At 38.8% G+C, this 251,399-nt stretch overlaps 4 protein-coding genes across 4 annotated transcripts; 2 read left to right on the top strand and 2 right to left on the bottom strand.

Annotated features, from left to right (window-relative positions):
- Positions 1-1,352: 1,352 nt before the first annotated feature.
- On the top strand, positions 1,353-104,184 carry STARD9 (StAR related lipid transfer domain containing 9). The gene is made up of 34 exons (XM_069858165.1): positions 1,353-1,421; positions 15,642-15,711; positions 17,944-18,060; positions 46,788-46,904; positions 49,088-49,120; positions 49,206-49,267; positions 49,857-49,969; positions 56,032-56,101; positions 58,847-58,919; positions 59,928-59,995; positions 60,930-61,027; positions 61,242-61,442; positions 61,854-61,951; positions 62,448-62,525; positions 63,197-63,271; positions 63,990-64,169; positions 67,248-67,299; positions 68,171-68,308; positions 69,200-69,282; positions 70,280-70,383; positions 72,460-72,507; positions 79,672-79,862; positions 81,698-82,181; positions 83,009-94,114; positions 94,927-95,124; positions 95,554-95,737; positions 97,038-97,184; positions 97,683-97,788; positions 98,337-98,479; positions 99,127-99,191; positions 99,279-99,484; positions 99,876-99,955; positions 100,378-100,536; positions 101,464-104,184. The coding sequence occupies exons 1-34, from the start codon at positions 1,375-1,377 to the stop codon at positions 101,563-101,565; spliced, it is 15,096 nt and encodes a 5,031-aa protein (XP_069714266.1). The 5' UTR covers positions 1,353-1,374; the 3' UTR covers positions 101,566-104,184.
- A 1,214-nt stretch (positions 104,185-105,398) lies between these two features.
- CDAN1 (codanin 1) lies at positions 105,399-140,813 on the bottom strand. The gene is made up of 28 exons (XM_069858395.1): positions 140,718-140,813; positions 136,719-137,419; positions 134,989-135,213; positions 132,487-132,680; positions 131,958-132,077; positions 130,961-131,039; positions 130,463-130,583; positions 129,308-129,417; positions 128,511-128,600; positions 127,409-127,484; positions 126,184-126,392; positions 124,858-124,972; positions 123,892-124,035; positions 123,087-123,253; positions 121,959-122,040; positions 121,196-121,285; positions 119,937-119,991; positions 118,792-118,925; positions 117,987-118,090; positions 116,694-116,843; positions 116,174-116,237; positions 115,604-115,682; positions 114,448-114,605; positions 112,799-112,906; positions 112,503-112,566; positions 108,795-108,997; positions 107,950-108,057; positions 105,399-107,200 (listed from the first exon to the last, which is right to left on the bottom strand). Exons 1-28 carry the CDS (start codon positions 140,811-140,813, stop codon positions 107,075-107,077), a joined length of 3,972 nt encoding a protein of 1,323 aa, XP_069714496.1. The 3' UTR covers positions 105,399-107,074.
- A 524-nt stretch (positions 140,814-141,337) lies between these two features.
- LOC138721260 (uncharacterized) lies at positions 141,338-143,750 on the top strand. The gene is made up of 2 exons (XM_069858164.1): positions 141,338-141,925; positions 142,923-143,750. Exons 1-2 carry the CDS (start codon positions 141,508-141,510, stop codon positions 143,579-143,581), a joined length of 1,077 nt encoding a protein of 358 aa, XP_069714265.1. The 5' UTR covers positions 141,338-141,507; the 3' UTR covers positions 143,582-143,750.
- A 10,032-nt stretch (positions 143,751-153,782) lies between these two features.
- TTBK2 (tau tubulin kinase 2) lies at positions 153,783-243,124 on the bottom strand. Its single transcript, XM_069858158.1, has 16 exons — positions 242,936-243,124; positions 218,280-218,439; positions 213,136-213,283; positions 207,355-207,428; positions 206,186-206,326; positions 203,788-203,892; positions 190,668-190,733; positions 189,992-190,084; positions 188,589-188,714; positions 184,863-185,020; positions 183,002-183,218; positions 177,193-177,404; positions 175,708-176,299; positions 171,104-171,352; positions 155,878-157,142; positions 153,783-154,874 (listed from the first exon to the last, which is right to left on the bottom strand). Exons 2-16 carry the CDS (start codon positions 218,346-218,348, stop codon positions 154,406-154,408), a joined length of 3,984 nt encoding a protein of 1,327 aa, XP_069714259.1. The 5' UTR covers positions 218,349-218,439; positions 242,936-243,124; the 3' UTR covers positions 153,783-154,405.
- Between the last annotated feature and the right edge of the window lie 8,275 nt (positions 243,125-251,399).

Below are 251,399 nucleotides of genomic sequence, written 5' to 3' on the forward strand. Positions count from 1 at the left end.
CTTCTTTTACTGTATCCATTATTGGAGTATTGACTGTGGAGCTGGTAGAGTTTAGCTAATACCATTTGCCATTGGCATACCAATTCATTATTTAATATGATTAAAGGGATAAATCTATTGAAGTAAACAGTGATTCGTAGCTTGTAGGTGTTCATTTTAGCATCGCCGGGGTGGGTCATGAATTGGGAGAAGTGTTGGGTCCAAAGGATCCGTCCCATGCTTTGCTCTGGAAGGGTTCTGTGTTGTGGTATCCTTTTCATTTGCATTTAAGGTTTCTGGAATTTAAGGCAAATTGTCTTACAAAGAGAACTACACTTTAAGTATGAATAAATAGTTCAGTTAAAAGGCAGTTTAAACAGATGTTGTTTAAATAGCCTGTAAAACACTCCTATATCATATACAGACGTAGCTCAGTTTCTCATACTTTGAATTGCAAACCCAGAAAAAGTACAGTTAAGAATGAGTAACAACATTTGCAAAAATCAAATGGTCTCTTGAGCCTGGCGTCTTTTTTTTTATGCATGGAGCCAAGGCTGCTTTGTGCTCACAACATCACAAGGACGTTGGTAGCCAACAGGGATAATATTAAAGTATTTTTTAAAACTTCTGGTGATTTTTTTATTGCTCTAAATGTCTTTACCAATGCAACATCTAAATGTCAAGATGTAATTGATTGATCTAAATGTCAGAGAAGAGCGACAAAGCTGGTGAAGGGGCTGGAGAACAGGCCTTGTGAGGAGCGGCTGAGAGAGCTGGGGTTGTTTAGCCTGGAGAAGAGGAGGCTGAGGGGAGACCTCATTGCTCTCTACAAGTACTTGAAAGGAGGTTGTAGAGAGGAGGGTGCTGGCCTCTTCTCCCAAGTGACAGGGGACAGGAAAAGAAGAAATGGCCTCAAGCTCCACCAGCGGAGGTTTAGGTTGAACATTAGGAAAAAGTTTTTCACAGAAAGGGTCATTGGGCACTGGCAGAGTCTGCCCAGGGAGGTGGTTGAGTCACCATCCCTGGAGGTGTTTAAAGGATGGGTGGATGAGGTGCTGAGGAACATGGTTTGGTGATTGATAGGAATGGTTGGACTCGATGATCTGATGGGTCTTTTCCAACCTGGTGATTCTATGATTCTATGAAATTATAGTTTGTTGGAATTTTCAGAATTTTATTTTTCACAATTAACACAAGCCACGTAAAGATTTGAGGTTTTAAAAAAGAATTTAAAACCCTCGAGAGCTTTCCTTTAGCGCTGCTCAGGAATGGATAATTCCTCAAACTCCTCTTGAGCTAATTAAACGTGGAGGCTGTCCCCTCCCCTCCCCTCCCTTCCCCTGCCTCCCCGGGGCGGGGCAGGACGCGGGGCCGGGACTCGGGGCGAGTGGAGCCATGGCCAGCGTGAAGGTGGCCCTGCGAGTCCGACCTCTGAGCAAAAGGTGAGACGGGGATGGGGAGGGAGGGAGGGACAGCTGCTCTCCCCGGCCCGCTAAGGAGCTCGGAAAGTCCCCTTGGAGCTGTCACCCGCTGGAGCTGTCGGGCTGCCTTCCTTCTTCCTGCGCTCCCCGAGTTGTCACCCGGCTTAAGGGAATCCCCTTTATGTTGTCGCTGTGTTTTCCAGCGGGTGCAGGGCCCAGCTCGTCCCGGCTCCGCTCCCTCCCCGGCTTGCTGGGCTCCAGTGGAAATCCCCCCAAAAAACTAAATGGGACGGCTTGGAAGCAGCACTCTGGATTCTGAGACCCTCGCTACAAGAATGATGTTGAGCCTCTCGAGTGTGTCCAGAGAAGAGCAACAAAGCTGGTGAAGGGCCTGGAGAATAAGTCTTGCTGGGGTTGTTTAGCCTGGAGAAGACAAGGCTGAGGGGAGACCTCATTGCTCTCTACAACTACCTGAAAGGACGTTGTGGAGAGGAGGGAGCTGGCCTTTTCTCCAAGGTGCCAGGGGACGGGACAAGGGGGAATGGCATCAAGCTGCGCCAGGGGAGGTTCAGGCTGGATATCAGAAAAAAATAATTTCACAGAAAGGGTCATCGGGTACTAGCACAGGCTGCCCAGGGAGGTGGCTGAGCCCCCATCCCTGGAGTTGTTTAAAAGACAGGTAGACGAGGTGCTTAGGGACATGGTTTAGTGGCATATAGGAATGGTTGGACTCAATGATCTAAGAGGTCTTTTCCAACCTGGTGGTTCTATGATTCTATGAATTCCAGTGGCTGGGAATGCGCTCCTCCTGCTTGGGAAATGCTGCAGGGCTCTGGGCAGACATGGTGTGAAAGGTTGGGGGAGCTCGGGTGGCCAGTCTTGGATTTGATGCTGCCTTTCTTCTTAGCATGAGTCCCTTCTGACTGCATTGACTTCTGTGATAAATAATCCTTTCACGTAGTAGAGAAAATGATTCTTGAAGAGTTGCCCACTCTGAAAACTAGCCCAGTCATTTAACCGGCAATACAGTAGCATATTTTACACTTTAAAATTCTTATTTGTCTATTTTTTTTCCTAGATAAGATACCATAGACTGTAGAATAAAATTGAAACACCAAGCTTGCTAGTCTTAAATATAAAAATGGAAAAGTAGAATGTAATTTACTATTTAAATGTATTTTTCAATATATTTACCTTTAGCTCAAAACTAACTGATTTAGAAAATATTTTGCCCATAATCTCATTAAAAACCAGGTTGGGTAATATTGTTCTGATTTATTGCACAGCTGTGAATGGAACAGAGTTTGATTTTGCCATATTGTAAGAAGAGTTGCAGCAAAGAAATAAGCTAAGTTTAGCCTTTTGTTGCTCAGTGTTGCTCTAGTGTTGGAGATATTATTTTATTTTTATTTTTTTCTGTATCATTAGTCATTCTTAGTGTTTATTAGCTAAATAAATTGAACTTACGCTCTCCAGAAATAAAACAACAGTATGCAATTGCTAAGTATTACTGTTAAGTGAGAATTTGGTAATGATATTACGTTATCCTTACCATAGGACCTTTTTGGTTCAGTCTTGCAGAGTTTAGTGGAGATTGGAAGTATTTAAGTCTTGGCTTGGCCATGTATTTCATTTTGTTGTCAATGACATATTTGTTTCTTCCACAATAGCATTTGGCTGCCTGTTCACATTGTGTAGTGGACTTCGTAGGGTCTCCTGCAGATATAAGTTAAAATGAGTGTTGCTTAGCAGTTGGAGAAGAGAGGCCAAAGACTGAATTGGCAGAGGTGTAATCTTCCCTCTCACCAGGTGCTCCTTGGTGAGGAACTTTGTACCACGTCTGTCTTACTGTTTCTGTTTAAAGTTCACATTTTTTTATAAACCATATTAATCACATCTGCAAGTTGTTATTTAGCATAAGGCAAAGAGTGGTCTTTTTGTTCTGTGCCTGTAGACTGCCCCTCACAATGCATTCTTTGACAGAGAGCTATTATGCACAAATAATCCACAGCAGTTATAAAGTGAGTACAGTTATACAGAATGCAGGAGTTTTTCCTTTGCCTAAACTTTAATAGCTTGTAGCCAATGTTCTTCGTGATGTCATCAGTCATTTTGTTGCAAACTAAATTTCTGTTTTTACCAAATTGTCCTCCTGCGAATAAATGCCCTCAAACATGTTCCCTGGAGTGACACTGCTTTAAAAAAGTCTTTATTATACATTTACTATTCTGCATGCTAAAAAAGATTTATTACTTTGTGTTTACATGAATACATGATCTGTATAAATACATTTCCCCCTCAGAATGAACACGTAGGAGCTGGGAACTGATGAAATCCCTTTATGGTTTATTCCAGGACATCTTTATGCTTGGTCTATTAGGTATTAAACTTTTGTAAGAAATGTGTAATGTTATTTTTGGCTGTCAGTCAGAAGCTGTTGATGGAACCAGTTTGAATGCTTGCACGTAACTATGTGAACTGGGAATGTTTCTTCTTCTTTCTTGATTTCTGCTGTGGAGTATACTCACACCAGGAGCTGCAGTGTGATACTGTGATATCAAATCTGACCCTCTTGACCTGGAAATGGTGTGACTGGCTGAGAAAAAGGGTACATTGCCCTTCAGGTATTTCAGTGCTTTGTTTAGGGCTCTCCTTGTGCCTGGGTAGAGGGTATTTGTGTGCTACAGTAACACTTGAAGCCTTAGACATGCCTTTTGACTATGTAGTTCAGCAGAAACCAATGCTAATTTTTATGTGCTGCTAGTTTCCCTAATGTGTGTCCCATCACAACTCCAGTTCCTACCTGCTTGTGGCTGCTAATTGTTTTTGCGTTGGACCTCATCCCTGTGTTCTGTGAGAGGAGGAAGGAGGGGCTGTTTTTGTGCATGGGAGGCCCTCTGGGAGGGGAGCAGGCAGTGTGTCCACATTAAGTGTAGTTGGGACCAGGATGACGCACAGCTGCCTTGTGCCTTTTTCTCTATGATCCACTTCCTCTGCATCTTCTGCTTTTGCATCCAGCTGGTCTCAGTTCACTTGTGCACACTTATATTCCCTTGTCTCAGTGTAGTTTGAGAACGGTTATGTGAGTTGTCTTAAAGATGGGGAAGAAGGGTTTTAAAAAACAGTACTCTATACCACAGTGAAAAGCCTCATGCTACAGGATTCTCTTTTTAATATGCACCAGTGACTAGAACACATTGCATTCCTTCATGGATTGTGCATTGAGGCTTGAGTAGAATCTTTCACAGCAAGTCTGTGTAATTGAATTGTAAAATTACAGTGGTCTAAGTTAAAAACTTGATGCCAGGGCAGGCAAGTTGCCTTGTGACACTTTCTGGGAGTTTGAAGTACTTTGCTGGGCCTTGAATTTTGGGAGCTACTTGTGCAGGACCCAGCAAAACATAAAACCTCCTGCTGTTGAAAATATCATCTCTTTTCAGCTGCCCTGTATCTTGGAAAAACAGAGACTGGCAAGGAGCTCTGATTTGAAAAGATCTTTCCCAGTGCCTTAATAACTTGCAAATGGACTCTCCCATCCTCCATGAACCTCATAGATATGTCACCTGAAAGAACTGCTGAACAGATTAATTAACCTGAAAGCTGCCCTTTGCCTTTCTCTGCTTTGCATTGTTTCCAAGATGGAACTTGAAGCCTCCTGACCAGCTATTTATTTCCCAATCCCCTTAGGAGTTCCTGAGCAGCTTCTTCCCTCATTGGCAATTGAGAGCATCAAAGAAATGTCGAGGTAGTCCCAAGTGGCAGCAGAAGTTTTCGTTATTACTGCTGCTCTATATGGCAAAGTCCTGTAATTGCTTTCCTGGGATGAAGCAGGTGATGAGGCTTGCAGGTAGGAAAGGGGTGGAGGAGTTTAGTTTGAGGTCCTGAGAACACAATGACAGCTTTGAGCAAGCCCAAGTCTGGGAGAGAATTGTCTCTCATAGTAGGGAAAGTTTCCTAGAATTTCCAGAAACACTTTTGATGTGCCAGGCTAACCTGACCAATGTGTTGAGCAGAGCTGCAAAGAAGGTGAGGCAGAAGCTCAGTTCATCGATACGTTATGATGTAAACACATAAAATTAATTTTCATTCAAAAGGAAAGTTATATGGAAAAATAAAATTACTTTCAACATCATTTTGGAAATTACTGTTATGCCATTATTAATCTGCTACAGTGTCAGCTTCATTAACAGCTCTGTGCTGTTGTCTGCCTCCTTTGCTCTTTGTAATTGTGGTAATTAAAAGGGAGTATTACTATGTAAGGAAGACGTTTTGCTGGTTTACAGACTATGCTGTTAACCAGTTTACACGCTTAGACAGAGCAATATCGCCTAATGCTGACAAGAGTAGTAACTTGTAGTAACGTTTGTAGAAAACATTCCTTAAATCTTATGCATAACCTGTGTTAAACACCGTGTCAAAATAAAATTAAAGCAACGGCAGATTGGAGGTTATTGTTCTCCCTGTTTCCCCCACTAAAGCAAATGTGTTTGTTTTACTTATTCAAACATATACCTTTTAAAACGTTTATTTCTCGCTACTTGCTCAAAGCTGCACTTTTTAAGCGCTTTTTGAACCAACCCTGTTGAGGTTGTTGTATCTTTATGTTAAAACTTCATAATGTCAGTGGTAAGAAGAATGTGCTAGGTGTTTAGGTTAACGTTTCAGTGGCTTTTCTGAATTATATTTAAAAAGCCACAGCCCTACGTTATTCAAACTGTTCCTGGTATACTGCTTGATGCAAGTGTACAATGATGCAAGATATTGGCATCATTAGCATTCGTACAATTAATTCTTTTTTACAAATTCAAATTCTGCCTAAGGTGGCTTTTCTGTACTTTTGGGATAGTGTTTTAAAAGTGTTTGTACTTGTCTTACTTTAAAAAAAGTGGTATTTGCAAGGAGAGAACATTTGTTTTCTTTTATATTTCCAAAGCTAGATAGGAGGATTTTTTTTCTTCCTTTTGGTACTTAAGCTGAGTTAAACTTTGCTCCGTGACCCAAGTATGTGCTGGACAAATTAGCTCTCTGTTAATGGAATATTGCCATAATCTTTATTAACTCTTCTACTGGATGTAAATGGAAATAATGTCCTTAGAATTCTATATACATTTTATGTTAGCATAAGAAATGCACTACAGTCGGAAATTCTCTGGGAAATGGATGTAGTATAATCTTGCTTAATAGGTAGTCAACATAGGTTCCACATGGATGCAATTTTCAAATACAAGACAAGATACTGCTTTCTTTAAATAAAGTGACAAAATTGTCCCTGCCCATGGCAGGGAGTGGGGAGTGGTGGTGAAACTAGATTATCTTCGAGGTCACTTCCAACTCAATCCATTCTATGAATATATGATCTCAAATGGATCAGAATGTGTCTGTGAAAATAAATATATAGGAAAAAAACAGGTAACAAGCAAGAGTAGAAGACATCTTTTAGCTTGATTATGACTCTTAGGTACATCTTAGGGTTGCATCAGCAATATTTCCCAGATGTATTCTTCTTGCAGTTGCACAAAGCAAGTTTTCTAACACTGGTAAAGTGCAAACTTCCTTTAAAACTGGAGGACTCTGTATGTCCTGAACATCCACCACCACCCATTTCACAGATTATGATGCTTCTGCTGATTTTATGTGACAATACTGGGTTGTACTCATTCAAGCCAGGAGCTCAAGGTGCTAGCTACTAGTCATTTACTTCCCAGAGTAAGAGGCTGACCGTCTTCTCTTCTTTCAGTCACCTTGTTGCGTGTGCAAAAGAAGATATAATAATGTCCTGAAACAACAACAGTAAAACCAGCTTTTGGAAGCCTTCTAACTAATTTTGCATCTTCCTCTCAGTATTCCTAAGAATACTTTATGAGAGTCAGAATGTTTTGGAGTAAGGGTCAGATTTTTTTGTATGCAGCAAAGAAAAATGGGGCACAGTGTCATTAAATAACTTGGCCAGAGCCATGGGTGTGCTAGGTAGTTTCATTCTCTTAAGACCACATACTCTGTCTGAGAGAAGTTGTAGTGATGTAAGATGACATGATTGCATGCACAGAGATAGCCGCACAGCTTCCCTGGGGAATGGTGCAGAGGCTGGATGCTATTCTTGTAGAACCTTTGTGCAGTACATGGTGAGACACGACCACAGTGCACGGAACATTTATGTGAGTTTTGGGTAGGATTTCCCCAGTTTACTTTTCTTTATTCCAGTGCTTTATGTGAACTTTAAAAAGCAGTGCACTTTGAAAATATTCCTGCCATCTTGTTATCTGTAGCATTGACTTTAAGCAAAATAACAGAGTTTTGCACCTCTGTTTTTAGAATTGAAATGTTTACTGTAGTAGCTGTGTTTGATACAGTGAAAGAGGTACCTAAGCAAGAGAAATGACAGTATGTAGCAGCATTCAGCATCACAATCATTTATTTAGCTTTGATCACAAACTGAAGTTCTGTGCTGGTGGAATAAAAAACGACCACTGTATCCAAATTTGGGTTCGCATGGAAATCATGGCATTTGTGCAGAATTTCTTTGATGCAAAAGTCGGTGAATTATACTTTTTTATTACTTAGTAAACAGTCAAGAAATCTAGGGTGAATGAAACTGGACTGACTGGAATGTAGCTTTGTTTTAAATCCTTATTTCATGCTTCCTTAAATGCTGGTGGCATGACAGATGAAAAGACTCTCCTCCTCTCAATGCCTCTGTATGAAAGAGAATGCATCATTATTCCCACCTGTTCAAAGCATTGGTGGATCATCAGGAGTAATTCTGACTTGAATTGTTCAAGGAAGACGCCTGTTTCTATTGTTCTAGCAATACATGACTTAAGAGATGGTACAGACAGGAACACTATCCTTATACTGCATGGGCAGGATTACAGAGCTTTCTGTGACTGGGGAGGCCATCCTGTGCTTTATCTCCTGGCTCATGAATATATACATTAAAAGTGTGGTAAGGTTAAGAAGACTAACTGTTTGAGCAGGCCTGTATCTAAAAAGAGCACTCACAATGCCTCATTTTTATCTCTGCACCAATTATTCCTATTTTTGTTGCTATGTATTACTTGTGAAAAGTAGAAGGAAACTGCATGAAGATGATGGTAATTACTAGGAATGGTGATTTTTGGCTATTGAATTATGTTAGCTGTTATCAGAGACCATGAAAGCTCTATGCAGCTAGGAGTAGCCTTGAAAGATAACTTGAACAACATGCCTAGTATGGCAGTGTGCTGTCTTGGTGAACTCTCTTGTACTTGGCTTCAATATAGATTTTTAAGTTATTCAGAAACATCTGTTCTGAATTTGCTAGGACTGGGTTGCTGACTGGGTGTGCACTTCTCTTTTGCAAGATGTGATAAAACAATTATGACTTAGAGAAAAATCCAGAATAGTATTGGCTAGGACTAAATAGTGAAAAACATTGAAAACAAACTTTAAGTAATTTTTTTAATTATTGATGCTTTTTAAAAAAAAAACCAAACAAACCAAAACAAAAAAAACCTGCATTAGCCAAAGTGATGATGTTTATACTGTTAAAAGCTCTTGGCTTTAACAGCTTTCAGCAGTAGTGATAAGGATACATATTATGCTGGCGTCCTTAAGGGATGCTGTGTTTGGGAAAGTTGTGTTTGTAAGTCCCTTAACTTGTCAGTAGAGTGCAGAAGCTCTAATGGCTGAAGGCTTTGACATTTTTCTCCAACATTTCTGGTGCACCAGCATGGAGTCTTGGTGCTCTTCCCATTGCACCCTTGATCTCTCAATAGGTGTGTCCTCAACTCAGTTTGTCCGGGGCCATGTTCTCTGAAGACTAGCATAACTTAGAAAAAACACCCTGTGTTACTTGTTTCTTTGTTTCTGTGGCCATCCTCAGTCACTAAGGAGATGCAAAGATGGCAGCTTCTCAAAGACACCTCTTCCAAGGCCACCAAGGTGGAGGCAAAGACACTTTATGATATACCATTAATGGGAAGGAAGAGGTGAATATGAGTAGACCCTCAACTTTTCTTAGACTTTACGACCAAGAGAAAGCTTTGGTTAGATTTCCTTGGGATATACTGCAGATGCAGGTGTGATGACTGTATGGGTCTGTCATATGATGGCACAAAGTGTTCCAGGAACCGGTGGAGGTAGTTTGGTAAATGTTGTACCTTAGTTGTAGGCTAGCATGCTTATGGGTCACACCCTGGGAAGTGACAGAGCCCCAAAGCCAGTAGCAATGACTGCTGGCATGCATCCTGTTGAGCTTGCTACGGGTGTGCTTTTAGTTAAGCAGAGTGTGAAAATGTCCATCATAGTGGGTCCAAGAAAGCTGCTTTTTTTTTTTTCTAGAAGAGTCTAGAAAAAGATTAAAATGAATTGTTCCAAAAAGCCAGAACTGACCATTGCCCAGATTGGCAATATCTCCCTTCAAGGGGGGGAATGGTGCTGTTGCTGTACTGCTTTCAAGCCTCTCTGCCTCAGTGCAGGTTGAAAATGGGTTTGGAGTTAACTTGGGTGATGGGAATTGGTAGGAAAGCATAAGTACTTGCAACAATTACATTGCAGGGTTATCTTCAAAGTTTGTATGAGTAGACACACTCAGTTCTTTCAAAAATTAGTTAGATTTCTCAGGTACTTGAGTGGTATACAAGGTCCAACACAAAAAAAACCCCCAAGTCTGTGCCTGCAAATTATGAAAATTGGCTATGGTCACGTTCAAAATAGTTACCATCTGAGTTGACACACAGCTACATACGATGCTGCCAATGTTCAGAGCAATTCTGTAGATAATTTTTTGTTGAAGATCTCTGTAATTTTTGCTTTCACATCTTCTACCAACAAAAAATGGGTTCCTTTGAGCATTGGCTTGATCTTTGGGAAGAGGGAACCAGGTCTGGCAAATTGGGTGGGTGCTCAAGCACAATGATGTTGTTATTAGTGAAAAACTGCATCACAGACAAAGTGTTAACTTGCTGACCAAGGATAAGAAAATGTCTGTATTTGAACATTCATCCACTTGTACTGAGTGAAGCAATCGAGTTGAGCCTTGTCTCACTGTGACAGATGAGTACATGTTCTATAACCGTCTCTTCATCTCTCACCTCCTGCTTTTGGTTCCTGAGCTAGAGGGTTAGTTTCTTGGGTGTTTTTTTGTTGGACCCGTATATTGGCTGTAGTATGGTTGATTACTTTGGTGATCATTTGGTGGTCTGTATTTGTAGAAGCTGTTGTGTTGTGTAACGTGACTATTGCTAATGACTCCAATATTTTTGCTTTATTACATGTGCATGTTTTTAAAATAAACAGGCTGTTTTTAAAGGTCGGCTTCTCTGTTCTTGAAGTGCCTGACTGTTATTTAAGAGGGTGGAGGACAAGTGGCGTAAGGTTTATAATGTCTAAAATAAACAACTGCCCCTTTTCTTACCATCTACTGCTTCCTCCAGCTCTGTAAACCTACTTGCACTCTGTACATGGTGTCCGAACTCATCTTGGTGAGGTCTAGCAGGCTGTGGAAATGTCCCTCTCAGGGACCTGATCCTCCCATAATTCTTTTCCACTGGCTTGTTCTTCCAGGTCTTGCAGTAATGTCTGGCTCTGGAGTTGCATTAACTTTACATGTTGGCTTCAGAAATGGTTGGTCAAAGGAACAGCAGATGTTATGAGTAGATTTTCCTTTGGGCTGCCCATGTTTTTTGGACTGCCACAGCAGTTTTGCTTCTGTCAGGTCTCTCTTTCAGTTCCCTGTTACAGCCCTGCTGGTGCATTTTGTACTTGTGTCACTGTTCTGTTGCTGGGTCTGCATTTCTCTAAAGCCTTCTGTGCCTGAGACGATCCAGGTCTTTCCTGGAACATGTAATGTTGAATAGTCTTTCTACAGCTCTGTATGTGCATGAAAATGTGTTGTCTGTATAAAGCAGTTCAGAAGAAGAGGCACTTCCCAAACACAGTGTGAATTTTCAAGAAGTGGGGAAGAAAGGAGGATGGGGAAACTCAAGGTTAAGATCACTTTCACTGACTTTTGAGCAGCAGAAGTCAAATGTGTTTAGTGTACCTCAGAATTGATTTTATTGGTAAAAGGCATACAGCTTTCATACCTGAGAAGTAGAGCACCCATTCCTAAGCATGATGAATTGTTTTATCAGTCAAATGCAGACTGTCATGCTCATGCGTGTGAGACTGTACTGCCAAACACAGGTTTTGCTGAGACAGCTTTTGTAGTGCTTGCAATCTGGAGTTAAGGTCAGAATATCCAGACCAGCTGTGAGTTTGCTTTGCCTCCTGGGCTTTATATATTAAACTATGCTTTCTTTCCAAAAAGTCTCTTTGATAGGAACGGTTGGACTCGATGATCCGGTGGGTCTCTTCCAACCTGGTTATTCTGTGATTCTGTGATTCTGTCTCTGGTTTGTACCTAAAAGAGGGATGAAATAAAAACATTTACAGGGAGGCTGGACATACTATTTATACAGCTGGGAAGGGCTTCAGGTCCAGTTTTGTTTACGCCTAATGATCTCTGGCTGTGAGCTGCTGCAAAAGGGAAGGGGTCTCCATTCCCACCACTCTGTGTTCCTCCACTTTCTCTTGCTTTGACTTAGCAACTGTTTAACCACTGTGCTCGGTGCTCTGGAGGGATTTGCTTGCCCTATGGCACTTTGATTGTTTATTTTGATGTATTTGTTTTCTGATCACAACTGATCTGAGTAATTGTGTGGGTGAGTTATTGCTAGAACAGATGCAAGAAATGAAGTGAGAACACACGTGGGATGTTAGAGCAGAGAAGAGCAATCGTCCCTTGTATCAGCAGCCTGCAGTTAAGATAGGTAAAGGATGCTGTGAATCTGCACCCAGAGTGAAGGGAGACTTTAGTTCAATCCCTGTTTGCTGGTGGTTTTCTTGCCATGTGAGACTAGAACAAAGCTACTTGGCTGCTGCATAAATGTTTTTGTATGCGTAGTGAGGAATCATGTTGCATTGTGGTAAAAGGTTGTGTGGTAGTTTTATTTTGTGTTGTTTGTATTTTACTGTTTTACTGTTTATTTTAGTGTAAGTATATAAATTTATTTATACATTAAAAATTTTTGAACTTCAAAGGTTTTATGTTTGGAATTTCTTTTTTATCTTGAATCTTTAGTAATGACTATGATCTGGGAGAACAACAGGGGAGGGAATGAGAACCCATGGCATAAAGTTATTTGTTCTTAGGGTTGTGTATAATACACATGGACTGAAGGCAGTGAGTTTCGTGTAATTATTATAAATGGGGTTGGGAGCATTGCTTATTGTTGAGGCTGCCTTATGTCTACAATTAGACTATCCTAGCATTTAAAACTATTAAAAGCTTTGCCAGGTTTCAGCCATTTGGGTAGAAATCTTCCATTCATGAATGCCTGCCTCAGGCTAGGTATTTAATTATTTTTAAGCTTCATTCAGAACAGTTCAGCTGCTAGAGAAGATGAGGTTAAGGGAAAATTAGGTTTTACTTAAAAGCAACTTAGGCTGACTTTTTATTTGAATTTCCGATTGACTTAAAATCAGAAATCTGGTGTATGCTTTTTGTATTCCCCATGTGAATTTACGCATTTTCTAAACAATTAAAGTTCTAACTTTAAGTTCTAAACAACAAAACCTCTTTAACATGCTCAGTGAAAACTTGTAAGAACATAGGAGATAAAACTTTTAAGGGATTTTTCTTTCTCTAAGAGCACCTGATCTTGTATTCTTTTGTGTTGACCAAATTATGCTTGCATCATCCCCACAAGTGAAAAACCCCCACCTCATTAGTTGAGCAGTGACTTGATAAATTGAGCTCAGTGTTGTCCAAGTCACAATTGAACACTGGGCATAGAAAGTGACAGTAACATCTTCTGTCCCATTCAGTCACAATTCTGTTTTCTGACCCTAGCTGGTGTCCAGGAAGAAACTCTACTTCAGTTGTGGAGTGTTCAAGTAAACTTCGGGTGGATACTGGAAGAGCTGAGAAGGAGAGTAGGATCATGTACCTTTGGAGTAGAGAGATCAGCCTAAAATCAGCTACAGTGCAATAGGAGAAGAGAGTAGAGACCTACAGAGCAGTTGGAGACACTAAAATTGAATGCGGACAAGATGTTGGAGAGAACAGACAGCAGATACCTGTAAGGGATGATGTGTGTGCAGGTCATACTGGGGCAATGGAGAAAATATGTGTAACTGAAGCAAGATCCCTCCTAAAGGATCCCTCTAGTTTTGTCTGTCTTCTGCTCTTCTTAAATTCTTATCAAATTCTCTGTCAAAACGTCCCATTTCCTCTTAGATCTGGTCTGCTGTAGAGGATAACTGACAGCTTTGTCCATCAGCTCACCTGGCAGAGGTTTGTAGGTGGATATGCAAGTCCCCAAAATTACTTGTCTTGAAAGACACTCATTTTTCAAAACATCTAAGAAATTGCACCTGTACAGATTAAATGCATCAGTTGCAACTTTCTACCTCAGATACTCACAGCTTTTATCATGAGGCACTTTGTTTGTCCTTCTTCATTTATTCTTTAGAGAGCTGTCCACAATGCAAATTCTTATCTCCTGTGAGTGTTCCTCTTTCTCCTGGGGTCTAACTCAAGGCTCTGGTGGCTGATGCGTTGAACTGCTGAGCACCTACAGCTTAACTAAATCCTCTTGGGAGCTGTGCTTATATTTTCTATGTGAAGAGCCACATATAAGTATGTATTACAGAAAGTACTGAGTTCAGTCTGTCTCACGGCAGGTGCTCAAAATTAGTAAAGTGAAGAAAAGCATTGTGTTCTATCTGCACAACAGATACAGGCTGTGCTCAGAAGTGTCTTTGAAACTTCTTTGTGTTTGTAAAGCTCAAATGCTCTGTGGAAGTCTTAAGGGTCATAAGGCATTGTTTTGAATGTTGTTTTGGTACAGAAAGCATGGGGTGAGAACTTAAGAACCAGAGAAGAGAGGCTCTAGAGGCAGGCCATGTTGTGCTAAGTGCTGCCTGGAAGCTAGAACTGTTAGTGAAAGGAGGTTCAAGTTGGTGGGGTAGTTAAATACGTCTGTACACGTGTAAGGAAATCTGGTAAGAGACAGATCTGGAGCCATGATTGAACAGGTTTGAATTTTCTAAATCTTATTTTATCTTACCTAGTTTTTAACTGACCTGATAGTACCAACCCAGCTGATTATCAGGGGATATGTATACAGCTAATCTCAAATGACAATGCCTGTGCCTTCAGCTTGGTTTTAAACAAAGTGACAAAAGCGCACTAAGGATAAGACTTGTTTTATTTGTAAACCAATTTCTTCCAGCTTTACAAAGGCATTAGACTTCATCAAAATAAAACTTTCTGGTAAAGTTGCAGCTTACGAGATTTGTCAGTAGCAGAGTGCAAAGCAAAATATAGAAGAAATAAAAGGAGAAAACATCTTTCCTCTGCTCTTAGCATCTAGGTACCGAGGTGTTTTGTTATTTTCTGCTGACAAATAAGTAGGCTATTGACCTACCCTTCCTCATTTCATCTTGCTATGTATAAAAAAAATCCATGATAATCATTGAGAGGGATGTGAATCACACACTATAAATAATTGAGTAGCTGTCAGCCAAGAAATGAGGTGTTGGTTGTTTGGTTAGGGTTTTTGTTTGGTTGGGGTATGGTTTTGCCACATGTTTTTTTCATTATTTTCTAGTATGACTCATCTTTGAAGGTGGAAGTTGGCTATAATAGCCAGTCATAGCTGCATTCAATGGGAGTTTTATACAGACAGTATGTTGGAACCTGTGCTTCTTTGCACTTGTGGAACCACTCTGTCCACTTATGTTTCAGGACAATGTTGTTTATCCAAAGAGTACTTTTATTGAGTACTACAACAAACACTTTGGACTATGTGGTAAAAATCAGACAGTACTACTTGACAACATTTGTGGCTCACAAGTCTGTGCATGCATCTGTACTCCACAAAGCACAGTCAGTCTACGCATGCTCCACTCTACTTCCTTGTAAATATAATTTAAAACAATAACTCTTATTTTGTTATGATTTTATTTCAAAACATTTAGGTCAAGCACTTTGAAACTTTTTCATGACTGCACTCCTCTTTTGTTCATTTACTATTGAGATAGCTGGCTGCAGATCTGCTACTTCCTGTCACAGCATCTTATGAGTATCTGTTTTATAGCTCTTTCTGATTTGCAGTTTGGTAAAGTAAACACAGATTTCTGGAATTTGTGAGTTTGGCATGCATCTTTCTGTGTCTTCATGTTTTTAATGGGTTTTTGAATGTGTTCTGTTTCCAGAGAGAGTGCAGAAGGAGGAAGAGTGATTGTAGAAGTTGAGGACAAAGTGGCAAAAGTCAAAAATATAAAGGTATGCTTTTTGTCATCTTCTCTTTCTCATGCAAGGATCTTGATGCTTTTCTGTGTTTGCTTGGCTATTGTGTCATTTTAATAGAAATATTGAGGGAGAAATTTAAAATGGCATAGCTCTAGAATAATAGCAGCAAAAATGAGTGTGGGAAGGGTTGTTTTGGTTTGGGTTTGTGGGTTTGTTTGGTGTTGTGATTTTGGTTTGTTTTTTAGGCAGGGGATATAACAGGTAGCTGCATTTTCTGTAGTTTGTATTTGTCAAGGCTGCTGAAACCTGACTGCACACCATCATTCAAAGTTGTTAGTAAATTGTTTAGGATTTTTGTGTTACCAACATCTGGATAATTTCTTCCCTTGTGTCTCTCCTCCTCTCATACTTGCACTCAGGGTGCAACTGACCTGCATGAAATGGAGCAAAATATGTTCAGCTGCACTTCAGGCCTTGTTAATGACCCAGAGCTGTAAGAATAAACTAATGTAGCTGTCACCCTCCGGGAGAGCTGTGGAGCTGGCATGCATGGAAATCAGCCCTCTGCTTTAAACTCCTGAACTACTTAAAGCTGCCGCAGTTCTTCACTAAATTAATAGAATGGGAGCAAATCAATTTTGTGTTGTCATACATGTTTCTGCTTGAAAGGTGAATCAATTAGCTGTGGAATGATGGAGATTACTGTGGGGATCCTAAAAGATGGATGAATATTGTATTTCTTGCCTTCTTTGTTTTCACATCTGCAAATAACCCAGCTATTCTGGACTGTTGGTGCAAGGGAAAGAATATATTGCACTCTGAAGATAAATTGTGGCAAAAAATGAATGAAAGGATTTCAACTATTTACCTTTTTCCATTGTAATTATTTTTTCTATTGACTACAAGTGTTTATTTTTAAAGAACAGGGAAAAAAATAGTAGTCATTTGAGACATCTCATGGATTTAAAATGTTTATTTTCTGTATGTGTCCTTTTCAAAGACTGTATTTGCTGACTCTGAGACTTAGTACTTTCTGAAAAAGCTTTCCCCTGTTCCTTGTACATGTGATAAAGCTTGCAAAGGCACGCTTGTTCTCTGGGTGGGCTGCTGCTTGTTCCTGGTGGTTGTCCTTGGGAGGGTTTTGATCCCCACAACAGGGCTGTGACGAATTGGGCCTTCGAGTCTGGCAGCCCTGGCTGGTGGAGGCTTCAGTTGTGCAGCTGCCCAACTGGTTCCAGCTGAGCCTTGTTAGACCTAGAGGGTTTTGACTTCATTTGTTTAAAAAGGAGCTGAGGGATGCCTTGGGATACTGGGAAGCCACAGCAGTAGGCAGCCTGCCCATAGCAGGCCAGGGAGGGTTATTAGGAGATTCAAGGGTTGGCTTGTGGCTGTTTTCTCTCTTGACATTTTCTAATGGATGAGTTTTGCAAAGGGATTGAGGTTGCTTTATGCATTGACTAAATTTAGATAGCCTTTAATGAATCCTAGTTAGCTTACCCCAGTGTATAGACCTAATTGGTGTTAATTTTGTGAAACGTCGTGACTCATTGCTCACCTTTGATGAGAACAACAGTGTGTCAGCTTGTCTGTTTTATTACAGATTGCGTAGAAGTCTTTCTGTATAATCTTGCTTATGACTACCTTAATATTTCAGTAACCGTTTCTGACTGTTATGCTAGAAAGGCTTCACTGTCGTTATTACTAACCCTTAAAGGGTTATAGTGTGCTATAGCTCATAGTGTGCAAGCTCATAGCTCATAGTGTGCAAAAGCTCATAGTGTGCTGTCCTAGTGACAGAAGTATTAACTTGCAACCAAGGTAAATCAAAGGGGAAATAGCAGAAGAAACTTGCATTTCCAACTGTGCAGTGGGAAAATGGGTTTTTTTTTCTCACTTTGGGCATAATTTCTGCTATGCAGTTCTTGGTGAGACTGAAAAATTACAGAGAAATATAGAAAGGATGATAGAGCTTTCCTGCTAATGCAGGTGTTGCGAAGATTCATTGAATTATGTTTCTCCTACACAGGCTGGAGAATCTTAGCTGTTTTAAATGAACCCTTCAGCAAAAATTCCTTGGCATGTCTGTCTTGGATGTCTCCACTTTGCTCTGAGCATGAAATAAAATTGAGCGAAGAGGATGAACTATTTGCTATTCCTTGTCCACAATACAAATCCTAGATAAACTTCTTTTTAGCTTTAAAAAGCTTGCTTTATTATCAGCTTCAAAGTTAATTGATCTTTCTGTCTTTTTCCTTATGTTGGCAGGTTGACAGTAGGCTTGATGGCACTTGGGACTCAAGAGAAAAGATTGTGTCCTTTAGCTTTGATTACTGTTACTGGTCAGTTGATCCTGAAGACCCAAAGTATGCATCTCAGGAAATGGTATGTGATGCTGTTGTTCATGTCTGTGTTCCCATCCTGGTTTGCCCTTTACAATCACATCTACAAGAAGAGATTGAGACATAGGATAAATGAAACTGAATTTGCTTTTCAGCCTCCATCTTTCTCTTATTTTGTTTGTAATACCACAGTACTCAGTTCTTTTGCCTTAAGGAGGAGCAATAGGACTGCAATACCTTTGTTTGTTTACTGATGCGTGGTGGTGTTGGATCTGTCAGCTTTTGTCATGGTCATTGATTGTGATGATCTGAGGACTCTACCTTAGCAATGAGAATTTTGGCCGCAGGAGGGATCAAGTTCTAGAGGGAGAAAGCTCGGAGGTGAAAGGAAAAGTCTTAAGGTAATTCTGCTGAGAGGATCAACACATCTTTAAATAAGAGCAGTACATTTTAGTTTATTATTCAGAGTACTTTTTCTTGCTAAAACATCAGAAATCTCTTATAACTAATGGAGATGCCTCCTAGTTTGAAAATCCAAGGTTTGATTGATGAAGAAAGTTGAAGGGTTCAGTAATAAAATGTGATACAACTGTGAATTTTTGTTAGTAAGTGAGGAATTTTTTAATCTGCTATAAATAAATAAATATGCATGGCAAAGATATCCAAAGATTTCTCTATACATGCATATAATCATGTATGCCAGCTTTAAAATAAGTTATTACTGCTCTTTCATCTGAAGAATAGTATCTTATTTCACTTTCTCTGTTGTCAGTACAATTGTTACTGAAATTCCAGCCAGTATAATTGCAGTGTTTTTCACAGAATGTATCACTTAGGACTGAGCTAGTCCTGTGAAATTTGTATTTCTGGTGGTGATGAGCACAATATTGATTTAATTTTGGGACTCAATATTTGAAAAACTATCACATTTGATAATTACCAGAACAATAAGTCAAATTCTTGACTGCACTGTATTTCCTACTTGGTGCAGTAGTGAGGAGGAGATTTTGGGACCTTGGGAAATATGTATTTAGTGTTTAGGAAAAGAAGTTGTCATTCTAATGTAGTGAACGTTAAATAAACTTCCATTTTAGGGAGCAATAAATATTTGTTACAAATAACAAATCTTTAAACATTGAACTGTTGTGGTGTGTGTTGTATTCCTCCCGCTACCCTACCCGTTATACGATCTTACTTGCTTATTTGGGTTTTGTATTCTTTATATTTCTCTCATAATACACTTGGAAGTGTGCTTGGAACTGTTGACAATACAGTTGACTTTCTAGCTGAAATGGTTTAGTGGATGAAATGTTGATAAATACAGTCTGCCAAGTTGGCTTTATCTCTGCTTTGTATGAAAAATTATCAGAACCGCCAAATGGAACATACAAATATTGGCTACAAGTTGTAAAATTTTGTTCTTGTTGTTATTAAATACAAGTGCAATTGAAAAATAGTGAAAAATGCAACATAAACAGTACAGCTTCCTTGCTGGGGCTTAGTAGGTATTTCAGACGCTATGGAGAGCTTTGTGTTATCATACAGTATGGTTTTATCCAATAAAAACAGTGATGGGAAAACAATAACTCACTGGCCATAGAAATTAAGTAATGGGCCATAGTTTCCTTATTTATGCCTGATGCTGGCTGAAACAACACCCAGTGCTGCTTTGTGTAACTCTTCTGTCGCTGAGCCTTAGGCAGACCTCTTCCAAGAATTAAGGGAAGTTTGAAACTGGGCTGGTGCTTTAGAAGGCATGGGGTCATGAGTGAATTTTTTGGACTTTCTGTTTGTCCTGGTGATTGTAGAACCAGTAAAGCATACTTCAAATATCCTTGAAAAGAGGGCTGCTGGAGTACTGCAGTCTTACCTTGCCTTTGTGCATTTGTCTGCCTCCTTATGCGGTATGAATAAAGTTTATTGTACTAATTCCATGTTTTGACTCATTACTTCAGTGCTGAGCTTACAGCAACAATGTTATCAGCACACAAAGGAGGTTTGGTAACACTGTCATTCAGTAAAAGCTCTCTTTCATGAGCTGACCTTGGACTATTTTTTTCTTGAAGATGTCCTGCCAACTGTTATAATTTGCGATTGTTGTATTGGTTGAGGATGAAAAGTAGATTTAAGTATCAGCCTCCTGGTTAATTTTTGTAGAATGCTGTCTTTTAGTAAACTATTCTTTTTTATGTCCTATGGAGAGGTGTATTAAAATGTAGTCCCAACAATTTCATGATTTGTTAAAGATTTTGTGACAAAAAAACCCAATAATTGGAGGGCTGCAAATTGTAGTGTTTAGGTAAAAATACAACTTTTAAAGATACAAATCTGCTTTTGGCAATACTCTTCCAGTTTCTTCTGGATGTTAACACTGTATACTTCAGCTTTGGGTTCCTTGCTTTCCAGAGATGACTACCCACAATGTATTTTATTCCTTTGATACCTGTATATTATGATCATATACTTCACAGGTGCTTGTGGCAAGCTTAAGTCATGCATGTGTAAGTGCTTTCAGATGTTTGAGTGAAAAGTTCAGATTTATTTTTCTGTGTATAGAAGTAGTGCTTTCTCTGCCCCCTACACTCTACTTGTATTTGCAAAAATGGGAATACACGTTGCCCACCTTGTTTGTTTTTCCAGATATGATTTTTAAGAAATGCTATTGCCTACATATTTGTTTTAGGGCTGTATTTTAAAAATAATTATCTTCACAATACGTACAAGCTTTCTTGATCGGCATTACATAAGTACTGTAAGCCTCCCTATATTTCTGAAAAGAGAAACATTTGCTAAATTAAAAACAAAACTATCTTTTGACCACTGAAAGAAGAACCCTTCACTGCTGATGTCTGGGAAATAGGCTTCTTAGTAGACAGAACCTGTTGGATAGTGATTGGGTTTGGAAAATGATTTTAGGTACAAGTCTTTGACTGTTATTCAAGATTATTCTCTCATTTAAAACACTTAAGGAACTATAGATGAGCCAGAAATCTGTTTTCATTAATTCTCTTGTAACTGTGGTGATGAAACACCAAGTTCTACAGTGTTTCTAATGATGACACACTAATTTATGAGCTTATCTTAAAATTCTAATTCTTAGTCTTCCTTTAGAAGTTACATAAATTCTTTACAAAATGGAAGACATTTTAAATAAGCTATGCAGGTCTTTGGAAAATTTTCCAAATAATCTAAGTGCTAGATTTTACAATGTGACCTCTGGCATTTAGGTGGCCAGTTTGCAATCCTTAGGCATGTTGCTTTTATTTTTTTACTGGGATGTTGAACTGAGATTTTCATTCGCTTTCACAGATGCACAATTCTTTCTAGAAAGGAGTCTACCCTCTCTTTCTAAAGACTTTTTTTTAAGTGGATTTGTTGGTGCATAAACATAATAGATGAACCAAGAAATACCCAAGGGAACAGTCACTGGCTAAATCAACCAGTGCTACCAGCCACTAAAAGAAGAATTAAAGGGAACAGATGTGTTAAATCCTTCTAAGTACAAAGAGGTAATCCAGGCACTAGGGCTGCATAGCAGAGAGAAAGAAGCTGAGTTCCAAAAAATTGTGCTGGACCAGAGGGAGATCAGGTAACAAACACTTATGAATTCAGGACGGGGACAAAACATTTGATGGGCAATATACGAAATAAGGAAAAAAAAAAGGAAATTCTAAAATACTATAGACATTTAAGAAAAAAGCTAATACATGTTTTTTTCTGATTTTAATTCTGCAAATTGTTACATGGATTTTCCATGGCTGTAAACATCGGAATGGTTTTCTGAACCATCACTGTTGAGACGTAGTTTTCAAAAAAAAGAAACCCACCCAAGAAAAACTCACAAGAAACTGTAATACCTATGGTGATGTTCCTTTTCCTGTAGTTTTTGAGACAAACGGTTAATTTTTTTCTGTGTTGTATTGTGTCGCTGCAGAATTAGTTTTGGCTTGCTGAAGGAGAATGCCACGCATCTGCACCTGAGCTTTACTGGTTGCATACAATGAAGTAGCATAAGCATATCTCCTTGCACTCTTGCATTAAGTTTTTTTGGGGGAAGATTAATTTGTACTATACAATGCCTTCTTTAGTAAAGGGAGATGTTCCGTGTAAAAGTGACTATTGCTTCCTTCTCCACTGCCCCCTTCCTCCACAGATGTAGCTGTGTGTAGCTTAGAAATGTTTTCTAAAGATAATTTTGGAAATCCATTGCTTTTTGGCCACTGTATAAGTATGGGATTATGCTTTAATAGAGTCATGAAATATCTTGATTTTACAGTAAGAGTGCTGTGTGATAATGATATTGTAATGATATTTAATGTTACAATTTAATTTTATTCTACTAGGTGCATTTAGGCTTGCTGGTTCTTTCTGACAGTTGAATATGAGACCTATTATGTATGCTCTTTGAGACCTTTATAGTTGTCCTGCAAACAAACATCTAAATTTAAACTTATTTAGATTTTTGTCTTGCATAGCGTGATGTGTTTCAGTCTTTTGAGTTTCTTTAGTAAAACCTAAAATATCTCGTAATGAAACTTCCCTCAAGTCTGTTTTAGCCCCACTAAGAAAAGAAAAATGTTTAAAACAGTTGCAAAACTTGAGTAAATGCCCATTTAAATCTTACTGATAAAAAAAAATAATACTTCAACTTGATGTAATGCAAGCACGGTTAAAGCAAAATCTTGAGGGTAACCACCACAAAAGTATTCTTAAATTTATAGGAACATATACAAGCATTAAGTATTCTTGTAACTGGTTGCTATAGCTTCAGTCCTCAACTTCCGTCCAGCCATCCTCCCTGTCCGGTTATTGTATGTGCACAGTGACTGCAGTGGGTAGACTGACCCACAGGATGTCCAAGCGGATATTTAAACACACCAGTTGCCATAGATAGCTAATGTGTAGCAATCTGTTCCTTTTGCTAAGAAGAATACATCCCGTGGGTAATAGGCTTTGAATGGTAGAGACAGCGAAATCCAGAAAAATGTTTAAGTGCCTAACTTGCACTGATGTCAGTGGGATCCAAATCTCCAACTAAGTTTTCTTGAAACACTTGGTAGATCTCAATGAATCAGGATGGTTTTACAGTGAGAAAGCAATAAAAATATGAAAACAAGTCCTATTACGAATGTCAATAACTGCTTCTAATCTTTTTACATTCCTCTCCCTCCCCAGTCCGTTTTTCAGCATTGCCTTACTAATTTAAGTGTGGTTCTTTTTTTGGTGCACTTCCAGTGTGCATTTGAACCACTGAGGGTTTTATAAGACTGTTCAAAAGCAAGACTGTCATTAATTAAAGGTTGTTTATTTCTAAATTTTATGTAACAAGTGACAAAATTTCCATTTGCCTGTCAGTCAGTTGCAAATGTGTACTAGGAAGAAATCTTTTTCCATTCAAACTTGCTATCTGATTATTAATTTCTTTGTTTATAAATGTATTCATTGGGAAGATTGGGTTTTGTTCTGTGCCCTGAAGTCAGAAATGTGAGTTACTGATGGCTCATGTGAGTGAACGCACATGATCCCTGTAAACAAATTTGTCCATTTCTTAACTGTTTTAGAAATACCATAATTGCTTTTCATCACATTTTACTTCCCAGCATAGTTGGGTTTTATAGTACTTCCAGCTAAGAAAAGTAGTAGGGGAAAGGGACAGATGATTTTTCTTACCTCCCTGTCAGAGTGTAACTGAAAAGCAAATGGAAGAGACTGGCGTGGCTGAGTTGAGACCTGCTGGTTAAACTAAAGAAGAAGAGGGAACTGCCCAGGCAGTGCAAACTGGGATGAGTAACCTGGGGTGTGTAGAGGGATGCTGCCCGGTTGTGTAGGGATGAGGTCAGCAAGGCCAAGGCGCAGCTGGAGCTGAACTTTGCAAGATAAGTGAAGAATAACAAGAAAGGCTTCTACAGGTACATCAATCAAAAGAGGAAGGTTAAAGAGAACATACCCCCTCTGGTGGTTGGGAATGGTGACCTTGTATCAGCAGATGGGGAGAAAGCTGAGGTACAATTTTTTAACAATTTTTTGCCTTAGTCTGCACTGATAACTGCTCTCCTCACACCTCCTGGGTCATGGGACAGCAAGGTGGTGACCAGAGGGGTAAACTCTCTCCCACAGTAGAGGAGGATCAGGTTTGTGATCACCTGAGGAACCTGAACATATTGTCCATGGGACCTGATGAGATGCATTCCAGATGCCTGAGGGAATTGGCCAATGTGGTTGCCAAGCCACTCTCCATTAGATTTACAACATCATGGCAGTCAGGATAAGTCCCTGCTGACTGGAAGAAGGGTAATGTTGTGCCCATTTTGAAAAGGGTAGAAAAGATGACCCTGGGGACTACTGACCTGTCAGCCTCACCTCTGTGCCTGGGAAGATCATGGAACAGATCCTCCTAGAAGCTATGCTAAAGCACATGGAGGACATGGAGATGACTAATGGCAGCCAGCACGGCTTCACCAGCGGCAAATCCTGTATAACCAGCTTAGTGGCTTCCTATGATGGGGTAACCGCAGCAGTGGACATAGGTAAACCAACAGGTGTGATCTATCTGGACTTCTGTAAAGCCTTTGACACAGTCCCTCACAACATCCTTCTCTCTAAATTGGAGAGATATGGATTTGATGAGTGGATAGTACAGTGCATCAGAAACTGGTTGGATAGTCGTATTCAAAGAGTAGTGATCAATGGCTCAAAGTCCAGATGGAGATCTGTGACAAGTGGTGTCCCTCAGGGGTCCATACTGGGAGCAATGCTGTTTAATGTCTTCATCAATGATATTGACAGCGAGATTGAGTGCTCCCTCAGCAAGTTTGCAGATGACAGCAAGCTGACTGGTGTATTTGCTACGCTGGAAGGACAGGATGTCATCCAGAGGAAACTGGACAAGCTGGAGAAGCGGGTCTGTGAGAACCTCATGAGGTTCAACAAGGCTAAGTGTAAGGTCCTACACCTGGGTTGGGACAATCCCTGATTTCAGTACATGATGGGGGATGATGTGATTCAGAGCAGCCCTGCAGAAAAGGACTTGGGGGTGCTGGTTGATGAGAAGCTTGACATGAGCCAGCAATGTGCACTCAACAGCCCAGAAGGGCAACCGTATCCTGGGCTGCATCAAAAGAAACGTGGCCAGCATGTCGAGGGAGGTGATTCTGCCTCTCTATTCCTCTCTTGTGAGACCTCATTTGGAATACTATATCCAGTCTATGTTTTCTTAACATAAGGATATGGAACTGCTGGAACAGGTCCAGATAAGGGCTACAAAGATGATCAGAGGGCTGGAGCACCTTCCATATGAGGACAGGCTGAAAGAGTTGTGTTTGTTCAACCTGGAGAAGAGAAGGCTCTGAGGAGATGTTATAGTGACTTTCCAGTGCCTGAAAGGGACCTACAAGAAAGATGGAGAGAGACTATTCATAAAGGCTTGTGGTGATAGGATGAGGGGGAATAGGTATAAACTGGAGAGGGGCAGATTTAGACTACACTTAAGGAAGAATTTCTTCACTGTAAGAGTTGTGAGGCACTGGCACAGGTTGCCCAGGGAAGCTGTGGCTGCCCCATCCCTGGGGATGTTCAAGTCCAGGTTGGCTGGGGCCTTGGGCAGCCTGATCTAGTGGGAGGTGTCCCTGCCCATGGCAGGGAGGTTGGAACTGGATGATCTTTAATGTCCCTTCTAACCCAGACTATTCTATGGTTCTATGTTTTTTTCATTTTTATTTTAGCGTACAAGATCTTCAATATGGCACTAGTTTAGGGTTTGGAGTGTTTTGTTTGGTTAGTTTACGTGTTAACTGAAAAAATTTTAAAAAGTTGCACAATGGTATTTTTTTATAAGCAAATATTGCAACATACTCTCCAACCCTTCATTAGGGTAAGTCACTATACTTGCGCCTTTTTTGAAATAATCACACTTCAGAAGGACTTTAGCTGAGAGGTCTGTCCTTTCTAAGCAGAATTTGTGACACTTCTATACCCTTTTATGTTTTCTGTGAGATTCAAGGTTTTAATGGTCTTGTGAAGACAAATTCAAAATCTGTTTTCTGGCACGTGTTTAAAAGTTCCAATATAATAAAACTTTAAATTAATTATCTTGAAAAATTCTTTAGTTTTTTTCTCTTTCTCACCCCACCCCCCGCCTTATCTTGGTGTAGAAGGAGGGAGAAAGAGGAGGAGGTGGTGGCTGTGGGTGTAAATGGCATTTTCACATAAAATATTTGAGAAGCAGTAAGAATTCCATCCACGAGGGTTTTTTTTCCCCTCCAACTCAGAGTAAGACAGAAATGAAAAGGAGAGCGTGCTCTAAGAAAAAGGGGTTTTGTGCTATAATTGGGTCAGTATATAATGGATTATGATGGAGGGAGGGAAACCACCATAAGTACATGCCATATGTCCTCTGCCAGCATCCTAGCTGCTGTGTTCGGTTTATCATCAAATATGGTCGTTCTTTTTGGCTATATCAAGACTTCATTGCAGAAAGCTTACCTGGAAATTATTTTAAATAAATACTTCAAAGCAGGCTTTATGGGAAGCCAAAGGAGAATCAAGTTGATTTTTTCAGTTTACCATGCATAACATTAAAACATTGTATTTTGGGGAGACAAAAATTAGTTTTAAATAAGAGGCATTAACTTAACTGATAGAAATAATTATAGTCATACACAACATTCATATGCAACTATAATTTAGTACACGTACACTTCAAATATGAAGGTTAAACAGGAGTACACAAAAAAGGATTAAGCTGAGGGGAATCAATGAACTGTATCATAAACAATGAAATGAGATATGTTCTGACTGTTCAGGCTGCTAGTACTCATGCACACTCATCCTGTTTCCCTGATAGGCACTGACTGTTGCTTTCTAGATACACAGAGCACATTCTTTACAACAGGCGGGAAGTATAATTCACTAAATAATACTGAAAGGATCTGTAAGTGTAGTCAGCAGCTTAGAAGAGAAAGAGAATAGCAAGTTCTTTGGGTTATCAGTTGTCATGCATGTTGCAGTGAACTTTCACGTTCACAATCTGTGTTAGTTTTATAAACCTTGTGATTTTTTTTGCATATCTTGCAAGTGAAAACGAAGAATTGGTACTGGTGACCTGCAAACTTTCTGAAGTAACTTGACAGCACAGGGTTATTAGTAAAGATGATTTTTGTTTTTATTTAACTTCTTATGATGGAGATATATATTAAAAAAACCCAGAACTGTTGTGTAGATAAGCTGCATGCATATGCTGGTCTTTCTTACTTGCAGATGAACATTCACAATTTAAATTCCTCTAATTATATCATGATCTTTCCTCTATGCTCATAAAGTAGTGATATTTTTTTTCTCCTTTTAGTCTAAAATGAGGACTGTTTCTTACTCTTTTTGCTTTGCTAACAGGTTTCCTTGTTCATCTGCAAGTATAGTATTTCCACAGCACGGCTGGATGCAGAATGGAAGACCATATTCATAGTGCTTCTAAGGCAGCAAATGTATCAAAGTTTGGTTTTTAGCCTGGAGTGTTTTTTCTCCAATCTTACTAATGTTGTGTGAATAACTTCAGTTAGACTTGCCCTTTGGGAGCTGAAATTACTAAAAAATTAATTTGAATGTTAACTTAGTCTCCAAGGTCATATTATTGTTAGAGTTCTGTAGTCACTGGATGGAAGGATGCTGATAGACTTTTAGTGGGAGATTGGGCTAGGTTCGGGGGTTTGTTTTTATGAGTTTGGGGTTTTATTTGGTTTTAGTGGGCAGCTGGCTTATGAAAGATTTTGCTGGATGGGACAGTGCTAACATTGAATAGTGAGATACGTTTATTACAGCAGCTGTGATCAAGTTCAACATAGCCATTTTGTTTATTTCTGAAAATGTGCCATGTTTCTGATGTGTTGCAGCCACGAGAGTGGGCTTGCATGCGTAAGTAGCTAAAGGCCAGAAAGCCTAAATAATGTGCATGTGTCCTGTGTCACTGTTTATTAAATGGTTTGGTATGAACAGTAATTGTTCTTTTATATTATAGCAAAAACCAACCCTTCCCTTTTTTATAGATTTGTTCTTGCTTTATTTATTTATCTTTATTAGTAGCTAACTTTTACTTTTTTCTGTTAACTAAGATGATATGCCTCAGAGAGATGTGTGTGTGTGTGTGTGGCCTTGAACACAAACTGAATGAATCATTCTTTTGGCCAGATCTGAGCACCTGCATGTTGACTCCCAATTATTTTTTTTTTAAATCAACAAAAACTCTGCCCTTGAGAGTTTATATGTGAAAAGCAAAATTAACATCTCTATTCACTTGTGGCTTTTCTGCAGTGCTTCTAAATTGCATAAGAGAGACTGAAGATGTATAAAACTAGCTCAGCCCAGAAACATTTACTGTAGCCTCAGCTATACATCAAAGTCAAACTTCTGAGTGTCAGTTCAGGGTTCCTTACCTCACATGTATGTGCTGCTACGGGTAGGTTCTCAGTCTTTAACTTCAGTGTTATAAAGTCAGGACATTCTCAGCTGAAACAGGGCGGGGGTATGATATTTTGTATCTTAGATTGGCAAATGTATTTTAAAGTATGACTCACCACACTGTTTCACTGTCATGTGAAATAATTAATTAGTTTTGGAATGGACCACTCAATGCTTGCCGGAGAGCATATATTCCCAAGATCATGAATGGCGATGAATGTTTTCGTGGATTTTTGTTGTGCCTGTAAGGACTGGCTTGCTTTCAAATTACAGCTGTTAACTTTAAGATAGGTCTCAACTTCTGCTTAACCTTTATAGCAAGGGTTTACTGTTCTGAATTTTCAGACATACCTCTCTTCCACAAACACATGTTTTTAGAAGTGTGTGTATACATGCATTGTATTGTCAATTCTGTGTGCCTTTACAATATTGTTGGCAGATTTTCTTATGAAGAAGAGTCCCTAAGGAGTATGTGCCTCATTCCATGTGACGGAACTTAATATAAAACATTAGGTATGAAAAATTAATCTAAGGAATGGTGAGGATCTAGCCCAGAATGAATTGATTTGGCCTACCTGATTTTCTTTATCTTTATAGATTTATTTATTTTTTAAATTATTATTTTTTCACAGACAGAGGTGAGTAGCTTCTCATCTGTGGGTAAGAAAGTCTTCTCTAATTAGCATTGAAGAAGCAGAAATAGAAAATTACAGGAGATTATTTTTTCAATTTAAAGTAGGCATACTTTCAGGGAGTCTATATTTGTGTTTCATATGTGGCTTTGAAAAAGAGCTGTCCACCTTTCTAGGATTTTGCTTCATTTGGAATACGACTAAAAAGAAGAGGAGCAGAAATTACTGGTGCTAGACTGTTTTATGTCTTTTGGTTTGGTACCTTTGGTATTCTCAAACTATAAATGTTTTGCAAGTTTTGCCTGGATCTGTTAATTTTAGTAAAAGGTCCTTCAAGCTGTGTTTAAATTGGGCTTCAGCAAAGCAACAGGAAAAAAACAAGTTCTTAGAAGGAGAACAGAACAGAAGGATACATCTTGTGTTAGCTTTTGCTGAATGTGTTCTGTTAGGATAGCAGAAAATGGATTTGAGTAAATGCTCATAGACTTAGGAGCAGATAAACTTTTTTTTGGCTAGAATAACAATATCGAAAGTTTCATGGGTAATACTTTTTGTTATCCACATTGTGGAAGAATGAGTTTTCCTGATAGATTTTTTTAAAAGGCAAAAATCTCTCAGAGCAACGATTCCCAGTCTTTTGAATTACATCCTGTTGGAGCTGTCTCTCACCTTCACAGTAAAGCCACAGTAATCAATTTGCCGTGTGACAAATAAATGTAAACCGTGTCTTGAGAGCAGACATTCCTTTGAGAGAGGAAAGTTGCATTTACAAATTCCATCTGCAAAACAGAGGAGTGTTCCTTTAGCTGTTGGTGTTGTGACCTACATGCTTGGGCTTGCCTTTCTTGGGCTTTGGGCTTCTGCACTATGTACCTTCTTGTACATAGACATTGTGCGCAGGCAATATTACTGGTGATGGTGGGGGACTCGGACATGAAGTCATCATACTGCCCTACAAAGTGAAACTGCTCTAAGGCTGTTTTCTTTGCCAGTCTACTTTACTTTGATGTTCTTACTTGCATCCTGGTTTTTAATGGCTGAAAATAATTTCTGGAGTAGTTTTGTGAACAATTAAAATATGTTTGGGGTTTTGTTTTTGTTTTTGTTTTTTAATATGTTGTAACATGTTTCCTAATACAACACAAGTTCTGATTTGAAATGTATGAGTGTCTGAATTCATTGGCCTTTTCATTAACTAAACAAAATGTGGAACCTACTTGCTTTTCTTTTTCTTTCCTTTTTTTTCTTTTTTTTGTGGTTTTCCTTCTGATTTTTATTAGAACCACAAGCATTTCTCATAGCTGCTTCGAATAGGAAAAAAAAAAGTGGAATCATTTAAAGATTTAGAGAATTAATATGAATTTATCATTTAAGCACTGAGGTTTTTTTTCATATTCCAGTATTTACTTTAAAATTCCAATCATGTTAAAGGGTTTGGTGGAGCTAGTTAGCAGTTTAAAGCCAACAATCACCTCACTTCTGTAACGATTGGGAAAAGTTCTAGTCCACAGTCTGAGGCTGTTACGTTTCCTTTTACTATTGTTGACAGCTAACTTTGTTGTATCTTTTAGCTATTTTTAGCGTGTCTTATAACTCTAAACCAAGAAATGGACTCTTCAGCTGGTGTTAAGAAAATGAGCTAACTGATTCCTGTATGGGGAGAATGGGATAATGTAAAGCCTGGGCTTAAGCAGCTTTTGATATTTTTGACTTCAGCTCAAATTCAGGAGAAACTAAAGAACTGTCAATGCCTTAAAGATCCACATAGTCTGGAAATCCAAAGATTTCAGAGGGTTGTAGAAATTTACTTCCAGCTGTTCACATTGTCCTCCTTTACATAATTTCTGTGTGTTTGACTCTACTTGGGTACAGCATGATGCTTTTATTGTCTCATGTCCTGCTGCATGTTATTTGCATAATTTTGTTGCTTAATACAGTATACGAAATGTAATCTTCTTCTGTTCCATCTATTGTAAATGTAAGTGGCTTTCTACAACTAAATATCATTGGCATGTTGGGTTATAAGAGTAGAAGAGATTAGAGGATCTTCTTTAGCCCCTCATTTTTTTTTAATGTGGAGTTGATGCTTTTTTCCTTGTAGCAAATTGAGGCTGTATCTGTACAAGTAAATAAAATGGTCCTTTTTAATGCCAGGGAATATTCCCTGAGCACTGCAGCTTGGTTACCTGTACTGCTAAATTGTTAGAGTAGTTCCTGGTACTGTTTGGGCTGGGATAGCTAGCTGGTACTAGACCCAAGTTTTTAGGCACAGTCCAGGAACTGTAACGGACCATACCATTCCTGCCTGGCACTTTGCATGTGACCACCCTGCTTTGAGGGCTGAGAGTTCTTTACAGTATGAACATATGCTGGTCTGTGCCGTATGGGCCAGGCACCTTTAAATCGCTGGTGCTGGCAGCTGTAAATGCATGGTCCTGTCGGAAGTATTTTTCACACATATGCTTCTGGCTCTGTCTTCACAATTTTGTGGGACAAAAAATATCACATTTTATGTTGATACCTAATTGCATCTCTGAGGTAGAAGGTATCTTACAATGCATAACCAGCAATGGACCTAGAGCTGCAATAGGAGTTGGCTGAAGAGTTCTGTTCCCGGCGCAGGGATTGGGGTGCAGAGCTAGTTTTGAGGGCATGACATTTGTTGCACACAGTTTAGCAGCTTTGTTTTAATGGCTATACTAAGAATTTTTTCTCTTTTAATATACTATCCCCAAGGTGTCTGGCAGCATGCACACGGTAATGTTTTTCAGAGGCTGATACAGTTAGGAAAGGATCTGGAGCATCTCTTACAGCTAGACTCGGTATAAATCCTTTTCCAATGTCTGTAGGCCAGCCTTTGAGAGTTCCTGCAGCTTTTCTTTCAAAGATTAGAGCTGGTTCAGTACAGTACACCTCTTGCACTGTGCAATTTTGTACAGTTATTCACCAATTCAGGCACCTGATGTGTGGGCACCTGCATCACATTTCAGAATATAAGGATACATTCTTTAGCATATCTGTACAATGTTGGAGAGCTCTGAAAATTTTTAGTGTTTTCTACCTTCCTCCTGTATTGTTCCATCTTTCGATTGGTTTTGCTACTGTTAGCAGATATAATAATATTTCTTGGACTCTATTTTTTGCCTAAAGAAAATGGAGATAGGAGGCCGGAAGAGAGATGGGAGAAAAATAGGATGTAATTAACACATTTGAGGAAGTGAATGGCTGCTGTTAAAAATATTTGTCTAAGAAACATTAACAAGAACAAAAATCTAGATAGGGCACAGAGACAACTTGCCACTTGAAGGAGGGAGGATATTCATCAGCTCATTTTTTTGTTCTTCTTAGACCTGGCTGTATGAAAACATTACATAAGCTCAAGTTGCAAGGTAAGTTCTTGCAACTGTTCCAATCACAGGCATGGCCTGCAAGTAATCTATGTAAAAAAAAAAGTATCTCCACGTAAGATGAACTTCTTCTTCTGCTTTTCTTTCCGGAAAGAATATCAGTTGTTGTACATTGGTTCTAGTATAAAAAAACCCCAACAAAACAAAAAATCATCATTAATATCTACCAAAATGTTTTTACACTTCAAAAATTTATTACAGTTAGCAGCATAAGCACAGATACCTTGATTTGCAAAGCATCAATAAAATTTACTTTCAATTTTCAGTGAAGTTAGGAACTGTATAATGTTATTAATGAGGCAGCATGAGATACACACTTTTATTTTGAGAAATAATCCACATAGAAGCTGGAGGATGTTTTCAATAGGCTTGGCTGAAACATTTTAATGTAAAGTGTTTTCTTGTTGAGTTTATAATAGTATAAACTTGATTAAAGCTTGTGGTATACAAAAAGTTATATATGCTACACTTACTAAACAACAATCCAGTAACTGTGCAGTTCATATATATTGCTTTTTGCATTCTTTTAAATGGGAAGACCTGTAGATTGTACATGCAATATATTCAAAATGAAGATGACAGTTGGTGTGTAAGCAGGCATCTTGAAATAATTTAATTATTAATGTAGTTTAAAATAATGATATGAAATAATGTAGTTTAAAAATATTTTGCCATAATCTTAAGTTATTGTTTTCTGTTGTTCCATGCTTAGAAAAAAACCACACTTAACAGAAGATAATCTCTAAATATGAGGAAAAGGACCTGGGGAGAGAAATAATTTGATAATGGAAATCTGAAGGAAACAATGTTATAAATACAGTAATGTTTAAAAAGCATGCTTTTAAAAGTCCTTTTCAAGTCAGACTTTGACGTTTTAAAAATGAAGTGTTACAAGTGAAATGCTCCAATGTGTACAGAGCACTGTATGGAACTCTGACCTGTCTCTGCAGCTTTGATCAAAGCTGGCAGCCCTTTTTTAAAACAAAGAATTGGCAGATGCCATGGCCTTTCTTTTTTTTTTTTTTAAGGAGAGCAGACTATACAGATGTTGAATGCAAGAAACACTCTGTGTTTCTGCTGTAAGTCATTATGCTGAAAAGAGAGAAGCCTGAGCTTTTCTTGGAGATAGAATGTTGTCTCTAAAGCACAGTTCTCTGAAAATCACCCAGCATCTTCAGCATGTGATTGTTATATTCAGTACTCTTCTGCAGGAAAACCAATATTCTCTAATACCTGTATTTCTTGTTAGGTCAATGATGCAACTGTTCTCTGCCTAAAAGAGAAACTATTTGAAGTAGAAATACAGATCATCAGGTAGTCATTTTCCAGAACATCCTCAGGTTGTGTGTGAACTGGTCTTTATCTGTATCAGTTCATCCTAATATGACAGTTCTATTTAAAAAAGGGTTAAGGGATATGTATTTTTTAACATATGCTCAATATGGGACAGAATGTAAGTTATAAACGGCAAGTGATAAAATTTATATCTCATCATAAAGGGTATTGTATCAACACATTGGGAAGTGTATGTAGGAAAGCATTTAGTTGCAAATACATAGATTTCTTCCATTTCAATCCCTTTAAAATTGCTTATTTTGAACCTCCAGTTCTCTGCCCATTGTTTGTCATTTCTTGCCCATTTTAATGTGCTGCAGAGAACAAAATCTTAATTTGTAAAAAAATAAAATGTAATGCCTCTTCAGCTTGGAAAACCTTTACATACTGACGAAATTTCTTACTTCTGTCTTATTTTAAAAGGAAGAAAAACTCTCTCCTTGAATTCTATTAGTGAAGGGTAAAATTATGCTCTTTTTCATAGACAATCAAATGTGTTCCTCTGAATATTTTTAGGGTGGCTTTTCTTTTGTCCCAGAAAGCATCATGTCTGAGAGGGAACTCCAGTATTGTCTTTACAGGAAATATCTTGTCATAATATTATGAAGAATTTTTCTTTTACATTTTGCCAAATGGTCTTTGTTCATCCTGGTAATATCAAAGATTTGGTTTATTACTGGGCTCGTAATGACAGAGAAGTACGTAGCCTTAACTGGATCATGGGAATTTCCTGGTTCTATTGCGTGTTTGTTCTCTGATCTTTAGAAGATCTGTATGTTTTTCTTTTTGAAAATGAATGGTGTTATCTTTTGTTTTATGGAAGTATTGGGATAGTTGACTTAAAAAGCAGTTGTAAAATATCTAGGTATTTTACAGGTTCTGTGAACCAGCTTGCATTTTGCTTTTTGTCTGCTTCAGCAGCGTAGTTTGAAGCACTGGGGTGTCTTCATAATACGCTGTGGCAATTTTTGAGGTTGATATGGTATCAAGTGAGTGGGGAAGGGAGGATGGTATAAAATAGTAAAGTTCAGCCTAAGTAGCTTTTGTCACCAGGGAGCAAAAATACAAGAAACTGATAGTCCCTGCAGCCTTTTTAGTGTAACATTTCTAGTCAGGTGAGCTGTGCCTCTTCATGCACCTTTGGCTGATGATATGCTGCCCACTAGGATTTCCAAGCTAGAAATGAACAGAGGCCACTGGCCTGGCAAAAGTGTGGAATTAACAATTTACTCAGCCACTAGTCCCGGAAAACTTTGTTAGTATACTTTGATAAGAGTAAGATGCCGAGAGGTCTCTCAGTGAACTTCAAGTGACATTAAATTACCCCCTGTTTTTGGGTTCTCCCACAAACTGCTAAAACCATATGGATTTAGAAAGGTCTTTTTTACCTGGGGATCTTGTACATCTCTAAACAATGTAAAAATAAAAAAAAAAGAGAGGGACACACTCATACCATAGACAGCTTTTTTTTTTTTTATGCAATAAAAAATCCCCATGAAACTTAGATGCTGCAAGGGTCTTTGAAGAGCTGCAACAAAGTCAAGAAATTTGCTTGGGGATTTGACTGCTAGTTCTCAGTCTTCTCTGTAAACATCGAAGTGATGTCTGAATTCATATGAGTGTATAGGTTTTTTTGGTTTGGTTTTTTTTTGTCTTGACATCTTTTTCATGGAAGTCAGTTGCACATGTGGTACTGTGAGCATTTTCGCTAGGTGTTTCAAAACACAGGTGTGAATGGTCCCATTGCTGTAAAGGGTTCTGCTGAGTGAAAGTGTCACTATTGTATGTGTCTCTGCCTGTGAGAATAGTGATAGCAGATCCATCACTTGTGAATTGGGCTTCGTGAAGGTAGTTGGCCTTTCTCGTAAGCGTGAGATGAGATCTGTGTGTATGCAAGTAGGGTTGATGGGGTGTCTATTTCTCATCTGTTCTTTTGGCAGTAAGCCTTGCTCCTATCAGAAGGCATGTACCTTTATGTCTACTTTAAGCAAACAAGCAAAAGAAAAATTCCTGTAATGATTAAAACAGATATAGTCCCAATTCTGTCACCTGAAACTGGCAGGGAAACTATTTGTGTGCTTTTTATGCGTATGACTAATAAGTGTCCTTTAAACCTTCTCCAATTACGGAGCCATAATTTCTAATATATATTTGTACTTCTGTCTTAAAATGCTAACGCTTATGATTTGTGTTATTGAATCAGATTAGAAGTTGGTTCTTCCTTTAATATCTCTGTAATGGCTTAAGTCAAAGGATTTGATTTTCACTGGCTGAATTTGATGAGAGGGCTGGTGCACCAGAATAAGAGAACATTACAAGTTATTCCCTTATCTGATTAACTGTTGAAAGTTGCTGCATGCAAAATGTAGGTTCTTTAATTCCAACCCTGGCAGCTAAGGCTGCATTTACCTGTACACTTAAAGGGAAACAAGTTGCTGGAAGAAATCTGAAGCCCCTTTTTACATATGCTGCTAATAATACAATTGAGTATAAAATGTTAAACATTTTATAGTAGTTGCTTTTTATTTAGCTTTTAATGTTGTGAGTTTAGACAGTGGAAAATGAAACTACGTTCAAGTAACTTTCTTTGCAGTATTTTTATGCCTTTTAAAGTCTCTTAAAATCTAAAGGGAGTATTTTTTTGATGTGTCAGTTTTCAGTGGAACTTTTGAAGTCAGTATAGGGTTTTCAGTTTTTCAAGATTTGGCTTTTTATTAGCTGATAATATTCATGTAGATTAAAATCAAGGTGCACTTTGTTTAAACAGTTATTGAATGTCTTTCCAACAGCTATCATAGTTGTAATTGTCAAAAGCTAAAGTTGGAGTTGTGGTTGAGACCAAGCACTGGTGAACTCTCAAGTGCTTGCAAGGTTCACCCATACTGAACAATGCCAAAAGCAGGAAATATTACTTTCAGCAGTATGAAGTGAAGCCTATGAGTTTTGAGTAATGTTGAAGTTGAGGTGTTGCTGATAGTTTTACAAATGGAGTCTGCCTTGTAGAATTTCTACTGGTATTTTAAAATAATTGTTGACATAAATTAGTATTTTCAATGTCATGTCATCCGTTTTGCTTAATTTTTCTTTTTTTAGCAATGCTGTCTCATGTACAAAGGTGGAAAAATGAGCTGATTGCTAGGAAATTATATTTTATAGGCTTAAGAATTGTTTTCCAGTGTAGTAATTTTAAGAGATGATGATCTAATAACAAAAACATTAAATTTAATTAGGTGATACATGAGAAGAGAACACCTATTTCCATCTCACGGGCGGGAGGAGAACCAGAAGTCTAATCTTGATAACATCATCGTGCTGTTGCATGAATATTACAGACAATTGTTAGCTCTTACTGAATTTGTGAAAAATTTGGATCACTGCTTTTTTCTCCTGCCCTCTTGTAAAAAAAGTCAAGGAGCAATCTTTTTTTCCATTTCCATCCTCTGTTTTCTCGCAGAATTAATGGGTGGTTATTTTCAGAGACACAGCTGAGAGTTGATATTTGTCCCTGCTGCCTTAAACAATAAAACTTACTAATTTTGTGTTGTTGTTCTTTACTTTCCTTTCACGTGGAGTCACAGACATCTGCTAATGACCTGGGACCTCAGCCAAAAGCTAGCAGTGGTGTGAGAAAAAGCAGGATATTTATAACTTCAATATAATCTATTATTTATTCCTTGCTCTTTTTATTGTGAGATGGTAGTTTAAAAAAAAAACCCCGAACAACAAACTAGCAAGAAAAAAAAATCAAACCCAACTCTCAGCGTTTATTTTTCTCATTTTAAAAGGAGATCAGTAAAATTGTTTTGCCTTTTTGTCACTGGCTTGGTTTTGGCTGCTCCTTTTTCTTTTGTTAGACATTCACATGCAGATAATGATGGTATCACAATGTATGAAGTGTCAAATTACATGATTTTTGTAGCATGAAGTAATATCTGGGCCAGGGGAGTGGGATGTCTGAAACATTTTTCTGGTCCTGGTGGAGTAAAACAGTATGACTGTAGCAAACATTGTGCTGCTTCTTCCTTCTGTGATGTCAGCTAGATCTTTAGACAAGCTGGAGGTTTTAGTTTCTTTTGATGTGTATGGCTGGCAGAAGGCTAAGGAAGCATGTTACTGTTCTGCTGGTGAAGAGGCACAGCACAGAAATGAAATGTTTCTCTGACATCCAACCAGGCAAAGGAGCACCCGCATGGATAGAGTAGCAGTCAAACCACAGTCCCAGGTTCCTGGGACGGAGATACAAAAACACTTATTTGCTCATCTGCTTGCTAAGTGTTGCTGGTTAGGCGTGGATAGCTATTTCCTTGTAATTTCCCCCTTTGACTCCCTAAGGGTTTTTAGTGAAGTTTTAATGTGGTTTTAAAGAGCTAGGTAGTATAATGATGCTACAGAGTAGTCTTTCATTGCCTTCTGCAAAAGTAATTCACTCTCTTGGAGAAGGTAGGCATAAGAAAAAAAAATCTCTTTTTTGAGGGTGTCTAATCTTTTGATGTGTTTGGGGTTTTTTTCTTAAAACCTGATCAGTTTTACTTCCTCCTTATTCTCCCCCACCCCAACATCTTTTATTGCAATCGTACAATGACAGAAGCTTTCACGCTAAGGGAAGAGTTGCAGAAAAGCAGACAAAGGAGTGTTCTTTAGCTGGGAAGTAAGCAAGATGTATTCCCAAAGCCTGGACAGGACATCCAGAATTATACAACTGCTCAGAATTTTCCTTTGACATCTGTGAGAAGTTAGATTTGTCCAAGTAACTGTATCTGTAAGGACTGTATTACATAAATTTAACAGGGCTCTTGGGGGGAAATAAAGAGCACTTGTGACAGTTCTCTTTTACAGAATATCTATACAAAGAGCAGATTCAAGTCTGAAGTTGGATTGCTGTCAGGTGATCTCCAGATTTAGATCATAAAAAGGAACAGCTCCCAAACAGTCTTTTTCGTGCAGTTCCTCTTAAATAGTGGCTGTAAAAGACGAGCTTTTGAGGAAAAATGGAGGATTATTTCACTATTTCTCCTTAAATATTTGCTGTTCTCCTGGAGAGAATTACTGTCTGATATCTACTTCACAATTCACTAAATGAAAGGATTTTCATTCAGTCCTTGGTGGATAGGATTGGCCTATGTTGATTCAATGGGCAGATGAAATACAAGAATGAAACTTGCATAAAATACAAGACAAGATGTGTAAATCTTAAAGTGGTCATTAATACAGCCAAAAATTGGCAGTTTTCTTCTGTGTAGAAAGCTTTATTATGACAAATATAGCTGGACTGAGCTAATTCAGATATTGATAATTGATACAGTGTCACATGCTGTGGGTTACAGGTTTTATGGCTATTGCATTCGAATTCCTTTTACTATAATCCAATGGTAATATGATAGGAATCTTTGGTGGGCAGACAAGGAGGGATCTGTGAAAAATGTGGTTTTTGTACAGGTATATGAAAATACCAGGTGGTATTTTTGCAATGGGTATCTGTTCTTTACGACTGATGTTTACAGTAGAATACCAGCAATTTCATAAAGAAAAAAATAAAAGAATGGAGTTGTCAGTGGTGACAGAGCACTTCAGCACTTCTAGAAATTAGATATTTTTTTTTCCAGCATGCTTATAAATTAGATTGATGTGGTAAGCTCAGAATGTTTTTGCTTTTTCAAAATGAGATTTATTTTTTGAGTGGATAAAGTGTATTTTCATTATAATAATTCAGAGATAAAATAACAGGAATATAAAGTTACCACTCAATCAATTTAGCCTTTCTTATATTGCCCCTCTACTCCCCCTCTCAGAGGAGCAGTGTATATTTGTCATGTTATCTGTGATGTTTTCTAGTATTTTATAATTCCACCTAAATACTGTAAATAAAGATCAAATTTCCATGCTAGTAATTGTGGAGCATGTATGTACATTATCACGCAGAGCAGACCACTTTTCCACAGAAAAAAAAATTACAGTTGATAAGATGAACAAAGAAACCATTGTCTCTCATGGGAAGAGTTAAGCACAAAGGGATTTAAGGACACACAGGAAGTCTGTTGGCAGAGCCAAGAACTGAACTGTCTCTCGAGTTCTGGTGCAAATGCCTCTGACAGAGGCCAAGCTTCTTGAGCTGGAGAGAAACTGTCCTTTTCACTCCACTGCTTCTGGTTTGTCTGGGAAAAGAACCTGAAAAGGCTGGATAGAGAGAAGGAAGAGAAGTAATCTAGCTGTGAAGCTGTGGCCTCTTAACAAGAATGGAGAAACGTTCCCAGACTAACCAACCAGTGCCTTTTTTTCCCCCTTCCTCTTTATGCCATTCAAACCCAAAAGTAATGTTGCTGAAGTAATCCTAATGTCATAGTAGAGGGTTCTGTGCAGCTGATCAGCATAATGCACTTCCCTTTGCTTGTGTTTTCTGTGGCCATGTACAGAAAAGCCCTTCAGCTGACATTTGCTTAATATTCTTTAAGAGAAAACATGTGTGGATCTTGTGTTATTGGAACAAAACCCTGGATTTGTTTTCAGATACTCTTTCCTTGCATCCTCTTCCTGCCTTTTTAATTTAAATTAGTCTTTGGGGGTTTGTGAAGGTTTAGGAACCAAGGCTTTCATTATTTTGGCAAGAATTGTTTAGTTCTGGATAATTATATTTCAAGAAATATTTTTTCACCTTAAATCCAAGTCCTGGATGCTACATCTGATATGTAGTAGCAATTTAATTAAACAGAATTTGGTCATAACCCAAACAGTAACAGCTCTAAGAAGGCAAGGTTCACCAAATATGAGATACTGCCTATCTGTAGTTTGTAGCAGAGATGGTTGCAAATAGATACTGCAGGAATGAGTCTCTTCCATTGCTTAAACTGTCCTGACCTATTCGTTGAGAGCAATTTTGGTTTTGTAGTAAATAACAGTGCCTTTTTTAGACTAAGTTACTTTCAGAACTGAATCTGCTACAATTGTCTTGAGGCTCTGAAGCTTTCTATCTACTGATGAGGAGCTTCTCTGTTTTCTTGTTTGCATAGGAAATCTTTAATGGAAATTGAGCTGTTGAGTTTCTATAGCATTTATGAAGTCATTTGCTGGGTCTGTGGTGAAAAGCAGCTGTTGGCCATATGTCTTAAGTTCAGTCTTTTCCTCTTTCACTAATGCAGTGGTATTTTGAAGGCTATTTATGCTAACTTTACCCTAATGTTTTATAGCACAAGTGGTTTGACTTTAGTGAGTTGTTTGTTAGTACTGATGCTTGTGGACTCTGTCTGTAACAAATAGTAATTTTATTAATCAAAAACCTTTTTTAAAAAATTACCAGAAGTTTTTATTCTTGTCTTTCTTTTCTTTGACTCCCTTGAAATTTCTGAAGCATCCAAATTAGTTCCCTAATGATGACGTTAAACATTGACCATTTTAGAAACTTGCAAATAAGAAAACATTTGATTTGATAAACTATTCTGCTAACTTGTTGCTCCTAAAAGGAGCGACACTTCTACTCCTTCTACTTTCTCTTCCCTTCTCCACTGCTTCAGTTGGACTTGATTGTAGCCTGAGCACTGTAGTCTAAGCAAGTTCTATTTACCAGGAATTACTTTGGGTTAAAAAAAACCCAAACAAACAAAACCCCAACCAACCCTTATTTATTAATATTTTTCCCTTAAATGTGCAAACTTGGCATAACCTGTTGTCCTTGGAGGTCTGCTGGATTTTTTTTAGTGTTACTCTGAGACTTTCTTTGAGTGACCTGTAAAAACTTTCAGTTTCCCAAGTTATTAAACCCCAAAGCTTAACAGACAATTCACTGTAGTTTAAAACAACAGCGTTTTGTTTCCTTCTGCATTTCAGGTTCTGACTGGTTGAAGAAAGATTATATGAATTTCCAGATTATTAAACTTCTTGTCAAAACTCTAGTTCTGATAGAATGCTCTGTTATCTTTGAAATGAAACCATTTATTACTGTCAGAGGGACATTATTACAGAATAAAGAGAGCCCATTACCACTACAATGTAAAATATATATTAGCTGTCATTGACTGTCCTAGTTGCATATCTGTTCAATGCATAGTAAATCAATGAAAAGTCAAAGAAAACTGATATTAACTTAGCATCACGTTACAGTAGTCAATAGCGTTAGTTGGAATTATATGCATTCAAGGAGAGGTTAGTGATCTTCAACTTTGCCTTAGAATCAAAGGAAGAACTGACCAGTAACACATTTCTTTCTTTTCTGTGGCGCGTAGAAAGGTTATAGATTACAGGGTTTATCTGCAGGCCATTGATTTGATAGCAACTAAGAGGTCAAGGAATATAAAAGAAAGAAAGTCTTCATAATATGCAGTAAGCTGGGAAAAATAGAATATGCTAAAACATTTTTGTGTTGTGAAACTTTTTGTTATATGAAAGTTCATTCAACAGGGAGAAAAAAACTTCTGTCACTTGGTTATCACTTTTTCTTTGGGAGGTGGTATGCTTTCCTTAAAATCTTTTGGACTCCTACAGTTTTTATACCTTTTAGTAATGCAAAGTGTATTTCCAATTAATATTCTTCATATATCATTTTAAAAACGATCTGCAGGAAGAGGTTAAAGTTCTCAAGTATTCTTGAGAAAGCAATCAAAAAGTGTCTCATTTTGGTCTGTTTTTTTATTTTCTTTGAAATGAGAGGTTAAGCCAGAGTTTCTTATCAGAGGTGATCTCATACAAACTGCAGGTTTTTGCTGTGGTTTTGCATTGCAGTCCAACCTGACTGCAGTTTGTATTCCATGTATTTCACTTCCAATAGAGTTTCAGAGGTTGTTTGCATATTCATTTGGCCTCTAATACATTTGGATTTTGGCAAAAATATACTCTCAATCTTTCTAGCTTTTAAATTCAGGTAGTGATAATTAGGTAGGATAATTTTAGGTAGTGATAATAACTCAATAGTGATAATTAGTCTGGACTAAATGACTACTTTTCTTTTTAAATTTCCCAACCTAGTAGCAATTAGAACCTGCCTTTGCCCTCATTTTAATGTTTTGCTTATACGTCATATGAAAATTCTTTTGGTATTTATTTGGTTATATGAAATTTATGATTTAGATGGCCTCAGAATCTGTCATTCACGTAAATATTTGGAAAATGTACACTGTAGTGAGACTTCATATAAAGTATTTTCTGTATCTGTCTTCTAAGTTTTACAATCCAGGTCTAAACAGCATGCATTAGAATTGACTAAAAATATCCTGTTGGTTCTCACAGATAATACAGAGTGGCCAAATTGAAAGAGCTAGTGTGTTAATCGGAGGAGAAAAGGGAAAGCAACATAAATCAGTGGGAAGCAGGCACACTTAGGCCACGCAGAAACATTCATTTCAGCATGATTGCCAATTGTAAATTTGACCTTGTAGTTCTAGACTTCAGGTGCTGAACTTGAGTTACATAAAATATTTTAAGAATGACTTTTTTACCTTTAAAATAATTTTGACTTAACGTAAAGACAGTTTAAACCCAAATATTGCCAAAGCTTGACAGCATTTTGGTATGCCTGTACTGCATGAATAGGACATTTTAACTACATTTTTCACCAAACCTTTTCCTTTCTTTCGTCTCTTTTGAAGGTCCTGTAATGAGGACTGACTTGTACAATTCAGGATTTGTTAGAAAGGTGCTGGAACTTAAGCACTTCATAGTGAGCATGCCAGCAAAGTACTTTGAATTATAACAATTGCCTTAATGCCCCCTCACCGCTTCTTCAGAAAGGCCTTTTTTTTCCCCACTATTAGGACAATTGACAGATAATAAACTGTAGAATGTTTCACAGATCACCTTGAGATATGGACCAGATACAGCTGGGCAAGTGCAAGAACAAGGCAAAGCAAAGCCAGTTAAGGCTTTGTTGAAAGAAGCATTCTTGCATAGAACAAACTGAACAGTGCCAGTCACATAGAGCAGCCATGCAGGGAAGACATAACCGTCTTGGTCAAATGGCATGTTCTCTGCTGGAAGCCTTATCCAACTCATGTTCTTTGAAAAAACTCATCTTCCTGAAGTTTCATTTCAAAAATGAGACTTGGAAGAATCCCAGAGGAATCCTTTCTCTCCCCCTTTTTTTTAATTCATGGTCAAACCCCATGATTTGATCCATTATGTAATGAAATATGTTAGTACATATGTCCAGAATGAGTAATTATAGTGACTTTTGTATAATTTACAGCTGTTGATGCTGATGAGTAGTTGGACTAATGCCTCAGATATTAGCACAGAAAAAGCTTTCATTTCAATTCTTCTGCTTTATTTTTAAACAAGCCATAAATTCATTGCTGTGCTTCCTTTCTCCATATTTTTTCCAGCACCACACTAAAACAAAGAGGCTTTTCTGACTAAATTCAGTCTACATTCAATAAAATGAATTGTAATTTATCTTCACATAAGGAGAGAGGGTATTTTACCTAAAAGAATAAGCACAAAATGGTGCAAATCAGATTTTAATAAGATTTCAGCCAATAACTTTTAAAATTTTCATTCATTATCATCATAGGGTTATGGCATTGTTTTCAGAGTTATCCAGTTTTGTTTGTAATAGTACGTCTTCTCTCAAGACCTAATTAAAAATTTACTGTTTTGAAACACTTGAATTCAAGCGTCTGGTTAGCTGTGTGTATTTAATGGAGTGAATGTAACAAAGCTTTGCTTAATGGGGCTTTAGAGTTAGATGTTCTTCTTTCAGAGAGTCCAGTGTATGTGTAGAGAGAGGGAGAACAATAATTTGCACAGTTAGAACGTCCAGAGCCAAGATTGCAAGGAGTTTTATGAACGCTAGTGAGAACATCCCACAATTTCTACCAATGGATAGCATTATTCCTACTTTTATCTGTAGGAAAATTGAACAGTTAAGACACTAAATGAGTTTCACAATGGCATACAAAATTTCAACAACAAAGATAGAAGTAAAATGGGTTTGTTCTAAAATTCCAACTTGAATGTCCAGATGACCTTGCTAGTGTTGCTATCCTGAAGGCTTGCCACTTTATGAAGATTTTGTTTTATTATACTTAGATCCATTATGAACCTTCAGAAAGGAGTATAGGTCTTTATGAGGAAGCTGTCATAGAATCAAGATACTTCTCTAGGCTGCATTTATCCTTGTTGTAAGAGGTTCTGCCATGGAAACTACAGGTTTCTAGACTGATAGGAGTACACAAGCTGATTTTAGGCCACTTCTATGTACCACAAATCATGCAAAATTTCTGAATTTATTCAATATTAATACTTTGAAGGGAAGTGGGCACAGACTGATTTTGGTCCCATTACTTCAAGATAACGCATCTTGTTATTTTTTAGTCCTTTTCTTTATACTACTTGACATCATTCCCATTCAATTTGGCCCCGAAATCCTACCCTCTAGACTAACATCTGTATTTCACACTCATCCCTGTTCTCTGTCCTCTGTATCAACCCAACCCAATGGTTTCCTGCACTTTGGCATCCCAACTTAATCTCATTCCCACTGATTTGTTGTTTCCAGTGGACAACCTATCCCACCTATCTTGCCCTTCTCCAAAACTGTCCTTCAGTTTTGTAATGGCCTGTTCTGGAGAGACTGTAGAGTTTGTCACTCTCTATTATCCCTGGTCTGTTATATTTGTGTCTGTGTTTTTTGTTTATGACTCTCACTACTGCTCTTTGAATGGAAAAGTTTTTTGATCTGATAATCCTAATGAAGCAGATGCTCTAACATGCTGCATACCCTTAGAAATACATGGGCAGGGATAGCTAAGTTCTGCTGAATGAGAATATAATTGATTCTTCAGCTAGCAATTAGCATCTTATCTCAGTTCAAGTTGAAGTATGATCTGCAAGTAAGTCTTGGGAGAGGATTTTTAGTCTCTTCTTTGGACAGTTTAGGTAAAGTGGTAATGTGTATGAAATGTTTTACTATTGATTTTTGTATCAGATTTAGTATACTTATCTGTCCTTTGGAGAAGCAAATGACCTGGCAGTGGGTAAGGTTTTGTAGCAGCAAAATACTGAAATCATGTGCATCTTTCTGTATATACTAGCTAGTTTTCTGTGTGAATAGCCAAACCATTAATACTTGTCACGTCTCTTTTGAAAGGCCAAAGCTGTGCTAAGGGGTTGGCAGCCTGCCTACTGGAACACTTTGATCCACCATGCACTTCCTAGAAAGGATGCTTCCAGGCATCCTTTCAGCTAGTCTATGGCAAGGCTTTTGATGTGCTGAGAACATGGTCATGCTGTGGGGCAACTGTATGTCCAAAAAAGAAATGGGAAAAGCAGAAGGAATATTCAGATCTTGCTGTATAGGTAGTCTGGCTGTGGTGCTCCAGCTTTTGCAGCCACAGTGGGACCAGTGCAAGCTTTGAAAGCCCCTAGAGGCTGACGCTGATTTGGTGGTAACAGCTCCTGGCTCTGTGCTACAATGAGTAGAAGGTGGCACATCATTGTGCGTGTGGCAGAACAGAAAAGGAACCAGTTAGCTATTGGTAGTGTCACTTACTGACCATATGGGTCAGAATAAATATTGCTTAGATGAGGTCTTTTTGCAGGCTATGGGCTAGGCTTTGCTTTTGTTTGACTTGTAATTCTGATGTCTAATCTTCCTATTAATGTCATTGTGTCAAAGAGCCTTGATCATGCCTTTCTGTCAGATTTAAGCTGTTAAAACTTGGGATGGGGGAGATCCCGATGAACTCATACAGTCCAAGTATAAAATAAGAGATCAATGGCAGGGAAGCACAATTAAACACTGCTGTTTGGTGTCAGCACTGTGCTTGGCATACTAGCATCTGGAGGAAGATCTAACAAGTGAATGCTGGATGCTTAACATTGTCTCTGATAAATTAAAAAGACAAGCACTGTGAAGATCCTTGTTCCCATGGAGTTATTAAAGCTGAAAGATCCACAAGAAATGCCAAGTGCTTGCAGGAAAACGTATTATTCATGGACTGTTTTGTTTCTTCTGGTCTTTGCAGGTGTTCCAGGACCTTGGCACTTCTGTGTTGTCAGGCGCATCTAGAGGCTACAACATCTGCCTCTTTGCATATGGACAGACAGGATCAGGGAAAACTTACACAATGATGGGAACGCCTGTGAGTTACACCATTCATTCTACCCTTAAGGCTGAGGGTGGAATGACCAGCAGAAACAATGCTTTATTTTTAAACTGTGTTTATGATGCTTATTAAGCTGAATGAATGCTCATACATGGTTTATTTGGTATTTCTATATAGATAAAATGAGAGCTAAGCCTTTAAATTTAGGTAAAGACTGTAATATCAGCTAAAAATACTAGAAAATATGATGTAGTTTAAATGTTTGTTTTAGATAACTTTCATTTTACTATGTATGACTCTTATCATCATGCTAAAGGTAAAAAAAAAATCTGTACCCAGGATAGTTGTGGATTTTAAAAATTTATAGCTCAAGGTAATAGAAAGTACTCATTCTCAGAACTTTTTAGGAGTCTGAGCTATGCTGAAATTAAATTACTTTCACAAATAAGACTGGATACATTTCACAGGAATAATTTTTAACTGGCTTTATTATCTACTTGAGACATTTATCAGTTGCAGAAGTTACCCCTGGGCTTGTGGAAACTTAATATTTGCTTTACTTCCAGTTTTGAAATGCATTTGAATTGGTATCTGCAGAAGGTGTTACGTTTTAAGATTCTTGTCTGCTAGGAACCACTTAAAGTGCATTTTAACCTTAGTACTGAGATCAATGGCGTTAGTTGAGGATTTCCTGTGCTCTGCTGCAACACAAGGCAGTTTGATCTCGATCCATAAATATTATCATAGAATAGTTTGGATTGGAAAGGACTATGAAGGTCATCTACTCTAGCTTCCCCCACTGAGCAGGGACATCAGCAAGGTAAGCCTGCTCAGAGTCCCATCCAAGCTGACCTGAAATATTTCCATGGATGGGGCGTATTCTTGGCTGTTGGTGAAACATGCCCTTAAAAAAAAAACAACAAAAAACCAAAACCAATTTGCATGAGTGGACCACTATTTCCTACACCCATGGGGTTCAGTTTCTAAGGTGAAATAAAGGTAAAACTTATTCAAACCCTGAAGATAAGGAAAAGACCATTCTAGCATGGTTTGTGCTTTTGACGAGAGTTTGGATTTTTGAAGCTTTATTTTCTCCACAGACATTGGTAACAGGATTTTGTTGAATCATAACCTAATTCTCTATTAATTTTATTCTAAATCAAACTTAACTCCACAAAAGCCTGAAGAATTGTTAATATTGGTGCAACAAACCAGAATATTCATATGATGTCAATTTGAAAATAACTCAGCAATTCGGAGTGGCCACATCTTGAAATTATAATTATTTCTTTCGAAGGAAATTCCTGGTGTACTGTTTCTGAGAAATTTCTGGCTTATAAAGTGACTTGTTTCTCCAGTGGAATCCTGTTTTGATGGGACCTTTAATAACATGTGTTCACTGTGAAACAGTGCTCAAAACTAAGAAGAAACAAGTGGTTCATATGAACTGAACTTTTATCCACAGTTGTCCACTTGATGAACCCAGACTTTCTGCCCCCATCTTTTCAAGTGTGATTTCTGCAAGCCTTTCATGCTATTCAGCAAGAAGATTCCACCTAAGCCTAAGAGTCTTTCTCGGGATTCTTTGGATGTGCGATCACTGAAATGTGAGCACTAATGTCAGAAGAAACAGTTCATCACACAGAAACACACCATTACTTCAGTGCTGTGCAGACTGGGCAAAGTTTAAATCGCCTTCTTTTGGGTACTGTTAGCAGCCTGTATCCTGTTCTCTATGAGAGACCAGACTTATAAATCTAGAACATAAAGCTGTTCCAAGCTCTGTGATGCCATAGCATAAAGAAATAAAAGCAATATAAGGAAAAAACAAAATATTTGTGACCAAAGGAGTTGCAGTGTTGGCCTAGCTTCATCTAGACTGCAACACCTCTGGCATGGGCATATCCAGTATCTTTACAGCAAGCAGCTCTTGGATTTAACTCAAACCTCTAAACTTCTCGTTGATGCTGTGTAAGTTGCTCTAAAATGGCTTTTGCTATAACTGGTATTTGCACTGAAGCTAAGACAGCTGATGTTACACAGCACATGAATCTTTGCAGTGTTTCACAGACAAGATGCTTCTGCTGCAGTAGTAGAGTGTTGCCATGCTGTTCTGAGCTGCTGCCCTTTGTTATAACTTCTCTTTTATTTAAAAGAGAGTTTTGCAAGAGTGGTACCAAGAATATGGTTTAATATGTTTTTTTGTTTATTATTTGAAGGCATCAATTGGGCTGACACCTCGTATATGTGAGGTACTTATTTTTTATTTCACTTACATTTGTGCAGTTAGATTTTCTTGATGGATTTAAAATTTAGGTGAACTTCTGGTTTGTGCAGGGCCTCTTTTCGAGGAAAGATGATTACTCAGACCAGACATCATCTTGTAGAGTAAAGGTTAGGTAAGTGTGACTGTTTTGGGCAATGCTATGAATGCTTTCTTGTAATCAAACAAAGCGAAGACTAGTTTATTTTGTTCCTGTTTTCTCAGGTTATAATTGTTTTGGAACAATGAAGAGAACTCAGAGGAAAAATGAGAAAGTGTTGGTTTTATTTTTCTCCCTCAGTTATAGTTCTTTGGATACTGTCTCTTCATTTTTGTGTAGACAGCTGAAATAGGAGTCCATTAAAAATTTACTTCCTGTTTATGTAACTCTTAAAGTAATGCTACATTTGATTCTTATTCATTGTTCACATTGATCCAATAAAGCGTTATGTTTGGAAATTGTGGGATTTGAACCGACTAGTATTAAAAAAGCATATTTTATGATTTTTTAAATAAAATACCGAATGCCTCTTGCTTCTTGGAAACTTACTACTATAAATTCTGTCTGTGTGCACTGCATGAGAAAGGGCAGTAACAGAGATAATGAAAATTAGTTTATTAACTTTATCATGAGTGATCTCTACAAGATTCAGGTAGTTAGCTTGCTTTCTCTCTCTCTTTTTTTTTTACCATGTGCATTTAAAAATCCTTTTTTTTATTTTCAGTTTTCTTGAGATTTATAATGAGCATGTCCGAGATCTGTTAAAACAGTCAGACAGAAAGAAACCTTACACACTTCGAGTCCGAGAACACCCTGAAACAGGGCCATATGTTCAAGGTGAGAGCAGACTTCACAACTAGCATCATAATTTCAAGTAAACGTGTATCGTGTCTATATGCATCTTTACATATGTTCCTGATGTGATTGTAGTTGCTTCTACTCTTCAAGAGTTGCTTCCTTAAATATTTGATTTGTTAAGATGAACGTATGTAATATATTGAAAGCTTTGCCTCTGTTATCCCACTGACTCGATACCCTGCACTTTTCTGTTTGCTTCTGCAAGCCTAGGTTGTGTGTCAGCCATAGCATTTTGCTTTTTTTTGTTTTAAAAAAATCTTAACTTGATGAAGAAATCCACCAAGATTAGCTCTAAATTGGTTGTTCAGGTCAGCCTAAAGTCCCTCCGTACCTGTTTCAGTCCTTGGCCACAGTCCATTTACAAAATAATAATAAAGAAGTTGATTAACTTAACTTTTTAGTGTTGCAGACTAGACAGCGAGAAGCAATTAAAATCAGTGTTACCTGGATGAGAACCCAGTAAGGTTCATTTTCTGTCATTAAACTGAAAAAGCACAGGATGGATAATGTAGGTACATTATAGTATTAAAAGCACCACTTGCTTTTCTTGCAACAGCAGCCCCTTCTGGTAACTTGGTTTTCTAATGAACCAAGTCTTTCAAATTAGGTGGCAGAGAATGGATTAAAACAATCCCGACATGTTATTTTTTTCCTTTGCAGTTGCCTTTCTTATTTTAGTTCTTATTTCCTGTGTCATTGTGTTTTGTACTTCCAGTTCATTTCCACTTTTGGTGCCTTCACTTCAGGGTCTTAGATAGCTTTAAATTAGAGTTTGCCCATTGTTACTTTGTAAATTGATTAGATCCCAATGTAAGGTTTGCCTACTACGTTTCCTTTCATCTGACCAACAACTGACAAAACGCATGTCCTTCAAAATGAGTGCACCAGTCCAAAATCCTACAGGGTAGCTCAACTGTGAAGACCAATAGGAAGTGTTTTTTCCAAACTGATGCAAGTTTCAAAAATTAGTGAGTTGGTATAGAAAGTAAATGCATATGTTTCCTTTCCAGTGTGCCTTATATCTTGTGGGTGGAATTCCAAAGTTGCCTCTAACTGCCACCAAATGGGTAGTAAAACCTTGAAGACAGACATTTAGCATGCAAAATGCATGTCACACAAATTTTACTGGTTCACTCACATCAGAACAAATACTGATTTGTTCTAGCTTTTAAATACAGTTTTTGTCTCTGCTTATTTTGTAAATTCATAGAATCGTGAAGATTTCTTTCCTTATATCCAAACCAAACCCACCTTCTTTCACTTTAAAGCCATTACCTCTCATCCTGTTACTACACGCACTTGTAAAAAGTCCCTCTCCAGCTTTCTTGATGGCCCCCTTTAAGTACTGGAAGGCTGCTATAAGGTCTCTCTGGAGCTTTCTATCTAGGCTGAACAACCTGAACTGTCTCAAGCCTTCGAAGAAGAGGTGTTCCAGCCCTCTGATTATCTTTGTGGCCCTTCTCTGGGTTCACTCTAACAGGTCCATGTCTTTCCGGTGCTGGGGGTTCCAGAGCTGGATGCAATGCTACAGGTTGGGTTTTACCAGAGCAGAAGTGCAGAATCCCCTCCCTCGCCCTGCTGGCCACACTTGTTTTGATGCAGCCCAGGATGTGGTTGGCCTTCTGGGTCACAAACGCACATTGCCGCCTCCTGTCCAGCTTTTCATTCACCAGCATCCCCAAGTTCCTTCTGTTCTCTCTGTTCCACTTTTCTCCCTCCTTTTATCACAGCATTACAGATCTGATTGTTATCCCCTCTTCAGAGATTAAGCCAAGATGTGACAATAGGGTGAGATGACCTTGTGATTGAATAGAGACTGGAATTCCAGCTCTCATTCCCTGGGCATCTCCAATGTCAGTCAAAGCGCATCTAACAACCTGTGGTTATTACCAATTCCTCTTCTCAAAATATGAAATAAGCACTTAGAAAGTGTTTAATTTGCATGGTCCTGTGCTCAAGGAACTATCTGGCATTCTGGTTGCTTCGGCTGTGCTTTCCCAGTACATCGGCATCCTGTTTAAGGAAAGCTGGAAAATAGTCTCATTAGTATGGCAAACTTATAATTCCTTTAAAAGCAGATTCATAGACATTTGGCCTTTATTGAGGCCTTTCCAAGATTCTCTTTCTACCTGCTTGTTATTGGAGAACTTCATTGTTGCTGGAGTACAGATACTGATTATTTTCTTTTAGCAGCTGCTTATTAACCGCACAAGAAAAGGTCTTTAAACTGCTTCCTTCCTTGGCAATTTCCATCCTTTTTCTCAGGCCTTACATCTCCAGTGATTCCTTGGCTGCATATATTAGAGTTTCCTTGTTTTGAAAGAAAATGAAGTTATAGCTTCTGCCAATGGGCTGGCTTGCCTTTTGTCACTATTTTGTCTCCATCTGGAACCTTCCAAGCCAAATGCGTCATTTCTTTTCGAGTTCTGGTTTTTGTTTGGTTTGGGTTTTTTTGTTTTGGTTTGGTGGTTTTTGCTTTGTTTTTAATTTCATTTTATCCCTTTTGAATAAGGATTTTATACTTAGACACAACTAAAAACTTTAAGTGGAACAACATTCTGTTACAGTTCTGAAATATCCCATAAAAGTTCCCAATTGATTAGATTTTGTAAAATAACAGGAAAAGGTAATGGAAAAAGGTGAGCTAGATAATATTTGCCAGCTTTGGCCACGTTTGTACATCTAGTATGAATACTTTATTTTAAAAGATTCCCTCCCTCTATCTTATGATAGTCTGCAAAAATCATTGTGTTAAAGCCTGTGAGAAAAATTTCAGTTTTAATAATGAACATTATTCACATTTTAAGAAAAACTGATCACATGCATGAAAAATAATTTATCTGCTGAAAGCATCATGGGATGTAATTAGATGCTGTTGTGAGAACATGTGTGTGAGAACATGTGAACAGAAGGGAATTCAGGCTGATGAGTCAGTGTCTTAGGGCAACAGTCACATGACGTAGTTCTATTTTTAGATAAGTGTATATAAATATGTATTAATAAATAAATATACTTATGTACAGTTTATGCAATTAAGAACTGTAACAGTTTACTTGAGACAGTCTTGGTATATTTTGGGGAGAGGGACTAATAAAGAAGATGTGATTACATAACTCCTTTTGAGACTGTACTCATTAGCTTACACAAAAAATAAACAGCAGTGAGAAAGTCCAAAGGTCTTTTGAGTGCAGTTGAGAAGTACAGTCAGCTTGATTTTAATAACATCAAATTCAAGAAAATTAAGTGATTTGCAACACTGGTACAAAATGCCCTTCTCACCTGCAGTAATATAGTGCTGCAGTCAACCTTTAGTGATTGAGGGCCTTCTACATGCTGAAATAGTCTAAGGCAGTTTATGTATAGCCTCTCTGTGCAGAATCAGAGCACAAGTATATTGTTTCCAATAGCTAGGTGGCTGAGATGAGGACTATCAGCAAGCTTGCTAGAAGGACGAGCTTCTTTTATATTCTACTCCAGGCGATTTGCTATATGGGAAAAAATGGTGAGCATCAGCAAAGATCAGAAACTTTCCAGCGTTTCCCGTAGATCCATTAGGTCAGTGAGTAGCATCTGTATTTGCACCATACTTCTTGCAAGCCATCAGCAGTTTTAAGGTTTGCTGACTTTGATTAGAAGCTCCCCGGTGTACTGTTAGTTTTTCAGTTGTGTGGTTGGTGTCAATAATATCCAGCTAGCACTGGATGAAGAGCAGGCATAGGAAAATCAGAAAACTTAACCCCTTTAAGGATGCTTAGATGCTCTGGGCAATGCATTTTCCATTTGCAAGTCCAGTCAGGAAGTCCCAGCTCTGAACACTTAAGTGTTTTGAATAGTTTCCAGCCCATCATTTTTCCACGTAAAGACTGTGAGATTGTAGCCTTTAAAATGCAGAAAGTGTTTCAGTGCTCTGAGTTGGAATTGTTTCAAACTTCTTCCTCACAGATGGTTGCACTGTTAAGGAATTGGTCTCTCTTAAATCAGGAAATGATGCAATCTGTTTTGTTACTCTGAGACAGATTTCTGGGGAGATCTTTTTTTTACTCCAAGGCAAATTTCTAGATGAGCAAGGGTTTTTGATCTTTCTGTGGGACTTGAAAATGACCTTTCTTTTTCCTAGCAGCCAATAGAACACTGTGTCATTTTATTTCAAGCAACATTTACAATATTTCATTTACCTTATGTAAAAACTAAATGTATTTAACTCTGCTAAATTTACTGTTCCAGTACTTATGGAAATGTATATAGATAAGAATTTCTTCCATGTCTCCATTTCATAACTGGATTTTTGTTCAGTTAACTAAGACCCTGAAAGAGGGTCTGAGAAAACAATCTATGGTACTTTCCATATTCTGGGCTTTGAAGATCCCAGTGCTGTTGGAAAAATAATGGGCCTCTTTCTCAAATGGAAAATGTGATGTCTTCTGGAATTGATGTATTGTAAAAGGACACCAGAGAGCAGGATAAATGTTTTTGTTTGGAAATCATCCCATACATTGTGTGTGTGAGTATGCATGCATGCACACTACAGTTAGGTTTATTTTTATTTTAAAAGTGTGTGTAATCCAAAACTTTTTTTTTCCCTTTATGTGTCTCAGTTGTTAAAGGACTAAAATAAATTCCCATTTTTGGCTTAGATTTTGCTTTCATTTAAAGTTAGGCAAGCTGTTATAGTGGAAGGATAGACTCTTTCTAACAATGTCAGAAGTACTTATTTCAGTCTACTTGAATTTTATCATAGAATCACAGAATGTTCTGGGTTGGAAGGGTCGTCTAATTCCAACCCTCCTGACATGGTCAGGGACACCTCCCACTGGATCAGGCTGCCCAAGGCCCCATCCAACCTGGCCTTGAACACCTTCAGGGATGGAGCAGCCACAGCCTCCCTGGGCAGCCTGTGCCAGTGCCTCACCACTGTCATGGTGAAGAAGTTCTTCCTAATGTCTAATCTAAATCTTCCCCTTTCCAATTTATAACCATTCCCACTCATCCTATCAGTACAAGCGTTCTTCTGGGATGCAAGCGCACATCACCAGCTCATATTGAGCTTCTCATCAACCAGCACCCCAAAGACCTTTTCTGCAGGGCTGCTCTCAATCACATCATCCCCCATTCTGGGACTGTGGATTGCCCCACCCAAGGTGCAGGATGAATTTTATATTCATATTGACTTGAATTCTAGCAGTAGATAAATTATTTGATCCAAATAAATCACCCTTTTCAATATTCTACCTTCATTCACACTTTTGTGGCCTGCAATAAAACAAACCTAAGTCAGTACAGGGAGAGGAAGTAGCCCTGGATTTCAGCTCTGAGATAAAACAGTCTGCAAAGGAGTGTTATAAAATAAAGGTATTTTATGATGAAGACTTTCTTCACAACTCAGAGTTTTTTAGGAGTCACTGCAGTGCAAGCGATAAGTAATCATCAGCCTTGAATGCAAATGAGGTATATTAAACTGGATTTATGTGAAATACAAGCCTGCTGAGGTTAATTTTGTGTGTCTGCTGGAATTTGCATTTTGCAAGGGCTGGCGGTGCCTCTACAGCACAGCAGCACACTGCCCTCCACTGGGGTCCTGTTAGTCACAGCCACCACTGACAGCAGGCTCAGCTGTGCAGTGTTTCATTTGTTTTCAGTGGGTTTTTTCCCCCTTAAAAATAAAATCAAATTTTGAAAAACTCTGAAAGTGTCAGATATGAAAAGGCCAGACAAGCTGGAAAAAGGTCTGTACTTCAATGGTACAAGGCATTTTTTTATACTGATGTTGCTGTAGCTGCAGGTTGGACTGCATTTCTTTATTTTATTTTTTTAAATTTAAAAAAACCCTCTTTTACTAAAAAAGAAAAAATTATTTTACTTTATTTAAATAAAAGAATTTTTCTGAAAAATAGAAGAATTGCTGTTGTTGAAAGAATTGAAGAATGGACTGGTATCTCAGCAGAACATCCTTATGCTGCTGATATTAGGTAAATTGTTGGGTTATCTGACTGAAACTTTCTGAGAAAAATATGCATTTAACGCTTTTTTCCAATCTGTGGCAGGATTGACTCAGCATTTAGTTACGGACTACAAGCAAGTTGTAAAACTGCTAGAAGAAGGAATATCTAAAAGGTATTTTATAAAACAAACCAGCTCCATCTTTATTTAACACTTTTTATTTCACCGCATGTTGATTTCATTGATGTTTTTTTACTGATGGTGTTGCCAATACTTTGTGGTGACGGGGTGTCAGTGTTGCTGATCCTGCACAACATACACATAAGATGTTATGTATCCTTTTATTTTCCACAATGAGAGCTACAAGCACTCATGATGTTCTTTCTTCAAAAGTGATCCCATGCTGATTTACCCACAAAATTCAGTGATCTGTCTGGGATAAAAAATACAGGAAATTGCCAGGAAAATGTTTTGCTGTAGACAGACTTCTGTTTTTCTCCTCCACTTGCTCGCAACACTTTGGACTATATAGCTTTCAACTCACTTCTTAGAGTAACCTAGTGATTTAAAACTGCTGAAAAACTGCATTATCACAAAAATATAAGAGTATAAAACAAGATTAAGTTTTGCTACTTCTGCTCGTAGCAATCAATATGTGAACTCTATGGTAAGAAGAGACTTTTTCAGAACACAATAGAACTCCAGTCTGACTACTAGTGCAATCCTACAGTTGTCTTATTGCTAAGGAAACAGAAGAAGAGAAAATAAAATTGGAGGTTTCAGTATTTTGTGTGTAAGTTTTTGTGATGCTGAAGTTTCAAACTTCGTCACCTGCATGAAACCAAGGAACATCTTTTTCTGAGTAACTGTTCAAAAATTTATTTGGACTGTACAGGAATGTTCTGTTTATCTATAGTCTTCGTTATTCTGAAATATTCTGCAGAGTATTTATTAGCACATTATAAATGTAAACAAACTAATCTAAAACACCTTCATTCTGGAGAATTTTGCCAAATGAACATCAGCAAGATCTTAGGGTTAAAGAAGGTGGGAAGCAGGTTGCAATTCCCCTACGTGGCATGAGAGGAGCAAGCAGATGGGGCATGATGGCTCCAGGTCTGACTCTACAGGCACAGGGTAGTGCCTTTCAGGAGGAGAGGATAGCTTCTGTACAAACAAGCAGTTTATTGAAGCCTTGTTGTTCTACCAGTTGGTTTTATCAGGCCAGTTCCAGCTCTGCACTGGCTGTACCTGTCTGCTATAAAATAAACAAATATGATTTTCAACATGCTATCTTTTTTTTTTTTGTAACTCTCAGTGATGCTCTTTTTTTTAATTTTGACATTTTGTGAGACTCAGTCTCAAATGCTTAAGAATAGAATATTTCCAAAAGCATAGCCCTGGTGCTGTGTAAAGCAAACCAACAGTTAGTCTAAATAATATTATTAGAACAGCAAAAAATATGGAGATGTACACCACATGCTGCAATGAAATAGAATATATTAAAAACTATGCGTACATTCTCATATAAATACTCACATGGGCTGTGAGTAGTTGAGATGTAAACTTATCTTCCAATTACCTTGTGTGTTGTTGGAGGCGAGAAGCAGATAGAAACACATCCTCCTCCAAATCCTGGGGCACTTACTATTTCTCTTTTGCTTTAGAAATTTCAATGCTGTTCCTATATATTATCCACCTACTATAGAGCTGTTTGCTGTCTTCTGCCCTTTACCTAATTGTTTGTCTTCCTTCTCCAACATCTGACGACTAGTTCACATTCTGCTTCTCCAGCTTAGGCTCACTTACAGTCATGGTGCACTAAACTGCCTGTAGCTTTTGGCATTGTCTGCTCCCGTGGTTGTGGAGGCGTAGGAGGTAGAGAGCAATAGGGAGGAGAGTCCTGGCTTTGATCTCCTGCAGCAGGCGCTTGGGAGTGTGTACGCAGCTGCCATGCTCTACTCTCTAGTGCAACTGGTTTCTGCAGTACATTGATGGCTGGGATTGGAGAAAAAATGTGGTTTCACAGTCCTTGTATGCACTGCTAAAATTGCCTGCTGTTGTTGAGGGTGAGCTTTGCACAACTGACAATAAAGGCTGTGCACGTAGTGGATATTTAAAGCAAGCCGTAAGAGTAAAGAAGGAAAAGACTTATGTCCTGGCTTCTGCCCTAAGCTAAACCCTACTTTCTTTGGGTTTGTCTAACCAAAACAGTGAAAAAGAAAGCAGAAATTCCAAAAGTTCATGTTACAGAGAGTGAGAGCGTATTGCTGCTCCTCCGCCTCTGTGCCTGGTACCTACTAGCCAGAGTGCAGTGAGTCAGAGAGCTAGAGCCAGATGATCAGTCTGTCCCTGTGGTAAAGGCGGGCAAGTTCTAGATGAGTGAAGAACAGCATTGCTTTTGGTACTCATAGTGGTAGACTGGCTAATCTCATTGAACTCCTCTAACAGTGTAGAACTACTGCAACAGCCTGTGACAAAAGGGAGCCCCAGATGTGGTGTATGAAGATTTTTGAGCCCTTTGAAGTGGCAAGAAATAAAAATGGGGACAATATGGGGAAAAATATACTCTGCCAGTATATTCAGTGGTCTTGGGGTGAGCTGTATGATGCTGTTGCTGGCTGTACTTCTTTCTTGTGTTCTACTGTTACATAGCAGCTTACAGCTGTGCTGTAAGGTTGCTTTGAGAGATTTCTTCAGAGTGTTGCTGGTGGACAAAAACACCGCTAACTTACCCTTGGTTTCCACCCTTCCTTGTCCTCTGCCAGACACTGTGTGATCTGATCCAAGAATAGAGCCTGCCATATTCTCCAAGTTTCCCATTCTTTTGTCCTAACTTATCTGCCCTATTTGTTATATTCTTTCCCTGAATATAGGGAAATAAACCCTTGTGTCTGAATGGTTTGTTCTTTTTTCTAGAATCACAGCAGCTACACGTATTCACAATGCCAGCAGCAGATCCCATGCTATCTTCACCATCCACTACACTCAGGTTAGCTAAAAATAATCTGACTTCCTTTTCTCCTCACTCTCAAAAACTGTTGTTCCATGTGTTGTACATTGTTTACTTGTCTGTGTTTTTGCTGTTTGTAATAATCTCAGTGGAAGCTGTTACTTATTTCCTCTGGATCCCACCGCAGATGTGTTACACTTCCTATGCCACCTGATGCATTGTTTACTGAAGTATTTGTGGTTTTATGCAAGCTTGTAGTCAGAAGTGATGCCAAAGACTCATTGTAAAAATAAATATTTAATCAGCCCTTTGAAATATAGTACCTCTTTTAGGATGCTATGAAAATTACGTGTGAATATATTTGAAGCTGCGTTTCGTCACATTTTTTAGGATCTTTAATTGAAGTATAGCATTAGTTTAACACATCAAGTTTTTTATCGGTCTGGCTTCTCAGACATGCTCATCTCTTTAGCATTTGGCAACCAGTACTCTCCTAGAGACAATGCACCGTTTCTCTGGAGGGATTATATCCTTCCCTGGCAGGGAAGTCATTTAGTGATCCAATAGACCTTTTCTATCTCACACTTTTAACATCCTGTAATGATGGAACATTTTGGGGTATTTTTCAGTAGTTTCACAAAAGCCCTTTGGAATACATTAGCAGAAAATAACTCTGCAAGATCTACAAGAAAGCCTTTCACAGTCACTAGGCAGTAAAGCCTTTTTTCAAGAGGAAATAAGCATAAAAGGGTAGTTTCTCTGTTGGGTGAGAAAACTGTTGAATTAATGGTTTGAACATTGTCATTGGGTCAAGGTCACAAAGAAAGGGAGTTAGACAGCCAGAAGTACAACTCAGTTTCAAACAGAAGAGGACATCTATTTTCTTTTCATTGATTAATTAAGAGGAGTTATTTTTCTTATTTCTATATATATGTATTTATATTCTGTTACATATATAATATATAATATATTACATAATATATAATATGTAATATATAATATATATAAATAATATGTATATTATATTATTTGTATTTTACTCTTCAGGCTATACTGGCGAACAATCTCCCCTCTGAAATTGTGAGCAAGATCAACTTAGTGGACCTTGCAGGGAGGTAATAATATCCTAAACGGCAAAATGTTAATATTCTCTGAAGATGCTGGTGGTGCTGCCTTAAAAAATGAAATCTAATATTTAAAACTTCATTAAAATAACAATAAACCTCACTTTTCTATACAGTAACAAGGAATATTGAGCTAATCTGTACTGAGTATTGGTTTTCACTGGGGAAGGGAATTCCTGGGCCTGCAGGTCCAATACCATACTGTTGCATGCATTTAAGGTAATTCCATTCAACGTTGTATTCTTATTAAGTGGCTTTTCCAGTAGTTGTTGATGGAATAACAGAGCTTGAAAAAAGAGAAGACAGGGAATATATTCCTCATGGCTGCCTAGCATGGGTGGGAGAAAATAGTCATATCTCGTTGCTTATGTTGTTCACGTTCCAAAAGCTCCTTAGTCTCTCATTTTAGATATGCATTTCAGTGAATAACATGGTTATACTAGATGGGACAGGGGACAGAAAGGTGGAAGTTATGCTGAAGAGTTATGGAACAGTTAGACAACAGGTTGTTTTTCTTTCTCAAGAACGTAAATCACCATGCGTGTCTAAGCAGAGAAAGTAATATTAAGGGGATATACAGACTTTCTGCACTGAACCAGTCTACCCTTGCAGGGTTGTGAAATTCTCATTGTTTTTTTTAAAATTCAGAGCCACTATGACTGGGATGCCCAGTTCAGGCTTGAATTTATGTTTCAATGGGTCTTTCACAGCAGTTTGCACCAATGGCCTTTACTCATAGTTGGACTTTCTGAACCACAGAGCTATGTGATGTATTCAAAGCATGTAATTTTCTGATTGGAAAGCTTACAATTTCTGTTCTTTTCGTATGTCAGGAAAATACATAATGCTTTCATATTGATTGCATGTTAATCATTAAGCATTTTTGTTTGGTTTACATTGTCTTTCCCATGCTTGTGTGCTACAGTGAAAGAGCTGATCCCAGTTACTGTAAAGATCGAATTACTGAAGGTGGCAATATTAACAAATCATTAGTTACACTTGGAATTGTCATCTCCGCTTTAGGTAAGCACAGTTCTTTGTATTGAAGCGTAGGGATAAAAGCATAGGGTGGTCTCATCATGTGCTATGTCTTGATGTTTTTCTGTATTTACAACAAAAAGCTAAACAGAAAAGCTGTGTAGCATCTTCATAAACTGTAATGCCATCTAAGAAAATTAAATAACCATGTCACAAAAAAATAACCCCTTTCTAGAGCTCTGTTCTGTTTCTTCTTCAGCACAAAATTCACAGATGTTCAGCAGCTGCCAGAGCATAAACACCATTACAAGTGAAGGGGAAAGCAGCCATGCAGACATTCGTTCCACAGGCAGCCTCAGTGGAGCCAGGCGACCAGCTTACATCCCATACCGTGACTCTGTCCTCACCTGGCTTCTGAAGGACAGTCTAGGGGGCAACTCCAAGACCATTATGATTGCCAGTGAGTTTGGTTTCTACTAATTGTTAACATTTTGCGCTACATTACTCCCTTAAAATACATCTCCACTGCAGTGAAAAGTGGCTATGCCACTCAGAATCTAACTTTTTAAAGGTTTTCATAAACACTTCACGGGATACTCAAGGCAATGAAAAGGCATGCTAATTGTGCGTGAAGTTAAGCTTAAGTGTTTCTCCAAGGTCATTGCTTTGATTTTAAGTGATTTATTCACTTATAAATACAGTCTTGAAAAGACATGCCCTGTGAGCTCCATGAAGTATCCCTAAGGATATTTTTGGTTTGTTTTTTTCTAGCAAAACTAAAAATACCCACCTTTTTGAAAAGTCATAGGTTAAACCTATTACTTTTAAAATTAAAATTAGTGTTTGTTGTCTATTTGTTTTCTATCCGTAGCTATCTCTCCTGCCAGCTCCAGCTACAATGAGACCATGAGTACCTTGAGATATGCTTCAAATGCCAAAAATATTATTAACAAGCCCAGAGTGAACGAGGTGAGGCCCTGAGTTCTGCTTTTCATTCTTGTTCAGTTTTGTTATGTGTATTATTTTTTATTCATTATATATGCTCTATGAATAAAATTCAGAGTTTTTCTCATGTTAGTGAGAGCTATATTACAGCCTTGTTATTACACAAATAATTCCTTTGATCCTCTGCAGCTTAAACCATTTACAATTTCATGCCTATTTTACGTTCTTCATCTCTGACCACTGAGTTTCAATCCTCCTTCTCTTTGAATTATTATGGCATTAATATTATCATGATGGGAACAAATCAGAAAAGAGATAGGACAACGTTTGTGGGAAAAGAAAACCTATCAAAGATGGGAGCAACCTGCCTCTGAGCAGTACATTACAGGGGCCTGGCAGAGTGGAGCAGTGAGTGAGTGTGCCTGTTCTTGTCTTCCTGGCTCATCAATTCTGTGTTGATTTCTTCAGCTAGAATCTTTTTAAGAATTATTTTTCCAACATCTGCGTCTCAATATTTCAGGATGCAAATGTAAAACTGATCAGAGAACTGCGAGACGAAATTGATAGGTTGAAAACTATGCTGATGAGCTTTGAACTGGTATGTAGAACACTTCACAACTGGAGCTCTAATGGTACTTTAGGTAGCTATGGTATCTTACTTTTATCTTATCTGCTTAGCTTTCCATGTCTATTGTAACTGGAGGGAAATACTGTAAAATAGAAATATTTTATTTGTGGGGTTATGGAAGTATCAAGACAGGGCAAAATATTAATTATTGATGTGATTTCCCTGTCAGACTTGTCATAGTCCCCTTTCCCCAAAAAATGAACAAGTAGACCTCAACAGTATTTTGGAGGTTTCTGCCTGACTGCACACTCTGTTCCCCAAAATGAATTTATGGGTGCCTGTGAGCCCTCACAGTAAGGTGATATTCTTTGTGGTTTTCCCTTTGGAATAATAGTAGCATATTGGTTTTCTGTGCCATGAAGAGTGTATTTTGCTGGGAGAGACTGGAACTACAGTCCAGGATTTATTTACACAGAAGTAGCTCTTTGTTCATCCTCTTTCACCAGTTCTTCACAAAATCTTGCATGCAGTAGCTAGAGAGGTGTAGGCTAGATGCTGGAATACAGCATCAACAGTCTGTGTATTTTGTCTTTGCTTCTCTTGAGTTCATCTCCTTAAAATCCTGGAGAGTGAAAGAACTTGCCTATCAGTTGTGCATAAGGAAACTAACGTGTGGATCTTGATGACTATACTTTGTACAGAAGAATTCCAGTCCTTCTTGGGGCGATGACAGGGATGGAAATCTGACCGAGCTGGTTCTTCAGAATGAAATGAAGGTGTGTATGATCTACCTGATGCTGTATTTCTCTCCTGTTTCACTGGGCCAGGAGAGATTGCATTGCCATAGTTCTGAAACAACAGTGAATATGTTTGTGTCCTAATGCTTTCCTGTTTGCTTTGTATATGCAGGAAACTGCCATCCTTAATGCATGTTGGGTGCTCTCTACCAATCTGTTATGAAAGTCTCGTGTTCTTAATGCAATACTGTTCATTGCATACCATTAAATCTGCACAATCTACTCCTTCTTTCACAATTGGCTCAATATAGCATAGTAATTCATTATACAAAGCCTCTCTCTTCTAAGATTAAGCTAATGCAATTTATTCAAAGGAAATTATTGTGCTGTTACCAAATTACTAAGAAGATTTGATCACTAGTGACCTGGAAGGATTTTGGAGTTCTTAGTTTTAAGTTCTGCTTACAGACAGGCAAAATAACTAGTTAGCATGATCATATTTCTTTCTGACATTTTGGGAATGAGTCTTGAGTAGGCTAAATATGCTTCATTAGGTGGCAGTGCAGTTTTTACCCAATTTCTTTGTTGCCACAGAAATGGTCTGCAACTAGAAATACCCCTGCATTGCAACTAGTGAAAGAATTTTGCATCCAGTAAAAAACAGATGGAAAAAATGCTGTTCTTTCTGAAGAAATTTATGTATGAGAAAAGTTAACCTACTTAGAGAATGAAACAGTTTCTTCTCCCATTCTTTAAGATTGAGCAATTGACCAAAGACTGGACAAATAAGTGGACAGACAGGAGAGCCATCATGGAAGAATACAGTGTGGACATCAACAAAGAAAAAGCTGGAGTAACAATAGATTCTAGTTTACCTCATCTAATGGCTATGGATGATGATATCCTCAGCACAGGAGTGGTGTTGTATCATCTCAGGGTGAGACACTGTCATTTGTCTTATTTTTCCTTTGAATTTGAAAACACTTGTTTTCTTTGGAAATGGAGAGTGGTTATGGTGGCATTACAACAACAGCTATCAGAACATAAAGACCAGAGCCTGCAAGACACAAATGATGGGGGAAAAAAATTGCTAAAGGATGCATTAAAATGGAAGAGGAGAAGATTTCATACATGGAATAGTAGGGTGACCTCATATGAATGCATATGCTGGCTATTTGATAAGGTATGGTGAGCAAAGCAAAATACTGAAATTAGGTATTAATAAACTGTCCAGAAGGCATGAAGACATGAAGATGTGTTTGTGTGCATGTATGTGTAAACGTAAAGGATGGTGCCTGAAGTGTACCAGACATACTGGTCTAGATTTTAATAGGTATTCATATACTTGAGACTGGAATATTTGTGTATCTACAGATCAAAGGTAAAAGTAAGCTTCAATGAGCACAAGCTCCCTTTGGCAATGACATCTATATATTGCTATTTTTATCCTCCTGAGCCTGCCAAGTAGATTCCAAGTGCGTAACATGGATGGTAATTACTTGTAATCCCATTTCAGAAGCTATTTTCCTGGATCAGGTAGAAATCATGACCTCATAGATATTGCTTTGCTGTGTATCAGCTCATTTAAGGCAAGGTTTTCACCAAGGACTTTTCATAACATTGTATGTATATTACTTCACATTCTGGCTTATGAAGTGCATGGCGAGGACAAACAGTTTTAGGGGATGGGTTGTTTTTTTTTAATAAGTCAGTGCTAAGCTGGACGTTAGCTTTTTTGTGTTCTCTGAATGAATGGAAATTACCAAAATATTGACACTGTTCAGTTGAAAAGGAGGTGCAGTCATTATCAAAAAATGAGCTATATATGGTTGAAAATCATATGTCTACTAATAATATATCTTAATCTAAATCTAGATTTTGTGCTACTTGGTGTAGTTTAGGGACACTGATTTTTTTTATTTTCTTTTAAAAGGCTGCAACAAATATTTGAAACAGAAATCGTGCTGTTCTTTATCATGTTGAAAGACAAACCTTACTAATTTTGCACAAGTCAGTACAGAGAAATTGTACCACGTAATAATTAGGGACAAAGCAGTAAAGTTCAGTGCTGATCAACATGCAATTTGAACTACTCAATCCTACATTAATGCTAAACGTTTATTATAAGTAATTACTACTACTTACATGTTTTTCCATTATGTGCCGTTTTGGAAACAGCAAATATTTTTCACATACTAATTTTAACAACACCTAAAGCAATTTAAAGGTATTAATTTTAACGTAGAAATCTAGTTTGAAGGGTCACCTTCTGAAGTCATCAATGTCCCTCTGTCACACTAACATCTTTGTCCCTTCTTTCTTTGCTCCTAGATGCTGCCTTTTCTTTTCTTTGTGCTTTTCATCTTTTAGACTCTGGTGTCTCTTACTTTTATCTGAACAGCAAGAAGGTAAAGCATTAGTGGTTCTTTACATATTAGGGCTTCAATGTATAACGGCACTTTACATTGTACTTCTAGAGAGAAATGGCAGCAGTCTTCAGATCATGTAGAACAAACATTGTGTAACTGCATAGACTTAGTTGCACTAATCAATGCTGTACCTATGTTTATAGAACATTTCTTTCATAGGTTCTCATCTTTTTTTCTGGCTTTCATTAATAAAAAGTATCTGGTTTCGTTATAATAAAGCTGATCTTCTTGCATAGCTTAAAAAGATGAGATTTGTTTGTATTGTTTTAGAAAAAGATGTACCTTTTCTTCACGAAGTTTTTCACAATGTTCAGCCTAAACCTCTCCTGGCAGAGCTTGAGGCCATTCCCTCTCGTCCTGTCCCCTGTCACTTGGGAGAAGAGACCAGCACCCTCCTCTCCACAACTTCCTTTCAGGTAGTTGTAGAAAGCAATAAGGTCTCCCCTCAACCTCCTCTTCTCCAGGCTAAACAACTCCGGCTCTCTCAGCCGTTCCTCATAAGGCCTGTTTTCCAGGCCCCTCACCAGCTTCGTCACTGGTATATACTTGGGGCAGAAAGTATATTTCATTTATTCTAACTAGAATACAAGGATCAAGTAGTTTAATGGCTATAATTATTTTTAACATGACTGGAAATGTTGTCACTAAACTAATTTTAGAGAATGTTCATTAATCAATTTACAGTAATCAAGCAATCAAGCTCCTCTTCAAGGCTGGGAAATGAACTTGGTTTGTTTTCCTGATGAAAAAGATAGAACTGGTAGTGGAACATAATAGATAGGTGGCAAATTCATTGCCTCTTTTAGTAGCTTTTGCTCATCGTATTGGTTAAGTGTCTCTGTTTTATTGATATTTGCCCTGTACCATGAGAATAGTCTCCCATCACTGGCACATGATATGGTTTGTGTCTGGTTGTTCTTTTGATTTTTATTCCTAGGCAGTTCTTCTTTTTTTTGAAGTTCTTGAATCTTCAAGTTTGGGAGCTTGTCCATATATCATAATCAAGAATAAGACTTTTTATAAATGTGATTTATGTTTTGGAAAAACGTTCTCATTTTGTGGTTAGTTTGAGGAACTTATAATATATGAACAAGTTCCCTTACAAAAGATGAATTCTGTTACTTTTATGTGTTGTTTTTTCATTATGAAATCTTAAAAGCCTAGGTAAATGAATAATCATTTTTCAGCTTCTTTCTTCATGCATGGATATTTGTAGAAAGAATTAATCTAACTTCTGCTAACCACAAGTCTCACTGTAAAAGTTTACAGCATGAGAACATTTGTTCATGTTGAAAATATTTGTCTCAAGCACATTCCAAAAAATCATCCACTGATTTTACTTCATCTTCTAGAGTTGTAGTAGGAGAAGCTGACAGCTGCAGGATGAGAAGTAATTGCATCAGTAGGAGGACAGCAGGCTGAGGTATTACAAAGCAGTAGATGGAAAGTGTTCTAAGCAACCCAGTTATTCATAGGTGATTTATTTCAGGTATTTGCTAAGATGCTGTGCCAAACCTTTTTTAATCAATATAAATAATGCACTTCCAGTTACTGACTTTTAAATTAGTTCTTTTCTTTTTTTTCAGGAAGGAACAACCAAAATTGGAAGAAGTGATTCAGACCAAGATCAAGACATTGGTAAGAGAATGATAAAATTATTTTATGGTATGATCAGGTCAGACCAAGAGGTTTATGACTGTCATGTGTAATAGCTAGGTAAGGTTTGTCAGCTGTCTATAGAAGAAGGTAAGCAGAAGAGAAGAATTGTTGAAGTTGGCTAAAATCTTCCAGTTATTTTTTGTTGTTGCTTCAGAGGCCAAAAAGTCAATGGTCTTGACCTAACTGAGGTCTCCTTACAATTTTCGTCCCACCTGAGTTTGAAAGCAGCTTCATCTGATATCCAAATCTTAGTATCTTCTACCCTAAACTAGTGGCACATGTGATCATGAGACATTAAAAATGCTTTTCAGTTTTTCTAGGGCAGAATATTTTAGATAGAAAATGCAATTTTTTTACAGTATATATTTTTTTAAATTTCATTCCTGCTCAAATGACGATAGGTAGTGAAACTTCATACTCAAATCGGAGACTTTGTGGAATCTTGACTTTGGTTAATTCTGCTAAGTTTGGTTAAGTTTAATTATTTTTTCCTATACGTTAATAAAATATAAACATTAAATGCCATAATAGCAATAAGAAAATTCAGCATGATAGAAGAATTTGCACACTAGCTCACAAATCAGAAAGTACTGTTTAGTTTTCCAGAACCAGAAATACTTTGAAAGAGAACTCTCACTATTTTCAATAAAGTGAGTTTTTTCTGTGATTTGGTAATGGGGGAGCAATCAATGACGACAGTTAGCCGGCCTTGTTCTGCGCTTGAGATAGTTCTCTAAGGTATGAAATATGCAGTCATAGTATCAACCAGTGCATGGTACTTCATTCTGAGGAAAATAGTGCAAACCCGACCTCTTCAACAGGTGAGATAAAACAAATCTATACACTGCAGTTTTGCAGGGACGATGGATTGAAAGGGACCATTGTATGATAGACAACAACTGTGGCATTGTGACACTGCGACCAGTTCAGGGCGCACACTGCACTGTGAATGGATGTGAAGTCACTGGATCATGTCGTCTGTCACAAGGCAAGTCTTGCTTTTTCTGTGAATGCAGTGTTATAATAAGCTTACCTCTGGAATTTAGAGACAAAGTTCTATGGAACTCATGCAGATCAAAGAAATGCATCTCTGTCTCCTGTTGCTGCCCAGCACCACTAGATTTAATCCGTAGCTACAGCTTCCAGACTGGGACAAATAAATTAATTACCCACAGAAAGTAAAATGAAGACATAGGTGATGATACTAAGACCCCTTTTGGCAGCAGTAGTCTGTAGCCTTCTGAAAAGGAAACACCTGTAGTCAAAGGGAGTGTTACGGAAAACAGCGGAAACTGGCTGCAAACCAGCTGACCACTGGTGGAGTTTGTTGGCAAATATGTAATATAGTTGAAGTGACCGTCAGCTTTTTCACAGTGTGTTCAGTTGGGGTGTACTAGTCACCAAGTCATAAGCTATGGTGAATGAGCTCGGATGAAATGGATCAGGATCCCGTACTTCACACTCATACTTTTTTTCATGTTATTTATTTATTTATTTTTTAAATCCAGTTTATGGGAACTTGCTGTGATCTGGATTCTTAAAAAAATAGTGCAAAAATGTACGTTCATCAGGCAGTTGATTATGGTTTCTATATAAAATCATGCTGAACAGGGAATTTACTGTTACATTGAGTTTGCAGAAATCTCTGAGATTAGTTTGCTTGGATGCTGTCATTACAGAATAAGTCTGCTGTCCCATAGTGGCAAATTTTAAAAATAATTCTCTGCTCTGTGTCAGAATATCTTTTTAACGTACTATTCTGCAGTAGTTTGCATGTGCTGTAGTCTGTGTAGCAGAGTTAAGAAACTGCTAACTTTCTTGGGACCAACTGTTTAATGAATTATGTCTCTATAGATTTCTAATAATTTTTTGTTCACAGGCGCTCTTATTGTACTTGGCAAGTCTCACAAGTTTAGATTCAATCACCCAGCAGAAGCTGCTATCTTAAGACAAAGAAGATCAGTAAGTTCTAATACTGTGTTTTTCTCTGTTAGTTCTTCATTGATTTTTCAGTATTGTTTTCCCTCTTAAAAGCAAGCCTGATCTAGATAATATTTCTTCTCATCATCGTATTCACTTGCTTCATTTCCTCCATCTAATGGTCTGTGGTGACACTAAACTTTTTGTGGGAGGATGCTAGTGCTTCTCTCAAATGTGCTTAGTAAAAGATGATGCCAATCCCTTGAATAATTTAGTGTTTCCTATTTCTAGTCATGACTGCAATACGATTAAAACAGAAAGGCAGAATGCTGCAGTGAGAAGACCAGTTAAGAATCTTTCCACATTTGATAATTTTCTGAATTATCTCCTTTCTCTGTCATTTTAACATCCCAAATGAGATACACTAGAATAAATGAAAAATTTATGGGATTAAGTGCTTAAGTATTGTTGAGTCTGAAAGTACTTAATTGTTAGATAACCTTAGAAATAGATGAAATATTTCTTGGTTTGTAATCTTAGGAACTAATGCTGTGAGATATTATTTGATCAAGTAGTTCAATGGTGTTTTTAAAAAAGCAGATAATTCTTAAGATTACTGGCATATATCAGTAAAAAGCCTAGCTTAAAGAATATGAATTTTCTGATTTAGAACATAACCATATTACCAATTGTTATATGGACTTTCCTGTAGTAACATTTTATAGTTCCCACTCATCTGTCCTTTTATACTCACTTCTGTAGTTGAGATAAGGGGGTTAACTTACATTTGGTTTTATTCTTAATTTCTTGCTTAATGAAATAAGCAGTACATTAGTACAGAACTACAAGTATACTCAGTAATAAATACTTAGCAGTTTTGCAGATTATCAAAGGCTAAGCAGAAGGGTGAGATTATAAACTCCCATGGGAGGTATTATGCAACATTGCATGCAGTAGTTAGCAATGGCAGTATTAATAATAGCTTGAAAGTTCCTGGGTAATATTTTTTATTCCAATTCTCATGTTGTGTGTTTTGTAGATTAGTGAAACTGCACCCATTCTAAGTTGTGGAGCTTTGGAGTGGCTCAGGTTGGATGAAAGTTGCACTCCTTCTCCTCACTATATCCTTTCTTCTCTTGACAAGTAAGTTTAAAAAAAAAAAACAAAAAACCAAAACCAGAAAAACAATTTAAAAAATGTTTCTTATGTGGGATGATGTCTGAAACCAGAAATTGGTTCAGACAAAACTAAGTTGTGTATAGAATGAGTCCCACTGTGTTTTCAAGTGATCAAATTAAAATGTCCAAAAAATGCATTGGCCAACTGACTGTGATATACAGTGTTACGATATCCAAGCAAAAAAACTGGGGAAAATATTTATTGCTGCACAATGAATATTGCTGCACAATCAAGAAAATGCCTTGAATGAGACTGACAGACGGTCATTGTTGAGCCCTTCATCTCAGAAAGCCATTGCGATTCTCCTTTTAAAAAAAAAAAACAACAAAAAAACCCAAAACCAACCAAGCAGTAAATAAGGCTTCGATTATTTCTAAAATGTTGAAGAGCTACTCATACACATGATGTCTAGTGTATGCTTTTCATGGCAGAACCTTTCTGAAAAGGAAAGGATTGGTGTGATAAAAGCAATGATTAATATGTATCTGGAAGATAAATTAAGATGTCTCCTGTGTTTCATTTCATAATATTGAAAACAGAATATCACAGAATTAAATGTAATTGGGTTCTTTCTCTTTTTTAATTCCTCTCAGCTTGGCACATTCAATTGACCTGTTAAAGGCAAGAAACAGCCATCTTCTCATTCATATCTGTTGATAGTTCTGCTTCTTGCTAGAGTGTTTTTGGTGTGATAACATACTGGGAATCTTATCTCTTTCTAGAGGAAGTATCTCATCTTGTTTTTATGAGCATAAAATGTTATCTCTGTTTGGAACGTCTCTTCATACTTCTAGAAAAGTGGCTTGCTTTCCACCTGAGATAGCATGTTTCTACATGTTCTCTTTAGTGTATCTAGTCTCTGCTTTTGCTTTTCATTTGCTGCAGTGATACTTTTCTATACAAAATGGTATTTCATTTTGTTTCTTTACTGTGGTACATTTTACACATCACAGCTGTTATTTTCTTTGTAAAAATTACAAAGATTTTTAAAGATAAGGGTTTGTCTAAAGACCTTCAAAAGTAGATACCAGGCTGCTCTTTACATGAGTATAAACATCAGAGGTAGAGCTTTTGTCACAGAAATTTGCTGACGGTCCTAGAAAAACCTACCAAAATCCCAAAGCACTGTGAACAGTTTAGCACGGAATTGCCCTTGATTATCCCCTTTTTAACCTGGAAAACATGAATAATATTTTTGATTGATTTCTTTCAGACTCCATTTAGATAGAAGATTTATTTGTGTAGATGAATTTTTTTAATCACTCAGACAGGACCACATTTATTAATTGCTTAGCATTACCCTCGTACTTACCTAGAGTTTTCAAGTGGTTACTTCAGTGAAAATGAAAAGCATGATGGTATTGCGTCCGCTTGATTTTTATGAATTTCTGTCTCTTACAGGAATAAGCTATACATTATGTGTAATGTTAGCCATCTTTCACCTTACTTGATGCAGTGTTCTTTTTTTCCTTTTGAATAATTTTTTTGGCAAGAGTAAACTGAATTGATCCACTCAGTATTCCTTTACAGTAACTAGTAAGCCCGTGTTTCTGTTGGGACAAGTAGTTTTGCTAATAGAGGGGGGTTGTAATTGAGACATTTAACCTAAAATCTATAATCTGCCAATAAAACAAGACATATGTGGTCTCTCAAATGTCCGGGTTTTGTGAAGAAATGTCCATGCCAAGTATTAAAAGGCGTCCGTGGTACTTTGCAAACAGTAATAGTGGACTAAGTGGACTACATGGAGTGTTTATTTGCTCATCAGCAAAATGTCCACCTAGTGCAGGGTCTTGTCTCTGTCAGAAGACAATGGTTAGAGGAAAATACAAGTGCAGGGCAAACCATGTGTGTGTGTGTCTCTTTCTCTACCCCTCTCATCTGATAGTTCTTGATGCTCTCCCAGCTGCTAGCTGTCTGCATCTTAGACTTCTCCTCTACTGAAAACTGCAATAACATCTCTGTGTATAGTAGGCTTCAGTGAATTTTTTTTGCTTTCTCTTTGAATATCTTTATAATTTCCTATTTTTACTTTTACAGTCAAAAATGTAGAAACTTTAAAGAAAACAAATGTTCTCCTGAACTAAGGTAAGAGTATTAAAGTGTCTAAATAATGCTGATGGTTTTGGCCCCACCAGCTTTGTCTTTCATCTGTCCTGCAGAATTTTCCTCCAGAAGATACGCAAACTAGGCTTTTAATTTGATTTTATCATATTGAAACAAGAATCTGTACGTGTGGCTGAGTTATAGGCAAGTCTCTGCAATCATGTTCCTTATTCATACTTGATCTTATGGAAATGGTTTGCAGCTTTGTTGCATGTGTAATACATGCATGTTGCATGTGTTTTAAAGCATTGACTAGAGTGGGATTTACACTGAACCTCCCACCAATTTATAGTATACAAGAACCCTAAAATATGTAAATACCCTGAATACTCATTAGTATTTTGAAAATGCCCTGTACAGATTGGGTTCTGTTCTGGTGAGAAGAAAATTACTTTATAGAAGAGACCAAAAAAGAAGTCTTGGCATAGAACATAGTTCATTCATGCATAGAAGCACAGCATGCACACAAAAATAATTCAGAAATTGTTTGGTTTCCATGGATTTAACTACTCTTTAATCAGCAACTGATGATAGTTTGCTTTCTTCTGGAATTTTTTATTTCAGAGCATAAGAACGTATGTATTCTGGTAATGGTTACTTACAGTCCTATCTCCCGTGCTGTCAGTAGAATGACATGTTTCTCATCTGCTTTTCATGGGTTGCATTACCAGTTCAGCCTCTGATTGTGTATTAAAATATTTCAGGAAATGAGAGAACAAATTTCTACCATTGCAAACAAATACTAAAACTTCAGGCATGATATTTACTTGGAAAGAGGTGTGTATAATTGTACTCTTACTTGGCCACTTGCTCATACACCCTGCTCGGAAGAGCACTTGAAACTTATTTTTGTTGTCAATCAGCAAACACACAGAAGGCTTGTGACTGGCATCACATGACAGCATCACCGCAAATAAGTAGATAATGAAGTTCTTGCCTTAACACCATACTGTATACGTATACAAACCCTGATTTTGTTCTCTTGCTCATTTAAAAAAAAAACCAAAAAAACCAAAACGGGAGTGGTTTCATTAGAGTCCAGTGGCATAGTAGTACATTGAATTAATTTTAGGTGCTTGGAACATGTTTAAGCTCTCTTTCCTTAAAAAATACCAATACTGTTAAAGTGGCGGGGGGCGGGGGGCGCGTGTGAGCACAGCATCTCAAAAGAATATGTGAAATTCTTCTGAACTGGGAAGAAAACAGTCCCTGTAGACATGGAATGTGTTGCTGAAGAACACAGCATAATTATTATTCTAATGTGGGATAGTTAACATGCCAAACTAATCTTTGTAAAAATAATACTCTGAGTTCTTACTAACAGCTTTCAATTAAGCATGCCATAGTGCTTTACAAATACAGGTTAAATAAATCTTTTGCATCTCTTAAAAGATCCCTCAAGTATTTAATTTCACAGAGAAATACACTGTGTCAGTAACAGCATCTCTGCAGCTTACAGCAGAACATAGTGGGTTAGTAGGGGGAACTAACTGTTTCTATATATAACTGAAATCCTAAGGGGAAAACCTGTGATAGATTGTAGTTCCAGCTGAACTGGAATTTAGCAAGGCAGCAGTGACCTTTACTGGAGTGCATGGCTGTGTCTTGTGCCTGCGACTCCTTGCCAAAAAGAGGTCTCTTACAGAAGTGTATTTAAAGGATTGCCTTAAATAAGTCACTGCCTTACTGTTGTTTGGTGGCTTGGGCAAAGAAAAAAAATGAGGCTTTGCATGGAAAGGCTAAAAAATAAAATCCAACAGAAAAAAAAATCACAGGTGTGCTTTTTCTGTAAACAAACCAGCTAATCGGAAATCCAATTGATACCTCACCTGATGGTAGCTTCCGTGAAGGGGATGACTCTGTGTACATGTACATTTCCAAAGGTCTCTTATTTCTAAAGGTTTCTAACTCTGCTGGCCATTTTGACCAATTTCTGCTTCCCACCTCCTGCCCACCATTCCCAGAATTTAGCTTTGAATTGTGTGAGTTGCATTGCTTCCGGAGGCTGAAGGAGGTGACAATACAAGGTCTTCATATCTCCTTCATCACTCTTCCCTTTGTTTCAGGATGGAGAAGGAAATGGTTTGAGCCTCTGTGCTAGGCAGATGTACAATCCAGTGCAGCTGCGTGGTGTGGCTGCTGCGTGAGGCACTGAACCCCTGCGGGAAGGGCCCTGGATTGGACGGGGCAAGAAGGGGGAGGATGGAAGTGGGGCTAGACAGGGAAATTAACTTGACTGATGTTTCCTTTGGGAAAATAGACAAATTTCAGCAACAGTGATTATTTTCAAAGTAGTTTCTCCATTTGAGCCTTAAGATTTTGTTGCAGAAGGCATTCAGCTTCACCACAGAGTTATTGCTGCCATAGTTACTGAAAGCTGCATTATGCTGTAGCAGCCGCCAGCCTCTGCATCAGCAGTAGAAGTGTTTGGGGAAGAAGAGGAGGAGAGTTGCACAATAGGATCCCGGAGAGCTGACGACAAAACAGGCTGGAAAAAATGTGGATTTACAGATGGTTCATTTAGCATGCATCATGCAAACTTAGTGGAGAGAAAAATGAGATGGAAAAACCCTTCTGCAGCGGTGGTATAATATTAAAATTTTCTCAGTAATTGCAATTATCTTTAGTATAAGGCTGTTGTCTTGGGGTTGTTGTAATTTTACTTGCTGGTTTTTAATGTTTTGTTGGAGGAGGGGTAACTTGACACTTCTTGCTGCATTTGGTGCACCTAAAAATCTGCATGCTTTTATGAAAATCTGTGCAGGGTTGCTTTTTTTTTATATGCCAGAGTATGCCAGTCCTGTGATACCAAGATTTTAGGTATGTCTTGATACCTACAGAAATGAAGCTGTTTGTCTTATGTTTGTCCTGAGGTTATATTATTTCCTGCTAGAACTATACCAAGTGTAGATTGCTTATGTGGGAAGGCAGGAATACAAGCAATAGCAGAAACTGGTCTCTGTTTGATTCCTGTATCTTAGGTTATTACTGTACTTCAAGTCTAAATTAAACAGTATGCCCGATATAAGATGTTTTAGATTAAAGAATTGAGTGATCTCATCTACCTATAACAGAATATAGCTAAATTCTTATGTTAACTGGATTGATATTTGTTTTTAGTTTAATCATTTAAACATGTATTACACAAACTAATCATTCTTTAAATTGTCTATTAGGTGATTTAGCTATGAAGTGTGTGTGAGTATGTTATTTCCTTTCTGGGCCATTGTCACCTCATTTTTTGGTTCAGTTTTTCTTGTTATTTCCATAAACCAGCAAGAGCATGTTGACATGACATAGCATGTTCAAAGGTAGAAAAGAAACACACTTCAAGTTCTTGGTTTCAGCAGTTTCTGGAAGAGACAGATCTGTATCCCAAACCAGCCAGTCATTTTCTTCTCACAGTTATCTCACAGCCAGCAGAAAAATATCTTCTGGCATACCAGTATTATGTAAGTGCCTCCGAATGAATTGTCATTATCTTTTTGTTCCACTTAGGAAGACCGTCCTTAAGAAACTACTTCATAAAAAGGCGTTTAACATTCAGTCTCAGTATTCAGATCTCTCTTTACTGCCTTGCCTGGTTTTTGGTTTGTACTATTAAAAATTAGGAGATGAAGCAAAAAGGCACTGAAATAGCAGCAGAACTGCAATTTGTATAGGTACCTTCAGCAACAGTATTTTTACAGAAACTTGTGAACCCTGGAGAGAGAGAATTCATAGAGTCATAGAATAACCAGGTTGGAAGAGACCCACCGGATCATCGAGTCCAACCATTCCTATCAAACACTAAACCATGCCCCTTAGCACCTCGTCCACCCGTGCCTTAAACACCTCCAGGGAAGGTGACTCAAACACCTCCCTGGGCAGCCTGTTCCAGTGCCCAATGACCCTTTCTGTGAAGAATTTTTTCCTCATGTCCAGCCTAAACCTCCCCTGGCGGAGCTTCAGGCCATTGTATCAACTAGCCACATTACCAGAACAAAAGCAGTAATAATGCTGTAATGGTTGCTGTGCTGTGTTTCTTTTTCCAAGATTTGAAATGAAGTATTGGGTGTGCTTCTGTACTTTGCCTTTTTAGGGTGTAGTCGTAGTATAGAGAGCTGTGGCTAGTAACTTCAGTTTGGCCTGCATTGTGTTCTGCTCTGGATGCAAACACATTTGTCTCTTGGAAAGGATCTTAAGGTTTTGTGTTAGTTCAGGAAAAAGCCATTACCACATACATGAGGGAATACTAGTGCTGCTGAGAACAGCAAACAACACACTTCAATATGCATTGGTTGCATTGCTTATTCTCTGATACTTTATAATGTATGGGGCACAAGGGGTGGGGATGTATTCAGCATTACTGGAAAGTATAAAGAAGAGTTTGTGACCCTCTCCCAGCTATAAATAGATGTTGCCTAACTACCTTTGCGAGCATTGCGAGATCTTTAGATTGAAATGCAACACTGAGTTGTTTCATATACTTAGATGTTCTGTGTTTCAATTTGTTAACAGCTTGAACTCTGATGTGTCAGTTTTATGGAAAGGATGTCTGGGAGCTAAAAGTCATGGTTAGGAAGAATATGAGACATTTCATAAGAGGAATTGATTTTAACTAATTTTAGTAAAGAGTTGCAGAACAAGAATTGTTTGTCTACTGTTTTACTGTCATGCTTTGCTTTTCAGCCTTATCAGCAATTATTTACTTAGTTTCCTCAGTCTTATACAGAATAGTCCTAATAATGATAAATGAGTAGAAATCAGCTCTTTTTGGTATTTGATAATGTCAATGGATTCTCATCATTCCTCCTAGATGAATGTATTTTGCTTCTTTCATGCCTGTCTCAGGCTAAGTGACTTGCCCAAGGTCATGCAGTTGTCCAGTAACAAATTCAGACTCACATTTTTCAACTTTCAACCACCATAGGAACCAGAGCTTTTATGTCTGTTAGCAAACCAGGTTAAAGTCATCACCAGAGTGTGTGTAGTGAGTTAACATTTGCAATTGCTATTAAGGTTTATTAGTTTTAGTTTATCAGCAACAAGAGGCTTCAGCTGACATCTGTTCAGCTGTCTGTGTTAGGCTTAGTGCATAGGTATCCAGGGGTGATCCTCACCCTGAAGACCCTGCAGCCTAAGTACATGAAAGCACAGAGGTGATATAACTGCTCCAAAATCAGAGAGATTTTGTCGCAGATCAGAACTTTAACCTCAAGATTATATGGCTACTCCATTACATTTCGCTTGGAAGCTGCATTCAAGGAAAGCCTCCCTCAGAGTTATCATTAAAACCCTGTGAGCTTTTCCTAAATGACGTCCTTTGGATTTAACAGTGTGTCTGAAAAGTGATTCTTCTTTAGTCAACCAGTCTAGCTTTGACCTCTGGGTTTGTTCCCCAGGAGTTTGTGCTGTTAGAAATTCCTGAACAGATGGAGATTTGTAATGGTCATATGAGTGTTTCAGTGCTGCAGTATCAATTCAAACCTACCTCAGCTGAATGAGAAATGAGACATCCCACTCCTGTTTCCTGGGGATCAATTAAAGTTTATCTGAGAGGAAAAAAAATACAAATCACAGACTGTTGGCATCTTTGTAGTCAAGCCAAGGACAAATAGATCTTGCAGCTGCCTGTTCTTATAATTTGTTCCCATGGGTCCCAAGCAGACACAAACCATTTAGTAGATGACAGCGGCAAAGTTTGTACTCTGACTGTTTGCACCATGCCAGACAATTGAACAGAAGATGTTCTCTTCGGTTATTCTCACTAGCATTAGATTTACATAAATGTTAAAACCATATTGAACTCTGTTTTCCTTAGGCAAGCACAAGAGTGTAACAGTAATATTGTAAAATATTGAGACTCTTAAGAAAGTGCAGTATATGTTCCATATAAAGGTGCTCCAGGAGGTTTGTAAACTTTGGCTGTCTAGTTGTTTCATCTGTTTTGTCTGATAATCTAGAACACAGAATCAGAGTTGTTGCTGTAGAAATGGTTTCCTTAAACACATTCATGCAGTTCTGTGTGGAGATGTCAAATTAATTCCTGTGTAGCAAAGGTTAAACACTATTTTCATACAGGTAACCTTGTAATGGTAATGATTTTTACAAACAACATGATGTTTCCAAAGCATTCCCTTTCAAATTTTATTTTTGTTTTCTTTTGACCTTCAGGAACTCTTTAGAGTTTTGATAATCCTGCTGTCTTTAAAAGTATAGTTAATACATCGTTGTAATAAATACCTAATTTACTTCATTAGTAAAATGCATTAAAACTGTTTTTTCTGGACTTACAGGTTTAGTTTTCTGAGGTTACTTATAATAATGTGATGTTTAGAAACAAAACAATGGGCAGAGACCACATGTTACCTTTATAGGTGCTATAATTTGGTCTGATAATTCTTTTCAGAGGTTTAATGTATTTCGAATATTATCATGGATCATGCTAAGAAGAGATATTATTTTGATTGTTGACTCTCTGTGTTTGTGTGCATGTAAAATTTACCATGCAGCCAGGAACCAAACATTTTGGAGGGGACTGTAAGGCAGTTTTCACAAGTTAGTCACTTTTCTGATCACAATTCTGCTCCAAACATAGAAGCAGTAACCTAATACAGTTGCTGCATCCAGCGAAGAATTGTGTGATCAAGTTCTTTCCTTGGTACTGGCAGAGACTGTCAGTGTAATCTCAACAATGCCTGTAACCCTTTCTAGGTTGGAGATTTTTGATGCGAGACCAGAGAAGAATGTTTTGTCATTTCTGGAAATCACTTTGAAGTACTTAGGTGACAAATAGTCTATATAGTATATAAAATTTTATAAACAACCCTCTTCTCCAATTTCATTTCTGGAAGATCTACAGCAAAATGAGAGGTGGCTATTTTTAAAATTCTTTTTGCTATTATCTTACTGGTGATGGAATTTTCTGCTTCACTGTGACAGCTTTTATATTTCCTGGCATTCATGATGTTTATGGGATTCTAGCCTGCTGTGACATGCATATACACAACTACTTTACCACTTGAGTTTTTGTCATAATGAACCCTTACTGAATAAAACAATATCTTCAAGTATCATCTGTCTCCCTTTAGTAAGATGGCTTGTTTTATTTAAAATGTTTGGTATTCTTTTCCGGTTTAAATTCGCTGTCAACATTTCCAACAGCAGAGAAATATATGCTGTGCATGAAGAGTACAAGAAGAAACTGAGAGACCAGGAAGCTTTCCACAGAAAACAAATTCAACAGCAGCAGCTCTATGTTGAGAATTTAAAGCAGCAGATCCTGAGAGGACAGATCAAAGCAGAGCAGGAACTAGAAAATGACCAGGCATTAATCAACCAGCAGATCCAAGAAAGTAGGTACCTTCATGTTCCCCTCTCTCACTTCCCTTCCTTTACTGCATTTTTTTCATTCTCTTCACATGTTTTTTTCCCTAGCTATGCTTTGTATTATGGGTGTGACTGTTATGGCTTATTACTAGCTTTATCTCATAATTCCCTTTCCCTTGGGAACTGTTAGTAAGCTTTGCTTAACAGGACAAAAAGGCCTCCTTTGCAGTGCAACAGCAGCACTGTTTAATTAGCTCTGTAGGTCACTGATGGGAGAGACTGCATCAGTGTGGAGCTCCCCTGTGGCACTGAGCCTCTTGTCCCCCAAGCTCTTGCCTGTCCTGCCTCCCTGCAGCTTTGCTCTGCTCATGTCCGTAGTGCAACTCTGCCATATTGCAATGTAGGCCCAGTCTGCTGTTGTGTTTTAAGTTTTCCTTGTGATACGCTTCATCCAATGAGTTGTTCTGGGAGATTCAAATTGAGATGACTGTGGTAGTTTCAACCATAAGCTTTCAGGGGAAGCTGCTCTAATAACAGGATGCAGTAGTACGCAAGCAGCATGTCCAAGACAGTCATGTGTGTCTGTTGAAGTACTCTATGCATTTCATTAATGATGTCACCTTTAAAAACATAGACCATTTTCACATACTTTTAATGAATTTCAGTTGTTAGGAAAAATAGGGGTACAGCATAAAACCATGGCTTAAACTGAATTTTCTGTTGTTGGTATGTGAGTTTTAAACAACTAATACAAAGAAAACGCATCCAAGAAGCAGGTGGGACAATTAAGTTTGGAGCTAAAATCCCAGCCCCAGTTAAGGGAAACAGGGTTTCACTGGCTTTTATATAGTCAAAACTTACAAACACACACTCTGCCCTTTTGTAGTATGAAAAAACATATATGAAGGTGTTCTGTGGTCGAAATGGAAGTGCAATGAATTAAGATTAGGGTAAATAAAATCTGCATCCTATTTTTAAAGATGATTAATTAGTAGTATTACATTCTCCACTGCTGAATTAGTTTTAAACCAAAACTGAACTAAAGAAAGAGAGGCATGCTTTGGTACAAGTAGGAGTTATTTCTAGGAAGTTCTGCAGCGTTACACAAGAGTACTAAAGGCTAGATCAGAGACTAGATTTTGAATGACAAATAGCTATGTCAGAAAGTGGATCCACAGCGTATTTCGACGTGTGCTTGTTTTTTCCCTCAAAATGTAGGAATTTATTAGCCAAAGTCTCATCAGTGTGTGCATGAAATTCCATTTGCTGCATGAACACAGTCTCTGTTCAGCTTTGTACAGCTTCCTCTTCTAGTTCCCTTGTTAACTCTGCTCTCAGTGCACGTACATTTTTTCCCCAAGTAACACGTACAAAGTTTAACACATGTGATTTCAGAAATAGCAGCATATTTCACAGTAAAAAAACAATGAAGTGATAATCACTACTGTGAATACATAACCTGTGTCTGAAAAATGTACAGAATTGAATTCGGGCCTTTTAATGCTTCCAGTGTATTTTAACAACAAAATTGAGGTGACATTTGAGTGTAATCTTTGAGAAACTGAAATGTGTTCTACTTTTTGCTTAGAAACAAGATCAGTGCCCTTTACTATATCAGCCAAGGCCCTGCTTATATCATGCCGTTGTTATCCTAGTCTTTATTCCAGTGGCTTTTGGTTATCAGTAAAATGCCGCAATTATATATTTTTCTCTAAATGATTTGTCAAGACTGTGCTCTACCTGTGCAGAAATTCGGTTCTTAAATGAGCTCTCAAGGCTGATTAAATTAAGAAATGAGACAGTAACGAACAATGCTTTTTGTATGATTTTTACTTTCTTTCAATAATTGTTTTGTTTACAGACCAGCAGTGGCTTATAAATGAGAATAAACGACTAGCTGCCCTTCAGCAACAGCAGAGGGAGTGTGCGGTGCAGACAGAGCCTACAGTGTGTGCAGAGGCTGAGGTGCAGAGTACCATTGGGCTAGAAATCTGCCCTTCCCTGCTGCAGCAGAACAAGAAGAGACTAGTGCAGCTGGAACTTTTGCGAAGATACTCTTTAAAAAAGGCAGAGAGAAACATAAGACGGAAAAAGGTCAAATTCCAGCTGGAAAGGATAGTCAAGAAGCAGAAGTTATTGGAAGCCAAGCAAAACCTAGAGCAGCTGGAAGCTAGGTGCTGGCTCAGTGAAGAGTGTGTGAAACAGTTCCAATTCCTAAACAAAAGTACTGCTCTACTGTCTTCTTCAGATCACCAGTTGCAAAAGAGGAGAAAGTCACTGGGTTCGAGTTCCTTGCAGCACAGGCAGTGTTTGCTCTGTAACCCACATCTGCCTCAGGTACCCAGGTAAGTTAAAATCCGCTAATCCTCTGCACTTTCAAAAGAAAGTTAAATGCAAGGTGTTTTCAGTGGCTGCCTATAACGCAGAATGCTTTTCAGCATATTGAAATAATCCTAACACTTGCAGTATCCATGAACTTACTATATTGTATGTCATACAAGCTGTTTCTCCTTTTTCCTAGGATCTGTACAGTGCATTCCCTGCTTAGCTCTTTGACATGGTCTTTCCCACTGTATTATATTCTTCTCTCATGCCTTTCTGTATTTTTTGCCTCTTTGTGAACACTTTCTAGAACTGGCTCGTAAAAGCTAACTTCTGCATCATTTTTTCTTGATCAGTGTCAAACTCTTCCTTCAGAATATTTCTATCATTGGCATGATTTCGAATTGGACTTTTAAGCTGGCCAGCCTTTCTCAACTTAAATAAACCTCTCTACACAGTGCGAAAAAGTTAAAGTGCTAGGGTGTCTGTCACAGCATGGTCCTGGAAACAGGAAATAAACTCTGCTATGCGTATTTCTGTGACTTAGAGCCATCCTTTATTTTTAACTAATGTTTGCAGCTACTTGAGCCTACAGAGACTAAATGCCAAGCTATAGTACATAGCATTGAGCTGTGTGTTGGCAGAACATTTCAGGATATCTAGGGGACTGCATGCTTACTGACCGAATGTTATTTTTTTTTTCTTTTTCCACTAGAATTTGCTTTTGAAAGGTTTTAAGATTCTTGCTTAACATCATTACTCTGAAGTACAAGAGATTACTGGTGTGGAAGCATTGTTAAGTAAAGTATTCAAGCAAGGATTTCGCTTTATTTCTTCTTTATTTCCACAGCTGTTTATTGACAACAGAGACTGTCTCTAAATTATCTACCTCGCCAAATATTGATCAATGCTGTGAAGACAGTGCAGCACGGAAGTTGTCATCTGTGGAATATCTTTACAGAAGAAGTAAAGACATTTCTGGGAATGATGACCTTAATGATGAAAAAGAGATGTCCTTTTCAGTTCAGAGGCAGCTAACTGAAAACCAAAAACCATCTTCATTTGGAAATAAAAAAGGAGCTGAAAAAGACTCTAATGATTCAGCTATCATGGCTTATATCAATAAAAATGATAAAAAGATTGAAAAATTGGATAACAACCCAGGGCAAGCTGAATCTCAAGCCCAGACCTCTAAAGGCACCTCTCCTAATCTTTTTAAGAAGAAAGATGAGCCTGAAACCTTTATTACAGGGACAAGGATGACAAAAACAAAGGTGCTAGGAGATTTAAATCAGCCATCAAGTAGTAATGTAGAACAAAATAGAGCTCAGGTATCCAATAAAAAGACTAGAATGGGTATCAATGGAAAAGGCCACAGGCCTTCTCCAGAAAACTTTCCTAAAGAAATGAAGAAAACAGTGTATGGAATGCCCCCATCTGTGCATCTAAACCAAACGGTCAAGAACTGGAAAAGGGAGCCTGACTCAGCCTTGCCAAGTCATGAGAAATCCTCAGTGGAACAGCAAGAATTTCTGATGGTGGCAACATCAGTAGGAAATCTCACTAAGATGAACATGCAGGTACCACTCTCTTATGCTGAAAAAAAGTGGCATAGTGCTCAGATGTTAAGTGCTGGAATGTCCAGAACAGCCACAGATGTTCTGGGAAACTGGCAAGAGGATGATGAAAATGAGATTTCTGATACTGACAGTTCCTATTCTGTAGATTCTCTCTCCTGCGCTTACGCAAAAACTTTTACAGAGAAACTGAAACAAGAAGATTTTGACAGAAATAAACATCTTGCCAACCCAGAAGATTCTGAGAGCGATGACAGTCAAATGTCACAAGACTCTCTGGCAGAAAAGGAAAATAAAAGCAAAAAGCAAAATAAAAGCCAATTTCACAAATCAAAGGCCCACCATGAGCCAGGTAAGCTTTTCAAAAGCAGAACTGATCACCATGTTTCGTCTTTGCTGATGTCATATACATCTCACAGGAGACTGGGAAAGCCTGAAAGAAGCTTTTCTCTGGACAGTTTAGCTGATGGAGAAGAGATGCCACCAGAAGATCCAGTAGAAGAATCCAAGTCTGATTCCTCTGATGAAGTGCCAGCAGAGGTTTTTTGGAAGTTACAATCTCCTCAATCACCAACTATACAGACTGAGGAAGCCTGTGAGTCTGAGACCTGCAACAGAGATACAGAAGGGACAAATCATGATCTGAAGCTGAACAGTTCCTTTTATTTGGACACTAAACCACAGCCTGCTTTCCATAATGCTTGCAAGCAGTTGCTAAAGGGGACAAAAGTCTCCTTTGTAGAACAAGAAAGGTCTCTCAATAGAAGATTGTATTACACAAGTGGAAATCCGTTCTGTGCTACTGATGCTTGGTCTTCCTGTGACTCAAAGGTTGACATCAGCAGCCTCAGAATAACAGCACCTTCTTCCCATGAAGATTTGGAATTTCAAGAAGCTCATCTATACTCTCTGAGCAAACCAGAGCTTTGGCTGAAGAAAGATGATCTAAAGCAGTCAGCTGCTGAAGTTCTTTTTGTTTCTGGCTCGAAGCAGATACACAGTGTTACTCATTCACTACATCACATAAACGAAAGAAACATGGTTTTCTCCTCTGACATATCAGAAGTACCTTTACCAGAAACAACAACAACTGCAAGCAGAGTTTCTGAGAGTGGCTCATTAGATAAGATTCTTAAGGGATGGACAAACTCTAATGAAGAATCTTCCTTGGAATCACAAGATGTAATGTCCTCATTTGTTAGCTCAATAGGACCAAGCTCTGCTTTTGTTTCTATTTCAGCAAAACATGATTATTATGAACATTCAAGTTCAAATCAACCTGAACAAGAACAACTGAATGAATTATCTATTTATAGGTCTACTGCTGAATGCACACAAACATTCAGCTGTTTGGAAAGTGCCTCCACTGCAGACTGCTTGACACTGGTATCTAGGAAAGAAGAGGGTTCTCTCCCCAAAACTCATCCAGAGCTGCCAAAAGATCACAATCTGAAAAAAACACCTCCTATTTCTGTGTTGTCTATGCACATTTTGGAGCAGAGAAATGGCTGTTTAGATGCAATTTTAGAAGATAATTCCTTCAGAACTTGTGAAAAATATGACCTTGATGATGACTACAATAATTTGATGACAAAATCAAATATGACAGATGCAGGCAGTGGAAATGCATCTATCGGTGCGCCTGCTGCTGCATCTTCTACAGAACTTGCTCTTAATATGACCTCAACACAGAAAAGTGGACTTGTTTCACAAGTCCAGTTTGGAAACCATGGACGGCTTTTTCCAAGAAGGGAAACACCAACATGTTGTGGTGAAGGTTTTTTTCTGAATGATTTAACAAATGATAACTTCTCTCTTGTAAGCAGCTACGAGCTTCAGACATTGGCTGGACAAGGAGCGGAATCAGCTGTTATGGTAGGTCTCCTCAGATCTGGGGAGAGTAATTTGGAAACAATGCAAGAAAAGGATTCTGAACAAATATCTGCAGAAGCAATAACAACAGAGACAGATTTTTCCTCACAGAAGACAACATATGGATGTAACCCTTTAGTTGTTGCTCACAGTGCAAATTATGACCAATCTGCTACACCAATGGAGATGTCTCAGAAGGAGATTATCTGTATGGAAACGAGCACAGATAACTTGGCAGAGATTGTACCAGAGGTGCCTTCATTCAGAGATAATGAAGAATACAAAGCAAAGGGTGAAGAAGACTTGTCTTCCCTGAGTCATTATGAATTCGAAAGCAAGCTTGTTTCAAAAAATCATTCCCGTGAATGTGCTCTAGCAGACAGTCAGGCAAGTTGTCTTTCCCAACCATTTTCTACATTATTCATTGATAATACAAGAGAAGAAAGCAGTGATAGAAAAGAACACAATGTCTTGAATTCTCAGGCTGAGGTTCAGAAAGAAAATACATCCAAATGCGAAAACTTAGTGGTAAATGAATTAAGTTACCTCATAGTGAATGTAAATGGGGAAAACACTGAATCCTTCCCTGCTGCTATTTGTGGAAGTACAAATGATTTTCTCCCAGAATCCAATTTGAGCATATTTTACGAAGCTTCAACAGAAACTAATCTTTTTCAAAGTGCATCTGAGACTCAAAATTATGATAAACTATTGGAGCATGTCATAACTGTGAACGGAGATTGGGGTACTACATCTAATCTTACTGTGGAAATCAGTGCTACAGAAAGCTGCTCTCATGTACGTTCTGGCTGTCTTTGCACAACATGCTCTTCAAAATCAACAGGGCAAAAAAACAGTACACGTAAGATGACTGATATTTCTGTGGAATTTGATGCAAGCATTCTCTTGGAAACAGAAACACAGAACAAATCTTTACTTGAATCAAAAGAAGAGAAAGAAGCTCTTTTTGGAAGCTATTGCCCAGAGGAAATCTTGCTTGTTGAAGATGATGTAAACTCAGAGTCAGGAAAAGTATTTGAGTGCAACACAAATATATCAGCTACTGTTTCTCAAGAGGGGAGTCTGTATATAAATGAAGAACCCAAGTTTTTAAGAAACCCAGAAACCAATCCAGAAGAAGCTATGTTTCCTTATCAGAGTACAAAAGCAATCACTGATGAAGAAATAACAAAATTAATCAATAGTGCTATCAACTTAGAAAAAAATGCACTGGAAATTAAATCCAGAGAGATTGAAAGTTTACCTGACTACCCAGTAGCTGAAGTCCGAAGTGGAACTGAAGACAGGCATGTAGAGGATTTCAAAGGCGTACATCTATCTGAGAATCCAAAGAAACCTGTTGATATTGTAGGTTGTGAAGTTCAATGTGAGTTTTGTATAGATCTGTGCCTGACACAGAGAGAGACAGGGAAGGATGAACTGCAGGTAGGCAGCACCAGGGTAGAACACGCTCAGGAATCAAAAGCACTTGTGCATTCTGGCAGCTTTTGCCAAAAAGAAAAAAGCAAGAAAATAGAACTAGATATTTATTCACCAGAGTTTTCTGTTGCTCCTAAAAACACTTCTTCAACTCTGTGTTCCCACACAACAGATACTACTCAGAATACTTCAGGCTTCATTGATACTCATGAGGGGCTTTTACAGATGAACAGAACAATAGAAAATGTGTTTAATACAGAAGACGTAGCTGCAACAGTACTAATCACAAGTAGGCATGGAAATATTTTAGCAAAACCTGAAAATGAAGGACAAGTAAATTCTAGCATTTTAATTGAACACTGTTTACCAAACTGTGTGCCTCAGGAAGACAAGGTTAATGAAGTGACTGAGAGTGAAGAACAAATTACGACAAACACTGAGAGGCTGAGTACTACACGGGAAGAAGTTATATGCACAGGTGAAAAAGTTTTATTTACTGAAGAACCTCTAGCTATACATGAGATGAATAGTGACAGAGATGACAAAGATGAAATTTTAAATCCATTAAAGATCCCTGAAAAATACATGACAGCTTCAGAACTAGAACAGAATACACTGTTAGAAGATGATTTAGGATACCCTGATCCTACTGAAATCAGTGAAGATGGTGGCTCAGTGGACTCTGTTGAAGATACAAGAAATGCAGTAATAAAAGATATGGATGCATATGAATATTCAGTAGTTGATAGTACTGGTATTCACCAATATAGAATAGAAGAAGAATTCAAAAGTCTCCACATTAAAGAGAGCAGTCATACATATATGAGTTGCTTTATGCAATCTCCTGAGCACAGCACTTCAGAAAACTTGAGTGTAAATATCACTAGAAAAAGACCTGATATTTGTGAATTGGATCCACTAGTCTCCAAAGCTGAGGAAGAGAAAGTGCATTTGGTGACTCTAGTACAAATGGCCAAAAGAGAAGAAGAAAAGCAGATGTTTGTAGAAAACAGAGACAAGGTAGAACAGATCATTTTACAAAAACTGGATGAACTAATCTCTAAAAACAGAGGTAGCTGCCAAATGGCACATGATGACAGCAAATTAAATGAAATCTTAAGAGAAAGCCAGTGGATATCTACCAGCTTTTCTAGAAATAGTGAAGACGACAGCAAGCAACAAAATCTACCAGCAATACTGAAATGTACTGAAAAAAACCAAGAAGGTTCACTTGAAGACTCCTCATGCCAATCTGCAAATCATCTTTTATATCCTGGAGGAAGTGATGATTCCCATCTTGTTCAAGATGTTCCCACTGCATTGAAAGGACATAGAAAACCATCTAACAGCAGTGCTGGAACTGGAGCTGTTCTACCTTACTATGAAACATTATTGGTGAATGAGGTCTGTGTTGGTAAGCCTGTTACAGTCAACAAAATGGAAGAAGACAATCATCCTTCTGATAAAACACAAAGTCAGACTGTAGCTTTTCTGCAAACCAAGGCCATGGAGGACAAACAGGAGGAAGAATCCTTTGTATTTAAGGATGCATCCGAGTATGCTGTATCTGGGCAACCTGTCAATGAGAACAGCTCTTCCTCTCCCAATAACGCAGGTGATCGTGAGTCTGAAACTGTTGTACTTCCACAAGGAGCCAAAGGAAACTCATTTTCCCTGGACAAATTAGATTCTTCTGAAGATAAAATTCATGATGTTAACAATGCTAATGAAGAACACAGTGCAAATTTAATGGTTAATAAAGTATCAATAGACTGCCTTAATTCCATAGAAGATCCAGCTCAGGAGGAGGAGGACACCATTGCACCTGATTCACTGCTCTTGGATAATTCAAACACACTTTCTTCTTCAGAGAAGGAAGTACTGGAAGATATGCGAGGAGGGGAATTGCATTCTTTACTAGAAATATCTTCACAAAAAATGTTTCACAATATTAATACAACGTGCAAAGTACTTCATTCAGGGAGTTTATCACAGCATGATGAGAAGAAAAATCAAGGAAACAGGACTTCTGAAGAGTGCTGTCTAGACCAGCCGGGCAGCACAGTTTCTGAGAGTGCTTCAACCCTTTCAGAAGGCCTGAACAAATCTCCGTGGGAAAATCTATGTTATAACAAAGAGTTTCTAAATTATAGTAAGAACTCAGGCACTTCTGAACATTATCCCAGTCTCCTGAATTGTCCAGCATCATTTACAGATGTTTTGATTGCCAGCAATGGAGAGAAAGGTAAAAATGATGGTGTTCTTTCTGAAGAAACAAAATACTTTGAAAGTGAATCAACTGATTTAAATGTAACTTTCCCTGATGTTTCTCAAAAAGGAGATGAAAGGAAAAATAATTCTGCAGTTGCAGAAGCCACACATGCTCAGAATAGTAAACTCTCTGAAAAAGTTATGGTAACAGATCAAAAGGAGAAAATAATTCAAGATTCTTTCCAGAATTGCAATGACATAAAAGAAAATAAAATTCAAGAATACTCAGTACACTTCAGTAATGCTTCTAGCGTGGCTATACCAGAATTGGGCTTGCTTACTTTTCAGAGCCAAGGGCAGACTGGCAGTAAAGAATCAAAGCGTCTTCCATCCTGTTTTGCAGAAGATACTGCAACTGATACACCATTTCAAAGCTCCAAGAACTTCGATGATTTTGATGCTTCTTGTTTACTTGATGACTCAAAATTTCTAATATGTAGTCAGCTTGAGGGCTCACTTCAAGGTAGTTTTTTAAGTGAACAGGTGTCCTCCAGTTCTACAGATGTGTGCTCTGTAAAAGAAGTTTTTCCCCAAGCATCTGCAAGTATTGATCACCCCTCCCTAACACTGTTTTTGGAATCTTCTTTAACTGCAGATAGAGGCCATGAAGAAACTGGCACATACGATGTTTCACATACAAGTGTGTTGAAACATTCCCCATTTGCTATTTTGCAAATACAAGACACTCAGTCTGATAAGGCCGTGGTATTTGATGAGCCAATACATGCTTCAGGAAGTATTTTACTTTCTCTTGCCAAAGAAAACAGGCATTGTCCAGTGTCAGACACAGACTCTACTTCATACAAAAATTCTGCTGTAGATGAGGAACCTGTATATGGAAGTAATTGTAAAAAATTCAGCAGTGATAGAAAAGTTGATCATCATCACTGGACTGAAGTTCCACCACAAGAAACTTGTGCAGAACACATAAAAAAAGGACTAAATGATAATTCTCTTTTATTACCATCTCTACCTTTGGAGGATACTGGAAGGGCAATTCTTGTTCAAGAGAGACAAATGAGAAAAATACTTAACAGAAATGAGGAAGAACTGCATTCAAATACCGCAGCTGAACATCTTGCAGTAAAGACAGAACAGAGAAAAATATTAAGTGGAGAACCTGTTGAGAAGCAAAGCAGCGTATTCTCAAATTCTACAAGTGAATTAATAGGCCCAGAAGTTACAATGTTGGAAAGTCTGTATGCAGATGTTGATGTGGATCTGGAACGTACCTGCAATTCACTTAGTCCAACATATACCTCATACAGCAGGCGCACTGATCCCAGGCGACTGTATAGCACTGTCTTGGGGTTTGAAAAAAAACCTGCAGATCTGCAAGATGCTTGTCAGTATGTGCCAGCAGGTGAACAGATAGAACAGGTACCAGATAGAACAAATACAGATGGCAGAACAGGGATTTTGCTTTGCAAACATAATACATGCTCAAGTGTTGATAGCCTTGATGATGACACTGTTGCAGACAATTATTCACCAACAGGAGATGCTACAATGATGAATAAGACTCTGAAATCAGAGAGACTAAAGTTTTCTGTAGCAAGTAGTGAAAGTACTTCCATAAAGTTTTTACCAGAAAACCACAATTTGCCTCCTCAAGAATCTAAACTGGTGCAATTCAGGAGCAAAAAGTTGTATTCTACCACATGGAATACCAAGAGCTATAAAAAAAGTGAACAGAGACCTTATTTACAAAGTCACAGACTATCAGCCCCAGCTATTGCTGTGTTCTCTGATCTAGAATCTTCATCTAAGGCAGATCCTTTGTTATATTCTGTATCTAAATCACTGCAAGATTTAAACATGAGTGTAGAACCTCCATCACCAACTGAAGATGATCTTCATGAAACTGAAAGATTTTCGAAGCAGGAATCAAAGAACTTTCTACAGGTTAAATCTATACCCAGATTTCAGCAAAGAATTGCACAAACTAAGATGGTTGCAAACTGTGATCTGAAAAATTCACAAAATATTGCAGCAAGAATGCAAAGCAGCCAGTCTTTAAGAGACTGCATTATTCATTCTCCATCATCGTTACTGCACACAGCTCACAGTTCTGTGGGTGCAGAAGCAAATACCCATTCAAAGAGTAGTTCTGTAGCTCAGTGTAGCGAAGGGAAAGTTGAAGAAGCTGGATACCAGACAGAAGCAGATTTATTTTTGCAAGACAGTAAAGACACAATGCATTTTCGTTCAAGTGATATCAACCCATATATTCATCCATGGCAACAAGATCAATCATGCAAGATTGGCTGGAAACAGTATGTTTTTGGAAGTGCAAGTGATGTCTCTTTTAATCAAGTTCCTTTAAACCTGGAAAACTGTAAAGTGATGAGATGTTCCAGTGTAGACAATGGATTGAATTCACAAAATTCTCCTTTTCATTCTCATCTCAGTTCATATGCTACAGCAAAAATTTTATCAAGCACTTTAAGCAGCATTGAAGGTCTTCAAGGATGGGACAATGTAAAACAAAACTTTCTATCTGCATACTCAAGCGACAGTGCCAAGCAGCGTAGCAACGTATCCAGTGAAACACTGGAAACTAATCCAGAAAACAACACTGCTGAATTTGAGAATCATTCTGCACAACCCGGTAACTCTTCAGTGCAAGTTGATGAAATTGTGCTATTATATCCTTCTGAGTGTGAAAGGTCTTCCAAAAAGCTACCAGGCATTACGTGTGATCAGGGAACACAAACAGCAACTACAAGAAGGTCTAAAAGGCAGAGAAGACATCAGAGAAGCTATACAGATGTTTCTGCAAGAAAGCAGGAAACAAACAGAGAATTATTTCATCAACCTTCTTCTTGGACAAGCATGCAGAATCTGTCCATGCATCTGTCGCAGCTTCTTCGGAACACTTCTGAGCTGTTGGGAAACCTCTCTCAACAGAGTATTATAGATAATGAGCAGCATGCCAAAATCAACCAAAGAGGAGCTGAAAAGGCTGTGAAGGGTACTAGGTTAGATAGCTGCACTCAGACTACAGCAGATATAGGCACTCAGACTGAGATTTTGGAAGAACCTCGAAGCAAACTTGAAGAAAAACAAGTGGAGGCAAAAATGGAAAATGAATTGAGGGCAGCTCAGGCAGTAAATGTGGATTGGAGAGGAATAGGTGCGGAGATAGTAGGCAAGATTCACAAAAGGAAAGAGGAAACACTCTCTCTTGAAGAAAGAACACAAGAACAAACAGGGATGAGAAATCTGGGCAATCCTGACTTCCATTACAGTCTTGACAGCATTTTGGAAGATTCCTTTATGCATCTGCCTCTCTTACCCAGAGCCTCTGCTCTCTTGGATCTTCAAAAAACATCATTAAATGCACAGCATAATGTTGCTTTTGTGAGTACCAGAGTTTCATCTGTCACATCGTCTTCAATGAGTTCAGGGCGAGATGGTTCTTCGTGCACTGTAGTTAGCAGCCCTACTAACAGCACCTTTCAATCTTCAGCGTCTTACGCTCAGGATAAAAGAAGTGTCAATGAACTAGAGGTTCCAGCAGAGAAGAAATTTTATTACAAAAACACCTTGCTAGTTGATAGAGCCTCTTCCCCTATTCTTACACTCAGTGCTAGTCCCAGCAGCCAGGCTGCTTTTAGTAAGTCTGTCAGCCCTGCTAAGGAACCTCTTGGATATTCCAGGGGTGCTTCAAGTCCCCTTCACAACCAGAAAAAGCTGAGGGCAGGTCCACAGTCCAGCAGGCAACCTCATGTGGACGGTTTTTCACAGACAGAAACAGACAGTGAAACCAGCACTTCTAGAGATCATAAGGACATAAGAAAGAAATCCGGAAATTTCTCAGATAAGAAAGCAGCCAAAGAGCTTTTAGGACAAGATGGTTCAAAAGGCTTGGAAGAACAGCATAGATTCACGGTTGACGCTCACACTACCATCTGTGCGGAACGACTCTGTCACTCAAGTAGTATGTTGGAGGTGTCAGGCCACAGGGAATGTTTAACAGGTGATCTCAGAGACCACAGTCCACTGACACATTCACTTCATTGTATGTATGTCATGAGGGGAGAAAGAGGTTCTTCAGCTGGAATTGGACACAAAAAATGTGTTGGTAATTCTACTTTGATTCATAATTACTCACCACCAAATGCTGACTTACTATTTAATCAAAAAAGTAATGCCATGTGTTCAAGTAAGACAAATTCTGGCGCATCCTCAGAACCTCTGGTAGAAGCATCTTCTCTACAATTTCATGATTTTTTCTGGAAAATCGATAATGGCTGCCCTGACCTGCTCTCTGATGTGAGCGATGTGCAGGCTTCCTCCCAAGACAACAATACAGATTCTGTAACTGCAAGTGAATGTGACACGGAAATTCCTCTCAACAAAAGTACTGCCTTTGCAAAGCCTTACCGGCCTCGGAGCTATAGTCTCCATGACTTACCTGTACACAACAATTTTAGCAACTGGTGTGGTGTTCAGGGCAGCCTTCCTCCCTTGTTACTCAGCTTAAGCGGCAGCATGACCAATTTAAGAAGTCAGGCAGAAAAGAAACATAGAAGCACACAAGCAGCAGAAATGGAAGGGAAATCCCAGCTTTGTGACAGCAGGAGCAGAGAGATAGAGAGGCTTCAGAGGGAACGTGCTCAGATCATGTCTGGCATTCGCCTGGATCTGCACCAGCATCCCCTTACTGTGGAACTGACCGAAGCAAAGCTCAATTATGGCATCGGGGAAACAGATGCCCTGCTGAGGGCCCTTCAGAGCGGAACTGCAGATGACCCGGTAGCGATTCCAGTGAAGCAGCAACTTTATGAAAGGTAAATGACTTAAAGTAGTGTTGTACTAAGTATTTTGAATATGCTTCACATACGCTTAGTGCAGTGGAAATAACAATTAGTAATGGGCACTTAATCATTTAGTTACACTGAATGAACTATACGTGAACAGATACAGTATTAAGCTTATTTTATATACAGTAAAGTAATGCATTTAAAACAAAAATTGGGGTTACTTCAAGAAAATAGGGAAAAGTATAAGATTTGGTGTAATTAAAATCTAGTGTCACCCCACTTTAAAATTTCTGGCAGCTATGAGAGTGATCATGTCTGCCTGGTGTTCATGGGAATATATTTAATTGATTTACTGCAATGTAAAATTAATTGGTATGTCCTGTTTATGGGAATATCTCCTTCATGCTTCCGTGAATAAATGCTGCTGTATAAGTATGCAAAACCAAATTAAAAAACCTCATACATATGCTAAGTAGATTATGAAAATATCAAGATCCTTGATCCTTGCAATTGGATTGTAGCATTCAGTTTAGGAAGCTGTTGTAATTAAAAAAAATTCTGGGGTAGCTACCTTAGTCTCCATCCTCAGTTTGCCTCTTGGCCATCACAAGCAATAACTGAGAACCTGTTATGCATTTCCTACTGTTATAAAAGAAGTGGAGTTTTAGAATTTCTGCATCATCTGTCAGTTTGTGGCCAAAGGGATATTTGTAAGGGGATGTTTTAGATTCCTATAAATTTTACCTTACAAAGCTACCTGATACTTAAGTGTTTTGAACAATTAGAAAATATAACTTGACAGGCTGTGTTTCATTGCTCTAACCACATTTCCCTAACAGACACATGAGGACTATTGAAACTCTGAGGAAAGAAAGAGAAAAAAGGCTGCAAAGATACCAAAGAAGCCGAAGTCTGAGTCCTCAAAAGCACTTGAGTCTGTTGCAGACGCTGGACACAAGTCAGAGGGATCTTGATCTCCCCAGTAGACGCCAAGAATATCTGCAACAACTGAGAAGAGATGTAGTGGAAAATACCAGGTAGGGCATTAGAAACCTCTCTTTTGGCCTGATGAACACTACCAGTGTTCACAATGGGTGCACATTAATGGTTGTTACTGATATCTGAGACTTCTGTGGCAGAATTCTTCTCGATGCAGAAGTGTTAAACTTTGGGATAGAAATCTAAACTTTAGGATACACTAAAGTGATAACCTTAGACCATATGGAGAGCTGACTTAGAAACCAGTGTAATCTCAGTGGTAAACTGGACATGCAATCTGAATAATTTTCCAAGGTTAATGTCCAGGTAGCCTTTATGAACAAAAAAGCTTTTTGAAGGCTGATGTGGTGGGTTTTAATTGCATTTCTGGCAAGTTCTCCTGTTCAGTGTTGAAAGATGATTTTCTAAGCATGGTAATTTGTCAGCTGAGCTGATTTCAAGTAATGTGTGTTCAGCTATCCATACAGGGCTCGGGAACTGAAAAGAAGAAGCATTCAGCATCCTTCTGACATTGAACTGTTGCTCCGAGATTATCAGAGGGCACGAGAGGAAACCAAATCTGAAATTGCACGAGCTAGGGACAAACTTCGGGAGAGAGCTGAACAAGAAAAAAGGCGTGTACGGGAGCAAATATTTTCTCAGTTACAGAAGGTGAGCATTTACAGAGGAAACCATTCTGCATTATTCACATCAACACATTGTTTTTAAAGAAATATTTCCATGGCTCCGTAATTCTTCTGTTTGATACACATCGGTGTACAAAAATAGAAGAATTAAAAGCAAATTTGTGCTTCAAAGTATCTCAGTAATACTGAACTGAATACCTTTCATGCTTTTGAACTACATCTTCCTGAAACTCCTGATGTTTTCTCATTGGATTGAACTTACACAGCCATCCTGCGGAGTATCTGCCCAGCCTGTTGAAGAGTTTTGCCAAGGTATAATAGACTGAGTTTATTTCAGTGTATACCTTATTCTTTTTTTTATTTGTTTCTCTTTTTAGATTGTCCTCTGTGTGCGTGTTTGTCCTCTACTTTTGTGTTTTTCTTCTGCACTTTGCTACCAATCTTGCACAGTCCAAGTGTGTGCATTTTTCTCCTAGGTGGAAGGATCTCCTTAGGATGTATCTTCTCTGCCCAGTTTCTGACTACACTTTTATGCAGTGCACTTGGCCACTGTCTGACAATGCAGCTTCAGTCGTGGCTGCAGTCATCCTCTCCTTATACGTGTGTTTGTGGATACAAAATGTGGTGAACATTTATTTCGTTGCTCACCACCCCTTAAAGCACCTCAAATCCAGGCATCTCCACTGGATGACTGGATCTCACCGTATCTGGTGCCATATTTTTCTTGTGAAATGTAGACATACTTCACCTGATTTGGAAAGCCAAAGTTAAAACTGGCCTTGAAAGTATAAATAATCTTGAATTTCTCAGTATTTTCCTATTATGTAATTTTTATTTCATCATTCTGTGCTGGCATTGAGTAGCTGCATTGATTCGAGTAAAATCTTAAGTCTTCAACAACTACATTTGACCAGAAAGTTAAGTCAGGGGCTACTTCAAGAAGCAGGCAAAGAGCAACAGATGGGACTGGAAAGAGATATTTTTTAAAAAATTCCTTTTTCTCCTTAAAAATATCCTAGCCTTGGTTTGATAGCCTGAATTCTTATATGTGAAGAATAACAACGGCAGATGCTGCATTTCCCCAGACTTCTGGGTTTTACAGGGTGATCCGCTCTATGACTTACATAATCTTAGTCTTTCAAATGAGTATGAAATAAATACTTTCTGTATAGCAAGAGCTTTTGTTCTGTCAACACTCCTTGAAAGAAAATGAACTTTAAATGATTCCTCTTCCATTGTTCAGTGCTGTTACTGATTTGACCAGCTGTTGTGCAAGGTAAGTTTTGTGCAGCTCCTTGTTTGTAATACTGTGATATCTTTCACAGGAAGAAACCAGGCTGAAGACTCTTGCAAGTACAAGCAGTTTGTGCACAGGCTCCAGCCTCAGCCTCTCCTCTGGCCCAACATCTGGTTACAACAGCAGTAACACTGCTCCATATACTGCAAGTAATCTCAGCAGCCAGGAAGGAGAGGTGAGAAACAACTGGTTTGTGTGACTGATGTGGTACCATGTAATTGCAAAGGACAATGATACTTTTGTTTTTCTGAAGGGGTTTTTTTGAGTGCACAGATAAAAAACAGATAAGTCTTTACTGTTGTCTGTAATGCCACTATCTGTCAGAGGGTTTAGAAACATTTAGGCCTTTTCTTGTGATAAACCAGAACCTGATATTCTCTTGTGTGCCTCTCTCAGAGATCCATACATTGACTTCAGAGTTTGTGTGTGAACTTCTCAGATGTTACTTTTTGGTGTGCGCACCTGTGCTAGCTCCTCACACTTGGTTTGGTAAATTTCATGAGCCAAGCTATCATTTCATAACCTGGGAAAAGGCAGAGGAGTGTTCATATGATAAAGAGAAGCTTCTCATCTTGTAAGGTAGATTTGCTACAAGTATTCCATTTGCTATGTAACATGGTTTATTTTTCCCATTTCTCACCAAAAGCACCACTTCTGCTCTTTCTTAAATCAGGTCTCTTCTGGAAAAGCTTTGCTTTCAAGAGATACACGAGGTCGTTCAGCTGTTAGAAACAGTCAGCTTTATGTGTTGGAGCAACTACAGAAGGATTCAACATTTGGTAAGTAAAACGTACACCTCCTTGTGTTTGAGTCGTATCCCAAAGCCTAATGAGATGTGTCATTTATGCAACTCAAAATTTGATTCTAGGTATTTGATTCTAGGTATTTGATTCTAGGTATACACGACTTCAGAAAAATACTGTCAACCAGTAGCCAGAGCTCACTTAGAATTTCTTGAAAAAAGTAAATGGTGATTTGGTCCCTCTGAAGTTGGTCTTTTGATGTGGTAGCATCAAAGTACAGTGTTCTGAGGAGAGATGAAGATAATGCTTTGAATGAACCAAGGAAGCAGGAGCCGGGGCAGGGGGGTGCTCTAAAGCTGCAACAAGTGTAAGATTGTACATGCAAGCTCTTATTTTTATTTCCCAAACAGATGTTGCCTATTCTTCTTTGGGTTATTAGCTTTTCCGTGGTAATAACAGTTAAACTTGAGTGGTGCAAATATCAATACATGGACTGCCTACACAAGGAACATTATCAGCAGAATAGTGGTGGTTTTCCTTCTCATATTTTTTTTATTCCCCTGTGACTTTTTGGTTTCCTGCAGAAGCCAGCAGAATTCAGCCACCCCTTCCGTCTACTAGCATCAGCTGTAGCTTCACTCATGGATTAACTGTTTCAGTCACCTCCTCTTCAACAAAAGGATACCAAGATTTATCCAAACATATCTTGGCTAATGCTACCACTGAGGTAAGTAAGTAGGCAGAGTTTTCACTTAGTCCTGTACCTCCTACTGTTGCAAAAGTGTGCAGGACAAACCTTGTTGTTCCACACCACCGCTAGTTACCTGTTGGACAGTCACAGAGACACACACTGGGCATTTTTAAATGGTGGGGGAAGCGAGCCAGGCTGCAGCCTTGGGGTTCAGAAGAGACTGTTGTGTGTCAGCTGAAATGTTTGAGTGAAGCCGGTGAAACTCCTGAGCTCCTCTAGCAACCAAAAATTCTTACAGTGCAGGTTTTACATCTCTACGTATGGCAAGGCATGAGTGTGCACTCAGCAGCAAAGCATATCAACTTCATATTTCAGCTCAGGTGGAGCCACTTTGCCACCATGTGGAGGTACACACTTCCCCCATCTCCCTTGTAGTTCAGGCTACAATAACAGGATTAGGCTTATACCTATCTCCTCCTTCTGCAAATGAGAGAGGCAAGTCAATCTGACTGCTAATAATAGTTATCCTTAAAGTTTACTAGCATGATACATATAATAAAAATAACTCTTTGTGGTAAAGCCAGCTTAGTAATTTGAGTAGAAGATAGTGTAGCAGCATGCAAAAACTGAACACAATTTATAGTCTGTACAACCTAGCTGTACATTTGTCATTGTTTTCTAAGGTAATGGAAGCGTGCTCTCATAACCTGAGGAATCTCTACACGTGCCAAGCAGCAGGCGGTTGGAAGTAAGTCTATGCAGGTCTTTATAAAAGGAGGCCTTTTTACGTACTTGGCCCTCTTGTGTGCAAACACCTTTCATTTGTCTTCAATAGGTATCAGTGTACAGAGAAAGAGGTGCTCGTTTACTACAAAGTCTTCCCTTCAGCAACAAGGCATGGGTTTCTGGGAGCAGGAGTGATAGAGAGGCCTCTTCCCTCCGTATGGGGATTAGTGAGAGACCCTGGCAAAAGGCATCTGTATGACAGAACTATCAACACGGCTCGAATACACAAGAAGGTAACCAGCCATATTCAGCTGGGTGAGTATCAACACAAATGACTGATAGCCATTACCATTACAGACTTTCTCAGCTCACGTTGTCAGCCAGGAAGAAATTGAGTCATCTTATTTCTTTCCTCGAGGTTTGAATAAACAATTTTGTTATTAAAGATGGGAACTTCCATTTTGCAAGACTTTTGCAATGTAAAGATCGTAGTAAATATATCTCACCGCAGACTTACAGCTAGAGACAGTCAAAATAAATCTGAAGTGTCTTGAAAAAGCATCTTAATGCCCCATTATAGCATATGAACTACAGCTTTGCTCTTAGGCAACAAGAAGTCAAAATAAAATATGTGCGTACATTTTAAATGAAAGTCATCCAAGTCTAATTCCCTTTTTTTTGTTTTTGGGTGTTTTATTCCCCACAGTATATTTAGTGACAGACACCTCCCTGTGTTACCTAAAGCAACCCCGGGATTTCTGCTGCATTACTGTAGAAGCCAAAGAGGTAAAGTGAACATTCTCACTGAAGCATAAAGGAGTGATTGTTCTCAACTCACGGTTCAAGAACAAAAAGAGAAGGAAGTTTGGGAAGCCCATGCTTGCATTTTCAGAAGTTAAAGTATAATAGGGAGAAAAGCTAGGCTCTTATGACATGTGAATTATGGATAAAACTCCTGTGAATGATAATCACCAGCCATGCCCCTTTAGGTAGTAACTTCAATGTTACACGGCATATTCTGGTTACAAACATGCAGGATTATGACAAAACAAAGTATTTGATAAATAACATGAGAAATATTATTTCTTATTAAAAGACCTCTTTTAAGTACTTAATATGAGAAGTATTTCTGACAGCAACTAAACAAAAACATTACTATATGCATGAATTACTTTTAAATTGCCTTCTTTACACTTTGTCATGTGCAGGAGAACTTGTCAGTCTTGGCTGTTCAGTCTGTCTGTGATGCATCCATGCCTCACCCCAGCAAAGAAGTGGTGAGAGGGGAGATTTTGCCAAGTGCTTGGATACTGGAACCTGATGTAGTGAATGGAAGAGATATCACCAGAGTTATTTACATGGCACAGGTAAGATTTTGCTGTATGTCTAATGTACACAGTGTAAAGTAATGCAGGGAGAATCTTATTAGGATCATGCTTAGGCACATGATGCTGAGTTTTTACAGCACTTAAAGCTGCTCCCTTGGATACCAAGACTCTTCTGTCAAGTTTTGTTGTATGTTGAATTCTCACATGGTGAGCCAGTAAATGTCATATCTGGACTGGAGAATCTTGTTTTCATTATCATCTTGCTGTAGACACAAGAAGTCCACCTCGGGTTAAGACTGTTTTCAAAATGCATGGAAATGGTTTCTATAACTGAAGTCACTAATTCTTCACACTTAATAGATAAAAAGAGAAGTCAAGATTAGGATTCCAGTTAAGAATAAGAAAATCCTGCCATTCATTGATTACAGCTTCATCTGAAAAGTAGGCTCTCTGAGACAGTGGTACCAAGTACTTAAAAATGCCCAGAAGAGAATTCATGTAATGTATAATTTATTTTAAGGTGCTCATCTGAGAGCTAAATGGAAATAGGCCTTTAAGCTTACCTAACTAAACCATGCTTTTAACATACAATTTAAAAAATATTATCTTTACATTTTAGTAATTAGTATATGCATTTAACAATGCACGTGCAATGTGTTATATATGCAGTTTAAAAATTGGTAGGCATTTTAATATGTGCATATACATTTTCAGTAATACTGTATGTCTCAAACTAGTAAGATTCAATCAAAGCTCAAATTCAAAAGCAGCGTAACTGCTGCAAGCAACATCAAATATGTAAAGCTTTGAGTCTATGGAGCATTGGGAAAAGATACAAACCACACTGTAATGATAAGATTTGGCTGTAAACTATTTCTGTGCTTAACACATCCTTGCACCATTGGTGCCATTCCAGGCTGGTGAAGTGTTTGTTCAAAAATGTGTCCTTTCTTCTAACTTCTGCAGGTAGATCTTGGGACCCCAGCTATCCCCGCAAGACTCCTGAGTTCTATTGCTAAGAAACAGCCTTTGGTGATTGCTCGACTGGCACATTTCCTTGCTAGTTAGTGTTCAGCCCAAAACTGGACAGCTAACAGCGGCTGAAAAGTTTAAAGAGACACAAGCATCTGTAAGGGTAATGTAAAATGCTGGCTCATGAGACAGTCACAATCAAGCTTTGCTTGAGGAACCTAATTGCTAACACTGGCTGATACAAAGTATAGTTAGAAAAAAGGCATCGTTTATTTTAGCCAGCACCGCTCAGAACAAACCCAGTAACTTTCATGGGGAACCTATCACCCTGGAGACACCTGTGGAAAGCCTCCATGGAACAGCTGTAAGGTGCACCGTCTCTGTAAAGAGCAGAGGAAGAGACTTTGCTTTTCCGTAGCCAGCATCTTACAGGCAGAAGTGTAATATTTCATCCTGTTTTCAAGACGCATCAATGATCCACAGCCTTTCTTTAAGAAAGGTTAGGCAGCACTGAGAGAAAGGCAATGGAAGCAGTGAAATGCACTACAACCTGGAAACAGTACACGTATGGCTTGAGACCTTTTACAAGCTCTTGAGTAGAGCTGCAAAACCACTTTCTAAGACTGAGATAATTATCAAATGGGAAAGTCCTAACAGTGTAGATCTAGTCAGCTAGCCAAGTTAAATTATTTACTTCCCCTTGAAGGGAATTTAAAACAGCACGATAGCCACTACTCATCCTATACCCTGGGCAGATTTGTCTCATGTAATTGGCTGACTACTTGCAGCCTGTACAAGGTATTTTGGATTTGCCACTACACTGGGCAGCATCAGTGGAAACCACCACGCCTCAGGACACAGTTTTACTGCACTGCAGAATTAGGTGCTTTGAAATAAAGAAACCAAACTGACAGTTGTACACAGTGATGCTTTGTTAGTACTGACTTATCAGCTTGTTTCTAGAACTTAAATCCTCCAAGATTAGTTCCAACATTTTTCCACAATGGCTTTTTTCCATCAGCCCTCCTGCACTTTTACTCAACTGTATTAAGATTTGACAATCTAGCTGGGTCATAGTCTTCACGCACTTTGTTCACAACATGACCAGCTGCCTCACTGCAGTGAATACCGACTCTTCCCATTTGGTTACCTCATGGTATTTCTGTTGAACTTTGTCCAACAATCCTGCTGTCAGGCTTTACGTGTTTGTGCAACTCCCAAGTCTCGTCACACATTCCTAAAATTAAACACAACCAACACAAGTAGCTGAATAATTTCATGCAGTTGTTCAGCACAACAGTTACAAATCACTGTAGATATCTCGTCCAAGCAATAAAAGCTGCTATGATATGCTTTCTGTAGCTCAAAACCCCCACTTTGTTCAAGAACCTGTTGCTTTTTAAATTTGTCAACTGAGAAATATTTATTCAAGTATCTGCCTTACTAGAGTCAGCATCTACTCCTGTAACACAGTTACTTTCAGTAAAAGATACATTTTCACAGCATAAAGTGAAGTTAGCTGCTCTTTCCACCTTTTAAGTTCAAGAGTCAAGATCTACTTTTACTATATCTTTACACAGGTGCAATTTTGGCTCTCAGTTTCTATGTTGCTTCCTGTTAACATACTAAGTTTTAAAAGAAAAGGTAACAGCTATTTAAAATTGATATTTAAGAAATTAGAAGTTTTGAGAGATACTAGCCCAAGGCTTTCTCCTCCCTAAACTATATCAGGTAGGATAACACAATGTTTCACTTACAGCTTTGCTTTGTTTTGACTTTAGATGGCCATGGTTGCAAATCCTAACACCAATATATTACTGTTCTCTTTTGGTGATGCTCAGCCTTTTCGTAAAAGCCTGCCAAACTGAATCATGGCATGGTTCATTTCAAGTTTCATGCATCCTCCATAGTCCTTCAAGGAAAGAAAGGGGTGACCCCTCACAGAGTTTTCCACAACTGAGCAAACAGACAGATTTCTAGAGGGGTCCTTTGATGGAAACCAAGAAAGGAAGAGCAAACAAGGCAGTACATAAAAGTCTTCAGAAAACATGAGCAGAAACAGCATCACAATGTATTGTTTCTGTCCCAAGTGCTGCTGCCATGGATTTCTGGAGCAGGCAGGGCACGTCTTCATACAGTCCACAGATTTGGTCAGTGCTTTTCTTTTTTCCCCCCTTTTATTTTAGACATGGCACTAGTGATAAAGCAGTTTTTGTAGGAAAAACATCTGGGGGAATCCTGTTATCAATGATGCCAGTGCCTATGAAGGATGTCTTACTGTACAGTGCATCAGATGTTTATTTTTATACATAAGATTTTTTTCTATGTTTACAAATTAAGTTATTAATAGATGCTTGTTTTGAAGTGTTTTTATATGCTACTAAAGCTAAGTTTTATTTTTATTGATATTGAATTAATGCAACTTTTTTTTAATACAATCTTCAATTGATAGTAAAAAGCCTATTTATATGAATGTTTTCTTTTGCAAATATAACATTTTAAGGTACCTGTTACTGCACGGCATTGGTTTGTTTGGAAGGATGGAATAAAATCCCAGCAGATATCTAATTTGTTAATCTACAATGGGCAAAAAACAACTTCCTGTAAGTTACTGTTGAGCAGTAGATAATCAAACTGATTGTATTGTACCACCGACTGTTGCATCTTTGCTCTAAATCAAGATTGCTATTTTCATATCCACAATAAACAGTATTTTCTACACAAGAAAACATGCCTTGTATTATACATTTTTATGCATTATTTTGTATGCATTTTATTATCTTATATATATTATTTTGCTCCAGCTGAGATACCCATCTATGGAACTATGCTGGATGGAGAGATAACAGAGGCTAGCTCGCTGTAAAAGATGCAGGACTTAAAAAAAGATGCAGATGCTACTTACTTGCCGAGGAATGTGCATGGAACATGGATTAGTGGCACAAGTGTCAAGAAGCCAGTCATTGCTTAAATTTGCTTTCTGTGATGCAGTGCCTTGTCCAAGCAAAAGGTTTTTTTGTTTTGAAATAAGGCACTGGCTGAAGCGTCTTTCCAAATCCCCTTATACAGCTCTTCTGACCTGCACATCCTGAAGGAAGTTAATATAATGCCATTTTTCCTCATTTTTTTTCGAGAGTTGCGAGTTTGCAGTAGGAAAGACTGACAGAAGGAAGGCCCTAGCTTGCCCTGAGCTCCTTTCTCGATGCTGCTCTCCTCCTTGCAGCTCTACTTGCACTACTAGAGGCAGCGCACAGGGTACGACACTTGAAACATTCACGTGAGAGGAGGCTGTCTGCGCAGGGTGGACCCGCAGAGTCTGACACCCCCATGAGAATGGTCCCACTGCTGAGTATCCTTAGGCAGAAAACAGCAAGCTATATAATTGTTCCTAAGGTTTAGTTACAAAATCAGGTATCAGGCTTTATAGAGCAACCAACGCTGAGTACTGTGGGATGCCTGGAAAGTACAGGAACTGCATTAAGACATAACAACATGGAAACAGGGGTTTCTTACTGGCTGGTTCTCACTGAAGCACTGACTGCCTTCTGCCCAGTGGGGCACAACTGTGCTTTCTGGAAGTGATAAACTGCTCCTGGAGCAGTTACCTTACAAATAAAAATTTCCAAGCATGTTGTATAAGAGAAGAATAATTCAGGTATGTTGATTTCACGAAAACAGCTGTGGCCACGGTATTGATGCAACAGTTTTAGGATATCAAAATAAAGTTGGTTCCAGAGCAAAGAACACCTTTTAAACCATTGTCAATACCAGCTTCTTCCCCCTTCCACCCTCCTACCCCTTATATAATGAAGTAGTTACATTTCAGTATGAGCAAAGAAACAGCAAGTCAGGAGAGATTACTGCACTCTCTCTGCCCCACACTTTGTGGCAAGGCACCCTGGTACGAAGAGGTTATGTATATCAACAGCTGGAACACAAAACATTTAATCATGTTTATTATGTCAAACAACAGCTTCAAATGAGATCTGCAGCAGAATGTCACATAATACTCAGGCTTGGGGAGCAGGTATGGTAAGATATAGTGTACTTGCTATTCCAATTCATATTACCATGACCTACTTCTAGGGACCCTCTGCTTCAAGCACATCAGAAAACCCCTAAAATAAGGTATGCAGATCAAACGCGCCAAATCTTTCAATGCAGTGCTTGGTAAACGATTGGTAAACAAGAAAAATCTCAGTACAGTTCAGACACCAATGTTCCTTTATGGTTTCTCTCTCTCTCTGTAGCAGATATATTTTAACAGAAGCCACAGGTCTATTTAATTAGGTCTGTTTGTAGTTTTTCTTTTTTTATTTCTTTTCTGTGTTTTTTCCACTGACTCCAAGATGTTACCTTTCCTCGCTTTGCACAAGGAAGAGACAAGTTAATCCGCAACCTAAAAAGCCCTGGGCTTCACTTCACCCAGATGTTGTTCTTACATAACACAGTGTTTGCTTTCTGAAAAATACTCTGCGCTAATAGGGCACTCCTAGACAAAAGGAAATAATATCCTCACTGCTGCGGGGTGGGGAAATCCCATGAGACAGCAAATGAGCACCTAATTATATTCCACTAGGCACCAGCGGTCCCTACCACAAATACCAGTTTAAGGTAATACTTGGGAGGGTGAACGGGAGGCCACAGCCTTTGTGACAATCTATCCATAAGGGCAGAAAACACCCACTGTTCTCCATGAAAAGGATTCCTCTCAAAACCAACTCTGCAGGGTTGTCACAGTGCTTCTTTACTACTTTTTTGTCTGCTCGTCCAGGCTTTTTCTTATAGTTTTCTTGCTGCAGCACTTTCTGTCTGTTAAAAACCAAACTCAAGGCAAGAAGGATCATTAGAAAAACAGTGAATAGCAGCCAGACGCCATTTATGTTCACATACTATAAAAGGTGTCTTAAAAATACTGTCTCTTCAGTAAAAAATATAGCAGATATTTTCTCCCTTATTTCTACTAAAAACCCCAAGAAATTACAAGTTCTGTTTCCAACAAGAAACAGAAAAACACTTAAGCATCTCCATTTTTTATGAATGATGCCCTCGATGTTCTGGTAGATATATTTAATATGGTTTAACTTTTAAAATGAGTCTTAAAAAGTTTAGAATCAAACCTTTAAAATTGAGCTTACAGTGAAAAATAAATATAGGCTCATTCTCCCTGTCATACAGGTTCACCTTTACCTCCCCTGACAGTATAGACTTTGTTTAAAGACAGCATGAGAAATCACATTACGTTAAGAGAACACAGAGCCACCAGGAAACCATCTTTCTGTCACAAAGTAACTTGTCCACTTGAACCGATTCCTGGGTTTGGTCACAGCCTGTTGCTGCGCAAATACAAAAAGCGTTTCTGAGTCTGAAAAACAGCTGCTTTGAGCCACAATCAAGATGCTTAAAGGACTTTTGACTTGGAGATCCATCAGCACAGTCACCATGGCAAAACGTCCATGAACAGAAAGATCAGTGCAGGTTTTGCACAAACCGACCACTTATCTGCAGTGTGTTCCCAGCAAAGAGCTCACATTGTATTCAGAAACACTAAAAATTCCATTTGCATCTTCATTAGTAATTTTTGCCCACAGAGAGTGCACCTCCACTAACTTTGCGCGGTCATGGTACCTAGAGATTGTCTGGTCAGTTCACAAGGCTTAATCCTGGGCTCTTCTATATGATGTTCTGATATAAATACTCTGGAAAGCAATTCCAGTTCTTTTAAGAAATCCTGTAACGAAAAGATACAAACCAGAGAATCCTTATTAACAAATGCCAAGAAAGAGGCTTACTTTATTTTGCCAGTAAAGAACTTTACAGAGTTAAACATGTTGTTGATGGTTTTCCAGTGCAAAAAACTAGACAAGCTACAAACTAGACTGCAAAGATGAATACCTGTAGCTCTGCATGTTCGTTTTTCCCTCTAATCCCCACACTCTTCTTGGAAAAGATCACTGCCCCAGTTTAAATGGTTAAACATCTCCAATTTGCAAGCATTCATCAGCCTGGAAATACTGTCCATTTTTAGCAAGGGATTTGGGCTGTTTCCTGCATTTTGACTCTGTCTAGAATAGTCTGCCTCCTCTCACATTCCAGTGGTAGGAGGCAAAGAGTTTTAAATGCAAGTACAGTCAGTTAAGACCCTTCCCAACATGTCATTCTCAGTTGAAGCACAGCAAACACATTCAGGCTAGAACTGAGAGCTGGTAACTGAGCCAACTGGTCTCCAAACTGCTTTACAATTTTCTTGGAAATGTTTCCACTGCACGGGCAGTGCTGGGATTCACAAAAGTACAGATACCAGGCAAACACTAGTAACGGTAACAAGCTTATTGGAAGCCAGTCCTGCTGCATTAAGCAGGAACTATAGATAGGGAAGGTTATGGGCTTCCTCGACATGAAACAGAACTACAAAGACTGGCTGTTTTTCTAGCTTTACTTTTTATTTCATTTATTGTTCACATACACCTGATTACTTACTGAGGGCCAAGGGAGCTGTTCAAGGCTGTGCAAGCAGCTCTCTATTTCATTGGTCCTCATTAGTTCATGTTCTACAAGACCATGAAGCATGAAAAGGAACGGATTCCACTGCAGAAGAGAAAAAAATATCAACAACTCAAAGAAATGTATTTTGTATTCGTTTCTTTATCCCTATACAATTTGTGTTTTTCTTCTTAGATTAAAATATAGAAAAAAGGAGAAAAAGAGAAAGCACATTATTTATCTGGGTGTGGCAATGAGGGACACCAAAAAGCAGCATCCAAGATGAGCGAACAAAATTCCTTTAGTTCATACATTGGATCCTAACATAAAATCCCAAAGTTTCTAATTGTCCCTTTTGAAGCACACCGAGTATTTAATTCCTGTGTTCAAGAACAGCTTGAAAAATTCTTTTAATACTTTCCAAAATAAGCTGGTTTTAGCCTACAACTAAACAGGGTGATTTTCAGCTTTACAGTTGGTGATCTTGTAACACCGATACACACGGAAACATTAAAGCTGATAAAAGACATACAAATGCAACTAATTACAAAGTCACATGTGTTCAGTCCCAATCTCCCAGGCCAAATGGGCCACTTTGCCATTTGTTCTGAAATTAAACTGTGTCTCCCTGACAGCCCCCCTAGATGGGTATCAAACACTGACAAGCAGTCCTCTTTCTCTATCCCTGCAGAAACAATGCCGGCTAGCAGCAGACCAAATCCTGCTGGCCTCATTTTCACAAGCAATCCCTTAACACTGCAGGCAGGCAGGCAGAACTCTTACATGAATTTATCTGACCAGAGCAGATAACTGGCAGCTCCCCAGATCAGAATAACCTTTACCTCTCGCTGCTTAGCTTCAGCAAGGTAACTAATGTTCTTCTTGCTGAACATCAGCTGCACAGGTACAGGTGTCCCAAAGTCCTCCCTCCAGACAGAAAGCAGCAGTTTTAGAAGGCCATAGGTGGGATTATTCTTTACATGCAGCCTCTCAGAGCTCTTCTCTAGAGACTTCATCCCGAGACCCAGAGGAACACTGTCTGAAACTGTAAGAAAAAGAAGAAAGGTGAACTTCTATAGCTAGGTTATTTTCCTTTCATAGTCATAATCTTGGTGCAACAGCACATTTTGCATAGCTGCTATCTAAACAATCCCAGAAGTAAAAAAACTTAGTAAGTGTAAATTAGTGAACCTAAGAAGACTGGAGTTTCAAAGCATGCAAAATTATGAGCTTTGAAACCATACAATCAGGTATTGCATAGGGAGACATTTATACCACTCAGATAAAGAATACCATTTGATTGGCACATAGGAAGGGCCAAGTGCTGGAAGGCAACTGACTAAATAAAAGTCAGCCTGAGGTATAATAAAAGAGGGCCTAGTCATTACTCCAAAGGAGAGAGGAGAGTAACACACTAAAACAACATTTGAATCTATGAACAGATGAAATACTTGTTCATGGTTTTGACTATAGGCAGAGTTGTATAATTTCATACAAGTGAAAGCAAAGCTGAACAGTGTTTAACTGCAGTTAGAATCATAGAATCATAGAATAACCAGGTTGGAAGAGACCCACCAGATCATCGAGTCCAACCATTCCTATCAAACACTAAACCATGTACCATGGTCCATCCATGCCTTAAACACCTCCAGGGAAGGTGAATCAACCACCTCCCTGGGTAGCCTGTTCCAGTGCCCAATGACCCTTTCTGTGAAAAATTTTTTCCTAATGTCCAGCCTAAATCTTCCCTGGCGGAGCTTGAGGCCATTCCCTCTTGTCCTATCCCCCGTCACTTAGGAGAAGAGGCCAGCACCCTCCTCTCTACAACCTCCTTTCAGGTAGTTGTAGAGAGCAATGAGGTCTCCCCTCAGGCTCCTCTTCTCCAGGCTAAACAATCCCAGCTCTCTCAGCCGCTCCTCATAAGGCCTGTTCTCCAGCCCCTTCACCAGCTTTGTTGCTCTTCTCTGGACTCACTCCAGAGCCTCAACATCCTTCTTGTGGTGAGGGGCCCAGAACTGAACACAGTATTCAAGGAGCGGTCTCACCAGTGCCGAGTACAGAGGGAGAATAACCTCCCTGGACCTGCTGGTCACACCGTTTCTGATACAAGCCAAGATGCCATTGGCCTTCTTGGCCACCTGGGCACACTGCTAGCTCATGTTCAGTCGGCTGTCAACCAACACCCCCAGGTCCCCCTCCTCCAGGCAGCTTTCTAGCCAGACTTCTCCTAGTCTGCAGCACTGCATAGGGTTGTTGTGCCCCAAGTGCAGGAACCGGCATTTGGCCTTGTTAAACCTCATGCCATTGGACTCTGCCCAGTGGTCCAGCCTGTTCAGATCCCTTTGCAGACCCTCCCTACTCTCCAGCAGATCGAAACTTCCACCCAGCTTAGTGTCATACACAAACTTGCTAAGGGTGCACTCAATGCCTTCATCCAGGTTATTGATAAAGACATTGAACAGGGCTGGACCCAGCACTGAGCCCCGGGGACACCACTTGTAACTGGCCTCCAGCTGCATTTAATACCATTTACCACCACTCTCTGGGCCCAGCCATCCAACCAGTTTTCCACCCAGGAGAGCGTGCGCTTGTCCAGGCCAGAGGCTGACAGTTTCCGAATCAGAATGCTGTGAGAAACTGTGTCAAAGGCTTTACTGAAGTCCAGGATGACCACATCCACAGCCTTTCCCTCATCCAGCAGCCGAGTCACTTTATCACAGAAGGCGATCAGGTTTGTTTGGCAAGACCTGCCTTTTGTGAACCCGTGTTGACTGGGCCTGATCACCTGGTTCTCTTGCATGTGCTTCATGATAGCACTCAAGATCACCTGCTCCATGACTTTCCCTGGCACTGAGGTCAGACTGACAGGCCTGTAGTTCCCTGGATCCTCCCTGCAACCCTTCTTGTAGATGGGCACAACATCAGCCGGTCTCCAGTCCAGTGGGACTTCCACAGTCTTCCAGGACTGTTGGAAGATGATGGAAAGGGGTTTGGCCAGCACATCCGCCAGCTCCTTCAACACCCTAGGGTGAATCCCATCTGGCCCCATAGACTTGTGGGTGTCTAGTCGGGCTAGCAAGGCTCTGACCACCTCCTCTTGGATCATGGGAGCCTCATTTTGCTCCTGTAGCTCCTGGGTTTGTACACAGACGGAACAACCCTCCTTACAACTAAAGCCTGAGGCAAAGAAGGCATTAAGTACCTCATCCCCTGTCACTGTTGTTCCTTCTGCGTCCAATAGGGACTGTATGGTCTCCCTAGTCCTCCTTTTACTATTTATATATTTATAGAAAGATTTTTTGTTATCTTTCACAGACTTTGTCAATCTGATTTCTAGTTGAGCCTCAGCCCTTCTAATTTTTTCTCTACACAATCTCACTTCCCTCCTGTAGTTCTCCAAAGAGGCCTGTCCCTTCTTCCAGAGCTCATAAACATTTCTCTTCTTCTTGATATCACTCAAGATCTCTCTGTTCAACCAAGCTGGTTTTTTCCCCTGCCGGCTTTTTTTCCAGAACATGGGGATGGCTTTCTCCTGAGCTGCTAGGATTTCCTTTTTGAAGAGCTCCCAGCCCTCATGGGCTCCCTTGCCCTTAAGTACTGTCTCCCGTGAGACTTTGCCAACCAGCCTTCTGAAGAGTTCAAAGTCTGCCCTCTGGAAATTTAGTGCTACTGTCCTGCTAACCACCCTCTTCACTTCACCTAGAACTGAAAACCCTATCATCTCATGATCGGTTTGTCGTAGGCGTCCTCCTACTGCCACATCCCCCACAAGGCCTTCTCTGTTCACAAACAGCAGGTCCAGAAGCACACCTTCCCTTGTTGTTTTATTCACATGCTGTGCAAGGAAGTTGTCTTCCACGCACTCCAGGAGCCTCCTAGTTAAACACAAACAGAGGGAAGACACCAGATCTCCCTTGGTCAATCTGATAGAATGCGGCAGGTTTACACTGCTGCCTCCCAGACTGAAAGTTCACAATATTCAGATGTGAATTCTGCTTCCTGAAAGAATGAGCCATGTATAAAACTTCTTAAGAAGGTTCTAAAACCAGGAAATTGAGACAGTTGCCCAGGGAAAACACATCTACATATTAGGGCAACAGAAAAAAACAACTGAAAATGGTCACAGAAGTCACAATATACTGAGAACAAGTTACTTCCATTCTCTCTCAAAAAAAAAGCCCCACTTAAGGGAAAAAAAAAAACAAAAAAACCCAAAACTTAGTGCAACTTTTCAGAGGCAGAAATACTGGAAAACATATTGCATATTAAAATGAAGGTATCAATAAATAAAGGACAACGGAGATGTGAATAAAAACCCCAGACCTGAAGGATCAGTGACTAAAGTCACAGTATAGTGCTCTTTTGCAGAAGGTGGAAGGGAATAAGAGGAACCGCTCAAACTGACAGAAAAACATCTGCAGACTCCAAAGAGAATCAAATAACCATGACCTCTAAATACCAAAGCCTGTGATCCCAAGGATTTAAGAGAACTGTAATAACAGATTTTAGTCTTATTGGGACTATTTTTTAGCCTATTGGGACTGACTTACTCAGCAAAGAAGCCAACTCAACCGTGCACTTCGCCAGCTGCTGTTCTGATGGGGGACACATGAACTGGAAAACAGAAGAAGAGGTTGTGCTTCTGTCCCCATACAGCAAACTGGAAAAATGGAGCTTCACAAGGGATAAAAATATCAGAGAAGAGCAGGCAATTACACAGCAAGAAGCACAGAGATGTAATCAAGAAACCATTAAAGACTGAAAGGCAAGACAAGCTAACAAGTTCACAAGTATGAAGACAGCTCAAAGTGGTCCAAGGGTTTTTCATTGTTTTTTTCACTTCTACCTTTCTGCATCGAAGTGTCTCGCTTAATCTTCCTAGCAAGCACTCCAGCCAAGCGTAGTCAATCACTTCATCTTCATCTCGTGGGCCCACAGCAACACAAAGCACATCCTTGATGAAAAATACAGCAATAATTCATTCATTAGTATTCTGTACTTACACAAAAAGATCTTTGGACCTATCTTTGGACAGAGCAGCTTATAGATAACCGACAGGTTCTCTTAAAAGTAAGTAAATAAACACATAGAAAGTATCCTCCTCATTTCATAAGACATATTAAAACTGAATTTTTCACAACCTTACCCAGGTCTGGTTTTCTACCATAGTTCCCACTAATGTCATGAAGTCAGCAAGGGCAACCCATTCATCTTCCTTAAAATTAACTACCTCTGAAAGCTCTAGATAAATCTGACAGTACAGCAAGCACGTTCAGGGTAGAAGTGCTACAGAAATCCAGAGTCCTTTTATATTGTCAAGGTAGCATCAGTGTCAACAGAAATCTGAGCGTGAAGAGGACTAATAGAGTTGTAGTGTGAAAAGTGGTTTAGCCACTTTTACATGTCATAACATCACCACCACCAATCTACCACCCAGTATTGGAAACCCAGGGTGGAAAGCACAAAAAAATAAAATATAAAAGCTGTATCTGAAGAAACCATACAAAAATATCTCCAAGAAGCAGCAGTTTACAGAAAAAGCTTCTAGTTTCCTCAAGTATCTTACCCTCCCCTTTTTATTTTAGCTCAAGCAAGAAAGCATTAAAGAATGTGTTCTCATTCTTATACAATTCCTGGGAATGTGATGATGGCAAGAGCCAGTATTATTTCTCAAACAGACAAGAAGCAGAAAAAAAGAAGCAGAATACATAATGGTAAAAACTGAGTTTCTTCAAGTTCTTCTTTTCCTCATGTGCTTCAAACACAGATTTTATAATTGCATGATATTTACAAGAACAGAGGTCCTTTAAAAGCCTGGGAGAAAAGGCCAGGATGTAATTTGAACCAGTTTGAATAGAAAATTGTTTGGATCTAAGACTGAAATTAAGTCCATACCATCACCTTCCTTTTAAGATATTCTGATTTTCCCTAATTACAGCTGACTGAAGGTGCAGATGCAGACTGGTAAAAACCTTCCAACAGATTTGTACAGATTCGTCAAAACTTGACTCAATGTAGAACTCCTCATGTACAAGATGGGACAGTCTACCAAGCTCTACAGAACCGGAAGGACCAACAGGAAATATTCTAAACTGAGACCAGGAAACTCTCCATAAAAAGAGTAGGTCTACAAAATCATAGCTATTTTGATATGCTGACTTTTCACCATAAAACTACATGCAATGTTCACCACAATACAGTTTCCATGCTACTCATGCCAAAAAGGTCACTGCCATACTACCAGAAATCCTGTGTATCAGGAGATAGTACTCCTATGTGAGGAACTCTGATCTACACACAGTGAGTAGGGAATGAAAAAAACATGAGACCTTTCCATTGTGCTTCCTAACTACTCCTCATAGCCAGTTCCTTAGAACCAGAACATCCCCTTTAAAAACAAACAAACCAACCCACCTCGAAAATGACATAAAGAAAAATACCAACATGAAAAATAAAGAGGGAGTTACGGCAAGCCAGGAAGTGAACACTGCGTACCTTAATCTGGTTGATGATTTGGGAGGGAAATGGAGCACAGTGCTGACAGCCTGGAGGGCAGTCCCTTCTCAACTCCACAGCATCCTCATTGGGCAAGGGAAGTCCTGGGACTTTCAGCATTCTGTTGAAAGTTGCCTTCACTTCTCTTTTGATGAGTGCTACAAAGAACAGGGAACAAATCCTGTATACTTCAGCTTTTCTCTCCAGTGAGGCAAACACTGTTTCCAAACACTACCCTTATTAGCCTCTCATTCCGAGGGCCACAGCAAATGAGGAAAGGACAGTTTACACTTTCAAACACTCCTCACTGAGCTCCCATTATATTTAATGGGTAGAGACACAGGTGAAGAGAGTGTGTTAACCCACAGCTCTAAAGGCAGCCACACACTAACCATTAGGTACCACTGGCAACTCATCTCATTTTCTATCAAAACATTTCATCAGGTTTTGTAGCAAAGCCAGGAAGCAATGCCAAAGTAGAACGCTGAATCAGTACGATCACACCAGTTCAATCACTGTGCCCATGAAACTCATATGTTTTCTACCAAAATAAGTTTTGACCAGCATCCGAAACACTGAACTCCTACTGCTGCAAATGGTGCTGGATATTACTTTTCAGATTTTTGGCACAACCTCCTGAAACAATGGGTTTTCAGAAATTCTAAAGAGTTGCCAGAGCACTATTACGGAGTGAAAGGAGTACAGTTGCCTTCAGCCTGCTGAAAACACACCCAGTCTAAAAGGTGTTTATAATACAGAAAATTTCAGAAGCACTCTGTACGTGTGGACCATAAGATGGCTTGAGAGAGCAACTGTCTGTACCATATGTTTGATGTGCTAAGACAACTTCAGCCCAGATGACATTTTCAGAAGCAGCCTTCCACAGCATTTACTCTCAACCGTCCTATGAGCCTCCCTAACTAAAAATCACTTACATAAGCCCAGCCTGAAAAATCCCTGAAGGTGGTTCTTGATGCTAGAAATCATTCCTCTTATTTCTTAACAAGAAGAGACAGAGCAACTGCATGCTTCCCACTAAAAGAAAAATTAGTAGGAGCGAGTACTTTTTAATACTGGAATAAATTCTACCCCTTGATCTCAGCAAATGAGTACAACACACAGGTTAGAAGCCACAGTTCAGGGTAAGGAGACTCACCTGCAATGTTGGCAGAAAGCCAGCCACAGGCTTTCTCAGTAGCCAGTTCCACTGCAATGTCTTCTGCACTCCTTAAAACCTTTACAGGGAGAATAACAAAGGATAGGAGATTTACTACCAGTCACATCACTATAGCCAGCAAGAAGTCAGAAGGAAGTCTAGAGGGCAAAAGTTTAATTTTGGCATGCCACGTTTAAACAGAGCACCACCATCTCTGTGGTAATTGCTACTCTGAGCAACAGGACTGACCCAATTCCCAAACCTCATCAACCCCATACAAACCCCATCAAGACTTGGGTAAGTTGGTGTTTAAACAAAAGCATTATCCCTGCAAGACAAATGCAATCTATACACCATTTTAGTCTCAAAAGTCAGCTATTGGCTAGAGTAGCACTTCAGCCAGAACATCCAAGGCCATCTGGCAGTCTCCCTAGCTATTAGTCCTCACATGACGGCACCAATAGTTTCCATTGTCCTAAGCTATTAAGGGATCAGTGAAGCAGCAATGGGAAAATGGTAACAGTCCAGACAAAGTCAAGGCCTTCAGTAAGTTTTGGTAAAAATACATACTGCTGCAGATGTCTCTTCTGGCAATAACACCCTTACCGCCTCAGGGCCTTTTGTTTTGCAAAATCTGCAAGAAAAGAAAGAAAACATGCCACAAGATCAGTCAAAGTTCTTGGACAAGTCTCAGCAGTTCATTACTGTAGCAACTTTCACATGCTCTCTTACAGTCAAAACCAGCTGGAAGACTGCAGTGAAATAAGTCAGACCAAGGGAAACAGACAAGGAAAGAGCAATTACAAGCCACCAAGCTGCAATACTCAGTTTTCCAAAGAGAGGAAATACAATAGCTGCAATGAATGCCTGTTTAGAGCTGGACACAGAGGGACACACAGCGCCTTTATTCCTCCCTACAAATATGGCATTAACTATCTGGAGGCACAAGAGACAGTCACCCTAAGAGGAGCAGAGGTCAGGTTTATAATTACCAGAACCTGAGCATGACAGGCCAAGCTGTATTTGTTTTACAGATTCTGCAGCAAGAAGAGAAAGGAAGGCACAAGTTTAAATAACTTTTCCTCCTTACTCTCTGCCTTTGATGAGTGCCTGGGCCCCCTCCTCATACAGATGAGTGCACACCTCTTCAAGCAGCTTGTCATGATTAGCGTCTTCGTCCTTCACTTGATCCTGCAACATGACTTCAGCCCTTTGAACCAACTCTGCTACCAGTGTTGCTCTGCAAGGAAACAAGAACAATGAGACAGACCGAAATCAATAGAAAACACTGTGCACACTAACTGTAACCAACAGTCCTCCCCAATTTATGAGGATACTCATCTAAAATAAATAAACCACTCATTAATTTTTTATTTGAGCACACTGTGTTTAGTACTGTACCATCTCCTTGTTCTTTTTGTAAGGAAGAAAGTAACAATGAAGATACCCAAACAGTACTAAGACTCAAGAGACAAAAGTTTTTTGGTTTTAATAGAAACACATATGGTTACAGGTATCTTTTCTGGCAGTAACACTCTTATATTCTCAATAGAGAGTGGTCAGAAGTTCAAAGGTATCAACAGCAGCCCACTGCAGCTGGCATTCCTTGTGGGTCAATACCATTTAATGCCTTCAACAAGGTAGACAGCGCAACAGTGCAAACTCAGCAAGCTCATGAGTGACATGCTGGAGGGCAGGGCTGCCATTTAGAAGGACTGTGACAAGGTGGAGAAATGGGCTGACAGTGAGGTCACGCCCACACCCCTGTACAAGCTGAGGCCTACAGGCTAGGGAGCAGCTCTGCAGAAAAGGATCTGGGGTTCCCAGCAGATAAGCTAAAAGAATTAGCAATCCCCAAAGAATGTCAGCCTTATAGTGGGCTGACATTAGCAACACTGCAGCCAGCAAGTGAAGGGAAGTTACTGCTTCCCTCATCACTGTGAGGCTGCATCTGGAGAACTGCGTTCAGCTTTGGGACCCCACACAAGAAAGGCATTGACTGAGTGACTGCAGGAGAAAACAAAAAAATCATTAAGATAGCTGGGATGCTGGAACACACAACCTAAAAGGACAGAGGGAGTCCATTTCACTCAGCCTGGAGAAGAGGAGAAGGTGAAGGGACAAAGAAAGATTATAGAGAAAACAGAACAAGACTTTTCCAGGAAGTGGAAAAGTCCTCTCTGCATCCCTTCACAAATTCCCCTCTGTGATGGCAATCAGATGTCACTGGACTCTGCTGTCATAGCCTTATAAAGCCTTGGTGTTCTGCTGTATTCTGAAGGAAGTTCTCTTTCCTCCATACACACAATTTTGAAGAATCAACTCATTGCCTCATTAGTGTGAAGTTGCTTCCTAGGTCACAGAACAGATCACCAGCACTTACTTGATGTGCTTAACACAGTTGGATCCCACCCTCTCTGCCACAAATTCGACTGTTCTCCGTAGGGACGGAGGCTGGTTGTGGAAGAAGGCTTGTTCCAACTCCACCTGTTCAAGAGAAAAGTACTACAATTAGTTAGCCCACTCCTCCCAGATCTTCCTCTCAACACAGAAACAGTAAGAGCTACCATCTGGAATTTTGCTGAAAGGCACACAATTTGCCTACACCAGAATTTTCTGTTACTGTAGCATTCAGTACCCCTGTAAAATATTTGCTCCCTATTTCTTTCTAACCATTTAACTGGAAGCTCATTATCAGGGTTTATGAAGCTATAAAAGCAAATGCCTAATAAAGGGAAGGAGAGTTCTGACAGCATCTACTTGTAGTGAGTCACCACGCAGGGTTTGGTTTTGGACAGAAAGGATCCTCTTTTTCAATTACAGACTGGTAATCCCATAGGCTCCTACACAGCTTGCTCTTTGGGTGGAAAGCCTAACAAAAACAGAGTATTAGAAACATATCAGCATTTCATGATAAAGAAAGAGGCAGGCAGAGAAAGAGGCTAGTTGTTCCAATTTAAAGAATTTTTATTGAATTTACCTGGATTTCAACACCCACATGGTACCCCAGCCACATGACTAACAGAAGAATGAGAAGTAAGGATACTGGACTGTTAAAACACAACTTTGCTCGGTGCCTAGACACATCCTTTTCTTTCCCTGGCATTAGGATACCACTGTGCACCCTTACCCTCATGCAAGCAATTTCTCCTGCCCTTCTTCCCCTTGTGAATCTTTAATTTCCTTACCTGCAGTTTCCGCTGTGTGACAGAAGCCTTGGGTGCCAAAGACTCTGCAGTTGTGGGAGTAATCTTCCTCATAAAGCCACCATTTTTTGCTCCACTACCAGCCACAAAAAAGGCAAGTAGTTTCCGTAGCTCACCTGTACAGAAAAATATGCAAAAGCAGTCATCATTCCCACAAGCGAGAGAACAAATCCAAACTCAACAGAGACTTTTACACTGTCAGTCCTGTTTCCAGAACAGATTCTTTCAGCTTCTCTGAAAGCTGAAGTTTCAGAAAAGCAGGAGGGACATCCCATCCATTTAACTGACGGGGCATAGCAAGGCAAGCAAGGCTCCAAAGATAAAGAGGCAGCTTCCAAAAAGCTCCCTGGCCCATAGGAATTTTTCAGAAGGATCAGGGAGCAACCACTTATATGCATTCCTTTTTAGCATGGCACACAGGAACTGTAACGTCTACAAGGACAACAAGGCAAGCCGAGTTACACAAAACTGCAACAGGGTCAGAAGAAAACACCTGAAGACGTGTTCAACCCATAAAAGCTTTTGTAATGCAGTTTTAACATACAGATTTCCTAGCCACTAAGTCCCAAGAAGCAGAGTGACATCCCAGCGTCTGGGACTCTATCGTTTACAGAGAGGGATTTCACAAACAGCAGTCAGATCACAGGAGAAAGATACCTCAAACAACTTGATAAAGTACCAGGGGATAAAAGGATTCTTCCCCTCTGCCTGGCAGAAAAATACACTCAAGGATCAAGGCATCCCTCACAGTACAAACGCCTCTTCCTATAGCTAGGATGGAAAACTTGTACATTCAACTCCTTATAATGCTTATATTTGAACACTTACTTACTCCTTAGAGTTTGTGCAGGACAAGTTTCCCTGTGTCCCTTTATTCAAGCTCTGCAGATCAACTATCCTGACTGTGTAGCCTCCCTCCCCCAGGTTCACAAGCTACTATTCCAGCTACAGTACTGCTTTTTATCAAGGTTGACTCATGCACAACTGAGATTTGGAGCTGTGAGGAGGGGTAAGAAAGACGATCTGAGGATTCACAGCACCAAAATATAAATAAAAATAAAGTATAAATAAATATAAATACATATGAATATATTTTATTTATACAGCAAATATAAATAAGTACTCACCAAGATAGGGACAGCAGGTATATAGTAACTGCTGATCCACCAAAGGTACAGAATCCTGGTGAGAAAAAGAACGAAAAGTTGAAAGGACACAGCAGGAAAGATTCAGTAAGTCAGAAATCCCACACATGTGGTCGCAGGCACATTTCAGAACTGTCTTTCCATGAAAACAATAAAAATAACTGGTTTCCAGCTCTACGGTAAAGTTATGAATTTTGCAGCCTAAGTGTACAGTCCAGCCCTGTAACACACAATGAGCTGCTCTACATTTAGTCATTTGTAGCTCACCCCTTGCTATTGATCAGTCAAAGTCCAGCTGAAAGCCAATGCTTGCAGAAGGGAGCAAGCACACCTGCCACAGTTGCTGCTTATAAAAGAGAATCCTATCCATGGAGGAGAACAAATGAGGAACATCTGCTACACATTACACATCCACAGGTGTTTTCACCCAGACTCACTGGAACACCACCCTGTGGAGTGACATCACTCCCAGTACTATACAGAGCAGCCAGAAGCATGGGAGAAAAAGCAACTTCAGATCCCATCCACACAGGCATGTGCTGCACTCATTTGGAAAAAAAAAAAATCAGTTGATCTCTGTACCTTATCTCTGCCACTGAAGAGAGAGAGAAAAATACAACGTTCTAATTAGAACAAGATACATGCATATCATAGCAAACATACTGCTCCTTTTTCAAGAAATACTATGTATTCTCTTGCATGTTTGGGAATTACCTGAAACATCACACGTTCCATAAACTCATCTCCTTTTCTGCTTGCTCACATTATTTGCAGTTTAGTAACCCTTTGTAATGCAGCCGCAAAGCAAGTGACTCCAGAGACAGCAACCTTGCTCTTATAATCCCATCTTACTATTTCTGTTGAGTTCATCATTACTGTTACTTATCTCTATGAGGTGCTACAGTTTTACCAGCTCACTTTGTACTGCAATAATCAATGAGCAGAAAGCCAGCATCTGATCCTCCAGCATCACTTGGCACCTATTCTGCAAGCCACTGCAGTAGGTGAGACGGCTCCTGCCTCACAAAAGCCCCAGAGCTGTAATCCACACAGATTACAACCCAGGATGTGATAGAATTGAGGTACTTGTACAAACTAGGGCTTTACATCCATTGGCCTACATATGGTCAATGCAGCTGCACTGAAGCCAAGTTCCTGATAAAATCTTAAACTCCTGAGACTACGGCAGGTCCACCCTCAGCCACAACAGATCCAGAGGACACACTACTGCATGAACTCACCAAAGCCTGAGCAGATGTCACAGTATCCAGCATCAGTCCTTCCTGCCTGACATCAGGGTTGAAAAACAACTCTTCAGGGATTGATGGAACCTGAAATAGAAACCTCAACAGTTACAACGCTAACAGCAGTCAGTAACTTAACATCATTTCTAATAAGGAGGACAGTGAAATCTCACCAACCTGTCACCCACAAAAAAAACCCAGCACTAAGGATCCTCTCTGCCCTAAAGAGAATCTTTCCATAAAATTAAAGATTTACTTTGATCACAATAACGTAAGTCACCTTCCTTATCCTCTCCATACAGTATATTTCACATTTCCAACAGGTTCTTGCTAGGCAGTCACCTTGCTTCTAACTGGAGGCACAGAAGGATTTTAGAAGTTCACACACCATCCCATTACAAGACATAAAATTCCCCAGTAATTCAAGGCTGCCAACTATGACAAGAGCTTCCAGTTCTAACAGGAATCAGCTGTCAATTTGCTTACAATGATGCAGATTTAGAAGAACAAAACGTATTTCAGCAGCAACCAGAATTCCTGTTGGAAAAAAAACATTGCTTCACACAATTCCACTACAGGAAAATAATTCTCCATTAGAATACAGACGATTCTTTAAAACCCTCTACTAGTATAAAAAAACCCAATAAAACAACAAACTACTGATTTGCAGTGTTTTAACTCATTTCAATACTATTTTCTACTAAATTTTGTACCCTGCTTTTTCTTCAGGGAAAAGCTGTGTATACACAGGAGACTCTACCTGAAAAAGCCAACCCAGAACTGCAAGGATCAGTAGCTTGTTCAGGAAGCTCATCTCCTTATCTTCAGAAAGGACCATTAACCTGCCATGCAGCAAAAGTAGCAAAAGAGAGTATTGGATATCAGAAGCTCAATTTTCATTAAGGAAAAAAATTCCAAACCACTCACTTCCTGATTATACAATTTGTCATCATGTGCACATTCCTTACTTGTCTGCCTAAAGAGTGGAAAGCAAGTTCTACATTTTTTTGGTACGCGTGCATCCAAATGACACACTGCTTTAAGTTTACAATGGAAAAGCCAGTGTTAAGTAACTCTCCAGAACATGCTTCAAATTTTCCTCACATATACGGGAAAGAAAACTAGAGCATTATTTAGGCATGGGAGAACCTGTAGGTTTAAGGTTCAACCTCAAGGTTTAAAATTCACAGCTGCAGATGTAAAATGAGTTGGTGGGGATTTAAAAAATTTTGTTTACTTAAAAAACCCCACATATTTAATGCAGCTTTATTTAAGATAAGGAAGTCCAGAGGAGGGCCACAAAGATGATGGGGCACCTCCCATACAAGGACAGGCTGAGAGAGTTGGCGTTGCTTACATCTCTTTAGAGAAGAGAAGGCTCCGGGGAAACCTCACAGAAACCTTCCAGTACTTAAAGGGGCTGCTAAGAAAGCTGGGGATGGGCACTTTATCAGGGAGTACAGTGACAGGACAAGGGGGAACAGTTTTAAGCTGAAAGAAGGGAGCTTTAGATTAAACATAAGAACATATTTTTTACTGTGAGGCTGGTGATGCAGTGGAACAGGTTGTCCAGAGAAGTCATGGATGCCTCATACCTGGAGATGTTCAAGGCCAAGCTTGACAAGGCTTTGAGTAACCTGATCTAGTGGAAGGTGTCCCTGCTCATGACAGGGGGCTGGAAACCAGATGATCTTTATGGTGTCCCTTCCAACCCAAACAACTCTATTCTGTGCTTCTAAGATAAGAAGTACACACACACACACACAACTACTTTTATAAAAATCTCAAACTAGGGCCAGCATGCATTCCCAAATCCCAGGCACCTCAACTAAGCAAAACAAAATTTCAAAGAAAAGTTCCTAACAAATATCCTTTCCCAGGCTCTTACCTGTATACTTGCAGCAAGAGATAAAATACTTTCCTGTAGTAATCAAGGAAAGGAGCAATATGATCCACAAGGGAAAGGTACTCCACAATCCAAGGAATAGTGAGGATAGAACGTTGATCCCGAATAGATTGTCTAAGAAGCTTCAATATATCCAGCACAGGCAGGGTCTTAATGGACAACAGAAGTTAAAATAGCATCTCAAAGTTACCTTTTGATACTTAAAGAAAAACTTTTACCTATATCTTAACCTTTTTTTCTAGGATTTCACCTCCCATACACATAAGAGGTGATATTCTGGCTAATGAAAACATTTCATTGCACACAAGGGGAGAGGCAAATCCCACACTACGATGGTAACCAGAGGTCCCACTGGGACTTGCAAAAATAAGGCTACAAGCCTGACTATGTACAAGTGGAGGCAAGGGTTAGACCTTGCATTCAGTATGACACACTGCCAGGAGACGGGTATAAAACTAAAACACACTCCTGGTAACTGGATTTTACACTATAAATACAGAACTTCTCAGCTAGGTCAGAATTCCGGTATGACCACTCCAAATCAAAGAAATAACATGGCTAAATACCTCACCCCAGTGCATTGCTCCCTTTTTTCTAGATTATGCAAACTCTTCTTTCCTTTGTTCCAAACCCCAGAATATGCATCAGGGCCACAGAACAGTATAATGTTATCCCACTGTCTCACTTTGAAAGGGCAGAACTATTAATAATCCCCTCCTCAGATTAGAAAACCTGCCTGTCAAGGAAAAGGCCACGTTAGATTTCTTAGAAGAGTGTGGTTTCTTACTTGGTTTCTTAATGCTACTGCAGAGTCTTGCAAGTCTCTAGTTGGCTGCTCCACAGCACGATATGGCAAGAAAACAAGAAAGCCCAGGAACTTGGCAAGAAGTCGTAAACTTAATAGAACCACAGTGAAACGCTTCTTTTCATCCTGAAATGAAAAAAACCAAGGTGAAGCAATGATTCCCTAAACTGGTAAAACAACTACCTACACTAAACTTCTACCCCTTTCATTTAGGCAGACCCACATAGCTTCATCACCGCTTCTAATAAAGGTAAATTCCCAAAACACACATTTATCAAGCATTTTAAATTGCTTCGGCCTCTACTGCTTCACTTACAGCAAGAATAAATCAATTCAAGTGCTTCCTAAAAGAAGCAGCTGCTCAATTGCATCTCTATATTTACAACTCTGGAGTCAATGAAAGGGTGGAGAGCTGATCTCATGTTGTCTCTTTTATACCACTACTGCTCTGCGAGTCCTCATGAAACTTTTGTTGCTACTTTGCTAACAGATTATAACCTGTGACACTTCTGATAGGTATAGATGGGAGATGAAACATCTCAACAGGTATGAAGAGGCAAGACTACAAATTCATTCTAACTAAAATCTTTATACATGGCAAAGTAATAAAGAGTTCTTGCAACTAAGTGCAAAAACTGGACAGTTATTTTACTATTCTAACACAGAGTACTAACAACCTAAAAAGAGGCTCTCTCATTTTTCAAACTACTGTGCATCATGTCTTATCACACTGTTCTATGAAGCACCCTGAAGCATGCAAGTAAATGGCAAGGGGCTCAGACATCCATATCCAGGTTGCAGGGTTACAACAAAACCAAATGAAGATGCTTATCCTGCAAATACAGCAGTGGAAGTGCCAAGCGACTCACAATCAAGCCAGTAATTCTTTGGGTAGTAGAACAGCTCAGGGAAATTCCTGCCAGAACAATTTGCAAAAACCAAGCTCACCTGTTCATCCATATCTGCTTCCCCATCACTGTGCTCGTGTTCCACTAGAGTAAGGCCATTCAGCTCCAGTATCTTCAGGCACAGGCTATCCATCAGGTGCTGATTGAACTGGTAACTTCAGCAAAAGATGATGATGAGTCAGACTTGGCTGAAAACAGCAGTAAAACCTCAACTAACAAACTGCAAAATTTCAAGCTTATCTCACAAGTTGTATCGAGCATCAGCAGATATCCAATGTAACAGACTGACAGACAAGAAAGCAAGGGAGAAAACTAGTACTGGCTCACCCCTTTCTTTTCCACTCTTACTTTGTACCTTCTTTGAACAGACACTATTTAGCAAGTCCCAGCATTAGAACAGTAATATGGATCTGCCAGAGCAAGAAGCTGTAAAATAACTGACCTTAAGATTAAAATCTCTGATAGACCACAACTCCTCCATGCTGTGGATTGTGAAAAACTCATTAAACAAAACCACAAACCTAGCTTCATCTTGTAATTTCTTTGCTTCATAAACTACTACACAAGAAACATTTGGCCAGTACAATGCCCTTGCTAGGCAGCACTGCATGCCTTGGCACTGGGAAATGCTGATGGCCTGTAATAAGACACTATGGTTTTACAGAAGGAAAATTCCCACCATATAGTCTAGTTTAATGTAGCACACACCCACAAACACATTCTATGTGCCACACAGAACCTGCTTATTAACAAGTTCTCCATGCTTGCTGGCCAAGAACACTAAGTGAAATTCTGCATCTTAAAAACATTCCTGATACGCTCTGCCTAGGTTATACTGTGCCCCACTGCAGAGGATATGGACATCACACGACCAATATGATCCAGTGAAGCCGTTTTATTGAGATTTTGCATTACATTTATACCCCTCTTCAGAAGGGGCGAGCCGTGGTGTTACAAGCTGATTTGTCAGTTCTCCTTTAGCAGTAAACAATCATTGTTTACCTACAGTATTATGCTTTCCCATAAGAAACGGCTATGTGAGCACTCTGGTCTACAAAATAACAAGTCAAGGACTACTGAGGAAAGCCTCCCGTGAGAAGTGAGAGGAGTACGAGGCAGAGCAACTTCCTGATAATACAGAGAGAAACCTTAAAGGCAACGTGTCCTCTACAGTGACTAATTCTCTTACAAAGCTAACCTATTCGTGTGCAGAAGCTGGGTTGTGCACGTCTAAATATCCGTGCCCATTTTGATCTAAAAACTCCTCAACACCCCACCATGACAATTTGCTGCAAAAGCAACATGCTGGTGTTCCCCATTCACCCACATATTTCATCAAGGAAAACAGCAGCCACAGGCAGCTAACCTTCCTGCGCTGAGGATGAAGTCCCTGAAGAACTGCTGGCACCCTGGGAATGAAGGGGGTGGACAAGGTCCTCTGATGCTCTGAGAAACAAGAAATCTTTCCTGCAGCCTCTTCAGACGGCTCAGATTATCAGAACCCAGCATATTAAGGACATCCTGGTCTGGGGTGTCTCCCCAGCTTGCACCACCTCCAACAGGACCTTTACACATCTTCAGGAGACAGAAAAAGTAGTGAGGTGTAAAACCTGTAGTAAGGCATCATTTCACTTCATCTCTCACCCCAGTTAAACATTGGAATAATCTCCCCAGGGAAGTAATGGAGTCCTCCACACTGAACACTTTTAAGGATCACCTTGACAGGGTTCTGGGCCATCTCATTTAAACTTGGTTACTCTTGTAAAACCCTGCAGTCTTCATTAAGAAGGCACAGACATAAAGAAGAAATACAGTGCCCAGAATTAATTAAATTCTCTTGATACAATGAACACCTCTGCTCTTTTCCCCACAATCTCCTTGAACACACACATCAGAGAGGACATTGATACAAATTAAGATTGGACACTACAGGAATTTTCAACATTCCAACAGCTCTTAACTTCCTGGCAAAGTGTGTAGGCTAATACTCAAAACACAGTTTTGTGTCTGGTTTGCTAACCCAAAAGAATACACTGATAACCCAACCATTTATAGAGAATACAGTAAACATCAATACTCAGATCGGAAGCAACTTTTCTTTCTTTATTCCTCCAGTTACAGATGTTGCTTGAAAATGGCTAAAAAAAGCCTTATAAATTAGAACAGCAATACTATATCAAAAGAGGCTGCTGCAGTGTTTTGCAAAAGAACCAAAGATTCTTTGAACGTAATACTGTCATGTTGCCAAAAAGCGTAACTGGGAACCTGTGCAGTTGCTACGAGCCAAAATACCCCTTAAAATTCCTAAGAACTATAACTGTTCTAAAATCAGAAGTAACCATGAACAATGATTTCTTACAGCTCATGATCTGCTCTGTGTGCCTTATCTCTGATTTACACAGAGTTCATCAGTAATTTATCACTGATTTATATTTCTGGAAAAAGAAACTCCCATCCTGAAAACTTGGCTCTTCGAAAACAGTTTCAATAGAAAAATCTCAAAGAAACTTGCAAGATAGTTGTTTTCTCAGGCTGAGAGAAGATCAAATCGGCTTTCATGTATACCTTCATTAAAGAAAAAAGTAATTTACCTGGATAAGCTGTTTCTGAAAAAGTCTGGCAAAATGGCTGTGGTTGCAGGTTGCAGACAGGTGAGCCATCATGGCCCTGTGAGGGAAAACATCACAAAATGTTGACTGTGGTATAAAAAAAAAGTGTTCTAAAAACTATACCAAAAGCATAAAATAACTGCTTTTAAGAAAGCAATCTCCAAAGGCCATTGCAAAAAGCAACATCTTTACAACCAGATCTCCCAAGCACTAAGCCTCATCTGCTGACCACAGAAACAGAAATACCCCCTAAGCATCTGCAGAGTAAACACATCTCTAGAGATAAAAAGTACTCTCTTCCTTTCCTGCAACTATGCCTTACTTAGGAAGAAAATTAACCTACTGAGGTCCCACTCTTCCCTACACACAGCTATGAGTGGAGAGCTCACACACATGCAAGTAAGGAAACTGAAAGGGCAGTACTTCAGATGCCCAAAGAAAAGGGAAACTCTTCAATTTAAATCTCAGGCTTGTTTTGCTCCTGTGGGGAAAAGTCAACTACACGCATGTAACTTGAGCTGGCTGTAGACTAACACAGAAACCCACAAAGCAACTGCTTTCAAAACTGTAACAGTTTATTTATATAAACTCTATTTTGAACAGTTTGTTTTCCACAGGAAGAGCCACAGTTGCCTTGTTTTCAGAGCCAAGATACTAGAACCCCGTGAAATAATCGGGAGGCTAAGGGTTTCTGAACATGCAACACACTTCCCCATGCTTAAGAGGAGTGGGGCAATGGAAACACGAAATGCACACACAAGTGCATAAAATGACAACGCTCACACCACAATATGCTGTTTATGAGAGTGGCTCTTTCTGTGATTATGAACAACGAAAGAGCTACACCAATACTGATCAAATTAGGTCCTTGCCACTTACGGCTTGTTTCTTTAAGATAACAGTTAATACTTTTAAGTACAGAAGCAAGTTTACATGGATAATATCTTCCAAGAAGGACAGCTCCCTACAGCTTGATGCAGAAGACCCATAGGGAGAACATGGAACTTAAGATGCTGAGTCTAGTATGCTGCACCAGCAATTCAGCTACATTAAAGAGCCTGTTGAAGTCACACGAGACTCCTACCTGATCTTGTTGCCCAGAACTCTTTCAAAGTCCCAGCCAGTTGTTTCATGATTATCCTCCCATTCACGCAGTAGTTCATAAAATATATCCCTGTGAATCAAGATATTTAGGGGAATGAATTCCCACTCTTCAAAATTTGAGGTAACAACAACTGAATATTCAATGGCTCCAAAATTCCCCAGCAAGAATCTACCTCAAATTAAACAACTCAAGCCTCTAAGCATCCAGATACCTTTGCAAAACTCATTAATGTTAGTGGTACTTCAGTGAGTTTCCATTTTCCATGTCTTTGTAAGCAAGCGCTTAAGCTTGTTATACCCAAGCTCTGACGGAATGACCACCCATTACCAGACATAATGAAGGCTGAGGGGCAGGAAAGAATAAGCTATGTGAAATAATACCTGTGAGGAGAGAAAAAAAGGACCAAGACAACTTGCCATTCTCCCTTCATGCTGTTGCTGCAAGTACAGAGGGAGGGGGCATGAAGAATAAAAGCATACCAGATTTATATGCAGAAGCCATCCAGTAGGGTGACACACTGTACTGGCATTTACCAGAAGTCTCAATAACTCCTGAAGAATTAGGCTGTTTTTCTCTAAAGGCATTAAGCACTTAGCTCCTGTAGTCAATACGGACAAAGACTTTTTTCTTTTTCTTAATTAAGAGTGAAATTCTCAAGATTTTTCTACAGCATGTAGCATACACGAGACATTCTTAACATCCTTCATTCACAATCATGGAAAGATTATACGCTGCAAGCTATACAGTACTATGCAGTACAAGTAGAATAGATTTACCTTTGTTTCTTAAATATGTGAAATGCTCTGTCACTGGGAAAGTTAGAGCGATTGTCAGTTTCTGGCTGGAAAGAAACAGATTGTACAGAGCACGGCAGCAGGAGAGACACCTGTTAAAAACATAAAGGCTGCCATTAGATAATTTGTCTCTAATTTATCCAACCATCTGAGACCTAGAAAAGGCAGAGAAAAGATGTGATGAGGAAGCCAAATATCACTAGCCGAGTTGTTCAGACATTAGCCCTTTCCCAGTTGCTATCTGCTAGTAAACATCAACACTGGTACAACCTACATCACACTAGAGGCATCATCATCACTCAACATTATGAGTGGAAGCATCTCATCTCTTTAACAAATCTCTGCAGAACAGGCTGCAACCAGTATTGATAATGTATGGAAAGGATGGTCTGTGAAAAGCCAAAGTGTACCTTCAATACAGGGCTCCAAAGAATGAAGGATAGTAGCTGGCAATTCCCCTATTATTATTATTCTTTCTTCTACTTGAAACAGCCTAATGTCTTCAAGTAACGTGAGACCTTTATTTACAGCTTTAACTACAAAGCTCAGCTACTGACACGCCCTAGTCTCAGAAAGTACACTGTACTTTCTCCACCAAGAGCCATTTCCATTCTTAAAAGATGGATGAAACAAGATACAAAACACATGAGGGCAGGCATTCCTACCATCCAGCTTTAGTTCCCCACTTCAAATGATTAGGTCAGGAAATTAGTTTTCATAGGCTGCATTGTCTCCTCTGAAGCTTCATTTGCCTAAAAGGAGTCTGTAGCTGTGAAACAAATCCACTCATTCCAAACTACGTTCTGATACTGCAACCAGATCATTCTTCTGGGATCCATATTTATCAGATGGGAATACCAAAAGCAAAACCTGACCCTGTCAAAGTCCCTGGTTTAAGTCAGGGCCTGCAGCACAATGTAAAGCTAGACAGCAGTGATTCACAGCTAGCAAACAATGGACCTAGCAATTCACTCACTGGCCAACAAAAAAAAAGTAGCTTTTAGGTGCCTTCCAAAGACGACATGACAAGATACTCAAAGCAGAAGGAATGAGGTTTAACATCAAAGCCATTGCAAATAAAAAAAGCAACAACACAAAGGTATGAAGCAATGTCAGTTGAGGTCTGCTGATTTTTACCTTGGCTGTGCTGCTTTCATAAGCCTGCCTGAGTCTCTTGTGCAAGGTGGGAGAAAAAGATGCAATTCGTTCATTTTCAGCCAAAAGCTTCAGTGTCCCCTTTTCTAAACGGGAAATAATTCTGCCAAGACGACATGGATGAAACCCACAGACAGACAGAAACAAACACATAATCAGACCTAATGAAATGCTTACACTCATATTTTTATGAGGCTACCAAGCAAAGAGTTCTAAGCCCCAGGCACCCAGCATCTGCAGGGCAGTTTTTTATTGCTCTTATCTCATAACCTTCCCATTCTTCAATAATCACACTGAAGTTCAGTAGACAGATTAGCACAAGGAAAACTAATCCAAGTCCAGGCTGAGTTGTATGTTTCGAGGGACAATTAGCACCTCGATCGCTGTAAATGGTAAAGCTCTCAAAATCCAAGCATGCTTCCTTCATCTCACATGCATCTGCAGACACAAGCAGAGATAAAAAAAAGATTTTCCACTCACTCATATTGATAATCCAAGACTTGAACAGCAAAATAAACACAATTGTGCACACTTCGGAAATGCTGTCTCTCTGACACATCTAGGGAAAAAAAAATAAAAATGAGACAACAGCACCTACCACCATTTATAAACTAAAAGACCAACATAACTGGCTCTCAAGGAAAGCTGGAATTGCCATATCCAAAACCACGTCTTCTAGACCAGTATCCAGTTTCCAGAAGTTCCCATTCTCTGACACTGGTATAGATAAATCTTCCCACCTATCCTTCCTATACTAAAGGCAACCGAATTGTTCAATGCTGTATGGGAAAGAAAAGATTCCATGTCAATGTTCTGGCCAACAGTAAGCAGACCCAGGACAAAAAGCACACCACCTGCAACCAGTGATCAGGTGTGTTCCCATAGCTGGAGATTTCCTGTTCCTAATCTCAGCCCTAAGAATCAGGGAGTGTCAAAACAAAGGTCAATCAAATAGGAACATCTGGGGGTGTGGGGATTTCTCATCTTAAAGCCACTTTTTTTGGTTTTACATCCATATCAAAGTATTAACTGCATTAAGCTTAAATCTGAATTTGCCAAAAAACAAATGCAATAATCGTGTCATCCAAACGGATGGGTCCTGTGCACTTGTAACCCAACCTCACATTTAAGAAACACATGGCAGATTGACAGCACTTCGGAGTTGCAAGGACCAATGGAGGAGAGACTTCAGCATACCTGTCCTATTCTCTGAAAGCATTAGTAAGCAGCTACAGCTAATCTAACATTAACTCAGAAAACTAGATTCAAACAGTATTTAGCAACTCTGCTCTATCACATTATGGAAGCACTTCCCATATTTGCGCAATTTTTTGCCAGCACCTCAGATGAGTCCCACACCGATAACAAGGCCCTTTTGTGGAATTTATGACTAACTGTCCAAACGAAAGGCATCTAGTCTATACCACATTATCATTCAATGGAAGGAACATACTTTCCACTCAATACTATTGTTTACCTTTACTTCCTTCATTGACTTCAAGGTCACTATCCCCCTCTTCTGCAGCAGAAGTGCCTTTAGATGTCAACAGCTGCAGAACAAAAAAGAGCTCCAGAAAAATATTTGGTACCAGGTTTTCTGGAAAAGAGGAAATGAGATACTGAAGGTAGATATACAGTAATGACATGCTTTAATAAACAAAGTTAAAAAGATAGATAACTGTTCACAACTCAGCCAGCATAGAACTCCCTCCCCACCTACACAACCACAGTGTAAATCAATATAAGAATTACAGGAAGGATGCATTCGGTAACAATCTGGTTTCAGATAGGACCATAGAACTTCAGCCTACTGCAGCTCAGAGTACTGCATCAGGTTCGCCTCCTTCCATCTTCCCTCTGCTGACTTAGTTTATTTTTCCAGATGTTATTTGTCTATACACTGCAACTGTCCCACAACTTTCACTTCTCACCTACCTCCCCCTTACAACACACATGCAAGTTCAAAGCTCAAAGAAAGGTCAACCTCGCATCTTCTGGGTCTTCACCTGCTATACATGATGAATAGAGCTGTGCCAGACACTCCAACTGTTTTTTGCAGGAAACCTTAGTAGGATTTGCACAGGTCACCAGATGGCTTTCAGCAAGAAGGTTAACACTGCGAGTGTAGCCAGGCTTAGGAGGAGTGCCAGTATCGAGAGATGTCCCTGCAGGAGAAGACGACTGGTGCAGCAATTTGCATCTGAAATTCAAGAGCGGCAAGATACCATGTGAATTCATGATACACAGCAGCCACATAGCCAGAAGAGCTCTTTCCCTTGCAGTCTAGCATGAAGAAATTTCTGCAATAACTAAGCACACCATTTGCTCTGTCTAAAGCTGCTTTTAGCATTATGGTAATTTAACTCATCTTTCCCTTCACGAGACAGAATCTTGGGGCTAACAATCCAACGATTCAAAAGAACCACATTCAAATTCCAACTCTGATAAAACAGCGGGGCATTTCAATCAAATTATCTAACGGGCCTATGTCATTGCTTCCCATCTAAACTGGTATCTGTTAAGGATATGGAATCTGCTAGAGACTAGGTCCTAAAAATAATTTTTGAACATACAATTTCTGACAGCTAGACATTTTACAAAATCTCGGAAAATGAAGTTCACAACAATACCTTTGGATACACTTGTAAGTTAAGAACACCCTGAGAAAGATCTAAGACCATTAAGTGGAAAGGCAATGCAACAACTGATGAAATCCCATCCTGGCAAGTTAAACGACAGAAGGGACAAGCTACTTCAACTGCTGGATTCTAAATCAACGCTGAACACTTGCTCAAATGCACAGTTAGTGTAAAAAATATAATAACAGAGGCCATCCAAAACACCACAGCAGAGTGGTGTATTTAAAACACGAGAAATGGGGGAAAAAGCCAGTAACAGCAATATCAAATGTCTGTTAAAGGACCAAGCAGAACATCCACACTTGGCACTTCACACCACCTCTTACCACTTTCTCCTGAAACTAAAATCTCTAAAAGTCACTTCAAAGGCTGTGGGGAAGACAAACAGCAAAGAACTTTTTCCGCTGGCCTGTTTCTAGTGAAACTGCTGTGATGAAGAATATGTTAGTCACAAATGGGAGCAGAAAGGTTATTTAATAGCATCTCCTTTGCAATGAACTGACTGACTTGCATCTGACTGACTGAATTATTTATTAAGCACTTTGTAAACCCACCAAGGTAAGACTCCAACAATGTAGGCAGACTCTGCTTCACTTCTTCCTCAGTGTTGTCATCTACCTTAGCATTAATGTCACTTTTTGCCCTTGCTCAGAAGTGACCAAGTTAGCTGGCTGGGGGCTGTGTTGGTAGTGAGTTTTGTACCTTACTTCACCACTAATGAGGACACAAAAGCAGCTTCAAGTGCCAAGCACTGCTCATTACAAGCATAACGGGTCAGATGAGATCACCTCATTGGCAAGATACAGTCCACACACTGCTATTTCACCTACTTTAGTTTATATGGATTAGTGGGACATTTCAGGTAGAATTCAGACTGGAATAGGTGCTTTGCAGATGTATACAGAGGCCAGTTTGAAGTCTGAGCAGTTCTGTTACAGGTCCAGTCAAACTGTAACTCATAGAACCCTACCGGTTCTGTTTCAGCCAGTTTTCAACCCATTATTCTTATTCTACTAATATTTTTAAAATGTTATTATTCTTCATTATTATTCTTTTCCTCAGCAGGAAAATAATTCTATCCACATGTTCTGAGGGGTTTCTATAAGAACAAAACCTACAAAGAACAGCAACAGTTCTGTCAGCAATTATAAACAATAATTTCTCTACTGTACTTTGCTGCTTCTCCTGAAGTATCAATCCTCACAGACTAACAGTGGTATCATTTCACAGATGATGAAAGTCACACAGTAACTGAACAGCAGAGACAAAATTAGAAGCTAGAATTTATCTCATTTCCCAGCACATCTGATATTCAATAGATAACTGCAGGAGTCACTTTTAAAACAGAATCTCACACTAGTCATGTGCCATTTTCTCTGACAGTTAGCTTGTGTCGGTCTGCCTGCCTTGCCAAATCGTTACCATTTTCCCCATATGTGCACTATTAACTCATTTTCCTCAAACCAGATGATGCCTTACACCACAAGCACAATCATCAAACATAGTCTAACTACGCCAGCTCGAACCCACTAGCTTTGCCTGTGTAGGCTAAGGCAAGCTGCACAGGAGACAGCTACACATGCAAGGCTATGAAGATGCAATCTTATGAAAGCAGTGAGGACCGATTCAACTTCTGAAAATAACGTGAGGTCATTGTTCCAGAGTCAGCACGCCTCTACAATGACAAACAGGAGTTAGCTGCATCGAAATCCTAGTCTAGCCACACTTGGTTTTAGGCAAAGTATAATTTAAGGTCACCAATATCTGTTTTGGATTTTCTAAGTCATTTTCACTTTGATACTGGTACCACCTTAAGACAAGTGAATTAAGAATGAAGACAAGCCTATCACCACCCTGCTCAGAGTATACCGTTCTTTCTTCAGCATCTCCCTCTCTTCTTGAAGGCTGTTGCATATCACAGATGTAAGGTTTCCTTCCTGGACAGCAGTAAAGGCCTCAAGGTTTGATCCAGATGAAAACTGAGCAGCTGGAGACTGGCTGACAGGCGTAGAAGTGAAGCACATCTTTGGTTTTGAGAGGGGACGCTCAGCACTTACAGGAGTTGGGTTGATTCGCCTTGATGGTTTGCTTTTGCTGAAAAAATGAGAAAGGATTCCAATGAAATCAAGCTAAACAAGAGCAACAACAAAAAAAAGGTTTTGAGACAGATATGCATGCAGCTCTTCCAGAGGAGCCTAATGCTAATATGTTACGGAGTCAAGATATTGAACTTCTAAACTATACCGACTTTATTTAATAAAAAGTCACAGAGCTAGACTGCTAAAAATGGCCTGCCGACTCTTTCCGCAAAATTAATTATCATCAAGCCACAGAACAGATAATGCAGTACCACACAACTCTTCCAAACATTTCCAATTTGAGAGGATAGGATACCTCTCATTTCAGTAGGAAACTAATCACCAATAGTTTCTAACACAACCATAAGAAAAAAAAACAACGATCAAGCTGCTCTAGTCTATCAGTAGAAGTCCAGGCTCCCCAGATACCACAGGCTGTTTAAGTTTAGGGAAACCTATAATCCCTGCATAAACCGCCCAGATGTGTCCCTTGGGAAATAATGCAGTAAAAGATATACTGGAAATGAGCCACAGGAACATAAACATTACACTTCTCAAAGAAATGCAGGTTGCTATGTTTTAATTGCTATGGTGTTCTCAAAATCAGCACAGTGTTGGCTTCCAAACACTCCATGGCCTTTGTCCTCACTCTTCTCCTAGCTGAGCATAGTGCAATTGAAGAAGAGAGACTTTCTCTCTATGCTGGAAACACACCTTCTCTCCCTTGGTCATCTAGACACAGCATCTGGATCTGCTGCACAGACCCAAAGAACCAGCAATTTTCAGTTAGAATTCTGCATGTTCAATTACGAAATCCCATTTTCAGAGGCCAGTGCCTGAAAAATGGAGCAAACAGGCTGACGTGACAGCCTTCTGTTTGGTCATGAGGATCTTAAAGACCAAAATCTCAAAGATAAAAGGACTCAGGCAACCACAACACAAACTGCCATCCAAAAGCTAAGCCAAAGTCACCAGGGACATCCCGGCTTGTTGCAGAAGAAAGAGAACACAGGCTTCAGCTAGCTATTTTGTCCATGACCACACATGACCACACAAATGAAGCTGCACACTAAGATCTGTTACCAGAAGTCACTGAATGTCAATCCAAAAGCATTTTCACTAACATCAGTAAAGCTGAAGAGCCTTCTAGGACTGCTCTTCACTAGCAATTGCTATTGCGTTACATGAGAAATGCAAAGAGCCAAGATAATGCTGACTTGTTAGAACACACAAGGACAAAGATGTGCTCAGCTTCCTATCAACTTGTCTGTGCACTTGCCAGCAGCAGGCAGCATTCACAACTGAGAGGTGAGTTCGCAGAGTGGAAACCTGACTACCCATTGAAGCAATGTTACCCTACACAGTAACCATCACAAAGTAGTTCTGGCCAGGGAGCCCAGAAGCCAGCCCCCAGGTATTATTTATTAGCGTATCTTCTCTATCTGGACACACACAACAGGATGAGCTTGTCAAGGAACAGTAACCTCGGGCAGAATCTGAATGAGACAGACTCGTTCTTACGTTGTCCAGCCAGAGGCAGCACCCATAGGTGGAAACTCCTCCAAGTTGTTAAGATTTAGCTGGCTAGGTGGGGATCTGGCAGAAACAACAGGCCCTTCATTCCGCTTCCTTCTCCCTCCACTCCATGATACACTATCATTCTTCCTATCTTCCTCTTCAGTAGAGGAGCGCCCCAAATCCCGAGCTACGTGCCGGCCAGAGGCACTGACTGAGCTGTTGCCTTTCCTTCTGCCTCGTCTCGCTGGCAGGGCTTCAGGTGTGGCTGTAAGGAAGCTTCCCAAGCTTGCCTTCTGAGATGACCGCTTCTCACCATGGTTAAGCACCGGGCTGTAACCAAAGACTGGGCTGCTACTGGAGACCATGCTAGGGAAGTGACTGCATGGGCTAGACAGGCTTGACCCAGAAAAGGAAGAGGAGCTACTGGATGCCACAGTAGAAGAAAAGCTGGTATCTGTGGTACAGGTGGTCATTGAAGTCCTTTGGGGAAAGAGCTGCACTCGGCTGCCAGTTGCATGGCCTGCTCTCCTTTCTGATCCTGTCCTTTGGCTCCTGTGGGCCTTGGAATTCGGAGTTTTAGCAGGAGTAGAGGGTCCATTCGTCAGGATTTGGCTGGTCTGCTCCCTTAAAAAATTCAGCAGAAAAGGCACAAAGTCTTTCCGAAGCAAACTAAGAGATACCAGCTTGTCATGGATGTGGTTGTCCTATAAGGAAAGAGGATAAGCATTAATATGAAGATACTACCAGATTCCTTCTTTCCATGTGCCCATACTCATTTAAGTAGTAACCACAGGATTGCAAACACAATAAAAGAAAACATGACTCGTCAAAGTAGGTCACTGAAATTCAAGCAAACTTAGCACTGATCATAGATCTGAAACCCAGCCTCCACACAAGCCACTTTGGCAGAATTTTTCAGATGGAATCATTCACTTTAGTCATGGACTGAGAACAGTGGAACTGTTCCATGGAAACATCAGTAATAACTTACTAAAGCTATGGCTAGGGAGAATTCGGAGCAACTGGCATCCTTAAGCCCAACACTTAAAAGAAATACATACCGAAGCAGCTAATTCTAATAGAAAAATCTAAAATTCGCAACTTCCCCATTCCCTGTTTATCTAGGAATGCCACATGCTTCCACAGAGGGGTGCTAGAACAACAACTATTTAAGCACTTTGAGTCCTGAAGTGCCAAATACAAAACCAAAACTGCTCTTTCATTTCCATTAAATAATTTTGCTCCATTGAGACCTCACAGAGGTCTAAACGGAGACTGTACAACTTTGAGGCACACAAAGGTTATACTTAAGAAACTTAAAAAGAAAAAAAAAAAAACAACAACATATACCACAGACTCAACACACTTAAAATCTAACATGTAGTGGTGATGTTACAAAGGTACATCCATTAAAAAAAAAAGACTTCATGTTACATTCATAGTACAAAGTTTTGTACACTGGGTAAAATTTCATTTGTTCCTAATACTGTACCAGGTTTCTGCTTCCTCTTAGCAGGACTTAACAACACTTGAAACAACAACAGAAGCAGCTCCCACAGGCAGCAACTGATTGCCTTCTAATATTAAAGTCATTGCACACATATTCTTGTTCATTTAAATTCACATTTCCACTAGATGAAAAGTCAAGACAGCAAGCACTATTTCTGAAGGACTCTTCTGTATGAAAGGAGGCATAGTCGTGACCGGGCTCTTATAATCCTCGAAACCTACGCTGAAATTCATATCTAAAAATGAGAGACCAATTCAGCTGGCTGGAGAAGCGTGAGACTGACACAAAATGATAACAAGCCAAGGAGCCAAGGCTCACTGCTTCAGCACACTAACACTTAGTGAAAAAAACACAAGTCAGAACACAAACACCACGAGGTATCAGAAGACCCAACTTCTTACCAGCTGTAGACCAAAATTGCCATGTAAACTAGAGCAAGACACAGCCTACTATCTCCTCACGTACTCCCCCAGGCTTAGTGTGGAGGCACAAAGACAATTTCAGTTTGCACTATGCAGCAGTGTGCCCAGGTGGCCAAGAAGGCCGATGGCATCTTGGCCTGTATCAGAAATGGTGTGACCAGCAGGTCCAAGGAGGTTATTCTCCCTCTGTACTCGGCACTGGTGAGACCGCACCTCGAGTACTGTGTTCAGTTCTGGGCCCCTCACCACAAGAAGGATGTTGAGGCTCTGGAGCGAGTCCAGAGAAGAGCAACAAAGCTGGTGAAGGGGCTGGAGAACAAGTCTTACGAGGAGCAACTAAAGAGAGCTGGGATTGTTTAGCCTGGAGAAGAGGAGGCTGAGGGGAGACCTTATTGCTCCCTACAACTACCTGAAGGGAGGTTGTGGAGAGGAGGGAGCTGGCCTCTTCTCCCAAGTGACAGGGGACAGGACCCTCAAGCTCCGCCAGGGGAGGTTCAGGCTCGACATAAGGAAAAAATTCTTCACTGAAAGGGTCATTAGGCAATGGAACGGTCTGCCCAGGAAGGTGGTTGACTTGCCTCCCCTGGAGGTGTCTAAGGTGCAGGTGGATGAGGTACTGAGAGGCATGGTTTAGAGATTGGTGGGAATAGCTGGACTCAATGACCCGGTGGGTCTCTTCCAACCTGGTGATTATATGATTCTCCAGGTAGCTTCTCAAACATTTCAGAGCACAACCTGCTTTCATTTATCTTTCTCTGTACAAGTTAACTGAGGTTTGGCTCCTCCAAGGCCAGGTAATGGCAACCTGTCAACAGCTGCCAGCTGCAAGCCAGACCCCTGCTTGCTTTGTCACCCTGAAGCAACTGAGCTGCTCCAGGCAGCAAAAGGCAGTTAGCAGTTCCCTTGCAAGAGCGAATTCTTCAACCTCTGCACCCCATACCCACGTGGCACTGAACTGCCAGCCTCTCAAATGTCATAACTTCCACAGGTCTGCTTCTGCAAGTCACAGTTCAGGAAACACCAGACAACATAAAATGCTGGTCCCTTCCTCTCACACAAGTGCAGGATGACAGTGATACTTGACTAACTCACATGGGGGCTGGCAATGAGTTTTGATTTTAATTAACACTAGGTAACGTGCTCTGGGGAAGCAGATGGTGTCAAGTGGCAGAAAATGATTTAAACATAAATCATTTCTCTATGGTATCCATAAAAAACATACAGTCCATAGAATAGTTTGGGTTGGAAGGGACCTTAAAACATCATCCAGTTCCAACGCCCCTACCGTGGGCAGGGACATCCCACTAGATCAGACTGCCCAAGGCCACATCCAACCTGGACTTGAACACCTCTAGGGCTGGGGCATCCACAGCTTCCCTGGGCAACCTGTGCCCACTGTTAGGGTGAAGAAATTCTTCTTTATGCCTAGTCTAAATCTGCCCCTCTTCCATTTACAGCCATTGCCCCTAGACCTATCACTACAAGCCTTTGTAAACAGTCCCTCTCCAGCTTTCTTGTAGCCCCTTCAGGTAAGGTCTCCTCAGAGCCTTTTCTTCTCCAGGCTGAACAACCCCAACTCTCTCAGCCCGTCCTCCGATGGGAAGTGCTCCAGCCCCCTGATCAACCCTGTAGCCCTCCTCTGGACCCGTTCCAACAGTTCCATATCCTTCTTATGTTGAGGATTCCAGAACTGGACACAGTACTGCAGACGAGGTGTCACAAGAGAGGAATATAGGAGCAGAATCACCTCCCTCGCCCTTCTGGCCACGCTTCTTTTGATGCAGCCCAGGACACAGTGGGCCTTCTGGGCTGCGAGTGAATCTATGGTTATGAGCATTTTCATTGCCCCAGGAACCCAAATTCTCTAGCCGTATCCCACTACAAAGCTCGGCCTACTCAAACCCAGCAAGGACCCGCTCCCAGACCTGAGAGATCCCCTCCGCCCCGGGGCGAGGCCGCAGCCGCCCGCGGCTCTGGGGCCAGGCTCCGCTCCGACCCACGCAGGCTTCGCCCCTCACAGCGGCAGCGGGAACCGGGGCGGGGTTAGGGGGAAGAGCTGCCGCGCGTTACCTCAGCCGTGCCGGGGCCGGGGCCGTGCCGGAGCCACTGCAGCACCGCGCCGACCGCCACCTCCTCCAGCAGCAGCAGATCCAAAACGGCCGCCATGCCCGGCTGAGGCCGCCGCGGAGCGCGCGCAACGCCGGGGGGCGGGGCCGACCTGTGCCTGAGAGTGAGCGTAAGTCTGTGTGTGCCTGAGTCTATGTGCCTGAGTGTGTCTGTATGTCTGAGTGTGTGTGTTTGTTTCTGTGCGCCTGTGTCTGCCTGAGCGTGCCTGAGTGTGCGTGTCTCTCTGTGCGCCTGTGTGTGCCTGTGTGTGTGCGTGCCTGTGTGTGTGCCTGTATGTGCGCACGTGTGTGCCTCTATGTGCCTGTGTGTTTGTGTCTCTGTGTGTGTGCCTACGCGTTTGTGTGTTTCTGTGTGTCCCTCTATCTACGACTCTGTGTGTATTTCTCTGTCCGTGGGGGCGCGCCCTCCCCCCGCGGGGTTCCGTGCGTGCGCTGCGCGCCCCCCGCGCGGGGGGGCGGGGGGGATTCCCGCGGCGAGGGCGGGGCCGGGCGCGCGCCGGGGCCGAGCCCACTTCCCGGCGCCGGGGCGCCTGCGCCGGCCCGCACGCGTCTTTTTCCTCTCCTGCGCGGTGTTGGCTTCCCCGGCGGCGCTCGTGGCCGGGCCTGGCGGCGGGGTTGGGGGGCGGGGGGGGAACGGGGTGGCGGCTCCCGCCCCCCCGACACACGCACACACACCCCCCAACCCCTCTCCACCGCGCGGGGGCGGAGGGCTCGGCCGGGAAGAAGGGCCGAGGATGGCCGAGGACTCGCCCAAGCGGCGCAAGGCGAATTTCAACGAGGCGGAGACGGAGGTGCTGATCGAGCAGGTGCTGAAGCACGAGCGGCTGCTGTTCGCGGCGGGGCCGGGCCGCGCCTCGCCGGGGCAGAAGCGGAAGGTGTGGGAGCTGATCCGCCACAAGGTGAACCCGGTGGCCGCCTGCCCCCGCGACGTCGAAGACCTGAAGAAGCGCTGGCGGGACCTGAAGCGCCGCGACCGCAGCAAGCTGTGCCGCCTGTCGCAGGGCTGCGGCCCGCCGGGCCCCACCGCCTTCGGGCTCCTCCTGCCGCCCGCCCGCCGCCACCCCCGCGCCTACGGCTCCGCGCTCCCCGCCGTGCCCATCGCCGGCGGCATCGACACGCTGGAGCTGCCCGGCGCCGCCCTTGGGGACGTGGGTGAGTGCCCCGAGGGCGGGGGGCGCCCTGCGGGGCCTCGAAGTGCACCGAAACAGCACCAATGAGCACAGCCACTCTCGTTGTAGATGCCGCTCTTACGAGGCGAATTCTCAGAGGATTCAGCTGCCTTGCTGAATCTGTCATAGAAATGTAGACTCATACAATAGTTTGGGTTGGAAGTGACCTTAAAGATCATCCAGTCCCAACCCCCCTGCCATGGACAGGGACACCTCCCACCAGATCAGGCTGCCCAAGGCCCCATCCAACCTGGCCTTGAACACCTCCAAGGATGGGGCAGCCACAGCTTCCCTGGTCAACCTGTGCCAGTGCCTCACTGCCTTCATAGTGAAATTCTTCCTTACGTGTAGTCTAAATCTGCCCCTCTCCAGTTTATACCCATTCCCCCTCATCCTGTCACCACAAGCCCTTATGAACAGTCCCACACAGCTCATCCTGCACCAAAACAGCACCCTATCTCATTGTAGATGTCAGTCTATGACTCAGCCTCCTGTAGGACTCGCTCTTGCAAGCGCAAAAAGCCATCCCAGCAAGTTCTAGGCAGCACAGAGTGCTGCGACTACGTAACTTTGTACCAGATACACAGTGGTAGGGTGTTGAAATGATCATCTTCAACACCAAGGGATTTCTTGCAATCACAGCTTTTTGGCAATGCTGTTAGCACAAGCATGGTTAAAGAGCATGCGGTGAACTTGCAGTGAACTTCCAGTGAACTTTGTCTCTTGGAACCTAAAATTCAAATTCTGTGGTAGAGCTGGTAAAGAATCTGTAGTATGTAAATATATGGTTAACTGATGAATGTGTCTTCATGTTTTTCTTCACACCTGTTGAGGTAATGTGTACTCTAAAAGCATCAAAGATAACACAGGGCAATTTGTAGAGTCTTGCTGATAGTGCTTAGTGGATTAGAACACATTTCACTGACCACTGAAATCATGAAATATCTCCTTTGCTTTTCCTCTCTCCCCATCTCCTCTAGGGTTTAATGATGATCCTGGCCCATCTCATCAATCCAGTCTTGAGAAGATGAACCTCAAAGAAGAAATAGTAGTGAAGGTTGTAGAGCCAGAAGAAAGCTCTGAGGACATGGCGGTGGTTCCACCTAGCCAAGAACAACTAGCTTTTCTGGGGACATCAGGCGGTGGTTCCTCTGGGAAAGTAAAAGCCAAAACGAAAGGCAGGTCCCAGGCAGACCAAAATGCAGTTACTGAGGAGGACCTATTGCAGATCCAGCAGGCCCAGATGCAGGTGATCCAGTCTGGCTTTGACAGTGTCAACCACAATCTTCAGCTGCTGCAACAAGGCATGCGAGATCTGAGTAACAGCCTCAGCATCATGGCACATACACTTGTTGCTATCAAAAACGTCTATGTGAAAAACAACACTGGCCCAACCACATATGCCACCACCTCTACTCAGACCACAGCTGGGTACCTGAGCCCAGGTTCCCCCCAGGCCTCCCCCACTGAGGACAGAGGTAGAGCACAGGTGGCTGGAAGCAGCAGTAGAAGCAGCAGCTGCAGCTCCAGCTCCATGTCGCAAGAACCAGGTCCTTCCGAGTTTCCTAGGCTCCCCCTGAGAACCATTAAGAAAGAACATCCAAATGGCTGCTGCTACTTCTGCTTTGCAGATGTGTAAAAACTTGAAAATATATATATATAAAATGACTGTAGTGTCAGGTGGTGGTGTATGTTCTGCTCCAGCCGTGACTTTGAAGGAGCAAAGTGGACTTGCCTCCCACATTTTTCCCAGTGGGAAACATTTCACTAAAGGTGGCATTAAACACTGAATGCAGTCTCCTGTATAACTGTTGCAGTTGGCTAATAATTTTCTTCTGTTCTCTTTATCGTCTTATTCTCTTATAAACCCACCCAACCAAAAAAAAACCCAAACCCCACAGATTTATTTTGACCAAGACCCTTGTACATATCATCCTTTGTTTAATGTGACCTTTTGAAAAATAAAAGGCATGAGAGTGGGGTAAAAAAGTAACATTATGGTTACTGACCAGCAGGGTTGATTAGTTTGGGTTTTTTATTAAACAAACACCTAAGTAGTTGCTGTTTCTAATAATTATAACATCCAAGGTGTTTGCTTGGTTCTTAATTTTATATATTTAAGTCTGAACTGTGCAAGGCATTGCAGAAACTGTTTGACATGCCTGCTTACTCTTAGGAGTGATTTAGGACTGAGCTGTTGATTCATGAGTGTACTCGTTAGAATTCATACACCATTGCTCCATCTGACTACTCTGCATTCACAGTTTGTCAGATGCACCTTCTCCTCAAAGGCATTTTGTTTTACTGCATTGCCAGGGTACACTCTTTCTTGTCACATGGTTAAATGAGAAATACAGCAAGAAATTATAGTTGAGTGATGCTTGGTTTTGACATGGAGTAACTTCCCTATGTTTTATAAGCAGGCTGTATCTTTGTCAGATTTTGCAAGCCTTCTGGAATTGATACCACAACATTTGAAATACAGAGTGTGAAAAAGTTACTGTATTGTTTTACCTGAAACTGAAGTTAGATTTGCTGTTAAGGAAATTACAGAAGGCAGGGGCTGACTTTGCTCCAGACAGAATTAATGTTTCTGCATAGTCTATGAAGATTTCATCTTCACCTATCAGAGAGATGAATAAAATCTTCCATTAACTATATATCCAAGGAAGAAGAAAGGAAGAGTTGTAGTAAAATGTAACCTGTTACGTATTAGCTCTGAAACAAGCACAAAGGAGTCACTTTACCCTAATGTGAAAAGGAAAAATCTCCTTTTCACTTTTAGATAGGAGGAAATTATTGTCAATGATGTTAATAGATGAGTAGATCTTAACAGATCTTAATAGTTGTGTTTAAGACTTGTCTATTGAGAGTTTCTCTACTTCATACAATTGAAAATAAGCAGAGGTGGTGCATTTGCGTGTCTGGTGTCCATATTGAAGGAGAAACAAAAATCCTCTTGCCTGCAATTTTATCTGATGACTTGAAAAATCATGCAGATCCTCTTCTCAAGCATTTGCCACCAATATTAAAGTTCTACAGATAAATTCGGCCTGTTGCAACAACTAGCTGCCTCTAGTTTTCCAGTGACTTCACACAGCCATTCTTGCCACAAGAATTTAGCAAATACAAATGACTTGGAGAATGGCAACACAATTGTCCCTCTCATAGCAGCATAAAAACATGTAATCATATGTCATTTTTGCAGTCAGCTTTTTTCATACCATATGAAAAGGTACTTCTCAAGTACTATCTTTTACTGCTGTCTGTATGCCGCCAGGATCACGCACACACCTCAAAAACCAACAGCTGCTGCCTAATAAAACTTAAACACAGGGTAGTCACGTTATTGGTGTTTCCCCTTGGTATCACAGATGGAGTTTAAATATGCAAATATCTCACAAAATTAAAACGTACACATGTATGGCACATTGTTAATTGAGATTAATGCCTTGGAGAAGAGGAGGTTCTTGTTTTTAGGTTTACCTCAACAAATAAAGATGGTGTGGGTGACACTTCCGTATTCATAAATTGCTGGTTTTAAAAATAGGAAAGAATTAATCCTCTAAATCTATTTTTTCAGTCTATGTTGTTAAAAGCTTTCCAAATTAAGCTGTTGGAAGCATTTTTCTCTCTCCTCATAAGTAGAGATGGGCTCTCTCAAGCAGTGTTTTCTGTAACTGAAGAAGGCACCCTTCATTTGCATTTTGTTCTCATGGATTAATGCTCCTATGACATTCCACGCAGATGAGCAAAATGTGATCTAAAATTTACCTAGTCCTTCCAAGCAGCGGTTTGAGCTTGTCTAGGTTACAACAGCCAGTTCTTACCTGTCTGAGAGTCTTTCAATGTTTCAATTCTTTCTCCAGTTGTCAATTCTTGAATTTCACTCACTGAAGTATTTCTACGGAGAGCTGGCCTCTGTACCACAAAAATTTCTCATGTTTGAGTACAGATTTACATGAGAGGAAGGTACAGTGCAAGTGCAGAGAAGTGCAGACAGATCGGATCTCCTCTATGAATGAAGACAAGCCAGGCAATGCTAAAAGACACTTCAGTGGTCAGACCTCAACTACTAGACCTCAACACCAATCTGCCACAGCATCTTTGTTCCAAACTTGCTTCTTCCTCACAGTCAGTCAGTTGTACAGATAATGTATACTGGAGCCAGATCAAACCCACCCTTCCATTTCTGGTATGATCCAGACCTGCATACTATTTTAAACAAGGAAAAATACCGAGCTATCTGTCACCAGTACAGAGAGCACAACTTTGTTGTTTTCATCTTCAAATTAATACAGCTGGCTTGTTGTTTCTTTAGGTGCCCTTTCTGCTATCAATGGTTCTGTTGAGTGCACCAAAAGCATGCACCATCCAGAAGCATGTAATGAAATTTCGGGCTGCTTTTAGCAGAACATGAAACATCATTTTCTTTGAACATTACTGAGTAAATTAATTCCCAATTTGTTTCCTGTCTTGTGGAATTTGGGCTGTTGATATAAATGACAAGAGCTAACGACCTTGTCATTAAACTTAATGTAAATACTGCCGATGATTTGAATAGAGGCAGAGCTGGCTTTTAATTTTCCTTGCATGCGAGGCATAACATTGATAATGTTGAGAAAGAGGTCCAGAGAATTTTCTCTAATTCTTTGGGACTTCCTAAAAATCCTTGTTCTACTGCACAAAGAGCAGGCAGCGTTTTCCACAGCATACAAGGACTAAGACATGCAGGCACACAAACCACAAACACAAATTGTGGTTATACTAATAGTCTACTTCTACCTAGTTTTCCTAGAAAGAGAAATGAAAAGATCTTGGAGGAAACTAAAGCAAGTGGTAGCTTAACAGTACATTTCCACACAGATTCACACTGCTCAGATTCAGTAACAATTTCTGTTCATTCGTCCACTATCTGCCACTTCAGAGCATTGTACAGAGGATGAGACAGGTTTCCTCAAGAGGCTGTAAAAGTTCAGTGCCTACATCTAGACAACTGATCATCTCCGAAGAAATCAACTATGGTGGCGTCTGACTAAATAAGAAAGTGCAGCTTTGAAGGAAAAAATAAAAAAGGATGAAAAGAAGTAGCTGGCTTTTCAGAACAACAAGGCTGGAATCCACCGTATTGTTACTAAAATTGATCTGATCTGGCTGTGAATACAGACAGTACTGAGGAAGCCAGTTGAGTTTTTCTGTTCTTATTAATACACAACACAGTGACCTACTAAAACCAGTAAAACTTCATTGATCCAATCATTCTGACTTGGAATATGAACATCTGACTAGTGTTGCATTAGTACCAACAGACACTTGCTTTTTCCTTTCTTGTAACAGGAAAAAAGAAAATCACTGTCAAAGCATTTTCTCCATTTAAAGTACAGGGTTACAACAGCAAAAACACTGAAAAAAATTCAACTAAACCTATAAATAAGTAAATCATTATACAAACACAGTCAAGAATTGAAGTTTTGCATGCTGAATGAATATTTTATTTAGAACCAGTTTATAAAAATAAAATACAAAATAATTTGAAAACAAAAACTTAAAACATTGTACAAAGCCTTGATATGGTACAAATGAGAAAATAAATAATTACAACTTTATGTACAAATGACCATTACAAGGGCATTAACTCTATGTGTTCTTGGATGCCTGAGCAAACTTAAAAGAAAATGAATGGCTTAGAAGATTTCCAAGAAGGGGAAGGGAACTGCAATTACTGAGCAAGAGAATTTGAAGGACTCAACATTTGTCTTCCTCAATGGTAACGATCTCGGAACTATTTTCCACTTAATTTAATCATGCTGCCGATTTTACTAATGAGTAGTTTAAGTCTTATCAAAGGACAACATTGTAATTTTAGTTACTATGCAGATTTCATTCTTGTGGTATTGCCCAGGGATTTTAGATTAGCAGCCATTGGTTGGCAGCTTCAAAGAGTCAGTATCGTGTAAGGCATTGCTGGTGATTTCCTTAATTTCCTAGTTTGGATATTCATAGGAAAGTGTTTGAAAATTTACATCTTTTAGCTTAAGCACTGCAACTCATCTCTGGGTTGACTCTATAAAGAGAAAGTTATAAGCTGGGGAAGAATTCCAAATTTTGCTTTCTAACCGAGGAAGGTAAAGAGAATGTAGATAAGGCTGGTAGGCAACCAAACCAGATACCCAATCAGAGGGGAAAGATGTGAAATAGCCCCTAGAATCCCACCTCACCTTCTGTCAAACCTTTATGACCTTGCCTGCCATGCAGCAGATATGGGTTTAAAACAATTTGAAGCCAGGCAGACCAAATTAAATATATTGCATCTTTTGGAGCAAACTGGTCTACTGTTATCAAAGTTCCTTGTGATCTCAGAAGGAAACAAACATCTGTAACTCAAATTAATTCCAGCTGAATTCCAGCAGACAGTTGTGGATGACCAGGACCTTATATGAGTAGCCCACTTGTGTTATTGTTTTAGAAGAGATCACTTTGTACCCTTGGCCGTGGCTGGCCCTCAGCAGTAATTCTTATAGAAAAGATCAAAAGGCATGGCATGGCATAACAGTAATAAAAAAATAAGCATTTTTTAAATTGAAAATACAGCAATTGCAAATACAGTATTTATAGAATGAGTTTATTCCTTCACTCCCTAAACAGGGGAAAAAAATGAATAAAAAAAGACCCTATACTGATTTTAATGCAAGTTTCATCTGCACAAGAACAACAAGAAGATCCAAAGATCCAAGCTCTTCATGTAGAGGAGAAATCAAAGCAAAATACATTCATGACGTGCTTTGGGTTTGTCACTGTTACTTTTAAGAGAGGATGTGTTACCACAATGGAGACTAAAATCAGCCTGCATGTTCAAACCCGGATGGCTAGAGTAATTGCCCAGTTAATTCATTAGACTTTAAAACAATACACTACTACACATTTCTTCCTTTGAAAAACTCTCAGAAGTTAATATTAAAAAGCCTGATTATGTAAAATACAGAAAAATGAGTGATTAAATAAACTTTTTGGCATTTGACAGTATCTTAAAATAATTCCAGACAGTTACTACACAATCTAGGTTGATTTTCATATACTTTCTTTTTTACAAATGTTATCTGCAGGGCAAAGGAAGACTGGCTTCAAGTGGAGAGCTGAGGTATTCTTGTGTGAGGTGCATGTTTGTGAGATTTGCATGTGTTATCTAACAACTGTATGACCTGAACTTCGCTGCCTTTTCGCCAGCATCACAGGTTACTGAAAATCACAGTAATTGCAACCAATGATATTTGAGCCAAAAGAAAATCAGTGAACAAACTCCTCTAGTTCACTGCCTAATACATTATCTAGAAGTAGAATAAAAATACTACATGCTCTCCCTCAAGTTTCAGTAATAGGAACAAGCATCCAAAGCTGTCACCAGTTGAAGTAAGGAGTCATGCGTAATTGTCAAGGCTTTTATTTCTATAGCTGACAGTTCTCTGACCACTCCTTACAGTGGAAAAGCATACAGAGAACACTCCTTAGGGAATCATGGTGTTAACTTAAGACACTTAAGCAGCCCCTTGCTTACTGGCATTGACAAGCCAGTCATGGGTCTCGTCACCTCACAGGATCACTCGTGCGTGAAAAAATTAATATCTTACGTGACTATAATGAGAAAACAAATTGACTTTGAGTTCTCCTTTGTTCTCCTGTTCCTTTTCAGAACATTCCTCTTTCATTTTGACACATATGTAAAAATTGGAGCATGTATCTCTACCTTGCCATTAGATCCTTTTAAGAAACTGGAATAGTCATTTTCTTCTTACCAGAATTTATGCCTCGGTGTTCCATTAAAATGTCCAATTCATTATGGAAAAATTCTTTTTATAAGAAAGTCTGTACTGTAAGTCTGGCTTTGTCTACATTCTCATCAAAGAGAAAAAGAAAATTTTTTTTATAAATATTACAGTCAACTATTTCATAAATGTTACTGCAATAAGAAGGACTTATGGGAATTTTGCCCAAGTAGGACCGTAGGATCAGGGCTTGTAACATAGAAGAGATACAGAATCAGAATTAGGGCATAGCAAAATTACGGTAGATGGAGAGGAGATTGGAGGAAATCAAAGCAAAACAAGCCTTGGCTCACTCTAGCAAATGAATTCTAGTAAACAGGATGCAATAGCTGAGACTGTTCCTGTCCGTATGCATATATACACATATGGATAGACGGATGTATATATGTTTCTACACAATATACAGTATCTATATAAAAGTATATATAGATACACTTATGTACAAATGCCTATTTATATATATATAATCAAAATTGTGTGTTTCCCCAGCTATAGTTAATATAATACTACAAATTGTAAATGATAGAGTGCTTGCAGGTCTTTTTCAGATGAAAAATATTCCAAGGTATTTTTAAATATATAGGACCAGATCCTCCTCTTTATGTCAAGACCGTTTAATGAGGTATGTGAGAAAGCTTGATCTCAAACATGCAAACTTCAAGGCAAGAATACGTCCAGATTTCTTAAGGCAGGATGTGGCTGGTAGCTATGAACGCCCCGTGTCACTCCCCAGGGGTCTGCCTCCTGAATAATTGTATATGACTAGCAGTTAAGACCTCACATTGCTCCTGCCTTTGAAGAGGGAAATTTGCTATGCTTACCCATCCTGCTTAACTAGTAGATAGGTGCCTAGCATCATACAACTTGTCAGTGTTGCTCTACTCTATCACACCTTCTATTACTTTTAACAGGGTAATTGGCATTTGTAATTAATAATGATGTTTATTAATTTTAATATAGATTTTTGAGGTTGCAACTTAGATTCATTATACCATGCAATACTGTAGCACAAATGTTTGTATGAAATGCTCAGTCTTTTCAAATTCTATTTTAGTTTAAAGGCTTCGTGCCTCGATTTCTCTAAACAAATGCTCCAAAGTGCTGGCCAGAGCACACGAAATACCATGAAGAGCAAATGCATGTGCAGCATCTGCATCTGCTACATGTCATGGCTCCATTGCGCTGCCCTCCAAAGAAATGGAGGCTTGAAGAGGACAAAGCAACAGCTCCTTGAATTTCTATTTCCTAGCTAAAATCCCTGTGTAAGCTGCTGTGTGCTACGCAGAATAACTGTGACAGTTTTGTACAGTGGAGAAAAATCTTCCCCATCCCTGAAAATTTGTTGCAGATAACCCTCCATTAAACACTCATTCACACTCTGCACAAGGGACACGTATACATTGGTGGTTTTATGCAGAGTCAGTTGCATATTCAAATATTGAAGCTTATAGAGTTCTTGATGATTATACAGGACCTCTAGAAATATTAAGCCAATATTTATGCATGAATTGATTAGCTGACCTAACTACATTAACTGATTGCTACATTAAACCATAGCAAGCAATTCCGTAAACTTCTGAGGGGAAGGTATCAAGCAATAAAAAAAAAACCCTCCAGAAGCGCGGGTCATTCAAGGTAAATTATTCACAATCACTCCTCCATTCATATCTTCATTATTTGCTCACTAGCTCCCATCAAATCCACACTGGAACTGGGGATATATAGTCCTTTTACCTTCTACTGCACTGAAAGAAGCCTGGGCCATCAATCACAATTGATATCTCTCTAGTTTGGCATAGTTTACTGTTTTTACATTGGCAAGTTATTCAAGTACAAGTGAATTTCTACAGCATTGATTTATTTTACATAGCAATGTGTAACAATGGACAAGTCTGTACTTCAAGGACAGCATAAAAAATCTGTAGGTGTTCTATTCTCTCTCACCTATAAAGCAATTACCTGTTTCTGGATCCTGCTACACTGGAGAAAAAATATAAACACCTCAACTTCAGCATCTTAGGCAAGGATGCATAAAGTTGGTACCTATTAAAACTGATCATTTTAATGTAGGAATAAGCTTACAAGACCATAATAAATGCTTTTCAGATATAAGGGAGAAGTGAGGAAAAATAATCCTGCTATAAGGCTGCCATACCATCTTAACAGATAATTCCAGATCAAAAATATCACAATGGGACCAAATTCTCTTTCTAGTATACCATAAGGAAACATGAGGAAAACAGGAAGAAAAAGATGGGATTTGTTGTTGTCACATTCATCTGTTAGGTATTCATTGACCGTCACTGCTCCTATATGATGAACATTCATAACAATTAAGAATTCACATTACAAAATAAAAATGAGTAACCACAAACCCTGTTTGTAATAAAAACTAAAAATGCCTTTGAGTCTCTGCTCTTGTGCCATATGCAAATGCACACACAAAATTATAAAGAAAAAAAGCAAGCTGCAAGATGAAACATTGGCTGGTTGAGAAATCAGCAGTCCTTCAATTTTTTTTACCAAGGTATAAAGTCTATTAGAATTTGTGCATTCCAGAAATTTAAGGGAGGGTGGGGAGGGAGGGTGGGAATAGAAGACACAATGCTGAAAGTATTCAGGAACTAACAGGAAGGGAACTGTATTATTTGTGGTCCATAAATTACAAATGAAAAATGAGAAAGAATGAGTTTATATAAGCATATACATATATGTATATATAAATATTTATATTATATAATTTATCATGAGGACATGCAGTTATTGGTATAGCACCTATTATACAATATAATACAAAGGAATAGGACTTTCCAATGGTACAGTTTCTTCAGAAAAAGCAGGTATACCCTACCTATTGCATTCATCTGTAGTGTTTGAAACCTGAATGTAATTAAGGTTCCACACTGTGCTACATTACATATGGGAAACTATATATTCATAGCAAGAAAAGAAAAAAAAAATTAACATAGTCTGACAAAGCAAGTGAAATTCAGTGCAGCTCTAGGGCAGCTTCAATGCAGCATTAGAATGTGTTAGCTCAGAGACAAAATATTCCCTTTTTAATCCAAACGTATTCATTTGGCAGAGGTTAAATAAAAAGGACAGTTTCTAGCTGGTTGGAGAGGCATATGATTCCAGCAAGCAGATCAGTAACTGACAAGTCTCCTATGCATCCAGCGTCCCCACAACAGGAATTATTAGGGAGAGCTGGCTGCATCTTTCTCAGGCTTGCATTCTTATGTGTTACTATTCTGACCTGTTATTCTCTTCTGAATATAGCAAAAGGTGCTGTACCGCTAGGTTCCCTACAGAGATCCTGTAAAGCACAGGAGATTATTAAATAACTACCAAAGCTGGAGGAATTAGACACCATGGACTTTACTGACAGACAACTGGCTATCAAAAACTATTCAGGCAAAAAACCAAGAGGACTCCAACATTAAAAATAGCTCAGACTGCTTTCTGTATATTTTGCTTTGATGACTAGCATTCTTATCCAGATTTTGTAAGGGTGTATCTGTCACCTATAACCCTCCAAATTCATAAAGCAGACAATCTCCTCATCTCTTTTTCATCTTTCATGTTATTATAAAACAAATGACCAAAAAAGCAAATATTGGTTGGTAGTAATCATCTCTGCACGTGGTTTAAGTGATCCATAACTCATGGAAAAACAAAAACCACTGACAGCACGTTCTTCTTGCAACTGTATTAAGGGGGGAAAAGTACCTCTGTTTTCTAACTTACATTGCAATTCATTGTAAATATGCAACACTGAGTGAAGTGCAGACATCTTGCTCCTTTTTTCTCATTACCTAGACAGGAATGCTCTTCTGAATTCTATTGAACATAGTTTGAAGAACTCCACTGTGAGTCTCAAAGGAGTACATTATATGAAACTGAGAATTAGCTTCTTGGATCCCAATCAGAACTATAAGCACTTTTCAGAAGAATATAGCTATTAAACCATTTTGGTGATCATTAGTAATAATTTTTAAATCATTGTGTCATTGAGTCAAGGAACACGATACTTCCGTAGGTAAAAAACATGTGCAATGGTAGACAGGGAACAAGATGAGCACTGAGTCACTCAGAGATGTGTGCAGCTCAAAATGGAAGAGATTTATAAGGTAGAAATAACATCGTCTTCTAAACAGTGTGCTTTTTTAACACTGCAAAGACATGCTTGAGCAGTACGTATCTCCCAAGTGATGACATCATTTTGGGAATAACTGTTTCAGGTTTCCTTACATACGCCTGAAGTATGCAAGTCCTTAATTAAGCCAAATCTTCTAGCTAGATAAACTAAAAACATAGAAATAAATACCTTTTTAAAACATTCACTTTAGAGATATTTTTACTCTAAATACATTACACCGCTTTGACTACCTAGTCATTCTTATCCTGGCCTCTACTTCCCCTCTCATGGATCTGCTTGCTGCCTGCTCTTCAGCAATGCCTGGCCACTTACTCACACAGTATGCTTTCTCATGAATAGTTTATGATGCTTACTTTCTTTCAAAAGCACAGATTCAACACCATTTTTAAAATTTTTTTTTTGATTATTTTTGTAAATACACAGTACACAGACACAACATGCATCAGGTTTAGGAGGAGGCTTTATACCTGTCAAGGCCCAGTTCCTATCTGCTAAGCTTAGTGGTTGATTTGCTTTTTCCTGTAGGAGTCTTAGTGTTTGGAGAATGGTGGAAGGAACTGCCAGATCCTTTCAGACTATTCTTGCTCGGTTTGTTGCAGCAGTGCTCTTGTTGGCAGGACCTCCTAGAAGATGAGGAGCCTGAATGGCTAGGAGGTGATTTACTCCTCCCAAGATGTGGGGATGAACTTCTCTGATCATGATGGGGTCTCCCAGCCCGGGACAGAGATGAACTGGCAGTACGGGGTAAAGAAGAGCTCCTAGGGGAGGCACTGGGACTGCGTCGGGGGATGACAGGGCTTTTGGGTGGCGTTTTTGGACTATGTGGAGATCCTGGGCTCTTACACTGGGTAGAACTCCTTGGTCTTTGAGATCCATTCTGTAGGATTTGAGCCAGACGAGAGATAAGATCTGAGTCCGAGCTGCTACTCCCTAGGACTCTGTATCTGCGTAACCTTAAGAAGAAATGAAGAAAGATTATTTCTGTTCCCATCTATTCACAAGATTTTATACAGAAGCACAGTACCACGGGAAACTAGGGATGAGCTTACATTGCAGAACAGACATCTGGAGCTGAACTTTCCTCTAAGGTAGAGGTGTTCAGATCTAGGCTTTGCCTTCCATGTTTTTCAAATCAACACAGGATTTATATTCGCACAAACTCACTCACATAAGCAGCCAAGTGTTTAAAAGATAACTGAAATTTCCTGGTGGTGCTGGAAGAAGTGCTCTGAAGAGCAGTGCTTATTGCCTCTGTTTCAGAGGGGGTACATCCATTCCTGCAGACCACCAATACACTCCTATACACAATTTTAAGGGACTGTAAGATACACACAACTTCCTCCACGGGATTTCACACAACTGTATCAAAATACTACATATCCTGATAATGTAGGCACTGAAGAAAGTAGATCATGGTTGTCTGTATACGGAATTGGTGAAGAAGAGCTTCTAGAAATCACTCTGCCCTCCTTTTCTTAGTTGGTTTTACTTAACCATGATCTGAGCATAGCAAACTAACTTGATACTAATGGCTCAATACCAAACCCAAACAGTTAAAATGTCTACAAAAGAAACAGTTTAATTTTCAGAGGGGCTGGATATGACATATCCTATTGATTTCTCTGGGTTTGTGAATAATCAACTATTCTGGAATAGCGACCCCACCTTAAAATAAAAATTGTAAAGACTTAGTTAGGGACTGACAGGCCACAAACTACTGAGTACACATCTACTGAAATATTAGGTTTAACAGTGAAGCAGGCTCATTCCTGTGTAACAACCCCTCCTCATTCATTCTCCAACAAGGTAAAATTTCTCAGAGAATTGAAGCCCAGCATTTTTTAAAACATCAGCTAAGGGATGGAACTTCTACAGGATTGCACACTGCATAGGAACTGCAGCCTAGCTCAAATCCATTTTAAACCTGAAAACCTATTTCATTTTTCTCTGCATTACCTAGCTTCTACCCCAGGTCTAGGAGGTGGTTTTCCTGGTGGTGGTCGAGGAAAGAACTGAGCTGAACTTGAACTGGTGACTTGATCAGTGGCTGTCCAGGACACTGGCCTTGGAATCTTGCTTTTTCTGGACTGAGGACTGCTTGGAGATAAAGAGCTATCTTCTGTCTGCTTGCTGAAATGAGAGTCCAGTGTCAATTTAGAAAATGAGGATAAGACATCATCCTCAGAAAATGGTACTGGAGTAGCAGCCATTTTTTCCTCCAGTGACTTATCAGAGGCACTTGAGAGGTCACCAAGGAAAGATTTGAGCTGTCTCTTTTCCATAAGTATTTTGACCAAGTCTGTCTGATGAGCCTTTTTTAGAAGAAGCTTTTCCTTTGCTGAAACAGAAGAGGACTCTGACATTGAGTCTATCTCTTGTGCTAAAACTGGGATTCGGCTCTGCCTGAATACAAAAGGAGATTTAACTACGTCCTTCTTAGATCGATGAGAATTTCCATTTTCTGAAATACAGTGGAATAACTCTCCATTTCGGGGAGCATTTTTCTCCTTTTTGTCCTCCTGGTGCAAAAAAGTAGTAAGGGCCACTTTGTGGCATTTCAAGTCTTGAATATGGACTTCTTCCTTATTAGACTGAAAACCATTTTCCTGAACTGGTGCTATTTTGCTTGCCTGGCTATTAACATGTGGTTTAGTAAGTTTTGAGGGAGAAAGTTCTGACTGTTTTGCTGTTATCAACTTCAGAACCTCATCTTGATTTGGCACCAAACAGACAGGCCTTGGCTTTGACTCTTCAGCCACTTCAGTATTTGTTAGAGGTTCTTCCTCCACACATTTTGAGTTTCCTGGCAAAGAAGAATTCTGTTCTTTACTTAGCATTTTGATGGTGTTCTCAGAAACCACTGGAAGCCGTTCTTCCTCAGCCTCCTCTACAGGAATATTTTCAAGCTCTTCCTCTTTTTGTATCCCACTATGTTGTTCAGGTAGGTCCTTTTGACCACAGTCCAGGACGTTGTCACATCCTTTGACAAGTCCTTCTCTGTCAAGCACCTCTTGGCTGACATTAAGTACCAAATCTGGTCTGCTAGCACTACCTGGAAGTGCGTCTTCTGCCACAACCAAACCTGGCAAACTTTCCTTTGGAGAGGAAAGTTCCACGGTGTGTTCCATAGCATCCTGCTCTCTTTTCTCTAGCTGGTGGCCACAATGAAAGCTCTCTGAAACAGACTGTGTGGATGCCACTGAAGGTCTGGGTATTGTTATCTGCATTGGAAAATCAGAGAAGATAAAGGTGAGCAAATCAGGAATGTTATGCAGATAATATTCTTTAAACAGCATTTTTGATGCCATGTCTTCAAGATACATTATGTAACGATTACTATGAATCATAACGTTCAAATAACACCCAGCTTCATAATTTACATCTTGATAAGGAGGAAAAAAAACCCAAAACACTATCATCCCCAGACAGAAATGTGTAGCAGGTAAAAACAAACACAATCTCAGTGGAAAATGTTGCTGTTACCACATTACCCTCCTGGAAATGAGATGCAGCCTAACTGGCAGGCTTTTCATCTTACATTAGTTTGAATACTCTTATAACAAGTTGTATATAAACATAGACTCTTTAACAAGAACACATCAATATTTTTAGACAAATACAGAAAACAAAGAACACAGTGAGGCCTAGATTCAGGAATGGACTTAAATTTCAATTTAGGAAGAACTCAGATACTTTGTTAACAAAAAAACCCCAAACCTTTATTTACCTGATTAAATACATCCATACCCACAATACCTACATTCTTGTCCAGAAAAGCTCTCCCAGGTACCCATATTTTAACTATTACCTTCCCTGTAGAAACTTATATCTTGTTTTAACTAAGCAACCTGGTTAGGACATCTCCTTACCTAAGATGATTAAGAGATCCACAAACTAAATATTCACACATGCAAATCCCCTAACAGGTCTAATCCAATAGGCATGCTTAAAGCACTCCTGAAACTGATATTTCATATTTAGTCGGTTCCTTTGAAAAATAGTTGGTTATGATGAGTGCTGCCTTTAGTACATAGCTTAATTATTAGAGCACAAGTCCAGGAAACAGGAAACAGGAAACCTGCATCCATGCCTCTCCCCACCTGAGGGACATAAGCCCACTTCCCCCAGTAAGGACAAAACCAGAATGGGGTTGATTCTTACCTTCCCCATTGAAGTCAGGCCACTAAACAGACAGAAATGCAAGAGTCATGGGGTCAGAGAGTGAGAGATCACACACAAAAGCAAGAGGAGTTTTACCTCTATGGCCAAGGGAGGAATGTGTTCTCATGTGACGAGGAGTCCTGGATTCTGGTTTATACATATTGGATTGAGTAATTTGGTAAAATGTATAAACAGTAAAAAAATCAAGGGGCTACCTTCCTTGCTTTACATGGACAGAGAGTTCAGCTCTCTTTTTCCTTGTATTCTTTAGCCTCATGAATCTGACACAGTTTGAGTTTGTAATACTCAGCAAAATATAGAAGACTGGAGTCTGGGTTTGAACATACAGACTTTTTTGATACACTGATGGTAGAAAAGACAACCAGTTCTAGTGTTGCCAAGATTTTGCTGTTTCAAGACAGATTTCACCTGACCTTGTTGCAGAAATTATACGTGCTGCTGAGCTTAATGGGCTTTTGTAAGAGCTAGTATATTGGTACTACTGGATGGTGGAAATCAGGCTTATCTGTCAGGACCCATAGCAATTAATACTTTGGAAATACAGAACAACCCTCCAAATTAAGAAATGGGAACTGACAGTGAAAGAGATATACTCAGATTTCCCATGAGAATATAACAGCTTCATTGAAATTCTTGCTGTATTCTCTTTGTTTTGCATTTTCTTCATAGTCCTATATAACAACATTTCCATCACTATGTATCCACATTTACCTCCACAAAACACAAACATTCAACTGATATTATAAACAGTCCACTAGAACTAAACATGGAATGCAAATCCACAGGCATAAAGCTGAATAAAAGAGAGCACAATTATTTATGTTAAAGAAATCATTTCTATACTATAAAATGTATTCTGGATTTACCTACTGCAGTTTTTGGACCTTAACTGAAAAATGTGGTAACATATTTTTTGAGAAATTTGGAATAAAATTTGGAGAAAAATACTTCTTAGTTTTATGAGTAGAATTAGCTGTAAGGCTACAGAAAGTGGCATTTTTCACTGGGGAAGAGGGTTTTAGAAGGGTAATGGTGAAGCAGAAATGTAAGATAACTGTACTCCTGTTTTCCCAAGTAGAACTAAGCTGTCTGTAGCACATTCACCAAGCTGAGATTTATTGAAATGGGGGGGAGGGGAAAACAAACAAAAAAAATCACCACCACCCCCAACAAAAAACCAAACCAAAAATGAGACCTGCAGCAAAAGGCTACTTTTTGTCTCCCTAATAATTAGTTTTCAAGTTTGAGCCAACACAGTCCCTTCATACTTGCTGAATTAAAATGGTACATTGGGAAACAAACTGGAGTTACTTAGTTTTGGCAAAACATCTGTCTCATCTCTTCTTATGCTCAAACCAGATTCTTTCTTTGAAAGAAGCACTACTTCCATATTGTGTTAGAGAAGTCTTTCTTACTTCAAAAGCTTTCACGTGAGAGAATCCAAGCACACCACTTCAGCTACAGAAAGAACAAAAGAAGTAGAATTTTTTTTTTATGAAGCATCTTTTAATGATTAGGCCAATTAGTGACTAAATCTTGAGAGTTAAAAATAGTTTAGCAAAAGCTCTGTACAGAAAGGAAATGGAATAAAACCAGAGGATAAAAAAAATTAGAAAAAGGTCTGGGAAACAGGATAGCTATTCCATAGGTGTCCATACATCTCTAGGAAGTTGCTCTAAGGCAATACATCTTCAGGTGTTCAACAACACTCTCATATGACAGAAGAATGTATTTTGGCCTGTCACAGATCTTTTAGAAATTCTCAACTACAACCTAGGTAAAACTGGGTTCAGGAAATTTTAAAGCAATACTGTCCTTGGAATAGCAGTTTCAGATTTTGGAGAGATCACTTGGACGCCTGCTGTTCACTCAGGTCTATCTACTTGTTGCAACACCTTGTTCTCCAGGGCTACAGACAGAGTCTCCAAAGTAATGAAATGTAGTAAAATATTCCCCTTTCCAAACTTTTGACTTTATGAACTAGTCTGGTTGCCAATTCAAATAACCCAGGAATCAAAAAAACAGAGTTGTCTTCCACATATCTGAAAAGGATGGCTTCCCTTAGAAGACAATGATTCTGGTGTCAATTTTCACAAGACAATCTTAGTTATTTGCTTTTAGGAACATATTTATCTTCTTGGCACATTTCCAGAATTTAAATTGCCTTTAAATACTCTTTTGCTCTAATATGTTTGCATGGAAACTCTTTTTTTCATTGTGAACTCTCATATTTTATCTCTTAGTTGAAATCAGCTCTAATATGAAATATGTTTGTATTTTTCAAGAGATTTTATATCCTTTACCACATCTGGAGAGAGAATTTCCTAGTCTTTCAGGCCTATCTTGGCCAACCAGGATTTAACCCTTACACCTAATAACTAGAAAAGTAAGCTTATTGAACAACCTACAAGTAGGACAGGGGGGAGCTATCTGTGAAAGTAAAACATTGAACAAGTAGAGGAAAGAAAAGGATAGTGGATGACTAAGTACCATCAAAGACTCGGTACTACTGAGTAGTTCACAGCTTCAGAAATGGCATTTTGAACACATAGCACATTCTTGATTTGTTTTCCCTAACAAACAAAAGTTTGTTTTCTTTGACCTCTTAATAAGAGGTCAATAAACCTCTTAATACTTTTCTCAAAGCACAAGAATTAAATTATATTCCTGTTGGGCTTGGCATTTCACCTATATGTGCAAGCAATTTAAATGCCTAATCATGTCAAAGTGACTTTCATGCAAGGGTTGCTACAACTTCCAGTGCAACTTAAGAGAAACAAAAGAGCAAGGCCAATTTTTAAAAACATCTGGGAATGTGTATGAGAAAACAGAACTTGCATAGAATTGAACCCTGTTAAATCATAGAATGGTTTGGGTTGAAAGGATCTTCAAGATCACCTAGTTCCAACTCTCCTGCCATGGGCAGGGATACAAATGCTTTCATTTGGAAGAACTTGGAAGTAATAGTCAACTACTGAAAAGATGGAAGAAGCTTGTAGATATCCTAAGGCTCCTTATAAGATTTCTTCAGGTAAAGCATCAGCTTCTTTGCAAGGTGGGTCACTACAGAGAACTTCATGATACACACTATGCAGAATTCTAAGTGAGAAGACTGGAGGAAGTTTCTAATCCCTTAAAACAATATATATATAAAAAAAATCCTGTAGCTTTAATTATCCCATAGTCTTCTCACTCTCTTGTTTGTGAGACCTTGCAAGACAGAAGTCAAAATCAAGGAATCTGAGGAGAGCTGACCTTGTGACATGCAACATGCACCAATTTAAATTATCATTTAGTCTAACTCAGACAGAAAGAAAAGATGTTCAATACATACCTTGTTACAGAACAAGTAATACATGGCCCAATATGTAAATTTTTCTTTTAAATCATAATCATAAATAATCCTCATACTTTCTTTTCTTCTGCCACTAATTAAAATCTTGTCCTTTGAGATTTCTATGGCTAATCATGTCAATGTTGTAAAACACTACATCTGAGGAACAAGGATTACAATGTGATGTGGGCAATTCATCTAAGAAAAAAAAAAGCAGGTAATAGAATTTAAAAAGCTACCTCTCAGCTCACTATGATAATCATTTTATAACACTGCCTACCTCATTATCACAATTCCCATACTTCAACAGAAGTTATGTGAAACAGCAGATTACTGAAAATGGCTGAGAAAATATAGGAAACAGTGAATTTGTGGTTCTCCTTTCCCTGTGAAATATTAGAACAAAAATTTTGCCAGCAGTCTGGAATCCTTTGGCCTTCCCTGAATTATTTGTTAATTCCTTTCTGACTTCTAATTTTCTGAAAATAGAACTTGACCAAGATGAGAAATTAGACTGCATTTTCTTCAAAAAACTTCAACAAGACAGTGAGTGGGATATTAAGAAGAAAAAAGAACAAAACAACTTCAACAACATAAATATCTCTTGGACATCCTTTATGACATCTGACAAACTCTCCTCCCTTTAAACTTTTGACAGGCTGCAATAGCAAGCGATATGCTTGGATGAAATCCTCTGTGAATGTACACAGCAAACTGCAGAAATGTGAAACATTTTTTGGTCTGCAAAGCTGCTCAGTCTGAAAGACATACAGGCGTGAATATGGATTATCACACAATACCAGCAGGTAAACATCTGACCTTTCAGCAACAACTTTTTCCCTCCACACATGCTACCTCTCCATGCACGTCAAGTGCTGTCAGGACTTTAAGCCTCTTAGAAACAATGTACAGATCAGTTGTTCAGCTATTATTTGTCATTATTTGTCACTTCTCACATTAATAAGCCATTATTATATTACTTGGCATTCTGAACACACTTTACCTATAATCAGTTTACTCTTCAGAACTTCTTTCCTCCCTTAGTAAAGTTTATGTACTGATGAGAACAAACCTCAAGTATCTTTTCTCTTTTCTCTGCTTCTCTTTTTCATCTATCGTTAGCTCTATTGCCTACCAGGAATATGACCAATGTTAGTATGAGTTTGAAACTTCTGCAATACCAAACAACCTTGTGAACATTTCCAGTTCACAAACTTCGTCTTACTTCATGATTTTTCCTTTACTTATGCCACCTAGAAATTTGTGAACTGTAGTTTATATTAAAGAGTAAAGCGTATATCCAGGAATTTACTGCTAGTTTTATTCTCGTAAGAATAAACCACTGATATGTTTACATCTCTGAGGACAACTCCCCTAGCTTACTGTTCATAACAGCCCTCCTACTTTTCAAAATCCTCCCTACCTACTATTATAATTCCTACTGACTTTTTTGAGTTTTATCCTTTGTATTCCTTACATTCCCTTCCCAGATTAAATTCACAGCAGGGAAGAAGCTGAACACAATTATTTATAGATTTACTAAACCACATTGGCTATTTCTAAAGACAGACTAATATGAACATAGACAGAAGAAATATATGGCTGTAATTTGTGGTGTTATGCAACATAAGACCAGTTTAAGTTTTGATACCAAAATGCTTTCAACAGTCCTATCTACATGGTACTGCAATCACTGCAGTATCCTGGTTGTCCCCAGGATACTACCCTCTATTAAAAATCCATAAACAACACGCCTAATCCTAAACTAAAGAGAAATAACATATAAAGGCTTACTTATATCTGTCTGAAAAGAGGAGCATGTGGCTTTCCACAGCTCTTCAGGACTGTGGTTTCAGTAACAAAGCCAGTGAGTTCATACGACACTAAGTAAAGCAATTTATTCAGCATTAGTAAATCTAGATTCTATAAAACATCTAACAATCTTTAATAGGATGTTAATTAGTTCTTCATGAGAGATTATGCTCAAGTATACCTTGGGACTCCGCTGCTCAAGTATACTAAGGTACTCAGCTAAGAAGTGAAAGAAAACAATACAGGTGACCTGGTTCCTCCTCTAGCAGAGGACACATTAAGTACAATGTGAAATTTATTTTTTAATTAATGATGCAACCACTTTTGGTATATTAAACACAGTTAAAATATTCTCACAGCTATTTTTACCACAGTTGTTAATGATGTAAGCATCTTTAAGCAAACCTCACTTTGTTTCAGCAGCTAGCTGTGAGAAATATTTTAGTGCACATTCTTCTTACTCTAGAAACAATTTTTACTACCTTTGAATTATCTTTTTGAAGCTAAACTCTATATAAATATCTGTCCCTACAGAGAGAATACTGGCAATTTTTGCAAACACAGGCTAATACTTCCTTAAGAAACTCCTCAACTCTCACTTTCAAAGTCACATTATACCTTGTTATTAAGGACCAGTATGTGTTGGGGTTTTTCTTAATCATGGTATCTTATTTGAAAAATTAATTTGAAATGCTCTATTCTAAACCCAAACTCAATCCAAGTAAGTAGTCTTTCTTTGCAATGAAAAGACACATACATTGCATCTCAATCACTGCTTTTATGCATGAAAGCAGCCAAGAGTGGAGTCTGACTACTGCTCTTTAGATTCACTCTTAATATTCCTCACCAGGTTATCAATGCCACCTAGGGGCATCATGAAGTATCAGGTAATTCATATATAAGATCTGCCTTAATACCCATGTACAGATTTCAAACATGTCAATTTTTTCTGGTTGTATCCGATTCCTGTGAGCCACTGTCTAATTCTAGGTTACTGCTGCGCTATACTTACTTAAGTTCTGCTATATACATGAAATTTTTTACTTTTTTGTAAAAATATATGTATCTTTCATATTCAAACAGCAACACACTAAAAAAATCCTCCAATGGCACATTAAAAAAAATGAAAACCAACAGATTGAGTCTTTCTGACTTCTGATTCTTCAGTCAGACAGTGAATCCATCCATTCGTGTGTTGGAATAAATTAAATCCAGTTCTGTTCATTTAAGGTTGGCACTATATTGGCATGTGTTGCCCACAGTTGTGTTATGCTTGCAAGGGAGAGAATCTGTGGACACTAAAACTTCCATGGATGAATCAAACATACCACAAGAACTGATGAAACTGTGTAGGTATAATTTTAATACAAATTCTAATTTCAGCAGGATAAAAATTACTGTAGAAGTAAAATTTCAGTTTCAAAATTGAAATCCATATTAAAATTTTCTTAATATGTCTCCTCAAGAATGTCAGGATCTGTTTGAAAGCATTATGGGTTTTGTTATGCTCACAGTGCTACCACCAAGAGCAGCTGTAATTCACATAAAGAACTAGCTGCTTTCAGTTTGCTTCTAAGTGTGCTTAATAGATAGCCTTTAGAGAAAACAGGCCTAGAGATAAGAGTCTTATCTATACTAAGGGTCTCTCTCGTTTCTCATAATGCTTTTATATACACTCTCTCCTCTGTACACAAAGGTTTATAGTTGCAGACTAGTTGCAAACTATAGTTTGGAGACCCAAAGATGCGATTACCACCCAGCTTATCTTTTAAAAACAAAATATCTAAAACTTCACACAGTTTGTTATGTTACATAGTTTTGCCTTTGTGAACAGGAGTGATGAGAAATGTAAAACAGCTCCAGGAAGTAGGTTAACAACGCAGCTGATTCCATCCAAGCACTCACAGTGTAATATGCACTGCCAGTTCAGTGTTTAAGTTCCTTAAAAATAGAAGGGCATTATTAATTTATTCTGGTTTTGGTTTGGTTGCTAGCCTGATATTATTAAGGTTGGATACAAGGCAGCACCACGTTAGCAATTTTGGAGCTCTTTACACCTACCATGTTCTGTGTTTAGAAGCTGCCTGAAAGCAGTTTGAGCAGCTATGCATTTATAACATGTAATAAGTAACCTGTGGCTCATGTAAAGCAAAAGTGTCAAATCACCAAATACCAGACATTTTAATCATAATTTGAAACTGAACCAGTTTTCAAAAATTACATAGTGGTATCTTGGAAATACTAGACCTCCACTTAGTGCTTGTCCTAATTTTAGTGGTTTCCCTATTTTCATTACATCAAAAAGTTCTGTCTTCTTTCCATATGATAGATTACCAGAAGAAAATCCTAAGATGCTGATAAATTCACAAACTCCAAATAAAGCATTTCTTTTTCTGTAACTTTAGTTGGACTACTATAATTTGAAATTTCAATGATAGCAGACAAAAGACTTTAAGAGAGAAACAGATCTTAGTTAAAGATTATCTTGTGGATGACATGATAATATCTGTAGTTATTTATATACTATATTTATTGTATTAATTAGATCAATTATACCTTAATTACATAAGAAATAATTATTAGTCCTTGGGCATTATGCTCTGAAATGTAACCACCTATTTATTTCAAGAAGATTACTGTGTGAATTGTTATAATGGAAACAATTGTTGACACCAGAGCTGTTCTGCTCTCTATGGGAAATCACACAAATTATTTTCCTGACACATCTTTACTTAGTCTATGCTAATGAAATTATGATGCTAGAAAAATGTACTAAATCACATATGTTTGGGATAAGAAGGGCATTTTGAAAAAAATAAGTTATCACTTTGAGGACAGACGAACCATGCGGTTGTTAATTTCAGGAATCTTACAAGTACTGTGGATTCCAGAAAACACAAACATTAAAAACAATTAATAACTTTTTATAGAGAGGTTTCCCTGTCTGTGGACACTATTACCAGGCTAATTTATTGTACTGACCTTCACTATGTTTTTTATGCTGCTTCTGATGGAGAAACCTGCAGAAGGAGAATGGCCAGGAGGGTTCTGTCATTAAAAATGGATGTGTTCTCTACAGGTAAAACATTATTTGAAAAAAATTAAGAGGTTCATACTGACTGCTTGTCCTCAGCTGTTAATTCCTTAATTTACAGCTTGGAAAGTTTCCATTGAAAGTGGAGCTAACCTAACATGATGTAATTTTTAATTCTTCTTTACACCAAAGGCAGATGTGAAAAAGCACTCCTGAAGAATTCTCTCCTTCAGGCAAAAGACCCTACTAAGCATTGGAGACAACATTTAGATTTCTACATACCAAGCAATTACTCTGCCATTTGGATAGAAGCAACAAATAAATCTTTTTACTTGTTCACATTAGAAAGAGAGTGTGTAGATGAGAATTGTTCATAAAACATCACCAACAATATGAAATCCAGTTGTTTAAAAGGCTAGGAGTAACCTGTGAGCTTGTGTCTTCCAGACATCTTTTTCCTTCTAAAACAATTCTTTTCCATATTTCCCATCCTAAGTTTTTGTATGAAAAATTGACATACTCTAGAGAAACTTACTGAAGAAAATAATGACACTGTATCAGTGATGATGTCAACTGCCTTTCAATGACTTAGCAGTAACAACTGAAAACAGTAAGAATTCTGAATCTGAGCTTCCCTTTTAATCTGGTCATAAGCATTGTCAAACATTTACTTTCACTGATGATGAGTGAAAGTTGTAACATCATAGCAACTTAATTTTCAGGCTAGAAGTCATTGAAAAATTAACAGTTATTAACAGTTAGCCTGTCATGAATGAGATGGTATAACTTCTGCATATTTTTCCTACTTAACAAAATCAAGTCTGCTGTGCATGGAAGAGTTCCAGTAGCTGGAGATGGACTAACGCCTTGGAATTTCTACTTTGATTAAACCCAATGTTTTAAAGAGTATTAGCAACCCCTTGGGAAAAACCTAACTTAAACCTCATGCTGACACGATACAGTTTCTATTGGAATAGGGAACAGGGGGGCATAACAAGCCCGAAATCATTACCCTTTTTGGTACAGCCGACTCTAACCATGGGTGCAGTGAAAAAAAGACTTGCTGGACAGAGGAAAGCTTTTCCTTCTTTTCCTTCAGGAGACATCTATTTGACAATGTACCATGTCTTGAAACTAAAATTCTGAAGAAGATTATGGGAAGATATACCCATTCCTGACATTTTCAATGGATGGGTACAATGCTAAACCAGAACTTTAACTCACTGAATTCCAAGGCAATCCTAATGCACAAAACGTCAGGTTAATGACACTGACAAATTAAAAATAATTTAAAAAGAACACTGTAACCACAGAGGAGCACCTTTGTCATTGTGGTTTTTTATTTGTGGTTATAAAAGGGATTGTTACGTGCAAAAACCAATATAAACATTCATCTCTTGCTATTGCAGACTAGTTAAACCTGCCAAAATTACTTCATAAATAAAGGCAAAATTTACAACATGTACGTGCATTCCTAGCTATTAAACCTAAAACATACAAAATAAAATGACAATTATAAGGGATATGCATTCTTTCTCTAAATACCCCTTGAACACATCAGGAAATCTTACCTTATTCTTCCACAGATGCCTGAAATCCAGTGAGATGCTTAAAAATTAAGGTAAATTTTTCAACTCAGATCAGTATATTATTTCTCATGTTGGATATGAGTATGCATATGATGGTTTGCATTTCCATAGCATCTTGTGTGGGAAGATTTCAGAGCATTTTTCAACTAATGATATAACTATAAAATAATTTTTAAAATGCTGTAGTAAGGCAGATTGAGAAAATTGAGACATAAGAGAAAATATTTGTGTACCAGTAATGCCGATTGCTTAACCTGAGAGATAGAGATTATCATTACCCTAACCCAACGAATTACCACAAAATCATTAAATTAAAATTATCCCCCTTGCACATGTCTCATTAAGAACATCAGAAAATGAAAATATGCCACAATGAAACACAAAACTGCAATCCACCTTTGTTAAGGGATGAATCTTACTGTATAGCAACCAGTTTTCCAGACAGCTGCCACAGCTAGAAGAGGTGTTCACTGTCTTATTGAAGAACTAGAGCTGAGAAACCATAGAGAGGTCACCGATTTTGATTGTTTTTCAAGACACAGTCACACATTTAGTGCCATGTCTACCTAAGCATTGTCTTCATACACAACTCTGGTCAGTAGCTGCTGCACTCACATCACCTTTTCCATTGACCTGACACAACGCTCTATGTAGTCCTCTAATGAGCAGAGTTCAGAAAATTTATCTGGCTGAAAAATTCATAGAAACAAAGAAAAAGGTTATGTTCCAAGAGGATTTGCTGTACAATTTGACCATGGTATAAAGGAAAAAGATACTAATAGAGCTCTGGCCTCACTCTTCAGATTCAAGTACAGCCAAAGAACTCATTCTGACTTTTGTCAGCTCTAATGCTGCCAGACTCCTTCTTCATGCTGCAAGTTAAATAACTGAGGAGCATTGAAGCAAAATAGAACCAATTCTCCTCTGTAATACAAGTATGTCTAAAGAGGCGTTCTCTTTATCAAACAAATAAAGGCAGACCTACATCCTATACCCTCTATGCACCACTGAGCAGAGAACATACAAAAAATTCATGGCCTCCTCTATCAAATATCAAACTAGAGGAAGGCAGGTTACGTTTCCTAAGCTTTCACTCATCAACAATCAGGAAAGATAATATCTTTGCTTAATTTCAGGAACAAATGTATATTTTTTTATTTTTTAATACATGAAAAGAAATTCAACAGTACAGATCCCTGACTTCTGCAATTCATTAGCTGTGAGTGTTGAACCAAATTTCCAACAGCAGGAAACACACAAAAATATATTCAGTATGAAACACTTGTACAGAATAATGTAGAATGACATTAAAATTCCTTCTAATCATTAGCTGGAGAAAAGCTTTAGATTATTAAGATGTATATTCATCTTTCATGCTGCTGGAACTTTGAGCTTGCTAAGTACCTACTATTACTGCAGTGCAGAAAGGAGAAGGGCTAGTGAAAGTATTTCAGCTCTTAAGTGAGCCAAAAATTACATAAGGCCTTCATTGTTGCAATGAACTAAAGAATCATGTGCTTGCAGTTCCCACAGCAAATTAAAAACTGGAAATTAAATTCTCAATAGAATCAGGACTTTCAAAATCACAGCTTGAAAAGGAACACAGCAGTCATGGACTTACCAGGTAAAAAGAAGAGGCTGACAATGCTACATATAATCATCACTCCACTCAGTTAACAGCAGCTGGCAAAATACCAACTCTTTTTCACATGACAAGAAAGTAAGTCCTTTTGCAGCCCTGCTTAATATTGTAGCTTTATTAATTTTCTGGGTGGTAAGGCAGCCAGAGAAGACCCTCTGGGCAAACCTACTTTCTTTTGAGTATTGTGAGCAGTTTGCTAATTATATCTGCAATACATTCTGACTGGAAACTTTAAATCATAGACATAAAGGCAAAATAAAACAGGTCATTTTGCATTCTGGGATACAAACTAATCCTGAAAAATACTGAAGCTTAACTTTTAATGAGCTAATTTCTCCTAAGACCTTTTCCCTAGACAATCATTAGTCATCATGAAGACTCTGGTATTTTGGTATCCCATCAAGTTCACAAAAATGAACATCTAGGAGCTACTGTTTACCTATTTCCATACCTATTTACTATTATTACTATTAGCTACTATTTATCTATTTCCATAAAGGGTAGAACTATGTTTTTACATTCAGATAAAAAGCAGCCAGAAGCTGCATGAAAAAAAATGCTGGTTGCCTTTTTATCACTCACCACTGATACTATGGAAGTTTAAGACAAGCTAATGCTGATGGATTACTTTTAGTATCAATACTCCTGTGCATGCTTCACTGAAAAAAGAAAAATAATTCTTTTACATAGAAATATTTATACTACAAATTATGTTGGAAATAAAAGGCAACAGAAAATATAATCCAAATGAAATATTAATGGTAAAATGATGATGATATGTTACGGTCTTATGCATTAATGCTGTCATACTGCTTTACCATTCAATGCAAGCTTGTTCTGCATAGCAAATCTCAATATTTTTTTTTGATTAATATTCAAATTGTGGTTAACCTCAATTATAATTTAAACCTTCATCCTTTTCATATTCAAATGAAATTGGGAAAACAAAACAATGAGAAGTCCCCTTTCTCTAGTGGTATTTTCCGTTAGGTATGACCTCTAGCAATTCCCATCTTCACTTTGTATACTACAAACAGTGGAACAATCCATTATTTGTTCATTTCCAAAGCAGCAATTTGACTAGCTCTAGATCCTTCCTTCTCACATTAAAATCATTTAAGGTAGGCCAAATTTTGATATGTGTTCCCAATTCAAAACCTGACTATAGGAACACATGATAAAGAGAGACTTGAATCTTAGTTTTCGAAGAAGCACAAGTCTAGAAAACAGACTTTATAATCCTACCATTTTCAAGAAAAATATCTTTCTGAAGAAGTGAATCTACCTTCCAGAACATTCAGAGATGCTTGGTGCTCCAGATCATAATCCAAGGAACAGCTTTCTAGATATTCCTCTCTCTAATTTCACCCCTTCTGAGTGGGACAATAGATCTTCCCTAAAGAGTATTCCTGACTATATTCCTGAACAAGATCCATTCCTATTCCCCAACATGATCTGTCAAGATCCATATTTAGGATGTTTTATATAGCAGCAGTATGACTAACACTTCCCTACTACTGGACCGTGCAGAGCAACTTTGCAGATGACTGCTATGATGCAGTCTCTTTATAAAGACAAGGCTTATTCACCTGCTGAAGTTGTGCTTTTGAGATGCGAATGACAGGGGGGAACTTGTTGCCACAGGGAATAACAGGAAGCTGCCTACGACCAGTTGAGCGGAAGGAAGAGGAGTGGCTCTCAGCTGATTGACTCCTTGGTAAACCAGCCTCTTTCAAAGGATCCGAGTGGGTGGAAAGATAGGCTATAGGACTCATGGTGCGGAGGATGGGACTTGAAATTCTTGGAGTGGAGAAATGCAGCGTATGAGATGAGTTGAGCTGTGAGAACAACATCACGGGGAAGAAAATAAGGTTCAATAATCAATAATTAATAATTCTTGTTTATGCCTTGCCTCTATGCATTTTCTTAGAAGACCATATTCAGAACCCCCTCACAGGCTAATAATTTAAGATGAATCTTAAATTTAATCTTCACATTTTCCATCAACTTTATAAAAATCTAGTATCAAAACCAAAAGTGAGCATCCTTTCTCTAGCTGGCTCCTACCTTCATTCATTCAGTTAGTAACCATCTAGGGCAAATATAATAAACTAACACAGTCTGTTCCAAGGAGATTACATGCACAAACTAATCGATTGTTGACTGGTCCTCGCAAATGCTTAGCATTGCCTTCCGAGATGGCTGTATTTCTGGCATATACACCCACTGCAGGATTTACAAACGTGACTGTACAATTACGACTACAGAAGCATATATTAAGAACTGTAGCTGACAGGATTAATCTGTAGGATCACCACTAAAAAATTTTGATGAAATGTCCCAAATATGGGATTGAACTAGAAGAGTATGCTGGCCTGGACAATTCATGAACAATTGTTCATGAACATGTCATGAACATGTTCATCTTGAACTACATTGCTCAAGCATTTAGAAAAGAGGAAAGAACAGGAACTGTGAAGTCTGAGTGTCCCAGTCTAATGATTTTATAGCAAGTACATTTTCAAATTAGTTAGTGATGATTCTAATAAACCTATAGCTTTGGCATACAACTCTGAAATCTGTGCAAGACCTTTGCCAGTGCTGACTAAATATCTAATGGTGACACATCTAAGTACTTGGAAATGAGATTTCTATACACAGTTTGCAAATCTTTGTTCTGAGTACATTTAGACAAAATCATGAAGAGTAAAGATATGGAAACTTTTTGCAAGCTTCATGAAGGTGGTTTTCTATTTCCTGGTATTTGCAATTCTAATGTGTATTCCTTGGAAACAGAGAGCACCTATGAAGCATTCCAGTTTCCAAGGAAGAGGTATCTTCAACTGGGTCAATCTTAAAGCTTCAGTTCCCATAATGCACAGCTGTCTCTCAAATGGAAAAAAAAAAAAAAGGTATTTCCAGTGTCTTATAAAAGCATCAACTAAGGACAGTAGGTATGTGAAAACTAAATGACTCAAAAATAAACATTTTTTCATAAAACTTAATAGAACCCAATGTACAAAATGCTACTTTTAACAATATTTCTAAATAAGAAAAATAAATACATTCACAGAGTCAAACTTCTTAAACAATCATGTATATACATATAGTATTACACTGTCAACTAAGCGTGACTGAAGTAAACTGTTTTTAAATTGAAACTGAAGATGAAAATGGAATTAGCTGTTACTCATTACATTACTTCAATTCTGTTATTATTTCTTTGCTGAAATATCTGCTTGACAAATATATGTTGCAAAGTTTTGTGCATGCACTTGACGGAGTTCACTGAAATTCAACACAAAATCAGTAAATTCATGAGGCCATGTTTCAACAACACAGGAAGTCCAGCTTTAGGCTCTTAGCACCAGATCAAGGAAAAGAAAATTTAGAGCTATGTGACGCAAAGTGCTGCTCCAGTATAAATCCACCATTAGTCTAAATCAGTTCAAATTCTTTTGTCAGATTAACTTCATCCCAGCAGATATTACAGCCATTCAGATACTGTCTGTCTTCATGCAGCCAAAGTCAACAAAAAGCCATTATGAAAGCATAAATTCAGCATATATACCCTAGCATGCTCTGAATTGTTCAACACAAACATGACCATGCGTCCATGATTGAGCCAGCTATTTGCTGGTAGCACACACAGAATCTATATTGCAACTGGAAAACTATGATGGGTAACATGAAAACTTTCTCTCATAACAGCACAATTTGCTGTAATTTTTATGCCTGGAATTTGCTCCTCCTCAAACCAATAACCTACATATTTTTCTCTCTTGTATTTTCACTTCAGCTTTCCTTCCTCAACTGCTACAATTTTATGTTCTTATTAGAACGCCGATGCTATGAGAAACAGGTAAGAAATTATATTATCATCAATTACAGGAAGTCCATTTACAGAATTTCAGGAAAAACATTTATCTACAAATGGAAAGACCACAGACCAGCAATATCTTTCCTTCAGGAGAAAAGAAAATTATGGGTGAGTATATTAACCTTTAGTTTCTCATACAGAAACATCCTTGCTACTACTTGCTCCTTAATTACTGAGCAATAAAGCCCTGAGAGAAAAGAAGAATTAAGCATCACCATCAAAATAAAAATGTAAAAAACAGGAAAACTGTTTTATTCATTCATCATTGAAGTATTGCTTGCATATTTAATGAACCTGTCAGAATAAGCTCAAAGAAAATAATTCATCATACTTTCTTCTAAGTGATAGTGAAGCAAGTCACTAGAACTCCATATGGAAAGTATATTCATAAGCACAATAACCAGGAATGCTGACATATCGTAAAGTTTCAAGCCATGAAAAATGAGTAAACTGTTTCAGAAATTATATTAAGCTATTATACTACTATAATCTCAGCATCTATTTTTAATCCCTTTTAGTAACACTGAAGTAATTTGATTTATGGTCCTAAACTTACATTCATGGATCCAAACCTGCTCTTAGTAACTGGTGCAATACAATGAAATCATCAGGGAAGTAAAATATGATGCTTTGCTCATTATTTGTATTGTCAGGAAGGCACTACAATGTTAAGTACAATAGCTAATTTTGCAAAAAAAGCCAAGTTTGTAAAAGGTAGGATAGCGTATTTGCATAAAAAATTGCAAGCTGTTTATTCAGGGCTTTCAAAACAAAGTTATCTAACAATTATTTTGTACAGGAGTTGCTCTTTCTTTTCTATTTTTCAATAAAAATATTCAATATTTCAATAAAATACAGAAATTGAAAAACAGAAAACAACTGAGTAATTTAAATTAATTTTCCACCTTTAAAAGTTTCTAACTCACCAAAAACTCTCTTGTGCATCTAATGCTTCAACATAAATCTCAAAAAACTTATGTTTTTTAACATAGTTCTGTATTTTGAATCATGCAAAATTAATCTTCTACACACTACATAATTCACAAAATATATCTAAATATAATCTTGTATGAAAGATACAATCTTGCATTTTCTGAGATAACCTAGGTGTATTTGAAGTTTTACTGTGCAGACATAGTTAATTACATTGAGTAGTTAATTTTCAGCAGAATGGATATTCCACAGTGTATAATAAATGAGTGGTTGGTGACAAGTTTCTTTTTCTAATGAGCTGGTTGTGATTTTCACAAAAAGTGGTGAGAAGTGAGGGTGAAGTACAGCCAGGTTCCTTGGCTCAAAGGAGATTGAAAGAATTGTCCTTTATATCATAGATAACACAATACCTACTGAGAAAAGGCAAGAAATAAAACCAGGAGCTTATTGCCAATCACTAAGTCATTAATTTCACTTCCTCCTTAAATAAGGCCAAAGAAGTCTTTTTGGAATGAGGGTCAGGGGATAAAAAAGTAGATGTTCAAAAACTGCACAAATGAGTATTCTTTAGAAAAGATGGAGAAACACAAAAAGAAGGGGATGCAATCGAAGCAAAACAACCTGTCTTAGTGAAACAGAAAACTCTGGGAGTAAAGCAGTAGTTGTAAAATTATCTTGGAGGTGAGAAGTAGCAACAATTTATGAAAGCCAACAAGTTATTTGTATACAAATTGTTACAAATTTCAGAAGAAACAGGAAGAAACAAAGGGAATTCCAAAAGAAACCACCACATCAATGAGTGACAGCAAGTAACTCTGTTTCTTTAATTTCAGACATTTACCCTTTTCCTGAAACACAGAAAACATTATAGCACAGTATTTCACATAGTCATTGTACTTTAATGTGTATGTACTGCAAATATAAGAAATACATATTTGCATGTGTATCTCTCACTGATCAGGAATCACTGCATAAGGAGCCTCTTTTTATATATATAAATATATATAATAAAAATATATATAAATATATATATATAAAAGAAAAAGTCCTTATATTTTATTTTTTATATATTTTATTTTTTATATATATAAGAAAATAGCTTTATAAGAAAACATCTTTATATATAATTATTTTATTTTCTTTATTGAGGCCACTTCTGTGGATTGTACATGCAGAACTAATAACCACTTCCATGGGAAAATGCAAACACACTTATAATAAAACATAGAATATCATTCCTCAAGAATGAAGTCCTATATCTGATGAAACTAGGAATTTCTGATACACTGTTGTGTATTAGTTGCTGCATTTTCCCTTGCTATCTTCTCATGTAATTCTGAATAAAAAGAAGTTCAATAAAACAGCAACCATTTCTCTTACCGGAGTGAGTGCTCCTTCTGCTTGAGCCTCCATTGGACTTGTAGGGGTGGCTGCAAGAAGCTGTTCAGCAGCTCCGGACAGAAGTTCCAGTTTATCTGTAAGCTGTTCAGAAGCAGCAGGATGACACTCCATGGTGAGAACAAACTCTACCCTTGAGGTTTGGTTCTTGGCATGGACACTGTTTTCTGCCCAACCACCCTGTCTGGGCTGCCTTTCTGGAGGGGTCTCCTCTAGGACTTGTAGTACCTCTGGCTCTTCATCTGAGGGGCTTCCAGTCATTTTGTGCCCTAAAGCCTCATTTGTCCTGAAGTCCTGCAAATCCCGTTCCTTATCTATTATCACCCACTCCTTAGAATCAACCTCCTGCCTGCAGGAGCTTAAGTTGACAGCTACAAATCCATTGCTAATAACACCGTCAACATGTTCTGGAGAACTAGCTGACACAGGCTTTGAAGCATCTGGAAGATATTCATCATAGTGCCAAACGTGGTCCATGCAGGCAGTCATGGGAGCAGGAACAGGTGTTTTCTGTGGAACAGCAGCAACAGAAGTCTCTGCCGCAGCATTTAACTCTTTCTGCTTCTTCTCCAAGCTTAAGAAAAGAAGTTAATATACTAATTAGTTAAGAAATAATTAAATAATTACATTTGATTGTTTTCAATAGAGGAAAGTAGATTTATATAAAAATTTGTTGTCATATTACAGAACAATCTACAGTGGTCGAAAGACCTACAAACTGAGAGAAATAACTCCAGCGTCAGGTAAAAGTGAGCAAATAGCCATAGAAATTTTCACAGATTTTGTGAATATGTACCAACTCAGTGGTGAGGCTACCACCAGATGTCCTGTACTTAATTTGTGCTACAAAGCAGAGACTTGAAGCAGAACAGAAGAAACAGATGTCTCCAGCAGCAGTTAGTAGATGATTTGACAAAGAATGTTATTGATTGTTTGGATTGATTCCTTATTTCTGCTTTACATAACTTACTTCCTCAAACAAATTCGTATTCCTAATGCCCTATGACATATTTAGAAGGATTTTGCCACTGTCAGCATCTCAGCTGTCTTCCATTGTCCCCACTCAGCCTCTGCCTTTCAGTCAGATTTCGCTGTGTCCTTCTCTCCTTTTTCTTTCTACACAGAGGCAAATTGATTGGAGCTGTTGTCTCTTCTCCACCTTCAAATTAGATTTTAAGACCTCTTCTATCAAGCTTTTTATGTTGGAGCAACACCTTTGGGCATAACTAAACCTCCTGCAAGAAGGCAGATTTCTAACTTTACTTCATAACTCCACTTCTTGTAAACTGTTTTTCTCGTGTCATAGGATCTAATCCCATACTACCTCTATTTAGTAGCTGGTGTCATCATTCTCATTTAGGATGAGCTGTACTGTCAAGAGTACCCCCCTTAAGAAAAAGGTCATAAACATCAGGGTTACAGAACTAGGTCTTGAAACAGGAAACTCAAGTGTGAAAGTTTCTTTACCAGGCCTCAAGAAATTTATCAGTGTCTGGCTTTGACTCCAACGTTAGACGCTTCTCCAGCTCAAAGCTGTGAATTGAACGTAACTTTCGCACCAGTGGGACATCTCTGTCTAGCTGGGTGGTCTCCGAGCGAACACGAATTGGAGAACTGAGACTTGGTGCATTAAGCAATCCATTTACTGGCCCATGGCTGTTCTCATCCTCTGTAGCAGCCTGTGCAAAAAGTAAGGTAAAAAAGATTAACTGACTAGGAACGGCAAAACAAGAGGAAGATGAAGTACTATGTAGTGAATAAATGCCATCCAGGTTTTTAGCCAGAGATAAGTCAATTTGTATTTTGAATGGTCCTTAAGTTCATGCCATAGTTAAGGTAGTTTAGACATGCTCTTCAGCACTTACCTACAACAAACAAAACACTAGTAATATACTAGTTCTGGGCAGGTCTGAGAACAGGAGTCTCAAATGCCCAGTGACAGACTTAAGTTTAGCCTGATATTTCATTCCCATCTCTGAAATTTTCTTTATTAATACTCTGGAACCCAGCACTTAGTAGCATCTTCAGTCTGCTTTACAGTCAAGTACTCTTATTAAAGAGAAGTTAGTTTCCAGGCTGTCTTTATGATTCTCTAAATCATATAACACTATTGCACTAAATTTACTCAATATTTCTGTGACTTAGCCCTATGCTTTAATCCAACTGCATTCCATCTTGTACGCTAACCGGACATGATTTGGAGGTAGGAAATCATTACCATCCTTCGTTTCAACAGACATAACTAATAGAAATTACCTTTCTTTAAAACAGAGCAGTCTCTTTTCTACCTCTTTGGTAAAAACCAAACAAACACATAAGAACATTTGAAATAATAGAAAAAACAGGTTGGAATAGACCCACAGGATCATCGAGTCCAACCGTTCCTATCAAACACTAAACCATGCCCCTTAGCACCTCGTCCACCTGTGCCTTAAACACCTCCAGGGAAGGTGAATCAACCACCTCCCTGGGTAGCCTGTTCCAGTGCCCAATGACCCTTTCTGTGAAAAATTTTTTCCTAATGTCCAGCCTAAATCTTCCCTGGCGGAGCTTGAGGCCATTCCCTCTTGTCCTATCCCCCGTCACTTAGGAGAAGAGGCCAGCACCCTCCTCTCTACAACCTCCTTTCAGGTAGTTGTAGAGAGCAATGAGGTCTCCCCTCAGCCTCCTCTTCTCCAGGCTAAACAATCCCAGCTCTCTCAGCCGCTCCTCATAAGGCCTGTTCTCCAGCCCCTTCACCAGCTTCATTGCTCTTCTCTGGACTTGCTCCAGAACCTCAACATCCTTCTTGTGGTGAGGAGCCCAGAACTGAACACAGTATTCGAGGAGCGGTCTCACCAGTGCAGAACACAGAGGGAGAATAACCTCCCTGGACCTGCTGGTCACACTGTTTCTGATCCAAGCCAAGATGCCATTGGCCTTCTTGGCCACCTGGGCACACTGCTGGCTCATGTTCAGTCAGCTGTCAATCAACACCCCCAGGTGCCTCTCCTCCAGGCAGCTTTCTAGCCAGACTTCTCCTAGTCTGTAGCACTGCATAGGGTTGTTGTGCCCCAAGTGCAGGACCCGGCATTTGGCCTTGTTAAACCTCATGCCATTTGACTCAGCCCAGTGGTCCAGCCTGTTCGGATCCCTTTGCAGAGCCTCCCGACCCTCCAGCAGATCGACACTTCCACCCAGCTTAGTGTCGTCCGCAAACTTGCTAAGGGTGCACTCGATGCCTTCATCCAGGTCATTGATGAAGACATTGAACAGGGCTGGACCCAGCACTGAGCCCTGGGGAACCCCACTTGTAACTGGCCTCCAGCTGGATTTCACACCATTTACCACCACTCTCTGGGCCCGGCCATCCAACCAGTTTTCCACCCAGGAGAGCGTGCGCCTGTCCAGGCCAGAGGCTGACAGTTTCTCAATCAGAATGCTGTGAGAAACTGTGTCAAAGGCTTTACTGAAGTCCCCTACCTGCTAAGAAAACATGAAAAACTCATTCCCCCAAGCTCAGGCAGGCTCAGTTTTCTCACTGCTTATCAACTACCTTTAGCCTGTATTCACATAATCCACTCCTCTTCTAATCCTGCCCTACTAATGCTGGCTGCCAGCAATCCTTTTTGCAGGAGATCAGTGTTGGGGCTGACCTGGGATCATACTCTTAGATGCCAACAGTTTGAACTACAGCTGAACTGCTAGGACACGTATGGTGGAATGGTATGAAATGGGGATCTCTGGGACATCAATACTTTCTGTGACTTATGCTACCAGTACTGGGGTAACTAAGAACTACTATAAAGACTATAAAGACTGAAGTCCAGGATGACCACATCCACAGCCTTTCCCTCATCCAGCAGCCGAGTCACTTTATCACAGAAGGCGATCAGGTTTGTTTGGCAAGACCTGCCTTTTGTGAACCCGTGTTGACTGGGCCTGATCACCTGGTTCTCTTGCATGTGCTTCATGATAGCACTCAAGATCACCTGCTCCATGACTTTCCCTGGCACTGAGGTCAGACTGACAGCCCTGTAGTTCCCTGGATCCTCCCTGCAACCCTTCTTGTAGATGGGCACAACATCAGCCGGTCTCCAGTCCAGTGGAACTTCCCCAGTCTTCCAGGACTGTTGGAAGATGATGGAAAGGGGTTTGGCCAGCACATCCACCAGCTCCTTCAACACCCTTGGATGAATCCCATCTGGCCCCATAGACTTGTGGGTGTCTAGTCGGGCTAGCAAGGCTCTGACCACCTCCTCTTGGATCATGGGAGCCTCATTTTGCTCCTCTAGCTCCTGAGTTTGTACACAGACGGAACGACTTTCTTTACAATTAAAGACTGAGGCAAAGAAGGCATTAAGTACCTCAGCCTTTTCCTCATCCCCTGTCACTGTTGTTCCTTCTGCATCCAATAGGGACTGCATGGTCTCCCTAGTCCTCCTTTTACTATTTATATATTTATAGAAAGATTTTTTGTTATCTTTCACAGACTTTGTCAATCTGATTTCTAGTTGAGCCTCAGCCCTTCTGATTTTTTCTCTACACAATCTCACTTCCCTCCTGTAGTCCACCCAAGAGGCCACCCAAGAGGCCCTCTTCCAGAGCCCATAAATGTTTCTCTTCTTCTTGATATCACTCAAGATCTCTCTGTTCAACCAAGCTGGTTTTCTCCTCTGCCGGCTTTTTTTCCGGAACATGGGGATGGATTTCTCCTGAGCTGCTAGGATTTCCTTTTTGAAGAGCTCCCAGCCCTCATGGGCTCCCTTGCCCTTAAGTATTGTCTCCCATGAGACTTTGCCAACCAGCCTTCTGAAGAGTTCAAAGTCTGCCCTCTGGAAATTTAATGCTACCACCCTACTAACAACCCTCTTCACTTCACCTAGAACAGAAAACCCTATCATCTCATGATCACTTTGTCCTAGGTGTCCACCTGCTGCCACATCCCCCACAAGGCCTTCTCCGTTCACAAACAGCAGGTCCAGGAGGGCACCCTCCCTTGTTGGTTCATTCACCAGCTGTGCAAGGAAGATGTCTTTCACGCACTCCAGGAACCTCCTAGACTGCTTCCTTTCTGCTCTATTGTACTTCCAGCAGATATCAGGAAGATTGAAATCTCCCACAAGAATGAGAGGCATCAATCTAGAGATTAACCCCAGCTGTTTATAGAAGAGCTCATCACCTGCTTCTCCTTGGCTGGGCGGTCTGTAACAGACTCCCATCACAAAATCTACCTTCTGGTGGCCTCCTCTGATTTTAACCCACAGGCACTCAATCTCCTCATCGCCACAATCCATCTCAATGGTGTCCAAGTCCTCCCTTACAAAGAGGGCTACCCCGCCTCCTCTTCTGCCCTTCCTATCCCACCTGACGAGTTTGTACCCCACCATAGCTGTACTCCAGTTATATGAGTCGTCCCACCACGTTTCTGTGATGGCAACAACATCATAGGCTCCTTGCCCTACGACAGCTTCTGGCTCTTCCTTCTTGTTCCCCATGCTGCGTGCATTGGTGTAAATGCACTTCAGCTGAGCTGCCGAGCCTTCAGCCCTCTTAGAGGGAACAGAGTTCATTCCCAATTGCCTGGTAACTGGAGTAGCTAGCTCCAGAGTGCCCGTATCTCCCTTAGCACCCTCAGGTGTGTTCTCCACCACTTTCTGTGTGGTGAGGTACTGGTGGTCCACACCAGCACACCCTCTCTGAATCACCATTGCCCCACATCCAGGCTCATTCCTGTCTAGCCTGGGCTCAACCTCCTCCCCCTTCACATCTAGTTTAAAGCTCGGTTTATGAGCTTAGCTAGGTTTTTAGCAAGGGCTTTAGCCCCGCTAGGAGACACACGTGTCCCATCCTTAGCAAGAAAGCCTGGGGGTGCGTGAGCCACCCCATGACCAAAGAAGCCAAAGCCCCTCTCCTCACACCAGGCTCGGAGCCAGGCATTAATTGAATTCTTCTTCCTGACCTCCCGCTCCTCTCTATTTAGCCTTGGGATGGAGTAGAATACTATTTGTGCCCCAGAGCCCTCCATCATTTTCCCAATGGCCCTGAAGTCATTCTTGATGGTTTTGGTCTTTTTGTTTACTAGATCATTGTTACCAGTCTGGACTACTATCAGAGGATAGTAGTCTATCTCGTGGACCAGGGAAGGAAGTTTTCTAGCTACCTCCTTCACTGATGGCCCCGTAAGCAGCAGACCTCTCTGTGGAGCGGGTCCGGTCTGCAAATGGGTCCCTCCGTTCCTTTTAGGAGAGAGTCCCCTACAACAATCACCCTCCTCTTCTTCTTAATGGAGGATGTTTTTATCTTTTTCTGAGGACGGTGCGGCCTAGGGAAGGATTCTAGGCTGTGAGAGCCATCATCCTCATCCTCAGGCTTGGATTCCACCTGCAGCACCTGGTACTTGTTCACCAGGGGGATCTGGGGTTTTGGTGTCTGGGTGAGGGGAGCAGGTTTCTTTCATCTGGCAGGAACTTGCTGCCATTCCCAATCTCTTGTAACCCCATCCTTGCAGTTTGCAGGTGGATGGTGTTTGGACACAAACACCATGCCTTCTTCTTTCCCACAATATATTTTTCCTAGAAAACAAGAAGTAACAGCCTCAAAACTAGATAGCTCTCCTAGCAAAGAACATTTCAGCAGCAGATCCCTCTTCAAGTTCAAAACATTTTTTATGTCAAGAAACAGGGCTACATTTGACTAAGTATGAAATTATGTGATTGTGAGCAAGGGAGACAGGAACCACTTTTCAGAGGCCGCTTCTCAAAATGAGGCAGTATTGTCTTCTGAAGACTAGCCATAAACCATTTTGTGTCAGTATAAATGTATCACATCTTCCGGTGACAAAACCAGCAACTGTACTTAATGGGTACTGCCAATCACACTGTCCATCTGGCAACTGAAGAATAACATTAAATCAGTTTTTCTGTATTCAGTATCTAAATTCTACACATGCAAGACGCATGAAATTTGCTTTGGATTCATTCAGTGATCAAGAATTAAAATCACACCTGAAGAACATGAATAAACTGCAAAGAATATCAAGTGTAAAATTATCAGCAATATACTATTCATCATAAAGACCTGATAAAGTGACACAAGGCCCAAAAGCTTGTCTGCTTCTCCAAGGATATAAACTGCTTTAATGGTGTTAGATCCACCATAAATCTTGTTTTCCTAGACCATTTTGGCTAATCAGTACCGAGTGTCAGTAAGACTGCAGTACTAATTATAACTTACGGGCACTATGAGGACAGGAAACTGTTCAGAAATGGTCATTACAATGCAGATTTGTAAATACCTTACAGATTCCTAGTTTTATTTTGTTTCTGTTTGCATCCATTTCTTCCCAAACATCTTTTTCCTGAGGAAGCTGATGCCCAGGGGACCCAGGTAGTTTTTCCGGTGAGACACCAACAGGAATACCATTCTCTCCATCACTGAGTTGCTCATCAGGAAATACTTCATCCGTGTTTTCCCGCAGCAAATCTCCTGGGATAGGAGTGGCATTGGCAATCCTACAAAAAAAAATAAACAAGATAAAAACTTCGAGGCTTTAATCTTTAATATATTTCTTGAAATTACTTTCTATTCTATTAAGAGAAACAAACAAAAAAACACATTACAAACAAAAGTATGCTACTGCAGAAAACAAAATCACAGAATTATAGAATCACTAGGTTGGAAAAGACCCACCGGATCATCGAGTCCAACCATTCCTATCAAATACTAAATCATGCCCCTAAGCACCTCATCCACCCATCCCTTAAACACCTCCAGGGAAGGTGACTCACCCCCTCCCTGGGCAGCCTGTTCCAGTGCCCAATGAACCTTTCTGTGAATACGACACTTTCTGTGAAATATTTTAAATTATTTAGTATTAAATAACCCTTATTCTTGGCTTTCACGACTTCTCTTTCTTTAATTCAGGCACAAAACAAAAGTTGTAACTAAAAAAGAATAATTAAAAGATTTTTTTTTCAACATTCTCCAAGCAATTTCTGAGAAAATTTGTTGGGGATCACGTCCAGGCTCAACTCTGCTCCTGACTCTTCTACGCATATTACGCCATACTAAAGAATTAATGGCAACTTCCATAATATAGTTTCCTTTTCCTCAAAATTTTGTAGAATAACAAAACATACTGTGTAAGGAAAAGAGATCACTTAGCAAATTAAATGCAATTTTAATCACTATTCTTATCAAAGTGCTATTTTGGTCATATTATTTCTAATCAAAACATAAGCATAATGCTAACCAAAGTGAATGGTCAGAAGGCCAATTACAAGTAATTCCATTACAGTATCCAAAATTTTTAACTGTAGCCAAGACTACAGTGTCATGCTTAGTGTGATAGTGGGTCTGATTCAGACACCAAATCCCTGCCAAATATTACACCCCACACCTGTATAATATTAACATCAGTTAATGTCTTGACTGACTTTTATTTTAACTCTTTTGTTTTAAAATTACCTTGAAATATCAGGTATTTGATATATTCTACATTGAATTCTGGTGTTTCAGCCTTGTTAGACTGTTAAAAACTCCCATGCCATAACTTTCATGACTTTTAGATAGAAAGCTGATGAACTCAAGGCCTAGAAATGGCACAAAGTCTTCCTCCTCACCCATAAGCATCTCTCATATTTTCCAATCCCCCGAGATGAGTACGGGTATTATAAAACATCATATGTCATCCAACTTACTTAATTACAGAAAGTTTTAAAGACCACATTGAATTTTATTTTAAACACAACCAAAATCTATTTCCAAATTTCCTAAAAAGATCCATTAATTTTTCAAAGTTATATGGAAACTGCAGTTAGTAGTTTATTCCAAGCTTACAGAAAGCAATGGGTTTATTTCCATGCAGCTGAACCCAGCATGCATCATTTAGTTTACAAAATATGATTTAGCAAAGGATGGACTAGCAAATTTACAATTTCCTGCACTATTTCTTTTATTGCTATAAATTTAGGACTGTAGTGCTGATCTTCCAGGACAGCATAAACAGAAACCCTAAAAAGGTAAATACTTGAAATGTTCCCAGCCTTTCACTCCTCTATTTATTCAACATCCCACAGAAAAATCTAAATGATGGAAATAATTTCCCTTTGGTACTCTGTGGCTGTTTTTTATGAGACCACAATAAACATATGTACCCAATTGCAGCCGGAGTAAGACGAGTATGTAACTGAGGTGTGGTTGAAGTTGTTGTTGTTGTCAGAGAGCCATCAGTTCCACTCTTCTCCCAGTCAAAAGGGTCGCTTTCAATAACCCCAAATGTTTTCATGCTGTTGTCAAACACAGACATGAGAAGCTAAAAATAAAGAAGAAGTTAATAAACTTTATTTTGTCTAAAAGACCAAGCAATTAATAAATAACCCTCTGTAATACTTTAACATGTCTATTCTTTATGATTGACTGACAATGATTTTCAAAAAACGGGGCATAGTTCTTCATATTAACCATTTCTCATTTGCCAAGCTTGCAAGGTCAAGATATGCAAAATTCTGTTTTATTTTTTAAAAAATCCCCAAAACAACATATCTGTGCTTTTATCAGTAAAGAAAAGCTAAGAAATAGATAAAAGGCTTCCATAAAAGACAGAAAGACCCACACAAACAGGCAGGCATGATGGTATTGCTGCAGAATATTATCTGATATCTCTCTAGCAGAGGAAAATAAAAGAACATACCAGGCCCAACACAAAAAACCCAAACAAGACTAACCCTATAGCACAGGAACCAAGAGTGGGAGGGGAGACACAAAGAGATGGTTATAGAACACATTCTAACCTGTCACAGTGAGACAAGGCTCAGCTCAATCACTTCATTGAGTATGAGAGGACGCATGTTCGAATATAGACGTTTTCTTACCCTTGTATGGAAAATGTTGGCGTGCGTCAGTCCACAACACTTTTGTCTGTGGACCAGTTTTTAGCTAATGACAAGATCACTGTGCTTGAGCACCAAGTCTGTTCACCAGACCTGGCTCCCTCTTCCCAAAGATCAAGTCAGTGCACAAAGAAGCCCATTTTTTCTTGATAGTAGATGTGAAAGTAAAAACAACAGATAGGTGGAATTGCTTTGAATATCAGCAGCAATGTAGGCAGCTGTGTGTCAGTCATAAGGAAACTGTTTTGAAAGTGATCATAGTTCATTTTCTTCATTTGTCAAATAAAAAGTGTTACCGGTGCAGTCTCATTTTTTTTGTGTCAGACCTCATATTGGGTAACACCATTAAAAACCAAAGAAATAAATGAGGAGTACATAGATTTGCTAATTCACAGATTTCTGTCATTTAGAAACACGTATAATTACTTTATCTAATGTTGACATTCACCCCACAGAAATGTCACACTGGAAACTTTCCACCTTCATTTTATGCTGTGAAAAGCCATCTAGAATAGCTTGCATCCATAACAGAGAAAGACGTGGCATCTACTTTCCTCTCCCTTTGGAAAATCTTTGTGTCCTTCTAGCTACTTGCGGGAAGGCCATGTCCACATTACATCATCTCTTACTGTGTAATATTTCTAAAACTAATCTATTTTTGCCTTAAAGCTAAAACTCTAGTTTTCTTTCTTTCTTCCAGTTACAATGCTGAAAATTTTTCTCTGGCCTCCTTTAAAAACATATGCAAAATGGGAAGTTTGGATCATTCTTCCTGTATAAAGTGATCATATCCATTTTATCCTTACTCTCAAGTATCTTCAGTGTGTCATTTATCCCAGTCCAGTTCTGAAACCCTTCTGAACTGCACAAAGCCATAGTTCACTCGCCTTCTCATATGTACTCTCCTTTATTGTCCTCTTCTTAAAGCAGTCTCTCTGAAGTAATTTTTAAGGTCATTCCCCTTCAAACCTTTTCTACAATTCCTGCTATATTGCGAACACAAACTCAAATGCTTAATGATGCCAGGAGGCTGAGACAGTATGTGCGTAAATACCTGAATAAAACAAATATATCTGACATTGCCAACTCAAACATGGATTCTGGGCCTATGTCTTGAGCTTTCTAGACTGTAAACTCTTCAAAGCAGCAATCTTGACCGTGTACATTATGATCAGGCACTGAACAATAAATACGAACAAAGAATTGTACATATTGAAGGTATGAATAGCATTGCTACGTCAAATGCTAGTTAAGAGAGACCAGAGCTTAAATGAACACAGAAAGTAAAGCACTTTCTTACTGGTCCAAAAAAACGTAGCCTGCTCCGGTCTAAAGCACATGAGCAAGACTGTGTTGGAATGGTCAGGCTGCAGCTACACAACTGCAAACATCCTGCAACCAACCAAAGGACTGTAAATTACTGAACTGTCTCTCATGAAGAAATTGTCCTGGTACTATGTTAAACCCTGAGCGCATGTGCTGGCTTAGATGTAAGTAGAAAAAAAAAGGTTTTGCAAAAATATGTTTGTGTATGTGTTTTATCATTCATGATATATAATGTAAATAAAGCAGTTTACAATCAAGGTTTTTCTATGCATTATCAAATTTTTGGCAATCAGTAATTTTTACCACAGAAGAAAAAAATAAATATGATCCATCTTTATACCTAGGCACACAAAAATCTCAAAAAACCTAATAATTTTCCTTGCTTAATTGTAAACTATAGGATAAATTTAATGGAAATATGTAACAGAAAATGAAAAAACACCAAAGGTATTTATTTTTCAGGAACACTGAACATTTTCAGTGTAAGATTTTTTTTTTTACATTCAAATTTGGTTGGGGTTTTTTGGTTGTCTTTTTGTTTTGTTTTGTTGGGGTTTTTTTGCAGAGTGTGCAGAAGAACATACATTTAGAGAAACTCGCTTCCTGATAGTAAATTAGGTATCTCTTGGGATTTTCAGTCCTTATTTCTAATCTTCTATATCTTGATTTCTTTGTTAATCTCACCAAGTAAAGCACAGGAATCATTCTTACATTCTTACAATCATTCTTACAATTCCAGAATTAGCCAGAATGATTTATTTATTCAGTTGCACAAATTCAGCTTGCACACCAGCAGAAAACCATTCCTTCTGGTTTTGCTGAGTTAGTGAGTTGAACAAATGCCCAGAGGCAGACAGTTAATGCAAGTGGGAAGCTGATAGGAATGTGTGTTTCTGGGAGTCAGAGGGAAGGCACACAGGGACAACTTCTCATTGCATGATGTTAGATCAGTTCAACTTCTCCCACAGTTCGTGAGAATGCAAAATCTCTCCCACCCTGCTTTTCCTGAGCATTCCTCTGCTGCTTTTGCACATAATATGGTTTAGAACAAAGTTCTGTCTTTGAGTTTTATTTATTTATACATCATGGGTAACACTGAGTGTATAAGAAACACACTCTATGGTACAGCCTCTTGGCACCTTACCACTGAGCTGAGGCTGTCTCTTTCAGCAGGCAATTCTCTCTTAAACAAAGAAATATGACTAGTTTTCTGACCATCTCTGTAGGCAATACTTTAGTCCTATAAGCCTTCCATGGCTGTATGTTGTGCTCTAGTTGTTCATATTGTAGGTCCTGAGGTCCGGATTTAGGCAAACGGCCGGAATGACGACCACTGTGAAAACAATCTGATTGGTTTAATTAAAGAGCATCCACTAAAGGCTACAGTAGCAGGATAGCACCCAATCCTAATATAATAGTGGCTGGAAAGCAATTGCCAATTGTTTTTATAAACTTAACTGCCTTACTTTTCCCAAACTTAAAAAAATTACATCTTTGAACTGCAAAGTTGTGATGGCGCTAGGTGGTTATTAAAATAACTTTGTCGTGACACAATTCATAATCACTACCAGGACTACACAATGAAGTCAAATGAAATTGAAGATGAAACAGCATAAAATTCTTCTATTTAAAAATCAGAAAGGCAAAATAAGTAAAAATGTTTACCTGGTAATCAGGCTTGGTAAAGTAATCTAAATTAGAAATGTGATCCAGAAAGACATTGAATTCTTGAGGAAGATGTTTCACCATAAGTCTGTGCTCGTACCTTTCTTTAATGGAGCCCACTTGCTCCTAAGATAAAATAACACAATAAATGTTAACACAACTTCATTCTCTGCTACAACATAGTCACCTTTTATCTTACAGCCATTTAATACACTACTGACCAGAAAGATGGGTAAAGTAAGTACGTTACACCGAATAGTACTGAGGAAGGCCACTCTACATTAGACAGGAAGATAAAAGATTCTGTCCTTACCCTCAGTACAAATATAAAATATTGTACATACTTCATATTCAATATGATAAGTCATTTAATTTTCTGTTATGTTTGAACACTGCCTGATATCAAGGACTATCATCAGAACATTCCAACCCTTCTAAAAAGCATGTTTTGAAGATTTAAATATCCCATTGCATCATCTGAAGTTTAGTCATTTTTTGGTGTATGTTTGATCATCACAGTATATTGCATAAGATTAGTAAAGCCTGCTGAGTGTAAGACAAGGGAATCAAACCCAAAAAAGAGGTGGTACCTATATCACAGAATAACAGAATCACTAGGTTGGAAAAGACCTCCAGGATCATCGAGTCCAACCATTCCTATCAACCACTAAACCATGTCCCTGAGCACTTCATCCACCCGTCTTTTAAACACCTCCAGGGATGATGACTCAACCACCTCCCTGGGCAGCCTGTTTCAGTGCCCAATGACCCTTTCCATGAAAATTTTTTTTCTGATGTCCAGCCTCAACCTCCCCTGGTGGAGCTTGAGGCCATTCCTCCTTGTCCTGTCCCCGTCATATACCACACTGTCATCTATCAATGCATAAATTGCACCAGTGAGTAACCTTGATTTAATATAATTTCAAAAGAAGTTGAATGAAGTAATCATAGGCTAAGGAGACATTGTTGTTTTTTCACATACCTCATCTATGATGCATGACTAAAGGTGCTACTGCAGAGTGACTCACTTTTCACCAGCAAGAAAGAAATTCCCACTTCACAAATAATCAACATAGATAAGAAATTCTAAATGTGTGATAGGTGATATCAAAAAGCACTTGTGGAAAAAGGAAAACTAAATAAGCAGTATATATACACTTACTTTCACTTTTTATGTTTTGCAAACTAGAAGCACAATCCACTTCCTGCCTAGAACACCTCATAAATCTTGATTGTTTTTTATATCACGGTACTAGCAATGAGAACTAACACTAGAAAACACTGGTGAATGTAATGTTAAAATTAATTAACTAGCCATTCTTAGTGGAACCTTAATCATAGCATTCACTTGCAATTCAGCAGTAAGTCTCCTTCATGCTCTTTGGTTTAATTTCTAGGTTTACCTTATCTTTTATTTTTCTCCAAGGCAGTTGCCCAACAACAAATTCCACCAACATGTAGAACAGGGACCAGAGGTCATCATGCCGACCCATTTCCTGTGAAAAAGAAATATTATTATAACGCATCTTACAAATACCTATGAGACAAAAGGAATGACAGATTTTTTTACTGCTATAGAGACTTGAATTATTACATGTAAAAAATAATATAATCAATCCTGCAAAACAACTTCATGTAAGTTTGGCAACTACTTTAAGTAGAAACTTACGATCAGATTTCAGTAGAAGATACAGAGAAACAAAACAGATGATGAAGTGTGTTAAAGTAACATTGTAAATCTCTATACTGGAAGAGCTGTTTATTCAGATTCCTTTAGTGTATGACGTTAAGATGATGTACTGGATATTATTTATTTTATAAAATTCAGTAATTTCACCTTTTAAATTTATTAACTCAGAATATAATTGAACACAAACTGTAATGATTAAAACCACTGTTATTACTGCAATAACAACTTTTTTATGCTCAGCTACTGTATATTATCCTTTCCCAAAACTTGTAAATGCTCATTTCTCATTAAAAATACATAAGAATACAAAACAAAGAAATCACTATCAACTGCGTTACTAATGGCATTCAGCCTCATGAGATGGATATGATATAGATTGACATACTCACTCTGTTTCTATGAGCATTGATTGATGCATATCGTACCGTTCCTCGAAAACCGGCAACAGCTCGTGGCTGTCAAATACAAAAAGAAAAAGATTCTTATTGTCAAAAATAAACCTTCTAACTACTTAACTTGGCATTTACCAAGTGGTATGGAGCAACAACAAATCTTTTGAGGCTTTTTGTTTTATTTCAAATTACCATATTTCTACAAGTTTTCAGTAGAAATCCAAGTAGGTACCACAAAGTGACACAAGTCATATTTTTTAAATCATATATGTACATCAGTTTTTGTTCTCCACAGGCATCAACTCCTGTTTACTTCATCCCTCAAAAAAGGCTATATGGTTCTATTCTTCTTTTCTTTCCCCTCTTCTTTTTTTTCTCATTTCTCTTTTTTCTCCTCTTTTTCCCTCTGTTTTTCCTCCAATAATGAAATTATTTCTTTGCTTTAACTATCAGAAGTTTGAGTTTCTAAATTCTGACATAAACCTTAATGATTTCTTCCACTTTGCTAAAATACAACAATGTATGAACAGACAACCAGCACTCTACTGAAACATGGTAGCAACCTATTCACTAATTATTTTCTGAACTACTAAACTTATCAATTTTTTTGAGAAATTCCAAAAGCAAGGAAAATCACAGGTAAGTCCCAATAGCGTGGCTGAGCAGTACATAGCGAGGGCTGCACTACAGGCACCATTTAAAAATATTTCTTTCTTTTCTAGTTTCTGAATATCAGCTTTCCCTCCCTGTCACTCTAAACATTACATGATTGTAAGTGAATCACAGAATATATTTTCCCATTCTTCTTTACCTTCAAATAAAATATTTTTAAAATAATGATATAATTTATAATAGCCATAATTACTACATATCTACAATTGTTAAATATATATATATAAAAAACCCTGATGTTATTACTTTGACTACAACAGATCAATTTTACCCCCTTAATTAATCACTCTGCATAGAACTGCCAGAACTCTAGATTTGCTTTCTTTTACACAGTCTTATCTTCCCAATCAATAATTCTTTTTGTTCTCTCTGACAATGAATGTGAGAAACCTGAATTATCTTCCTCACTCCTGACTTGTGCTTAAAGGATTATTGGTGATCTGTCTGCCTGCCCCAGACTCATGACAATTCTTAAGAATTTGACAAGTCTTGCTCAATACATTGAAACATCTGGATTGATTCACACAAAGATAACCACAATACAAAATTATTACCCTATTAAGGTAAAACACTTCAGTCTATCCCCAGCTATAATAGAGAGAGTTATCATTTCTTCTTATCCACCAAGAAATGCTACAGAGATCTATTCTTTAAGTATGTCAGGACCTGCCATTATCCTATCAATTAAATCCAGCAGGGTGATGCAGCGTCTTTAAAACGGATTCATAGCCCATATAATCAATGCCTGCTAGAGTGGTATGATGAGAGCTGAACCAGTATTAGTTAAGATAGAGAATATTTTCTATGATGTCTTCTAGCACGAGCAGGTTCTCTGACAATATTACATCTTAAGTCTTGCACGTTATCATAAAGTTTAAATGGTGCTTGGAACACATTTTGCATTCAAGCAAAATAAAGTTTCAGAACATGAAACCAAATGCTTACGATCTGAACGTTATAAAGGACAGACTACACTCAGTTTCACTAAGTTAAATATTTCCACTCTTCTGAGAATAATGAAAAATATGTTAACTAGGATGAAACAAGTCTTTTATTCCTAGGGTAATATCTTCAATTTCTACTTCTTAACTAGTACAAAAACATGCCAGCTGCTTGACGATGAAATAAAAGGTGAGTTAGAAATTATATATGGAATCTAACTTATCTCATTCAGTTTACAAAAACTAACAATTGTCACCCATTCTAATTCAGTCCTGGGAAAGTCTGTATGAGGAATTTCATGGTGTACGTATTCAATTGCTCTTGAATGTTAAAATCTACTGTCATCCTTAGACATGACTACGAAATTATTTGCCCTAAGATGATTTCAGTTATCAGAGAATCATGAAAAAACAAAGCATGAGTATTGTTTCTAAATATGAGCTTATCACAAAATGAATTCTTAATTCCTTAACCTAGCAAGGATACCCAAATCCTTTTACAATCTCTTGCCTTAACGTGTAGTTTGTATATACCTGACTTAAAAGCATATGTAACTGTTACGTTTTAAGACACAATGAAGGATCTTTCAGTAATGCAGCTGGTCACCACTTAATAGTGGTATTACAATGCCACACAACAATAATAAATTAATTCTGTTGAGTCACTAACAACATGCATGATGGCTCTAGTAGCTCAAATCAAGTTTGCCCAGTTCGGAAAGAATATATAGACTTCTAAGCATTTGCAAAACTTCTGAAGCTCTTTCAGAGGCCTTTATGGATCTCATGGTGGCCCAAAAGAGAAATATTACAGGCAATAGTAGCAATTTCTCCAAATTTCCTTTTCCTGAGCTCACCTGCCACCATCTGAAAAAAAAAAAGTAGAGTCTTGCAGAAACATTGTTTATATTACTGTGTTCCAGACATCTTATCTAAGAAAGCTGCTCCCACAGCAATTGAGCTCCCTTAAAGCAAAGTAGATCTCCTTGTTGAGAAAAAAAGATTAATAGGTCCAGTTCTTACGGTCATTAGAGATGACACCCAACAGAATCTATGGCATTTTTGGAGCACAGAGCTGCAAGGGGTATTTGCTCTAAACAGCTTGTGAATCCTACATTTGAACACATCTGTGAATTCCAGTGACGCCCTTGATTAAAATGGATCACATCTATTTTCCTTTCCATGACAAATGCTATAACCAATATCCTCCTGTTTATAAACTCGAAATTTAGTGGGTTGGTTTTTTTTATCAGTCATAGACTGGGAGCAGCAGGGATCCACTAACAGTCCACTCAGCAGTGGATACTACACCTCCTCCATATTTAACTGCTTTATTTAGCTTGTATTAATTTCTATTTATTTATGGTAACTATTATTATCATGTTTTTTCTTCAGATAGAGTAAGAAATCTTTTGAAATAGACAACTCTCAAACTGGCATGGGAACAATATGGAAAATCAGTGAAGAGTTCTTAGATTCTGGAGACAAGTGTCTGGCAGGAAAAATAATTCCTACAAAACTTTGCCTTAAAACCCAGGTGTTAAATTACTGTTAATAGCCACAGAGATCACATGATTTAGTTCCTTTATTAGAATAAAAGATAAAATTTCTAAGAAGGCTACAGTTCTTCCATATTTACATTTGACACAGAGCACCTCAAAATCAACAGTTAGATACTTCACAAATCTAAAAAACTGTAACTTGTGCATATCAGTTTACCTAAGAACTTTTTTCTAAACTAACTCAAAGCCCAAGCAGTGATCTAGAAGTCAGTGTGGTCTCAAATTTGATACTTATCAGTAAACTGTTCAAATGTAAGTTTATTAAAATAAATTACTTTGAAGATACATGCATATGAAGTTATGCTTTTACTGCCGTCATGGAAACTAGATAATAAACTTAAAAAAAACCCAAACCAAATAATGATTCTTTACATTATATCTGGCACAGCCCATGTTTTTTTCTGTCAGTCAGGCAATGACTGAGAATTCTTAAATGTCTTCAGGTTTTGGATTAAGAAACCAGCTCAAGCAGTGAAGCCCACCTTCTCGATGCTGCTTCTAAAACTGAGCTCTAAAGCACATGAAGAGGTGGGCAGGGAAGCAGTCATCTACGTTCCCTCTGTTTCCCTTCGTTAAAAGTCAGAATCCTCTTTTCTTATCTTTTCCCTTTAAAAGTCAGTTTCCTTGTTCTTTTACCCAACAGGAATATGGTTCTAGGATTGGAACTATATGCGGTTCCAGTTCTTTGGAATGTTTTTTTCATACCAAATGGCTTTCACAATTCACATTCCCATCCCCCAATTTTTGTGGATATAGGCTTTGCAATCTACTTTAATGTGTAGCACCAGTTTAAAGTAGATAAAAAAATCTGGAATCATCTGGGTGAGGAAAATATCAAGCAGTTGAAATACAATTGCCATTACAATATATTATAAATCTCAATTAGTTTTCACTGTATATACAGTTCTTCAAATCCACGCTTTTAGTTCTATATAAAAAACATAAGACACTAATAACAGAGTACTTGCACTTAGAACTGTTTATTGACCTATCTTCTACCAGTTGTCAGTATGATACATTATTTGGACTCAGATCTACCTAAACAGAAGTTGTAACTTCCAAAATCGATTGCAGCTGTCTGATCCTGTGCTTCCTATTCCAGCAGAAGCTGGATAAGAAGCCAAGTTAACATCTAACAGTACAATTGAATTTTACAATTGTGGGTTCTAACAGACGTGTTGACAAATGAAAATTTAACTCCAACTGCCTGTGCTATAAAGAGCATTCCCATCTCCAAGACAGCAATATTTGATGCAAGAACCAGCTCCTGAGTTTTCAATTTACTTAGCCAACGTGATGCTCTAGCTGAAAATGGCAATCGTTCCAAAGCTGATTCATGAGCAGATAAAAAGTCTGGTGGGCTGGAGGTGGTAACAACCTACGAAGTGTCTATCACAAACATGAATTTACTGCAGTGAAAAACTACACAGGCTAAATCTGCCATGTGTATGCCCTGTGCAATCTTTCTTCTTATTATTATACTAGGAGGTGAAGCAGAGATTACTGTAAGAGGAAGCTAATGTAAACCATCTACTGTAAATCAACTAATGCATTGGCAGTGAATTTCCCCAGAGAGCAAGAATATTGTTTTGCTTGTCACCTTAAGTAAAACTTTTGTGCTTGGTCTGCATTATGGGAAGTCTTGTGCTCTTAGCAGACTGGAGAATCAAGATCTTAATTTTTATTATGTATATATTGTGTTTAGTATTTATTATAAGAACACCATACACTAAAGAGTTGCCTCAGTCCAGTAGTAGACTTTCAGAGAAAAACGAGAAGCAAAAGGTCTCAAGCAAGCTAAAGTACATAAAATAACAGACTTACCTTCTCTTCTTTTAAACTACTCAAAATAATTTTTCATAACTCAGTGGAGAATTTAGAAATTAAAGTTTCTATTTTGATTGTGGTTAGCTTATATTTTCACCAGGAAACAATTTTTACTGGACCAAACCATCCAGCTTGTCACTATAGCAGGTTTTATTTCAAACAAATATGACTCAAAGCTCTCAAAGACTTTCAGTTCCTGCAAGTTTTATGAAAACTGGTGATTAAACACAAAACCAACCCAATAAAATGTATCTTCCTGCCTCTTAAATAAAAGCAAAGACTGGCAAGTTTCATGGTTTTCTGGAGTTGACCAAAGTGCTGCAAACCATTTAATTTTAAAATGCGGTTTCAATTTAATCAAAATTTTAATCCAAATGCAATGTTCGGTAACTACTCTTGAACAACTTCCAATACATAGACTTTTATTTATAATAAATACGTTCAGTCAACTTATTATTCAGGAGTAGTTACTGACACAAATTCTATATCATCAGTGGCACCAGGGCAAATAAAGAAAACTGTACCAGTTTTACTCAGTACTATCTGTGGACCACTACTGAGACTTTTTTCTTTACGTAATATCAGTGCTTGCTGATCCGGCTATAACAGCATTTACTTGAAAAGTAGACTAAGGAGCACGTATAAGCAATCCATCTCTAAGCAGTCTGTGGGTCTAAGTTACCTTCAAGGGGTAAAGATGTGCAGTGATCTTTTCTTACAACAGTGTAGCTTCACCATTTCTCCTTTAGTTCTCGAAATTATCCCAATTTTCTGCCTATTATAAAAAGTATTTAATGGATATAGCTTCCCCTCCCTCAGTACCACAAAAATCATGTTCTACTGTAAATACAGACATAAACAGTCTGCAGTTCTCCTGCCAAGATGACAGGAGGTAAGGCAGAATAAAACAGAAATATTCTCTAGTCCTCCTCAGCAATCAAGACAATTCAGAATATTAAAAGGAAGCAATGCTATGCAATTCACATGCATAACCATTCCCAAATTTTCATGAAGTAAAACACAAAATAAAATAACGAACATACAAGAAACTTATGCCTTCAATCCCTGTATTTAACTGAAGAACAATTGACTTCAAAAACTGTCAAATTTATTTAATACTCTGCTTTGATATGTACCAACACATTTCTGTGCTGCACTCTGGGCAGAAGGCTAGTGGTGTCATTTTAAGTGATACGGTTTTGGTTTGGATTTTTTTTTTTTTTAAGGAATTCAGCTTCTTAAACTACATTTCCAGGACCCCATCCATCATCCTAAAGTGAAATTGGAAGATAAAAACTCATTTGCTGGAACATCTTCAGAACCTGAGGGCACTGAACAGAGGCAAGCAGCACTTATCTGATTTTGTACATAAGCACCCGACTAACATGTCCATCGTTCTATGTGAACAGGTTTGTAACTGCTTCCCTAGACAATAAAAAGATCTAAACATTTGCATTCACAATTGCTTCCACTGCATTTTTCTAAGAGTCAGCAGCTGGAGTATCTTGTGCTTTAGCAGGAGTCAGAGATAAATTTGTTACTGAAGGTCACCAGTAAAGAGCATGAGGAACTCCTCAAAAAATTTGGTTGGATACTCTCCCTCCTTTGGATTAGAATACTTTTGTTAATATTTACAGTAAGAGTTTTGTGACTCCTTTAATGAAAAACATACGAGAAAAAAATAGTGCTACACTTCCCAGTTGTGCTAAAATAAGGAATTCCCAGCTCGGTAAGGTTTAAGATTTCAGATTTCCAGGTAAAAACAAAAAAAATCTAGCAACTTACATCTAAAATACTGTAACCTCCTTAATGTATGTTAAGAGAATGTGATTTTGATTTTTTTACCCATTTCAAATAAATACAGTAAAGTTCAGACACTTGAAATTAAGGTCGTGCTAAACAAACCTATGAGGGTGAGAACTCTGTTGCAACTCTTCATTTTGTTCAAAGAACAACTGAAGAATGACCTAAAATCTAGTCACTGGGAAGGGCAGGAGAAAGGTGGGAATGGGGGCAAAGCAGTCACAGGGTAACTCTTCCATTGACAGAGTAGAATCTCCTCAGAACACCTTTAACCAACTAGTTAGGATACTCTGAAAGAGGAAGCCCACATTCCAAACTAAACTTTTTGCCCAATTTGGTGCTTTCTCCTTCATTCATCTTCGCTGAGTCCAGATCATCAGACCTGGGAGACTGACTGTTAATTTGAATAATTCTTTAGGCTGTCATGCCAGTGAGAACTGTATATTAGAAAAACACAAGTTTTTTAGTTAAAAAGGTTTTGGCTAAACACCACCATTATACAGACAGCTTTTCAGTTGTGTTTTTTCCCCTGCTTTGTCAGCTCAGCTTGTATACACCACATTCTTTGTAAAACAAATACAATTCAGTTATTTGTAACTTGAAGTCCATATAAATATGCAACTACAAAACTCAGGCCTGTGATAATACAGGATGGTTGAATTTATAGATTTTTAAAGAATTATGATCTCAATCTCATTTTTAAAGGTTAATCTGTTTAAGAGCAAAGACTAGTGGCTTGTTTTTTTCTTTTATCTGCTTTCTTTGTATTAAATTTAATAGTACCTCAAAGAACAGTTGTGGTTAACATTCACTTTAAAACAGAAGTGATGACAACTGCCCAAGAGCTATCTGGAGTACTGATGATGTTAACAATACAAATGCCCTTCAGATTTTGCCCTTCAAGGTTTTCTGTTTCTGTACCACAGCTGACACCTTGACTTCCTATTATCACCATGTAAATAGATACATGTAAATTGAAGGCTCTAGGAAGTTAGGTTTACATTCAGAAAGACTCACATATTCCTTGACTTTAGAAAAACCAGATGTGAATTCTACTTACTTCAGCTTGACTAGGACAATGGAAAACAAAAAGGTAGATAAAGTAACTCTTGTAACAACACTCTCAAAAAGCAATAAACAGTAGACTATGAATCTCATAAATATACTAAATTTTCATCATAGTAAGTGAATCTGACTGATGATTAGAGAGAGTCTCCACACAATTAAATTCTATTTACTCTGCTTTGCAGTAATCAATTCTTATCTACACTATTAATTCATGTATTGTTTACCACTCCAACAATTTATTCCCCTGCCCTTGTTTCCTTCTTCCTTCTTTTAACAGCCTACATCATTCCCAGCATTTTTTGTTCCCCTTCACACACACACTTTCCTCTCTCCCAAGCTTTTCCATCACCAGACAATGCTCCTCCCACCAGTAAGTGTTTCTTTATAAACTTCCATTCAAGAATTTAATTCTAGATCTATCCCCGTATGTGCAGACGCTGGGGCAGTCTAATAAAGCTTGAACACAAACATTTTCACAACGTAAATTCATTTCGCAAAATACTTCTTCCCTGAACTGGACTCTTACTCCTCTTTAAGTAAAGAAGGGTGATGTTTCCCTAAAGGGAATCACTGAGTTTTAAGTTACAGTCCAGATAATGATTATGGAATATCAGAAAAGATTAGACCTTCTCTAATAGTTGCTGTATTGCATTTATAACCAATTCTATCCCTTTTTACCAATTTTACAACAGATTACTAATTATACAGTCAATGTGCAAAGACTTAGAAATCTGCATTCTCTTTGAAGGGAAGGGAAGAAAGACAGCTACAACTAAAATATTTGGGAAATATACTGGAGATGTACTATTTCGTTGTTTTCTGGAAAGGAGTTCTGATATTGTTAAGAGGAAGAAATTGTATAGTTCTGCGGAGAGAATTAGACGAAAAAGTCTATTTCAGCTGGCAATGTGGGAAGAGAAACATGAGTATACATATTCGCACTAAATTCTGCTATTTGCTGTTAAGCATGCCTTCCATTTAAACCTTAAGTAATAATTGCAGTCATAACAGACTACATTTGAAGGTTTAAGGATCAAAATTATTTTCATCTCCTCTGGAAAACAATGATACTTCTCCAGTTTCATTTCCAAACAGTGCTTTTTAAGAAAACAGTGAGGTTTTGGGTGGTTATAGGAATCTCCCTTCCAACACACAGAACAGTCTGAAATAAAGAATGAAGTTCCTTTCTGTAAAAATCTAGAATTAGGTAATGGAGGCAGGTCACCATCTTTACTGTTCCTTATCCTTACTGTGAATGAAAGATACTAGGTTGTGTGGGTGGAGATCCTTAACAGCCTTAAAACTGAAAATAAGTAGCTTGTCTGATGCACTTTGGAAGGGGAACATAAACCAAATCACATAAATTGTGCCTGTAGTAGGCCCCTGAATTTTGGTGTTTGTCAAGGCAAAAACCTTGTATTCATCAAACCAGAAAAAGAATACTGTAAGTCAAGTCAGGAGATGGTGAGTCTACACAAGAACTTTGGTTTGTGACAGGAAAAATAAACAAAAAACACCAACAACCCCTCCCCATCATACCTATATATGAATGTACATGGATTTTATACAGAACAGTGTCAGGATATATACACAGACTGGATGTAGACATGCAAAGTCAAAACTGCCAGTAAGCCTTGGTGCAGGCAACAATCAGGAAGAGAAGTAGCTCTGAGTGGTTGGCACAGAGGCAAGGCAACTAAGAGCCTATTGAGGTCGAGTTCATTGTAAGATATTCACAAAGATACTAGAGAGACAGTTTTAGCTTGAACAGAAGCTGGAATAGGAATATCATGAATGTGAATCATGTGCTTAGAGATAAAAAATGTGCTTATGAATGAGGCTATCTGAAGATAAAGAGGAAAAGGAGGGAATGTACAACTATAGAGGGATATGCTGAAAAAAGAAGACTTGATACTAAATCATGAGAGAAGCTGAAGCCAGAGGAAAGTCAGATAAGGAAGACAAAGAGGCAGAAACTATGTAGATGCAGGTTTAGGGAGAGGGAGAGGGAGAGGGAGAGGGAGAGGGAGGGGGAGGGGGAGAGGGAGGGGGAGGGGGAGAGGGAGGGGGAGGGGGAGGGGGAGGGGGAGGGGGAGGGGGAGGGGGAGAGGGAGAGGGAGAGGGAGAGGGAGAGGGAGAGGGAGAGGGAGAGGGAGAGGGAGAGGGAGAGGGAGAGGGAGGGGAGGGGAGGGGATCAGCTGCTTGAAACTTTCTGCATAATACCAATTTAAGATTAAATTCTTCATGTCAGATGACTTTTGTTGTAGCTGCTTGCTTTTAATTCAGAAAATCATTTCAAGTTGATCTTGAATGCAGCTGAAACAAATGTTTGGGTGTTTTTATTAACCCTCACAATAATTCATAGGAAGCCTCTATCTCCAGTATGCTTTGGAATGAAGACAAAGAAGAAGGAATTACAGTGTGAACCACGATGCTGTCAAGGAATATTCTACTAGCCAACCAAAACTGACTATGCCTGCGCTTTTGAAAAACTAAATTTCACACAAACTCAATATAGCTTTGTTTGAATCGGGCATCTAAACTCTTCAAATGCTCTGTCTGTCATCAGGCATAATTAAATCCAGAGCTGCAACAGTCTGAATTTCTTTTCTCTCACTCCTAAATGCTTTCAAGTTTCATTGTAGTGCAAGGAAAAGAAAAGGAGGACCAAGAAAATTCCACTTGGTTGCATTGTATTATTCCAGTGGGCACCAAAACAGCAAGAAGAGAAATTAGTCTGACTGGAAGCAAAGCAACATGAGGAGGTGGATGCAGAAAGGAGACCAGAGAGGAGAGAAAAGAAAAGATTCAGACTAGAATAAGTACAAGCTTAAGAGAAATGCAGAAGGGTTTGAATGGATGGTTGAACCAGTAGCCACCAACAACTTCTTCAGCCAAATACTGGAATAAATCCATGGATTCCCAATTTCACTTTTTAAAATTCCTCTTTTTACAACAGATCTGAAACAAGAACACCTTATCACACTGAGGCCATATGAAACTGCTACAATCCTCATGTCTTGTTACAACGTACTGAAATTTAATCTAATGTTGGGTAGCTTAATGGTTTGATAAATTTCTTATTTCCTCTGTGCTTCTTCATCTGATTTCACAAAATAAAGCAGTCTTCCTCACCATAAGGACCTCTTCTTGTGTGAACCTCAGCCAAGTGAATACTACATATATTAACAACAAGAATTATACTATTAAAGTGATGATAATTTATACTTGTAATTGCCTTTTGGTTTCAACCTCCTTGCCAGTCTAAGTTGCATTTTGTCACAAAAGTACATAACACCTTTCTTCTCTACCAGTCTTGAAGCTAACTTGACTTTTTTATCTTCACCTGTTGGAATACTAGCCAGTGGTGCTCGCCAATGATTTCTGGAGGGAAATACAGTCCTGTCAAACTTCTCTGGTTTTAGAAGTATCCATATAAGTCTCCTCTGTCTTTTTGAGCTAAACTAACAGATTTATGGCCACGAGGAATTCCTTAATGTTGAGGGAAATACGAAGCTGTCAAAGGACTAAAACCTGATACTATAATTTCCAAAACTTCTCTGCTGATTCTTATAGAATACACAGTGGAAATTCAAGGACTCTGGGATGATATGTAAAATCTCAATGGGACTGGATTCTTTCTGTGGAAGTCATATATATATATAAAGTTAGTCTTATCATAAAAAACTAATAAACAACCTTAACTAAGGAACAGGTTCTTACCAATAGAGTACTATGTTTTTTGGAGAACATGCTTTTACACTGTTCCAGCTTATTTGCAGTATTTGCTGAAGAAATCTAATGAAGTTTAGAAGAAGGATAGCCTTAAGGAGAAGCACACAGCACATTTAATGAAAATATTAATAAATTTTATTAGTAAGCAAGACCAACAGTATGGTTGTTATCTATAAAAAAGCCATTTCTCACTTAAGTACAAATAAAACTACTGCCTTTCTTTTCCTTCACTGCCACTGCCAGGGATTATACTGTCAGAAAAATCTGAAGAGCTTAAATGGAAGAATTACTTCAATTCCATTGTAGGGCACTGCAATGAAAAATCAAAAGGCAGGAGCTGAGTTCTTAGAAAATAAAGAAAAGCAGAAGTATTAATTTTTCTGTTCTTATCACCTATTTTTCCTGAAAATACTATCACTGTTGTGTTTCTATATAGAAATTCCAGAAACTTAGGAATTGTTTTCTCTTTGAAATTACAGGTCAGTCAGAAAAACATTATAAACAGCCAAACATACAAGAACACTGAGAAATAAAATTGTAAACTACTTAAAATGTTTAGTTCACCTTTCCAACAGCAGCAGCCACTCTGTTGATCTCCCCTGTTCTTTGCTTTCATTGCAGTGTCCAGCATTACGGCTGAAGGAACAGAGTACAGCAGAACCCCACTAATTCACCTTACTAATTCACATACCTCATAAATTGCACACAAAAATTTGCCGCTTTTCCAACTTCTTAGGAAAACTAAGATCCTGTAGAGATGGCTTCTACCACTCAAGTTGAATCATATGAATAAATATGCTACACAATATTGACTAGTACATTATTCAGTGTTACCATCAAAATGTAACCTAAACTAGCTTAATAAAGAAAACAAGTTTCTTTAAAACATCACCATGTACCACTGACTTGCTCATTTTCAGACTTTGAAATTAACAAAAAGACTGCCTGCCAGTGAATTAGGGAGGCTCTACTGTACTTAAAATGGTAATGTCCTCATTGATACACTCTTATCTAAAATTATTTTCAGACTGCATCACATGGGAATACAGTAACTACACTTAAACCATTTTCTGATATATGTTATAATTAGTGTACTATTATGGTTTTAATTATTCAGACTTTCTCATTCAGTTTAGTGTTTGATATTTTTCTCCTACACAGCTTTTTTATTTTCATTGCAATATATAATATCAAGTAAACTTCAGCTCTGGTGTATTACTCTAATACTTAATGAAAACATATTTGTTGCTTGATTTTCCAAATATAACGATAGATCATCCAAAGAAATCATAGACTACATCTACCTGATTCATTCTCAACTGCCCATCTTTAAATATAATCAACCAATCACATGGCATTTCTGATCTGGGATGATGTTTGTCAAGTTTATATCAGTTATCAGTTCAGTGTAAGTTCGGTATACTTCTCCAGAAAAGACTGCTGTCTTTTTCACATTCACATTATCACCACATTCAATTAACCAAATTGACAACTGTGAAAAACTCTTACTGGTCTGACATCTCCACATGAGTTGGTAAATTGCCGTGCCAAGCCAAAATCCAGCATATAGCACTTCCTACAGGTACTAGGAAAACGTCCCATTGCGAAGTTAGACTAGGAAGAAAAACGAACACAGATAAATATATAGATATAAACACACACATTCCAATATGTGTGTGTGTTAATGCAGTAACACAAACATAGCAAAATACACACTCTACTTCTCTATCCTTCCTTCCATATTTTCAGTTCCTCTAAGCTCCTGTTAAGTTTGAAGAAAACTCTGTAAAGAGAATCAGACATCCAACTCAGGGTATCTGAATAGCACCCTACTTTGTCATTTAGAATATATTAATTTGTAACAAGAAATTTCCAATCATGTCACCCACTCACATATTTTGGACATTTCAAAAAACTACCAGTCTAGGGGCTAACAAGTTCATCTAAACAAATGCACTCATATACATGCAGAATACAGAATAAGGGGTGTAAACTGCCTTTTAGTTTTCATGGGAGGGGGACCAACCAGGTTTAAAACAAACAAACAAACCAAAAAAAACAGTAAGGGCTGGAAAGTCAGTGAGGAGTTATGGAGGTAAATAATTCTGCAAGGCTTCAGTAAATTTTCTTATTTACCCCTATGTTATGAAATAATTTTCCCCTATGAAATGTTAATTCTTTTAAGAAAATTCTTGAACTCTGCTCATTTATGATATTTGAACATGCTGGTTGAATTGGTTCAAGTCTCTTCCCCACCAAATCCATTTAAAATGGATTACGTGGTAAAAAAAAGATAAAACTAAAACCAAGTTTTGTGAAATGGAATTGGAACTACATCTGAGCAAGCTGGAAGCTTAACACTATTAACTCTAGAAAAAATACTTTTCTTTTTCCATTAAGTGAAACAGCAGCACTGTTCTAAATGAATCTGAAATTTACCACTGCTTCAATGTCAAAGGCTGAGGGTAAAAAGCAATCGAAACTGTGAACTGAAATGAGTGTGATCAACGTTATTTTTAATTAGAACAGAAATTCAGCATTGCCTAATTCATCACGTGAGGCAAGTAACCAACCAAGGATTTCAAGGTTTCAGCTCAACACAAAGCTTGCTTTTAGCTTAATCTGTCTAGAAGATATATAATAAAAGATAAAATGGACTTGGTTTTCAAGCTAGGAGAACTATTTGCTAGAAAGCAATTGTGCCTTCTTGTGCATTTGTAAGTCTGAACATAACTCCTAAAGCAGAAGACAAATTCTCTCTTTTATGAACCTACTATAATCCCTCACCCTGCTGTTAATGCTGGTTCAACGTTTAATTTTCTGGGTTTTTTCATCCCTTAACAACATTCTCCATTTCTATTCTATTCGAGCCCATGGACTCCAAGATACAGCTAGATAACAAGATGACCCAAATACATCCTGCCAGGAACATATTTCCCATTCAAAACTTGTTTACACCATTAAAATTTTGCGCTCCAGCTAACTTCTCACCTATTTCACTTGACATTCACTGCCTCTGAGTCCTTTCACTATTAAATGAAGTCTTAGGGGCAGGTCAGGGAGAATACGAGTTTCATAAAAAGTTGCAAGGGAGAAGTGACAGAAATACACAGAAACTTACCAGAGGTTTTATGCAAACATCATTCAGATAACAGGAAATTTAGCTACATATGCTAGACATTAGCAGTCATATTTGCATCTATTAGAAAATATAAAATCTGCTTATTTTCTCTCTTTACAAATTTTAAGTTCCGCATTCTAATAAGATTTTTATTATGAAGCAATATTAAAAATAGATGATGTAATTTCAGGAATAAATTCAAATTAAAACAGAAGAAAATAATAATAGCAAAAGCCTGATGCTATCAGGAAGGCATTGTCCACATGACATTCTGAAAACGCTCATTCCCTTAGAATTGCACAATAAAACAAGTGAATAGTTTTCTCTTACTATCTGCCTTTTCTTTCCTTGTTTGTTATAAATATGTTAAATACAAAAAAACTGCTATTAAAGAGCTTATAAATACACCCTACAGCTAGCATCTATTCTCTTAAATTTATTGTGTGAAAATACTAATTGCCATTAGCCAAATTCATCATGTCATATCTCATAGCAAATACTCTTTATCACATGATGATACAGATGAGAACTGGAAGTTTGAACTACAGAAAATTGCAAGCAGGCCTAAGTAACCGGAGACAATGATGACAAAGACTAAAGTTACTGTTGATGTAATCCACTATTAATTAATAGAAAAAAAACCTGCCCTATGTGACAAACATTTCAGTTTATGACTCTTCTCATTTTTTTTCATTTTAGCATCTAGTATAGAGCCTATTCTTATTTACACAGCCATCGTAATGACCATATATTACTTGTCTGTTTTGATTTAATGGGCAGACTTACCGGTTTTATGTCTCTGTGTAAGAATCCCACAGAATGAATACTTTCAATAGATTCCAAAATCTGCTTCCCAAGCCGCAGAGTGGTACTAATGGTGAATGTTCCTCGAGACTGGCTCCGACGCAGGTCTGCCAAGTTCCGACCCTGATCAAATTGAAAGGACTCTTTCATAAAAAGAATACTTACACCAAAACTCGCAGACAGCATAAAGTCTTTCTACTTCTTTAGCTGGTCATAGTTAACCATGGAATGCTGTCACTACTTATTTTCATATTCAAGGATAAAACACCTCACTGAAATGCAATGAGTCCATGTCCCCAAGTATCTCCAATATTAAATATAAAATACAAAATACATTTCTGCAAATATGAATCTTAGTATCTTCCTAGCCTTAAATAACATAGGCCAAAGTAATCTCTATTATAAGACTAATGCATGCGCTATTAGTTAATGTTGTACCTGTGTTATATCTGAAAAAAGGCCTCTGAGAAAATGCTCACAAAGACTTCCTTACACTCATCTCTTTGAAACGTACGTAGTTTATTTAATTTTACAGTATTATCTTAGATGACTTAACCAAACAGATGAAAAATATACTGTGCACAAAACACATCTCTGTGATATCACAGAACTGCTGGTCTGTCAAAATAACAGATGACCAACACTATGTGCTAGAGTACATTTCTTTTCCCAGTATTCATATTCCCCAAGACAATAAAAGACAATAATCCCATACGTTAAGCTAAGTGTAATCAAGTCATTTTATCCCTTTTCACAGGAACAAGCCTTTCCAAAAAGGGAACTAAGTGCTTTCTTTTACTTGCAAAGCGTATACAATATGCAGACAAATACATTATATTTTAGACTATTTTCAAGTGAAGACTTCAAAGGAATGTGAACTATCTCAAAAGACATCCCAGTTCATACTTTCAATAGTCAGGTCTTTCTGAGGATGCAAACTTTATCCTTTCTGAGAGAATTATGGAAAGGATATCAAAGGATAAAGATATAAGGATATGCCCAATTTAGGTTTGCTCATGTCCATGTGTTCATGATCTTTGACGGTTTTTTTTAAACTTGTCAACCTCTTAAATTTTATTGGTATTTTCATATATGCTTGGCTAATAAATCAAACACAAAAACAAACCAAGAGCTCTTTTTGATACACTGACCTGTAACTGCATGACCACATAGTTAAATCTGTCATTCCTTCCACATCCAATGAACCTACAGACATGATCTTTTCCTGAGAGAAAAAGAAGCCAAATTAGCCTGTGGTTTATTCCTTTAAATACCTAGCAAATTACTGGAAAAGAGTTAGATCTCATTAGAGATCTTTAATAAACTAAGTCCCCCACCCCCAAAGTTCAACAGCTGTAAAATCAATGTCAGTTCTATACCATAAAATACGCAGCTCTACCAAAGCTATCACTCTTCCATAAGAAAAGATGTGTGGCAACATGACTAAATGTCCACAGCTTTGAGGCACTTTGGATTGGGAAAATGTTATCTTCTTGCACAGTGGATGGATTGTTATACACCATATTCCTAGTCACCATTCCTCTTTTTCTTATGAGCTGCAGCTGCCACAATGAAAGAAAACAGTAGGAGTTACCTGCAAGTCATCTTTTGTATTAAAAAACTTTAAAAGTGTTATTCAACTAATAGGATTTATGGATATCTCTTCTAGAATATGATCTTTGCTGTTTATCTACAAAAGACAAAGGTACACTGAATCAGAGATAAAATAGTTGTAGTAGTTAGGAAAAAAAAAAATCACCGTTTGGTTTAAGACAGTTTTCTTTAAAGCCTCCTTCTCTCCTAGCTGCAAACTGTGAAGGAGAAGGCAGCTGATCAAAAATCCTGCAGTTGCAAGTCAAAGCATAAGATTCCCCAGTTAAATAGAGAAAAACGCAAACCACCTACTGTAGAAGAGAAAGAAAAGGGGAATGCAACCTCATTGTCATTCTAGTATCTGTGTTCATTGACTTGGAGAGAAGCTAGGACTCCTTATAACTCCACTCTATGACAGAAGAGGAACTGGAGGGTTTAAGCCCCTCTGGTAGCCAAGAGAAAGCTGATGGTTGCAAGTGTCTGCTAAAGCTATATAAAATGTGTGTGTCCTAAGGTTTCTTTCATTAATTTCCTTTACCCTTACGATTACCAAGATGTTATAAATTGGGAAAAAAAAAGTGATAGATCAAAAGCAATTAAAAAGTTGAAAAACATTACTGCTTTCAAAGCACCATTATTGCTATAGATCTGGGAGAACTTATTGTTAATGCTGCATTCACAGTTCCATCAAACCTCTAAGACTTGTCCTTACAGCATCTGAATAGTCTCACTTCGCTTGACAGAATAGTGGTTGCCTGTTTATTACTTCCTCTGGAAGCTCTCTGCTACATAAAATTAAAATAATTTAAACAAAGAAAATGGTACAAGATTCATCAAAATAATATATTTGAAAAGAATTATTTTAAAACAAATCACTGCAACTTCTGCAAATAGGTAAGTGCTAAAATGTAAGTATCACTTCTTCCCCTCCAACGTTTCCTTCCACCCATTTGTTTAAGTAAGACAGGCAATATTAGAGACAGTATAATTTTATGAAGAAACATGATTTGCAGCAAATTTGTCAAGATGAAATTTTGTACATTCATTGCTGCAGTTTCCAGTTAATGAAGTCTCATCTCAAATATTTATGATTCATTTTACAGCCACGGTGGGGATGCTGAAGGAACATCTTCAGTCATATTTCATCTGACAAATTCAGTAACCATCCAAAACTCAGTTTGGTCAGAGAAACCCCACTCTAAGTGGAACAGCAACTCCAACTGTCTGGTAAATCCTCTGGCAACTAAATTCTATAAAAATCTGAGGAAGCAAAAAAGGACAGAGGTAGGGCCTGGACACCTTATTCAAATAGTGTGATCGTCTGCCACTCCAGTGGGGCCATACATACATACTACACCTTTGCAGATACCTTCAGTTCCTTTTTCCTCAGTGAGAAAATAGTATTTTCTCACACCTGTGAGCCATGTGACTGGGGAGCATATGGAGAAGAAGATGGTAACAGGCTGCAGTGAACAACTGTGGATGGGGCCTTGGGTAACCTGATCTAGTGGGATGTCCCTGCCCATGGCAGAGGGGTTGGAACTAGATGATCTTTAAGGTCCCTTCCAACCCTAACTATTCTATGATTCTATGAACCATGCTCTTGAAAAGCTTTCCAAGGAGGTTACGAAGCCTACATGCCGTTACGCAGGCTGCAGTGTATCACTACAGCTGTCTTTTCAGCCTACACCAGATGCATCTCATAACTAAATTATCCTAGAAAGCTCTAAATGAGTGAGGAAGAAGGCTGCGTGAGACAGAAACCAACTGACTGAGTTTCACTTTCCCTGAGTGAGATGTGATAAATCTCCCCTTTCCCATCTGACTGTGGGAACAGATGGCTTAACAACAAGATTAAACAAAACAACCATCTGTTGCAGCAGATTTCTTTTAAGACAAAAAGCGAAACCAAAACAAAACCCAGAGCTTAAAGAGTTAATCAGTGTTCTGACAACAATAATTAGGAGATAGAATCATTGGCAGGGAATAAAAAAGCAAAGATGATAACTGATAACTGATGGCTAACTTGTAATAAATGGCTGTATCGGTGAACTTACTCTTCCTTCATAATTAACAGAGAAGTCATACAACTGTTCAGACACTTAAGCACGTCCTGCTAGATCAGGGTCTTAAAAGAGTTTCTTTTAAGTTTTTCATTCCTCACTCTACTGCATACCTACAGAGTTACGACTCATTTCACCCCCACAACGAATGACAACACTCTCTTAATCTTCAAAATTTCTGAAAGCAAAATTAACAAAAAATAGCACATCCCTGCTTTTCTGCCAACGGCTATTCTCATTTCAGTTTCATGGGTTTTGTGAAATAATATTAGAAACACTCGAAAGTATGTTTATAACCTTGAGAATGTGCCCAGCTCTAGTATAAAGACTAGAAGAGCTGTTTTGCTAGATGGAAACATATTAAATCTGTTTATTCATTTCTTTCCTAAAAGCCCATGTCTTTATAATTTTCCCAGGAATTATAATAAATATATATTTTTAAAAAATTCAGATCCACACATCAACAGAATTTTGAAAGACACAATCAGCTTACTGTCTATTCATAGACCAAACTTTCCAAATATTTGCTGGAAAAAGGATTTTCACAACTAATAGATTCTTTCCTGATTTATGCCCAAGGTAACCAGAACACCTTGAAAGTAAGAGAACATAAGCCCTTTGAGGAAAGGGTAGTAATTATACACATACATATATCTATATAGACAAATACCAAAAAGGGCTAGAAGAACAAGATAAAAGTTGATCTCAGAGGATGTACGCAATTAGAAGGTTGTTACAGAAATACCCTAAAAGAACTGTTTGCAATTTCGCCTGCTCTGTATCTGTATGAAAGAAGACTTGTCAAAAATAAGACAAAATTCTACATGTTGAATGAAGCATTTAGTAAAAAACATCCTTCAAAAAGCAATGTGAAAGTTATTTTCATTTTTCCATTTTTGTCCATTTTTCTTTATTTTCTCTCTGCTTCAAACTTTTAGCTCTTACATACTATAAACTTGGGAAGGTAGAAAAATTAATGGAAATGGCTCTCAGGAGCCAAGATTTTATGTAAAACATAAAATGATCTCTACCATAATGTTATTTAATAAAAAATCCTTTAAGTATGAATAAAAACATATGTATGTAAAAATAAAGTCAGGTATCAGTGCAAACTATAAATCCCAACATATGCAAAAGGTTCACTCTTGAATCATCTCTTAATAGTCACTTTTCCGACCATCTACAATTTTCCCTATCTAAAACCAGAACAGTTACACTGTAATATGTATTTTGTACAGAAATGACTACAGGTCATCTCTAGGTTTACTATCATGGAACTGAGGATTTTTTTCCTTTCTTTCAAACTGTGCAATAGAATAAGAAGAGGTAAAAATTAAGGAAAAATATTTATTTTTGTCTCATAAGGAGGGTTGTCAAAAGAGCTCCTACTAAAGATCTCATACAATATCAAGGTTCCAGTTATATTGAAACTTCTCTTTATTGTTTTCTCAGAGAAATAATATTGAGAAAATAAATAAATTAAATATCTATATTTGGATTGGATATTGGTTGGTTTATTTGCCTCAGTGAATCTGTTGTTCACCTCTTTCATTATTCTGTCCTTTTCATCTAGACAACATTTCCCATGATTCAGGAGAACCAGAGACTCTTCCACAGGAAGACTTGGGTCATTAAAGGAATTACACTACCAAAGGAATACTGATAAGAAAACCGTAAATTCTGTAAGGCCCTATGGCAAGTATTAAAAAAAATTTTTTTAATAATTTCAGGAAATATTTCTGGTTTTCAACAATATTTCAAAAAGTATAAAAGCTTTTATTAAAAAAAAACCCCAAAATATTTTGCACCATCTTAATTCAAACTTCACTACACTGGAATTCATAGTAGAAAGTTATAAGGCACTCCAGTTATGCTGTCATATACAAAGCTATATTTTTATAAATACATTTCCATTGTAGTGCTACCAAATTCCCATATTTTATTTCAGTTATCACTGATTTCCTTATTACTTTAGCTGCTTCATCTATATTACTCTGAAGACTCTGCTTCTTGTTAAAAGTAGAATCAAGCTCATGTGTGTAGAAAAAAAAAATGAAAAATTAATTTTGAGCATTTAAAAACCCAGGAGTTACAGAGTATTTGTTTATTCAAAACTTACTATCTTTAAGATAATTTCTTTCAAGAACCCTAACAAATGGTTTGTAAATTTATGATTAGTAATACTGAAATTTACTATTCATTTCCACACTAGAAGCTGTAAAATTCAAATAAAACTAATATGGAGTCCCTTAATCTCTTTGCTCAACTATAGAATCCTAGAAGTTTGGGTAAATTCTTTAAAAAGAATTAAATACGGGAATAGTTTGTTAACACTATAGCATGTGACATGCTTGCCCTCTTAAATCTATAGAGGCTGTCAATTTCTGTTTCAATGTGACCTTTACAGCAGATTAGGCAGCACCATGTGTCACGTAGATTTTGTTTTATTCAAACAATAAGTCTGGAAAAATTGGGCGTATTAATCAAAATCTTCCAGATTCAAAATAATTCTTTTAAAGAAAAAAGTCGTTCTCTAAACTTTCTTTTTCTAATCTTACATTATGAAAAGCAATGAAGAGAAGCCATTGCATATTTCTCTGTATTGATAGTTTCAGACATCAAAGTATTTAAAGGCTGAAGTGACTAATCAAAGCTGTGATTCATAATGGCCAAGGACCTGAACCCTAGCAGTATTTCAGAGCTTTATATGCCAGTCTTTTTTTTTTTTCCCCCCGTGAGTTACACTATTTTAAAGTTGGGGGTTTATTTGTTTGTGTGGGTTTTTTGAAATATGTCTCCCATTTCAACATTATAATTATTCTTGGAAATACTTGCAAAGGCAAAGAAATACAAATATTCTTATTGTGGATGCCATGTGAAGGGCTTCCAAATATTCAGTGCTAGACAGTACAGAAAAAAAAGAGATCATCTTAGAAGAGGAAATAAAAAGCTAATAACAACAACAAAGCCTAAAGCAAAAAAATGTAAGGAGAAGATATGGATCTAGAATAAAGTACAGCTGAGCATAGGTTTCACAGCAATTTCTTCTTGTTGTTGTTCTTTTTATTTTCATCTTGTCCTGATTCAAAGAAAAGCTTCATTGTAGCAAAACTTTCACAAGCTGAAAGAGCTTCTATTGCACTTATAACAACTATTTATCAATAATCTGCAGAATATTGGAAATATTTACTGAAATTATGACTAAATAGATATTATAATGAGTTTTTAACAAGATACACTGCCATTCTACTTCTGGTATATCCAGAATTGCCCTACCTTGCAATTTCTTCAACACAGCTACTTCCATTTTCAGCACTTGCTTTGGCTGCTGAGCTGATTCGACCTTCAGTGCAACATTTTCCCGAGTAAGCAAGTCCAGTGCATCGTATATTTCTCCAAATCCTCCACCTCCTATTTTCCTCAGCTGTGTAGGGAAAGGAAGAAGAACAAAACCAGATTTCAAAAAGGTGAGAGTAAAAAAAGGAAACAACACCAAAAAAGAACAAAGAAAAAACACGAATACTTCTTCATACTGCCTGCCCTACAGTGAACACTGTTGAATTACTATTCAATTTTAAAATGACGTGATCATATACTTTAGTACATAGAAGAGCTACTGAATAATCTACAAAGGTATGGTTAATGACACTTTGGAAGAGAATCCTAGGAAAACAAATTGATACACCTGATTGCCATCTGCACCAAACTACTATTTAATACAACAGAAGAGTGCACTAGCATCCTCAGCATGAATTTCACCAAAGCCAGCACACTGAATAAAATCTTTCCTCAGGTAGTCACATACTACCCAGAGACCTTCAAATACAAATGCACTGTCACATTTGTAAAATATGTAATCTTTTTCTGTTTTTCAGAAATACATACACTGAATACTAAAGGTGTAAAAGTCCTTGGACAAACTGAAAAGAGACAGCATTTTCTATTAAATACACCAACTTACACACAACAGCTAAATCATAAATAAGAAGAAATACCTAAAATTATCTTTGAATATATATTTTAAATGTTAGTTACATTTACTTAAGGTTCAGCAATATCATTCTTATTAACAAACATACTAAAGAAACTTGTAACACACAAAATTTTATCTGTGTTAGGAAGAGGTAAAAGGAATGCTCCAGGCATATTAATTAGTTTGCATGACATTCAGAGCAAATATTAAATAGTTGTGCTTTCACTCTGCTTTAAATATTCACAGGGAACAGAGATTTGTCTGGTTTTCAGTATAAAAAATGTCAATGTTATTTCATGCAATACTTTCATACAGGGATCTCCCCTGTAGCCACCTCTGTAAAGCTGAGAAAAAGAAAAGGAGACAAGAAGAACTTACCCTAAGAAACACACAATATTGTATTTGTATGATATTTTACCTTGAAAGAGCTGCCATGGTTTTCTAAATGTCATTTGAAAATATACAGTTGCTAAGGTTATATGACTACATTGTATTAAATGTCATCTAAACATACTGGGGATCTAGAGATCAGCAATATGCTGACCTATCTTCAGATTCTGAAAAATAAATAGAACGTTTCCTAATGCAGACAATCAGCCGTCTGACTGAGAAGGAAAAGCAATTTTTAAAGTAGCTGAGGCCCCTAAAAATAAGGAAGAAGGTAACAGTTAAAATACTCATATTCTTTACTTGCATGTTTCAAGTCATATTGAATGAAATTTTTATTCTGTACGACTACAACAATACTTGGTATTTCATCAAGCACTTTCTGTCCTGAAGACTGTTCACCACTGCAAGCATCTACTACTTCAGCATTGTTAACATGAGGAAAATATGATCCAAGATACACAGCATTATCTGCATTACTCACTTCTGGCCAATTCTTTGCCAGGTTTAAAAAGGTGCACAGGATAGACAGCACACCACGTTTTCAGACCCACAGAAATAACCCACCTAAATATCTGCTTTAGTGCAACATCTGTTGACTGTAAATTCACGTTCCTTTCTTTCTAATAGGCATGCTAGCTGTTAGCAAATGCAACATAAACAGAGTGCTAGTCCTTACAGAAAGAAAAGAGATCTGTCATCTAGATAATGGCAAAAATAGCAAGCTGCAACAAGATTTTATATATACGTTTAGATATTTTTTTTTAAAAAAAGCATGCATGTATCTATGTATATCTCAAAGATGTAGTTTCGTGACTAATTTGGCCATTTTAGTCTGTACTTTTGCAATCCACCTCGTGGTCTGGTAATGCCATTATCTTGCCTAAGCTGTAAGCTATTAACAGGGTTCCAGAAGTTAAACATAGTCATTGAGCTGACCGTAATTTTCAGCATAAGCACATTCATTTTCAGCATTGTACAAACACAATGGTGACAGCAGGAACACATAGTGAAAAGGGTGAGAGGGCAAAAGGGAAGACAAAGCCATCCTCACCCCTAGACAAACTTTTGGCAGTTTATCATCATATAACCTCATTTCCCAGCTTTAAGAAAGGGCCAGACCGAGAAAAAAACTGCCTCTGAAAGGTTTGTTTTCTGCTTGCACGCTTAAAAAAATGTTATAAAAAACCCAAACAAATGAAACCAAAAACCAAACACACCACCACACTATTAAAAAAAACCAGATCAATTGTTATCCTCAGATAAAGTACATCAAAATCATTAACATATATCCAATAATGACATCAGTCAATAATTCCAGGCACAAATTAACCTCTCTTTGATTGTAGAAAAAATATTTTCCGCGTCCTTTGTCACTGAGTCACACGCCACATTCAGCAATGAGCCCACATTTTCCTTAGTCTCCTTTTTGTTTACAGCGTTCCAGTAGAAGTCTTTCTTGTCGCTTTTCACATCACTTTCCAGCTTCAACTGCCAGCTAAGCTCTGCTTTCCTATATATTCATCCCAACAAACAGAGGCAATGTCTCCATACTAATCTTGAGCAGCTCATCCCTGTTTCCACTTTTGGTTCACTTGCGTTTTGCTTTTGATTTCAGAAAGGAAATGACTGTTTAGTCATTCTGGCCTCCTGTCACATCTGCTCAACATCTTTTACCTTGAGAATGACCATGTTTCCCTAGTTTATACCTGCATCACATTCTCCTATTTTGTACATTAGTTTCAAACGTCTCTTCTTTGCACTCAGCATCTCACCCCCAAACTTATTCTCTCCATCCTTTCTTCCACTCCTATTTCTTTGTATGCTTCAAGTCCAAAGAACACAATTTCCAATATGTTTTGGCTTGGTAATTACCCTTATGCTGCATATTGAATGACATTCTTAAACCTACCTAAAAACAATTATCATCACAATCAAGGTCTCTCCAAGTCACAACTGTAATAAATGTTTTAAAGGCAAAAATGAGGGATGAAAAAAGCCATTGACAGAGAATAACAGCAAATGCTAATAGATACAGAGACTAGTAGAGAAGGAGAGTGTCACTAAGGAAAAAATATTTTATAATGCCTTCTCTATGCTTACTTTTCAAAATAGAATTACCCTAAAGAAAGTCTAGGTTAAAATTAAATTTAATTCAGCACAGTTTTTTAAAAATGGTCACATTCACAAATTCCAGGTACGTGTTCACATTACAAAGACCCAGGTCCCAAACAGCAAAAATTCCAAAAACTGCATTTCAGCTGCAAATCTTTACATAACTTCCAGAATGTGTACCTTTATTTTCTTGAACTGGTTGCAACAAAATAATCTCATGTAACTATACTACAGAGCTGCCACTCTTCAAAGTGAGGGAAAAAGCAGGATATTGGGAGAGTTCCACAAGGAGCAATTAGAGGTACTACTGATAATCAGGGACAGCACTCATGGTCACCAAAACATGAAAGTCCACTGGCTTATAACACCTCACCTTTCTATACAAGGAATCTTTAAATACTCCATTGCATTAAGAACACTAGCAAAAACCTTCAGCTCTGCATAACGTAACATAACAGTATTAATTATTTTAATATATAAGGCATTTCTAAAACTTGCATGCTATTTTCTTCCACTGGCAGACTGTCCTATCAAATCCTAAATTCAGAAAGAAGTATATTGCCTTAGATGCCATCAAGAAATCTTTAATGTTTGTTGCAGAAATTAAGAAATTGTAGAATTACCCACAGATAATATTTGGTGCTCATCTACATGTAGCACTTGACTTGGAAAACATACAAGTTAGAATGTATAATCACACGAGATGAACAACAGACTACAGGAAACAGGCAAAAGGAAAGAAAATAAACCTGAAGAAAGCAGGACTACTGTCGCACTTATCAGACAATTATGTAGCTTTGTAGACAGTGATACATTAGTACACTGTTACCTATTTATAATGCTATTTTATTCTTTTTGATCTGATTCAAGACTAAGCTTTCAGTTTTTACTTCACTGCAATATTGAGATACAATACAAGAAGGTATTTTGCAAATACTTGCACTCCAAATATAGCCATTTAGGTTCTATTTACACAAAATTAAATATGAGGTTTTCTTACACAAAGCTAATAATCAGCTTCCTGCATTTTTTAATGAAGGATAGGGCACAAGATAGTTGAAATTATTTTCTCTATATGAATTTGAAATTAAAGATGAAACTGTATCTTCTATGCTCAGTCTCACAGCTCTAAATATAATATTGAAATATGGGAGTAATATAAAGCAAAGCTGACGCAATAAAATAGTGATCCGGTGTCCACTCACCTCCTACTAAACACACCGAGATACCCAAAATGTTCTGTTATGAAGTGGTGCTTCCCTCCCTCCCTTTAATTTTTTTAATCTCAAAGAAGTCCACAAGCAAAAAAAAAATCCTAAAGAGGACAGGGGAATGGAGAAAGAACTATATTTTTCTCCAGAAAAAAACGGTTTCAAATGGATTCTGCTTTTCTCTGGATATAAATCAAGGACATGAACACCAAAGAGCTATTCATGACAAAGCCAATACTGGCACAAAATCAAATGCTTATCAATCAGTGAGGAATAAATCTATGCTACAAAAAAATAATAAACAAAACCCATTTCTAATTGGAAGAGCAGCGAGGTCTTGAAAGACCTTCCCATAAGGAATAACAAATCTCACAATTTGAGATTGAGTTTCATGACGGTGCCTGCCTGACTTCCAAAACGGACTGACATAATCACTGGCTGATTGGATTCAATATACTAACAGGACTCTTCCAGTTCTACTCTGAACAGGCACTAAGTCAGGATTTAAAAGCCTTCCTAGTTCCTTACCAGAAAAAAAGACCTACCTTAGATCTGTATAACTTCTTTTTAATGCAGGATAAGGGAAACACAATTTAAAAAGTCCTTTCACTGTTTAGCATAAGTATTATGCAAAATACATCTCACAAGGATTTTGAAACAGATTTCAAAGCGCAAACTACTTTTTTACAAACATGTTTTAAAGAAGAAAAATAATTGCAGGAAGGCATACTCACCACCTTCCATCTTTCTTTGACCAAGATTCCCACACTGAGGATGTCAGGCTGCTCCCCTCCTCCACTCATTGCAATCTCCTGACACGGTGGAGCTGCTATGCAAAGTCTATGTCAGTAGAAACCATCCACCTCCCAGGAGTGGCTTCCATTTAACCAGTGACTGCAGAAACAAGAGAACATGGGATCTCAATGATTAACAGGATAATATGAAATACAGAAAAACTTGTGTTTCTCATCTAGCACCTTAACTAGGTTTTGTGACTTATGTTGGGATTCTAGCCAAACAACTTCAGGTACAGAAAGAAATTCAAATATATCCCTCCTTATTTTCTCAACCTGTTCTCTCTCAAACTTCCAAGCCTCATCTAAAAATAGTATTAATGAATAAAAACATTTCCAGAATTATATTCTGTAGTTTCAAATTGCTGTAAAGCATAATTACATTTAATTTAAATTTTAATACAACTCAAAAATTGAATTAATAATTTACCAAATAATTAAGGAATTAATAGTAATATGTGATAATACGCTTAAATAAATATTAGCCAAAAAATTACATAATTAAAAACATACTTAAATTTGAATTGTAATTTAAATTATTGCACTGCATACTGACTATTACATGTTTTCCAATGTGTTGCACATAGCTAGGATTACTTAGGATTAAATATGTCTAAGGTATAATTGTGTTGGTTTATGTCAAAGTACAAATAGCTAAAGGGGGAAAAAAAGTTGTCTTGGGTAATTCTATCAGTTTAATTTCTTTTCATTTTCTGGCTTTAGGCAATAATCTCTAAATTGAATTACATATAGTAATATAAAAATCTGTCTTTTGGAGATTAATACACCCAGAATGTCTCCCATCAGCAACTACTACAATCAATTAAAAGCTTATTTCAATAGTTTAAAGCTTTTCTAGAACTCTGCGTATTTGTTAGACTGGTGTAATTAAACAAGTGTAAGTCTTTGTAGAAGCCCTCTTATCCAATGATAAAACTCTTAATAGAAGTGTATTTGCTTTGGGTTTATTTCTATCACTTCCAAAACAGCATAAACCAAAAATGAAAAACTCTTTTCTCCCTGAATGAACACATAAATGGTATCCAAAATGGATATGCAAAATACCATTCTGACTTAAATCAACAGTACACCCTTCCATGTGGATAAACGTCAAGTTTACTACTGGGCTAAATTATGCTTTTTTAAAAAAAAAACAAAACTGCTTCTTAAACAACCTGGCTGTAAAGACAGATGCTTATTTTACATGACAGTAACTGTGGGGTTTTTTTCATATTCTTTCATATTTACTTTCATATTTCATTTATGCATTTCTTTCTCCAACTGTAAATTCTGACATTTAAACCAACTCCAAACAAAACAGATTTCCCTGAAGAAAAATTAATCTAGATTAGATGATCTAAATTTATACTACATGAGAGTGGATTACACCCCCGTATAACAGTGCTCATTCAGAATATGTAGCCTGAATTGGATTAATTCAAACAAATGAAGGGAAAGCAAATTAAGATTGTGTATTCTAAGTAACAGCATGCACCCAACAATTTAATCAAGTTGAACTAAACCAATTCAAATTCTACCAGTGCTGCTAAATTCACCCCTGCAGATAAGGTCAAAATTCTAAAGAGAACTATAGTCATTTAGGTGAACACCTTTAACATTTCTAACCGCTGTTCATAATTACTGGCCTTTCTAACAGAATTATCATAACACAGTCAGGAACTAAGTAAGTCAAAGGGAAAATGAAATAGCAGCAATTAAGGGAAAAGAGGTGTACTTCCAAAATTAAATATTTATAGCATGTACAGTGATTTTTCAATTTTCTCAAGTCTTTGCTTGCCTTTCCACCACCCCCAAAGCACGTGGTGTTCTTCACTAAGTAATATGTTTACTCCTATATCAGGACTTCAAGGGTTTCTTTTTTTCCTGACACTTGTTTAAAAAAATAATGGAGCAAGTATTTATCTCCCTGGAGCAAAACCTAAAATTGACAAGTATGACTTTGGTAAAGCTTTCAAACATGAACAAGATTCATCACACGCAGGAAAAGTGTGCTTTATCAAAGCAAAGATATGACATGAGTGGGTTTAGCGGGGTTTGATAATGCTATCAGCCTTGATCTGACACCTGGTTTGATACTTTAAAAAACTACATTTCAAATTACAATTTATAAGTCACAGTTCTGACAAATATTTCTGAGAGCTCTCCATTGGTGCATTCTTGAGCATACTAAAAGAGCATCAGTAACTGGCCCAGAATGCATATGTACAATACATATATCCACAGAACCATCCCATACTCAAAGAATTATCATGGAATGTTACTGCATGTAACACCTATATGGCCAAGGTAACAAAACCTTCATTTATACACAGTTCCTCAATCCTATTCCAATACACTAATTCCTTGTTAAATCTCTTGCCATCCTGTATCATTACAAAGCAACAAAACCTATTCTATATCATCAGTTTCCATTATTCAAAGCACCAGGTCCCATTAAACTGTTATACATGGGAGGCAGAAGTTCACTCCTGAGCCTCTGAAGGTAAGGTGCTAAACATCTGAAGTTTAATAATCAACTGCAATTATTATTTTACTTGAAAAATATAAGTTTTAGAAACACATTGGGGTTAATTTGAAGAACCCTGTTTTCTTCAAGACCCCAAATAAAGTAGCAGGAGGATTCAGTCACAAATTTCAAGGCCAGAAAGCTTGATATTAACCCGAACTTTTACCTGATCAGGCCATATAACTTCAACTCCTTCAGTGGATTAGCACACACTAATATTTAAGAGTCCAAATGATGAAGAGTCCCCTATCTTCGCTCATAACACATTGCAGTATGTCCTTTCTCTCATAGGAAACATGATTCACCTTGTTTCAGGATTTAAATTATTTAATTTTAGTTTCTTACCACAGGACTTCGTTACACTTTTGGAAATCAAATTCCATTCCCACTCATCTCGGTAATTTCAGTAATTTTAAGCATATAAATGCAATTTTTAACCTTTTCCAAATTAATAAATTAAGCTTTAAGCCTGCCTTCCTCTCCCGTGGGTCTTTTATATGGTCATCCTTTGAAAACCATCTCCCTGCTCCACATTCTTCTTGTGGTATGAGCAGCAATATTGAATTGGACACCAAAACTGAGTTACACTCAATCATACTGATACCTAAGATGAAGAAAACATGATTTTTTTATTTCTTTGCAATAGTAGTCTTATTGTCTTAATTCAAGTTTGAAGCTGTTTTACACTTTAGCTAAATCACAACTTTTTCAGATGCTTATACACCTCCATGCTTACACTCTGGCATTGCTGCATAAATACGGTTCCTTTAAAGCCTTATTCACAATCTGATCTAGACTGGGTGTCATTGCTCTGATGTGTTCTCTAGTGACCTTTACACTGCATAACTGAAAAACTGTTTTGGTAATGTATGTACTGCAGTCGATAAAAAATCTTTATGTTCCTTACCTAAGAAGAGAAAACATATCCTTGTAGGTGCAGTTTGGGTTATGATTGACTTCTTCATGTGGAAAAAAAATAACGTTATTTGAGAAGACTACATTTAAATGACTCTTAGCCAGACATGAATGTGTATTCTTTGGAGGTGGCACTCAGAACAAAACTGAAACTGATACTTCTCTGAGTTTTGCAGGACTTGAATTCAGATTGCTTGGCCCATTCTAAATTCCACAGATGAATAAAAGACTGGTAAAAGCACATACAGTCTGATTTGTATTTCTGAAATACAGCCAAATGTTGCTTTCAGTGTAGATATTTAACAGCTCACAACGTTGTTGAACAATTTAAGAAAGCTCCAGCACATTCTGTATCCCACTAGAGCAGATGAATAGTTAATGGCACACAGTTAAGGTACAAGCTTTCTGTTACACATTCAACAGATGAATCCTTTAGCAGTGCAGCTTTATAGGCAGCAGTACAGTTATTTTCTGCCCAACAAACACTTCTTTATAATTCTCCTAAAAAAATAACAGCCATTTCAATTGTAGTGTATCTCATAAAATTCTATATCCATTAACTTAGCAGTTTCCAGTTTATCAGATCAGAAGAAATATGTAAGATAACAGAATTATCACAATTAAAGTCAATTAGCCCTCTGTCAAATGATTTCCAGGTGACAGGTCATGGAATTATTAAGACAACACAATGAGAACAGACTTTGTTCCATAACATAAGCCTTTGCCTGGGAAGTGATCACAGTATAATATAAGAACAGGTAAAGGAGGACTAGTGTTTATATCTAGAACTTAACATTGTACAAACAGCACCCATTATTTAAAACTCTTCTATCCACTGCTACTAGATACATATAACCCCCACGAAAGACTTCTTTATTTTACCCCAATAAAGTATACTGGAAGGTTATATGCTATTAGAAACTAACAGCGGAAAAACTTCCAGAAAAAAAAAGTCAGTTTTGTAAAAGCTGATTCTGGCTTAGCAAGGGAACACAACTGTTTTGTCTAAGCTGTGTGTGCATGTATAATTTCTTTAGAGATGTCCCTAAACTGAAGCCAGTCTCTGCTTACCAGCCTTTGTGGATGTTTAAATCTAGATCTAAGATTGAGAAAGTAGCACAGTCTTGGCTGAATGGAGGTACTCTAAGTTTCAGGATGAAGCAAGTAAGGACACATCACTTCTGTTCCACAGAAAGGAAAAATATATGTCCTGTTGCCTGCCTTGTGGAATAATATCAACTTTTTCCTGTTACTACAAGCTCTATCTGCCTTCAGTTCATTTAAGAAACTAGTAAATTAACTGGAATCTAACAAAGTCGCTTTCCACTTCTGTTCTTTTGACTTTCAAGCAGAAGAAGAACTTCAAGGAACAAAGACATGTTTAACAAGGCACCATAAAGATAAAAGCAGGGCAGGAAATGTACAAAGGTTCTAATTCCACCACATTTATCATAAAGTCCACTTTCTTAGACAGGCTAAGAAGCATGTTCAAATTGTAAATTCTAAGGCCAGAAAAGTTTTAAATGTGTTTATCTGAACATTCAAAATGGAAAGCTATCCTACACTTAAAATTGGAGCATTTTCTAAATATATTCATTAAAAGTTGGGGTCCTGAAAATCATCATTCAGCATGTCAAGGAGGAAACTAAAATTAAGATCTTGACCTAAATTTTCAACTGTACTGGTTGGAAAGAAAATATTTTAAAAAATTCGAGCCATAACCAATGCCATTTTAGGTTTTCCTGTCTCAAGCTCTTGATGCAAAAATACTCATCACCACTTGCAGATCCCAGGTGTGAAAAGCTCCCAACTGTCTTGTGTGCTATTGCCAAAGAGTCTCAATTTCCTTCTGGCAACTTTGGCACTTAAAGCTATGCTGTTATTACAGAAGTGGAAATATCTTCTCAGAGTTAAAAATAAAACATTTAGTTCCAAGATAATAGTCTCATTTAAAAAACACGTATTTCAACCTACCACACTATTTCCAGTTTGCAAGAGAAGTCACCAAAGTGTTACAAAAATCCAAGTAAGGCAAAGTTCATGGAAGTAGCACACTATCATTTACTAAACCAGTGGATATAGGTGGTAAACCCTACAAGTTTTATGCACACAACCTCCTCTTCAAGTCCAAAACAGAGTGAGCAACTTTTAAATTAAATTGAACTTGACAACCATTGTACTGAACTTAATTTCATTATGTTTCCTGATTAGATTAACTGAGATAAAAGGTACTCAATAAGAAGCACCTGGGTATATGCATGACAGGCAGAACCTACAGGGCTGAGACTCCTACTAGAAACACCAAATGTAATTTTTTACCCATAGAAAATCAGAAATTTGTGGTCAGGGAGAATTCAACTGAGTCGTAAACCAAAAATTCTCATTAATCCATGATATTTTTCCCATGGTACTTTTCAGACGAGTGATTTTATTTCCTAATCTGATATGTCACACAATTGCACAAAGACTTAAATCAGAATAAAAGAAAGAAGGGAAGTTAGCTGTGGGGGACAGGGAAAGGCTGGACTGTTGTAGTGGTTTCAACTCTAACCAGTTGAAGCTGCAGAGCCCTTAAAACTAATATGGAAACCTAACCCTTTGAAGAGGCTAACTTCATTCCAAACAACACTGTATAATTCTCAATTTTTTTCCACAACTCCAAGTGAGTTACAAATCTAAGAGAAGCTTGTGAATTACCTCAAAATTAATTTTAAAACCCTAAAGTTGTCATTTGTTTGTTTGTTTAAAAAAAAAGGCATATTTCTGTGTCTTAGATTCTGTGTCTTAGATTTCTGTCTCTAAGTGTTGTATTTACAACAAACCTAAATGGAACTAGAAGCAGGGTTTTTTTGCTGTTATAACAATTTGGTTTACCTGTCATAAAATTCTTCTTCAAAGAAACTAGCTCTCTGATCACTTAAATGAAGTGAAAAATATTTTTAAACATACAAATGGAAAGTCTGTTCTGCGATTACCTAAATTAGACAGAATTACAATGACTATTTTTCAAGACCCTTGTAAAATTTTCATTAAGCTATTAAGTGATAGAGAAGTGTGGTTTTGAACACTGATACAAAGACAGCTTGAAGCATTGTCAGCTGATAAAACACATCACAAAAACAAGGTGAATAAGGCCCGGAATTTGCTAAGAACAACAGGATTAAAACAGATTGTAAAATTTTCATTAAGCTATTAAGTGATAGAGAAGTGTGGTTTTGAACACTGATACAAAGACAGTTTGAAGTATTGTCAGCTGATAAAACACATCACAAAAACGAGGTGAATAAGGCCCAGAATTTGCTAAGAACAACAGGATTAAAACAGAGGAGTAATTTTTTTTTTTTTAAATGTAATGTCTTTATCTTAAGGGCAAGTAACACCAAATCTGTAGCAGTATTGTGATAAAGAGAGAGCGGTGGCTATGCACACATCGGTGTGCATACTCCATATCCTTAAATACCTGAAGACAGTAGCTCTCCTTTTTGCCAATGTGTGAAACGAGGTCAATAACTGCTATAACAAGCAAGATGACTCAAAAAAAGCCTAGCTGACAGGAAGATGGAATCTGAGTGAGCCTATACAGTGCAGGAGGTCTACTAAATTCTAACAGTTTGTCCTCCTCAGTGAGGGGAATACATAGCCATCCTGCCACATAATGTAGTGATCCCTGAAAGGGTTAAGGAAGAAAGATGCACCATCATATTAGAGTTTATGTAGGAGACACTTCAGTATTCAAGGACTTCCCAGCAGCAGGTCAACAGCACTACAGAAGTCAGGCACAAAGAGACCACAGAGACCCTGTGATGACCCTCATGCCAAAAGCAACTCAGTGCTGATGTTAACAGCCCCAGCACCAGCAGGTAGGAGACAGCAACATTATGAACTGCCAAATGACATGAGAAGTTGGAAATGGCTCCATGCTTGGCTATGCCAAAGGGAAGTGGCGCTAAGTAGCTAAAATAAATATACACCAAGCTATTGCCAGCAGAGCAGCACAAGCTATTAATTTATTTCTGTCTGAGCTGGCTTCAAAGGGACTCTCTACAGCACCACGGAATCTCTCTTGTTCATAGGATAGTCCACAATGATCACACGGGCTCAGGCAATATTGAATCTAGAAGCACAAAACCAAAGGAGATGGGTAGCTCATCTAGGACTGTCCAACCAGTCTGCCCCTAAAAAACCATTTGTGCTGGGAACTTCCAGGGTACAGAGACTAGAGACTTGGCCAGAGCGTGTACTTGCTTTGTAGCCATACATGAAAGGAGCTTCAAGCAACAATGACTGAAACTTGAGCTCCTAATCAGAAGTCCTTCAAGATTCTAAATGGGAGACAGGTATTAAAAAACTGAAACAGAACTTTGGTAAAGGCATTTAAAGTTGGGGCAAATCAAAAAATATCAACTTAATTTTCAGCAGAAAAAAAAACAGGTTAGACAATAGAAAAGTAGATAGCATGAACAGCTCATCACAAGAGCAGACAGGCTGCATTACATCCAAGATCCACCTAGTCCAGACTTCTGTCTCTTGAGTATTGCCAGCAACAGACACCTAGGGAAGACGACAAGGACACAGAGAGCATATAATCACACTTTCCCAGAACATTTTCTGAGGATATAGTGAGCTGAGCCAAAGACGGTATTAAAGATTTTTATCTCTGAGTTGATCAGATCTTTTCTGAACCCATGAAAGCTTTTAGTATCCTTAACACTCTACTGCAAGTAAATTGTAACTTAATTCTGTGCTGTGAGAAGCAGAACACCTTTGTTTCCATTTGGTTTTTCCTAGTTACACGTGAGGTTCGCTAGCCCTTATACTGGAAGACAGAGGTTACAGTTGCTCCTTTTTAGTCCTACACAGGGAATACACTGCCACCATATGCCCCTTCATTTGTCTCTTCACCTGTTTGGTCTTATTACTCATTTTGATCACCATCCACATGCTTTTTGCAGTTCTACTAATTTCAGTACCCTTGCATCACCAGACTTTGTAACTTCAGTATTTGCATCTTCTCTGGATCATATGTGGATACACACTACAGCACAAAGTGCTGTACTTTTCAAGCTGATGAGTTATCATTTATCAAGCTCAATGTTTGCATTTTTAATTCAGGTTCCATGAAAAAAAAATTTTTGCACAAATTATTTACATATAGAAAACCTGACTCTTGATCTTCCATCTGGATCGCTAACGGCTCTGCTTTCAAATTGTGAATTGATTACTTGGATAAATAAACACAATTCTTATTTAAAAGATCATTATTCAACATGTGACATAATTCATGGTCAGTTTTTAGAGATACTGCCTGACCATATCTCTCATTTCTGTTTTATTTTGGTCTTGCAAGCCAAGCAGTCTCTCTAACATAGTTCAGGGAGGAAGCAGAGCATATATTAATTATGAAAGGCTTGAAAGATGGTCAAAATAAAGTCAACACAAATTAAAAGCAGGTTAAGAGAAATTCTAAGCAGAAAAAAAGCAAATAATATAAAAATGGTAAATTACAGCAAATGCAAAAGCAAAATAGGGACAAAGTAAAATAGATTGAAGAAGAAAAAATAAAATACATCTTCAGACAATAGGAACAGAATGCTTGCCAAAGAATATGTAGGACTAATAAATGGTCAGGGTATAAGAGGGGTATTTAAAGAAGGTAAGAGTGCAAGAGAGAAGAAGAGAAGCTCAACGACTTTTTTGCATCTGTGTTGACAGTGGAAGAAAATGAGAAAATATCCCAAAAGAAATGATTCTGGAAACACATCAGAAAATTTGCCTTAAATTGAAGTGGTTGAATAAAAGAATAGTGAATAAATTAAACAAAAATAAAATTAATGTCACCAGTGTCAGATGATATTAGCAATTTTTAAAATAAATTTAAGAATCAAATAACTAATCTGTTTATGATGGTACATAACCTCTTATCTCTACTTGCAATGGCACATAAAGACTGGAGTGTGACAAGTACATGGCCAATTTTCAAAAACGGTTACATGGGACACACAGTACTTGGAAATCCAATATTTTTACCCAGCAAATTAGTAGAAACTGTAATGAAAAATAGAATTACTGAACACTTGAATAAAAGTGATAACGTTGAGAAGATAACATGGATTTGATAAAACAAAGTGCCATCTTCCAAATCTCAGAGTACTTAAAAAAAATAGACAGTCACATGGGCAAGAATGATTCAAATGAAGTCTATTTGGATTCCTTAAGGGTATTTGACAAAGTCTTTTTAAAGAAAGAACACAGTCAAGGCATAAAATGACAAATCCTTTACATAAAAAAATAATTGGCTGTAAGCAGGAAATAGAGTGCTAGACAGCCATTTCACACAGTAGAAAGAGGCTACAAGTAGAATTCTGCAAGGAGCAGGATACAATCTGCACATTTCAATGAAAAACAGGTGAAAACTTGGGTAATAAAAACTGGCTGACAACGATAGATTACTCATTTTTTTAAAAAATCAGAAATAAAGAAAAGATGAGGGACAACTGTGAGGAACTGCTGGGTCACTTTATGGTACTGAACAACCAGGCAATAAAATAACATGTGAAGTTCTGTATAGGTAATCATAAAACCATGTACATGAGAAAAATAATCCTAACTTCTCATCAAATACATAAGAAGGCATTAGCACTCACTAATAAAATCTTGATATTACAATATATGGTTAGAACAGATGGCAACTCAATGCTAAACAGCAGTCAACAACAACAAAAAATGTTTGGAATTCAAACAAAGCAGATATCAACATGAAGATCATTTAGGTGTCCATGGTTCACTGATACCTTGAGTACCATATGCAATGCTCATCCTTTGAGCTCAAAACAAAAATCAGAGACACAGACTAATTTCCACATGAAGTAATGAGTGACAATTTTTTTCAAGATGGGAAGTAGAGAGGGGTGTTTGACAGAGGTCTACATAATCATTAGGGGCATGGAGCAGCTGGCTAGGAATCAATTATTCATGATCTCATTCAATAGAGGAACTAAAAAATATCAAAAGAGGTCAGCAGGGGCCAGGCTCAGAACAAACATGAGACAAGAGTTCTTCATGAATTAGTAGCTAACCTATGCAACTTCTTGCCAGTGGATATTGTGAATGATAAAGGTTTACAATGGTTCAAGAGGCCACTGGACAACTATACGGAAAAGAAAACTATTACAGGTTACTGAAAATACGTATTAAGTACGCTCCAGTCAGAAGTCCATTAATAGAAAATGGAAAAGTATTAGAGGAGGGTGTCATATATTTTCTCTGTTCTTGTACCTTTCTTTGTGTATCCACATATGACCACTCTTGAATACAGACCTTTAGTCTGCTCCAGAATTTTAAATTCACACATTATTTTGGGGAAGATGGGGAGAAGACAGAGAAATATTTATACTTTTATGTAAGTATCAAATACTTTTATAATGCTGCTTTTACTATAATAATGTATGGTAAAAATGTAAAGTTTCAAATTATACCTACCGCTACAGAAAAAAAAGCTGGGCTATTCATAGAATATGCTGTTACAGTAAAAGACTTTCAAACATCAAAATGTACAGTGTTATCAAAACCACTTAATATCATACAATTATACTCAAATGATACCATAGCTAAGCACTGCTGCTTGAATTACAACAGCCTTTCTGATTAATAAAAATAAAAACCAGAATCCATTTAGAAAGTACTTTTAAAATTTTTTCCTATTTATGTTGCACTTGCAATTTATGCCACGACAGAGAGATTCTGATTCAAATTTTGCCAGCAGATGTAGGTTTTTTTAAAACTTTTCTAAAACTGGAGATTCATTTCATAAAACAGACGGATATTACTAAGACTCCATAGAAGCAGATCATTTTTTGCTAATTCTATTCTACCAACGGAACTGCAGAAAAATATCCCCAGTTCTTGTAATTTTCAGAGCAGCATGTCATAGGATCCCACCCATTCACTCTCTGAATACGCCAAAGTCTGCTCCTCTCAAGTTTAATATCTCTGTTCTGCTTCTCACTTTCCTCACTTGCCTTTGGTCTTAACCCACTGTCTCACAACCACTGCAGCCAAGGCTGCCATAAGCCTTCACACATGACCAGTTCTCCTAACCTCAAGACTATCTTTCTCTTAACAAACCTCATGCTGGCATACGGGGTCACATTTTTAACAACAAAAATTCACAGAAAGCATTTTAACTCACTGATGATCAGGTACAGCAATGCTAGAGTTCGAATACAAAGCAAACTTTCATCTAAAAACTTGTTGTTACCTCTGGCAGCAGCAAAACATCTGACAGGAATTTTCATATAGGCAACAGGACAAAAATTTTAGGCTGCTAGAAGTCTGAGCATCAAGAGAAGCAAGGGTATGGAGCCACAACAACTGCAATTTTTGTATCTACTTTAGGTTACTTCAGGGAACTCTCAATAATGTGCTTAATTTAGAAAAAAAATTAAAAACATCTCTTATGAACAGCCACAAATAATTGCTGTAAAACAACTGGGAAGACATATGATTGTCCTTTCACAAACAACTTACATTGAAAAACTGATGAAAAAGGGAACAAGAATTCCTATAATTCTGTTGCTACTTGAGATGATATTCACACCTCAACATTCTTTTCACTTTCCTAAATGGTTTTGGTTGGATATTCCTCAATATAATTTCATAATGAATCTCTGAATTTTAGCTAAATGCTAATCTTTGCTACCTTTCCCACAGAAAACACGTTAGACAGGCAAATCCTGATTATATGCAATACCATGCAGGCTTTTTTGTTCAATTCTTACCACTAGATTAAGACTTTTTGTTTTCCTAATTACATTCAGCACACATACACCTATTTTTGGTCTGGCACTACCTGCATACAAAAAAGAACGATACAAACATTTCTACATCATTTGTTAGGGAAGTGATCACACGCTTTTGCTGACATAGAAATTCCTCCCCCAAGAGGACTAGGCTTTTACTATGTTATTATATATTTAAAACCCTGCAAGACCCTACAGCATATAGGTTGGAGGGAATTAGAAATGTAGAAACGTAGTATTCTTCATAATACTGCTATAGTAACACACTTGTAATAAAGAATATTACATTACATACATACATAACATATATATATATGCAGTCCAAAACAACAACAACAAAAAAACCCAACACACCAAAAAACAGACTAACCCTATAGCTCAGGAACCAAGAGAAGGAGGAGAGAGGCAAAGAGATGGTTATAAAACATGTTTTAACCCATTACAGTGACCCATGGCTCAACTCAATCAGTTCACTCAGTATGAGTGGATGAGTGTTCAAATATAGAGGTTTTCTTAACCTCAGTCAGAAAATGTTGGTGTGCAAGAGTGAACAGAGAGTTAACATCAAGTTTCTTGTGAAACTTAATAAATCTGTGATGGAAAGTTTTCAGTTATTGACTGAGGCTCACAAGAAAGAACTCTCAAGTCAGTGCTCAAAAGAATCCATTTTTTGTTGGTAGAAGTGAAAGCAGAAACAACAGAGATCTTCAACAGCCTTTCAGAAAATCATCTGCAGAATTGTCTTGAACATCAGCAGCACCATACGCAGCTGTGTGTCAACACAGAAGGGAACTATTTTGAAGGTGATGATGTTGATTTGTTACATAAAAAGAGTTATGGGCACAGTATCGGGGGTTTGGGGATCAGACTTCATATACATATATATATGTGTTTATATACACACAGATATATCACACTTACATGTGATTTCACATTATACATACACATACATGTTTGCATTATTTACATATATATTATGTATACATTACAGACACATGATTATATATTTTATGGGAATAACAAACTTCATCATTGTATAAATGAGGATTCGTGTCTCTAACCATAGCTATGTTACATAAATTGGCAGCAAATTTAGCAACATAGCTACATAAAGATGCAAATGAATATGCCCTAGTGGTTAGTAAATGGGGTATGAAATTTGTAAAAGCTAATTACTGAAATAAGGGGAATTTATGTTTAATAATTAAAATGGTGCCATCACTAATCATCTTTAAGGTACACATAAGAAAGAAATCAGGGATGTGGGGAAGGACACAGAACACAGGAGTTAGTGGGACACGGAACAAAAACATAAAACCAATGTCTGTAACAAGCTGGAAGTTGAATATAAATGTTAGTGTTATTTTCCAGATTCATGTTTGGAGGCTGTTTTCTGTAATTCTCTTGAGGCCAGAGCTGAGCCTGCGCGGGACGGGTCAGACCCGGGTCAGCACCCTGGCCAGCGCCCCGGCGGCCTTCGGGCTGCAAGCAGCTCGGGCTCCCCCAGCCGGGAGCCACGAGGCCAGGCGGGAGAACAACAGCGCCTATGGAAAACTTCTATTCTAATAGGAATTCTCAATATTTACGAGTTGTCAATATCTGTGCAGCGCTACAGACTAGGGCTAGAAAGCTAGAAAGTGGCTAGAAAGCTGCCCAGAGGAGAAGGATCTGGGGGTGTTGGTTGACAGCCGACTGAACATGAGCCAGCAGTGTGCCCAGGTGGCCAAGAAGGCCAATGGCATCTTGGCTTGGATCAGAAACAGTGTGGCCAGCAGGTCCAGGGAGGTTATTCTGCCCCTGCACTCGGCACTGGTGAGACTGCACCTCGAATATTGTGTTCAGTTCTGGGCCCCTCACCACAAGAAGGAGGTTGAGGCTCTGGAGTGTGCCTAGAGAAGAGCAACGAAGCTGGTGAAGGGACTGGAGAACAGGCCTTATGAGGAACGGCTGAGAGAGCTGGGGTTGTTTAGCCTGGAGGAGGCTGAGGGGAGACCTCATTGCTCTCTACAGCTACCTGAAAGGATGTTGTAGAGAGGTGGGTGCTGGCCTCTTCTCCCAAGTGACAGGAGACAGGACTAGGGAGAATGGCTTCAAGCTGCGCCAGGGGCGGTTCAGACTGAACACTAGGAAAAAAATTTTCACAGCAAGGGTCATTGGGCATTGGCACAGCCTGCCCAGGGGGGTGGTTGAGTCACCGTCCCTGGAGGTATTTAAAAGATGGGTAGACAAGGTGCTCGGGGGCATGATTTAGTGGCAGACAGGAATGGTTGGACTCGATGATCTAAGAGGTCTTTTCCAACCTAGTGATTCTATGACTCTGTGATTCTATGACTCTATGATTCTATGCAGATTCCAACAAATCCCTGAAACACAGAAAACTCCAGAAAACATTTAACATGAGTGTTTAAAAGTATAAATAACATTACTTTGGTAACCACAGGCCATCAGTTTGATATCAATTCCAGGCAAAAGAGAGGATTTGAGGAAGACAATATAATTACTGCCATTCAACTGAAGCTCCCTTTCTTGTTGAACTCAATCTTTATAATACTATTATAAGTTTGGCCTACAAAGATAATGCTATTATGGCACTTATACTTCTGTAAGACACCTAAGGCTGTACCACACAGCACAGTCTATTTTTAAGAAACTAAAATGGCAGAAAATCAATAGATCACACATTAAATAACAGGTCCCAAAAGCTAACTCCAAGTTAACTGAACTAATATTTCTCTAATGAATCCCGTAAGAATCAGTTCCTGGCTTTACACTGAAACATTTTTTACTAACAGCTTAGAAAAAAAAATTATGAAGTTTGTAGGATCAGGAAGTGGTACAGAGCAAACTGCAGCAACTGTTAATAGACACTGCAATCAAACTACACATATTTCAGCTGGGGTAAAATAGGACACTACACATCAAGGAGCAAAGAACAACTGGAAGCATCACCTAACACAATACAGACAATCATTCACTCTTGACAAATCCATCTGCTGCACTGTTAAGGCTGTGACACGTGGATGAGTAGGCAAGTAAATACTAAGGGAGATCATAATACCTCTCTACCTGCTTGCCATAGGATTGCTGCTGGAATATCATAGCCAGTTCTGGTGCTCACATTCCTATGAGAGTTTTTTTGAAAACAAAAGGATGGAGAAAATCAAATTGTCAAAATATTGGAGAATATATATTGAGTGCCACGAAGCTCAATTCCTTCAGATTATATAATACAAATTGCTTTAGTCTAAGAAGTTACAAGAGATCTCCACTGTGACATACAAAAATCACAGGAGTAAAAGGTTGAACCTTTCAATTACTTACTTATGTAAGAAGATCTCCAAGGTCTTTAATTTTAGTCAATGAAGATATTGTACTATTAGAGTACTTCATTATTTATTTCAGTGGATTCCTCATTACTGACAATTCTTAAAAGACAAGGGAATGATTTTCTAATTTACATGCTCTTATTCTGCTAGTCTTAGCATATGTTGTTCCAAGACGTCCTAGGGAAGCTGATGTTATGCATGAAGTTAGCCTCAATAACCAGAACAGTGCCCTTGGTCTTAAAGCAGTCAGACTGAGATATGTGATGAGGTGTTTTGCCTTTAACTATAGAAGTATGTTTCATTATGAAAATATAATTATTCCAGGCAAATTTAGTATGCCGAGACTGTCCTAAGTCCACAAACGTACATCTGAACACTCCAAGGATCAGCTGAAACAATGAAGCATGATAGAATGATGAGGCAGAAGAATCAGTAAGTTTAGGTATTATAGCACAGGGATCAAGAGACTCTCAAAAGTTACATGACTTTATTACACATCAAAAGAGCTAACAGTGCAAGCTCAGATTTTAACTATCTGCGAAACAAGCACAAAACTATTCCCAAGAACACAACAGCAAAGGTTCCAAAAAATCATTACAGCCCTTCTTTTCATCCGTATTATACGTTTTAAGAAATACTGCCTGGGTGTGAATAAAGACATCCAATACCAAATCTTGCAGATTAAAGTTTGGGCTTTAAAAATAATCCTATTTGTATTGTTGACCTATAAGATGAAGTATTAATATGTTTTGAATGTGTACACACTTGTTCTATACAAATAAGATGTCTAAATCTAGAATAAATTTTACTCCAGATTTACTGAACACATTTAATTTTGTAGATATGAAAACAGTAACATATGACACTGTAATGCAAAAGTGGAATAGCTCTAAAATAATAACTGTTCTCTAGGTTCTTGAATTTATTGAAAAGTATTAGAATTATATTAACACAAGTTACAAGCTATTTTTTTCTTTTAAATACACCAAGAGTCATTAAATGTGCTTTAAGGACATTCAATTCTAAACTGTGGTGAGATGCTTCTTCATTTTGACATTATTATTTAATAATTATTTTAATTATTTATTATTTAATAATTATTATTATATATTATTAAATAATTATTTAATAATTATTATTTAATAATATATTTATTAATTATTTATTATTTAATAATAATTATTATTTAAAAATAATAATTTCTGCTCTATAAGAGAACATGGTGGATATGCAATCATATGACAGGCAGGGTCATGAGATTTCTACTGAGACACAGGCAACATACAATGATATGGGTCAAATCTGTGTACATTCTTTTTTTTGTTAATACTAGGAACTGGAATAGTAATAATACAGGCAGTAAATGAGAATATAGTTATTACTACTTTTAAGGCCAAGCTTCCAGCTTCTACCTCTTTCAGAGCAAGGAATATAAGAGCACATTATATATCAATACCAAACACGAGCTGGGCTGCTCATACTGCAGGCCCTGGTCCTGATTCAGATTATAAACCAGTTCTGTCCAAAATTTTACTCTAGGAAAACAAAAACCAAAACATTCCAGGGAGCCGGTACATGTCAATGCAGGTCCTTGCAATAGAACTAATATATTATCTACCAACTCCAACAAGCCAACCAAAGCACAGCTGCTCCCTGGTTGCACAGGGAGGTCAAGGGAAAATTGCCTCATTTTAAAAAAGTCTACTCCAGTCTGTGGAGATACGTACAAAAGCACAGCCACATTACTGAGGTACCCTAGGCTCAAAACTAATAAAATACTTAAGAACAATATGGACAACAGGGAGAAATGACCAGCCTGAATTTAGCATCTGACACAAATTTCTTTCTAATCAACAGGGAAGGGAATGCAACATCACCTCAAAGCAACCTTTCACTTAAAATGTTCCTCTTTCTCTTGCTTCCTCCCCGAGCTGCCAACCTATCAGCTATAGACCTATCAGCTGAGCGCTCAGGCTACAGTAATAGAAAGGATCTGGTTGTGACTATTATCTCAGCTAGACATCCAGGGTGAAGCTGCACATAACAGCATGACCTACCAAGAGTTATAGATCTATCTCAGCAAAAGAGCAATACAAACAACTCTCTCCTAACAATCATTCTCTGTCAAGTTAGCGAATTGAACCAGTGCGGCTCAGAGATCAACGTGCACTGCAAAAGGCACAGGCAGAAGACAGCATCCTCCACTCTTAAAGAGCAGCCAGCTGTTATACTGGTTCAATAACAATGTCTTATTTCATCTGCAGGAGCTAATACGTGAAAAATATGATTATATGTATATATGCCTAGAAATAAATAACAATCAGCACCAGACAGAGCCTCCTTCCTGCATGCATCTGGTTTACTATGGGAGGATCATGGATTGCTCCTTAGCTTCAGCATCAATTTCTTAGTTCTTGCCTAGGCAAGACAACAACTGCCTGCACTACCTAGCACATTTCTCCCACAAGACCCGTAAATGCTTTTTTTACACCAATTTATCTTGTGATTCTTTCATTATTTTTCTCCACCCAGATGAACTGTTTAACAGGTTTCCCCACTGAAAAAAACCAACCACTATCTTGCTCAAAACTGTAAAATCATAATTTCATCCAAATCATCACAGTTATCACAATAATACAAATACCTTACAAATACCTTACAAAACAGAGAGAAACTTTATGTAGAAAGAGAACTGTGATCCAATATCAATTCTTCTCCTTCAACTCTCAGAGTATGGTACGTCAATTTATTCCAGGCTGACTCTACTTGCAGAATTATGCTTTAATTTTACAGACTACCAGAAACAGAAAAGTAAAGTGTCATATATGAAGGCAGGGCATTCAATGCAACTCAAGGAGCAGCACAGTCTTTCCTTGTCTAATACAATTTCAATCATTTGATATTGCCCATTCTGGATCCATTTAACTCAGGGTGGTATTGAAGGAGCTGGCGGATGTGCTGGCCAAACCCCTTTCCATCATCTTCCAACAGTCCTGGAAGACTGGGGAAGTCCCACTGGACTGGAGGCTGGCTGATGTTGTGCCCATCTACAAGAAGGGTCGCAGGGAGGACCCAGAAAACTACAGGCCTGTCAGTCTGACCTCAGTGCCAGGGAAAGTCATGGAGCAGGTGATCTTGAGTGCTATCATGAAGCACATGCAAGAGAACCGGGTGATCAGGCCCAGTCAACATGGGTTCACAAAAGGCAGGTCTTGCCAAACTAACCTGATCGCCTTCTATGACAAAGTGACTCGGCGGCTGGATGAGGGGAAGGCTGTGAGTGTGGTCTTCCTGGACTTCAGTAAAGCCTTTGACACAGTTTCTCACAGCATTCTGATTGAGAAACTGTCAGCCTCTGGCCTGGACAGGTGCACACTCTCCTGGGTGGAAAATTGGTTGTATGGCCGGGCCCAGAGAGTGGTGGTAAATGGTGTGAAATCCAGCTGGAAGCCAGTTACAAGTGGGGTTCCCCAGGGCTCAGTGCTGGGTCCAGCCCTGTTCAATGTCTTTATCAATGACCTGGATGAAGGCATCGAGTGCACCCTTAGCAAGTTTGTGGATGACACTAAGCTGGGTGGAAGTGTCGATCTGCTGGAGGGTCGGGAGGCTCTGCAAAGGGATCCGAACAGGCTGGACCGCTGGGCAGAGTCCAATGGCATGAGGTTTAACAAGGCCAAATGCCGGGTCCTGCACTTGGGGCACAACAACCCTATGCAGTGCTACAGACTGGGAGAAGTCTGTCTAGAAAGCTGCCTGGAGGAGAGGCACCTGGGGGTGTTGGTTGACAGCCGACTGAACATGAGCCAGCAGTGTGCCCAGGTGGCCAAGAAGGCCAATGGCATCTTGGCTTGTATCAGAAACGGCGTGACCAGCAGGTCCAGGGAGGTTATTCTCCCTCTGTACTTGGCACTGGTGAGACCGCTCCTCGAATACTGTGTTCAGTTCTGGGCCTCTCACCACAAGAAGGAGGTTGAGGCTCTGGAGCGAGTCCAGAGAAGAGCAACAAAGCTGGTGAAGGGGCTGGAGAACAGGCCTTATGAGGAACGGCTAAGAGAGCTGGGGTTGTTTAGCCTGGAGAAGAGGAGGCTGAGGGGAGACCTCATTGCTCTCTACAGCTACCTGAAAGGAGGTTGTAGAGAGGAGGGTGCTGGCCTCTTCTCCCAGGTGACAGTGGACAGGACAAGAGGGAATGGCCTCAAGCTCCACCACAGGAGGTTTAGGCTAGACGTTAGGAAAAAATTCTTCACAGAAAGGGTCATTGGGCACTGGAACAGGTTGCCCAGGGAGGTGGTTGATTCACCTTCCCTGAAGGTGTTTAAGGCCCGGGTGGACGAGGTGCTAAGGGGAATGGTTTATTGTTTGATAGGAATGGTTGGACTCGATGATCCGGTGGGTCTCTTCCAACCTGGTTATTCTATGATTCTATGAAATGGAAAGACAGGAAAATAATGAATTATTTCAAGACAGTAAATAACACAACATTATTTAAAACAATAACCATACAAATATGACCTAAAAAGTCACCACTTTGACACTGAAAAGAGCATGCTCTATTTATAGGTCACACACTTTTTTTTTTTTAATATTGCAACACTGTGAAGCTAAACAGACATACTTAATTTGCTTAGAAGCTGCACTGCATCTGAAGCATTACTATAGCGATAAACTTAACAGCTGCAACACGCACATCCTGCTGATCCACCACACAATAAAGCAATCTTATTCTTACTACACTGCTGAAGAACGTCAAACGTCAGGACCAATAAATGCTGCCAAAACCCTCACAAAATGCTAATACCCCGAGAGACTGCATGACAGAAGCAACAAAAATTATCTGAGAACTATTTGGGAAGCAACAGAGAACAGAAAGACCCCCTCTTTTACAATCAATACGCAGTTGCTGACTGAAGACAATTCCCACACTGAAAAGATGCAAACTCTATACAGCAAGATCTTTCCTAACTGTGGATGAGCCCAGGGAGAGCAAATCTATTAACACAGGACACAATTTTTGTGTAACTTCACTTGTGAGAGAAGTGCATAAAACATGACTTCCGTTTAAACAGACTGGGAGGAAACCAACCATGATCATCTTGGTTTGTCCCAGTATTTGCTCCAGACAGTAACCGTCCCTGCAACAAGTAACAAATCCCTCTGCAACATAAATAAATAAAGAAGAGCTTGATATTAATAAGACTTCACATCTTTTATAAGCTCTCAAAGCAAGTTCAGCATATTTTACCCTTTCTTTACACATTAGACAGCTTTGTATTAGAAAAAAAATTACTTTCCTCATCAATACCATCAGTGACCTAGCTAAAACCGTGAAAACCCAGCCAGCCTTCAAGTCTCCCAACTACTCAGAAGCTTCTCCTGCACCCAAATGCAAGGCTGAGCAACATACACACATTTCTCTGAAAGGAAGAATTACCAGATGGAGTTCCTCATCAGTGCAAATAACCTGTTCTTAACAACTGAATAACCTCTTCAGAGACAAAGCAACAGCATGAAATAGCATTTGAGCAATACTTTTCACAGAAAACCAACTGTGTAGTATGAGACGACAGAAAAACATGCCTGAACATAACAGTGAACACATTTTTTAATTCTTAACAAAATAGTTTTGTTAAAATTACTGAAGACTTCTTCAGCTTCCCAGCTTGCTTTCTTTTTCCTCCATCCTCTCAAATTCAATCTTTCCCTTCTTCCCAAAAAGATTCCTCAATGTTTTCAAAAATTTGTCTCCAATAATTGAAAAGCAACTTTGAAGAATAAATTCTTGAAAGTTAGGACTTGCTCAAAAATGGGAAAAAGATGCTCAACCAATCCAAGAGGTGAAGAGTCAAAAGTCCAGATTTTATTGGTTTAATTTTCCACTACTTAGGTTTCAAGATTAGTGACCTATAAGCTCATACAGAAAAAAGGACAATAATTTAAACTACCAAGAATGGCACCTCGATTTCACAAGCAGCTTAAAAAAATCCAAGCTACCAGATTCCCTCAAAAGCACACTACTTAACAAGTGGCAGCGAAGAGGGAAAAGACACAAAAAGAATTGAATTCTACAACTTTAATATGTCTAAAAAAGTTGTAAAGGATAAGTAAACGATTGGACTATATTTTGGAAGAAGTAATTTTGAAAGAAGAGACAAGATACAGTTACTAAAATCCAGGTTACAGAGTATTCAATGTTTCCAAAAGATAGAGGGAAGTTAACTTTAATTCTGCCACTGCGTGACCCAGAACACAGTACAACCATTAAAGCACTCAGTGCATGGAAAGCAGAAAAATAGAATTGCTCTATTTGGTTGTACTCTCACCCTGCTGAAATAATTTTTACTTTCACTTCTTAAAGTTAACATGTTTTATTCCCATTTAAGTAGCTTAGATAGGAAACTGCTAAAAAAATAAAAACAAATAGAAGTTTAAGCATTTGAACAAGATTCTTTCATCCCAACCATGGACAAGAAATCAAGTTGATACTAAGCAATTTGTAAACACAATATGATTTGTAGCTCTTGATTCCTCAATGTACACCTTGTATTCAGTCAATTTTGCACATTTTATTTCTTGCTTATCATCACTTTAACAACTGGCCCATCAAATGGATCTGCCAGATCCATGGCACAACACAGTGCCCTGTGAGATCAATCAAATGAGGCTCAGGTTTCTTGCCACGAGGAGAGTGCTTTAACTGTTATAATGAGGGAGGAAGGACAGTGGCTGGTCCATGTACAACAACACATCCCTATGAGACCACTATGAATCCTGGTGTCTTGCACGGAAAAGGCAGCTGTTTCTCCTCCCCTCTAGCCAAACACAAAGGCTTTGTGTTGTGCTTTCCCAGAGCAGGGGGAAGAGACAAGGCAACACACAGGAATACACAGAAACTGTCCATCTCCTGTTGTAGAGCATCAATTCATTTCCACTAAATAAACAAGTCTTAGTTAACACAGAAAGCACAGTAGTATATCAATATATCATATAGTGCAATTTTACAGACTAAGCAAATGTTTAACCTTCTATACACTTGTATCTAGAACTAGTAGAAGCTGATCATTCAGAAATCCATTTCAAACAGTGAAAATTCCATTCATCTCCCTCTTTTGTCATATTTAAAAATCTTTATTGATTTAATGACATTGTCACACTGGAAAAAAACTCTCTGGAATTTGTTATGTTGGAGGTACCAGAGCCAGCAACACACAGCAGCAAGACAGTGACTACGCTAAACACAATCAACATCAGAATATTGCAGTTGCTCAATTTGCTTTTCTCACTCTAACCCCATCAATTCAAAACCAAGAGGTTTAAAATTATGCTGAACTTCAAGAGCATGAACGTACATCAGAGAAGAACACAGTGTTTGTCAGACACAATTGATTCCAACAAACAAACAAACAAACGTTAATAACCATATTTCTAGTCTAACAAGTTTAAAAAGTTTTGGGACTTCATTAAATGCAATTTGCACTGTAAAACAAAGGAACCATCCTCAATAAAGTACTCTGTGCAATTTCACACAGAATAAAAATGTTGGATATCTTAGTACCGTGAGTTCATATCTGTAAGACACCTCAGAAAATTCCAAAATCAGACAAGAGCAGCAAAACAAGCTCTAATCTTTTGTTCCCCAGACACCTCAGCTAAAATGAACTAACAGACCCACAAGCACAGCACATGCTCATCAAAGGCATAACATTAACTACACAGAACACATAAAAGTTCTACTAGTTTTTTCCAGAGCCACAACATGGAAACTAATCATTCCCTTCAAGACTAATGTGATTTTAAAATCATAGAATAGTTTGGGTTGGAAAGCACCTTGAAGATCATCCGGTTCCAACCCCCCTGCCATGGGCAGGGACACCTCCCACCTGACCAGGCTGCCCAAGGCCCCATCCAACCCAGCCTTGAACACCTCCAGGGATGAGGCAGCCACAGCTTCCCTGGGCAACCTGTGCCAGTGCCTCATCACTCTCATGGTGAATTACTGTTTTGGGTTTGGTCTTGCAACCTTCCTGCCAATGCAGCTTACTAACGGTGAACATCTAAGCTGAAATTCAACTGGTTCTGCGCATCGAGTCTAAGAAAGGCATTACACTTATTTTATAACTCATTTTCTGTAGTCCTTTCCAGCTGAATTATAAACAGACCAGGTTTTTTTTAGAAGGCTGTGCTATAGACAGGGACCTCTCCTTTGTGTCCACCTCCCTTCTCCAGGATAATCGTAGAATCACAGAAAAGTTTGGGCCAGAAGGGACCTTAAAGACCATACAGCTCCAGCCCCGCAGCCACGGGCAGGGACACCCCCTCAACCAGGCTGTGGGATAACACACCAGGAATATTTGTAGCCCTATCCCTGTTCACCCTGGCAGTCACAGAACCACTAGGTTGGAAAAGACCCACTGGATCATCGAGTCCAACCATTCTTCGGGCCCTTCTTCAAGGCTGCACTTGCTCTCAGCTGGTTCTTCTCCCTCTCACCGTCGCTCCCCATCGCCCTGGCTCCCAGCAGAGGTTAGAAACCTCCTGCTGATCTTTGTCCACTCTGCCGATCTTTGTCCTCTCTGCCACCTCTCTGGAGCCACAGCCGAAGTGCAAGGACGCCGCGGCACCTCCGGAGATCACCGGGAGGAACGAGCCGTTCCCCCATTCTTTTTTCGTTGCTGTTGTTGTTGTGTTTTAAAGCTAAAAGCAGGGATAACGCCGCTCTCCCCATCCCTCCCACGCGCCGCTGGTGTGTTTACTATCATCATCCTGCGGCCTAGCCCGGCGGGGACGGATTCAGGGTCCGATGCAACCGGCCGCCAAACGGCCCCGGCAGCTTAAAGCGGACGGACGGGCAGAGGGACGGGCGGGCTCATCCCCCCCGTTTGTATAAAAGTAGCGACCGCATTTTCGGCCCCCCCCCAAACCTCCAACCCCGAACGCGTCAGAACGGCCGCAGCGCGGCAGGCGGGCGGCTCTCCGGGCCGGGTGCTCCCCACATCCCGGTCCCCGCATCCCGGGATGGCGGCGCCCGCTCACCTGGTGCCGGCGGGGAGCGGGGGGCAGCGCGGGGCCCTAGAGCGGCGCCCCCCGGCCCGGCCTCCGCCCCACGGCGCGCGCCGCCGTCTCTATGGCGACTGCGGAGGCTGCGCGCTCCCCGCGGGGCGGCGCGAAGGGGTTAAACCCGCCGCCATCCCTGCAGCAGCCTCGGCGCCGCCGCCGCCTCCGCCTCCTCCGCTGCCTATTCCTCCTCCTCCTCCTTTTCCTCCTCCCCTCGCCCCCTTCCCCGCTGGGCACCGCCCGCGTACCGCTGCCCGCGCGGCCATTGGGCGGCGGCACCGTCAATTGGGGTGGTGGCGGCGGCGGCGGGAGGAGAGCGCGGAGAGGCTGCGACCCCCGGTCCCGCATCCCGGCCCCACATCCTGGGGGCTTCGTGTGGAGCGAGGCTGGGACCCTTGGTACCCCATCCTGCAGCATCCCGGGGCTCTGTGTGTGGAGGGGCTGCGATCCCCGGCAGCGCATCCCGGTACCGCATACCGGGGGCTCCATGTGGAGCGGGGCCGGGAGCCCCGGTACCTTATCCTGGTACCGCATCCCGGGGCTCTGTGTGTGAATGGGCTGGGAGCCCTGGTACCGCATCCCGGGGGCTCCGTGCGGAGCGGGGCTGCGACCCCCGGTACCGCATCCCGGGGCTTCCCGGGGCTCTGTGTGTAGAGAGGCTGGGACCCCCAGTACTGCATCCCGGTATCACATCCCGGTACCGCACCCCAGTACCGCATCCCGGGGCTCCGTGCGAAACGGGGCTTCGACCCCCGGTGCCGCATTCCGGGACTCGCCCCGGGCGCTCCTCGCCCGTCGGTGGATGCCGTAGTTGACAGCGTCAACCCAGAGGCTGGACCCGCCGCTGGAGCAGCGGCCGCGGGACCCGTCCCGTGGGAAGGGGGAAGCAGCTCGTGGGAAGGGGGAAGCAGCTCGTGGGAAGTGAGAAAACGCACTGCAGTCTCCCCCTTTTATTGCCCTGCTGCAAAGAAGATGGTGATAGTGTGACTAGAATCATAGAATGGTGGAGTCGTAGAATAGTTTGGGTTGGAAGGGACCTTAAAGATCACCCAGCTCCAATCCTCCTGCCATGGGCAGGGACACCTCCCACTGGATCAGGCTGCCCAAGGCCCCATCCAACCCAGCCTTGAACACCTCCAGGGATGGGGCAGCCACAGCTTCCCTGGGCAACCTGTGCCAGTGCCTCACCACCCTCATACTGAAGAAATTCCTCCTTATCTAAGCCCTTTCGTCATTTTTCACAAAGAGATCACAATCAAGGAGTAAGGTTAGGAAACATTATTTCCTACTGCCACTTTGTGAGTAGGAAGATCTTTGCGCTTGTCATTTACCAAGTGATGAGAGCTGTGAACCCAACCCAGCAGTAACCCCAAACACTTGCGACTTGCTCAGCATCCGCTTCAGCCAGACGCTTCTTCATTCACAAAGTGAACCCTCTGAAACAGTGGGCCACCAGTCTTGGCAGTGCTGACAAGCACTGGTGATAAGCATAGATGCCTCTATGTATAGAGAACGTGAGTGTTTAATGTGTCCTAACTAACAATTGAAGCAGTTAATAAGAAAGCTGGTCTTACAAAGAAACATTTGTTTTGTGAACGGAAATGGACCAACCTTGATTGAAATAGGTAGGGCAGTTTGCTTTTTTTTTCCTTTTACTTTTTTTCCAATAACACATCTTTTCCCCAACTGCAAAATGGAGTTGTGAGTTTTGCAGACACCTATAGATAGACACCTTTGATAGACACCTATAGATTCTGAGATGGAAAATATTCTGTTGGAGCTACATATTTTTCCACACCTGTCTTGAAGGCATTGCAAAGGTGACAATTACTCCTGGATGGACCTGCTTCTAATACCTACTCTTCTTATGCACTTAACAAATAACTTTTCATATTCCCTTTAAAGTAGACAGGACTTTTCCTCCCAAATGATATTTGAGGGTAGTTGAAAGCACCTCTTATTTTAAGGAACATCAACAAAGCTTGTGTGCTAGGTGTAATAGAGAGCTCATGAATATGAATCCATCTGTGAGGAGTACTTTATTGTTCCCCAAATAATTGACTTATTGCCTGAGGAGTGCAGTTCTTCAAGAAAATTTTCTGATTTAATTAAGGAGAATGGAAAGGTCTTAACAGTCTTGTTTATCTGGTTTGTCCGTTTACCTGTTTATCATTGTTAATCCAAGGAGCATAGTTTCTCTCTTCCCTTTGTAACTTTGCAAATTAAATCATCATTTACTATAACCATATTGTCAGATACAACAATGTGGAAATCAGACAATGAGCATGTTTTCTTAGTATACTTTAAGTCAGCATGTACACTGCAAGCTTTAAAAGACCAGATAGCCTTTCCCTTCATCATCAGTTAGCTTTAAAGTTGTAATAAAGTTATTTTTCAGATTATCACAGATTCTTTGTAAGTAGACAAAACCCGAATGGTTCAAATAAAACTTGAGCAGGGGAAAAAAAATAAACTAAAACCAGCTTTTCTCAAAAGGAAATTCTGTTTCCACTTAACTGCAGGAGGTTTTTAAAGAAAAGATCTAATCTTTTTAAATTCACTACTCCTGAAAGATACCAAGAGTTTTTTCAAGTTCTACTGTTTTTAGTTCAAACATGATGGTAAACATAACAGATAGAAGCATTTCCTCTGTCAGTGTAAACATGCTGAATATCTTCAACACAAAAAAACCCTCAAAGAAACAAAAAAATACCTCCAAAAAACACCTCAAAAAACCCAATCAAAACGCACCAGACCTCCAGAAACACCAACACATTAAAAACTCCATCTTTACCTAAGTATGGGATCAAGCTGATCTAGATTATTTTTGCAGTAGTGCAGGAAGGTAAGCTTAGATACATACTGCTGATTTGGCCTGAGAAAAGTCACCCTGAGCCAAAAACTGTCCTACATCCTATGTCCTTTTTCAGGTTTTACATTCTTAGTTTTAATTTGCTATCTCAATGTAAAAATGTGTCTCTTTTTGCAGTGTAATGATAACCTTGTTCTTAGCTTCTAACCAACTGTATTTTGTTACTTTGTGTGGTAATTATTCCTCTTTTGTGAGATCCCACCTGGAGTACTGTGTCCAGAGGAGGGCTACAGGGATGATCAGAGGGCTGGAGAACCTCCCATATGAGCACAGACTTTGCAGGAGTGGGGTTTGTTCAGCCTGGAGAAGAGAAGGCTCTGAGGAGACCTTATAGCGACCTTCCAGAACCTGGAGGGGCTACAAGACAGCTGGAGAGGGACTTTTTACAAAGGCTTTACAAAGACAGGACTAGAGGTAATGGGTATAAACTGGAGAGGGGCAGATTTAGACGAGACATAGGAAGAATTTCTTCACAATGAGAGTGCTGAGGCACTGGCACAGGTTGCCCAGGGAAGCTGTGGCTGCCCCATCCCTGGAGGTGTTCAAGGTCAGGTTGGATGGGGCCTTGGGCAGCCTGGTCAGGTGGGAGGTGTCCCTGCCTGTGGCAGGGGGGTTGGAACTGGATTATCTTTAAGGTCCCCTCTAACTCAGACCATTCTATGATTCTATGATCCTATGAAATAATCTTCCTTGATGGATAAGGGAAACGTGAGAATTTTGATCTGTTTTTTTGTCTGCAAGGAATGATCTAATATTTCTTCAAAGAATCTTTAAAAATTACACCTATACACAAACATGCATATATCTGCTAGTGGAAAAAGGGGTGATGTGGTGTGGAAAACCTTCTGAACTCTGCTGTTATTTTCTTCAGGTAAGTGTGTATGGAAGTAGATGATTCATCCTGCAAAGCACAGACTCGTTCATTACAAATCCTTTTGCTGGAACCTCTTTGTCCTAGACATCAGAGTACTGTGGTTATTTATTTATTTATGAGTCAGACGTTCTCAATAATCTTCCTGCTTAGTTGACCGCAAGAGCAAAAGACAAAGCTCCAAAAAAAAATTTATAGAGTCAGAAATCAAATTATTATTGGAAAAGAGAAAAAAAAAAAGTATGGGGATAAATAGCAAGTGACGGAGACCAGCTCACAGGGACGTCTTAGAGAGACTAGACGGACTACTGCTCTGGTGGCAAGTAGCAATTCTTTATTCCTCAACCAGAGTTTTTATACTCTCCTGGGAGAGCTTGTCAGTTTCTACCAAGCTTGAGTGCACTGTTTACATTACTGCTATTCTTACCGTGAGAATACAAGTTATGCAAGTTCTACAAGTGAGGGACTACGTGTCTGTTCAAGGATTCACACATTATTCTGTTTGTGCTGGTCTTATCTTAGACCTGCAGGTGTTCTTGAAATATATTTAACTCGGGCCCTGGAATGATGAGAAACTAAGCATGTTGCCAAGAGCCCTGATAGTCCACATTCTCCCTGTCAGGAGGAGCAGCTTTGTTGTTGGCATGATATTCTGTTCCTGACCCTTTCAGGCCAGACAGAATATTGCTCTCCAGGCTCTTGGCTTTCATTATTCTGTCTTTGACCCTTTCAGTCCCCCAGAATGTCTAATAGTTCTCCTCAAGCAAGAAGTGTTCATTTCCAGGAGATGGAAAATCCACAGGTTTGATTAGTCACTAAATGAACATTCACCAAATCCTAAAATTTGTTGAAAATTGTAACTAGTAATGAATACAGAAATGGGGGCAGAAACAGTTCATCTCACTGAAGAACAGGAAAGAAAGCAGGTTTTGTAAGCTCACGTTTCTGGCAGAAGTCAATGGACAAAAGAAGTATTGCCCAAAGACAGGGTAGCACTTATAAAGTTTTGTAGATGCTTAAACAGGTATCTAGCTCATAGCAAATGAAAAATCACAGACCAACTGCCTGTATTGCATTTCTCACTGGTATTTGTCAACCTCTTCTGAAAGTCCTCTGTTGATGGAAATTCAGCTTTTTGAAGGCCTTTTTCACTAGTCTCACTAAAAGAAAGATTTCACCCATTATATCTCCTCCTATAACCAAAGGAATTCACTCCCTTCCTCGGTGCAACTACCTTAAAGTTTCTTGAATGCTATTTTCACTTCTCACCATCAGTCTTTGCTACACTAAGAAAATTCCTTCCGTCTTTTTTCATAGATCACAATTTCTAGACACAAAATATCAATAAGCATGAAGCCACAGCTGAAGGGACAGAAGGATCTTGGATCTTTCTCAGAAGAGCTCTAAGAGCACCATGTCTGGATGCTGCTTTTCCTCACTTTGACAGCTTCAGAAACTTGTTGAGTCTCTTTTTTTTCTTTAGTTACTTTCTCTTTTCCTCTTTTCTTTCTGAAAGAATTAAGATTCCCTACAAGATGTCCTGAGTAATATTGTTCAGTTCAAGCGGTGTCTAGAGAGCGAAAAACAACATCAGTGTGAGGTTTGTAATAAAGTGACCCTTCCTGATTAGTATAGGAGGTCTCTTGGAGGAGAAATGTGAGAGTGCATGTCCGACCACTTTGCTAGGGAAAGAAGGGTCAATTGGAGTATAGTGCACTAAAGGATTGATGCTATAAGATATGGAATAGGCAAAGGAAATTTTACCTGATTATCTAAGGGCAATTTTGTTGTGAGCCATCATAATGGGTGTATAATTCCATTCTGCAAAAAGCTTCCTAATGGGTGGCTTGTGATGATAAGATACATAGTGAATAAGGAACAAAGGTGAAAAGCAAGATTGCTGCATGGTCTAATGATGAATAAAGTTGTAGAAATGGATTCTAGTCTTCAGAAAAAAGTTACAGCCAAGATGGAAATTTTAAGTTACCAACCAATTTAAAATACAGGTTCACTTTCCAGCTTTACCCTAGACTGCTGGTCTGATTTAAGGTGAATACACTACTTTTGTGCCTTAGTTTTCCATTTATAATGAATCACCATGAGTCAGGAGTGGATGACTCAGAGATTATGGACAGTACAGTTCCTATGGATTGAAATCAGAGCCAGTTTGATACATTACCTGCATGGTGTTTCCCAAATATACAGAAGCCCTGAAGACTAGCAGCGTATGTGCAGTGCGGTTCATTCAAGTTCACTATTATTTCCTTTTTCCCTTAAATTTTGCAGTGTGCATCAACCCAACTAGCTATTTAATTAGGCTCCTTTATCCTTGCTTGTGGGCTCATATATGAAAGGTACTAAACGGATAAGGCCAAACATTTGTGAAAATTAGCTCTTTCAGATCCAAAGCCACAGTCCAGCAATCTCCACTGTTAGCAGGAAAGTCTGTATTTTCTTTCTACACCACTGGGTGATAGGTAGCAGACTGACATGTACAACCATTTTGTTACTGCCTAGTAACAAAATCCTACTCTGTCATTCTGATCTTGGTGCCCAGGCTTCCCAACAGGTCTGTAAGAAAGTGCATCATGGTTAGTTATAGATTGCCACAAACCAAAACTAATTTCTGAATGATTCAACTTTAATATTAAACTTTGCAACTGAAACCATTTCCCCATATGAGACAGAACAAAAAAACATACAGGTAGCTTTGATCTCTAATTGAATAAGACTGGATTTAAGTTATTTCTTAGAATGATGCATTTCTGAGCTCCCAATAGCTGGGTGAGTGACCTCTAAAAGAACAGAAAGCTTCTTACTTTGCATCACAGGGAAAAACTACATACAGCAGCACTGCCATCTTCTGCTTGCTTTCTGTCATGCATTCAAGTATTAGGTTTATATCACAAAGCAACAACAGGGAAGGAACATTTTTCTACTAGCAGGTGTCTGGGGCAACAACACTTTTGGATGCTCAGGGATAACATATGTCTGGAGTTCCATAGATGTGTGGGTAGGTTTCACATATGATTTTTTCCTGGGCATTGAAAAGGACTTTAGACATTTGTCCAGGATTTCTAATATATCACATTGCAGCCAGAGTAATATGTCAAAATCCCAGAGAAACGTGTACATTTGTGTACTTGCACTGTCCACAAGGAATGTCTTATACCTTTTGAATATGCTCCATAGAGCTGATCTGTACACAAAGGTATGTGTTTTAATAGCTCCTATTCCTTACAGTCTGCATGAGTACAAGTCCAAAGCATGAATGACCTGTGTGCACAGGACTAATTCAATGCAGTTGGGGTATAATTTGATCATATGCAAGCATTTGTGCAGTCCGTATATATAGTAATTCCAACAGGTAACAGATGTACCACATATGCTCTTGATCTGAAGTTTCCCGGCTGTGCTGCACAGCAGCACATAAGCAAGATAGAAAGCTGGAAGCTCTCTTTTAAAAAAGCTAAAGGTACAGTAATTTATATTTTTCTGAACTGAAGCTGCCAGCAAAAGGTACGTTGAGCCTTTATGGCTCCAGGGTCCACCCACACACCAAGGAAGCAGCTCTGACCAAGTTTACCATACAGTACTGGACAGTGCATTGTTGGATGGAGCTTTCAGCATAAACATTGGTTATGAATTTGATTGAAGAGAACTTCACCGTATGACTTCATCCTATTGAGACAAGTCCTTGAAGTTTTTCACCCTGTGGAGGCACAAAGTGACACTGGCAATTATGAGTCTCCCTCTTCCACGCAGTAAGGTATGAAATGACTTCTGGCAAGTGAACAGGTCTTAATTTTTTTTCTTCTTAGGATACTGTTGTTAGATATTCTTGTCTCTGCTTTACTCAAAACTCTGCTAGACTGAGTTGCAAATCTTTCATCTTTCCCTGACAGTAAGTGTGATAATACTGCGTGCAGTGGGATTTCTGAAAGCAAGAGGCTATAAATGAGGTGAACAGGCATATTGCCAAAATACAAAATTAGAGTTACAGTAATACAAAGGTATCAGTTTATTATACATCATTAGCTGGGAGAAGACAGTTTATGCTTCTAAGAATATTCATATACACTAGAATCCCTGGTGCAAGGTCCCTTGCAGCCGGTCATGCTCACTGAACTCTGCTGTGCTGATGTATTATGGACGCTATAGACCAAACTTGGTCTATATGGTCCTGCTTAAGTGATTCAGTTCTGGTATTAACATCACCAGTAACTTGATTAAGCGTAGCTGCAGACTCCCCTTGTCACCACTGCTGTTGCCAATTCTACCCAGCTATGTCCATCCCACAAACTGCTAAATGCTTGGCTCAAAAATGCCAGAGGACAAGATACTTTACCTTCTGGCTTGCACAAAGCTTTTAAGAGTCTAGGACAGAGGTTTCTAATAGATTGTTCTTGAACCTGGAAAGCTTCCCATACCAGAATCTACTGTGAGTCATACAGGACGATCCAATTGCTCCTGGTTATTTGAGTTCCATTCTTGGACACAGTCATAGCCAATACACAGATGACAGATAATTCCACCTGAAACAACAAAATATGTGATGATGGGTAAGACATGTAACAGCTAAAGTAAATGATACTTGCCTAAGGTAGATTTTCATTTCCCACAGAAGCACAGAGTTTCATTATTCTCATTGTGTTCTCTCTTAGACCCATATCTATTGTTAAGAACCAATGAAGACTTTA

The sequence above is a fragment of the Phaenicophaeus curvirostris genome, chromosome 5 (assembly GCF_032191515.1).
Source record: "Phaenicophaeus curvirostris isolate KB17595 chromosome 5, BPBGC_Pcur_1.0, whole genome shotgun sequence".
NCBI lineage: Eukaryota > Metazoa > Chordata > Aves > Cuculiformes > Cuculidae > Phaenicophaeus > Phaenicophaeus curvirostris.

Excerpts from the sequence above, each read along its gene's own strand:
- STARD9 (XM_069858165.1), top strand. The coding sequence starts at position 1,375 with ATGGCCAGCGTGAAGGTGGCCCTGCGAGTCCGACCTCTGAGCAAAAG. Across the intron at positions 79,863-81,697 it reads CAACCAGCAGATCCAAGAAA|ACCAGCAGTGGCTTATAAAT; the intron begins GTAGGTACCTTC and ends TTTTGTTTACAG. Across the intron at positions 100,537-101,463 it reads GAGTTATTTACATGGCACAG|GTAGATCTTGGGACCCCAGC; the intron begins GTAAGATTTTGC and ends TAACTTCTGCAG.
- CDAN1 (XM_069858395.1), bottom strand. The coding sequence starts at position 140,813 with ATGGCGGCCGTTTTGGATCTGCTGCTGCTGGAGGAGGTGGCGGTCGGC. Across the intron at positions 108,058-108,794 it reads CTGAAGCTAAGCAGCGAGAG|TGGAATCCGTTCCTTTTCAT; the intron begins GTAAAGGTTATT and ends TCTCTTCTGCAG. Across the intron at positions 107,201-107,949 it reads AACAGCTCCCTTGGCCCTCA|GATTTCTTAAAAGAACTGGA; the intron begins GTAAGTAATCAG and ends TTTTCGTTACAG.
- LOC138721260 (XM_069858164.1), top strand. The coding sequence starts at position 141,508 with ATGGCCGAGGACTCGCCCAAGCGGCGCAAGGCGAATTTCAACGAGGCG. Across the intron at positions 141,926-142,922 it reads CGCCGCCCTTGGGGACGTGG|GGTTTAATGATGATCCTGGC; the intron begins GTGAGTGCCCCG and ends CATCTCCTCTAG.
- TTBK2 (XM_069858158.1), bottom strand. The coding sequence starts at position 218,348 with ATGAGTGGAGGAGGGGAGCAGCCTGACATCCTCAGTGTGGGAATCTTG. Across the intron at positions 206,327-207,354 it reads ATGTGGTCATGCAGTTACAG|GGTCGGAACTTGGCAGACCT; the intron begins GTCAGTGTATCA and ends CAATTTGATCAG. Across the intron at positions 203,893-206,185 it reads TACACAGAGACATAAAACCG|TCTAACTTCGCAATGGGACG; the intron begins GTAAGTCTGCCC and ends TTTTCTTCCTAG.